This window comes from Paroedura picta, chromosome 7, assembly GCF_049243985.1.
Source record: "Paroedura picta isolate Pp20150507F chromosome 7, Ppicta_v3.0, whole genome shotgun sequence".
In the NCBI taxonomy this organism is placed as follows: domain Eukaryota; kingdom Metazoa; phylum Chordata; class Lepidosauria; order Squamata; family Gekkonidae; genus Paroedura; species Paroedura picta.
Genome location: NC_135375.1, coordinates 78,848,322 through 79,085,220, shown reverse-complemented (window position 1 = coordinate 79,085,220; position 236,899 = coordinate 78,848,322). Strand labels below are relative to the sequence as shown.

General features: G+C 41.6%; 4 protein-coding genes and 1 long non-coding RNA gene across 30 annotated transcripts in view; all 5 read left to right on the top strand.

The window, feature by feature from the left end:
- The first annotated feature begins 38,744 nt into the window (after positions 1 to 38,744).
- FREM1 (FRAS1 related extracellular matrix 1) lies at positions 38,745 to 140,961 on the top strand. Of its 16 annotated transcripts, none has more exons than XM_077345089.1 (38): positions 38,758 to 39,151; positions 54,922 to 55,371; positions 61,000 to 61,094; positions 62,795 to 63,096; positions 65,544 to 65,728; positions 69,385 to 69,708; positions 71,652 to 71,760; positions 72,486 to 72,617; positions 74,066 to 74,410; positions 75,137 to 75,279; positions 76,569 to 76,765; positions 77,903 to 77,993; positions 79,151 to 79,318; positions 80,175 to 80,383; positions 81,665 to 81,758; positions 85,197 to 85,449; positions 86,785 to 86,973; positions 88,123 to 88,308; positions 90,339 to 90,535; positions 91,547 to 91,772; positions 92,991 to 93,135; positions 95,310 to 95,451; positions 95,980 to 96,175; positions 99,509 to 99,773; positions 109,953 to 110,367; positions 110,803 to 111,004; positions 112,641 to 112,785; positions 116,544 to 116,582; positions 118,005 to 118,134; positions 120,028 to 120,100; positions 122,579 to 122,728; positions 126,337 to 126,575; positions 127,696 to 127,743; positions 129,001 to 129,093; positions 129,534 to 129,662; positions 130,733 to 130,848; positions 137,613 to 137,698; positions 138,992 to 140,961. In XM_077345089.1, the coding sequence occupies exons 2-38, from the start codon at positions 55,141 to 55,143 to the stop codon at positions 139,189 to 139,191; spliced, it is 6,489 nt and encodes a 2,162-aa protein (XP_077201204.1). In that variant the 5' UTR covers positions 38,758 to 39,151; positions 54,922 to 55,140; the 3' UTR covers positions 139,192 to 140,961. The 16 variants fall into 16 exon arrangements, 15 of the variants coding, with proteins under 15 accessions (XP_077201216.1, XP_077201215.1, XP_077201218.1 ...); XM_077345090.1 differs by lacking the exon at positions 38,758 to 39,151 and adding an exon at positions 42,432 to 42,449; XM_077345091.1 differs by lacking the exon at positions 116,544 to 116,582 and having other exon boundaries at positions 38,760 to 39,151.
- Positions 140,962 to 144,045: 3,084 nt separating this feature from the next.
- On the top strand, positions 144,046 to 149,889 carry CER1 (cerberus 1, DAN family BMP antagonist). Of its 2 annotated transcripts, XM_077345087.1 has the most exons (3): positions 144,057 to 144,384; positions 144,478 to 144,719; positions 146,162 to 149,887. In XM_077345087.1, exons 1-3 carry the CDS (start codon positions 144,249 to 144,251, stop codon positions 146,453 to 146,455), a joined length of 672 nt encoding a protein of 223 aa, XP_077201202.1. In that variant the 5' UTR covers positions 144,057 to 144,248; the 3' UTR covers positions 146,456 to 149,887. The 2 variants fall into 2 exon arrangements, with proteins under 2 accessions (XP_077201201.1, XP_077201202.1); XM_077345086.1 differs by having other exon boundaries at positions 144,046 to 144,719; positions 146,162 to 149,889.
- Positions 149,890 to 154,487: 4,598 nt separating this feature from the next.
- On the top strand, positions 154,488 to 200,042 carry ZDHHC21 (zDHHC palmitoyltransferase 21). 7 transcript variants are annotated; one of them, XR_013232600.1, is made up of 9 exons: positions 157,400 to 157,622; positions 158,681 to 158,876; positions 161,751 to 161,849; positions 166,503 to 166,614; positions 167,362 to 167,500; positions 171,770 to 171,886; positions 185,225 to 185,268; positions 185,651 to 192,003; positions 192,480 to 200,042. XR_013232600.1 is itself a non-coding variant. In XM_077345081.1 (8 exons), exons 2-8 carry the CDS (start codon positions 158,702 to 158,704, stop codon positions 185,781 to 185,783), a joined length of 819 nt encoding a protein of 272 aa, XP_077201196.1. In that variant the 5' UTR covers positions 154,488 to 154,614; positions 158,681 to 158,701; the 3' UTR covers positions 185,784 to 200,042. The 7 variants fall into 7 exon arrangements, 6 of the variants coding, with proteins under 6 accessions (XP_077201196.1, XP_077201198.1, XP_077201199.1 ...); XM_077345081.1 differs by lacking the exon at positions 157,400 to 157,622 and adding an exon at positions 154,488 to 154,614 and having other exon boundaries at positions 185,651 to 200,042; XM_077345083.1 differs by lacking the exon at positions 157,400 to 157,622 and adding an exon at positions 154,496 to 154,614 and having other exon boundaries at positions 158,759 to 158,876; positions 185,651 to 200,042.
- Positions 200,043 to 216,989: 16,947 nt separating this feature from the next.
- NFIB (nuclear factor I B) overlaps positions 216,990 to 236,899 on the top strand; it is a 340,661-nt gene continuing 320,751 nt past the window's right edge. For all 4 annotated transcript variants that reach the window (XM_077345073.1, XM_077345064.1, XM_077345062.1 and 1 more), the window contains exon 1: positions 216,990 to 217,114. In XM_077345073.1, the coding sequence (XP_077201188.1) occupies positions 217,019 to 217,114 (96 nt within the window). In that variant the 5' untranslated portion in view covers positions 216,990 to 217,018. The remainder of the gene's footprint in view (positions 217,115 to 236,899) is intronic.
- LOC143841834 (uncharacterized) overlaps positions 235,874 to 236,899 on the top strand; it is a 4,312-nt gene continuing 3,286 nt past the window's right edge. Inside the window, exon 1 of the long non-coding RNA XR_013232881.1 lies at positions 235,874 to 236,084. This is a non-coding gene — a long non-coding RNA (uncharacterized LOC143841834). The remainder of the gene's footprint in view (positions 236,085 to 236,899) is intronic.

Below are 236,899 nucleotides of genomic sequence, written 5' to 3'. Positions count from 1 at the left end.
ATCAGCAGGTAATCAGATTTCGATAGCAAGACCTGTGTAGAACATGTGCCATCCAGATATGTTTTCTACTCTTTAAAAAAATTAAGAAAACCTAATATTAGTTTCCTTTTGGTCCAGCTCAATACAATCTGAAGAGAAACCAGTTATGTCCAGTTATGTTTCTGCTGCTTCATTTTAAAAACTGATTTCAGTTCAGCAGCTTTTGTTTAAAGAAGGGGGGAGTGCAGTGTTATTCTGTATAAATAAAATCACATCACATTAATGTGATCTGTTTTTGGTGGTCTGTTCTGGTGGCTATTAAATAAGCCTACATATAGCTTCTTTGATCTCACAAAGACACTGTACAAGTTTTAAATGTTTAAAATGTAAACTAGAAATCAAGAGGGGTAAATTCAACATGTTAACCCTTATGCTAGGGCTGGCAGTTCTGGATTGGGAAATTCTTGGGGATTTGGGGGGCCAGAATCTGGGGAGGGTGGGCTTTAGGGAGGAGAGAATCTTCAGCAGGGCACAATGCCACATAGAGTCTACCTTCCAAAGCATCCAGGGGAACTAATCTCTGTCAATATGATAAATAAAGAAAAATGTTCTATTTTTGTGGTTTTCCTTGTTTCTTTATTCTTTAGGACTTCTGTCAAAACGGAATCCAGGTAATCTCCATTTTACCTGGATTCCATTTTGACAGAAGTCCTAAAGAATAAAGAAACAAGGAAAACCACAAAATAGGACATTTTTCTTTATCATATTGCCAGTGGATAGGTCTGTTTCTCTCTGTTTGCTTATTAGACCGTCCTTCTTATACTCTTGTATGAACTAATCCCTGTCACCTGGTTGTCAACCCTGTTTACTGATGATCTAATGCCAACCTGAAACAGAAAGGCAGTTAGAACTTCAAGTAGACCAGAAATTCTGCATATCATAGTTGCAACCTGCAGATGGATTAAAGGTCTAGTCTAATGATGTACTAGACAGATAAGATCATGGTAATGGAGAAGAACAAAAGCAGGGGCTACATAAAAGAAAAATGGGGGCAAGGTCAGCTGAGAAGGTAATTTGTGTTATCACTTTCCTGGCCACTAAATTATATGCCTTCTTTATGGCCTTACTTCCATGCTAAGGTTCAACCCTTATTATTTATTCCTTGCCTGCAATGAGGGGCAGGTTTTGTCCCCATGCTTGAACCAGTTTGTTCCAACAGCTGCACTGGCTCCCAGTTGAATTCCAAGTCAAGTTGAAGGTATTGGTACTTGTCCATAAGGCCATTCATGGCAGAGGTCCTATGTTTCTGAGTGACTGCCTCTCTATGCACCCCAAAGAATGCTACCTTTGAATACCAACCAGCTGGTGGTCCCTAGCCTGAAGGAGGTACATCTGGCCTCAACCAGGGCCAGGACATTTTCTATACTGACCCCTGCCTGGTGGAATGAGCTGGAGCACATCAGGGCCCTGCCAGAGTTACCACAATTTCTCAGGGCCTACAAGACAGAACTCTTCTGCAAAGCTTTTGATTGGGACCAAAATTAACACCTATCTACCCACCTATTTATGATCCCAGCCATCCATCTGTCCATCTATTTCTGTATAGATTTACACCCAAGCAAAAGCAGTTGATACACTCCCAGATCCTGAATTTTGGGAGAATTTCAACAATTATACGTTACCTGGAAGTGCTGCTACTGTTTTAAGCTGCCATTATTTAAATAATTTTTAATTTTATCTTTTCATTTTGTATTTATATAATTTTGTACACTGCCCTGAGCCAGCTTGCCAGATGGGTGATCTAAAAATCAAATAAATAGAACTTGATAGGAATTTGTGAGAGCAGGGTCAGACCCTATCTACATAGTTTCACTTTCTGTCCTGTTTGTTTTTGATGATAAGTGTTTCAGGGAGACTTGAGACCTGGCTTTCATCTATCCTGTCCATGTGTGTTTGTCACATTGCCGTGTACTTTGTCTTGAATATTGTTGTACTGTACTTTCCTCAGTAGGTGGCAACATTCACAAATGCTAGTTGCTCTCATATTTCCCCTAAGCCACCATAGATTCCTATTCTACATCTCTGGGTTTTTTTTCTTTTGTTTAAGAAAGGTTTCTCATAGGGAAATATAGACAAGGGGAATCCTCTCTCTGTTCAATATCTTTGAATTAAGTGAAAATTGTTTTGTATAGTCAAAACTTATGAGGAAATACCAATATGTATACCCCATTTTCTCTACTGGCAGGGAATCTTTTGTTAGCTGTTATTTTTAAAGTATTATCACATTACATACTGTGAGCTATACAGGCAGATACATATGAATATCATAACAGTTGAACCATGATCCTTATGTACAATCTGTATAGTTAACAAAAAAAATTAGTGACATCCCAACTCTTACAAGGCATGTAGAACACATACCTGGTCTGGGATCCTTGGTCCCTCCCCCTTCCTCTCTCAAACAGACACACACAAACTCCTCCCCATTCTTCCCTGCCATCACCCGACTTACCTCTTGCTTCTCTTACCTTCTCCCTGGTCCCTTCCCCCTCCCCCTCCCCCTCTCTAACATACACATGCGAGATAAACACAGACACAAACTCTTTTTCCCCCATTCCCCCCTGCTCTCGCTCCTCTTACCATTCGCTTCTCTGACCTCCTCCCTGGTCCTTCCCCACTCCTCCTCAGACACACAGAAACACACAGAAACAAACTTTCCCCCCATTCTCCCATGCCCTTGCCTCACCACTCGCTTCCCTGACCTACTCCCTGGGCCCTCCGCCCTCCCTCAGACACACACCCAAACTCCCTTCTCCCTCTCCTTACCTCTTGCAGCGGCACTGTCTGAGCCTGCTGGTGCAGCATCCTGCAACTGCCCCAGCTACCTTGGGCTGCAGATGCCGTGTGGCCACCACCTCAGCCCATGGAGGTTGTTTGGCCACTGCCTCAGCCCACTGAGACATCATGGCCACCACCTCAGCCCTCGGAGGTTGTGTGGCTGCCACCTTGACCTGCAGAGGCTTCATAACTGCAACCTCGGCCACAGACTTGGCCTCCTCCACCAGCCACCCCCCCTTGCCTCTTCTGGTGTGCTCCCTGGGGTGAGACTATGGATGTCACAACCATATTCACATCCATTTCAGGGGGCCCAGTAGAAGATGTGTTTCACAACAATAACCATTCTTCAGTCTTTCAAACTGAAGGTAATATATGTTTACCCTAATGGCATTACTCACTAATATCGCAGTTTAGTTTGCAACATCTCTGATTCTAGGGAAACGTTTTCTTCAAGCCCAGAAATATCTTGCTGATCTGCTGATAAGAACTAATTTTGCATTGCTTGCATGTATTGGGAAGAAAGGAATAAATCTGATGAAGTGTGTGCGCACACAAAAGCTTATACCCAGAATTAAATTCTGTTGGCATTAAAAGTGCCACTGGACTCAAACTTTGTTCTATTGCTTCAGACCAGCACAGTTACTACCTGAATCTATTTTCAAATATATTAGTAATTCTTGAATTCTATTTGCATTAAGAAAACCCTGGTGAGGCTGCAACCAGCTAAAGGTATCCCACACACAACACTCTAAATAATAATGTTGATAATTTACTATCCACACATTCATAGTGCACATCCCTGGATTGGTTATTGCTGGTCCAACTCATCTAATAAGATAATCACAAAGTTATACTTGTTTAGTTTTTACAACTTAGTTGTAAACCAGAATCCCATGAACTGGAAGTTGAAGCCAGCCATTACAGGTTTAGACTTGATTGTCTGAAACAGCAACCACTCTACTGTACAGAAATCTCCTTCAGACACTGTGACTTGGGTCAGTTTTTAAGAGGATTGAAAGTGTAGGTTCGTGCCATTGTCACCACTGGTATTTGATGCCATTGTTGCCTCTGGTCAAACAGAGGTTTTTGTTTTTTTAATACTACAAATAGTTATTTTTCTTTTTCCTCTTTGTTTGACCATTCAGGTTGATTCTTCATTCTTTTTTCTTTTCTAGAAACCAGAATCTAAAGTACAGTCTGATCCTGTTTTATAGACAAGAAACAAAGCATACTTGTGAATTGACATTTTGCATGCTAAGTGGATGCTCTACCTCTGATCCAGGGCTATGGAGAGAGCAGTGCTGTAGTTATTGTTCCCTAAGGATCTCACACCTGCCTCCTCTGTTAAATGAGCTTGCTACTCTCCTGTGTGGAGCTGTACAGCAGTGGCCCCCAACCCCCCGGTCTGGGGACCGGTACCGGTCCATGAAATCAATTGGTACCTGGCCATGGCTGCTCCTCGTTCTCCTCCCCAGCTGCTGCCTCAGGGGCTGCCCTGCCACTCTGCCACAAGCTCACCTTTGGTGCTCTCCAGTGGCCGCTATGGCTTGGGCTCCCCCTCAGCATGGCACTGCGCAGCTGCTGCTGGCAGCGCCCCCCAGCAGGTGGTGGGAAATCAGGGGTGCCGGCGGGAAAGCAAGTGGAGCAGGGGTTCAGGTGGCGGCGACGTCCCAAGGCAAAAGACTACCCCCCCCCGGCATCAGTAAAATTGTCAAGCGTCGACTGGTCCCTGGTGATAAGAAGGTTGGAGACCACTGCTGTACAGAAACTGTGAAGACGAAAAGAAGGTTGCACTTAACCTGTTGATGTGTTCATCAACGAGCCTTCTATGTAGGCACACACACCTCCTTCCTTTCCCCACTGTGAGATCCTGTGTGAGTTATTCTCCATGACAGCAAAGGGAGGACTCTCTCTCCCTGCCTCTGTCATGTCTGGGTAGAAAATTCCAGTGTACACCAGTGGGGAGAAAGTGCTTCCACAGCTTTAGAAAAGGCTTGAAAACTTGAGAAATTCCATATCCATGGCTGGCTTGTTCACGCCCAGTCCTGTAAAGTCAATGAATGCTGTAGGTCAGTGCAACATTGTTTGCTTCCTGAAATTTATGAGAACTGAGCTTTATGTAACACAGCTGCAGCCATTCCACTTTCTGTTACCTAAGTTATGAATGGATAGTTCTGTCTTACTAGGCAAGTGGGAACAAGCTTTCTGATGGAGAGGCTGATTACGTGAAGGCTTAAGGGGGTGGCAGGTTAGAGTGGAAGAACAATAGGGTTGTGATTGTCCTGCATAGTGCAGGGGGTTGGACTAGATGACCCATGGGGTCCCTTCCAACTCTATTATTCTATGATTCTATGAAAAAGCATATTTTAGTATGTGTGGGCATCAATATTTCAGGAGGGATTTGAAAAAACATCAGAAAGAAGAGTGACTAGCTCACTTGTTTAGAAGAAAAAAGTGTTGATGTTTCTAGCCATAAAATTGTTGAAAGACTATCAGTAGAAGCTGGGTGTATGGAAAACATTATGATTTATAACTTCAGTGATTCAGTAATTCCTGGAAATTTAGAGGATGGAATCTTGGGAAGGAAGACTGGATGAAGGTAAGCTGGTTATAATGTCACGGAGTCCACCCTCTAAAGCAGCCATTTTCTCTAGGGAAACTGATCTCTGTAGTCTGGAAATCAATGGTAATGCTGGAAGATCTCCAGGTCTTACCTGGAATCTGGCAGCTTTAGACTAACCCAATCTGGAGGCCTACTCCAGTTCATTGAATGGGTGTTCCTAGTTAAAGATGAGAAAGCCACGGGGCAGTCGTCCCCTGTCCGTCCGTCCACCCCCCCCCCCAGGATTTTTTTCCATTGTAAAAAATTTCAGCGTAAAGGCAGAACTTGGCAGCATAAGGGGACAAGAAACGTCTATGAAGTATTTTCTGTTTTGTTATGTGTGAAATGCACAGTTTGGGAGTATACAGTTAAGGCCCTGGCAGTATTAATAGCCATTGGAGCCAAAGCTTGGAGTGAGTTGTCTTGTTTTTTCTTCTCCTTTGTGTTTTCCTGATGAGAATGAAAAGGAATGAGAAGACAGGCTGCAGAAACAGCTGTTGCAGCTGCTAGGCTTTAATTTTTAATTTATTTAATATTGGACAAAAGGCCTCTCTGGCACATTTTATTCACAGCTTTGAGCTGATTCCTCAGGGAAACATTTCTAGGAGAGAGAGAGTCATATCAGCTGACTCTCTGTAAACCAGAAGTCTGCTTGCCAAGTGTCCAGTATTAATTACTTGTATGTGTGTGTGATAACTTGAAAGCTTAGTCGGAATTGTACTGAGCAGAAAATACAAATGTGTATTTCATTTACACCCCACATTTCCCCCCAGTAGGGACCCATTACAGAGCTGAATCCAACTTGCTTCAGTGGAATATAAAATTTAAAAATTGGCATTTTGATAGCTATTTTAAAGAAATAAATATTGCTTTATAAAATAGTATTGGCACCTTCAATCTTGTGAAATTATGCCTGCTGCTGGACAGCAATTTGCTTCTGGAATTTTTGTATGGTTACTGCACCTCTCTATGCAATGTAAGAACTAATCTTGGAAGCTTCTGGAGTGTGCATTGTGTGATGTGCCTCCTTTGATGGAAACAGTCTCCACATTTGTCACATGTTCTTGAGCTGGGCAGTAAGGTCAAGAAAACCCAAGCATGGGTCTTGTGCTGCTTTTAAGCAGCCTTCCCGCACAGAAGGAGAAACTGCAGTCAGATACAAAGTTCTAGTATGGTGGTCTTCAGCCCATGAGTCAGGCTCTCCAGATGAGTTATGGAGCCTCACTTGCTGGGTTGTGATACTCCCTAGAGCCACTGTTCTTTGCGGCTTTCTGGGAGGACCTGCTGCAGTGCACATAGGCAGAGAGCAAGGAAACCACATTGTTTGACTATATTTGAATGTACACTGAGATGAACAGCAGGATTTTGACAAAAAGGACATTCAGCAAGGGAAAGAATTTCTCTAAGGCCTTTTCCTTACTATGGTACACCCTCTAGTACTTGGCTTGGGTTTCCTATCACTGGTCTTGACACTGTTGAGTTCATAATTCTGGATCTCCTTTGTCCCTTGTCCCTCAGACAGTCCCATGATGCAGCTGAGGGGAGGGGTGTCCTGTCTCTGGAAATGTTCTAACACTCTCTTTGAATTAGGTCATAACCACCTGATTACTGAGACATATGCTACTCACCCATCCAAAAACATTTAAAGACCACTTCAGATATTTGGAGTTCACCCACACATTGCTACATGTAAGAAATGAATGTCTAACAACAACAACAAAAATAACCCATTTTGCACACATTGGATAATACACTTTCAGTGCGCTTTAGAAGTAGATTTTCCTGTTTCACAAATGAAAATATAGCTGCAAAAGCACATTGAAAGCACATTATCCAACATGTGTGGAACGAGTCCAAGAGTATTCATCCAAAAAGCAGTGCTTCCCATTGGCACTTAATTGCAAGTGAGACGAAAACAGAGGAGACTGCCTCATCCTTGTGAATTCCTGCTGGAGATGGTGGCTTGAATGCCCCAGTTCAGACATTACTTCCTCCATGGAATTTCTCCATGTGGAAGAATTTCAAATAATTAAATGAACTTTGACTTATCTGCCAACACTGGGTGTTGCTGACTACTTAGGCATGTAGTTCTTGCCTCTTTGCTAGTATCTGGGATACTGACCTGGGATGAATGATGAAGGCTGAATATAAGCTGTGCCTCAACAGCTGTAATATTGGGACTACCCTGCTTACTTATTCCTAACAGGAAATATATTTTCAAATGGCACTTCCTATTTCCCACTGTACTGATCTGCAAATTCTTTTGAAAACAAAATTGACACTAAAAATCCAGAACAGGTGGTGAGGTTGGATGTATGTCTCATGGGCTTCAAGGGTGAATGTAACATGAATATCTGTAGCCAAACAAATTGATTTGTGTGTTTTAGATGTCTTGGTTTGCTTGTTCCTAGATCTTTGCCAATTCCACATCTGCAAAAGCATTCCTTTTAGCCACACCAAATATTTCAATGCATTCACCCTTTATTTGTTTATTTGTTTATTTATTGGTTTGTACAGAGCAGAAAACAGGTTGGATCCAAAACCGATTTTCCAGTCATGGTAGGATCTTCCATTTCCAGAAATTTTCCTTTGATTCTTGAAAGTTCATTTCATGATCTTTGGCTCCAGTTGGTATTAAATAACTAAACCTGAAACCACAAGTGATATTAAAGTCAGAAGAAAGTCATCTTGTAATATTTATAATCAATACAAGTCAGAAAAGAAAATGAGAAGTCCTCTTCAAACAATGCATTACCTTGAGTTTTGTGGAAATAAAATTTCAGGAATGCATTAATATATCTTTTCAAATTGCGTACATAACAAAGATCACTGGTCTCCCCTTATCTGTATAAAGTAAATTGTGTGTGCATGTAGCTGCAATTTGGATCAAAGCCACACAGGAAGGAAAGAGAAGATTTAACCCTTTAACTCCCACTTGTTTTCACTAATTAAAACCAGATTTCCTAGACAGAGTATTTTTAAGAGGAATTCACAGTTTTTAAAAGGACAGTTTAAAATTTCCAAGCCATGCAAGTTGATATAGACGAAAGTCAACATTTATCCAATTAAACTTTCACATTTCTCAGAAGTGAGTAAACTGGTGGTGTCAGATACGGATGTAAAAAATACTAAATATCGCTAGAGCTGTGTTAGAATTCACTAGAGCAGTGAGATATCGAACTACGCTAAATAATTGAGCCGGGCGTGAGTCTGCAGATGCGATGGTAGCCAAGTAAAAATTGCGTTTTACTGACTTCACCGCCATCTCATAGGCCTTCATCTGCATTCTATAAGATTGCCAGCAATTCCCTTACAGGAATGCTTCACACTTATATTGTGACAAATGGGGCAAACAGCAACTGGTGAGGTGGGAGTCTTTGATCACTGACATAGATTTATTTCTTCTATGTTTTTGTGAGCCACAACTGAATTCCAGGGGATTGACTGGCTGTTTTGACAAAGAATTATTATATGGCTATATTTGGATGTGTGATACAGTTTATTAATTTAACAGAATTAATTTTTGCTATATATTCCCACTGTCATGTAGGGAGTTCTTAGTCTGAGGAAGAGTGTTTGCACTCGAAAGCTCACACCTTGAATAAATGTTTGTTGGTCTTAAAGGTGCTACTGGACTCTGATTTTATTGTGCTACTTCAGAACAACACGGATACCCATTTTAATCTATCTTTGTGTACCTTATTTTGTATAATGTATATCATTGAAGGTAACTATGACACTCTCACTTACAGTAGATGAGCAATTGGGATGTGAGTGTCCTGCATAGTGCAGGGGGTTGGACTAGGTGACCCATGAGGTCCCTTCCAACTCTATGATTCTATGATTCTATGATTTTTACAATGTACCTGTGCTGCCCTAGCCAGGCACATGCAGGGTTAGTCCAGAGGATGCAAACTCGCCGAGTCAACCAAGTTCAGAGCGCATACCAAAAGTGCATACCAATTTGAAGATAAAATATGCCATAAGCATTGCTAAACACTATTAATGAATATTATTAATAAATTAACCATTAAACATTAAGTATATACCTTCTAGTATCACCTTGCCCTTAGGTTCAAACTCTTTGAGAGGTGTGGAGAAGAAATGTGGTCACTGCCTACCATTTGGTCCCCCAGGAACTATGAAATTGACCCATATTAAATCCTGACTGTATCCCACAATAGATGCATCCCTTAAATCTATATAACTAAAAATCTAGTACACATTTATAGCGAATGGTTATAACAGCAAACAAGAAGAACGTTTTACAGTTATGAAAAACTATAAGAAACATGACAATTCCAAGGCATTGTTAAGTCCAGCCAGTGGCAGTATGCCCAATTTGAAGATAAATTGCACTTCCCTTCACAGTAATCTCCTTGTGATGTTTGTTTTGGCAAAACAAAAAATCATGTATTTGTTCCAGTCCTATAAAATGTAAATCCTCAGGTTTATGTTGTTTCTCCAAAAAGTGATTTTCCCGGGGGCATCCTGTACCCAATTCCAGGTCCTGGGTACATGTTTGAGAACCTGTGTTTTCAAAGCGTGTATGGAAATACCCACATACAAAAAGTCACAAGAATATTTCAGTAAATATATAATATTGACAATTACAATTTATAAACTCTTTAATTGATATAACAAATCTTTGTTTGATTGAGAAAATGACGAACCCACTAACATAAAGTTACAAGCTTTAAAACATTTAAAATATCCTTTAGGAAATCTGTCACTAGTGTTTATTGGCTTCAGTCATGGGGGGGGGGGTAATTGTTTCCTATATGTTCCTTCCTCTTCTCCATGCAAATAAGGGTCTCTGTTCACATCCTGGTATGTGAGAAATTAAGTGCCAGTGTTTTTTTAATAATATTTCTTATGTTGTGAGTATGCCCAGAAAATTCAAACATGCATACTAATCTATTACTAGAGGGACAGTCCGTGTACCAAAGCAATCGGCTTTCTAGCCAAACTGTCCACTCATGTCTGACTCTAGCAATTTCCTCTAATGAGTAATTATGTTCTCTTAAAGCAGTAGTGAGTTTCATTGCTGCTTTTTCAAAATCAGCTAGTTGGAATTTATCCTCTTGTTGCAAAAACTGACCAATGGCAAGTTTTCTTTTAAATGCCTGGGATGCTAAGAAATGAATTCTAAGAGCGTGTTTCTATCCGTGGGTTTCCTATAGGAGGAGACTGACAATGCCCCACCAGACTGTTTCCTAACACACATGTCTAAAAAAAGAGATAGAAAACTGATCAAAATTAAAGTCAACTTTTATGGGAGGGTAAAGATTGTTAATCCAATAAACAATATTCATCCAACTGCCAGTTTGATTGTAAATGAAAAAATATTATCCAGAAAACTGGTATAAAAATTACTTCCAAAATAAAGGGGTTAATATCCTTGTTAATAAAGGGGTTAATATCCTTGTTCAATATCCATTTTTGTTCAAATTCTACAATGATTTGTTTGAATTGTATACAATAAATCTTCTTTTGAGCCACGTCAGCTTGTTTCTTCAATTTCATGATTGTGAACTTTAGCTTGTTATGGTTTCAGATTGTGACTCTAATTCCCTTTAATTCTTATAGTTTCAAGCAGACTTTCCTTGTCAGAATTAACAATTTCACCAGAGACAGGCTTCACAGTCAGGTACTCTGTCTTTCCCCAGAGGTAGAGCTAAAGCACTGTGCCACACACTGCCAGACAGAGCTACTCTTGAAACTCTCAGCTGGGTTGCTGAAGGGGACCCAATTGAGTGCAGCTGTGCTTCCCTCCAATATGCCATTCCCCTCCCCCCCCCAGGTGATTAGATGCTGGAGGAGCACTCTCATAGGCTCAGAAGTGCAACAACTGGTTGGCTGTTTTACCTTTTAGGAGCAGGACGGACTCCTGTCCATGACAGATAGAACAGGGATAAGTGAGGCAGCCTAAGGAAGTTTTGTTGCTTGCTAACATGTTTATGTGTTAATTTTGCACTGTTTGTCAAAAATGTATCCTTTGTTAAAGCTGCTGCCTGTTAAAGCTGTTTCCCCTCATCTTTTTGGTTATTACCCACATTTTTTTAATAAAGCAATTTGTTTAATTTCACCCTGGTCCTTAATCCTCAATTTTGACTGTTCCCCTGGCAGAAGAAAAGAGTATGAGCTTTTGTGAGTCACTGGTCATGTCTTCAGATACCTTCTTATCTAAAGAAGTGATCAGTAATTTATGAAAGCTTATACCCTGCCACAATTTTTGTTAGTCTTTAAGGTGACTCTTGATCTTTTCTACTTCTGCAGAGAGACTAACACAGCTGCCCATCTTGATATATTCCCTTGGCAACATCCTCCCCAGTAGAAGGGATCCTTTGGGAAAAAGAAGGTGTGTTCTGGTCACACCCCAGTTTGAGCCTCTAGCCCAGACTGATGACAGACAGCCAAGGCCCTTGCCTACTCCAAGGTTGATGGTGAGAGGAGAGAATCAGAGTGTGAGTGAAGTTAGAGGGCTTCAAAGAAGAGACCCCCATCCTTGACAAGCCTCTCACAACCTTGCATTTCTGTAACAGGTTGGATCGTATGATAAGTGAAATTGAAGCATTTCATGGAACAGATTTCATCCTTCATTTCCCATTCCCTTGTTCCCCTCAAAAGCTTCTCCTGAAATTTGTGGGGTCCTTAGTAATAGAATGGGCTACAGCTGAAAGGAAAATCAATAGAAATGGCCTTGCATTATTGTATGAGTTTTTCTGGGAGCAAAAGCCCATGCAACTGTTTTTGTGTGGAAGTAGGGGGATATTTCCTCCTAGGGTCATATACATAGTTTCCCCTCCCACAGAGACTTTATTCACACACAATACCTTTAGCAAAGTAGACTTTATTCTTGAACAAGTCCATGAGGTAGAGAATGTTGAGAGACAGTGACTGTCCCAAGTGGCAGGCTGGGAATTTGAACTGAGGGCTTGCTAGTCCTCATCTGACATGGTATCCACTGCTTTGTGCTGTATAAGCAGCCTTTCATTTGAAGACTAATAGGAGTGAAAAATATCCTGCAGTTTACACTTCATTTGAGGTTAAGGCTTCCAAGAGCACGTGACTGCATAACTTAGCACACAAAAAGGTTTTCTGCTGCATTGTAGTTCCCCTAAAAATGGGGGGATGTATCGCTTTAGGAGCCCTGCCAGATCAGATTAGTGGTCCATCTCATACAGCATCCTGCATCACACAGTGGGTCACTAGTTGTCCTGGGTGGAGTCTGCACGGAGCTTTTATTCCAATCCCAGGTCGATTCAGTCCCTGCCATCTCCACTGAATGCGATTTCCATTTTGATTTTGTCTGATTTAAAATTGATGCGGAGTGACCCTACCTTTATCCTGCAATATCTTAGAGTACTTTTAACCCTCAATATTTTAAGAATTGGATTGAGAAACCATGAGATTCTCCAGCTGCTTCATATTTGATGCAGACTCTGTGGTAGAGAAGCCCTGACTGGCCAGGGCTGACTCCGTGGTAGAGAAGCCCTGATTGGCCAGGGCTGACTCTGTGGTAGAGAAACCCTGATTGGCCAAGGCTGCCAAGCTTTTCTAAAAGAGGAAGCCCTAATTTTCTCTCAGCAGAAGCCCTAATCTTTGTCGGTAGAGGTTTGCCTTGTGGTTTCCCCCCACTCCTCTGCTGTCTCTGATCCTCTTCCCCCCTCATTCAAGGAAAGGAAAGGAAAGGAAGAAAGAGGCTCCTGCTGTGCTTGGCTCCCCCCTCCCCTTCTGAGCCTCCCTAAGCACATGCAGAACACTTTTCTGTTTCAATGTGGCAGGGGGAGAGGAACACCCGAGTTCAAATTGATCTGGATTCAGCAGGATCCACAATGGAATAAATAAAGTAAGTGCAGATTCAGTCCTGGAGGACCAATAAACAGGACATCAAGAGTACTTTTATTCAAAGTTTTTTTTTCCATTTTCAGTTTCAGCTTTTTCCAACACTCCTCATTGAAAACTGTTGACTTTTCTTTGACAGACTGTAGTCTTGTGCCAAAACAACAATAGTTACATATGCTGTGAGTGGCCAAAAAAAGGGTCAGTGGTTTATATAAATCTTCCTCCATCCTTTCCAGGTTGCTTGGGGCAATTCTTCTCTGTTCCTGGAAGTTTATCCTAGAAACTTTCCACTTTTCTCAACAGTTTGTTAGCATTCCCTACAAAATGAATTCAGGGAATGGATGCATGTCATTCCTTGGCAGCCCTAGAGATTTTCTACCAAGATACCCTCAAGAAGCATCTATTTTGGTCTGCTGTGAGTAGCTTCCAAAACATCTAAAATTGCCTGTATCCCCGCCTCTATTATAGATTTATAACCCCAACTTTTGATTAGATGATACCTATGGTCATTCAGTATTGGACTGCCCTCCTGCAAACCAACTCACATGTTCCTCCACCAGGCATTTGGTTGAGGTCAACCAAATCTAAACAACATCTACTGGGCCCCTGGACCTCCCTCCTTTGAACCCATGCAACAGATATGACCAACCATGGGCTTGTTAGATTGTTTGCTATGTTAAAGTGTTATTTCTCTGTTTATTGTTGTTGTTATTGTTATCTCTTATTCACTATAATAACTGAGTTCGATGTATTTTTCTTTTTAGTTCCATGTGAATCACCATGAGCCTTAAGGAAGAACATTATACAAATGCAATGAATGAATGAATGAATGAATGAATGAATGAATGAATGAATGAATGAATGAATATAATTGGCTCCATGACCAGAAACCACTTCATCTGAGCATCAGTGTAAATGGAGAAAACTCTGCAAGTCACACATGTACTTTTAGATTCACAGCATTTCTCTTGGAGCTAATGGATTATTAATTTCCACAAGACATTTTCAGATTCCGTAGCTATGCATAGGAATGCTATTTTGTGTGTGTGTGTGTGTGTGTGTGTGTGAAACTTTCCCCCTTCTTTCTCTTTTATTCCTTCCAGCTCTGGAATGTTTCAACTATTTCTCCTTAATCTCCACAAAATTCCTGAGGCAGTTCAGATATGACCTGCAAACACCCAGCTGTTGTTGCCTGTTACCAAGCAGCCTAATTTTCCTGCTCTTGTATACCACTTTTGGCCAAAAAGGGGGAGAGATTTGTTATATTCTTTCCTAGCTATTCCACAAAGTTAGCTTTGTGTAATTTGATTGCTATGGTAATCACCTTTATTGTTTTGTTCATGACTATATCCTAGAAATCCAGAAATAATTTCTTTCACATCTTTGACTAAACTCTAACTGATTTGTATGGTTTTGTGTGGAATGCAATGTGAATGACTATCTGCCAGCTGGGCATGGGCTCAATACAAGGAGCTCCTGGTTCTCAGGGGAACAAGTTTACACGCTTGAGACAAAGGCAGCTGATCTAGAGGAGAGAGTCAGGCACACAGATAAGATTCTCAGGATATGAGGAGTGGGGTATATTTTCTAGGAGCTCCTGAATAGCACTTCATTCTGTGATTTCAAGCACAGGGGACCAACGCAATCTTAAACAGAACCATGTTCTTCTTAAATCAATGGCAGTACGTATGGTGAGGTGGCCAGAGTTTCAGGCTAGGATCCAGGTTGGAATCCCTGCTTCGACCGTGGGAGCTTGCTGGGTGACTTGGGCCTGTCCCATGCACTCAGTCTGACCTGTCTCATATCGGTGTTCAGAAAACATATGAGAAAATGGAAAAGGGAAGAATGATGTTCTAAGCAGCTTTAATTTCCAACTGGTGTGAAAGCAAGATAGAAATACATAATTGCAAAAAATGTAACAGGCTTGCAAGAATTTACCTCAGTTCTTGGGATCCAATCTATTGTATTTGCTATGGTTCATTATTGTATTTGCTATGGTTTATTATGTGGACAAGAACTTGCTCGTTTTATCTGCAGGCTCCTTGAGTATGTTGCAATAGAAAATCTAGAACTATTGCAATTTATTATCTACATGTTGTTTTCTGCCTCTCCACCCAAATCTATGATTGTAAACTTGAGTCAGTCACTTGCAAACCCAGTTCTATTGAAGCAATCTTGGATTCCTTAAGTACATAATGGTAAAATACAATTGATCACAGGAGACTTCCTCCATTGATTTCAACATGATATGTGTGTGACTTGTTTTCCCTGGATTGGGCCCATGTTTCTCTTCTGAGAGCCGCTCAATGGGCAGCACAGTATAAAATGATCCATTGCTAGACATGCAGCACAGTTACAGCTTACAAGATAATGCTACTTACAATGAAACTGACAGAACAATGCTACTAATTTTAAAAAGCAGTGCTTTTTGTCTCCTCTCAAATTTGTGTCACAAAGGCCCATTATGCACGGCCGCCAAAACGGCGATTTCGGGTCACATGGAAAACGCGGAGGGGGAAGACGCGACGCATACCGGTTATACACGAGGCGGGGCGCGACGGCGGCAAAACCCAGAGTAACCGATTATGCACGCGCCGATCCGGGCGCCGCTTCTGGTTGCGCCCCGCTCACCCGGAAGCTGCGCTTTCTTCCGCGTTTCACTGACGCGGCTTTTTCGGCGGCATGCACCGAAGCTGCGGCCGGTTGCAGCCGGCTCCGTGCGTTATCAGTGATTTTAGTCGCCGCCATTCCACCCCGAATATGCGCTAAAACCCCCATGCATAATGGGTCAAAGAGACCCATAACTCATAGCTGGGATTAAAATTTGGCAACAGATATGAAATGTTAGTAAACCTCTGAGATGACAAATAACCAGTTTTATCTTCTGGCTACATTTAATTGTTTTCATATGTTCACAGTAGAGACATCCTATATGCAATTACTGGTGCTTATAGATTGGGGCTAAGAAGTTTAGAAAAAACAAACAAAATTAATGTTTAATTCCCCCCCTCCACTTGACACTGGCCAAAAGGAAATGAAGCTCCTGAGAATTATTACTATAAGCCCCGAGTAGGCATGGCTTTATGTTGTGAATTGCTGGCCCAGGTGGAAACGATCAGAACCATGCAGGGTAGATCTGAACTTAAGAGCAGAAAATGGAGATCAGATTTATGGGGACTGTCAATATATGGAACCAGTTTTTAAAAGAAGGAACCACAATAGGGTGATTTTCCCCCTCGCTCGGTGTCCTCTTGGTGTGCAATGATTTCATGAAAGAACCTACATGTAGTAAAATTGCAAATTAACATTTCCTGAGAGGAGCTCAAAAAGAAGCCATGTGGAAGTTTTTCAAAGGATGATGACTTTTCTATGTGAATATAGTACTGAGTGACTTAGCATGTATAGTTAGATAAGAACCCGAAATCTCTGCTAAGCCCAGGGATGCCATTGTTCTGAGTGTTATAATAACATGTAATTCAGCAACCTTCCATTCCAGTCTCTTAAATTTCTTTACAATTAAACAGCTTCATTTCAGGAGGCTGAAATATTCTCCATTTTGTGACATGCTAATTCACTTAGTTCTCAGTAATACTTAGAAATAAAACTTTGTTGATCTTAATGGGGCTACTGGATTCAAACTCAGTTCTCAAATCTATTCTTAATTCCTTTATTATCTGTCTGCTAATCTTCTGCTGTTTACATGTCTTACCAAATCTGTTTTTAAAATCTTGGCAGTATTTATTGCTTGGTTACTTACACATCTTGATTCTAATTATCCCTTTTTGGAAATTCAGCCTCCTACCTTTGTGTAACATTTAAAGGAATCTGTTTTAATGTAACTAAAGGAGTGCGCATATCTACACATGCTAAATCTCTCAGTCCCTGTTTATACCCAGAAGTGAACTATGTTGGTCTTGGAGGTGCTACTGGATTCAGATTTCATTCTCACATTCTAGACAGATCTGTATGCTAACTTAATGCCATTTACTTGTATCGATATGCTAATTTGATGCCATTCCTAGATCTGTGTGCTAATTTACTGCCACTCACAAATCTGTGTGCTAATTTGTTGTTGTTGTTTTCAGCCATTCAGTCGTGTCTGATTCTTGACGATCCCATGGCACAGCTGTCACCATAATCCCCAATCCTGCACCAGCTCCCTCAACCATACAATGTTCCAGCCAGTACCCATCCTCATTGTGTCCACTGTGTCCGTTGTTGGCCTGGTTTCCTTTTTCCACTGACCAATCCTAGCATAATTGCTTTCTCCATTGAGCTGGATCACATGATATGGCCAAAGTAAGTGAGCTGGAGTTTTGTGATTTTGCCTTCCAATAATATATACCTTATGCACTGTAGTATTTCCTTGTTTGTGACTTTTTCCATCCATGGAACCCATAGAAACCTTCTCCAACAACAGAAATCAAATGAATAGATTCTTCTCTTGTCCAATTTCCAACTTTCACAACGATACATGGCTATTAGAAATATGAGAGATCTAACTAATCTACATTTGGTAGTCAGGCTTATGTCCTTGCTTTTCCATGTTGAGTTGAAGAGCTTTATTGCTGAACAGCCCAGAGCAATTAGACGTTTTATTTCCATACTGCAATCGCCACTCAAATCAGTTTGTGATCAAAGAAAAATGAATTCTTGAACACATTCAATCTCTTCACCATCAATTATTATTGTGACATGCCTCTTTTTAGCAGTGGTCATTATTTTTGTCTTTTTAGTGTTTAAGAAAAGGCCAAATTTCTTACTTCCTTCATTGACCTTTGTAATCAGCTGTTCTAGGCCTTCCTTGGTTTCTGAGAGAAGTGTCATCAGCACGCTGAAGATTATTGATATTCCTTCCTCTGATCTTAATTCCAGTGTTAAGTTACTGACACTTATTCACAGATCTGAATGCTAGTTTACTGCCATTCATAGCTCTTACCTGCCTTATTCCAATTTCAGCCATTATCTCCCAGTTTCATGTGCATACAATTAGCTTTCCCCAGCAGTTAACCCCCACCTCTCCCTTCTCTCTACCTAGATATTAAGGTTGAAGAAAGTGTGCTTGCATACAAAGGCTTATACCTTGAATTAAACTTTGTTCTGCTGCTTCGAACCAACATCGCTACCCACCTGAATCTATCTTCAAGTATAAAGGGACGCATGTTGGCTGTTGCTTACAAACAGATTTACACATATATGTGCAGTTTGAACATGAATTCACTGTAACATGTTTCAAAGGGGTATATGAGGGGGGGATAAGCTTTCAAGAATCACAGCTCCCTTTGTCAGGTATCTTCATTGTACTATTTAAACTCCCTTGTGTTATTTAAGCTTTTGACCTTTGACTCTTGAATGCTTAAATCTCTCAAATCCTGTTGGTCTTGGAGGTGTTACTGGGCTAGTATCTTCTCTGTAACATGTGAACAGGGCTGGTAGGCATGAGTGTCAAGAACATTTGTGACAGAATTTGCAGCATTCCCAGTTGTCATGAGGAAAGAACAAGGAAGGGGAAGAATGATGTATTCTGTGGTGATCTCCTCAGAGGAAGGATGGGATCAAAATGTACTTAATAAGCAATAATGCATTTTTTTAAAATCCACTCAGAATGGTCTGATAATCATTGAGCATGCTCACTGTCCTCAAGGAAGCACCAACCATTCAGGGATGTTGAGCATTGATAAGACGGAAGGGGAAACGCAGAGAATTGGAGAGGGAGATTTGGGTTTAGGGGAGATTCCCTCAATATTTATTTCCCCACCAGTGATTTCATGCAAGTTCCCAACTCGTTTTACTTAATAACTAAAATCTGTCACTTGAGTTATTCTTGCAGGCTGGTCAAATGTTTGATTCCATTTGTAGGTGCCAACTTGTGCTATTCATTTGCAATTTCATTAAAGTCAGATTAAAAAATCAAACCAGTGCCACAGTACACTGTGTTCTTTCAAGCACTTAAAAACACATCGCCTCTCAAACATAACTCCTTAATTGAAGTGCAGAGCACTGGAAATGATTAACATTAACATTTCATCTGGCTGAGCTCAGTGTGGGCTTTTATTCTAGTTTACCATTTTCTAGGGAGTTTTGCCGTTGGGAGGAAAAATGCATTTGAGCTGGTTTTGCCTTTTTGCAATCTTGAAATCATAAATGGTTGGATCTAACAGTTGGATTTCAGTGTTACCACACTGTATGCTCCATAAGTCACTGCACTGAACAGAAGTCAATGTCCATAATGATCAGATAAGGAAAAGGGAACACAGTGGAATAATAGTCCACTAATTCAGGCTTTCCTAACCAGGGTTTTGTGAAACCCTGGGGTTTCTTGATGGCCCTGCAAGGGTTTCCCTGAATGGGTGGGAGTTAATAATTTTAATTGTATTTTTTAAATTTTGTTAAACATTTATCAGGAGATATGACCATATATGGGCATGTCAGCTCCCCCCCCGGCCAATGATGGGTGGGAAGGGGAGGAGCCCCAAATGGGTATGTACACAGCTATGCTTCCCAACCATATCCTGCACAATCATGCCACTTCTGGGATTTCTTGAAGTCTAAAGAATGTTTCAGGGGTTTCTCCATTGTAAAAAAGTTGAGAAAGGCTGCACTAATTATTACGGTTATGTAGTTTCCATCCACATCAATAATACCAACATTTCTTAGGGCTTTGAATTCTTTAGAGGGGACTAACCCATTTAATTCAACAATGCTTACCAAAATCAGGGGATACAGGACTTATGGCAACGAAATAAACAATGCAGGACTTATGGAACTGCTGTCCAAAGTGGAAAGCCTAAGCTTAGTTCCCTCATCCTGTTGCTTGGTCTGAAACAGCTTATCCTGATGTATGTTTCATAAGCTGTTCAACCTGCTACTACAGAGTGGTAATTAGCCTAGGGCTGCTTCCTGGAGAGAAAATACCCCAATGGCTATGGTCTGAGAGATCAAGGTTTGAATTCCCACTTGTGCCAGAGACGCTTCCTCATTGACCTTGGGCCAGGCACATACTCTCAGCCTAACCTCACTCACAGACTTGTTGGAGGAGAAAAGAATGGCGTCAGCTGCTTGGAGTCTCCACTAAGGAGAAAGGCAGTCTAGAAATCACATTAAGAAATAAATAGCCCCCCCCCCAATCAGGAACAATTCTCCCCCCCAAATCAAAGGGCTCGTAATTATTAAGGGCCCGATTTGGCTGATTTGGCTTCAGCGTCTATTAAAGTCAATGTGGCCATTGGCTATAATGGGAATTTTGGCGTTTCCACCTTTCCTTGGGCCTGGGGTAGGTGGGGGTTTAATTTATAACTTCCAAAATTTCAGGGTAGCCCCGGGAGGCTCTTCCATGACCCCCAAATTTCAGAATGATTGGCACAAGGGGTCCAGTTCTAGGTGCTCCCAAAGAGGGTGACCCCCTTCCCTCCATTCTATCCAATAGAGCTCATCCCATAGGCTATAATGGAGGGATGGGGCACCCTCTTCAGGAGCTCCTAGACATGAATCCCTTGGACCAATAATTCTGAAATTCAGTGGTGAGTCAGGGAAGACCCTCCTGGAGCTACCCTGAAAGTTTGGAGACTATACTTCAAACCTTCCCTCCATGCCCCAGGAAAGGCGGAAAAGCCAAAATTCCAATTTTAGTCAATGGAGGAAGGGGATTGATTGACAGGTGGAAGTGCAATGCATATAAATGCACGTTGCTCTCTTCTGCCATTTCCAGTAGCAGATGTGGAGGGTGAGATGCACGATAGGGCGGCAGACAAAGGCAAGACAGCAAAAAGGTGAGGCATGGTCAGAAGGTGCGATAATATTTAGTGCTATGTCATTCAGCTGGTGTGATGCTATTTTTACTAATGTGCGGAAATGTCCTCAGAATTAAACTTTGTCTGTCTTAAAGGTGCAACTGGACTTTGTTCTATTGCTTCACACCGACATGGATACCCCTCCTGTTGTTATTTTCCTATTCAACTAATTTGCAGTAACAAGTTATCAGTGTTTCTGAACTTCCAAGCAATATTGAGAACAACACAAAATGTATTTTATTAGAAATTCAACCTCATAATAAGGAAACAGTACTCTACAAAATCAGTTGACTTAGGGCCATTCCGCACCGGGATCCATGTTGCAAATTGTTTGCGGGACGAAAAATCGCCATTTTAAATAATGGAATTCGTCATTATGCATACCTGCCTTTGTAGTGGAATCCAGTTGCGTTTCCCACAGGGTTCCAGTCTCGGCAAAAATCACTAGCCAGGAAGCGCTATTGCCGAGCTCGTCCCGCCCCTGGCCGTCAAGCAGCCAATGGGCAGCTGTTATCATGCTCCCAAACAGCCCCTTTCCCTTTAAGGAAGGTTTTAAAAAAACACACACACACACACCCATTGCAACGAATCTGCGTTGATTCGTTGCAACGGAGAGACCCATCCAGCTAGCAGGTGTGTTTGAGCTGCCGTTTCATCGTTGCCACACTCCCCCCGAGTGAAAAAAAAAATCCCCCCCCCCTCACGGATGCGATTTTGGGCCGAAAACAGTGTGAAAAATAAAGTGAAAATAAACCAGCAAACGGGCTTCTGTGTTGCTTGTGACTTTAAACAGAGGGACTGCAGCCAGGGAAGCCTCACTGGGTAAACGAAGGCTTGCCGGTGCGTTGATCTCCGCTCGCTCGGAGAAAAAAAATGGCGATCGCTTTGCCGGAAGATCAGAGGAGAGAGCCAGGGGGAGGGACTTTGCAGAAACCGCAACAATGGTAACGCACAGAACTTTCCAGCTAGTGTTGCAGATTGGTTGCAGGAGTATAGCGCTTTCCGGAGGGTGAATCCACTTTTTGGGATTTCCCTGAAAGCGCTACAATGAAGCGCTTTTTGCGGATCGGTTTCAGGAGTGTTGCAGATTGTCAACGACGTTGTGCATAATGGCAAAACTGTAGTGATTTCAATTAGTAACCATTGTGCTATTTTGGACAAATGCGGAACGGCCCTTAGAATTGCCAACCCATGCTTTTAGAATGCACAGTCTCCTACTTAACCAGTAACTCATAGAGGAAACAGTCAAAGGTTGCTAGTTATATGTGCATGTTCTACATCAGTTGTAATATTTGCAAACATTTCATAGGTGATCTAGCCAATACATGGAGTCAAGAATGCTGTGTTGTGCTAGAACAGTCCACTTGGTTTGACTGAGCAAAGTGGGAAGTGGTGTCCTGCTGTTTCATCTGCTGCATGGAGCATTGTTATACAACAATTTTCAGCAACAATTGCCTATATTATTTATTTACTTCATTTATTTCCCACTCTTCTCCCCCTTGGGGACCCAGATCAGTCCAAACTGTTCTCTTCTTCTGCCTTTTATTCTCAAACCAACCATGTGAGTTAGCTTTGCCTGAGCATGCGTGAGTGGTTCAGCAGTTCCTGCTGCAAGTTTCCATGGCTAAGTAGGGAACTGAACATGGATCTCTCAGATCCGAGGTGAACTTTCTAAACATTGTGCCATGCTGGCTGTAAACAGAAGCTCCATGGGAGATGACTCAAGTTCAGCAGGAACAGATCAAACCAGACATTTTCAAATGTTATACTGAAGAAGCTAAAACAAATCACAGAAGTAACTTGAAATGTTTTTTGAAGTTCTTTCTAATTGCTTTCTTCTTTTTAGAACTACACTAACATATGGCAGTAATATGTTCAAAGTTGTTTGTGATCATGAAATCATTATTTGAAATGTTATTTTTGTAAGCTTAGCTGAACACTAATGAGGCAACTTACAAAAATAAAAATAAATGATAAAAATGGGGGGGGGGACCAAATCAGTAGCATAAAAATAGCTCCTGAAGAACTCAGCAGTATCAGATCAATTATGATACCTTAGGAAAAAGCAACAGCAGACAACCTTAATATAGAAAATCCCAGAACACAACAAATAAAACCTTCATTGTTGTAAATCAGGACTGTTAAACCACAAATTCAGTCATCTGAGAGGAGATACTATTTTTAAAACAGAAGCAAGATTTAACAGAAGGCTGTTCTAAATCAGGAGACTACCAATGAAATCCTGAGAATTATCAATTGAAGTGACTTAGACAAACATCCACTTTCTTCCAGTTGCACTCCTAATATCACAGGAAGTACAGAAAACAATCAAGAACCCATTTCAAAGCACTCCAAGGCTTTTTGCAGATGCCACTTACTTATGTTTCCATGAGATAGTATACAGGGGACACAACGAATGTAAACATCAGTTTTCAATTTCTGCTTATCAGGACAAAGCTGATTGTAAACATCTGCCCCAAAATGGGATTTTAAATAGAAACCCAAACAAGCTGCCTTCTCTGGCTGCAAAGCAAGCCTGCCCACAGATCTATGTGCTCTTAAAGAACAATGCAAAAAAGTGTTTTATTTCTGAAGGGGTCAACTTAAACTAGAGAGTAAAGGAAGAGTCTTGAAAATTAATCATAAAGAAAAATCTTGAGCCTTTGTCAAGCTGTAACCAGCTCAGTTTCAACAAAGGGAGGTAAGATTCTTTGTAAGGTATATTTGTTGTGGTCACTTTTGTCTCGTAGCATTATCAAACAAGTCAAACCATTTCTTAGAAGATCAGGATTGAGCCACTAGTATGCCTGTGCAATTTATTTAATTGTCCATAACAACAGCTTCCAAGTGAATTGATGTGAAATAGTACAGCTTCAACATCTTGCTTCAGGATTCTAAAGTTGGCCTTTAAATTTCCAGTAGGAAAGGGAGAAAGGAAGGTATGGTTCTCCTACAAGTTTCTGGCCCTTTCCCACAGCCCCTTTTAAAGTTTTGGTTCAGTGAGCGACTGCAGAAGAACAGGTATGCCATTTCTAATTGGAGTAAAGGGACAACATCCATAGTGTGAGATGTTCAAATGGGTAGCCATGTTGGTCTGACAATCACGCCCTGAATAAATCTTTGTTGGTCTTAAAGGAGCTACTGGAGTCTGATAGTATGTGATGGTGTTTTTTTAACAGAGTTCTGATATCTCTAATTTGAATGGGGACTTCTCTATAGGTATGGGTACAAACCATCTCATGAACCAAAATTTGGGCTGAATATGGGCTGGACTTCAAAGTGGGGGAAGATGTCTTCCCCAAATATTTGCTGGACTTTTGGATAGTTCAGAGCTGGCAATTTAAGCCTGATCAATCAACAGCTGATCAATGGAGCTGCTGAGCAATTACATTTAAATGACTGTGAGCCATTAAACCCTTTGGTTTCACCCTCCCCTTCAAAGCATCAGGAAGCAAAACCAATCCCTACCCCCTTTCTCTTGGCTGTGGCATACCACGTCCAGGAAAAAAGGAGAAAGAAAGCCCTTTCCCAGGTGATCCTCTACTTTCTCCTGGCCCTGGAGAGCCAGAAAGGGGGAACTAAACTCACCGGACTGGCTCAGTTTGGGCAGGACCCTTTTAGCTTAGTGCAGGGTTTGGTTAGTGTGCCTCTCCGAATACTGATCTGACCTGCCCTTTTAAGGTTTGTGTGTATCCTTACGTCCCTAAATGGCCATCTCTCAAGTGTATTAACACTAAGAGTGGTGAAACTGCACGTTGCTTTTTATCCCTGGTGACCCTGAATTAAAAAAAAAAAACTTAGCTACACCTCACTTGATTTCCATTTTGATATTTAGTGCTTTAAATTTTTCCTCTGAAATGTCTATGATTGATTCGCGGTGACCCTGCCTTTCCCCCACAAAATCCAAGACCGGGTATAACTTGCTACATTTGAGAAAACCGCTCCAAAAGTCCCAATATTAAGCGTAGATCTGTGTTTTGCTGAATTAACTTCCTCCACGCTTCCAGTGCTGATGCTGAGGTAGTGTGGTAGTCTGGCGCTGATTGTTCAGGGAGTTCAAAGACTGCTGGTTCCCAGTTGCCATTCCCTCACAACATTTATTTTTGCCCTCAGTTTTTAAGTTACTGTTATCTTGTCCAAAAGCCCACACTTCTATGTGCCGAGATTTGCATTTTGGATTGACTTTTTCCCCTCATTCTCTCTCCCTTACTCATTCAGGAAAAGAAAAACAAGCAGCCTCTGCTGCATTCCCCTCCTGCCCCGCCCCCCTGCTAAAGAACTAAAAAGGAGGAAAAGTGGGGTCAATATCCTGTGGAAACATCCAGCATCCTCCCATGGCATCTCTGACAATACTAGAGGGGCAATCTACACATCTTGAAAGTTAGGCCCATTTCTGGGCATTGTCACACACTACTGAAAAGAGCCTCTTGTGGCGTGGAGTCTGAAAGCTTTGACCATGAGGCTGGGAGTTCGATCCCAGCAGCCGGCTCAAGATTGACTCAGCCTTCCATCCTTCTGAGGTTGCTAAAATGAGGACCCAGCTTGCTGGGGGGGGGGGTAAATGGTAATGACTGGGGAAGGCACTGGCAAACCATCCCGTATTGAGTCTGTCATGAAAATGCTAGAGGGCATCACCCCAAGGCTCAGACATGACCCGGTGCTTGCACAGGGGATATCTTTACCTTTACCTTTTATTGAAAAGAAGTGTCCTCAGACAACCACAGCATTTTATTTATCTATTTATTAGATTTATTAGATTTTGTTAGTCACTATTTGCCCCAAGGGCAACTTACATTAAAACCATATAACAACATAAAAACAAATAACTCTTAAAATATTAACATTAAACTATGAAAATACGTGGCTAGTACCATACCACTAATTTTGGCATCCAAGTGTCTGAAAATGTGTGTGTGCAGGGACACTGGCCAGTCAGCACTTCCCAAGGTTTGCCTTTAATTGATCAGTTGCAAAGAAGAACAAGGCTCTTTAAAAACTGCATCATAGAGTGGATCTGAAGAAGCAATGTTTTTCAGAGCAGCATTACTCTTCCCAAACTCCCTCTTTGGGTTGTTATTAAGGAGACAGGGACCAAGAAAAGAACCAAGTTCCTCTCTGAATTGTGTCACTCTGGTAATCTAATTGGGTCTGCCGTATGTTTTCACAGCAGGTCCTAGCTGTCATGTGTGAAGCAGTTGTATACCTAGTGGCAGTGTATGGGGGCTGATTGTGTTGGCATGGATAAGTGTCATCATTACTTACAAACTGTTTGCAGGAGACGTAATTCAGTGTTCAGGTGTTAGTTGCAGGCCAGTTAAACCCAGGGGCTTTTTGCACCCCTTCAAAATAGCACAATGGTTGCCAATTGAAAACGCTACTGATTTGCTGTTTTGCACAACGTCGTCGACAATCTGCCACACACCTGAAACCAATCTGCAAAAAGCGCTTCCTTGTAGCGCTTTCAGGGAAATCCCCAAAAGTGGATTCACCCTCCGGAAAGCAATACACTCCTGCAACCAATCTGCAACACTAGCGAAAAAGACCTGTGCGTTAACATTGTTGCGGTTTCTACAAAGTCCCTCCCCCTGGCTCTCTTCTCTGATCTTCCGGCGAAGCGATTGCCATTTTTTTTTCTCCGAGCAAGCGGGGATAAACGCACCAGCGAGCCTCTTTCAGTTTAGAGGCTTCCCCGGCTTCAGTCCCTCCCCTTCAGTCACTAAGCACACTTCAGTCACTAAGCACACTACTAAGCAGTCACTTTATTTTGTACACATTCATTCAGCCGAAAATCGGGCCCGTGAGAGGGGGGGGGATTTTTTTTTTCACTCGGAGGGAGCGTGGCAACGATCAAACGACAGCTCAAACACACCAGGCAGCTGGATGGGTCTCTCCGTTGCAACGAATTAACACAGATTCGTTGCAATGGGTCTGTTTTTTTTTTTAAAAACCTTTCTTAAAGGGAAAGGGGCTGTTTGGGAGCATGTTAACGGCTGCCCATTGGCTGCTTGATGGCCAGGGGCGGGACGAGCTCGGCAATAGCGCTTCCTTTCTAGCGATTTCTGCCGAGACCGGAAGCCTGTGGGAAACGCTACAAAATGCAACTGGATTCCACTACAAAGGCAGGTATGCATAACGACGAATTCCACTATTTTGAATGGCGATTTTTCATTCAGTGACTAATTTGCTACAAAGATCCCGGTGCGTAAAGCCCCCCAGAATTGCCAACTGCTGAAATGGGGGAAAAAATCCCATTCTGACCTCCCTTAATGGAGGCTTGATGGAATTCGGTTTAAGGAATTACATTATTTACCTCCACACCATGAAAATCTTCAGCTGCCCATATCCACACATTCAGCTTTTTAAAAGAGACAAACCATTTCCCCCTCAGTCTCTTTGCAACTCTAGCCCATCACCAGCATGGTTGCTGCTGGACAAGCAAAACGTTTTAATACTAGGGACACAGTCCTAAGTGCATTCAGTACTACTGAGGTAATTGGAACTTATTTCTGAGTAAACATTATCAGGCAGTAGGTTGTCCGCCATGTTCATGGCTGCTCTTGAAATCCCATCAACCAGGTAATTTTTATATTTTCTCTAGGTTATGAAGTTATCCCTATGATAGAGAGTGGCCCATGCTCATGACTGTTGGGGGACTTCATTGGGTATAGTATTATAAAATTCACCTTTCAAAGCATCCATTTGTGCCAGGGGAGCTGATCTCTGTAGTCTGGAGATGAGCTGTAATTCTGAGGGATCTCCAGGTCCCACCTGGAGGTTGGCATCCTTAGATATGCTGCCTATAGATATGGAAGTTGCATATAGTTATTTTGACTAAAACTATAGACTTAGAGTCCATTAAATCTCTGGTCTCCAGGGACACAGCAGTTTTTAAAACTTCTTTTCTCACATTGTGTTTAAAATATTTGCTCTCTCCTTTTCACAGTCTTGAATCATAATTAGTTGAAAAACAAGGACCCTGAAGCAGTGAAATTTGGTATTCTGTAAGAAAAGGTTGTGAGCCAAGATCATATCAGTCTCCACATGTAAGTCGCCTTTGATACTGTCTGTGTAATTCTGTTATGTGTAATTACATCCCTGACTTGAGTCTGTGATTTAAAAGGATCAAACTACAGTATTTGGCTAGACTCTTAATGGGGTTTTTGTTATTGTCTAGATCAGGCCAAGTTAATAAAAGGTACTGGCTTGAAGACAGAATAGTTCAGTAAATTCCATCGGTACCTTCATTATTATTATATCAATATGAACTCTGAATAGTAAGAATACAATCCTATGCATGTTTACTCAGATGTAATTCTGTAGATTTCATTGAGCCTTTCACTTTATGATTAGGTTTTGAGCCTAAAGAAAGAATCTGAGCATACCTGAATCCCTGATTTGGAGGAGCACATAATGTGCACGTATTTTTAGGACTTGACTTCTGTCCAAGAATAAGCACAAAGGCCTCCTCTTCATAATACGGGCAGTGCTATTGAGCCTGTTTGGGAAACCCACATGTTTCCCCAGATGGCACACCCCTGGGATTGTTTCAGACTGGGGAAATGGCACAAGGGCTATTCTCCATGCAGTCTTGATCCTGGTCAGGCACCACATGTGCAGGAAATGAGGAAAATCTGCAACTCACATTATATTGTATCACATCTTACATTGGTGGGAACTCCAGACTCAACCTATGAACTCTATCATTTGTGAAGATGTACTGTTTGATTGTGTTTTGCATCATTCCTTCAGTGGGGTAAGCTCTCCATCATTTCCTTATGGTTAGTTAACTGGAAAGTGCTTTGAACTGATAGCTTTTGATTTAGAATTTCTTACAACAAAAATAGTCTCCTGTTCATGAGCAGCTTATTTTGTGTAGTTCACATGGAGTACATTGGGGGGAGCTATTGCATGATCAGTTTCTAATAATACATCTCTTTTGATATGCACACTTTTCACTCCATGCTTGGCAAGAATGGATTCACCTTGTCAAAAACAATAGTACGTAATTGCATCTTCAAAAGATATAGGTTAAAATTTCACCTCACTGAAGAGAGCACATAAGCACCTGTCTTATAGACCTTAAGGGGACAAAGATCATTCCATATTCTGTCCAGGGGTTCCCAACAAGATGCCTTTGAGTACTGTGGTGCCTTCTGATAGTTTTATAGCACACACAAAGGTTTTTTAAAAAGTGGATGGGGCCAGGTAGGGATTTTGCCCAGCAAAACTTCTGACTGGCCATTAGAGACTTGATTGGCTCTGACAATTTTTTAAAATGTTGCTTTGGCATCACCTGCCAGCACAGCACAAAGATCTTCACTGGGTGACTGAAGGTAAGCAGTGGTAGCCATTCTGTGGCTGGTTTTGCCTTCTGTGGCAGCCATTTTGTGACAGTTTGTGGCAACACTCCCCTGTAGGGTTGGGCGCTTTGGTGTCCGAAGTGGACATTCACGCCCAAAGCAGCCAGCGCCATGCCGGGGGGGGGGAGGCGCGGGAACCTGTGCGCCGGTAGATGCACACACACCAGCACACAGACACCCTCACCTCCCCACCCCTCCCTGTGGCGCAGCACTGGCTGCTTCAGGCATAAATGGCCACTTTGGATGCCGAAGCACCCAACCCTGTTAAGGTCCGATCAGACTATCCTGCTTGGAGCCAATCAGGGGCTTTGGCGGGCTGCCAGAAATGGATAAAAGTTCCTGAGCATGCCTGTTTTTCCTTGTTTGGTGTTTGGAGTTTGATGTTGAAGCTGCTAAATAAAAATAGCTGTTTTGAAGGATTGGAGTCTATGTGTACAGAATCCACAGACTTAATAAATGGAGCTCAGAGGGGGTGGGATTTGCAGCAGGGAAGAATCTGATAAGGGATCCACCCTCACAAAGCAGTCATTTTCTCTAGGGGAACTGATCTCTTTCATCTGGAGATTATATTTATTTATTTCATAGAATCATAGAATCATAGAACCATAGAGTTGGAAGGGACCTTTTGGGTCATCTAGTCCAACCCTCTGTACTATGCAGGACACCCACAACCCTATCGCTCATCTACTGTAACCTGCCACCCCCTTAAGCCTTCACAGAATCAGCCTCTACGGCAGATGGCTATCCAGTTTTAAAATTTCCAACCCACTACCTCCCGAGGAAGCCTGTTCCACTGAGAAACCACTCTGTCAGGAACTTCTTCCAGATATTTAGATGGAATTTCTTTTGAATTAATTTCATCCCATTGAGTCTGGTCCATCCCTCCAGGACAAGAGAGAACAACTCTGCTCCATCCTCTATATGGCAGCCTTTTAAATACTTGAAGATGGTTATCAAATCGCCTCTCAGTCAGTTGTCTCCTCTCCAGCTCCCCCAACCTTTCTTTATATGTATTGGTCTCCAAACCCCTCACCATCTTTGTTGCCCTCCTCTGAATGTGCTCCAGTTTGTCTACATCCCTCTTCAACTGGGGTGCCCAAAACTGAACACAGTATTCCAAGTGAGGCCAAACCAGAGCAGAGTAAAGTAGTACCATCACCTCCTGTGATCTGGACACAATACTCAGTTTGATACAGCCCAAAATCCCATTTACCTTTTTAGCCACCGAGTCATACTGTTGACTCATGTTCAATGTATGTTCTACTAAGACTCCTAGATCCTTTTTGCACATGCTACTGCCAAGACAAGTCTCTCATCCTATATTGGTGTATGGTTTTTCCTACCTAAATGCAGAACTTTACATTTGTCAATCTCCCCTTTTTATTTGGTCCTTTTGCAGGACAACTTGTTGGCAAATCAGTAACTTTGGGTCATATCACAAATTTTTGGGTCTCACAAATTTTTGTCCTTGCTGGCACCCAAAATCTGTTGCTCTGCCTTCCCTTATGGTAGGGCCACCTCAAGCTAATGCACTGATCCTTATCCATTGTTCCTCTATATATTTGTGAAACAGCCTTGAGGGTGGAACGGGTCCAACTGTCCAAGTTGGAATAGGGCCAATCAGGGTGCAGTCAGCAACGCTGGCTGAACCCTGATTGGCCCTGCCCCTGCAGCTCCCTCCCTCCCTGGACACTAGCCACATACCTCTCAGATGGGCCAGAGACAGAGAGACACACACAGAGCCCTGCCAGACCGAACATGAGCCCTCATTCCCTCCTATTGCTCCTGCTGCGAGGGAGGCACAGAGAGAGCTGCCCCAAGCTTCTGACAAAGACACAGAGGGAGTCACCCCTGCTGCGACAGAGGGAGGGAGACAGACATAGAGAGCTGGCTCCAAACTGCACACCAGACCTCCTTCCCTCCTAATTACCTGCTATGCCTTTGGCTGCGAGGCACACCAAGAGAGGCACACCAAGAGACACACAGCGAGAGGGAAAAAGAGATACCCACAGTGAGAGATCTGCACCCCCCCCCCCGGTGTCCCCTGGGTCCTAGCACCCATTGCATTTCTGCTTGCAATGGGCTTTTTTGCTAGTAACAATATAAATATCAACAGGTTATGGGCAACATTAATTCTTTATATGAGGAAATATCACTATGAAAGGCAAGAACCTGTACTAAAGGAGAGCCTAAGCTTATAATTTACCTTGGAGTCTTTTCTTTCTTTCTTTTAACAAGTGGGATTTGTGGATTTCTGAAAGTGCTTCTTAGTTGTCTGGAGATGGGTTTTCCCACCTCTAAATCTCAAGAGATTCTTTCAATTTTCTCTGATTAAATTGTCATCTTAATAAAATCTTGGCTAAGCATCAGAGTATCCTGGAAATTAATCTTTTTAGAGGATTATGGTAGATTTAAGCAGCACTGTTGGGTCCAAAGCTTCAACATTCCTTCCAAGCAGTAAGGAACTCTCTGGATTTTTGAAAAAGTCTTCTTACTATTGCTGTAGTGTTTTGAAAAGTCATAAAGAACACAAGTGAGTTGGTGTGGTATAGTGCCTGGACTAGGACCAGAGAGATTTGGGTTCAAATCTTTGCTCAGACATAAGACTCCTTGAGTGATCCTATGCCAGTTACTCACCTGACAGAGAGAGAAGGGCTGATAATATGGGGACAAATTCTTTGAGTAAATCCCAGGTGTTCCTTTGGGAGCAGTACAACTCTGCATTTCCCCCCATATTCTTTGAGTAAACACAGGAATGTCCAGAATGTATCTGAAGAACATTTTTCTCTAAAACAAACGTAAGGAGTATATTCCTCAGTTTAAAAATTTTAAAACAACAATGGCATCCATCCAGAGTCTGCAAGTAAATTCACTTAAATAAATGTATAAACCTGAGTTGCTTATACAGTATTTGAAATCCGTATAGGTGATTTTTCTGTAATGATGGATCACACTGTGCCAAACATTACGCCATACTGATTCTCGTTATATGCATTTTGTGATTCTTTCTTTTTTAATTCTCAGGCTTTAAGACCTTGATTGAACAGGAGAATATAGATGTGCAAACAGTTTATTTAAGTATACATTCAAAAGCTGAAAAACCTAACCCAGGCAACAGGACTGTGTATCCTTCCCCCCAGCTACAGTCTTTAAAAAAGATGCTAATCAACTGTGGTAATGAGCAAAAGGTTCTGGCCTGGAGTCCATCCTCCCATCAGTCTCCCTCCTTCTTTCTCAGAAGCAAGTATCTGACATTGTATCGGAAGCTCTAATGATGGTGATGAGACTTTGTACAGATGAAACTTTTCAGTCCAAGAAAATCCCCAGCACACACAAAACTGGGCACACCTCTCCTCCTATTGCATCCAGATGCTGCAATTTATCATTAGTTCTAGATTTTATTGTATTTACACAGGTAGCTAAAAGAGCTGTTTCTTCTTCAGTGGAGAATATGGTTTCCTATCCCTAAGCAAACTTACAACTGTATTTTTAATTAATTCTGGAGAAAAATAATGTGTCCCCAGGCCCCTCTACTTCAGGCAATGGAACTTTATATGCATTCACATGTTTTTTAAAATATATATGGTGTTTAGAAGTCCCATTAATTACCCTTGAGCTGTTACATGGCCCAGCCCTTTAAACACAATGCTGGTAGGCGATTGCCTAGGGACCAGCTTGCCTTCCTTAAAAGTCTTTTCAAGCATACCACACTTCTGTTCTTGAATTGGTTCAAAACAAAGGGAGAGGCTGGCTTTTTTTCACAGTGGTTTACTTTTCTTTGATCTTCAGAGGGATCTGGAGCATTAGGAGAAAAGTCACTTGAGTGCAGTGGATAAGATTTAGAATGCTAGAAATGTGTTTCCAAACAAGGCATTCTCATTGAGCTAGTTCTGTAGGGTTCTGTTCCAAAGAGTTTGCTTATTCACAAATTTGAAGTAGAACACAATACATTAAATGAACAAAACTGGTTAGCATAACTGAAGAACAAAGCCTGTCTTAAGCAACAAGTGAATAGGCTGCATTCTGTACTACAAAAGTAATCATATGTCAGTCAAACAACAAACAAACAAACAAAACCTTTATTGGCATATGTCAGTCATACAAGGCCATACTTTCATAGTACAATTCAAATAATTCAGAGTTAATTGCAGCCCTAATTAAATACAGTTTCAGTAGAATTAATTTCCAGTTAATTTAACCATATGTGTTGCTCAACTTTCTGGACCTATGCTACCACCCTAGTTTAGTGTCCATTAAAAGAAACTCTTTGGTGCATATTTGGTGGTTCGAATGGGGGAGCTTCACTGGAGTAAGTACAAGTGATGTCTGCATAAACATGCATAGGATCATGATTATTTGAATTTTCAGCGTGCTGTGTTTTAGTGGCAGACAAATAAGATGGGGGTAAAGTCACAGGAGGAAACATGGTCAGTGGCTGCTTTTTTGCCCTTATCCTTGAAAAATCCTAAGAAAAAAACATTCCACAACTTCCACAAGGAATTTATTTCAGTACCGAGTTTATAAAGTTTTTCAATGGATTCATATTTATTCTCAGTTATTGTTGTGATTGGAGAGCTGTCTTGAGGTTTAATTAGATAAAAAACTGGATGACACATTGAAAATGAGTCATATGAACAGCCAGAGATTATAACATATGAAATACTTATATTTGAAGCATTAAGCTGAATTAGTAGTCATCCTAGAGACCATAAGCATCAGTGTCTTGCTGTCATTCTAGAGTCTTTTCTATAAACATTTTCACGATTCCTAATAGTTTTCTTATGTATTGATATGATCAGGCACACAGATATTGAGAAAACATTCCCAGTCTCAGAATTCTTCTCCATATATAATGTATTTAGCTCCTCCACCCAACATATGGGGCAGCTTGAATGTGTAGGTTGTGCTGACAGATTACTATGTGAAAAGAAAACCCCATTTGTTACTTTGGAGCAGCTGTTTTTTGCTGAACTGTCAGCCTTTAGAAAACTGCAACTTTTCCTGATTGAAGCCAATTTCTAAATACTGTAATAATTGGTCTTACTCCAGCCATTAATCTATTGATCCCCCCAAGTCTATTTTTGAGTGAATAATAATAAAAACAACATCAGGAACAATTATAACTTTCCTGAGAACCTAGGAACTTAAAAATCATCAAATAATTTAATCTTTGAGTATGAAGCTATGCCCAAATGATAAATCTTGAATTACTGCTCCCAGAAGGATTTTGGCTTTTCCAGGGTTGCCTCTAGCTTAGATCCTTTGCTAGAGTCATATGGAACAGAGTTTTCTACATAACCTTTACATGTCTTTATTATACCTTGGAAATAAATTACATATATTCAGCAGAATTGGTGCAGACAACTGAATAGATAAATGAAGGATCCTTACAAAGAACAGTTCCATTAACCTTTGGATTCTCTATTCCAGCCTTTTTCAACATTTTTATCATTGATAAATATCATTATTCAGGTTTTGAGAAACCCCAGAAGTGGCACAATCATGCAGAATATGATTAGGAAGCATAGCTGTGCACACGCCCAGCTGGGGCCCCTCCCCAGGCCCATCATTGGCCATTTTGGGAGGGGTAGGTGAGTCAACATGACCATATACATCATCATATTACCTGATAAATGTTTAACAAATTTTAAAAACATATGAAAAATTAATTAACTCCCATTCAGGAAACCTTTCCAGGGCTGCCAAGAATCCCCTGGTTTCATGAAACCCTGGCTGAGAAAGCCTGCTCTAATTCCTATGATCTAGTGAGAACTAATTCTGTTCAAGAAGAACTCCATGGCAGAGCCTACTTGTTTGATCTCAAAAGCACATGTCCTTTCCAGACATTACAGGCAATATGTGCCAGGATGCCAGCAGCCCTCCACAAGTAATCTTTCTGATATATGCTGTCATCATGCTGTCTTACAGGGGCGATTCTCAGATTTTCATCTTCAGTATGTGCAGACCAGTACCCTGGAAAACAAAGATTTCATGTAGCATGTAAAGAGACTTGTATGTGCATGCTACATTTGCATGGTCCCTCTTTCAGGTGTTATTTATTTATTTAAAATATTTTTCTGTTACTTCTCCATCCAAGTAGGATCCCCAAAGTGGCAAACATTTCAGCATTAAAGTATTTCAGCACTAAAACAGCATGTAAAATAAAGTATATATAAAACATTTAAACAATTCAGTCAAAACATACAAATATAACAACACAACCATGGAGGAAGGGTGATAATCGTTATTGGGGGTTAACCAAATCAAACAAAAAAGTCTTCTCCCTCTGGCGGAAGACAACCGCAGAGGGAGATAGATGATTCACAACTGATGCCAGCCTTCTGCTAAATTGCAGGGTTTATTAAAGTATCTTTTTCTACCAATTTGAATTTTACATTAAGGAGCCCAGATAATACTTGTAGTAGTACTTGTAATGCAAGCAGGTATCCCCAGAGAATAAAAGCATGCATTTTTATTTTTCCAGTGGAAGTACCAGCTTGTTAAAAATAATTTCAGTTCAGTGACATGCTTTCCCTCTGTTTTTCTCAGAATACAGCAGTCATGGAGCATATTTGAAGGTCAATTGTTTTGTCACTGCACTTATAATAGCTCCCCTAAGGTACCCCTGACACAAAGCATTTCAATTGTTTTGGGGGTTCTGTAACCTTAAGCTTTTTGAAGGGAATGTTTTTGATACTTATCAAGAAAGATGCATCAAGGGGAAGCTGGCTTATTTCTGTCTTCTGGCATTCCTTCACTGGGAAAACGTTACTGTCTGATTAGCAAGGGCAGGTAATCTGGTGATCCTTATCTGCTAATCAAGGTAGGCAAAAACCTTTCAACCAAACCACAGAGTTCCAAGACTCTTTTTTTCCTCCCCCTCCTCAGGGTCAGAGAAGGAAAGAAATTAAGAGTCCTGTGGCACCTTTAAGACCAACAAAGTTTTATTCAAGGTATGTGAATGAACACTTCTTCAGATGCAATGAAACAGAAATTACCAATTCATACATATAGATAGAGGCTGAACAGCAAATTAGCATAAACATAATAGTAGGTGTTTAACAGATGTAAGGGCCAAACTAGAATAACTACTTAGTTTATATTGTCACCATTTGTTTAATTCCAAGGGAAAACATGGTGAAGGAAATAGAGATGAAAGTAGTAAATGAAAGAGACAAAAAGCAAAAACAATTTAATTCTTTAGGTTCTTTCTGCACACAGAATTTTCACTTCACATCACAATAGATAAGTATTTATTTTCGAAATAAGTTTCATTTGGGTCTCCCTTTTACATAAATGTACATAGAATTACATCAAAATTGTTCTTGAATACAAGTTACAAGTGCTGTTAGCCAAATAATATACAGAATATGGTCTTTAAGGGTTCTGAAGTAAAACTGGGCCTTCTGGAATATTCTGAGGTAAACACCTTTCTGCTCAGGGGGGCTCTGAGGGAAAGCTGCAAGGAAGATTCACACAGTGACACTTGTTGATTTGGATCCTGGGGTAAATAAAAGGGTGAGGTTAGAGCTCTAGTGCTCGAAATTTGAGACAGAACTCTTTAAGGAGTGCTGGACAACATAATTTCATTGCTTGATAACAGCTTTGTTTTGTCTCTCAAATTTTTAAAGCACTGTTATTATGAAGTCTCACAGAAACTTGTGAGACAGATCAGTGCAGCTAACTGAAGCCTCATTGCTTGCAGTGGGACTTAATCCAAATGTACTTTAGTTGCATGGGGGCCAATGGGTAAAATTCCTTCTGGTACATGATAAAGATTTCCTGGCCTAAGGTCTGCTCAACATTACTATTTACCCTTAAAATAGCCTCTCTTTGTTGTGGCCAGCACACACATGTTTATTGTTAAACAGACACAAACCAGACCCCTAGCATGGAGAAAAAGACCACCCAATACAATGATTTAGACACAGAATATATATTTTTTTCTGTCAGTGCACTTCTATTTAAAGTTCTGTCATTTTTGCAGTCTGTTTGCGAGAGTTTGCTCAGTCCGCTTGAAAATCAAACTCTCAAATTTTCTGACGTTTTCAGGGGCAATCTGGAGCCACATAGGATCTTGCACTGCCCATTGCTCATTTAAAGGTTACAGCAGTTAAATTCCACCCAGGATGCTCTACTCAGTAGAAGAAAAAATGAGTGGGGACATTGATAAATCCCAGTTTAAAATGACATTAGCTTTGCTCTCATGCAGGCTTTCTCAACTTTTTTGCCATTGCTAAACCCCCGAAACATTCGTCAAGCTTCGAGAAATCCCCAAAGTGGTGTGATTTTGCAGAATATGGTTGGGAAGCAGAGCTGTGGCCATGCCCACCAGGGCCTCGTCCTCTTCCTGCCCCCTATAGGCCCACACACACACACACACACAAGCAGGAAAGCCCATTGTATCAAAAAATAGAACCCCTAGGGTGCCACTTCTAAGTTACCATTACGAAGCTGTGTTACTCTACTAACCACACAGTGCCAGCAAGACTAAACACCTGCGGTCAGAATACAAAATTATTGTAAAACTGTATCTGAGATATGTGGTGTTGATTTTTGTTTAAAATTCAAGTACAACCATGCGGACTACAATAAGTAGGTTCAGCCGTCACATGAAACTGTGGTTTAACTATGGTTTGTTTGTAAAACCAGGATCCAATTCACATATAATCATGCAAATCCTGGTTTGCCACAACAAATGTTGACTTCATTGCCTTCTTTCTGTAGCCTGGAAATTACAATTAATTGCAATTAATATGTATATCAGCTTCAGATTGTATCTTCAAATTCTGTCTTGGCAGACTCTAATTCAACATATTCTATGGATTTGGTTGCACTAGCCATAGTTAGTTCATAGTTAATTAAACTGTGGTTTCACACAATGTCTGCATTGAGCATATGGTAGCTATGTTGATTGTACAAAGGTGGAAGTCAAAGGGACATACCTCCTAGAAACAGATATGAACTGGAGGAACTGAGCCTGCCTCTGCCATTTTGGCTCAATGTACATATAACGCAAATGATAAAGAGCAGAAAGACTAGGACTGTGGGTCTGAATCACACTCAGAACTTTTAATTTGGAAGTGCCATTCTATCACCTGTGTTAAAAGGAATAGCGCTGGAACACAAGCATTCTACTGCCAATGCTATTCAGTCAGGAGTGTGTGCAGCCCCTGGCTCTGAAGACTGTTGGTGCTACATCTTTTGACAGGGTCCTAGGCTGAAACTTAAGCACAGTACAGAGCTTCAAGTGATATCCTGGCACAACTGGTAAAAGGTCTGGAGGGGAAAGTGTACTCGCTTGTGGGGGGGGGGGAGTGCAATTTCCCTGTAGCCAACTAGCAGAAAGAAAAAGGGAAGTTCTGGGGCTGGCTGCCAAAAAATAATTGCTCAGTGTAAACACTTGAAGGCATCTTTAGAATGTCCTTATTGTAGAGAGTACTAAAGCTTTTGTATTCTGGAAGGTTTCAAGCCAGCAGCTGTCTAGCAGCCAGCTATGGTAGGGAGACTTTTTCATGTGAATGTTTAGTACAAAGAAAAATACAAGCAAGCTGACCCGAAAGACTGGAATTTCAGCTCCCCACCCCATCCCACCCCACCTCCTTGGATTTCTTCCTCTCTCCGTCTCCCTCTGCAAGCCCTTTAAACCAGAGATTATTGGGTCAGTGACTCTCTTTATCCTTCTCAAGCCAGTGTCCTATTGAGCTGCAGCTACTGAAGGAATATTGTTACCTGTAAGTACTATTCTCTACTTCTCCCCCTTTCCTATCAAGCTGATTTTTGCATAAATGGAGTGGGACAGAGATTGAGCTTGCTTGCACTAAGTAATAGTTTCTAGTCAATGTTGTGGGGCAGTGAGCCTGCAGTGTTTTTTTTCTCTATAGAAAATGGGACAATTTCCTTGGAAAACAGTAGATTTAATTGCAAAAATAGATTAGATTATGCTTCAAAGATGAAAAGCATACAGTTAAGGAATTTGTTGTACTGCATCATTTATTTTCTTGATTGCATTAATTTATCTACTAATAAGGAAAAATCTTGTTCAGACAAAAGTCTCTTCAGTTACTCATGATTTCAATGCAGCAGTCTCATGTGTCTGTTACAACTTCAGTTTCTTTGTGGAAGACTGAAGACAAAGTACTGATGCTTCTTCCAATCATACCAGATACGCAGTACCTGAATATTTGAAACTTGGAGCAGAGCTGCGTCTGATAGTATTTTTGTTTATTAAGATTTCAAAAAATGTGACTTTCAGGAATGACGAGTTATCTTTACTGGGAGCTATAACCTTTTGGATGTGATCATTTGAACTGATTGAGTTTGTCCTGTTGGAATCCCTGTGGAAAGGGGGGAAATGGATACATTTGGTTAAAACAGGTTTTTTTAAAGAGAAATAAAATGTTTGTATAAACAAAAACAGATTGTTTTTTCTAAGATTTACAGCCAGTCCTAGAAGTAGTATCACTAAGTTTATTTTAACAGAACTCAGTTCTTTGAAATGAAAACTGAACAACATGAAATGAGTTTAAGATGCCCAGTCTCCTTAGCATAGTCAAATTTCCACTGGTCATTAAACAAAGTGTGGGCTATGGTGCTTGACCTCTGATTGGCTTTAGTGGGACTTTGTCAGTCTAACAGTGCACAGGTCTGCCACTAAGAATTGTAAACTGCTTTCTCATTCAGAAAAAGTAGAGATTCCTGATAGCTAGCATTGATAGCCCATATGGTGTTGTATTAGGGCAGGTTTTTTTGACAGCCCTGGAAGGGTTTCATGAATGGATGGGAGTTAATTAATTTTTTTATAATTTTAAAAAATGTATTAAACTTTTATTGGGTGATATGACTATATGTGGTCATGTTGCCCCCCTCCCCGCCATAGCCAATTATGGGCCTTGAGGGGGTGGGAAGGGGAGGGGCCCCAGGCAGGAATGTACACAGCTATGCTTCCCAACCATGTTCTGCAGAATTGTGCCACTTCTGAGGTTTCTCGATGCCTAAAGAATGTTTCAGGTGTTTCTCAATGGTAAAAAAGTTGATAAAGGCTGTATTAGGGCGTCCAAAGAAATCATAGTTTTATCAGCATTCCTCTCAGCCATGAAGCTCATTGGTTATGTTGAGCTAGTATTTTAATCTGTCTCTGTCTCTGCAACCAGGCTGCTTCTCATGGTAGCTGGAAGATAGAAATGTTTAGATAGATAACTACTGTGTCCTAATTCTCCCCTCTACTATAGGTCATTTGTGTTCAAAATTCAAGGAGTCTTCCTAAAATATTTTCAGTTGCTCGTTTTGAAAAGAAGAAATTAGAATCTTTCTGTGATGTATTGCAGAAAGCAATGAAGCCACCAAACGTAGTATGAGATCTGTGGCTTGCAGGGGCCATCTGGGGTTCAAATATGTCACAGTGCATGAGATGTACAAGGCCTGTTCAATTTATTATTTCTCTATAAAGTATGAACTGGTGCCTAAATTTGTTCTTCTGTTCTAAGTTTTACAGATTCTGAAAGAACACAAATCAAAATTTAATTGGTTAGGCAAAACTTTTGTTTGTAATATGCTGCTGGATTTTTGCCACTGGATTTTTTGCTTTGTTTATAATATGTTTCCACTCTTGGTGATTGGTGGCAGTAGTTTTGGCCATGTAGATAGTCAATTGCTGGTTTCTGAGGTCTTCCTCGATCTGTTTGAGCCATGTTTTCTTTGGCGCCAGTCGCTGGATCTTCCATTCAGTTGGTTGTTCTCACCAGAGGAGTTTATGAGGCAGTCCGCTGGTGTTCATTCTGCAGACATGGCCAAACCATTGCAGTCTGCACTTTTGGATTTGTTCTTTAATTTGCGGATGTTGTCAAATTTTGTCCCAATTGTCTCATTTTGATTATGATCACATAGAGCAGGAGTAGTCAAACTGCGCTCCTCCAGATGTCCATGGACTACAATTCCCCTGTGACTACAATTCCCCAATGTGCCCCTGCAAGCCCCTAGTTTTGAGAGAGATGTTTGTCTTCTTCCAGAGGCACCATTTAAGTGTGGCAAATGTTGATGTTATTTGGCCAATCCTATTGTTGGCTTCAGTGACAGATGACACTTTCTTTTCTTGCACCAATGAGCCTAAGTATTTAAATTCTTTGACTTGCTCAATTTGGCCTCCATTGAGGTATACATTTGTTGGTGATCCATCTGTGGTTATAACATTGGTTTTGTCCACATTTATTTATTTACAAGCAACAAAGCCCGTTGTATATAACAATACAATGGGTGCTAACCCACCCACTCTCTGCGGCCTCAAGGGACGTTTTGCAGGCCAAAGGGGGGAACACTAGCAGGTACCCATCTCTTCTGGCTGCCACCTGCAAAATGCCTGCTGAAGCCTACAGAGACCTCATTGGGCATTTTGTGAGATGGGGTGGGAAGTGCCAGTGGGGACGCATCTCCTCCTGCTGCCACCCACAAAATGCCTGTTGAAACCTGCAGAAGCTTCAGTGGACATTTTGTGGGGTGGAGGGAAACGTCAGTGGGGACCCTATCCCTCCCATCACAACCTGCAAAACGCCCATCGAAACATACATTAAATAATAAGTTAAACACATATTAAGACTTGCTCCCATTAATAGATGAGAGGCACCGCTTGTGATAGAGACTAGTCCCTGTTGCTCCTTGTCACTAACTTTCTGAGTTCTCCATTAACTCAAAGTGTGCAAGGATGACTCCCTGCTAGGTCAACAGATTGGTGGCATGCACCCCTGGGGTCTTTATGTGAAGGGCATTTACAATGAAGCTTTCTGGGATGGCCAGAGCATTGCACTACAGACTTATGAAACATCCAAGTTTTCAGCTGGACTTGATGTCATGAATCTCATGATGTCATTTCCTCACCCAGACACTTCTCCTGCTGGTCCGGTAAGCTGGATCGTCTACTAGTGACAGCCCTCCCATCATAAGTAGGCCCTTGGCAACCTTACTCGCTGGCCTTCCTTTTCCCAACTTAGCTGTCTTATCAGTGAGCAGAGCTGGCAAAAATGCCTTCTCTACAGCAAGGTAAGCAATCACAAAGGATCTGGTGGCCCTTTGTTCAGCTAAGCAGAAAATGTCTTAATGGGCAACATTATAGAGCCTTTAGAAACTCTTTAATGAAAAGTTTTAGTGAGCCCGCAGTTGCTGTTCCTGTAATACTTGTGGCAGCCTTTGAACAGGATTTTAAAATTTGGCTGTGAAGTAAGAAGGCAAACCATCGCCTCTGCCTTGCCTCTGATTCCTCTGATAAATGTAATTGTGTGATCAGTTGAAGCTGCTACAGGCAAGATAAAGTTTCTTTCATTAGGACTGCATCTGCCCCTCTAGGAAAAGCAAGCAACATGTGACCTGCTAATGTTTTTGAAAAGTTCAAATGTGTACATACTTAGAGGAGGGCCCTAGGAGTAGTGCACATATTGCGCATTGTACTGTGTTTAGGTGTTTGTCTTTGCATATATATGTGTCATAGTTTTCTCTTTGCTTCTTTCTTTCATTTTTGCATTAAAATATTGTTATACAAAATAGAGATTTCTTTTAACAGTAGATGCAGCATACAGTAGTCCTGGAGTTATTGCATAACTAAAATAACAATAAGATACACGCTCCCATCTTCACCAATTGTCATTCTCAAATGGTTCACTAACACTTTTATCAATGTCAGAGGTAAACAAACAATGTTCCCCGTAAGGAGCAGTTGTTGCACACTTTGCAAGATGGATTGTGAGAATGCCAGTAGTTAATATTTAGGAGCCATGTTTTGTACAAATTTCTGTAGTGACCATTCTTGACATACTATCTTTATATACTTACAAGTTTTGAGCCTGTTTATAATCACTGTATTCCAAACTTTATGCCTCCATTGTCTAATTAACTGGATTTTTCGCTTGTCCATATCTGAGTTAGTATAATTCTGATGGCAGCAATTAAATATGATTTTTTTTCAATCCAAGAGGGATTTCAAAGGTATAACTCAATATATTCAGTATCTCTTTGTGCATTAAATTTTACAACTTCTTTATCTAAACACAAATTCACCATAGGTGAAAAAATACTTTTTTCTTTGCTGCATTTCCAACTTAAATCTGATACTCCTGAAATTTTAGCTACCCTGACTAGAGTCAAATGCCATCTATAATACATTTTTGAACAGTTTTCTTTAACTCCTGTATTTAAGAGCTGGGGGAAGATCTTTGTAATGTCCTTAAAGGCTTTCCCCTAATTTTCAGCAGGGAATACATAAATCTAAGTTTATTCCAGTTTCTATCTGTAATCGTTTTTGGAAAGATTAAAATGTTTTAGTTTGCCATATCCACACATTCAACTAAATAAATATTCTGTTAGTCTCTAAGGTGGACTGCTTCGTATTTACTTTGGGAAGGGAATCTGTTCTGGGCAGGATTAATGAATGCGAGGCCTAATGTCAGCACAGAGAAAGGCCTTAGTGAATGTAATCAGACTGGACAGACAGATCCAAAAAGCCAAGACTACAATCCATGTAATACCTTTTATTTGGACCAGATCAATAACACAGAATCATGTGCAAGCTTTTGAGATCTCCAGAACCCATCTTCAAACCAGATGTGACAAAAATAATAGAAAACAAAAAAGCAGATTTATGAGAGCATTATAATCTTAAAATGTTCTCATTGTTCCAGGGCCTGATGAAATTTCTGGCAGGCTGAGTAGAATCAGGTTTCAGGATTCCACTGGCCAGACGGAATCTTACTTTCTAGACTGGTTAGCCCAGTTAGGTCTCCATGTTTGGGAAATAACCAGGAGTTGGGTGATGGTGTCAGAGCATGCTGGATAAAGAGCTGTGCAAATAAACTGTTGAGATAAGCCCCTGCTTCGATAACATCTATTGTGCTGATCTTTCTAAGATATTAAAAACTGCTGGAGGATCCAACCACTCCTTTTCTTCAACACTGCCAACACATAAAATGCATGCATGCTCATTTACACTCTGAAGCAGAATCACTTTTCAAAGGCAGCATTTCATTTCTTGTGATCCATGCAATATCCATGCAGGTTTATGGATTCTGGGCTTTTTGTTCAAGTGCACTGCAGTATGGAGGATGTTAAATAGGGTTGCCAAATGTAAGAAAATGGGGAGCTGAAGATTTTTCGCAGCATGGAAGTGAAGCACATATTTGCTGCAGATCGATCTGATAGTAAAGTCAGAGGCCCAGTTTAAAACTGGCATCACTTTGTGCCCACCCAATACAACAATAATGGGGATCCTTTTTGAGAACTGAGCTCTTAAGTGCCTTCCTCCCACCCTTAAACCAGAATCTAGTAGGTATAGGCTTATTCAAAATTACTTAGCGTTTTAGTGCTTTTCTCCCTCCACTGTTCTTCCTTTTACATCATGGGGCTGTTTGTTTAGATTTTAAGATTCTGAAGTAGATTGTTCTTCTGAATGCTGCCATGCTTTATTCTTTAAACAACTCTGACAACTTTTAAAATGAGTTTTTTTAATGATCATATTGAATCTCAGATTGTTCTGTAATTAACTTTTGCAGCTGAAAAAGTTCCCCACTGCTAAAACACCCTTTTCAGGGCCCTCCCTTCCCCAATCATTAATGTAGCAGAGAGATTTAAAAGCTGCAGACAACTGTTGGGGGATTGCTTAGAAAATGCGACAACAACTGGCCTGCTTCCTGGGTTATTCCTCAGTGAATAAGACTTAAAGACTCTTAAATTACATAATTGTAAGCAAATTCTGCTCTGCACTGCTTGCCAGAACTTCTGCTTTTTGTGATACATTATTGCCAAATCATATTTAGAGGCTTTTTGGGTTGCTTTGCACCAAGCAGGCTGGAAACAATCTGTCCTCACAAGTCCCACCTACCCTTGTAAACAGGTGTGTATATCCTGTGATGCCATCAGCCAATTGCAGCTCTTTTGTAAATATGAAGACCACCCATGAATACATGTTCTTCCTCTCCATGTTGGAGGAAAGTACCGTGTTTCCCCCAAAATAAGACACTGTCTTATATTTATTTTTCCTCAAGAAGACACACTATGGCTAGATTTCAAGGAGTGTCTTATTGGTATTTAGAAAAGTCAATGCCATCAACATTGTTTGTGGGGGGGGGAGAGAGAGAGAGACTGGGGCAGCCAGCACCTTGGCGTGGAGGGGCGGAGTGCTGATGCTGGCAGCGTGCCAGCCGACACCCGCCCACAGAGCTCTGCGTGTTGGTGCCACCTCTGCCCCTCCCACCAGGAAACCAACCCCCAAAAGGGCCACGGGAAGGAAGTGGGTGCACAGAGGGGGAAGGGGGAGAGAAAAGCAGAGTGGGAGTGGAAATGTGCTGGGCTCTGGAGGAGCTTCCCTTTGTCTTCTCTTGGCTGGGCTTTTCTGCCCTGTCCTTTGAAGAGAGGAGAAAGAAACACCCCCCAGGGCGGGGGTGTCAGAGCGGATTCCCAGCCCCGCGGCTGGGGGAAAGAGACCCATAGTGCTGAGTAAAACAGCAGCCACAGCTTTACTTCTATGGTATATATTGTGCAAACACTTAGAAATCCTGCTAAGGTTTATTTTATGGGTATGTCTTATTTTCGGGGAAACACGGTATTGTCAAGCTGTAGCCAACGTATGGTGTTTGTGGGGTTTTCAAGGCAAGGGATGAACAGAGGTGATTTGTGATTGTCTGCTACTGTGTAGTAGACCTGGGGCTATTATGCACGTAAAGGTTTTCACTGAAGTCAGCATACCGACTCTTTTAAATTTTCCTTTTTTTAAATGGTTGAGTTTATGCCTGTGCTCTGATACTCCATTATTTTTTTTCTGCATATGATTATGCATTTGGATTATTCATGACGGCAAATCCTTAAGTGGGGGGGGCATTTCCTCCTTTGTGCTAGATGCTTATTGGCAGGCCATGGTCAGCTGCAATGTCACTTGACCACCACTATGTCACTTGCTGCTGGTAGGGCATTATGGGAATTGCAGTTCATGGATATGGAGACCTCAACAAGAAATTTCCATGGAGGCACACAGTTTTTTGAATGCCAACATTACAACCTTTCCCCCTTCAGAGGTAGGCCTTTCCTCATAGAGAGTGGATTGAAATGCTTGCAAATGCCTCTGAGGGAATGAATAAATGAATTTCTGCTGGTGTAATGTTATAATAGCAGAGGTGGGAGGGTCAGTGCTGAAAAAGGGATGCCTTGAGTTCCCATTGGTGGACACGGGACCAGGGGCTGTCTGTTCCTCCCTTGGCATATGATGGCACAGGGGAGGTGACCAAAAATACACTAACATTTACGTATGAGAAAATAGGTGTCTTTGGCACTGCCATAAAACAAAATTTGTGGTAAAGCTAATTTAAAATACTGTGCTGAAAAAGACATAGTTGCCGCTATGTGAAATCAAAAATACTACAGTGGGTTTTCAGTGGTGAAAATGACACTACATGTAGAATTTTTTTTAAGTCTTTTTTTTCAAGGCTTTTTTGTGATGTTTCCTGCTGTGCATAATTGCCCCTGGACTTCCATGTTGGTCTTCCATCTTAATACTAATGAAGGATGTTCAGCTTCTGGGATCTAATGAGACTTGGTTAGCCTAAGCCATCCATGTCTCTGTTCGTACCTTACAATAAATTGCTGTATTATGGTTTGTTTGTTTGTTTGTTTGTTTGTTTGTTTGTTTGTTTGTTTGTTTCTTTCTTTCTTTCTTTCTTTCTTTCTTTCTTTCTTTCTTTCTTTCTTTCTTTCTTTCTTTCTTTCTTTCTTTCTTTCTTTCTTTCTTTCTTTCTTTCTTTCTTTCTTTCTTTCTTTCTTTCTTTCTTTCTTTCTTAGATTTTTATACCACCCGCCCATATGGACCTGGGCGGTTTACATGGAAAGTTGTGGAATGCATAGAATATCATGTCACAACACAACATATCAGTAACAATTCTAACAGTATATATCAGTTTACCAGATTGCCAGAATTAATCCATTGAACAATTTTCAATAGAACAACTTTAACAGAACCTCTATGGAGATCAGAATCACTCAGTTTATGGAGGGTCTGACTTGAGGGGGAATCATCATCAGATGCCTTTTGGTCAGATTAACCTCAGTCAAATGCCTGGTGGAGGAGCTCCTTTTGCAGGCCCTGTGGAATTCTGGGAGTTTGACCAGGGCCCTTATCTCTTCATGAAACTCATTCCACGAGGTGGGGGCCATTACAGAGAACGCTCTGGCCAGTTTTGTGTAGTGGTTAGGAGTGCGGATTTCTGATCTGGAAAGTCATGTTCGATTCTGCACTCCTCTACACACAATTACCAAAACCTTTAGCCTAATTCAGAATTCAATTAGGAGCCAGTTGAGTTGTTGGAGTACTGGCCAGATGTGGGATCTCCATGGTGTATTTATGAAGATCTTGACAGTGGTATTCTGAACCAATTGTAGTTTCTGGATCAAGGATAATAGTCAGCCTGCATAGAGCGAGTTGCAGAAATCCAGTCTAGAGGTGACTATTGCGTGAATTACTGTGGCTAGGAATTCTGGGACCAAGTAGGGTGCTAGTAGCTTGTCTTGGCGTAGGTGGTAGAAGGTCTGCTGCACTACTCTCATGACCTGCAACTCCATCTTACATTTATTTCCTTGCCATTCTTCTTTCATAAGATTCAGTGTGGCATAATAGAGTTCCCACTGAGGCATTGATTCATAACTATTACCCTCAGCAAGGACATACCATAAGAAGAGCCCAGCTGGTTCAGACCAATGGTTGATCTAACTTAGCATCTCGTTTCATACATGGTTGACTAGTTGCCTGGAAGTCAATAAACAGGCCACAAAGGCTAAAACCATCGCCAAATGTTGCCTTACAGCACTGGTATGCAGAAGGAGGTGAAATTGGTATAAGCATCTTTCAGTTATATTTCGTTAACATTTAAAAGTGATCAGTGGCTTAAATCCACCAGTTATCATCCATGGGCAGGAGGATTTCCACTCAGCACAACTTTCTCCCTCCCAGTTCCTGAAAGGTCTCTAAATCTTATTCCCAAATGATAAAGAATTTCAGAAACAGGCTTGTGGGTACATTTTGGGCTGCTGCACAAGGTAGGAGTCAAAGTGAGTACGACTGGGTGGGACTTTTCCCGCGCAAGGCTTCCTGTTGGCCATTGGAGATGTAATTGGCTGTGTAGATTGTTAAAAACATTGCTCTGGCAGCACTGCTATCACAACGCAAGGATCTTCTCTCTGTGACTGAAGGTAAGCTGAGGCAGCGATTGTGTGGCAGCCATTTTGTGACTGCGTTCACTGTGCTGTTTCAGAATTCCAAAGGTGCCCACAGGCTCAAAAAGTTTGGAGACATTTATTTAAGCCAACATCTCAAAATATAAATATTTATTTTTAGAAATCTTTAGATCTTGAAGCAGATATTGTAGCACTTAACTTTAGACCTAAGATAGTTACATAAAATTAAAGACTTTCTGGGGGAGGGGGTCTCCAAGTCTTTTTACTTACCCAAAAGGACATTTTCTTATTTTTTGTTTTTTTTCTATTACAGCATATGCATTCTCGAGTACCACACTTTTCATTGAGAACTGTACTTTAATTATTAATTTAAGCATCAAGTAGGAATTGTAAATAGGAAATGAAGCAAGGCCTGTGAAGTGCCCAGCTGCCAACCCATGACTAATTAGGATGCTATGTGAAGTTTGTCTTAAAGAGAAAAGAGGCATTGGTCTGACTGCATATAAAACTTTAGTGTGGGATCAAAGCACTGTGGCTGCCTCACTATTTTATAATTAAAGACACCCCAAGGCTTTCAAAGGATATTTATTTCAGTTGTTAGCTGAGTGAGTGATTTGTAAGGATTTACAGGAAATGGTCTCCTTATTCCTACCATTGACTAAAACCACAAAGATACTTGTCCTTTTACAACCTGGATTTAAATACAGGAAGCATGATTTCCTCATCATGGTTGCTTGTAATTTTTCTGAGAGATTGTTCATCACCAGACTATCAGAATTTCCTATGATGACCTGCGTGTCTAAATATATGCCACGGCAGATAAAATGCCACAAATACATTTTGTGTAGCAGTCAGAGTCATCCCAAACATAACACTTTTGCTGTAGTAAAAAAGTAGCTCAGACCCTCACTGTGCATTCATTAAATGGCAAGATAATCATGCAGCATGCTTATTTGACTTGTCTCTACTATGTCTGAAAAGTTTTCTGTTACAGGCAATCAGAAATGGGCAATGATTTATTGTTAGGGCTGCTGTGGGTAGCTTACTGCTTGTTGAAGTATATGTTATAAAACTTGAAATGGGACAGCTATCATGCAGTTTCCCATTCACCTTTGTAACGTGTATTACAACTGACCTCTCATTCTAGAATCATTACACAATGTGCCTCTCCTTCCCCAATCATGCCACATCACTGACTCATGGAGAAATGCTCAGAGACATGAGGAGAGGTGGTAAATTGTATTACACGTTATGGAATGGGAAGGGTATGAGACACTAGGCTACCTTTCTAATGTGCATGCCTATGGGGTTTTATGTGGTTGTGTGCTGATAACATGTTTGCTAATTTTAATTATTTTAGGTTTCTGTTTTCTGAGACACCTTGAGCAGAACTCTGAAGAGGCAGTATGTCAATGTTTAAAATAAATACATAAACGTAGTTTCACTCCTTTCTTCAGATATCTGAAGAACACTTTAAGACTCCAGAGGCTCAACACAAAATTGTCAATATGTTTCATTAATCCAGGAGCCAGAACCCACCTAAACAGGGTTTTTATCTGGCCTAGGAGCAACTGGGGTGGGGTGGGGGTAGGGAAACCAGTCCAAATGTGGACAGGAAGGTTAGGGTATTTATTATCCCCCTGCTGAAATCTCTCTTGCCAAATGCAAGAAGAATGCCAGGGATTGCCCAACCCACAGTTGGCAACCATAAGGGGCAAGGAGGGCAGGTTTGGCCCTGAGCTCTGCTGAGGAAAAGTGTGGGTCAGTGATAATATATCTCCAGTACTTAGCATTACATTTTATGACACACATGGCATGGCCTGACCAAATAACCTTTACATCAAATCCAGCCCTCATAACAAATTAGTTTGACATCTCTAGATTAATCAGTAGCGCCATTGGTAGCCACGCAGCTTTTGGAACATGGCTGAAGGTTGAATATGCTGATTGGTATTCCTAAACTCAAGTATTCAGTATGTCAGTTTTGTTTCTTCCCAAGACTATAGAATGTCTGCTACTCCCTGAGTTCTGGCCAGATGTGCTGCAGTAGTGGGCAAGTAATTTTATGGATTTATATGGAAAGTTAGGCATGATGGACTTTGAACTCTCTTCCACTATATGGTTCCAGAAAAATAGTATTTAGAATTGGGTGCAATCCTGGAAAATGGAAGTTTGTTGGATTTGTGGGTGGTCGTGGGTGGGTGGGATGTCATGAACCCAGAAGCCCAAACTTGCACAGACTGTGTTCTTGAACATTTGGGTTCATTTGAGTTCATTAATTGTTTAGCTATTTCCTGAGGTGCTATACATTCACATATGGCCATGAGGGTCTACAAGCTTGGAGGGGCCTGGATGGGGGTATAGCTCCCAACATACTCCCAGGGTCAGGTGCTCTGACTTCCCACCTATCTACCTACCAACTTAACCAACTTTCTACCTGCCTACCTAACCAACTATCTACCTACCTACGTAACCAACTATCTACCTGCCCACCTATACCACCATTTATCCACCTGTCTAACATCTACTGAGCACAGCTACCTATGAGCACCAGACCCAGGGCCCAGAAAATACGGTAACAGTTACAGTACATCCTGGACCCTTCAAGCTTGTAGACCCTCCTGTTCACCCCCCACTCTGCAAGCAGGCCCTCTAGATCCACCATGCGGAGGACACAGCAGTCCCTGTCCCATTGTAATGGAACTTTCCCATTGGGAGGAATCACCCACTGGGAAGAGTCCCTCTGTTGTAGGAGAAGGGGTGAGCCTCCCCACTCCACAATGCACGCCCCTCATCCGCACCCTACCCCTCACTCGACACCGACAGTGCATTTGCCCTCTACCACTCATTTTGTTGGGGGAAACAGAAAAGGAGTTAGATCTATGGGAGAGAGAAAGCAATCACTCTCAAAATTTCCATTCAGTCCTGGCAGATAAGTCAGAGTCGGTGTGAGACCTATGAATGAGTGGCGTTTTTTGTTTGTGGGGAAAACAGTGGGGTGCCTATTACAAGTCACAACCAACGCTTGTAGAAAATCAACTAAGGCATGCCTCACTTATTGGATGTAAAACACGGGAAAGCCCCAAGGCAGTAGAAAACCAAAAAGTGTGATTACTTAGGTAATTGTCTCAAGGGAGGGGGAAATGTCAAATGAGACTCTCTCCCAAATTACCCCTTGACAACTATGACTGGACTTGAGTTGGACTATGGAATTTCAAGAGGGGCAACAAGCATGCAGGTAGAAAGGAAGGAGGACTATGGAATGGATGTCTTCCAAAGGCAGGACCACAGCCACAAATTTTTATGAAGGGAGCATACTCAGGAAGACCCAACCTCCCTCGCGCACACATACCCAACTGAAGGGAAAACCTGACATAAGGTGTTTCCCCAAAGAAAAAGTAGAAATCTGGATTTGTGGGAGATCCTGGGGGTGGGGTGGGGGTTGAATGCAAGCCAGAAAAGAGCAGCCAAAGAACCAAAAAATAAGGCTGAAGGTGCTTCTTCTCTCTACAACAGTGGTTCTCAACCTTCCTAATGCTGCAACCCTTTAATACAGTTCCTCATGTTGTGGTGACCCCCGAACCATAAAATGATGCGAGTGTTCTTTCACAGAAATTAAACCGAAACTGACCAATGGTGTGAAGATCCATTGTTCATGATTGTATATAAATACTTTCCCCCTCTGTGCTTTCTCAGTTCGGTTCTGCCTCACTCAGACAAAATTGATTTGGAGATATCAGTAAAGGGATGTGGGCCATGTTGGGTCCCCCTTGGAAATCAGGGTGGGGGAGAAACCAAGAAAACCCATGATTTGGGGGAGGCAACACAGGCAGACCTGAGAGCAGAGCTTCTCATCATGTTTGGGCCGGAACACGTGTCCAGCAGGGGCCACTCTACAGCTGCCTCCTTGGGCCATCTGGCCTCGGCCAACAACTCCCCGCCTAGCTGAGGCCAGAACCAAAGCAGTGCAGCAGGTGCACTATTTGCTGGGGCAAGCGGGTGAAGGTGCAGCCATGAAGGGCGAGCTGCGGGAGCCTGCACACCTACGTGGGGTGGAGGTGGGTGCTGGAGGAGGTGAATGGGTGCCTGGTGTGGGAGCTAGTGGAATGGGTAGGAATGGCAGCCCACAGAGAAGGAGGAGGTGGCCGGCTGTGGCTGGCAATGGCTGAGCTGAGCTAGGCTCATGAGGAGGTGGTGCTGGAGCAGGACGCACTGCGTTGCAAGTGGTCGCACCTGGAGAGGCTGGATGCACAGCTGCAGGAGCTGCACCATCACTGCCTTGAGCCTGAAGCTACTGAGCTGTGTCGCCACCTGGAGTGCCTGGTGGGAGACTGTGCCACGCTGGAGGTGCTGCTGGGGGCACTGCTGGAGCGCCTGGTGGCTGAGCATGGGTTCCTGCAGGAGGAGCAGCAACACTGGTGGTGCCCACCCGACCCTAAGGTTGAGAACCACTGCTCTAGAACCACTCTGTCCTACAGAATTATCTCCTTCCCAAACCGTCTATGCCAGTAGAGAGATTTTTGCGCGCTTCGCATGCTCAAGGCGCGCGTGGAAACTCTGCCCCTGAAAAAGCCTGCAAATGCACACAGAGGGACAAGACCCATATGTGGTCAGGCAGAGTCATAGAATTATGGAATCATAGAAACATAGAGTTGGAAGGGGCCATACAGGCCATCTAGTCCAACCCCCTGCTCAACGCAGGATCAGCCCTAAGCATCCTAAAGCATCCAAGAAAAGTGTGTATCCAGCCTTTGCTTGAAGACTGCCAGTGAGGGGGAGTTCACCACTTCCTTAGGCAGCCTATTCCACTGCTGAACTACTCTGACAGTGAAAATTTTTTCCCTGATATTTAGCCTATATCGTTGTACTTGAAGTTTAAACCCATTACTGTGTATCCTCTCCTCTGCAGCCAACAGAAACAGCATCCTGCCCACCTCCAAGTGACAACCTTTCAAATACTTAAAGAGGGCTATCATGTCCCCTCTCAACTTCCTTTTCTCCGGGCTGAACATTCCCAAGTCCCTCAACCTATCTTCATAGGGCTTGGTCCCTTGGCCCCAGATCATCTTCCTCGCTCTCCTCTGTACCCTTTCAATTTTATCTACGTCCTTCTTGAAGTGAGGCCTCCAGAACTGCACACAGTACTCCAGGTGTGGTCTGACCAGTGCCGTATACAATGGGACTATGACATCTTGTGATTTTGATGTGATGCCCCTGTTGATACAGCCCAAAATGGCATTTACCTTTTTTACCGCTGCATCACACTGCCTGCTCATGTTTAGTTTACAATCCACAAGTACACCAAGGTCTTGTTCACACACAGTGTTACCTAGAAGCGTATCCCCCATCCAGTAGGCATGCTTTTCATTTTTCTGACCCAGATGCAGAACTTTACACTTATCTTTGTTAAATTGTATCATGTTCTCATTTGCTCATTTTTCCATTGTGTTCAGATCTCGTTGAACTCTGTCTCTATCTTCCGGAGTATTTGACAGTCGTCCCAATTTTGGTGTAATCTGCAAACTTGATGAGTAGTCCCTCCACCCCCTCATCAGGGGTGTGGCTATACTGCAGCATTGCAGAGGGATTAAATTAATAAAAGCAGAAGTATTTAGGATAACGTGCCATACAGATCCTCATAAAACACGTGAATTTCCAAGAAATTCTTGGAGACCAAGTAAAGATTAAATGTGAACCAGTAATTGTCCCTCTCATTACTTCCTTTCGGGGTCAGCTGTTCTTTAGACAGAATGAGGTAACTTTCCTTGGAGGAAAAAGTAACAGAAAATTGTCATTTATAGAGGTTATTGCATTTTTGCCACTTTAAGTGTGTGCCTTTGGACAGAGGGTGCCTGCATTGTTTTCTGCATTGTTCCTGTTTTCTTTAACAAAAGGCCTCTGTGGAGGCATATGTTAGCTCTGTGTGCTGAGCACGATTGGGGGGGGGGGAGAGAAGACACACATGCCTTTCAACAATCTACATAAGGTCTATATCCCTCAGACTGCTGATGTCTGATCAGCTTGGTTTTTTTGTTTTTTTCGGTCAAGTCACAGCTGGGCGTGTTCAAGGCAAGAGATGTTGATATTGCCTGCCTCTGTTGACTTCCTTGGTGGTCTCCCATCCAAATCCTAACTAGAGCTGATTGTGCTTAGCTTCCAAGATCTGATGAGGTCAGGCTCACATGGACTATCCAGTGCAGGGCTCTGGTTGATTTAGCTAATCTGAAATATGGCTATGAGGATGTTGTTTACGATGATGATATGCTATGCCTTTATTGTCATTCCTTTCCTCCCCCACCCCACTCAGATTTTGACAGACATGCTTAATGCTGGAATTCATCAATGAGCTGATTATCCTAAAGATACTCTGAAAGGCCGCCTTGTCAAATTTCGTCATGAAGATCAGATCCTTAACAGAACGCATCTAGTCTGCTGGAGTCGGAAGCCCTTGATTCTATGGTGAGGCTTTTCTGGAAAGATGGAGACAGCAGCTCCTTTGTAAGGGTTTTTCATTGTGGTGAACACTATGAAGATTCTGGAGAACAGCTGGCTCCATTTGCTCTTTGCACTTAATCTGAGAGGCATCTGCTCCTCCTTTGTCAACGTCAACCATGGGGTGAAAGTGATGAAGGGTCAGTCTGTCTTCCTGTCACATGAAGACTTGCAGTTTTCCATTCCAAGAGAGAAGGATGCCTGCAAAATAGAAGTTGTGATGAACGAACCAATTACCCAGAGAGTTGGGAAGTTAACCCCACAGGTATGTAGGAGAATTTTGTGGCATGGCAATTGTGTGGCTCTTTGAATTGGCATGAGAGAGAGGAGTGGGGATTTATGGGTAGGAGGGACCAATCAAAAAGGTTGGGTGGCAGGTATCAAGCATAGCATTAACTTCCTTTGTGAATGAAGATTGATAGCCAATTAAATATGAAAAGCTGCTTGTGAATCCTGTCCTCCAAACTAAAAGAGTAGTTAAACTAAGAATGCAGTTACTCCTACGCACTCAAGGCAAGGCTGACTGACCTGTCTCTTTTCAGTCTTACAAATTGGCTCAAAGAAATTGCACTTTGCCCTCAAACTCTTCCATGGGAGGTTTCTAGTTAAGAGCTACCATGAAGTATACCAGCTGCTTGTTTCTATATGCCAAAGATAAGCAATATCTCTAGAGCAATGTACAGCAATACAAATGACTTTACTGTATGCAAGGATGCCTTTAAGTTATTCCCTCTGTAATATTGGCGTGACTAAAATGCAGACCCACTACATGCCATGTTATTTGTTCAGCTCCCAAGGATTGCCAACAGATGGTAAACATACAAAAGAGGGTTTTGTTTTCTTTCCACTGCGTAGCAACAAGACAACATATTTCCCATATTGCCTTTCCTCTCCTGATTGGTCTAGTAAACTTTTCCATCTGCATTTATTTGAGGGAGACCAATAAAAGAAAACAAAGCTTGATCAGTCTAAATACTAGACCTATGTAGTTACTGCTGAAAACAGCTGCCATGTGTCATGTCCTCCTTTCCCCCCCATTGTAGTGTAACAAGTTCTTCAGTAAACAGAACTCCCACTATTTTCCTTCTCTCTAAATATCGGGCATGCCAGAGCCTGATCCCCATGAGCTTTATGCTCTCTCTCGCAGCACCATTGTCCCAATCTAAAATGGCCCCAGGGAGTCACTGTTTTCCCTGTTGGAGCACATCACAGGAGGGAAGCTTAAGTTCCCTCCCCATCACACTACATTTGCAGTCTGAAATAGGGCCATGCATCCCTGATTTGTAGAAGAAAAACGATTGCTGGAAGCTCAGTTTATGGGACATTTGGAGTATTTGTCTGGACCCTTAATGTAGCTAAACTTTTTAAACTGTGAATGTCATAGATGCGATCTAGTCAAAGTTATGTATTTCTCTACACTACTCAAAGTAGTAATGGAATAATATAACAGAAACTAGATTTGAGACCAGTAGCACCTTGGAGACTAACAATGTTTAGGGAAGTATGAGTTTTTGAGAGTCAAAGTTCCCTTTGTCAAAGAACTTTGATTCTCAAAAGCTTATACCCTGGAAATCTTATTTGTCTTCATGGTACTAATGGATTTGAATCAGCTGTTCTATTGAAAACGATTAAGGGCATCCTCAGGAAAGTATCGACAAATTCTGTCGCTATCTACATATTCTAGGAAGTGTCCAACATGGCACTAATTGGGTTTAATATTTGTGAAAGGTTGCTGAATTAAATCTTTCAGCGTTTTGGGTTGGGTATCATCAATAAGCTGATGACTCCCAATTCTATATTTTGTTGACTGGTCACCCAAATGCTGCTGTTTCTGTTCTCAACTGGTCGAATGGATGAAAGAGTACACGTTGAAATGGAATACAAGCAAGACAGAAGTAATGCTGGCAAACTGAGCTGGTGTTTGGGGGAGAACTGATTCCCATTTTAAGATGGAGTGAGATTGTCTGACCAGAAAAAGGCATGAAGGTGCTTTCAGATCCTTTCCCCTTCAACTCGAAATCAGGCAGGGGAACAAGAAGTAATTGTTTAAACACTATATCTGGTTAGGAGATTATCATCCTTTCAAGACTCTGCTAATCTGACCACACGGAACTACAATGCTGAATGATGGATTACTGTATGTGGGGTTGCCATTGAAGATCGTTTGGAAACTCATGCAAGGTGTGGCTGCCCATTTGCTTTAGAGGCTGTCTTTGTGATCCTGCTACCCCTCTAGTGGCAACTAGTTAGCATGGGGTTCAGTTCAAAGTGGTGGTCCTTTAAACATCTGCATAATCTGGATCTTTTATAGAGGAAGAAAAAGGAAAAGTTGGTTTTTATACTCTGTTTTTCACATCTGAAGGAGCCCCAAAGTGACTTACAATCACCTTCCCTTCCTGTCTTCACAACAGTTCCAATGTGGGAGGTGACACTGAGGCCCATTATCCACGGAGTGAAAAGTCCGCATTTGGGGTGGAATGGCGGCGGCTAAAATCACCAATTATGCACGCTGCAGGTGGCAACCGGGCGCAGTCAACATATGCTGCAGAAAAAGCCGCGTTAGCGAGATGTGGAAGAAAGTGGAGTTTCCCAGGACCAGGGCGCAACCAGAAGTGGCTCCGGAGTAGCCGCGTGCATAATCGGATACTCTGGGTTTTGCTGCCGTTGCGTTACATCCCATGCGTAAGCGGTTTGCTTCGCTTCTTCCTCCTCCACGTTCTCTGTGCCGCCGTTTCAGTGGCCGTGCATAATAGGCCAGAGAGAGCTCTCGCTAACGCGGCTTTTTCGGTGGCATACATTGACTCTGTGCCTCGTTGCCGCCCGCAGCGTGCATAATTGGTGATTTTAGCCGCCGCCATTCCACCCCGAATGCGGATTTTCCACTCCGTGCATAATGGGCCTGAGAGACACTGCTCTGTGAGAACACTTCTAATAGGACGGTGAATAGCCCAAGGTTACCCAGCTGGCTGTATGCGGAGGACTGGAGAATCAAACCTATCTCTCCATGTTAGAAACCGCTGTACTTAACCACTACACCAAGCTGGTCATTATAATTGAATGACCAGCTGTAGTGAATTATTGACCACATTGGCCCAAAAGATTTTTGTCTGCTATTCAATTCCTTGGCCTTTTGTGACTGGCTTGGTTTGGTAAAGGGCCTTTCAGTAGTTCTATCTCTGTGGAATGACCATCCAAAGACTCTTCTATGCTAGCCTTGTGCAACATATATAAATCTAGGCTGCTCCGAAACGTTATCTTGAATTTTTACATAATTCTGTCTGAATTTAGAGACTATGTATGGTTTAGTGAACTTAACTGAATTTGTGGGAGGTAGTGTTAAAAGTTTAGTTTATTCAATTTTGAATGTTTTTTAACATTTTCGTTGTTATCATCCAGCTTGGTGTAGTGCCAGCTTGGTGTGGTGGTTAGGAGCACGGACTACTAATCTGGCAAGCCAGATTTGATTCCATGCTCCGCCACATGTAGCCAGCTGGGTGACCTTGGGCTTACCACAGCACTGATAAAGCTGTTCTGCAGTGATATCAGGGCTCTCTCAGCCTCACCTACCTCACAGGGTGTCTGTTGTGGGGAGAGGAAAGGGAAGATGATTGTAAGCTGCTTTGAGACTCCTCCTTCGGGTAGAGAAAAGCGGCATATAAGAACTCATCATCATCATCATCCCTGGGCAGTTTGCAATTTAAACTGGTAAATATACATAAATGAGGTTTTACACTAGCCAACTCCGCAAGCTTGCCTCTTTCTCTAACAAGTTCAGGGGAGGGAGCCGGGGAGCTAGCAAGCAGCCTCTCAGAGAAGAGGCAAATCTCTGCTGGTTCTGGAGCACAGATTCCAGAGGGAAACAAAAAAAATATATTGGGAGGAAAGTTTCGCAACCAGGAAACATTTGAACTGATGCCCCCACCAAGCAGGGCTTTTGTACAATGTTGGAGGCTCGGCAATTCCAGTTGCAATTCCAGGCACCACCTGGAGCTTAGCATGGCTAAGACAATCAAATGTTTCTTCCACTGGAAGAAGAGACTCTTACATTGGAGGAGGGCTAATTGAAGGATGATTGGATCTACTATCTACCTGTATATGTGTATTACATTCAATATTTGGGATATTTGAGTGTTAAAAGGGATAATCCTAAATAGACTTATACCTTTCTAAATCTATTAACATCAATGGAATTAGAAGGATGTAGCTCTGTTTAGGCCTACACTGTAAGAGAATGATACATTTCCTGCTTTGAAATCTCATCTCAGCCACAAACTCACTAGATAGTCTTAACCACGTTGTATTGGGGGGTCAAATGATAATTCCAAATCCCTGTCAGTTTTATGTAAGGACAGGAAAACAGAACACCAGTACATAGCAATGGGCTGACATAAAACTTTATCCCAAAATTGAAAAGGATTCAGATGAAGCACCAAGAGCTTTTAGTGGAACTTGATAAAACAACCTCTGATCAAATATCAGAACTTGCCCTTGTGTTGCTAAAGGAATCCACCCCCCCCCCTTTAACCATTGCAGAGGCAACGATAAGCAGAGGCTAGGCCTGTGATCTAGTCTGCTGCCATTAAAGTGAGTAATGTGCTAGGAATGTGTGACTATTTAATTACAAATTGTAATTGAAGAGTAGTTGAAGTGGAAATAAAAGCAAAGCCAGACAGTAATTAGGTAAAGATTTAGCTCTCCTTTGTTTTACTTGTTAAATTTGTAGACAATTATGGCTGCCTCTTCATATGAAAGGAAAACATATTAGGAAGCATAAAACAGATGTTTCTTTTTAACAAAGCAGATTGTGTCTGTTTTATAATCGCTTTCTATCTATGGCTAGAGTCCTGCTGAAGGAGTTTTTTCCCCATTATTTATCTCCCTTGTTATCAATTAAAAGGAACTAATGATGGAAAATAGATTCTGAATATTATGAGCATTATTTTCTGCTGGGTAGCATTGTCTGTACCAAGATTCAGTTATCTTCCTGCCATGGGAGAAAATGATTTCTCAAGGCTAAGAGTAATTTCAAATGTGACTTAAATTGCCTTTGAGCCTCTTAACATCTGAAGTAATTTTCATATACAAGGCTTAATTTGGCTTTGTTTTAACTGAATCCTAAGAGACAAAGATTCGGTTTAGGATTGCCAGGTCTTGCTCAGGAAATTCATGGAAATGTGGAGGCAGTACTTGAGGAGGGAATTACACCCTCCAAGTTCCCATTTTCTCCAGAGGAACCCTCATCTGGAGATCAGTTTAATTCCAGGTGAACACCTGGAGGCTGGCAGCCCTAATTTTTAAAAAATTATCTTCCACATTAGTGTCAGTTATACACAAGACTAAATGTATGAAACTAGGCTCAACTGAACCTTTTATCCCATCAAGAAGCTCACACATAGTTCTCTATTTCACAACCGCTCTATGAGCCATGCTATCCTTGATGGCCCAATGTCACTTAGTTGGTTTAATAACTGAGTGGAGATATGAACCTGGATCTCTCTACATGAAGTACTATTGCACATTGATTAGCTGGTCATTATCAAGTCTGTAATATGATGCTAAAGAATCCCAATATTTATTACACTCCATTGAACGTGGAAGGGCTAAAGTTAATTTCTGAAATTTAAAGTTGGCTGGAGTTCCCTATTATATGTACCCTTCTGTCCCAAAAATGTTGTTTCTCATAATTGTGCTTTGATTGAAATTTCTTTAAAATAATATTAAAATAGTTTTAAATATTAGTCCCCTTTCTGTGAACAATGGTTCCTGTATTACTGTGGGATAAACATCACCTCTTCTTTCTGACACAATTCTCAAGATAAACCAAAATCACCTGAAAGCATAACATCTTCTAGAATATACCTGTGTTATTTTAACCTCAACTTACCTTTAACAGGTATTCGATTGCCATTTTCTTCCTAATGAAGTCAAATACACTCATAATGGCTGCCCAATTCTCAATGAAGACTGGGTCATGCTGAGGCTGTACAGGTAAGTTGTACTTGGATATTACTTTTCTAACAACAAATCATTTCCAAATAGCTGCTAGCAGAAAAGAGAAATCAGTCTGTTTTCTACCTGTATGCTCATACACACCCTAATACTTTATTCCTCTTATATGGCACAATGATCAAAAGTAAACACAGTGTTCCCTTTTGCAGTTATACAAGATGTATGATACCAAACATATATTTCATTCTTCTCCTTAGTCCACCAATAATTTGTTTTCCTGCCAATGATCATTACAGTTAATGACAGCAACCACCAGTCTACGAATGCATCTCTCAAGCTCACGTTACAGATGTATATTTCAGGAATCTTCTAAATGTGCACAGAACCTTCCAATGTATGTGGTTGTTACATAATGGCAGTGTGCATATTATTAATCCACTAAAGCTTTGGTATTCACAACCAACTAGTGGATTTTCCAGGGTTCTGGTTTGTACATACCAAACCTGTACATACATGCAACCTATATGCATAGCCCTGTTCAGACAACGTGACCACACATATTGGGAATATCATGGGTAATATATTGTTAGCAAGGTTCCAGAATGTACAACTGTAACCTGAAAAGAGCTAAGACACTGGGTTCATGAGCCCAGGTCTATATTTTGTTGAACAGAATCACAACTCAAGGTACTATCCAATGATGAAGACCAGTGAAGATTTCCTGACACTTATTAGCAGGACCAGGTATGTGTTCTGCGGGTGAACTTTAAAATAAATAAATACAAGCAAAACTATGGTGAAGCTTCCTGACTTTTACGGCATTGTACATACTTCCTCAAATTTATTCACCATTAACCTTAAAGCATATTGAATCTTCAGCTTTTTGCCCGGGTTGTGTAGATGCCACATTGTAAAGAGGGAGACAGAATGGCTTACCCTAAACTTAATTTTAACAAAATATCCCAACAATTGTTCTAGAAATAGTGTAACTTGTGAAATCCATCATGGTGTATTTATTGCCATTTCATCACCAAACAAGGCCTTTTCAGATATTCTATTTATTTATTTATTTGTTTGTTTGTTTGCTTGTTTGTTTGTTTGTTTGTTTGTTTGTTTGTTTGTTTATTTATTTATTTATTTATTTATATTTATATACCGCCCTCCCCGGAGGCTCAGGTTTACATAATAACATAAGAACAATACATGGAACAGTCTATAAAACATTTGAATAACCGTGCAATAATAACTAATAATTGTAAACATATAACATTATAATTGTATAACCAATAAACAATACAACATTGCAACATACAAACAGGTCCAGAGTGTATAAGTGGTGTTCTGAGGGGGGGGCAGGGAGCAGGGACCCTTTGGTCGCTGTTGGTTATATATATCTGGTCTCAACCAAATGCCTGGCGGAAGAACTCCTCCTTTCAGGCCCTGCGGAACTGTTTAAGCTCCGTCAGGGCCCTGATCTTCTCCGGGAGCTCGTTCCACCAGGTGGGGGCCAGAACAGAGAATGCTCTGGCCCTTGTTGAGACCATGTGGACTTCTTTAGGGCCAGGGACCTTTAGCTGGTTGGTAGCAGTGGAGTGCAGGGCTCTTTTGGGGGCGTAGGCAGGGAGGCCTGTATGTATTCCTTCAATTAGATAAACTGAAATGAATTTTTCCATAATTTATTTTAGACTTGGATGTTTTACCATTGCTTTCTGAGATATATTTTTATTTATCTGTTACAGATTTACAGAAGTGGAAACATTCACAGAGACATTCACTCTTCATGTTCAGTTGCTTGAACCAGACTGTAATATTATCAAAATGAACCCCAGTGCTTTGGAGGTCCCTGAGTTTCATGGCCTGTCCAATATCATTAACAAGAACATAATCACTTTAAGCTATAACAGAATGATAAACTTGGAGTGCACTATAAGCCTGACCTCCTTAGAAACCTCTCTGCCAGCCCATGGTCAACTAGTTATTGGAGAAGCTAAAGAAGAAGAACCACGTGGAGACCACCCTCAAAACTTTTCCCCCACATCCAGTATGGCAAACTTTGTTTCTGATATTTATTACTATTTCCATATAGGGAAGAAGTGTCTTAAATTCATTACTTTTTGAACTTCAGGTGACACTAGCTGTTACTGGCAGGTACTGGGATATGTCCCAGGAAAATTAGATAGTGTACATATACACTTCAGACACTTGTCTGTGACTGGACATTCTCCTGGACTTATCTTGGACCATGTATGACTTTCATAATCTTCAGGCTCCCAGTTGCACCTGTGGCTACCCTGATGGCAAAAGGGCTGATCACCAGACCAGGCAACACATAACTCTTGTGCATCACTGTGCAGCACCTTTAAGGAGGTGCTGGCATCAGGTACAGCTAGCTAGAAAAACCATGGAATCAGACAAGTGGGAACCAGGTGTGAGAGGTCAGGGAAAACTGCTGGTCATGCATGCAATTATGCCTTGCCCATACAAGGAGCCAAACAGCCAGCTAATGAGGAGACTCCAGGTCTTCTCCAGGTTGTGGAGAAGAAACTTAGAAAGAAAGGAGAAGAGCAAGGTGCTGTTAACCCACTTCCCTCTCTGCATCTGAGGCCTTTGCTAGTCTTGGAGTCTTGACTGAATTCATGGATATTGACCAAGCATTGCAGATCTCAATAGATGACTGGCCTTTTTTGTTTTTGTTTTTTTAACAGGAACCATCATTGGTGCATAACAGAAAGTTGTAATACTCAGTATCACACAATATTTGAAGTACCATTGTCTTTAGCTACTTGCATGATTCTGTTTTAGTTTTCTGTAGGTAACAGTACAATAAAATCAGAATCCAGTAGCACCTTTAAGACCAACAAAGATTTATTCAAGGCATGAGCTCTTGAGGAAGAGTGCTTGCACTTGAAAGCCCATACCTTGAATAAATCTTTGCTGGTCTTAAAGGTGCTACTGGATTCTGATTTTACTGTGCTACTTCTGACCAACACGGTTACTCATTTAAATCTGTAGGTAACAGTAGTTATGGAAAACAGCATCCTATTAAGTTGTTAGATATGTTCGGTGAGCCAAGTGATTGTTAGGCTTTGAGTATGGTTGCCAGGCATGGGAAGATGAGGGAAGTGAAGACCCCCACTTGGAGCTATCAGCAGGCCCTGCAAAATGACATCATTTTCAGCATGACCTGGAAGTGGTGTCATCGCACTGATGGGTGCTCTAAAGGTAAAGGTATCCCCTGTGCAAGCACTGGGTCATGTCTGACCCTTGGGGTGACGCCCTCTAGCGTTTTCATGGCAGACTCAATACGGGGTGGTTTGCCAGTGCCTTCTCCAGTCATTACCGTTTACCCCCCAGCAAGCTGGGTACTCATTTTACCGACATCGGAAGGATGGAAGGCTGAGTCAACCTTGAGCCGGCTGCTGGGATTGAACTCCCAACCTCATGGACAGACAGCTTCAGACAGCATTTCTGCTGCCTTACCATTCTGTGCCACAAGAGGCTCATGCTCAAGATGGGTGCTCTAGCAATTTTCTAAAACTCTATGGCTCAACCACAGAGCTTTGGGCAAATGCTAGAGCATCATCCACTGTGATGGTATCAATTCCGCATCAAGTCTGAAACAGTGTCATCACACAAGGAATCCCAATTGCTTCCCCTACCATTTTACCCAGGCATTTCCTCCCATCACTCAGCTGAGCGGTGATAGGAAATGGGAGCTATCACTGAGCAGTGGTAGGCAATGGGTAGAAGCTGTTTCAACTATAGCAGGTATCTGGTAACCATAGCTACACTTGACTGTGAAAAGTATACAAAAGTATCTAACGATTACAATTTTTAAAAATGGAACAGAATGGTTTTGGTTCGTGTTTGTTGCCTTATTCCACAGAGGTTTCTAGAGGAGTAAAGAGACTTTGGACATTGATTCAGGGTCTTTGGCAGGGGAAGAGAAGGAAGAACATTGATATGGAACTCCTTCAAAGTATTAAAAGGCTACACAAAAAAAGGTTACAAGAAAATGGGTAAAGTAAATCGTTTTAAAAGGGTATATAATATACATTTTTAACACACAAGAATATCATAAAGTAAATATAACACATAAAACACTCCTTGGGTCAGAATAACTACTGAGCTTTAACTGTAGTTTTATCAACCTTTTTTGGAGGGGCTTTTTAAAAATTGGCATCCACACATGAAAGCTTGCATTGCAATCAAAATCTGGAAATACATCCTTTTCCTCCTCAGTCATGGCAGAGTACTCCAAACCTATTTCTGACAAATTAAGGAGTTGTGAGAGACACCCTGGGCAGATAATTTTCGCTGACTTTATCATTATCAGAGAAGTCACTGCAGAATGTAGAGAAGAAGGTCAGAGTGAAGGACAATAAGCAACTTACTTTCATTTGTGCTTCAGTTCAGAGTTGCTCTTATTGAGTACTCCATACATTTTTGTGGAAACATATTTAACAATAACTTCTATTGAACTATTAGAACGTAGGTGTCAGAATGGGAGCTGCATTTCAGGACTAAAGACCATTCAGAACACCAGAGTGACCTGTGAGGATTTTCTCTTATTGGGCCTTCGATATCAGCACCTGGATCCTCCTTCGCCCAACATTGATTACATCCCTGTCAGGCTGGATCTCACCGACAGCCGAAGCAAGACTGTGTACAAGGTAGAGGTCTTATACGATTGAACATATGTGGTTCTGGATAGCCTAATCTTCTAATAGGCGGCCTATAACCCAAGAGCCACATCCAGTCCCCTGGCGTCCCTCCCCTCCAAATCTCTGGAGTGTTTGCTGTATATGAAATGGCATTCACAAAGGACCTAGATTCAGATCACTGACTTCAGTGGCATGTATTCTTCCCAGTTCCCGCTGTGATATTTTAGTGGGGAGAAATTAAGTTCACACACAAAGGTTTTAAGCAAATAAATATCTCATGGGATCTGGGGCAGCATGAAAACTAAGATCACTAGTTTCACTAGTGCATAGCTCTCTTATAACTCAATATTCACTTTAGCTAGTATGTTGGATGACTCAGTTGTGCTCCATATTAAAGGTTGACATCATTCCTTTAGACACCCGAGTATATTTTTCTGATTTTTGTCCAATCAGCTAGATCTCTTGTGATGAACTTTGATTTAAATATTGTGCCAATATATACCCAGAAGTTAAGAGACAATTCAAATTATGGGGTGAGGGAAGGGAAATTGTATCAACCGAATACTGACAAATCTGAACAGAAGAGCATCTCTGGGTGTCATAGAAGCATTGTTATTGATTGCTTCCACCTTACTCCCAGTAGCAACTACATCTTCTCCTATGTAAAATTGTAGCAACATTCCCTCTACTGGTGTACATCATTAACATAGTATGCACTAAACATGTGAACAGAAAAGAGAGAAAGAGAGAGAACATTTTTATGCCGTATCTATAAGAACCTGCCTGGATCAGCTTACAAAATATAAAAATAATAAAAGCAAAACATTGAAAACTTGAAATATAGTAAGTAAAATCCAGCATTTTTAAAGCCCCATCAGTCCACCATAAAAACATGGATAATAAAAACAAATCATAGACAGCTTAAAATAAGTGTATAGACTTGAACTGCAAGGTAGGGTGGTATATAAGTAAGTAAGGTAGGTTTAAAAAACAACCCCTTAATTTAAACCTGGGTGAATTGTTTTTTGAACTGTTTTGGCTGGCACCTAAAAGAAAACAATGTAGGCATCAGGTGAGCTTGAAGGGGAAGGGCAAGGTGTCATTCTGGAAAAGCCCTGTCTCTGGTTGCCCCCCACCTCACCTCTGAAGACCGGGGCTCAGAGCAGTGCTTTGGGGCAGACCTAATATGGTGGGCTAAATAAATGTGAGAGGAGTCAGTCCTTCAGTCTAAATATTATTCTGAGCAGTGAGGGAGTAGGCATTGAGGAGATGGCAATAATACATCTCCAGGCATCTTTTTATGTATGGGCATAGAAAAAGAGAGTGGTTTCATGTATAACTCTTGTTTGCCTTCTTTTTGAAACTGATAGAAGTATCAGTGTACACGAGTTATTTTTCAGTACTTAATATCAACCCACCCCCAAACCAGGAAGTGCTTCCTATTTCAGCAGTTATTTAAAGATGACAACCATCTGTAGCAGGCATGTGCACAAAAGCAGGCAAGCAGCCAGCCAGAAGTTCAAATAAGGTTTACATTCCTAAACCAGGGAACATGCACAATTTCAGACAAGTGGATGTTATGATATAGCAAACTGTTAATAGCAATGAAACAACATTTATATTCTTGTATTCTGGCCTTTTCTGTTTCAGCGTTTTGTTTTGCAGGGCTATTCTTGAAATGATTCTCCTGAAGGGTACATAGAGAGACCGATTCCTCACAGAGGCATTAAACTCACGCTGCCTCCTGCTTGCAAAAGTGCGGTTGGAAGCCTTGCATTTGCAAGCTTCCTGATGAGAAACCCCTCCTGAGTTTTCTCTCTGCCTCATCTCGGCTTTTTGCCTCCTGATGAGGCAGAAGGGAAACAAAGCAAACTTCTCCCCCTGATTCTTGGCTTGTCAATCATTGCAAGCCACCAATCCTAGCACAGTGATTGTTTTGGGGACCCAAACTTCCAACTCCCCCAAGCCCTGAAAGTATTTTTTTTAAGGGGGGGGCACTTTTGCATTGCTATGCAGTAACACCACAACACAAAAGCATTTTTTTGAATTTACACTTCCGCATTGCTATGGAGAAACGTCACAAGAATAAAGCATTCCCTCATCTTTTTGGGATTCTTGGTGTTATGGTCTCTATATTTGGTTAGATTTCTGAGAGGGTGGACGTGGAAACTGGACTCCAATGAGTGATTGTGTGTGAACAGTAAGCTTAAAAACAAAGAGCGCAGACTCCCAGCTGATCAGGAGAGGGCTGCTTCATTACACACACACCCCTTTCCCAATTAAAACCAAAATGCCCAAAAACATAAATGGGAATATGTCTTGGCTGCCCGATCACAAAAACACTGAGGACAATTAACATAACATTTTATTTTAATTTAGGGATTGTTGCTTTGAGGTCCTGCAGCAATGCAGACTATTCCATTAAAAAAAAAAAACTAAAGCAGGAAATGGAGAGAAAGGGCGGATGCAAGTGCAGGCAAAATGTTGCAGAGACTGTTGTGCATTTCTCTCTCCACACAGGCTTGCCCTGGTTGCTCCCCAAAGTGAAGCACGATAATGACCAATAATGCACAATGGCGGCCATGCTGGACCACTATCGATTCTTAGCAGTGGGGCAGCAAGCCCCGCTGCTCACATGTATGCATGGGAGACAAATCCCCCAGGGCACATGGTCCGTCCTAGAATTGCGTGTGTGCACGAACAACTCCAGGTCAGGAAAAGTCTGCTGCATCTTACAGTGCAAGCGGGGGGCAGGGGAAATGAAGGTCCCAATGAACGATCATGGGGGCTGTTCAAATGCCTTGTTTCGGCTCTGCAGCATCGCAAAGCCCAACGGGGCATTTTGTGTCTTCTCTTCTGCAAGGGTCTACCCCGACCAGGCCTCTGATGGCCACCGCTGCATTCTCTTGCCATGAGCTATCCAAAGCCCTAATGTGGGCTAGGGCTGGGAGGTGGCCTGGATTGCACCGGTGTCATGTGTAAGCTTTTCTCAGCCCATGCAAAGTTGGTGAAATGGCACATCCTGTGTTGGCGATTTCCATCATTGCAAGGCAAATCTGGACAAAACTCATGCCAGCCCCTGCACAGCCTCGGGTGGAAGCAGCATTAAAACCCGCCAACAATGAGAGGCTGTCCAGGGGCACATTCCTTGTACCGAATCAGTCAGAGAATCAGCAGTCATAATGATGATTTTTTTTTCCAGACCGCCTTAGGAGCAGAAGGTGCTGAAAATCTTTTCTTGGTCTGCCCAATGTGTGACTCATTAAGAGAAACATAAAAAAAGCATAGCAGGTCAAAATATGTGGTTGGGTAGGCTGCGTCCTGGCTGGTAACTTATATATTACTGTAGGCTTGAACTGTTGTCCAGGTCATATAACTTCCTTGGAAAAATCTATGTAAGTCACCAGTAGTAAAACAATGTTTATCCAGGTACATTTCCTACAAGGAATTATTTCAAAAGACTACTCCTGAGGGAAATTGGTATCAAAACTCACCTTGTAATCATGGACTGTAATCTTACCTGGGAAAAAACTCTCTAGATACTCAGTGGGATTTGCTGCAGAGTAAAGTAGGCAAAGGATTTGCGTTATCAGAAACAGATCGGTAAGCCTTTAGGTAAGCATTCCATTTTATCACATGTTAATTTGTTGTTTCTTCTTCTGTAGTCTGAACATGCTTGGCTTCCGGTTCACATCAAAGGGGCAATTTCTAACCAGGCGCCCCAAGCTGCCTTCATGGCCACGTTCATCCTGGAAACAGACCAGTTCATTCTGAGCCCTTTGTCTACAGACATATTGGATGCTGAAGACAGTGAAACACCCAAATCTCTTCTGGTGTTCAACATTACCAAGCCACCCCAAGAAGGCTTCATCACTCATCTGCAAGACCACACGAAGCCTGTCTCTTCCTTCACGTGGAACAGCCTCAATGATATGCTTATAGCATATCAGCCTCCAAATAGTAGCCATACAGAAAGGAAAAATTATGAGGTAATTGAAATAGGGCTGATGACATTGCCTTTGCATTTGAAAGCATCATCAACCCTGTGCAGACATGTTAGGTAGGATGACTGTATGGAATAACCACATCTTTTTTAACACACGAAGCTGCCCTGTAGTTAGACCACTCGTCTATCAAAATCAGTATAACCTACTCTGACTGGCAGCACCTCTCCAAGGTCTCAGGTACAAGTCGTTCACATCACCTTCTATCCAGTCCTTACTGCTCCCATCCCCGGATATCATGGATTGAATCTGAAACCTTCTGAGTGTCACACTGCTGGTCCACCAATGAAACTCCATTCCTCCCTGAGGAGCCAAACCCCTTCTTCTCCCCTCTAAGTAGTCATTCAAACTTTTCACCAGAGTTCATACATGTGGACTTTCTACATGTGATCAGGATCCTGACGCAGCAAATAGCTTGTGCAAACAGCACATAGTCAGGTGAATGGGTGGAGACTGGGATCAGCTGGTGATATTCTAATTCGTCCTCAATACTCTCAGTTCACATCTGCATAAAGCTATAATTTAGACATCTTGGGTGAGTAGAAAAAATATTTGTCCTGGATATTTGAATTTACAATAGTATCCAAAAGCTAATTTTTTCCAGGGGCAAGGTAGCATATGACAGCTAGGACACTTTTGGTCAGCTCATACCATCTTTGCTAGAAATATGTTTCATCATAGACTTTGCGCATCTTAAATTTGGAAGTTGGGAGAAAATCAGGAGATGAAGGAACTTGGGCTTGTTACAATAAAATGAGATAAGAGTTACAGGTAATATCGTTTGGTGCTTCTTAGAACACAACTAAACTTGATAGCATCCTTGTGACTGCCATAATTATATTGTCACCATTTTAAAATGTGACCCTCTTATCCTGCCTCCTCCCCACACTCAGAAAGAAGAAAAAGAAGAATTGGGGGGTTTGTACGCTGTTTTTTTACTACCTGAAGGAGTCTCAAAATAGCTTACCCTTCCTCTACCCACAAGAGACACTCTGTGAGGTGGGGCTGAGAGAGCTCTGGGAGAACTGTAAAGAACCCAAGGTCACCCAGCTGGCTACATGTGGAGGAGAAACGGGGAATCAACCTGATTCTCCAGATTAAAGGACACTGCTCTTAACCAATACACCATGCCAGCTCTCAAGAGATGGGGGAAAGGATGAAAAATCACTCCCCTGGGGGCACACTCAAGATGGAGCCCTTATGGCATTTTAATATCAGTGGGAATGGGTATCCTCATGGCTGCCATGAGGATGCTGTCACATCCACTTGGGCCCTTGGGAGAAGGGGTTTCTATTCTCATTGAAAAGGACAAAAACCAGTGCTGGTCAGGGATTGGATGGGTTGGAAACTGAGGTGTATACCTTCAAGGGAAGCAGGGGACCCTCTCTTTAGTTTAGCAGGACTGTAGCGTTTGTATTGCAGCAGCTGCAAGGAAATAATTCATGACACTCTGCCCAGCTTTCTTGCCTTTATTTCCTTAATCTTTTCCACATATTGCAAGACCTGTTTTACACATCCCTGCCAGAGTTTAATATTACTTGTCAGAATGGCTTAATTTCTTTTGAATTTGCATAAATTAACAAACAGAACAGTTTCTGTCTTCAGCATGTCTAGATAAGTATAATGAGTGCTCCCTCTTGTGGAAATTATAATACATGACTTACATGTGAAAAAATCTCTTTAGAACTGTGCCCTTTATGGAGAAAGCAGCATATTTTTTAAAAAGAGAAATGAAAAGCCATGGAGAAATAACAGGATCCAAATTATCAATACTCCAGATTTCCACTGCTTGTATACTGTGATATTGTCAAACTCCTCTAAGTTTTTTCCGGTCTTCTTGTTAGTTCCTGTTCTATACTAGTCCACCTAGTAGTCATATCTCAACCTTGGTATTTTTAGTAAACAGTATGTTCATTTTTGTACAACAGGTGGAATTTGAAGTTCATGATTTTCACTTTGAAAAGAGTTCACCGGTTACTGTTTATATCTCTGTTAGAACAACTCATACAAATGCTCCTCGGGTTTCATGGAATACAGGTGAGAATTAGTTTTTGCTGGGCATCTCTTTAGAGCCCTCACCAGGATAGGTCAGGCTAGCCTAAGCTTGCCAGATCTTGGAAGCTAAGCAAGGAAGCTAAGCAAGATTTGGATTTGGGTGGGAAGCCATCAAGGATTACTGGGGTTGTAATGCAGGGGTAAGTAATGGAAAACAACCTCTGCATACCTCTTACTCTGCAAACTCAATCGGGTTCTTGTAATTCAGCTGTGGCTTGACAGCAAAAAAACAAACAAACAAAAAAAAAAACCTTTTTAAAGGTCAGGATTCAGCTTCAGAGATACAATGGAACAAGAACATTTTTCTCCTGAAGTCTGACTTTTATTCTTTTTAGTTATAAAGTTACTATGAAGTTACTATAAATTAGCCTACAAAATATAAAGATACAAAAGGGAGTGGCAGCAAACCCTGAGGTGGGACAAGTGCCAGGGCCTGGGAAATTCTGGGGAGGGGGCCACTGTCACTGACCCCCTCCCCCACCATATAAAAATTAATTTGTGTATATTATAATATATTGTATACCTGCACAGAGCTTTCAAGCAAGTCAGGTGATGGTTTCAAATAATTTACTTAAAACATATCGTGAATTTACATCCTAACAAAATCCTAATTCCCAATGACTTGAATAGTTCTGGACACACTTTGGTTGTTCTGGATTGGGTCATAATCTTCCTCCCCTCTTGAAGCATTCCATTGTGTTTCATAGGTCTTGATCTTCTGGAAGGGCAGTCTCGACCAATAACGTGGGAACAATTTCAGATTGTGGACAATGATGACATAAATGCTGTTCGGTTAGTTGTCGTTGATGGTTTACAGCACGGACAGCTTACACTAAGAGGTATCATAACCTGGCTAATGTCTTTATGTAGATATTACTCTCTAGCCTTCTTCTATCAGTATAAGTGATTCTGGGGCTGATTCTCATTTACACTTGCCCTGATGTGAGTACCTCAGGAGTATACCAAAAGGTCTATAGCAGTCTTATTATACCAGTTTCATGTGAAGGAGTGTACAGCATTATTGAAAGGTATATAGAAGCCCATGTAGAAATTCCATTCCTAACGATGTAGGTTATTTTTTTTCCCATTCATATGAGAGGGAACAAGATATTTTGTCACTCAGTCTGTAAATTTGATTCATGTAAAGTTATTGTAGTTCTGTATAGTGTAAACCTATGCCATTCTAAACTGCATTGCTAGTGTTTTGCCTTCCAAACTAAGAAGATGGACTCTCCAGTCCTTTATGAATACAGTATTCAATACCATTTTGAAAGGAAGAACTTAGACTCATATTGAATAACATGTCCATGGAAGGCTCACAGAGTTCTCCGCTATTCATCTCACTCCTACAATCTTAATCCAGTAAATTTATTCCCAGAGTTGTGGTGTGTGTGTGTGTAAGAATAGCCATGTGGGTCAGGGGACTTCAGTGAGGAGGGGAAAGAGGGTGAAATAGTGCCCTACTGCCTTTCTTCTTCAGTAGAGCTGTGCTTCATTTCTCTTCCTCACTTCAGTCCCCCAACTTGCAAGGCTATTCCTCCAGCAACTATAGACATTTTTCTGGGGCCAAAATAGATTGCAGGAACAGAGAGGAATGCAGGAAGGGAGGTGCTCTCTGTGGATACTACATAGGATGAACCCTTATTTTTATTACATGTCCATTAGGAATCCCAAAATTTTTGTTTGTCTTACTAATTACAATGTGTTTATAGTTACTACCAGTTCTTTAATTCCCTGTGACAACCACAATGGGCTGTGTGGGAGAGGGGTCATTCACTTTGCAGAAGGCAATTGCTTCTGTTTTTTGTAGAACCAATGTGAAGAAAGAGAGCAACATCTCATCTTCTCTAAGTTCTTTACAATTCATAGAGAACTTGGAGAGAAGCAGTTGATGACCTTGTAAGTGAATTTGTGGACCACTGATTTCTATAGATTATGATTTTAGAGAAAAAAGAAGAGCTGGTTTTTTATACCCCCTTTTTACTACCTGGAGGAGTGCCAAATTGGCTTACAAACACCTTTCCCTTTCTTTCCCCACAACAGACCCCCTTAGAGAGTTCTAAAAGAACTGCTCTGCAAGAACAGCTCTATGAGAACTGTGACTAGCTCGAGGTCACCCTGATGGCTGTGTGTGCAGGAGTGGGGAATCAAGCCTCTGCTCTTATCTACCATACCACACTGGCTATCTAACCTCTGCTCCTAATCTTCATCCATCTATTAAAAAGTGGTAGCGATTTGCCTAAAATATATATCAGTTTTGAATTACATGTTTTGTATCATCTAACAGGAGGGAAAGGATTCATGCTCACGGTCTCAGACCTTAAGGCTGGAGTTGTTCGTTACCACCATGATGACAGCGATTCCACAAAGGACTTTATTGTCTTTCGAATCTTTGACAGCCGACACAGTAGTCGCCATAGGTTCCCAATCAACATCTTACCTAAAGATGACAGCCCCCCATTTCTCATCAGCAACACTGAAATAGAAGTATACGAAGGTCAAACAATTCTGATTCAAAGCTCAATGCTACTAGCTACTGACATGGATTCCAGTGATGACTATATACTCTTTAACATCACCAAAGGATCACAGGCAGGAGAAATCATGAAGAAACCTGGACCAGACCTTATTGGTAATGTTACGTGTTCTCTAGTAGAGGAGGATTATTTGGTTGTTATATTATATTGTAGTTATGCTTGGGAATTTTTGTGTGTGTGTGTTGATGTGGCTTTTTAAAATTAATTCCCATTTTGTGCTAACACTGACATTTTAACTGTTCACAGTGTTCTGATTTGGGGGAAATTCCTTCTCTTTTAATATAAGGATCACGAAATATACTGCAGTTTTTATTATCAAATATACTCTGAAATTCTACCCAGTATAATGGATTCTTACTAATGTTTACAGACACTTTAGGTTATACCAGTTTAAGATTTAGTCTATAGTCATAACAACACTAGAATCCACAAACAGGGCTTGATTCCAAAATTGTGCCAGTCGTATGGCTTCCACCAAGAAGACAAAAGGGTTGATTGTTGGTCTGTACATTTAGTCACTAAATGTGAGGAGAAACCATCTTAAATGCAGCAGAACCACATGAATAAATCTTTGAATGTTGAAGTCACCTAACTCATGGAGTTAATCTCCAGGAACAACTTGACAGTACTAAAGATGGAGCCCTAGCTGCAGAACTGTAAGATAAGCAGACAGAATACCTATCTCCTATATTGAGGGTTTCAATTTAAAACCTCTAATAATGCTGTGTTGATATTTTTAATTTCCTGAAAATGGAAAGCTAATTGCTATCTGCAGTTATAACAGAACTGAGATGTACTTTCTTTTGTCTGTGATTCAACAGGTTATCCAGTCACTAGATTTCTTCAGAAAGATCTGTTTAATGGGATAATTTATTACCATCATTTAGGGGGAGAAATATTTGAAGATTCAATTGAATTGGTTTTATGTGATAGCCATGACCCTCCTAATTTTTCAGAAATGCAGGTATGTCATCATAGGACTTCTTGTAATGCCATAAGGGAGTGGCAAAACACAACAGGTTGAATCTAAAGTTTCTGGTCTGCTAACAAGTGGAGTTTTCCTCCAATCCAGGAAGCTTTCTGTCAGTCAGATATATCTCGTCCATCAAAATGAAGATTCAGATTCTACCACTACCACTACCACTAGCAAAACAACAGAATCTAAATTCACAGGAATTTCTTCTTCCTAGAAGGATTTGACCCATATTTGAACTGAAATATGTATTTTTTAAAGAAATTCTTTCTTTAAAAAAAAGATCAACAGGGGAAAAACCTCAAGACCCAGCAGCTAACTAGGATTTTTTTAAGCAGAGAAAAATAGACATAGAGATATGATATGGGGGTGTGGTCCGAGATAGTGATGCATCATGGGCAATAATATGAGGCATCAGAGAAGCTGAAAATAATCTAACTGGAAACATTTACGATGCACAGAAGAAATAATTTTATTTTGAATGTGCACACCACATAAAGGTTTCTAGCCTTTAAATCAATGTCTAAGAAAAATACAGCCAATCACTTGAATTAAACTAAAGCCCAGTCTTCATTTGGGGTATACATGATAACTATCAAGATACAAGAAATTAAGAACATAAGAAGAACCCTGCTAGATAAGACCAGTGATCCCTCTAATCTAGCATCCTGGCTCACACAATGGCCAACTAGTTCCTCTGGAAGACAAATAACAAGCGATGAGCCCAAGTCCTTCCCTTGATGTAGCCTCCTGGCTCTGGGATTCAGTGATGATACTTTGGGCTTCTTGCCTTTGGCACCATTTCAGAAAATTGGCTTGTTTGCATGTATTTTTTATATACAATGTTTTGGTCATGATCAAATATTCCAGTTACAAACAGTTCCTAAATAGCATGTGCTTGTGATAGTTTTAAAATTCTGCCCTTGGCTGTCTTCCCTTCCCCCAAGGAGTGGTATCACATCTGCTTCAGGCCTGCTATCTAGCAGATTATAAAGTAAGGTGACCAGATTTTAACATTGGTAAAGCGGGACACCATTCTTGATTACAATTTTGGTCTATATGGAGCAACAAAAAGTTTCATAGAACGCATAGAACGCAAAAATAGTATTGTAATATATATATTTTAAATTTCAACATAAGTACCATTTGCCAGGTACCCCCAGATGTCCCTCCAAAAGCGGGACAATCTGGTCACTTTATTATAAAGACCATTGTAAACACAATAGATTTTAACTGCAGTATTTCTGAGCATTGATGGTTTTTCTAAATCCTTATTCGAGGTGGTAAGAGTGCTCATAATCCCTGTGGAAGATCAGCTCCCTAAAGAAGCTTCAGGAGTAAGCCGCCATCTTTCTGTCAAGGAAACGGAGATTGCTCAGCTAACAAAGAACCATCTTAACTATATTGACACAGAAGCAAAAGAACAGGAACTCGTTTACACCATAACTTCACCCCCGTTCTTCTTGTCCAGGCATCAGTGAGTCTGCAGCAATTTACACATTTTCAAAGGCGGTTAAAGGGGCCCAGGATCAAGACAGGCTGAGTGGTTTCTGTGACACTAGAAACCTGTGCTGCAATAGCCATTCAGCTCAGATCTAATTGGCTCACCTGTTGCCTCTTTCACAGCTGACTAAGCTGAGCAGCCTCTACACCACTGGCAGAGTTAATGGGTCTTGGCTCCCCTTGCTCCTAGTTGTCAGAGACCCACCAGGAACTTTCCCTGTAAGTTAAAATGAGCACAGGAATGCATTTTCAAGGTGTTGCGCAGAAGGGCTATGACTGAGAATAGTATTTCTTTTGACTTTTTCCATTGAGGAATTGGCAGTATTTTTGAAGGGGTTTTTGAGAGGCTGGCAGGCATTCTTTTTCTTGGCTGTTCATTGCCTACATATAGACTGTTGCCACTGTCAGTTCTGCTGTCTGTCAATTACTGCCGGTAAGATAGTCAAAATACATAGGCTAATATGGTGAGTTGCAGAAATGGCAGCAGATAGTCAGAGGATAACAGAACAGGAGGAACAGCAAGGTGCTTCTCTTGTACAATGAACACAAGTGAATGGGAATCCTACTTGCTCCTCTTGTCGGCCTTTTCTCTTCCTTATACGCATTCATTGTAACTTCTGTACATGCAATATGGGTTTTGCAGTATACTTTGTAATCTGCCATCTCTTTCAAAAGTTATGCTTAAACTACATTGGGAGGGAGGTAGAGCTAGTGACACTGTCCCAGACTTACCCCTCTGTACATCTGCTGTATCCTTCCAGGACTGTGTTGGTGTGCATGCTTGATAATCAGAGTACTATCTAGTACACATTCCAAGTCACAGGTTAAACTCCAGGCCTTACAGTTCTGAGCATTGACTGTACGGTTTCACATACAATTGATTATCAGATAAAATTAATCAAAACAATGGCCCATGCAATAGTGGGCCAAATAATACAGAGCCTAATTGTAGTTTGTATACTGATTTCAATTGCCTTTTATCAGGACATCTGAAACACAGGGCATGGGGAAGAAGCAACTCCTATTTCTAGTCAATGTGTGGATTTAAATTTGTTGTTCTTAAAAAGTTATATAAACTTGCGTATAACTGTGACAATACCATTCTGTGCAGCCATGCTGATGCTGGGAAGCTATTTATGATAGACAGTGTTCCTAAGCTGAACAAGGATCCTGCTGCTCCAGCACTGAGGTCATTCACTCAGGTTTGTGATTTGGTAGCCTCTTGCTTGTAATTTCCAACTCTCTAATGGTTCACAAATATCACCTATTTCTTTTTTTCAAGAGCTATTCGCATTCATCTCATTCATCATTTATAAGAAAGAATTGCAACACATTGCAACAAAGAAAGCCAAATGTCCCATCACCAGGGGTGAAAGTAACATATTCCTTACCAATATGGTCTATTTTCGTGGAGGGTTCCAAATGGATGAGCAGTACGATTTTCTTACCAGTCCTCCATACCAGCCCATGCTGACTTACTTTAACTAAGGATGGATTTAAAAACTTCTTAGACATAACACTTCCACCTCCTTCCGGGTTGCAAAATATTGTGCAATTTTAATAAAGATCAGACAATTAAGTACAGCCTCTGTATAGTTTTTATGTCTTGGATGATCTGTGTTACTAACCACTAATTAGATAGATAGATAGATAGATAGATAGATAGATAGATAGATAGATAGATAGATAGATAGATAGATAGATAGATAGATAGATAGATAGATAGATAGATAGATAGATTAGGGCTGGCAATTCCCATAATAAAATTTGATAGATTGATACTTTCACTAAGGACAGGTAAAGGGCTAGGAATGAGTTTTAAGCAGACTACATCTTTGGGGACACCAAAACCACACGAGAAGGTAAAGCATAATAACATTTATCTTCTCTTGCGCTGTCGTCAATCAAATTGAAAGTTTGCATTTTCTCCAGTCCAAATTTTACTGCAGTCACATTTGGTAACATGGTTACCGTTGTATGAAAGTTGTTATGTAAACTAAGTTCCATGTACCGTTTCTACGTTTTATGTAAATCATCCTGAGCCTCAGGGGACGGCAGTATATAGATATAAATAAATAAACAAGCAAACTAAAGAAGCATATAAATATTTTAATAAATAAAAAAGAACACAAGAAATCTGTTTTTGTGGTATTTGTGAAAATATCAGATTCCTACCTTCTGTAGTGACAAATTGCCTCTTTGAGCAAATATATAGACATAGATGTCGTTAGAAGTTCAGCTTGTTTGATTTGTGCTTGATACAAAGTAAAGTTGGTACAATAAGACATGATGGTTTTTTCCTTTGGAAAATATATTATTTCATATTATTTATGTTGTTTGCTTTTCTTTATGTCCACAGCATGCTGTGAACCACATGAAAGTTGGCTATATGCCCCCTTTGCAGGATATTGGTTCCGAACCTCAGTATATCCAGTTCATATTTTCTGTCAGTAATCAGCATGGTGAAACTTTGTCTGGCCTCTCATTCAATATTACCATTCATCCAGTGGATAATCAAACTCCAGAGGTATAATTATAATACTAACAGTGGGGGGTGGGGGTCGGACACAAGGGGTTAGGCATCAGCCAGGGTTGAATTCACTGGAAGAAAGAGCCTATTTCAGATTTTTTAAAAATCTAAAACATAAGTAAATAAGTAAATGAATAAATATTTTTTACTGTTGTCTCAGGCATTAATACAAATAAAGTATAATATAAACATTTTATCATGCATAGTAATGATGTTTTCGACATTTCATTCACTTCAGTGGTCTCAGTAAGAAATTATGACAAATCCAAAGTGTTTTGTCAAAATTAATTCATATTTTCAAATAATACAAAAATGAATATCATTTATGACCATGACAACGATGTATGCTTATCCCAAGATGACTGTTCAAGGATGTGGGATAGAAATTCGAAAAATGGATTAAATAAACAAATAAATAAATGTACTAACATAGAGTATTACATGAAAATATATTGTGTGACACAAAATAGTACTGAAGTTTGAAAATGAAAAAACTTATATAGCCCAAGTTCCCATTTTAATGGTTTGCCATAATTTTTTGGAAAGCATGCATGAAGATTTGAAAAATGTCTACAGATCCATAGTTTAGGGGTCACTGGAGAAACCGTCTAATTTACTTTTCTGTTAACTCTATTATTTTAGAATGATACCTATTTTTTTAAATTCAAAGATACATTTAATTCAGCAATACACATTTGCATTGAAGCAGTCCTGAAATTACTAACTAGACATAGAAACTTATATTTTTCACTTGTGAGGTTTATTCAAAATACAAAAAAGTTTGCTTCGAAGTTATGACAAAACACCTTCTGACAGGAAATTCGAATTGCAGTCTTTTTTTTTATCTGTTCAGGTGTTTACAAGCAATCTGAAAGTAGAAGAAGGTGGCCTGTGTATCATTACAGAGGGACACATTTTGGTTTCAGATGAGGACACAAAACTGGAAAATGTTCACATCCTTCTGATAAGACCACCTCTCCACGGGACAATTGAATTGGATGGAATTCCTATGACTCAAGGGGACAGACTAGCTTGGGAAGATGTACACATGTCCAAACTCAGGTTAGAGAAGAAAAGTGCTGCCTTTGTTCTTGTTGAAGCATCTGGGATTTCAGCCAATAGATTCAACAGTGCTGAAAGTTCAAGTGCAGAAGAAGGATGTTAACTATTAGAATTCTCCTACATGTTAAAAAAAATCCTCTGTACATACAAAAGGAGCATGTTAGAGAGAAAATTCATCCAGAACTTTAATATGTAAATTCTGTTAATGTGTAAGGCTATTTCCAACAGATGACTCTGTGTAATTGTCATTACTGCACGGATCATCCACACACAGTCTACACACTCAGACTCCCTTCCTCAGAAACTACTATTTCTCCTCTCTATCAGATGGCTTTAATGGGGAGGGGGAATAGGTAGATCACTGTACTGTTATAACAATTGATTGGCATACTCTGATAGTTCCCAGCATTCTTTATTACAAGCCATTTACTCCAGCCATTTTGTTGCAGAGTTATAACTGGAAATGAGCATCCTGTACCTTTACCCTTCTGACTCTTCAACAAAAGGACTAGATACTTACTTAAAAAAGAAGAAGCCAAGAATGACTAGATTGTGGTACTAGACCTGCTAGCCATTTTTTTTAAAAAAGCATGGAAAAGTCTTCTAGTGTGCATGGGCTGGAGAGTAATGACTGCAGAGGCTAAGCCAAGAAAAATGGAGTTAATGTGAGTCCCACATTATCATCTATATGACATTTGAAAATGCTTTGAGTATAATCTTTCCCAAAGGATCATACTAAGGCAGACTCAAGAAAGTTGACAGCAAAGTGGGTGCAGACAGATCAGATTTGAATAGAAGAAAAAATTATGTGGATGCTGCCAAATACAGTGTGTCTTCAGGTCGAGCAAAACATTGTGCAATTAACATAGGTTTTAGAATATGGAAGAGCATTTAACAATTAGAATTGCCGCCTGTATTCTGAATTGGTACAATCTAGTAACTCCACCATACAGTGACAATAGTGATCAGAGTGTGAGACTGGGGACCAATGTTCAGCCATGAAGCTCACTGGGTAACTTTGAATAAGTTATTGTGACTATCATGCTCAGCAGTTATGCAGCCATGCTCTCCTTTTCAGTGTTCTCCCCTACCTTCACAGGCAGCTTTGCCTGCAAAGGGGATATGCATGCTGTACAATCCAAAGCCACCTCACATGGGCAGGGCTCTTTTTGGAGGCTTTGGAATGTTCAACACATCATCAGAAATACATGCACTTCTTTATATTGTAAGATGATACTTCCAGAGGTAGTAATATAGATATTTAAAGTATTATTTCCACAGATATCGTCACAATGGCTCTGAGATTCCACAGGATGATATTCTGCTTGCAGCTACAGATGGTGTTAATGCCTTTGAATTTGTCCTTCATGTTAAGGTCAGTGCAAGTCGCATCAGGTTGGGGGGTCAGTCTACTAAATTAATCATTATGAATGGCTTCGCAGCTCTTTCAAAAATGAACTCTGTTGTTTAATTAATATTGGCTGCTCCACTTCAGGGATATTTTCCCTCAATAGTGCTCATGTTATGAGTACGATTATCATTCAAATCATAATTGCAACAAAGGATCCAGACTGCACAAGATAATCCATTTTCTCTCCATAGTTTCACAGTTCTCTTCCCCCCTTTTGGCTGCTGTGTTGTTAGATCCCTTTTATAATATTCTACCCACCCTCGTTTACAAATTATGGGGTGCATGGTAGCGCTGTGTAGGAGTCCGTTAAAATCTCCTCCTTCAGTTGTGTTTTTGTTCCTTTCTCTAAGGAGGTGAAAATGGAAGCTTGTCAATGAGCCTCCTCAACCCCCTAAGTAGGCTACATTGTGGTTGTCGAGAGCTCACAGAGCTGATATGATGGGCTGCTCATCTTGAGACTGATGCTGCAGAGGAACAGTAGAATTCAGGGAGAGCTTCCCCCACATCAGGGCATTGCTGCCTTTTGTCTTCCCACTGCCATCAACAGATGGTGGCATGCTAAGTGGCTGAGCTGTCACTGGCCTAGCTAGGCCTAGCTAGAGCCATCATCTGTTTGGGTGCCCATCTTGGTCTCCAGCAGTAGCAGCAACAGTAGCAGCAACAAGACAGCCTCTACTGAGGAGTCAACCAGTAGAGGCTGTCTTGTTTCCTTCACTGCTGCTGCTAACCCAACACAACAATAATAGCAAGGAGTCCTGAGGAAGGAACGTGACTCTCAGCTTTCTCCTCACCCTGGGTTTTCTCCAGTTACTGGGCACACAGGCCATTACCTAGAGTGCACTACTGAAATCACAATGTTGTTTAAATATTTTTTTAAAAAATCAGTTTCATTAAGGTGCTACTAGGGACACTGAGCAGTTCAAAATTATTATTATATTAATTGTATTTGTTACCTACCCCTTTTTTAAAATCAGGGCAGGGTACATCAAGGTAAAAACATACATAATAATAAAATATATAAATGCATACAATAATTAATTAAAAGTCTAAAACATTTAAAACAATTCCATCCATAAATGGCCTATTCTGGATTTCAGTGGCAGGGAAGGAGAGCGGGAGCAGAGGAATCTTACCAGCCCCAGACGATGTACACTTGGGGCTTTGACAGGGAGGCCAGCTCAATGTAGCAATGTTATAGTCTTCAACCATAAGTCTGGTGGAACAGCTCTGTTTTACAAGCCCCGTGGAACCGTTCATTTCAGATGGCTGAAACGATTAGGGGTTGATTGGGTATGGAGACAAAGCCTTATGAAGGAATTGGGAGAAAAGGAGGCTGGAAGACATGGTTGCTCTTTTTAAGTATTTGAAGGGCTGTCATTTAGAGAAGGGTAGGGCACTGTTTCAGTTAGTAATGCCATTTTGGGCTGTATCAACAGGGGCATCACATCAAAATCACAAGATGTCATAGTCCCATTGTATACGGCAGTGGTCCCCAACCCCAATGATCAGTCATTACCGGGCCGCAGCTCCTCCTCATCCTCCCCCCAGCTGTTGCCTCGAGGGCTGCCCTGCCACTCTGCTGCCGGCTCACCTTTGGTGGTCTCTGGCAGCCGCCATGGCTGGGGCTCCCCCTCAGCGTGGCACTGCACAGCTGCTGCTGGTAGCACCCCCCCCCCAGCAGGTGGCAGGAAGTCAGGGATACCAGCAGGAAAGCAAGTGGAGCAGGGGCACAGGCGTTGTCCCTCAGCAAAAGACTACCCCCCCCGGGCCTCAGTAAAATTGCCAAGCGTTGACCGGTCCCCAGTGATAAAAAGGTTGGGGACCACTGGTATACGGCACTGGTCAGACCACACCTGGAGTACTGTGTGCAGTTCTGGAGGCCTCACTTCAAGAAGGATGTAGATAAATTTGAAAGGGTACAGAGGAGAGCGACAAAAATAATCTGGGGCCAAGGGACCAAGCCATATGAAGATAGGTTGAGGGACTTGGAAATGATCAGCCTGGAGAAAAGGAAGTTGAGAGGGGACATGATAGCTCTCTTTAAGTATTTGAAAGGTTGTCACTTGGAGGAGGGCAGGATGCTGTTTCTGTTGGCTGCAGAGAAAAAGACAGTAATGGGTTTAAACTACAAGTACAATGATACAGGCTAGATATCAGGAAAAATTTTTTCACAGTCAGAGTAGTTCAGCAGTGGAATAGGCTGCCTAGGGAGGTGGTGAGCTCCCCCTCCCTGGCAGTCGTCAAGCAAAGGTTGGATACACACTTTTCTTGGATGCTTTAGGATGCTTAGGGCTGATCCTGTGTTGAGCAGGGGGTTGGACTAGATGGCCTGTATGGCCCCTTCCAACTTTATGATTCTATGCTTCTATGATTCTATAATAGAGGAAAGGATTCATAACAACAGGTTTAAATTACAGGTCAGGAAATTGTGGCAGGATATTAGGAGAAAACTTTAAAACAAAGGGATGTTCAGTGGTGGAATCACTTGCCCAGGGGTGTAATTCTCCCTCCATGGAGGTGTTTAAACAGCAATTGGGTAATAATTTGTCAGGGACACTTTGGGTCATCCTGCATGGTGCAGGGAGTTTTAGAGAGTCTTTATGCCTCTTCCAACTTTTAAATTCTAACCCTACATTACAATTCTTTGAAATGTGAGAAATCCCTTCTTATCCATTTTCTATCCTTACCACGACCCTTTCCCACATGGCTTAGGAGCCCCAACAAAGCATTTTTGAGTGGCCAAATGGAATATCTTCTCCTTGTTCACTAGTGGAAAAGTTGCTTGGATCTGACTTATGAGTGGGGAACTTGCAAGGGGAGTGATTTTGAACAGAGAAACCAGGTAAGATTAGTGCCGCTCCCCAATTCTGTATTCAAAATCACATCATACCTAAGACACTTTTGGGGGGGGGATGGCATTCCTTGTGTTGCATGTAGTGTAAAATTTACTTTCTAGGTTCGCATTAATTTTAAAGAGTATGTGAAGCAGCCCAGAATGTGCATTCTGATGCAAATAGATAACGTGTTCCTAGAGACAGAGAAAACTAGAGCATTTGCCAATTATGTCACCTTTTGTCCATTTATGAGATTGTATTATACACTGGCAAAGTATATAAAAACAAGGGCAACTCACCAGGACCTGTTTGTTGAGTATTCTGTTGTTGAAAATTGTATTGAACTTTGGTATTCTCCAATTAGGAAGTTCTTTCAGTAAACTGCATGGATTCATTTGTTTACTTGTCACATCCCATGTACTCCTATCACTGGCAAATAAATAGCTGACATCTAGTTCTAGTTTCATGTATTAGTAATCTACTTTTCAATTAACTCTGATCTACTGCACTATTCTCTTTGTTTCAGTTGAATGAGGTTATAATATATCCTTCGTGTATATTTTTCCAGGTTATGCCTGTAAATGATGAACCTCCAGTCATGAATGCAGGCCTCATTCCTTTCATGCATTGTTCTGAGGGTGGGGCAGTGTTCATCACCTCAGAATACCTTCACGCTACTGATGCAGATAGCGACGACATGCAGTTGATGTTTATGCTTGCTCGGCATCCTAAATATGGAGTTGTGAAGAAAAATGGACTTGCAGTGGATCGTTTTCAACAAGCAGATGTTTTTTCTGGAGCAGTGGCATACGGACATACTAGTGAGACTAATGCCCTGATCATATTTAAGCAAGTCTTCATTTTTATGCTGCTACAGGTCATAATTTCATTATAACTGCTTAGAGACATGTATTAAATACATCAGGTTCAGCTGTCGTTACATGATGGTTAAAAAGCACTTTAGATGATGGACTAACCATCACCACCCCTAACTCCACCCATAAACAGCTTTGTTGACCTCTCCCAAGTAACATTTGTACCCCAGGTTAACTGTTGATTACTATTTCTGCATGTCAGCATTTCTTGTGACAAAAAGCATATACTTCAAAAGGATAGCTTATTTTCATTGCGGTACCTTAGTACCAGCATTATTTTGACTGAATTCAATCAACTCCAAATCACAATTCATTTTGGAAATTATTATTATTATTATTATTATTATTATTATTATTATTATTATTATTATTATTAATATCCCACCTCCCCCCATTGCAGTGCAAAAACACAAGGTATCACAAGTGATAGACACAATTAAATTTAGGGCTAATTCAAATTCACAAAGGGCACAACTCTATTTCCTCTAGTTTTCTGGTAACTAACTGGAATATGCTAATACTTCCAATGTATTTCTATAGGAGAGGTGTATAACACAGTCCCTAAATGCAGGTACACCCCTCTAACCCCATTGCTTTTATTATAGTTTAGAAAGGTATATTCTGTTTAGGATTACAAATTAAGTATGGTCTTTATGCTGCTACTTAAATCAATGAGGCTTTAAAGTTTTGGTAGGTTGGATTATGCTCATTTGATTTTAAATACTCCTTTGTGACAATATTGATCATTGTCATTATTTTAGGGTTAATAGTTCTTTAGTCTATCCCTGGAGTGGAAGGTACAAGTTTGTAGCACTGAATTAGATAACTGAATTTTTCTTTGTGTTTGATCCTAGTTGCTTGATGCAGAAAAGTCATGTGTTAATATCCTTACAGTTACTCTCTCTAAGGCATAATTTCCTCTGACCTAAATGGCCTAGGCTAGCCTGGTTGCATCAGATTTTGGAGGCTGGTTCTGGTCAGTATTTGGATGAGGGACCACCAAGGAAGTTCAGGGTTGCTATTCAGAGTCAGGCAATAGGCAAAACTGCCTCTTTTTAACCTCTTTCATTTAAAAGTCTCCAGGGTTGCCATACATTGGCTGTAAGTTGATGACACTTTCCGCTAAGAATGATCTACTATCATAGAACTATTTTAGATAGTAAACTTCTTTCTTATGATCTCATAATGATGAGGAGTACTCAAAATATTTTGGCACCTCCATATCTGTTTATTATCTTTTACTGCAAAACATTATGGTTTATCTTGAGTTCTTTTTCCCAGGTGGAGAGATTGGCTTGACTCCTTTATTTGATATCCTCACCTTTGTTGTCTCTGACGGTGAAACTGGCCAAGATATAAATGTCTGTTGCTACAATGGACCTCCTGTGCCACTGCATAAATCCTTTCCAGTATATGACATTAACATCACAATATTTCCTGTGGATAACCAGCCACCATCCATTGCTACTGGTAACAAAAAAAGTTACATATGTTCAATAATGTTGAGAAAGTTTGGGCAGAGCTGTGCTAAGTTCAGCAAGTGGTGAAATAGTAATGTGGTTGCTTTATTACATACTCACAACCTATCTTACAGTTCCTGTATGTCTGCAAAATTAACAGGAGACAGAGTAAAGCTGCACACTAGATAAATGATGAAGTCAAAACAACCACTGCCATATATGCTGAACTCTTCAGGGATCTGACTCATATACTATTATTGTACTCTGGTTGCATGATTACAATAGTGTGGTCTCATATCATATTCTTTCATGGTCTGGCCTTACACCAGTATAGTAAAATCTGGATAGGAACATATTATTATGTTTTATTATGTTCGTGTGCAAATCAGTATTGAACTAGGAACAGAAGGAGATTTACAGTCTATAGCTACTATATTATAAATTTAAAAGCAGGGGTTTTAGAATAATAGGGAACCAAACAATATTTAGAATTAAGTTTTTAATCCCCAACAGTGCCAAATTGTGCATAATAATTTATCTGAAATAGTTTAGAAGGATATGAACCAAATTTCCAAGGGTAAAAAAACCCTCAGCTAAAGTGCTGAAAAATTAAATTCTAGAACTATCTTGAACAGGATTCAGATCAGCTTTATAAAGAAACTATAAACATTTCTGTACACCTGAGTAGCATTATTGATAGCAAAATTGTTTGCAAGTATTGTGTGTGTATTCACCCCTTTTCAACAATGTATGTATGAGTAACTTTGTGATTTGCAGTCTATCACCCAAGCAATGTTCTGGAAATGAAGTATTTTCCCAGCAGGGAAATTAAGCACCGATGCATGAAAAATGGCTCATTATGAGCAATTCGTAACAGCTCTCAGGCAATTAATGCTGTGACAAACAGAGGTAACAACTGATCTTGAGTAACACATAAACCACACTTAATAGCTTATCAGTGAAATTGTTTTCCAAGTGTTTTCTCCTCATTCACTTGGTGAGAAAGAAGAGTCATTGGTATGACCGGGAAAACATCTGTCCCAAGTGTTTGAACAATTGCTTCTGCCATCAAATATAGCTGCATTTCTTTAGCTTGAATTTTGCTAGCAAGTTGAACTGCAAGAGTAACAGTACTCATCATTGTGTTGTTTGTATGCAGGTGCTGTGTTTGTTGTGAATGAGGGCTCTTCGGCTGCCATTACAGTTAATCATTTGTATGCCACTGATCCTGATACCAATGCAGATGATTTACAGTTTGTTTTAACTTCTCCTCCTCAATTTGGGTACATTGAAAATATATTACCTTCCCTGGGCTTTGAGAAAAGCAACATGGGAGTAAGTATAGGTATGTGTAGATTATAAAGACTTTAAATCCTGGATCAGTGCCTTTTCTTTCCTTCCATTTATCTTTAAACTTTGTGTAAGCATGTCTAGCATAGTAGAACCTCTACCTCAAGAACTCAAGATACTTTTTTGTATCAGTCCAAACATATCTCTCCTAACATGTATCCAGGAACATTTGGTTGGTTGGTCCTAAGAAACAGGTGGACTCAAGACTGCAATAGTCCTTAGCTGAGATCTCAGTAACTGGTAACCCAGGAAAACAGCTGTGAAGCATTTGGATTGTGACAAGAAGAGTGATGAAGGGATTTTGTGGCTAATTGATCCTTTCTAAGAGTATTTGGAGCTATGGCTGACAGACAGTGCAGTCCTAAGCAGAGTTCCCCTTTCTAAATCCGAACCCCCCCCCCCCCCGAATACATTTGCCAGCTGTTCGGAAGCAGTGGCTGGATGACTTAGGCAGCGTCACCTGAAACTCAACCCCTATGGCTGGGTAGAAGAGGGCCAGATCAGGAAGCGCGCCTCCCATGCCTGGATGGAGTGCAATTAACACCTGCACCAATAGCCAGGAATTTGGGCGTGACCTTTGATGCTTCCCTTTCCATGGAGGCTCAGATCACGAAAGTAGCCTGGATGGCGTTTTTCCACCTTCGCCAAGCCAGACTACTAGCACCCTACCTGTCCTCAGATCACTTAGCCACAGTGATCCATGCAACGGTCACCTCCAGACTAGACTACTGTAACTCGTTCTATGCAGGCTTGCCCTTGTCTTTGACCCGGAAGTTACAATTGGTACAGAATGAGGCTGCTAGGATCCTCACTAGAACACCTTGGAGGGCCCACATTCAGCCGGTATTCCAACATCTGCACTGGTTGCCAATTTGTTTCCGGATCAAGTTCAAGGTTTTGGTTTTAACCTTTAAGGCTACATGTGGCCTGGGTCCTGCCTACCTACAGGACCACTTGGTTGCTTATGCCCCTTGCAGGGCCCTTCGCTCTGCGGGTGCAAACCTACTGGTGGTTCCGGGCCCTCGGGATGTTCGCCTGGCCTCGACCTGGGCCAGGGCTTTTTTGGCCCTAGCCCCAACCTGGTGGAATGAGCTCCTGGAAGAGCTAAGGGCCCTGTCGGAGTTAACAGCTTTCCGCAGGGCCTGCAAGACGGAGCTCTTCCGCCAGACAAATGGATGAGGCCAGGGTGGGCGGTCCCAACATTGGACCTGGGCTCCCTGGGTTCATCTGAATTATCTGACTACCTCACTCCCATATTAGCAACCTGATGTCCCTCGGCTAAGGTGGGCGGTTTGGGGAGGGGTTAGTGGGGTTAGTTAGTGCTCGCCTGTTGCCTAACGTTGATAGTGTGGATTGGTTTCAATGGTTTTAACTATGGGTTTTATTGTAACTTTTATCTTGTAAACCGCCGTGAGCCTAAGGGAACGGCGGTATAAAAGTTTAATAAATAAATAAATAAATAAGTCAATTCAGAAGGGTGTAAGTCTGCTTAGAATGATAAAGATGACAAAGGTTTGGTTTGGTGTGATGAATGGGGAAGGATTTTTGGAATGTTCAACACATCATCAGAAATACATGCACTTCTTTATATTGTAAGATGATACTTCCAGAGGTAGTAATATAGATATTTAAAGCATTATTTCCACAGATATCGTCACAATGGCTCTGAGATTCCACAGGATGATGTTCTGCTTGCAGCTACAGATGGTGTTAATATATATATATTAACATATGATAAAACTTGCATTATTATTATACTATTTTATAATTATTTGCCATATTCTTTGTTAATATCCATTATTCTTATAGCTTAATAACAATTTGTTACATTTTAGTAAGATTTTAACACAGAAACATGTTTAATGAAAACAAAAGCATACTAGCATTCCTAATACATAATCTAAACTTGGAAAGGCCAGGGGGACTTGAGGTGCAAAAAGGCAGGAGTCTCAGGAAGTGTCTTGTAGTAAAAAAAAATGTTGACTATATATTTCTGTTAATTTGTCATTTCTTTCAAATATGTAGCCTCATTTCAGCTGAAAAATGTAAAGGCCCTCTACATAAACTATGTCCAGGCCAGGCACAGGAGAATAGAACCAACCAAAGACCAATTTATGCTTTATGCCACTGATGGGAAACATCGCTCAATGGAGATACCATTTTATGTCTTAATCAACCCTATAAATGATGAAGTCCCAGAATTCATAGCAAGAAATATTACGGTAAGGATGGAACTACAGTATGCAAAGTATTAGCCTGCTTTGTTTGCCTACCAATGTGTGAGAAGAAAGATTATTGTCTTGAAGGAGAAGACTTTGTGGCTCAGTGGTAGACAAGTTTGGCCTACAGAAGGCCATGGGTTTTCTCCCTGTCATCTCCAGCTAAAAAATATCACTTAAATGATGTTGGAATAGATCTTTTTTGCCTAGTGCTTTGGAGAGCTGCTGCCAATAAGATTAGGCAAGACTGAATTAGATGAAGCTCAGTATAAAACATTTTGAAATGTTCATATGATCTTTGTTTTTCTTCTTTCCCTTTCAAAATTTGCTCCAGTATCTGTCAGTTGGGTGTTTCTGTATTCAACCAAGTCCCCCTTCCTAAATTTGTGCATTGTGCATCCTTACAATAAGTTTTACCTAGACTTTTGTACAATCCTCATTCTTTCTTTCCCTGTTGCTTCTACTGCTGCCATTTTTTTACCTCTGAATTCTCTGAATTCCCTCTCCACCTCGGTATTCTCCATCTTGTCTTCAAGCCAAGAGGCAAGGGAAGGGTGAGAGGCGTACATGGTGAAGTTACCATAAGAGGTGTATTAGTCACTGACCAGTGTACAAAGGATTTGATTGCTTGCTAAACCTTGCAGAGGAAAAAGATGGATCAAATTTGCCTTTTGCTCATTCACTGAGTTGGCTGCAGGGGTGTTCTTTTTTTAGGAAGAATATTAATGTTATGGTAAGCTGTGTGGACCAATTATAGTGGTGTCCACACTCATGAGAGAGTTGTTATTTTATTACATTTTTATCCTGTCATATCTCCAAGGAGCACAGACTGGCATACATTGATCCTCCTTCCCCATAGTATCCTCTTAACGGTTGTGTGAGGAAGGTTAGATGGGGAAAGTGATTTGTTCGAGGTCTCCTGTAAGATTTATTGCAGGCCAACTTCAACAGTCAAACTGTCACCTTTTACAGAAGAACCATGAGTTGCTTTGCTTTTTTTCTTTCCCTATTAAGGTGCAAGAGGGCCAGATGAAAGAACTGGATCCATCTGTTATCAATGTGGTTGATCTGGATGTACCTCAAGACGCCCTGATATTTACTGTTCTCCAGCAGCCTCAATATGGGTTCCTTGTTAATGGATTGTATGGCAATGACATCATCCTTTACAAACATGCAGTTAATAGTCACCAGCATCGTAAACTTCCTGTGCATAGTTTTTCCATGGAGCTTCTAAAAAATGGTAAGTGCTCTACCTCTTTCTCTCTCTGTTTCTGTTGGATACAGTGAGACACTAAAAACATTCACCTCTTATTTATTCACCTGTTTTAGAGGCTGTCTTTAAACAAGTGCTTAAGATCAGATCTGTTTTACATATAGAAATGATTCCAGTGTGCCCTGTCAGTCTGAACACACCTAACAGCTTGCTCTTTCCCAGATATGACTGACTAAGAGCCAAACTATGCGTGATGCTGGGAGTCCATTTTCACATCCCCAAAAATGTAACTGAGTTACAAAAAGTATGTAGAAAGGCAGAAGGAGAGGGAACAGCACTGGCAAATGGTGTCAAGTCATTGGCTTTGTTTATTGGCTTTCCAGAAACATTGGTTCAAGTTTAGGCCTCATCTAGAAACAATTTTGCAGTTGCAGAAAGTCTCTGGGAATGTAATAATTTTTCATTTTCAGATAAGATATTGGAATTAGATGTAGAAGCAAAAGAGAACACTGGTGTCTAGACCTTTTACGGCCAGAAGACCAGAAGGAAGTTTTGACTCCACATTGTACCTCAATAGTATAATGAACTCTGGATGATGCAGCTGTTTTTCTTAATTGTGCTTATGTTCAGCTGCAGACTACATGGTCACAGGCCTAGCAATGCACCTGATTGGTCAGGTCACTGGCTATTAACACATTTTATTGGTCAGCTAGAGTCAGGCCAGCTTGTTGGCAGTTTAGCATAAAGGTAGAACATTCATTCTACTTTTACACCTCTAGTTTGGGCACCTCTTGATGACTAACATTGATAGACAAATGGTCTGACTTGGTATCAGGCAGCTTCATATGTTCAGTTTTAGTGCGATGGGAAAGTGTATTTATTTTTATTATTTATAGTCCACCTTTCTCACTTGGACTCAAAGCAGTGAGTTAAAGTGTTTCTTGTCATGAAGTAAGGCAGAATGCTTAGAAAAGGGGCCTTGATAGTGTTTGAGAGTCCATGGCATTCAGATGGATTAGTGAACAGCTGTTGTGTTCAAGAGCTGCCCCATGTAATTTGAAGCAAGCTGGCTGTGACCAACAGACATGCTGGAGTGGGAGGTGTGGGGTGGATGGAATCAGGGGAATGATGTCAAGGAGCTTTTGCAGAAAGCAGGTTTATGTTCTCTCTCTCTCTCTCTCTCTCTCTCTCTCTCTCTCTCTCTTTCTTCTTTCCTATCATCATCCCTTCCCCCTGGCCTCCCAGGAATGAGGCTGATGTATATGCATGATGACTCCGACAGCCTCGCTGATGCCTTTGCAATACAGCTATCAGATGGGAAACATAAAGTGTCAAAAACCATTTCGGTAGAGGTCATTCCAGTTAATGACGAGAAACCAATGCTGAGCAAGTAAGCCACATGTTCCTGTTCCAAATTGGTCATGTGTCCTGACAAAATGATTCAGCAGTGATCAAAACAGCAAATTAGTAATTAATAGAGCTCATCTCCTGTAAATAACCACAGAGTAAAGCCAACAGTGTTCCATTGAAGCAGTCCTTACTGAAGGACATTCCAGTATGCGGAATGAGGGAGGAAAGTAGCCAAGTCTGGAATGGAGATAAATAGGAACAAATATTCAGGATATGTATGGGCTATGTGCATAAATATAATATTTAAGTGCATAAAGTTCTATCTGGATTTCTGTTGAAAGATTATTTCAAAGTAATCATGATCTTGACGATCCCTCTGGGGGTCATTCTGCCTTTGGAACTTGACCCTCACAATACAGTGTCTTTGCTGTAAGGAAGAATCTCAGAATCCTCTATTTTGCAGCAAACAGTCTTTGCAGAACAGGCAATAGAAGCTACAGCGAAGAAGCCTCAGTCAGAATGAAAGGAAGAGCTAGTAACAGAGATGGCCATTCCACACCTGAGAAATATAGTGAAGGGATTATCTTTTGTCGACGCCATATTTTTGGCGTTTCTTACATTGCCAACATCCAGCATCCTCCATTTAAAAGTGCTAGTTGGGGAATCGCATAAAGTAGATTCCCCGAAATATGTAGCGCAAGCAGAGGAAAGTAACCAGGAAGCCACACGCCAAGGAAATGTGTGGAGCCGAAATAACGCTATCTCCACCTCCAGTGCCAGTCCTCGCACCTGCCTCCCTCTCACTTCTCCTGGGGGTGGAGTTTTAAATTTTTTAAAAGCAATCTGCCAGTAGCAATGAATAGGTGTTAAATCATCCAGGCAAAGCAAAAAAAAAAAAATTCCCCACCAGTTAACACCCCCCCACCCCCCAAAAAAATTGGGCACAAGATTAATTTTTAAAAGCTTCAAGGCTCATGATTGCCAAGGAGTGGCATTTAAAAAGCACTATGCATCTATGCATAGGCATCTCAACAGAGAAGTTTTACTTTAAAAAAATTAGCTAGCATTGTGGACTTATTAAAACATAGAGAAAGATGATTGGCTGCCTGGCTTGATTGACAAGCAGAGGTGAGTCATGGGTAAAGTGCATTGCTCTCTTCCACCATTTCAAGCAGGTGTGTGAAGTGCCAAGAAGCGCAAGAAGGCAGCAGAGGAAAGTGAGAGCCAGAAGGTGAGGAATGGCCAGAGGCACATTATTTTTTAGCATTATGCCATTTTGCTGGCATAACACTATTTTTTTAAATGTGCGGAATTACCCAGAGAGACAGAAACAAGCAAAGACTAGACTGTAGAACTTGGGAGAAATGGTAAACAGTGAGGGCCAGTCAAGAACAGAATATGTTTAGTGCAAGCACAGCTTACTTTGTAATTCTGCAGGCTCCACTAGCCAACTTGGCTGCATTTAAGAATATACAGGTGTATCAGTTTTCTACTAAATAACTCATTGCAATTAATAGAGAGAAAAAGATTTTGGGTGGTCTCACACTAGGGCTATTTTCTACAATTCAGTTGTTGCCCTTTCAGCATTGGCTGCACCTAGAATTACAATGAAGGATCCACATGTTGGTGAATATTGCCCTCCATAATATTCTTTGAGTTTAAATACATTATTGTGACTATATTATGACACCGGGAATATCACTTAATGGTAGAAAAGAAAATGTTTCCCATTGAAGATGGCATAATAGCAGGCCCATAGCAAGCAGTTTGAAGGCTGTTCATTGGAACTCTTTCCCAGCACACCTCAAAATACAGGTCATCCAGAGAATATTGTGAAATAGCAGCAGCAAAAAGTGGCTGTGTTTCTGCTCCAGCACAAAAGCCAGAAAAGAAAGAAAAAACAGCTCATAAAAGTGGAACGATAACCGGGGGAGGGGTGGGGAGAAGGAGAAAAGTGTTGATGCCATCTAGAACTCCTATTATAACTGCATATAGAAATGGTGGTCATTAATTATACTACACTTGATAGTGTGGGAACCTGAGTTAATCTTGCTGCAAGTTTTACTATTCATCTCCATTTCCATAACCTAGTTTTGCATTTGAAACTTGTAGGTGAAGGGTGATGTTTTCTTTGAGTATTTCTTTTTCCTGTCCAATTTCCCCCCTATTTTTAAACAAAACAATACATGTGGAATCTTTTGTTTGTTGTTTCAGGAAGGGTGAAATAGAGGTGAATATGGGGGAAGCCCAAATTATTTCTAGTGCTGTTCTGTCAGCTGAAGATAAAGACACCCCCAGGGAACGAATTTACTATTTATTTGAAAGAGTCCCAGAAAATGGACATCTTCAGCTCAAGGTCAGTTTTTATATTTCAACAACAATAACAAAACCCAAATTGCTCTCTTGTGTTAGAATGGGAAAGAGTTTAATCCTTCTCTTTCCTAAATGTATTTTATGACTTGAAATGCACTGTGAAAACAAAGATAATTTTCATCTTGGTCCTCATAATAATCCAGTGTTGGATGTCCCATTCTCATTAGAGAAACCGGTACCAGTAGTTTTCTTTCAGAGGAAGCTGTTTGCAGAAAGTATACCCATTCCTGGAGGTATCCTACTGTGTTTTCTTTTTATTCAGTGTGCCTAATATGGATCATATGTACATTTTACTGCATCCAAACGATTATTATAAACTACAGTAACAGAGTTTATCAAGTTTATCCCTTACAATAGACACATCAAATTTGTTGACATCTACCCCAAGCTCCTTGAGAAAAGGGCAAAATGACAATGAATAGTAGTTTGCTCACCTGCCACAGGAATAATTTGTAGAAAATCTGGCTAATAAACTGTATATTGTTTATTTAGTATCAGTTTTTCTTTCTAGGTAGGTCATGAATGGGTGACCCTGCAAAATGGAATGAAGTGTACCCAGGAAGACATAGACATGAACTTCATAAGATATGTGCACACAGGAGCAATTGGCTCAAAACTGCATGACAATTTTATGTTTCGTTTGTGGGATGGGGAAAACAGATCCCCAGTCATGGTTTCCTATATTACCATTAAAGACATAGAAAAGGGTAATTATTTCTGATCACTACAGATTCTTTTATTGCTTCCTTCTAAACATTGGTTCACAGTACAGGCATAGGGATAAAGAAAGTAAGGCTGCATGAGCAGTTTGTTGGATAGTATCTCTGTGATAGAAACCTATGTGAAAAGTTCATTCATGATATGGCGGTCAGCTCATATCAGGATTTATCTTAGAAAAGCCCTTGACTGGGGCAAATCTTCCACAGGAGAGAAGACTCATACCAGAGCTACCCCCATAAATGAGAATGAGGGCATGTTAGGACCTGCAGAGAGAAGCTCCAAGTCTACTGATCAAGAAGAAGCATCCTCTAAAGCGGTGGTCCCCAACCGCCAGACCGCGAAGGCCCTGGCACCAGGCCGCGGCTCCCTCTTCCTGCCCCCCCCAGCAGTAAGAAACCTCCCAGGCCGCAAGCAAATCGCTCGCAAAAGCGGCCGATTAGCTTGCGGCCTGGCAAGCTTCTTTTTGTGGAAGGGGACAGAGGGAAGCGTGCACGTTTGCGCCATGCGTGGCCGAAAATACGCATGCGCTGCACTTTCGCGCATGTGCGTTTCCAGTGGGAACCAGGGGATCGCCCTCCCCACCACCACTGGTCCGCAGCCTTTAAAAGGTTGTGGACCACTGCTCTAAAGAACCAGGGAATAAAATCCATTACTCACTATGATCCATTATGCATGGGCCAGAATGCCCATGCTGGCAGCGGCAGGGCAGAGGGAGAAATTCCCAATTATGCACCCCCGCACTGCCAGCGCAGGCATGGCCCAGCTCAGGGCCACAGAAGGCCTGCGTCATCGGAACGCGGGAACTTCCGCAGTCCCGGGATACCGTGGGCAGGTGCTGGGGTATGCCAGCGTATGCTGTCCTAGATGGCCACTCCCAGTGTCCACTTTGCCAGAGGAGCCAGGGCTGCAAAGCCTAGCCAGAACAAAGTCGTTCCACTTTACCAAATGCGTCATGAAAAACTGGTGCCGGGAGTCAGAGGAGCCAAGGGAAGCCAGAAATAGTCGGTCCAATATACAAGAAGAGTAGTCAAACTGATGCCAGAAGTCTAAGGAGCTGGAGGGAGTCAGACAAAATGCAGGAATTCAAAAACGGTCTGGAGGGTGTCCGCATAAATTGCATCCACACAGCAGTCTGTTGTTTTGTACTCTTAAATGCAGCCCAGCTAATTCACTGCACCTGGGGAATGACTCACTTCGTCCTCCCCCAAAGTGCTTCCAGCTGGGCCCCATCTACATTGACAGCTCGCCTGCAGCCTCTGGCTCCTTTGGCTTTCTGCCAACCCCACCCTATGGCGTCGCCTGCGCCATTCGGGCAATTCTTCAGAGTCTGATGCAGACTGCTGCTGGCGTGTCAGTGTCCACGATCTCTCCTGAGCCAGTCCCGGCTCACTGGAGCAGCCCTCCCCAGCATCCTCATCAGACTCCCCTGATTCTTCAGCCTGATCTGAGTCAGCTGCTGGGTCCTGTTGCTCTGGCAACTTGGGAGGTGGCAGCGGAGGCGTGACACAGTGCCATGCATAATCGCCAGCGCCGGGCCTTTCAGTCCGCCCGGCCCCAACCTACGGTGTCCCTTTAGGGACACCATACTCCCCTGCAAGCTCTGCGGAGCCACAGAGCCAGCATGGGTTTTCCCCACCCCACCGTAGTGTGCGGTGGGGGCCCGGCCCCTCCCCACTCCCCCCCCTGGCCGCTGCCACTGAGGGCAGCATCCCAGGATTCCCTGCCCCAGCACAGCGCATGTGTGCGCACTATGCCGGGGTGTTGGCATATGCCAGGGAGCCCCACCCCCATGCATACACGGGAACGGTGGCCGCCATGCATAATAGGATTATGGAACTCCAAGACTGACATTGATCAATATAACTGAATGTACTTCTAGTAGCTAAATATATTATTATCATGGATACCTTCTCAGATGACAGTCTTGGATGGCATCTTGGATGGCAGTAGAAATGTTCAATTCAAGACCAGTAGCACCTTAGAGACACAAAAGATTTTCAAGTGATAAGCTTTTAAGAGTCAAAACTTCCTTTTAAGATGCTACTGGCCTTGGCTGTAGCTCATCTCAGAAGGAGAAGATAACCTCTGAGTCCTGTAATAATGATTTCATTTATGACTGCAGGAAAAGTGAAGTAAGCAGGTTCATGTGCCCTAATACTCCTTAGTAAAGTTGGACCTTTACAGCCCCAGAGGCAGAGAAGGGAACAAGGCAGAAGGAGAGAATACACCATCCTAAGAGTCCTGGAGTGAAAAGGAGCCAAAGCTTTGTTAAATATAACCCCAGGAGCATTGGCACATGGATCCAGCATCCAGCGACCCACCTGTCAACCATACTACCCAACTTTGCCCCAGCTGCCTGCTGAGAGAACACCATGAAAGGATAAGTCCTGGGACCCCACATGGGCACATACCAATGTATGGCTCAGTTTCCACCAGGGTACAACATCTAGCTGATGTCCCCCAAGCTGGGTACATCACTGAATGTCTCTACCCCAAACACCCCTTATGGGGGTCCCCAGAATGTAGAGGTGAGCACACAGCCTCTGCTTCTCCCCAACTGGATTTAACTCAGTGCTCAAGCCACCTACTCAAAAATTGTGACAAAAGCATGCATGCACAAAGACAGTTTATAACAGTGCCATGATGCAGCCAGACCAAGGGAGGATGTTACTCCTCAGCAGAAGCTGGATTTTTGCTAGTACTACATGTACTTTAGATGTCTTCAAACCTAGTGAGTGCCTTCACAGATTCTTACAGACTGCTTTGTGCTTCATTGGTTCTGGATCTTTTCTCCGGTGACATCTTTTGGGCATTTCCTGTGCTTTGCTTATACCCGCCTTGCTGCTATAGCTTACGTAGCGAAATTGAGCCTGCCAGACAAGATACAGGATGGTTCACTACAAGTGCTGTCCAGTTCCTCCTGCCCTTCCTCAATGTGGTAGTATATATGACCACTAGTACTGTGAACCAGATTTAAGTAGGATTTTACTATCTTCATGCACACTGATAGAATGCTATAAAAATCATTTGTTTTTATTTATATTTTAATTTATATGCCACCCGTCTCTGAATGGACTCAGGGCAGCTCACATCAGTTAAATTTACATCAATTAAAATAATATATCATTAAAATTTAAAATACATTAAAACCAACATCCTTATACCATTTCAGGTTGGGGAGAACTTTCTATTCAGTATAAATGATTAAAGGCTTGATCATGTCACACTGGTATGGACCACATATATAGATCATTTTCTACCCTTATCCTTATGCCTTTCTCCTAAACAAATTAATACTTTGTGTTTCATGGTTCCTGTAGGAAACATTGCAGTTTTCATGAGACCCCTGACTGTGCTGAAGGGTGACAGAGGACACTTGATGACTGATGTCCTCCATGCAGTTGATGGCACTGAGAAACCAGAAGAGCTCCTCTATGTAATAACATCTCCACCACAGTATGGACAGATTGAGCATATCCGCTATCCTGGAGTTCCCATTACAAGTTTCAGCCAAATGGATGTAGCAAACCATGCAGTCTGCTATGTCCATAATAGCAAGGCAGCTGTTCCAAGAGATACATTCAAGTAAGTTCTAAAGAATCTATCACATATATGATGCATTTTATTAGTAAAATTGGTTGGAAAACAGGGGCAGCTAGGGTTGCTGACCTTCTGGTGGTGACTGGAGAACTCCTGGGATTATAACTGATATCCAGATGACTGAGATCAATTCACCTGAAGAAAATGTTCACTGTGGAGGTGGACTCCATGGCATTAAAACCAATTAAGCCCACCCTGCCCTCTTCAGGTTTCAGCCCGAAAATTTCCAAGTATTCAAAACCAAAGCTGGGAAACTAGGGAAAACTTTATTCTTATGATGAGTACAAAGATATCCTTGTTTGATGTGGATTCTTGGGGCATTTCTACACGTCTCTTAAAATAGTGTTAGGCCAGCTGAATGGCATAGTGCTAAATATTATCATGCCTTCCGGCCATTCCTCACCTTCTTGCAGTCTCGCTGTAGTCTGCCGCCTTTTTGTGCTTCTCCCCCTCCACATGCCTGTTTGAAATGGCAGAAGAGAGCAATGTGATTTATACGCAACTGTCTTCCACCTGTCAATCAAGCCAGACAGCCAATTCCCTTTCCCCCTTTTTAAAGGTCCCATGATGCCTGCCAATTTTTTAAATTAATAGTTCTCTTTTTAAAAATTAATCTCATTCTTGATTGGGGGGGGGGGGCTTTAGAGAGGCATGCTTTGTGTTTTAACTTTTGGGAAAAAATATTTCTGGCTTTGCCTGCATGCTTGTATACCTATTCGTTGCTCCAGACAGTTCACCTTAAAAAAAAATTCCATTCCCAGAAAAAAGGAGAGGGAGATGGGTGTAAGGGTGGGACATTGGAGGCAGAGATAGCGCTTCTTTGCCTCCATACATTTCTTTTGCATGTAGTCTGCTGGTTGTCCACTGGAGAAAAGCACTTTTTTAAGTTGGTGAATCCACTTTTGGGGATTCACCAACTTGCACTTTAAAATGGCGGATATTGCAAGTAGTTTGCCGGCTGGACACACGAGGTCGGTGACATCATGCGGAGCGCCCAGAATATAGTGTCCGAGGGGGGTGAGTATGATGCTAAATTTATGACGTGTGGAATGTCCCTTGCTGTTTTCTATGTGTAAAATGTTGGAATATACAAGATTTTCTGAGTGCCCAGTTCTAAAGGATATGAAGAATATTCTACAGGGGGCATCAGAGGAGATGTGTAGTTAGCATATTTAGATCAGGAACTTTCTTATATTGTTCAAATAATCTCATCCTGATTGGCTAATTGGAGCCTAGTCCTAGTCCAACACTTTAGCCACAACACAGCATTGGCTCTTCAACCAGGGATTCTCTCTCAAACTCACTGTATTTTATACAGTTTGCATTGTATTTTGGAAAAAGAACTGTGACAGACAAATATGAGGAATGAATAAACCGAATAGAACTGGTCAGGGGAGGCAGAGTGGAACCTTCAGTTGAAGTTACCTATTCAACATCCTGTTTGTAAGGCAGCTACTCAATAGAGCTGTCATAACGAACCAGAGTACATATATTTCAGGTTCAGTTCTTAAAACTACCTTGACACCTGCTCCTGTTCTTCAAGTAATTATTTAAAAAGCAAGCTACAATGTGATCTAGTATCTCCTCCAAACAATGAGATATCAGAATGAAAGTTGATGTGGATTTTCAGAAGTGAGGGAGACATTTCAAACTAATGTACTTTTATTGTGATCGGAGAATAGGGTTGAACAAATAACTGGGCATATTGCATGCACGTAATGTTTTGTATGTATTCTTTTAATAAGAATGTATCCCTGGGCAAAAGATTTCTCCAATGCAAAAGATTGTACACAGTACATACTATGTATGCATCTTGAGCAAGGAAACTCATTTAAGATGTTCTGTTTCCTCTGAAACTAACATTGGCCTTTTCTGCACACACATTTTATTTCTGCTTTTGATTGTACTTGAGCCAGTATGACTTAATTTAAATGTTGAGTATGGGCTCTGCACCTTTCTTTTTTCTCTGATTTTTCTCCATGAAATTACAGGGTATATACTCTGCATCTCAATGAAAAGAATTGGATTCTGTTTGGTGGAGGGTGTACTGTTGCCTTTGGTATTAAACTCCGAGTTGGTTAATTGTGCTATGGGCATGTTCATTTGAAAGATGATGCCCACAGGTGTTGTGTTATGTTTACTCTCAGGTAGCCATCTTTGTAGGATAAAGTCGATCACTGTGGATTGCATCAGGCTTCACATGCAAAAGCCTCTTGTTTGATACCTGGTATAGCCAATAACTTTCCCCCTTCCCACAGCCTAGTTCCAATCTAAATTTTTGGCTTTTGAAAAAAGTCATGTCCAGTTTCAACTACATTTATGTGGCTTCGAACTTTACAAGGGTCTATGTGTCCTTCCCCTCCTCGCATCACTGCACAAGTTACGTGCTCCACCTTTTAACATATTTAAATAACATTTTGTAGCTTAACACAATGTTTTATGAAACAGAAAAAATTGAACTGGGACGACTGAAGATGGCGCCATAAGGAAGCTGGACTTCTGTTCAGCTCTTAAGCCATGCCGAGGGTCAGGAGCTTCTGCACCTGGCTGACCTGAGCAGATACGCAAATCTGCTCACCGGTCGCCCCAGGAACCGGGAACGGCATCCTGAGGGTCCTACAGATCCGTGGGGAGATACCAAACTCCCCGGATTAATAGCGGCCTGAGCTCAAGGTCACGATGGCGTCTTTGTCACAAACAACTTTACAAGCTTGAAACGACCAGCTGACCTTACATTCTTCCCAGACCATCATTTACCAGATCGACAGGTGCAGAAGCTGACAGAAGCTGGAATCTGCAACAGTAAGAATTGAAAGCTTTCTGGCTTTTCTCTCTCTTCTCCCACAAGCTCTTCCCTCCCCTCCCCCTCAACCAATTCACAAGCGAATTCCTTCTTTCGCCGAGTGAGAGACTCCCAGCTAATTATACCCATTAACCAAACAAAGAGAGTGTTTTGAAGATTTATTGGTGAAAGTTCAGTGGGGAAATTTGACTTGATACGGAGATCGACAAACTGATAATTTGGGATCGCTCGTGCTCCCGCGAGACCTCACGAGACTTTCTGTTTATAGTTTGTGACTGCCTAGAACTATGGAAGAACTAACTAAGGCACAGCTTTTCCATTTGTTATGCAAAGGAAACTCAAAGATACTGAAAGCAGTCAATAAGCTGGAAAAGGAAATTCGTGGGACTAAGGGGGAGCTTTTGGATGGAGTCTATGGTCCGGAGAGACCAGCTGATGACGTAGCTCAGCTAACAACAAATCAAGTGAAACTTCAATGTCTGGAAGTTAATCAACTGGAGGGAGAGAGTGCCAGAGATGTAAAAACTCAAAGTACCTTTGAAGAACCTGGGAAAACAGATTCAAGGAAGGAAAGCACCGAAAACCTGGAAGTCTATTCAGAGCAGGAAATGATTTGGATCAGCAAAATAAAAAGAGTCTATTCAAAAGCGACAGCAACTAGGAAGCTATCAGGAGATATCCCTGTGCGACCAGAGGAAGAGATCCAGATTGACAAAGGATTCAGAGCCTCCTCAAAGGCGACTACAAGCAAGAATCAAGTAAGAGATTTCTTTGGCCCTGACAGAAGGACAATCAGAAACACTCTACTATGGAAAAAAGCACAATTTCATTTTCTGCGTCCACCCGAAAGATGAGTAGAACAATGAAGTATTTTCCTGGCTTCCTGGGAAAGACAGTAGCAGTAATCTTTAGGACAGATCCAATATATGAAGGGAACTGACTTTATATCTAAGACAATAATAGAATATATCCTTATAATAGATTATACCCTCCTATGTATCAACAACTATTTTGTTAAGAAAGATGGTAATAACTCCTAGATCAGGATTAATATGCGATGGGAATTGAATATGTATGTCAATATGAATGCTAAAAGAGGAGGACAAACCATATTTCATAGGTATTAACAAGACGGCAGTAGTAATTCTTGGGTCAGGGCCAATTTATGAAGGAGACTGACCTAATATCATTTAAGATAATAACAGAATGTATTCTTATAACAGATCATACTCTCATATGAATTAACAATCACTTGGCTAAGAAAAATGGTAAAAACTTCTAGATTAGGAATAATATGTGATGGGAACTGAATATCTATGTTAAAAGAGATGGCAAACCATATCAGCTGGTCGCTTTTTCTTCACAATTTTTCTGTAAATGCTTTATAATAATAAACAATAAAATTATATTAAAAAAAAGAAAAAATTGAACTGGATTGGTATACAAAACTAGGGGGGATGTTTACATCTGCAGCCTGATGCCCTCTGAAGTGAGTTATTGACTGTCCTGAAATCCAAAGTAGAAAAATGACCATTAGATTGGTCTCATGCCAATTCCATTCACCTGTTTTATTGTTTTAAAGATCCTGTTTTAGAGCAGCTGATCCATGAAATGCTTATTGGCTTCTCACAGCCTGCCAGGAACATACACATCTCAGCTGGGTGGAGACAGAGCAAGTAGAAAGATTGGCTTGAAGGCCAATGTGCCCCTCTTGAAGTAAGCATTCTACACAGAAGGCACTCATCCCTTTAAACTTTAGCTGTACCAGCTTAGCACTCATCATGGCTTTTGGATAGATCTATAGCCCAATGTAAAAATAATGAAAACATGTCGTTGGAGATGGAATACCAATGAAGGGAAGGGGAAGGGAGATAGAAGGTCCAGAGTGGGAGGACTGATCACAGTGTAGGTTGCAGAGGACTGAAGGACTGGCCTCCAGAGGGGAGGGATGAGCACAAATTTCAAATTGAACATTTGAATTAACTTTGTCTTGGGAGCAAAGAAAGGGAGAAAATTGTGGCAAAAGCTGTCTATAAAAACTTGGTAAAATGCAAACCAAATGCAAACTGAATGTTGAAGGGTGGTAAAGCAGAACGGTGGGAAATGATGCATGGCCACTTGCATGCATCCAGGGAAGGAGGGAAAGTAACAATAATGCATTGTGAAAATGAAGGAAAATACCAGTGTAGAAAAGGCCCTAATTTGCTTGAAATCTATTTCATTCAATATTTTCTGGTAAGATATAAAAACTTTAAATTTGACATAGTTCTTCGGTTTAAAAGCATATAAAGAAATAAAATATGTGCCAACAGTGATTTATCAGTTTGCAGCTTTCAGGACGGTATATAAATTAAATAAATAAATTTGCACTTTCTTGTTTTCAATTAAGTGAGCCATGTTAAGCTTTGGGGGGGGGGGAACAGAATTTTTAAAAAATATTGAAGCCACATTCACTATATATATATACAGGCTTTTGCTTAACTAACCTAGTAGAAGACTGTCTATATGTCACACAGACATCTATGGATAAACGTGTAGAATCCTGCAAATGAAAATGGTACTGGTATAAACCTAGGCCAGGCATTTTGACAGATGATTTTAATGAAAGAAAAATATTCATGTCTGTTTTAATCACAGTAAATGATGTTCCTGGCTGCTAGGATTTGGCAAAGAATTTGGTTATATATTGAGATATAAATACTGTGGCAGATTATTAAAAATAAAACATTGATGGCTGGTGACATTTAATTAAATGGGGTTTTTAAATGATCAGATTTTTACCGTCCGTTAAGGCACTTTATTCCATCATAAACCTCTAGTCATTGTTTGTTGCTGCTGGCCTGGAAGAAGGATTTGGCAGTGCTTGTTTTGGACAGATGACTTCAAGTGATTAGCAATCTGACATCAGATGCTGGCAGCAGGATGCTAAAAGAACATGCTAATGTCCTCCATTTTGACACTCCGGCTCAGTTTTGTAATGAGCTGGCTCTGCCTTGGATTCCATTTTTATGTTTTAAATGCCATGACAGATGGTAGGTCCTGCAGCCAGCTCCATTGCCATGGAACTGCAGAAAGCAAGAAGACCTTGGTAATGGTGAAATCAAACCATGTGACTTGCTCTCTTAACTAAGCTTGAGGGTTATTCCCCCTGCCGCCCCACATGTGCACACTGACACACACACACATTTCATCAGAGTGATCAGAATGTTGGCTGCTTCCTATTCCTGAGGGAAACATGGGGCAGGACTAAGTGTGAAATAAACAGAATGCTAGAGGAGAGGATTATGGCATTTCCCTGAAACAAACAACCCTGTTGTCTAGGAGAACCTATCTATGCACATCAATTTCATGACAATTATTAGCTTTCCTTTGAAATTTATAGCACAAGCATCTATCCTCATCTTTACTTATTGGAGTTTTGGGTCATGACGGCTTTTCACCTTTGCAAAACAGATGTCATTCAACAGCGCTAATATATTTACACTGTTAACTACAGCCAACCTTAAGATGCTTAGGAGTACAAGATCCTGTCAGTAGTACAGAATTCCAGGGGCAACATACCTCCAAGGAAAATGTTCTAGGGGGAATCTTGACCCACCTTCTTTGGAAAAGCATGGTCTATATTCAAAAAATAATTTGCCCCAGCTTTTCCTCCAGATTAGATCTTTCCTTTTAAGCTAATGGAACCAAAGTCTCTTTTGTTTGCTTGTGTGGAACAAGGAAAGGGGGCTGCAACTAAGAAAACCATCAGGAGGAAATATGAATTTTCCTTTGGTGTACAAGAATGGATAGAGTTATTTTTTGCCTAAGTCAACAAAGCAGCCTGACCCCAGTTCTGCCCTTTGTTACAGTTCATCATTCAAAATCCTCAGTATGTCTTTACATATTCCTGAACTTTCTGTTACGCCAGCTGACATTCTGATACAACTGAACTAATGACAGGACATCCATTAACCCATTGGCACAAGTGTTAGATCACTGCAGGCAGCTGGTGCAGTGTTCCCAGAATAGAATTTTGCCTTTCAGTCAATGTATTCCTTATTTCTATAAAATGTTTGGCCTATCTGTTCTCATTCCCGTCTGTCTGATGGCATAACGCCTTCATGCAAGTTGGTCAACTCCTAATAATCAGTAGAAAAGAGTTATTTAGGATTGCTGTAGTTTCTTTGACCAGAATGTCACATAAGGATGCCAGCCTCCAAGTGGGAAGGGATCCTTTGGTTCTACAACTCATCTCCAGACAACAGAGATCAATTCTCCTGGGGAAAAAAAACAGATGCTTTGGAGGGTGTACAACACTGAGGTCCTTCTCCTCCCCAGGCGCCACCCCTAAATCTCCAGGATTTTCCCAACCTGGATCTGTCAATCCTTACCCCATTATCCCTTGCTAGTGGCCAGGGGTGACCTGGCAACCATAGGTCACAGATTGCACTGCCAAATGTCATTAATCAAAAGAAGGTACCTAGACTCAGTCATATCAAAGCTGTTACAACTTCAAGAGTGTCAGCTGTATCATATGAGGGCGCCTGATATACAATGCACTTTCCACAGCCCTCTCCAACCTTATCCTCTTCAAACAACAACAAAATATGCATAGTAAGTAGTTATTGTATAGCATATACATCAGTTGTGACTTTTCCTGAAGATGAAGGACCTGATCATTTACAACCTGATGCCTACCAAACTATATTATTGTATGCTGCTGCACAAAGAAGAGGAAGAGGAGGAGTAGTAGTAGTAGTAGGAGGTTCTTATATCCCACATTTCTCTACCCGAAGGAATCTCAAAGTGGCTTACATTCGCTTTCCCTTTCCTCTCCCCACAACCCATATGAGCCTCCAGAGAAGACACAGGCCCTGTCGGAGCTCAGCAAGTTCCACAGCGTCTGCAAAATGGAGCTCTTCCACCAGGCATCCTTGATGTGGTGAGAATGTGGGGAAAATAATGACAATTAATGTGATGGGGCCTGGGAGCAATGATGCCAATTGGTTTGATAATTTAACTGATTATATATATACTAAGATTAAAGCCCATTTATAAAAACGGGCAGAGCAGGGGCGGCCCTCGGAGGACGCTCCCCGCGCATAGTCAGTGGTGGCCGAAGGTTGTTAGCTGGCGGCGGGTTGGGCCGCTGGTGGCCAACGGTGCTGGTAGGGCTGGCAGACAGCGCAAGCGGGGGGTGAGGGCGACGGCAACCAGGCATGCACGGAACTCTGCGCATACGTGGTTCCTCGTGTTGACTGCGGCTGGGGGCCGGCCAGCCGTGGGAGAGCTAAACTACCATGCATGGAACTCCGCGGCATAGGGGGTGGGGGGAGATGGCGATGGGTGGGTGAGTGGCTGGGGGGATCCGGGGAGGGGGTTGTGATCGTCAAGCATTTGGGGGGGAGATGGTGATGGGCGGGTTGTTGGGAAGGGGCAAATGTGTGTTGAGCGCTGTCGGTGGGGGGGCGAGTTTGGGGGGGCTCCGGAGCTGGGACGGTGGGCGTTGGGTGGGTGGCGCGGCGGGGGCTGGGGGGCTTACCTTGACCATCATGGTGGCGGCAAGGCTCTGGTGTGGCTGGCGAGGGGCGCAAGGTGCCCCTCCGTAGGCAGCAGCACCGTGGCGTGGCGCCTCGATGCAGGCAGCTGGCCGCGGTAGTGGCAGGCAGGGCAGCAAGTGCGGCCTGGGTGGGAGGATGGCGGGGAGGCTCGGGAAAGCTCCTTTCCTGGCCTCCCCCTCCCCAAGCAAGGCCCATGGTTTGCCGGCGTGATAGGAGTAGGGCCGCCATGTCTTTGATGTGGCATCCCTGCTCCTTTCCCTGCAGCAAACTATCTGTGCAGCCAGTCCAGGGCGGGCCAAGTGGCACTCAGAGGGGCTCTGCGCTTTCTCCACCTACACAGTTTTTATCAAGGACAGGCCCTGCCCTTTCTCCGCCCACACAGCCCTTACTGCTTTATTTTATCCGCTCCGCAGGAGCGGTTAAAGGTTATTATAGGTTTTAATGGTTGTACACTGTCCTGAGACAGCGGGGCCAAGAGGGGTGATCTTATAAATCTAATAAACCAATAAATAAGAAATGGTCGTACTGACAATATGATGCTATTTTGTGTCATATAAAATATTATTAGCTTAAACTATGGATAAGGTTAAATGACAGGATATGCACCAATCAATTCAATCACTTGGAGGTACTTGGAGGGAGGATAATTGAGAGCTCCCAGCAGAAGAAATCATGGTCCTCCAGTTGAACAGTTGATAAGGGAGGGAGGAATGAAAATCAGAATGGTTGAATAAGAGGTTGCCATCTATTCATTGTTGTAAGGGGTGTTTTTATGGGCTTTTATTGTATTTTATTGGTTTTATCCTTTGAATTGTCATGGGAACATTGGAAGAGCGGCGGCAAATAAACAAACAAACAAACAAACAAACAAACAAATAAATAAATAAATAAATAAATACAAAATGGTAAAAATCTCAGTTGCCTGACAGTTTGGATCAGAGAAACAGCAGGTAAGGAAAAGGTTAAGTATAATTTCCTCATCTGCTGTTTTTCTGCTGTTTACCTAATCCAAATCAGATTTTTTTTTTAAGTCCACTGGGTTAGCATTTGGGACACTTGCAAATGATTTTGTTCTACCTCAAGTTTGTATGTACTTTAAGAACTCTCTTCTAGACAATCATGTGAATAATGTATAAGCAAATGGAAGGACATTTTTCTTGCAGTCCTTTAGGAGCCAAAATATATCCTCCCTCCCTTATTTACATAATCATAGCAATAGTACACATCAGTATGTATGTATTTGTGATTCATGTAATATACTTTCCATTCAGTGCTGTGCATGTTTCGTGTAGTGGTTAGGAGTGCGGACTTCTAATCTGGCATGCCAGGTTCGGTTCTGCACTTTCCCACATGCAACCAGCTGGGTGACCTTGGGCTCGCCACGGCACTGATAAAACTGTTCTTCATGCATGCCTCAAATGATAACAGGGAGACCATCTGTGGAAAAGGACTACCAGTTCTAGGAAAAACAATATTATGCTACAGAATTTCCTGTGTAATCTGTGGCCTACCGTCAATGTATAATATTTCTGGAACACTTTGTGTTGTTTAAAAGAAACATCCCAGAATAATCTATATACATCCTCAGCAGTTATTTCCAACAACTTTCAATTAACTTTTGGAGTTAGTTTGGTTTACAAATCTTTGGATCGCTGTGTCTGAGTTCGTGCCTCACAAGAACCACTTTACTGAGGTCTTGACGTGTATCTCCAGGTTACTGAAAAGCAAGCACTTTAGTAAAGGTGTTTGTTATATTTCATTTCAGTAGATGGTGAAACAAGGGCACATGCTGAAGGCTACCTTGCCTCTTTTTGCCAGATTCATCGTCAGCAACGGACTAAAGATTAAACATGGAAAGTTTGACGTCATTCTGGAAACAGTTGATCGCGCACTTCCCACAGTGGTCAAGAATGAAGGGTTACAATTACTTGAAGGTGGTATGGCATTCCTTTCTCCAGATGTTCTACAGCTTTCAGATCCAGATACAGCTCCACAAAACCTCTCCTTTCTTCTAGCACAGCTTCCACAATATGGACAACTGCTCAACAGAGAGTCTGGGCTGTGGCAGCAAAGCTTCAGCCAGCAAGATGTGGACAATCTGAACATTGCTTACAAACATGGGGGAGGGGATTCTCGGATCGACAGATTTACATTTGTGGCAACAGATGGAGTGAACGAAGGCTTCATTGTAAATGGCAAGGTGCAAACAGAGCCTTTGGCATTCATCATTCAGGCAAGTTCCACTCACATATACATATATTAATGTACTCTGATTGCATTCTACAAATGTAAATTCACATTCCTGACTGCTCGTGATAAGAGTATGTAGGGCTGCTATTATACCAAGTATCTTGTTTGTTGGAAGTACCTCACTCATCTATGGGTACACATTTAGTCTTCATTTGGGGGGAGTTACATTCCTCTTTCAAACTTTTCTAGTAACTAGGTCACCTTGGATTGTACGTGTGTTGAGTTTCAATTTTCCTGGAAGTGTAGGATTAGGTTAATCATATCAGTGCCCTTCAAATCCCTTGTGTTGACTGTGAGAAAGCACAAGTGTTTTTTTTCCACAAGGTAGAGCTTGTGCTGTTTTGGCCAAAGAGGAATCTGTTGCATTCTTCCTCTTCATCTAATATAAGTAACAGTTATATTTAATTTTTGTTTTTAGGTGGATGGTACAGTAAAAGCATCACCAGAAATTGTCTACCTCCATTGTGCTTCAGAAGTGGAACTTCTGAAGAATGGCAACTATGGCATTTATATTACCATTAGGTCACTAAAGGTATCAAATTGTGGTGTTCATGATGACCAGATTGTTTTTAGAATTTTACGAGGACCTAAATATGGCTACTTACAAAATACAACAACAGGTATTATGTCAGTTCACCTCCTTTTAATATAGTTTGTCTTCTATTGAGTAGTATCACAGCTTCCTCTTAAAGTAGCTTTAGGATGCTTTGGGCTGATCCTGCGTTGAGCAGGGGGTTGGACTAGATGGCCTGTATGGCTCCTTCCAACTCTATGATTCTATGATTCTAACAGAGCAAGAAGTTATCTTTACATAGTTTTGCCAGGAGAAGGAGTCAGGAAATATATAGTTAGAACTTTGCTGAAATGTATAGGTTCTGCCTGTTTTGATTCATAATCTCATTCTCTTCCACAATTTCAGAAGAAACTTTTTAAAACAGATTCCAGTCCAGTAACACCTTAGAGATCAGATACAAGAGTATCTGATTAAGGGAGCTTTGACTCTCAAAAGCTTATGCCTTGAAAGTGTTGTTGGGTATCCAAAGAGCTATAGGACCCAAATTGGTGTAGTGGTGGACTCTCATTGGGAGAGCTGGGTTTGATTCCCTACTCTTCCACATGCAGCCAGCTGGGTGATCTTAGGCTAGTCACAATCCTGTTAGAGCTGCTCTTGTAGAGCAGTTCTCTTAGAACTCTCTCAAACCCACTTACAGGCAGGGCTGGTTTATCCATGCAGCACATGTAGCACTTGTTATGGACCCCACATTTCCAGGGTCCTGCACAGTGTCTTCACCCGCATGGATCAGGTCTGTAGCTTCTTTCCTCCCCACTTTCCTGTCTTTAAGGAAACGTGGAGTGACACCCGTTTCCACAATGGAGGGCCCCTCTGCCTCCAGTTTGGTTGCTCCCACCAAAATTATACTCTACTAGGGACTTACGAATCCTTAAACTGGTTCTGGTGCTACTGGCCTCTCAAAATTTTAAATTACTCCTGCTCACAGGGTGTCTGTTGAAGAGAGAGGAAGAGAAAAGATGTAAGCTGCTTTAGGATTCCTTCAGGTAGTGAAAAGTGGGGTATTAAAAAAACAGTTCTTCTTTTCATCTAGCTCTTCTACCACGGAGCAAGAAAACTACTGTCTGAGTCTTCTTTACAAGTTTCTTGAAAAGCAAAAACTACTTTCAATGCAAGCTTTTCTTTAATTTTTCAAAAGAACCCAAATAGATCTTAGTAGTATATTGCTTAGAAAAAGCTAATATGTAAAGTTTGTGGAATTGTTTCTCTGGGTTGTATCTGAGTGCTCTGTGTACTGGTGCAGGGCATAAGCAACATTCATCCTCCACCTAGCTGAAGCCTGCTCAAACTCTCATCCCCACACTTCAACCCAGGGTTTGGGGGTTTATTGGTTTCTTGGGAACAGCACCTCCCACAACTTTTCTTCTGGCTTTTAAAACTAACATTGCTACCAACTGGCTTTGTTCCAAGGAAAAAAACAAACGATGGCCTATCATCATGGGAATGAGCCTTGAGAACTGTCAGACTTCTGTGCCTCTCTTTGCACAAAGATTTCCTGGTTCCCATATAAGCCACAAGGCCTTGTGGTGTCCAAAATGTATGCGGTATGTTCTCTTGCCGGCAATTAGAATCCCAAAATTTGCTTAATCCAACTGTATGCGCATTGTATGTAACCAACTGTACACACATACATACAATGTCTGCTTTGATATTTTGTCCTTTTTGTATTTCCCTTGTTATTTCAGGTGGATTTATTCAGGAAGAATTCAGCCAAAAGGATTTAAGAAGCAAAACCATCCTTTATATCATCGATTCATACCGGGAGGGAAACTCAGACAACCTGGAGTTTCAAGTTACTAATCCTGATGGAATGTCTGTGGCACCTCAAATGTAAATGCTTTCTTTCCGTAAATACTCTCATTTTTGCTTCCTGCCTTAAATTATCCAATTTACTGGCTTGGATTGACTGGAAATTTCCCCTGAAGTGCACAATTTCCATTAGTGTAGCACAAGGTTCTTGCTTCCCACTTCTCTCTGCTGCCCCGAATGCTTCTTCTGTGAGTCTGAGGGGACCCCTCAATAACCACCAGCAGCAGCAGGAGAGAATGGGTGAAAACCATCCTGCCTTCCCTCTTCAGCTGCACCCAACTCACTGACTGTGCTGGAAAGAGATGATGCTGTTGCTGCCTACAGAGAGGAAAGCATTTCAAAATGTAAGTTGTAGCAGGACTGAAGAAAAGAGGGCTGGATATCTGGCCTTCAGTCTTGCTATAATTTGGGTTTTTTTTTTTAAATCCTCTCTTCCTAGTAACCAGCAACAACAACAGTCTTGCTGTCAACTTTACTGAAGGCAAGAACCTAAAGAGGTCAAAATAAGGGAAATAAACTTAAGCCTATGTAGGACAGAACCTAATTTTAAAAATAGTACTGATATTTATTTAAGTTAAAAACCTAAGGCTTATAACATAGTCTCAATAAAATCAGTGCATACATGCATACTAATGCCTTAGCATAAGACATCAGCATACTTAGGATGAAGGTTGGCTCCTGGTTCTAAGGCACTTACTGGACACTGAAAGTGCTTACCTTGACCAGGTAACATGTTTTAAAATTGTGTTCTACCCTGCATAGGCTTAAGTTCATTTCCCTCATTTTGACCTTTTTAGGTTCTTGACTTTTGTTTGGGTCAGGATATTTTCTCTTTTTTGTTCTGAGCTTTATGGAAGGGCAATGATATTTTCCCCACAGTGCAATGGAAATGCTGAGGCAGACAGACCATGGCTTTGCAAGGTCTAGCCAGAGGTGATATGACATCATGAGTCTTCCTGATTTACGGTATAGTCTCTTCACCATCCACCATAGCATGCCATCTCATGGCAGTATGGACAGGAAAATTATCCCACAGGATCTTCCTCCACCCTCTATAACCTTCTGCTCCACAATGTAGCTTCTTGTATCTGCTTTCTATTAAAAACAAAAAACAGATTATGGGAAACATTTTACAAGACAGTACCCCATGCAGCCTGTCTCTTAGCATCACTTTTAGCTACATCATAAAAGACAGATAATAAGATAATGGACTATATTGGACTAAAGCAGCTTCTGTTTTGCTGCAGCAAGCTTTGGAGCAACACAGCTCTCTCGTTCTGAAAATTAACATTCTCATACAAAACAAAAGGACTTGGTCTGAGAAAGGCAATCAGATTTAGCCATTTTGTTTCTTTTAAAACTGTGAATGTTTTGAAGAAATAAAGATTGTATCCAACCATGTGGTTGAACCACAGAGTCTATTTTGGGAAATCTGTTCTAGAACGACTGAAGTAATCATGAAAAGAATGCTCTTGCAACTGAGATTTCAGAAACATTAGCCTTAGTTATATGGATATGGTTAAACTGTCTGCAGGATTTGAAGTTTGCATAGCTTTGTACTGGCCTAATAGATCCAGTTGTAATATGGATGAGACGTCACAATATGTGCACCTCTTCAAACACAAGATTAGCTACCCCTTCCACAATGCTATGGGTGGCTCAGACAGGCTGCATGGAGCAGGATAAGGCTCATCGAGCATTTTACTCACCATGAAGCACTGTAGAAATTATATGAGTGGTGACTATGATTAATAGCATGGCATGGGCCCATAAAGGGAAAGGCTTGCTGGAAATTAAATGCTGTGGAATTCCATGCCTGAATTGTGACTGGAGAAAAGTACTTATTTGCACATTTTGACAGCTAGAGGTCACTCTAACTCTGGATTGGCACCAGAGTCCCTGTTCCGTAGACATAAGAATTAATTTTCATTGAGGGTTTTATGCCACATGAATCAAAGGTGCCCTCAAAGCCAATGCCTTTTATTTTCCTAATAGTATGCTACCAATATGTTAGCAAAAGCTATCTATAAACTTTCTTTTGACTTCAGGGATCGCAACTTGCAAGTCTAAGTATAGTGGGAAGTGGTTTTGGTGAGATGTTGTTTGTTTTCTCAACTATACGCTGTGTTTTGAGCTTCATTAGTCCCTTCACAGATATAGTTGCCACCAGCTCTTGGCTGAGAAATATCTGGTAATTTGGGGGGTGTGGGGCTGTGGAAAGGAAGGTCTTCAGCTGGGTATAAATGAACTGATTTTGTTTATCTAGAGATCAATTAGATTTATAGGAGAACTCTGTGCTGCCTGGAGGTTGGTGACTCTAATTACAGAGTAACATGAACTTGTTTAAAAGTTCCCCAGCATGCTTGTTGATGGGGAGAACACTGTATTATATTCATGACCTGCAAGATTTTTTTTTGTCCTTGAACAGAGAAAGTGCAAAAAGAGTTGAGATGTATTCTCAATACTGTTCTCTGACCCTTTTCAAATTGCTTTGTGTGTATCTTTAAGATGATGACAAATAGTAATGAGCAACCTGTACCTAAACATTTGGATCCTGAGATATCTCCCTCTTTGGCTTCCATCTACTCATGTTCTTTTCAGCAAAACTAAGAAAGATGACAAAATTTTGTTTACCGTGTACAATTAGTAACACTTCTCTGGCTGTTCTGTTATAACTCCTTTGGACTTGAAATTAGCTAAGAAGACAGAAACTGATAATCTTTAGGTAGTAGGTTCAGTGTGAACAAACCAGATTGAACCTTGAAAGGAGCAAACAAGGTGGGCACCTCTAAAAGCATATTCTGTTCTCTTTTTTGAATACCATCCTAGACTGAAATTGTAGCATAAGGAAGGGAATTATGCACCTTCACTTCCAAAATCTGCCACTAGATGTCTCTTTATTCAGCCACAATAATGTGCTTGTGTGTTTGTGTGTGTGTTTTAAATCAGGGTAATGAATTTTACACTGAAGTGTGAAACCTGTAGGCAGATATTCTTGAGATTGGGATATAGGTATTATTTATGTCTCAGTGCTCATCAAAAGAGGATGTAACTGCAAATTGTTTATATCCATGGGAATTGTTCCAAAAATCATAGATGGCAAACTAGTGACAATAAATGGAGCCTGTGGAGTTGGCTCTAACATGCCTGCAAGCTTATTCGTTCTTCTATACCTCTTCAGTGCTGTACTGTTGCCTTCACTCAGGTACAGTTGAATATCAGCCTAGCCTTTCCCTTAAGGTGGCTTATACCTATGCAATTGTGTGTGATATTGTGCATTTGATTGGAAGATAGGGATGCCAGTCCTCAGGTGGGACCAGAGAATCCCAGTGTTAGTTTTTAATTGTTTTATGGGATATTGTAAGCCGCCCTGGGTCAACTTTGTTGGGAGAGGCAGAATATAAATGCAAAAATAAATAAATAATCTGACTGATTTACATAGCAATACAGTTGGCTCAATTGCCAGGGCAAATGGCATGTTCACATGATCACTGACAGGCAGCGAATCAATGGCAAGTGCTTGAGTTCCCATTGGTGGACTATGGACTGTGAGCCAAAAAGGGGAGGAGACTAAAAAAGGAGCGTCCTCAGTAGTGTCACACAAGTAAAATCACTGCAAAGCTAGTTTCAAACACTGTGCTGAAAAAACATAGTCAACACTATGAGGAGGGGCTGTGATGCATAACCAAAAATAATATGATGGGTTTCACACAGCGAAAAAGAGAGGTTTCTTCTCTCTCTGTGCTCCATTGTCTGAAGTATGTCTCTCCTAATTTCAGCTCAGCACCCCTCTCTTCAAGGAACATATCCCTGCACATGTGAGCATTTGGCCAATTTTCTCCTCACTGCCACACTTTGGGGTATTTCAGGCTGGATGTCTGCCAGTGAGTTCAATGGGTGATGGGTGAACTGAATCCCATTTTCCAAGTTCAGAGCCCAACACTTGTCCTATAAGAGAGGCTTTCAATATTATGGCTTGCCTATTCAAATTTGGCCAATGCAAACATACTTGTGGGGGGTAAAATGTACCAGTTATTAACTTTATGGCTCAACCACAGTATGTGTGTCCACCTATTTCCCAACTCACAGCTAACAACTCTAACCAAGCCTGGAAAGGAAGATAACAAACTATACCTCTTAGAAAATACTAGAATGTCATGCTGTTGATTTAGATCAGCCCTTTCAATTTGTATTGTCAGTTTTCTGTGTTCTAGTCAGAACTCTTGAGTTCTTATGTCTAAGCCCACTCTGGTGGCAGGTTAGAATCTAGGAGACCTGGTTCAAAACCCTAGCTCTTCCATGGAAGTTTTCTGGGGCACTCTGCTCTTCAACACCTAAGCTTTGCCCCTGAGTTGTTGTGACGATAAAATGGAGAACAAAACTGTAAACTGCTTTAGGTTCCCTTTGGGGAGAAAAATCGATGTGTGTGAGAGAGACCCTAGTCTTATATTACTTTCAAAGCAATTTACTACATAAAATAAGACTATAAAAGTGTTTTAAAATATCACAAAATTACAATTTAGGCTATTTATCTGCCTGCCTGTGATCGGAGCAGCCTTCTAAAGCCACAAAACAAATCTTAATAAGAACTGCAGAGTCAAAATGTGGAAAAATCAGATCTTTTTTAAAAATCAGATGTTTAATACTTGAGGTGAGAGGATAATTTATCTCAGAAATACCCTGAGGTCACTGGAAAGGCTTTGCACCTTGTAGACACCAGCCCACGAGTATCAAAGATGAATTTTTGTGCACAGTCCTGCTGGTAGGCAGATTCATATAGGAGAAGTTGTTTCCTCATATGTCTTGGACACAAACGATTTAGAGCTTTAAAGGTCAAAGCCAGTGTCTTGAATTTTGCACAGAAATCTATAGGTAGTCAGTAATAGTTCCTTGAAGAACAGGTATAATATGTAGCAATCTAGTTTCACATATGTGTATTCCCAGAGTAACCCCTAATCGCAGCTGTCAGGGAGCAGACAACCAAACTGAGCTTTTTGGGAAAAACATTCAATTTTTAGCTCTGGTAAGCTTTAGTTCAAATTAAGCCCTGCTCATGCCTCTCTTCTTATTGGTGTGCAATTTAACACAATTACACATTGGTAGGAAGATAGCACAGAGGAAAGAAATTACACACGCCTCAAATCCTCAACTAGCTAGGGTTTCTAAAATTGCTATGGAGGTTTTTCTCCCGATGTGATTTTGTTTCTTATTTTTCTTTCTTTCTCCTTCTTCCCAAACAGCCTGGAACTAAAGTGGTCTAAAATTGAAATGAAACAAGATCATTATGAAGTATGTGAAAACGTGGGGACTCTTCCTTTGAAAGTCACCCGACTGGGGCACACCACAGATTCTGCCTTTGTTTCTGTGAAGGTAACTGTTTCTTAAGGAATAACACTTGCAGTTTTACTGTAGCTTAAACTTATGTAGAGTTGATCTGCAGAACTTTATTGAGCATTCCTAGGTAACCTTGCAGTTACTTAGTGATAAGAAGGCTCTGTAGTTAGCCAGCCAAGGCCTAATGTAGTTGCTACTGTCAACCTGTATAAACCAAGGCCCACTTTTAGTTACACTGACAAGATGGGACCCAGTTTTTAAAGGCTGGAACCATAAATGTCTATGAAAAATATTGCTATTTCTAATTCATGAAAGCTTATTCCTTGAGCGTAACTTTGCTGGCTTTAAAGGTGCTACTGCACTCAAACGTTCTGGTGCTTCAGACTACCATGGCTAAAACATGAAAATATATGTCCATGTTTCTGGTTTATCTCCAGAGAGGCTATATAAAAGGAAAGACTAAAAAGGGGAATTTGTCTAAGGCTTTACACATGAGAGAGAGAAAATTCCTACGTCTACACAATTAATAAAGGTCAGGGTTACCTGGCTGCTATTGCAGGAGACCATCTTCTACCACTTGCTCATCTTCCTGCCATACTTTCGAGCAGCAGGTGAAAAATTATTTTTAAATTATTGGCATGCATGTGACATTGCTTCTGGGGTAAACCTGGAAATGACATCACATTGCTCTGGGGATTGTCAGAAACAGCGGTAAAATCATAGCATTTCCAACAATTGCTAGAGTGGCATGACATCGCTTCTAGGGGGCCTTGCTGGCACACCATATGTCCTGCCCTGTTGAAAGTACACAAAGTCCTCCTCCATGACATCTTGCTACCCTTTCAGTTTCCTTAAAGTAATGGTGATGTTATTGCTGTCGCCCACCTGATGCGTCCACATCAGGGGTAGGCAAACTGTGGTCCTCCAGATGTCCATGGACTACAATTCCCATGAGCCCCTGCCAGCAAATGCACAGGATGTCATTGCTGCTCAGGAAACAAGACCATAGACATACCCAATTATCACAGATGATGTGTCACTGATGTGCATACCCATCCTTGTTTAACACAACTACTCTGTGCCCTGTTTAGAAGTATAGACATATGATCCATGAGGAAATGAATGCTGATGCTTCTAGTCACATTTATAACGCAAACCAACGGTTGCTAGTTCCCTTGTGTTTCAGACTGTGCACCGAATTATGACAGTATCCCCATGGCCCAGTAGAGTATCTTCTGGGGTCTACCATTTGAATATTGCTAGGAGTTTAAGACTCCAGCTACATGGTGCATTTTTTTAAAAAATGCTGTGGTTTCTTACAGCCAAACTACACAGTATATGGGAGATACATGACTGCATCTTCTATGATTTGCTTGACATTTAAGATTCAGCTACTTAGGTGAGAGAAAGTGAATAATTTGGATCTGGGCTATGGTACTAGTAAAGGTACTAGTAAAACTCTTCCTGCCCTGCCTGCCTGCTTCCCAATTAAAATATTCTCCCAGACTCCCATCCAACTGCTGTTAGCTACTTTCCCTTCATTCCCACACCAGTTAGGGGGTGATTTCTGTTGAGGAAACATTATTTGAGATCATTTTACTTCCTTCCCTAATAGAGCAGCTCTGGAATTTGCTATGAATATGCTTGTAGACTTTGTCAATAGTAAATCAGACTTGCTATACATTTTTAAATTAATTTTCAGTGATCTTTAATGATATCTTGGCCCTTTATACCAGCTCTTACCATGCTGCCATGCTGGATAGGACACTTGCTGGTCCTTATCTCCAGGTGAAAGGTTGCAAGCTGAACCAAACAGGGTGTCCTGGGATCCATGGGACTCACCCAGACCTTAGCTTCCTCACCCCACCCCTTTCACAAACTTGGTTTCCTGCCTGCACTAAAAGATTTCTTCACCATATTTTCTCTTAGGTCACTGAAGTGACAGCTTTATCAGGAAAGGATTTTACAACAGTACCTTCCAAACTTATTCAGTTTGATCCAGGTAAGATGTGACTCCACGATTCCAACCCAAGGGCAGGAAACATTTTGGGTTCAGATACCAAAACCAAGCAATCTCTGCCTGTGAAGATGTTGGTGTGGCAGGAAACAACGTGGAGTACATGGCTGAGAAAAGGATTGTACGTTCCCAGACATGCTTGGAATAAGCCAAACCACAGTGGTGCTTCCAACATCAAAGGGATTTGTCTTGGATTTGGCTGGTGGCTGTGTAGGTCTGGGAGGTGATGATGGGCCTGTTGCTTCTCCCACACTGCAGGCAACACCTATGCTGCTAGTGCCTCAGTTGTTTGAGTAGAGATCTGGCCCTAGTTGCCAAACAACATGACAGACATACACCTATGCTACCATTTGAAAATGGATCATTTTAATGAAAGAGTTAGAGAGGTAGCATATCTAGTTACAGCTCAGGTTTATTGTAGCCTGTTGCATCCAAGCCTAGACAACAGGCTAAAAAAATTTCATGGAAGATATATCACTATAAGAAAGATCTCTATATCTTCCCCTTTCCATGATTGCCTATAAGGGTGACAACAAAGCAGCTTTGAGCTTTTCTGGGAAAGAAACCCATCATGCCACTCGAGAAGTTACTAGAAAATCCTCGGTGCAACCATAGAGTTTCCAGCAATTCCTGGAGAGAATTGTCCACATTTAAAAAAAAATTATTTATCTGGCCACTGGAGGACCAGCAGGGGAGCATATGGCAACTCTCATTGAGCATATGAAGTTGCTGTATACCAAGTCACACCATTGGCTGTTCCTTCTTTGATTGGCAGCAGCTTTTCAGAAACTTAGGAACATAAAGATCTTTCCTGTTGCCTAAAATCCTTTAACTGGAAATGCCAGGGATTGAACCTGGAATCTTCTGTGAGCAAAGCTTGTTCTTTGTCACTGAGCCACAGACCATCCTTATGCAGTTATTATAATTGCTGCCAAAATTCACTTTTCTGTTACTGGAGAGAAGCATGGCTGCAGCAACACACATAAGTGATACACCACTGCTCTCTGACATGGAAAATCTGTATCAGTTTAGCGCCTTTTTGTAGTGCTGGCTCTGGCAGGAAGATGTTCCATATGGTATAGCCAATCCGCGTGGTGAGCCCAACTGGTTTTCAGCAGCAAGCTACACCACTTACATAATACAAAAGGAGTAACTTTTGTTCTTGGGGTGGGGGAAGTGTCTGGGAATCTTAATTCTCAAGAATCCATCATGGAGTTGCCAGCATAGTCAGCCAAAAATGACAATGAGTTTCATTATCAAGGTCCAGACACAGTTCTCAAGTCTTATGATATGAAGCTAGAGGGGCACATGATTCAGCAACCTTGTCGAACCTACACAGGCCCAAGTCTGCTCAGTGCATGGATGGGTAACTAGGGCCCCCCCACAAACACTGCCTTGAGTTCTTTTTCTTCTGCTAAAATGCCTTTGATCTTCCACTCTAACAGGAACGTGAAAATTTGCTTTAGGTAAAACTCAAAGGCAACTTCCTTTGTTTCCCCCCAGAGGACTGTGTTTCTTCGCTCATTGCCTCCTTTCAGAGGCTGTTGAATACTTTTATTATTCTGCCAGGCTTTTGGAGCTGGAATTTAATCTTTTAGAGCCTGATCATTTTATGCTGCTGCTGATTTATGGGATGTTTTAGACATTGATTCAATTAGTTGTAGTATTTTATTGACCAAGCGTCAATGTTTAAGTATTAATGGTTTTAGTTTTAATTTGTGAACCATGGTGAGAGCCTTTCAACAAAACAAAAAAGCAGTATAAAAGTATTGTAAATTTAACAAATAAACTTGGGAGTGGGGATGTTCAGAAGACTCTTCATCCCACCTCCTGGGATATTTTGGTTTCTCTGAAAGTTCCTTGGATATTTTGCCCCTGAGAACTTCCACGTTCACCTCCATTTCAATGCAACTCTGCTCTCATCTCACTGTTTCTCAATATCATTTTGCTAGGTATGGATTTGAACAGCAGTTAGTGTTGCTCATAGTCCACAAGACGCTAATAGATTCTACTCTACTTGCGGTGGAAACATCTTGGCTTTACATCAAGGTTCTTGACAGCCGGATTTTGCAAACAGAACGACGATGTCATTTATGATTGGCAACAGTGATATGTCAAAAATCACAGCATTAAAATTTAAGAATAAAGAGTGTACCATTTATTTTCAAAATGTCCAAGAGGAGCTAACCCTACCCTTCCTCCATTTTGCACACTATTATTTTTCCTTCTAGAAAATTGATCTTTGTTGCTCTGTGAATGGAATCATCATTGCCCAGGAACAAATTTAGTCTCTAGTTAGTGTTATTTGGGAAAACCACAGGAGGCCAATCAGCGGGTAGGAGCACAATGGTATATACAAGCCAGTCTGTTGTAGCTGTAGACATGTTAATTAATATATTTCTTCGACACCTAGGTTGATTGAAAAAGCAATTAAAGTGTAATTAAAATGTTTACTTCTGGTAGGAATGTCAACCAAGATGTGGAATATAGCAATTACCTATGACGGATTAGAGGAAGACGATGAGGTCTTTGAAGTGGTTCTGATCTCCCCTGTGAATGCCGTTCTTGGCACCAGGACAAAAGCTCGAGTGAAAATTTTGGACTCAAAAGGAGGTATTCTCTTTTGATCTTCATAATAAAATCTGGAGATGTCTTGGCTGAGAAGCTACTTATTTTGTAACAAACAAATGTTGTTGCTAACACTTACCTTCAAATCAAAATACTTAATTTTATTATTTTCAAAAAAAGAAATAGCCTTGATGGTTTCAGACTTTTTCTCCTCTGGCATTCTGTATTTTTCTTCTGCTTAGGAAACACAGCATGAAGAAAGCAATGAGTGCACAAGCAAACAACTCCCCCGCCCAATGCTTACCTCCCCCCTCCCCATTATTAGATGAGTTTGATTTTTGGCTCACAATGTTGCTTTAAAAAAAAATCCCCTTTAATAGATTAGCATCGCTTTTCCTCCCCTCTTCCCAGTGACTGTATAACTACTTCTACTTGCCCAGAAAAAGTTTTTAGGAGAAAAATAATCAGTACATTATGAGTAATAACAACAACATTAATGTTCCCTATTTAAGTTGTTTTATAAAAGAGGTTCTTGCGTCCAGTCATTTGATTCTTTTTGAAAAATTCACCTTGGACACTTGCATGTAACCTAGTTAGGGTCATATCCATGGGTTGAGATTGGATTAAAATGGACATCAACATTGTGAAGGGCATCTGGGGAAAAGATACCCATTGTGTTTCCCTTTTGCCCAGCAGGGTGTGAATAGGGGGCACTTTCTGATCTGTCTTGAAAGGAGGATGGGCATGCCAATATACTGCTTCTGTGCAAAGGTTTGATGCACAAGAATATAGCTGGGTACAATTCAAGAACTGTGACGCATGTATGAAACTTGTACATTAAGTGTTCCCTGCTATCTTCCATGAATGAACAAATTCTAGAACAGTTCCCTTTATTTTTATTTATTTGTTAGTTTTCGAGACTGCCCCTTTCCAGAATGGTCTCAGTGTGGCTTACAAGAACTATGTCTATAGAAGCCCCAAATATACATGTAATAAAATACATAAAAACCTAAAAATGTATCTGTTTAAAATTTTTCTCACTAAATGAACAGCACACACTCGCTCTGTCAGTTTATATACCCAAAGAGTAAGGCATACAGTAGGTGGAATATCTGTTTCTGCCCCATCACAGATGGGGGCAAGTGGCCTAGGCAGAGGCCCAGGCAAGGGGCCCATATAGATGTTAAAGGTACAACCCTTGGCCTCAACCAAATGGCTGGAGGAAGAGCACCATTTTGCAGGCCTTTCAGAACTTTGGGAGTTCCATAAGGGCTCAGGTTTCCACTGGCAACTTATTCCACCAGGCGGGCACCAGTATTGAAAAGCCCCTGGCTCTGGTTGAAGCCAGGTGCACCTCCCTAGGCTACCACCAGCAGGTTGGAATTTGCTGAGTGAAATTATTATTATCATTATTATTATCATTATTATTATTATTATTATTATTATTATTATTATTAGATTTATAGCCACTCCCTTGCGGCTCTTCCCCAGAGATATATAGAGAAGCGGTCCCACAGGTACACAGATCCTTGACCGCGTAAGGCCTTAATGGTTAAAATCAACAATTTAAACCTAATCTGGAACTCGACTGGCAACCAGTGCAGCTGTTGGAGAACAGATCGAATGTGGACTCTCCCCAGGGTCATTGTAAGGACTCAGGCAGCTGCATTCTGTACCGGTTGTAAATCTACAAAGAGCAAATTACAATAATCTAGCCTGGAGGTGACCATTGTGTGGATCACTGTGACTAGGTGTTCTCGGGGCAGATGGGGTACTAGCAGCTTTGCTGGCATAGGTGGGAGAATACCTGGCAAGCTACTCTAGTGACCTGCACCTAGATGACAGAGAATCCCCAGTGCATACGGGGATTTAGATTGTTCCTTTACCAGAGTTCCATTGACAAAGACCTTTTCAGAGACAAATAGCTCAAGTTAAAATCTTGTTCTTACAGTATTATTTTTTAAAATTTACATCACATTTGAGACTATAGTTTAATCCACACTATCCCACCACACCTGAATTTGAATATTATGACAATTCATGGTCCATGGTCTCTGACTTAGAGAATTTTGTTACCTTCCAGAAATAAAATTAATCAGAATACTCAAAATCTCTCCACTGAATTCTTCTGAATTCTTTGAAATTCTTTGATACAACATAGGTGCTCTTATTGTGTGGGCAAAGACATATAGAAAGTGAGACAGGAAGAAAGGTTGCACAAAAAGCTATAGAAAGCTCTTGTATACCTTTGGCCGAAGAACAAAATACTATTCTGTCTGGGATGGTTGTCCTCTTCCATCTGTGCACAGCTTCGGGAGACACGCTCATTGAGCAGTAGTGAGGGACAAAAGAGACACCCACTTAGACAGCCAGGTCAGCTGAATCAACCCTGGTACTCAGTTGGGGTAACAGATGTCCCAGCCAGATTGCCCTTGCATGGCGTCCATGTTTCTAAATTTGGTGCACTCTGAGTTTTTTTATGTTATTTCTTTTGTAACAGCATTTGGCTGCCAGCAATAAATAAATCTGATTGGGATTTAGGAAGCAGGCAAGCATTCCTGCTGAAGTTTTTCTATCAGGAGGGACTTAGAAAAGTCATGTGTTGCTGGCTGTTGATTATGTTATTGTTAATCATAATAAGAGGAAGAGACGGGGGGAGTTAGTTTAGAGTGGTTCTGTGTACGTGTTTTTATCCTTAACACTATTTCGCTCCCTTATATATTTGGGAAACAGCCTCCTGGGAGGAGACTGTCCTGGGAAGACTGGGGAGGAGGAGACTGGGAAACAGCCTCCTGGGAGGAGACCTGCCCATCCAGGTCCACCCTGATTGGCCCTCCCCCTCAGCTCCCACCCTCCCTTCTTGCCTGCTAGAAGCCTTGTGGCTGCAGCTTCCATTGTCGTCCACGAGGAGAGAGGCAGCGACAGGGCTTTGTGGCCCGCAGGTATGATCCTGCTGGGAGGGAGCCGGGGGGGGGGGAGTTTTCAGCCTCCCTGTGGGCCGCAAATCCCTGTTTTTTAAAATGGGCTTTGATATTAGTCATTTCAATAAAAGAAGAAAAGCAGATAAGGCATACATCTATTCTGCACAATACATAAGCACTGACCTGTTACATGACAAAACCACAGTGATCTGTTGCCAGCTATACCCTGGGGCCAGTTCATACATTCAGCCAGATCATCATTTATGGAGAAGGGAGCATGCCACATTCCTCTCCTTCCCATCAAGAACAGAAGGTGTGCTGGGTGTGAACTTCCCCTCTTAATTTAAGGGAGAGAGGTTAGTGTACAAATTGGGCACAAATGCCTGGCTCACAAAATGCCTTCCTTCTGGGTTCTATGAAGTAGAAAGCCATTCCCTCGTCCATGAACAATCACTGGACAGATGAATGTGCATGATGGTCCATTGTTGTGTCGGACTTTTAGAAAACAGGATTCTTTTGAAACCTGTGGAGTGACACTTTCCATGGGTCACATTAGGTGAGTTTTGTACAAAAATAAACATTACTTTAAAAGGAACAAAAAAACCCAGATCAACATCAGATAAAAAATTGATCTGCTTCTATCAACAAGCTGTTTCATTAGCTACATCAGTGTGACCAGTGATCTCTTCATATAAAAAGGACTGACCATCTGCCATCTTGTTTGCTTTTCAGGTCAGTGCAGATCATTCCATTCCTCAAGCCAAAACACGCATGACTTATGGATGAAAGGCACATTGCTCCCAGCCTCCTCAGGCTCCCCTTCATCTTCCAGGCATGGCACTGTTCACTTGGAAGGGATCCCACTGTCCTCTTCCAAAGAGGTGGCATTGCAGAGAAGGGACAAACTACCAGAATTCAAATCAGTGAATCTTTCAAGGAGCCGGCTAAGAGCCATTGAAAATGGCAAAACAGTAAGGATCGTTTCTCGAACAATGAGAAGAAAGAAATTGTCCCTAAGCTTTTGTGGGGGTGCTTTTTTATTGAAATGCAAATGATTTAGTGGAGGTGCATTCTGAGAAAGAGTAATAATTCAGGCAAGACTAAGAGTGTTGAAGTTGTGGGTACAGAGCTGTTGTTCTTGGTTTACAAGGGTATTTAGAATAGCTTTCATCTCTGGTAAAGCAGGTTTTTGCAGATTTTTAAACCAAGACAAAAACCTGTAAAGCCTGGCTACCAAAGATGATAGTGGGATGGGTATGTATGCAGTGAGTGAAGAGAGCTCTATTATGCAAACTGCTTAAGAGCCTATTATTTGTCTTCATCTTTGGACTACCAGCAACAAAAACACTGTTGTGTGAACAAAGTAGCAACTGTATTACAGAAACACTGATAGAGGTTTTTCTGTTATTTCTGCTTCATGCATAATGCAGTCAGAAAAATTACACAGTCACACAAGCACAGAGATAGTTGCTGTAGGGTTGTCAACCACCAGGTAGGGCCTGAAGATCTCACATAATGGCAACTGAACTCCACACAACATGAATATGTTCCCCTGGACAAAATGGCTGCTTTGGAGGGTGGCCTGTTGAGACCCCACTGAGGTCACTCCTCTCCCCAAGCTCCATTCTCAACCTCCAGGAATTTCTCAACCCAAAATTGGTAACCCGACAGTAGCAGCCATTACAAACACAAGATCTGTGTTCCTTGGCATCTCTGTCCAAGGAACAACTTTGCAGCTTCCCCCTTGTATACCACTTAGGTGGGCTTCTGCTTTGCAGCTAGAAATCTTCCCTCTCAGCTGAGGGTTTTAATTCCATAGCCAAGTTTGGACTTGGGTCTGAGGTGGGGGCAGGGGGCCCCTGCACCCTGTAGTGTTTGTTCTGGCTCACTTGCTTGAGTTCTCTGGATGTATTTATAGCCTATAAGCAGTGTTTGTTCTGGATAATAATTCCAGGTGTGTGTACCTGCGGCCTGTTTGTGACACTGTTTTCGGTCTGGTTTATATGAGAGATCTGTGTTGAGATGGTGAGAGAATAGGCCTGCCATGCATATATATTGTGAACATTTTGTTTCTTGTTCATCCTTCTTCAGGTTCATCCTTCTTCCATATTTACAAATGGCACTGGTGTGTTTTTTAAAGTAAGAACATTATTTATATATCTTCTATTAATATTTATATACTAATACTAATACTAATACTAATATATGTATATGTGTATATATATATATATATATATATATATATATATATATATATATATATATATATAGAGAGAGAGAGAGAGAGAGAGAGAGAGAGAGAGAGAGAGAGAGAGAGAGAGAGAGAGAGAGAGAGAGAGAGAGAGAGAGAGAGAGAGAGAGAGAGAGAGTGTTTAACTTTTAGGGGCTTTCCGCACCGGGATCCTTGTAGCAAATTGTTTGCTGAACGAAAAATCGCCATTTAAAATAGTGGAATTCGTCATTATGCATACCTGACTTTGTAGTGGAATCCAGTTGCGTTTCTATCGTTTCCCACAAGCTTCCGGTCTCAGCAAAAATCGCTAGAAAGGAAGCGCTATTGCTGAGCTCGTCCCGCCCCTGGCCGTCAAGCAGCCAATGGGCAGCCGTTAGCATGCTCCCAAACAGCCCCTTTCCCTTTAAGAAAGGTTTTTTTTAAAAAAAACACACACCCATTGCAACGAATATGTGTTGATTCGTTGCAACTGAGAGACCCATCAGCTGGCAGGTGTGTTTGAGCTGTCGTTTCATCGTTGCCACGCTCTCCCCAAGTGAAAAAATAAAATCCCCCCCCCCTCACGGGCCCGATTTTCGGCCGAAAACAGGGTAAAAAATAAAGGGAAAATACATCAGCAAACGGGCTTCTCTGTTGTTTGTGCTTAGTGACTAAACAGCTCTGGGGAGGGACTGAAGCCGGGGAAGCCTCTAAACAGGCTCGCTGGTGGGGTGAACTCCGCTCGCTCGGAGAAAAAAAAATGGCCATCGCTTCGCCGGAAGATCAGAGGAGAGAGCCAGGGGGAGGGACTTTGTAGAAACCACAACAATGGTAATGCACAGAACTTTCCCGCTAGTGTTGCAGATTGGTTGCAGGAGTGTAGCGCTTTCCGGAGGGTGAATCCACTTTTGGGGATTTCCCTGAAAGCGCTACAAGGAAGCGCTTTTTGCGGATCGGTTTCAGGTGTGTGGCAGATTGTCAACGACGTTGTGCATAATGGCAAATCAGTAGCGTTTTCAATTGGCAACCATTGTGCGATTTTGAAGGCGTGCGAAAAGCCCCTTAGATTTGGCAGCCCTAAATTGCACCCTTTTAAGCCCATTGGTTTCAATGGACTTTCTGAGATTACTGATAAAGGTTATCTTTCATCTTCATCTGTCTTTTTGTTACTCTTTGTCATTAAGTATCATGGGATGGCAGTGCTCAGAGTGGAAGATGACAACTCATCACCTAACAAGATGGCAACTGAAGTTCCACAAGCAGATGCTAGCGTTCAGGTATAAATCTCTTTTACTTTACTTATGCTCTCACTTGTACCGTACCATGGCCAGGTTTACTACTAAGAATACTAAGAATACTACTTTGGGCAGTCTTCAATCTCCTCAGGATATTTTTGTTTATGAAAAAATTGTTTAGCTTAATATCAAAACGTTTTTTAAAAATTGTTGGGACTATTCCAATTTAACTCCGGGAAACCTACTGCACTTGTACAAATAAAGCTTTTATTTGGTGATGTCATTTCTCAGATCATGCTAGTATCCGTCTGCAAAATGTTCTCCACACAAAGAATTTCCTCTCAACTATTTATGTACATAATGCACAGCCATTACACATTCAATGTAAATCCTTTCTAAAAGGGATTCATAAACATTGGACACAGAGACCAAAGATATGAACTATTTTTGTCTAAGTTTTCCTAATGTTCCTTTCTTTCCAGGTCCCAAAACTTGGCTTCCCAAAGGGTTGTACACCAGCTTTAAAGGGTCTTTTGCATTTTGAAGAAAACATCCAGAAGTTGTTTCAGTGTGATGGTACCTCTTGGACTTTATGGAATTCCACAAGCAAGGTATCAATCTGCTCAACTTGGTGATCATTTCAGAGGGTGCCATGTTGGTCGGCAGTAGAATACGTAAATTCAAGTCCAGTAGCCTCTTAAAGACCAAGAAGAATGTCAGGGTATGGCCCTTGAGAATCAATGTCATTGGACGTAAATCTAGCTGCACATTTTAGTATATGTATAGTTTTTAAAATTTATATTGGAAAATTTCTGGAGGAAAGAAAGTATTTATTTGCTTTTGCCTTTAACCAGCAAGGCTTTTTTAAATGGGTCATTTTGATCATTGTTCAGTTATCCATCTATGGCAAAAAATTATGCCTTTGAGGAATGACTTCAGACTCAGAAAATAGAAAACTGTGAGAGACAGACTGATCACGGCGAGTTTCTTTACAAGGATTGTGGGACTGGACTCTTCCTAAAGAAGCACGATGAGGGCATGCCCCTAATCTGCGAGGATGTTAGCAGTCTTTCATTATTTGTTCTTTCTGGTTCGGTTTTAATTGTATTTTTATTGTTGTAAACTGCCCCAAATTGGCTGGCTGGAAGGGGCATTATATAAGTCCAATAATAAATAAATAATATGAATAAACAATTTGAGGAGGGAGAAACTCCACCATAACTAGCTAAAAACCCTAAAAGACAGTGATAAGTGCCTCAGAGGAAGAAAGTGGGTCTGGGACAAAGAATCACATTGCCTTACTTTAAGTGTCCCCCTCCTTTGGAAAATGAGAAATTATCCCAGATCTTATTCTTTCATTCTGCCATGAAGAACAGAGCCAATATGTGGTGGAAAAGAGGAAGTTTTACCTTGTTGCAGGTTGGGATTAAAGATGGAGCCAAGGTCTGAAATAGTTGAAGATTACGGATCAGTATTTTGAATAAACAACCTAACAGATTACTATCAGGTTGAGTAACAGTCAGTGGCTAAAATTAAAACATCAATCAAAAATACATTTTTGGAGTATAAAGTATGCAATCTTCATGTGGAAGCCTTAACCATTTCAGTTTTTGAGAAATGTGTACAGAAACTGCAGGCATAGTAGAACAAAAGTTTCTGAACATAAATCATGTCATTCCAGAATGTTAACTTGAAAACTTGCCCCCATGGATGGAGCCATCATGAAGAAAGGTGCTATGTCCTAATCACTGATCAGAAAGTCCCATGGAATGAAGCTGCCCAAGCTTGCAAAATACGGTAAGAAGTCATAGACTTGTCCACACCCATCCCTCAGCCTTCTACTGAATTAGAGTAGAAATGAAACTCTTACACTTAAGAAAATAAAGCTAAGATTAGATTTAAGGTCATGCTTGAAATATGCTTGAGATCCTAGGTCACCACTAGATCAATTGTAATTCCACTACAAATGTATAATTTGAATGCTTATTCCATCTTGGGAGATAGATCAAGACAGGTAGCCATGTTGGTCTGTAGCAATCGAAAAGAGCAAGAGTCCAGTAGCACCTAACAAAATTAATGGTGGGGTATGAACTTTTGTGAGTTACTGTTCACTTCTTCAGATACAGCTAGAATCTGAAGAAGTGAGCAGTGACTCATGAAAGCTCACGCCCTACCACAAATTCTGTTAGTCTTGAAGGTACTACTAGACTCTTGCTCTTTCTATTCCATCTATGTTGTTGTTGTTGTTGTTGTTGTTGTTGTTGTTGTTGTTGTTAGGTGCGAAGTCGTGTCTGTCCCATCACGACCCCATGGACAGTGGTCCTCCAGGCCTTCCTGTCCTATACCATTCCTTGAAGTCCATTTAAGTTTGCATCGACTGCTTCAGTGACTCCATCCAGCCACCTCATTCTCTGTTGTCCCCTTCTTCTTTTGCCCTCAATCGCTCCCAGCATTAGGCTCTTCTCCAGGGAGTCCTTCCTTCTCATGAGGTGGACAAAGTATTTCAGTTTCATCTTCAGGGTCTGGCCTTCTAAGGAGCAGTCTGGGCTGATCTCCTCTAGGACTGACCAGTTTGTTTGCCTTGCAGTCCAAGGGATTCGCAAGAGTCTTTTCCAGCACCAGAGTTCAAAAGCCTCAATTCTTTGACGCTCAGCCTTCCTTCTGGTCCAACTTTCACAGCCATACATTGCAACTAGCCTTGACTAAATGCACTTTTGTTGGCAGGGTGATGTCTCTGCTTTTTAGGATGCTGTCTAAATTTGCCATAGCTTTCCTCCCCAGGAGCAAGCGTCTTTGCTGCAGTCCCCATCTGCAGTTATCTTGGAGCCCAGGAAAATAAAATCTGTCACTACGTCCATTTGTTCCCCATCTATTTGCCAGGAATTGAGAGGGCCGGATGCCATGATCTTCATTTTCTTGATGTTGAGTTTCAAGCCAACCTTTCCACTCTCCTCCTTCACCCGCATCAAAAGGCTCTTTAGTTCCTCTTCACTTTCTGCCGTTAGAGTGATATCATCTGCATATCTGAGGTGGCTGATATTTCTCCCTGCAGTCTTGATCCCAATGTGTGACTCATCTAACCCCGCCTTTCTCATGATGTACTCCGCATACAAGTTAAATAGGCAAGGCGACAGTATACAGCCTTGCCGAACTCCTTTCTCAATTTTGAACCAATCAGTGATTCCATGCCCGGTTCTCACTGTTGCTTCTTGACCTGCATATAGGTTTCTCAAGAGACAGATAAGATGTTCTGGTATTCCCATCTCTTTAAGAACTTGCCACAATTTGTTGTGCTCCACATAATCAAAGGCTTTAGCATAGTCAATGAAGGAGAAGTAAATGTTCTTCTGGAACTCCCTAGCTTTCTCCATGATCCAGCGTATGTTGGCAATTTGATCTCTAGTTCCTCTGCCTCTTCTAAATCCTATATACTTCTGGAAGTTCTTGGTCCACATATTGCTGGAGCCTAGCTTGTAGGATTTTGAGCACAACTTTGCTAGCAAGAGAAATGAGGGCAATGGTGCAGTAGTTTGAACATTCTTTGGCATTGCCCTTATTTGGGCTTGGAATGTAAACTGACCTTTTCCAATCCTGTGGTCACTGTTGATTTTTCAAAATATGCTAGTATATTGAGTGTAGCACTTTTACTGCATCGTCTTTTAAGATTTTGAACAGTTCAACTGGAATGCTGTCACCTCCACTAGTTTTATTGTTGTTCAGACTTCCTAAGGCCCATTTGACAAAACATTCCAGGATATCTCGCTCCAGGTCAGTGACTACCCCCTCATGGTTATCAGGGATGTTAAGCTCACTCTTGTATAGTTCTTCTGTATAATTTTGCCATCTATAGCTATTCCATTTATAGCTATCATGTAATTTATCTGGTTGCTTTGAGGAGCATGCTAAACATTTTTAGAAGGGTAATTTCAGTTATAGAAAATGACATAGGCCTCTGTTAGCACAGTACTTCGTAGGAAATTGATAAAAATCTAGATTTGGAAGGCTGGGTTGTTGTATCATCAACATCTTTCCACTTCAAATCCTTTTCAAACCTGGAAATGCAATAACAATAATAGAAAATGTCAGAAATGGTACCGCACATAGAAGGCCACATGTGTGGCAAAGACCATAGGTTACCCAATGGGCAGTATAACTAGGGGCATATCAGTTTAAATAGCGTTTTGCATTCTGGATGGCAAAGCTAAATGTTATCTCTCTTCCCAGCCAGTCCTCACCTTTTCTACTGTCTCGCCTTGTCTGCCACCATTTCATGCTTATTACATTCCACATGAGCTGGTGGAAATAGCAGAAGAGAGAAACATGCCTTATATGCACTTCCGCCTGTCAATCAGTCCAAGCAGCCAATCCCCTTCTTCCATATTCTATAATGGGAATTTCGGCCTTCCTGTCTTTCCAAGGGCCTTGGGGGTTAGGATCTGAGGTAGAGCCTCCAAACGTTCAGGGTAGCTCCAGGAGGATCTTCCCTGATACCCTTCAAAATTTCAGAATGCTTGATCCAAGGTGAGCATCTAGGGGCTCCCGGAGAGGCTGCCCACATCCCTCCATTATATCCTATGGGACAGACTCTCTATAGTAGCGGTCCCCAACCTTTTTAGTGTTGAGGACCACCTCTGGGGGTGGGAAAGAGCCGGCGGCCCAGGTGCTGCACATGTACGTTAGCGCACCTGGTGGTGAAAACACACGTGCGCAAAGCTGCCGCACACACACGTTTTCACCAACAGAGGGCGCTAATGCGCATGTGCTGCAGCTCCATGCATGCGCGTTTGTGTCTGCGGGCGGCCGCGCCTGCCTCTTCCCCCCCTCTCAGCAAACAGCTAGCCGGGCCACCTGGTGAGCTTCTCGCTGCGGAGGGGGGGAGGCAGGCATGGCGGCACGTTACCGAGGCCATCGCGGCCCGGTAGTGGGCCGTGGAGCGGGGGTTGATGACCCCCGCTCTATAGGATATAATGGAGGGATGGGGGCACCCTCTTCAGAAGCCCCTAGAAGTGCTTGGACCAATCTTTATGGAATTTGGAGGAGAGTCAGGGAAGAGCCTCCCAGAGCTACCCTGAAAGTTTGGAGGCTCTACCTCAACCCTCCAGGCCCCAGGAAAAATTAGAATGCCAAAATTTCCATTATAGTTTATGGCGCCATAGACTTTCATGGGTGCTGAAGTCCATATGGCAGCAGAACTGGTTGTCAGCAGTCCCTAACACAGAACACCTAGTCCCAAAGACAAATGTGCAGATACTGATCCCTGCAGCCATCCCCACACCAAGAGGAGAGGTCTGAATGCAGTTGCAATGTCTCCCAACTTACCTGTGAGGCTGCCACTGAAGTGAAGGTGTTATGCTTGACTGCTGCAGACAAGGTTGTTTTGCTGAGCTGAAGCCACAATTGGTGTGGCTTTGCCTGCCACCCAAGTAGCCCCCTGTTCCCTTCTTTGCACTAGTTGTTCACAAGCCCCAAAGGAGCCCTGCACAGACCCTCTCTTGCCCCCAGGCTTTATGTTTGACACACTTGGTTTAGGACTTTAAAGGTTATAACCAACATCATCGCCTAATTCAGAAATCGTCAACCAGTGCAGCTACCTCAAAACTGGCTTATATGGGCAGGTCAACGGTCTAGCAGCTGCATGCTGGATTACTTGAAATTTCCGAAGAATCCTAAAGGGCAGTTTTGTGCAGTGCACATTGTAGTAGTCAGGTCTGGAGGTGGCGATGGCATGGACCACTGTGGCAAGATCAAATTGGCCAAATAGGGGGCAAGTTGGCAGACTTGGCATAGAAAAAAACATGCTGACCTTACCACTAAGGACACCTATTTGTACAACAGAAGCAAGAAATCCAGCCCACCAAGGCAACAGTAGTCCCTGCAATAAACACTGTTCTGCTTTATCAGTGCTCTGTTGTTTTCTGGCAAACACGATTTTAATGATCCTGGGGGAATAACCGATGAGAGTTACAATCACATAGAGATTAGTGACTGCAATAACCCACTTTTCATATTGTAAAACAGCAATCTCTTGTCTCCTCACATTTCTTTCTCCTTCACTAAGTATTGCAGGGCAACTAGCTGAGCTTTCTCCAACATTGTCCTGAAGTATTTCCCTTTCCCCCCAGTGTGCAGTGGCATCTAAAATATAAAATGCTGCTGATGTTTGGCTCCCCAGTCAGCCATGAAATTCACTAATTGACTTTGGGCAAGTTATTACCTCTCACCTACCTTGGAAGGCTGATACGAGAATTAAAAGAGGGAGGGTGACATGCACAGCCATAAACTCCTTGGAATAAGGACAGGATGAAAACGGGCAGCGACTGAAGCCTCTTCACTTGTTACTGTGAATGCATCCAGATCATGCCAACATGCATTCACTTTATGAATGAAACCGGGACCAATAAATGTGGAGTTTGCACTACATGGAAACTTTGTGCTTTGACTATAATTTAGGAATTACTCAGTACACATATAAAGAACAACCAAATGTACACTGTACACAGATAGTATGCGTGTTCGCTGTAATTCGTGGATAGAGTTTCTAGCACAGGCTTAACTGAGCCTCTGGCTTTTGTGTACAGTTGACAAGGGTAGATGGGGGGAAATTCTAAATAAGAAGCACAGACTCAGAGATTATGACGATACTTTTGCTGAAAGGTTCTGTTTAGCAAATTCATTCTTATCGTCATTGATCTATGCCCTGCTGGGGTGATTTGAGAATAACTACCAACTTGGAATATAGCCCGTTAACATCTAAGAAGCAGACATAATTTCAAACAAACCTAAATTAATGTCAATGCTGACACTGGGAGTCAAATCAATTTAAGAAACAAGGATTGGATGTCAGCCTTTGTAACATCTGTGTGCCTCGCTTAGCAGAGTCTGAACAGGGTAGATGGCAGTTTTGAAGTATGGCCTTAATTAGAGAAAATAGGGACAGTGTTTATATTTACATGTCTATCTTATCCAAATTATCTTGACACTTTCTCTCTGATTGACATGGGCTATTGTTAATTGCATCCTGAACTAACATATTCTCTCAAATAGTATATCTGGATTGTCAGTTGATTCAGCTGCTAAAGGTTTAGGCTTTCTCCTTCCAGTGTATTTTCCCCAGTTCAGTCTGGGTTATTTGCTTGCATCTATATTACTTGGCTGCTGATTCTGTTGAATTCACCAAGATTTATGAAATTATTTATTTATTAAATAATCTGAGATCGATTCCACATGAGGAATTTGCCTCTTTTTTGTGGGTTTTAGTGCTGCTTCCACATGATGACGGCAGCAGCCCAGAGCTCTCCAGTGGGTGGCGTGAGTTTTTATCCAGTTTGCTTCACAATGAGGGAAATTGCAAAATCTCGATTTTCCTCTTCTTGTTATGCTGCAAATTAGGGTGCAAACAGGGGCAAGCCTGTCTAGAGGGAGGAAGGTGTGACACTCTTAGTAGCATTTTGCCTACCCTTGCACCTGCCCTCCCCTCGCCATTTCCTGATTGAATTTTTTTTAATGGTACAGTCCACATAGCTATGGGACTGCAAAGCAACATGCCCTCGCTTCAAATAAAATGTTCTCTTGGGTGTGCACAGTAATATTGGGGTCAGGCAGCCAAAACACATTCCTGTTTGTGTTTTCTGGCTGTGGGATGTGAATGGGGAAAGGGGAGCATGTGATGCAGCAGCCCTCTCCCTATGAGCTTGGCATCTGTGCTCTTTGTTTTAAATCTTCACTGTTAACACACATGTATTGGGGTCCAGTTACCATGGCCAATACATGTGTGATCCTGAAGCAATGCGGAAGTGCAAGGTTTTTTAAAAACAATGTTTAACTCTTGTGGCATTTCCCCATAGCAATGTGGAATTGTGTGTATATGTATGTGTGTGTTTGTGTTTGTGTGTGTGTGTGTGTGTGTTTGTTTGTTTGTTTGTTTATTTATTTATTTATAATGAATTAATTTTGGGACTCAGGGTGGGGAAGGAAGTTTGAGTCCCCCAAAACAACCGCTGTGAAGGGACTGGTAGCTTGTGTTGATTGACAACCCAAGGAGTGGGGGGGGGGGGAAGTGCAGGTTGTCCATGCTTCCTGTTTCTCTGCTGCCTTGTCAGGAGGCAAAATGAGATGCTGAGGCAGTGGGATGATGTGGGAGGGGTCTCCCATCAGGAAGCCTGCAAACACATGGCTTCCTATCACGCGTTTGCAAGCAGAAGGCGGAACACATTTTATGCCTCCGTGTGGAATTGGTTTGAGAATAAGTGGATTAGACAGAACAAAGTCATACTGGTATATTTTATATTTAAGAAACACCAGACATAGTCTGTGTATCACAGCTTGCCTCTTTTTGGCATGAAGAGCTGCATTCCAAATAGCTTCTTCAAAGGGGAGCTAACAATCCCCAGTTTTGAAATGTGCTGTTCATGAGCCACACAATGTGCCTATTGCATTTAATCAGATGCTACGTCTGGACTCATAGAATCATAGTGTTGAAAGGGACCTCCAGGGTCATCTAGTCCAACCTCCTGCATAATGCAGGAACTCACAACTCTGCAATCTTCATTTATTGATCCCAGGTACCATGGCAGTTTAGCAAGTGTGGCTTCCAAATTGCACATGCGGTGGCTCTGGAACTTCAGTGAAAGGAGACCCTTCTGGATAGGTATGTATGGAACCGATTGTCTGTCTGTCTGTCTGTCTATCTATCTATCTCAGTGGTTCTCAACCTTCAGGTCCCGACCCCAAGTAGGGTCGCCTGGCCCCTTCCGCGGGGTCACCACGTAGGTAGCAGCAGTAGCAGGCAGCGGCAGGTGGTGGTGGCAGGTGGCAGCGGGTGCCAGTTGCAGCAGGTGGTGGCTGCCGGTGGCCAGTGAAGGAGGAGCCATGGCACTGGTCGCCTCCACGCTGCCTCCACGCACCTGCGCGTGTACATCTGCGCGCTCCGCCTTGTGTCCACGCACACTGCCCACGCCGCTGCAGTTGGGGTTGCAGCCTGATGGTGGTTGAGAACCACTGATATACCTGATTTCTTACCCATCATTCCCAGCAGTGCTGGCTTGCAGCAGGTTACAATAAGAACCCCACAGTCAACAGTAAAACAATTAAAACAATCCCCATCTTAAAATCTTAACCTTCCCCAATGGTGAACGCTAACCTCATCTTCTCCCCACCACATCCCTAGTGCCTCAGGAGACTTCCCACCAAAAGCTGACAATATTAAAATACTATTTTCTTATAACACATTCCAATGTTCCTTAGGGAGGTCTACATAGCCCCCCCCCCCAATTTTTATGGGCAGTATTAGTTTAATTTACCTGCAAATTTTAATTCACATTAGATTTTATATTGTATTTATGGGGTCAAATCTATGGGGGGTTTTGTGTTGTGATTTGCCCTGAGTGTGCTGAGAGAGGGTGGAATAAAAGTTTAAATAATAAATTAAATACAAAAGTCCCTGATCTCATATTCCATGCAAAGCAAATTCTGAGTTTTGTAGGCAACTTTCAGGAAGCTTCCAACTCTGCCCTTGAAGCTCTTCTCTGATTTGGCCTATCTCCCAGCCAATGCCATTCTTCTGGAACTTTCCCCTCCCACCTGAAGAGCTCATGGCTCAACTGCATATTGGATCTTGTGCTAAATAGCCCTTAACCTGACAGAATCAGGGTACTGGACAAGGGTCAATAGTGTAGCCATTTTCTGTAATTCACAGGTACAGATACTAAAGGCAGTTTAATAATTGGGCTCTTAATTATAAAGCAGGGCTTATGCTTTCACAATGAAGCCTCCCAGAAGATGAGCATAATATATTTATCTAAGATAATTATCACTCAAAAACAATGCTAGGTTAAGGAATTGAGGTAGGAAGAAACAGAAGAATATTTAGGAGAACAGTTATTTGAACTAACCATTTTGTCAGCTTTTTGGTGACTACCATTGTATGATTTTATTTTTGTAGGCTTGAATGATAAAAAAAATCCAGGCCATTTAGAATGGGATGATGGAGAAAGTGTCGGTTTCACCAACTGGAGAAAAGGTCCGCCTCATCTTTCAAAAAAAAGAAGGAACTGCGTTTTAGTACAGCAGCAAGGGAAATGGCAAAGAAAGGAATGCAGGAAGGGCAAAGGACACAACTATGTATGCTCCAGGAAACTGTAAAGAAAGCTGACATTCAAACACATTGTGTTGCTTTTCTTGTGTATAGTGATTTTAAAACATATTTATTTGTGAGTGCCAGAACAACTCAAAATGAGGGGACAGGTGATCTAACTGTAGTAAGTTTGTAACTAATCTGTTTGTCTTTAAGGTGCCACAAGATTCCTTGTTTTGTTCCATAGAAGATGGATGAAATGAGGTTTTGCGTTACCCTTCACCTCTCTTTTTCCAGTGTTTGCAATTATTGAGTATAATAAACTCCTTGAGAGGAACTGTTGGGTGGTCATGGACCAGAAGCTTTCCTGAACAGGACATTGTACTCCAACTATGTGACCATGGTTGGAGTCTTAATTTTAACAGGACATATACAAAAATACATGGTGCTGGTCTCAGCCATTCCTAAGCTTGAAGTAGAAAGTAAAATTGACACCACCAACCCCCACACACACATGCATAAATCTTTGCAGTGTCTTAGAGTGCTGGAGGACGGAAACAAGAAAATTGTGACTTCTTTTGAAACCGCCACCAAAAATGACTGTGTTTGTACAGTAGTGGTGAGGTTAGCCCTGGCGATTTTAGATGATTTTTATACTTTAAATTCTTATAATGATTTGAAATTAAATTTATGAATGTTCTTTCTGTTTCAAACCCAGTTATGGATATTGCTCAGATGGTAAGTCTGAACATCATTATATGTCTGACCTGTCTACCAACTTCAGTAGATTTCAGCTTTAAAGAATCCTGGCAGAATTATTCAAATTTGCTCTTTGTCTCCATTATACCTGTCAATAAACCCAAAGTCTTGTTTGCCAAATACATTTCTGCCTCAGGGATTTTTCATATGTAGTACCCCTCTCTCCCTCTCTATAATTCCCCCCACCCACCCGCACACACCGATAAAATTAGGCATATATAACAATTTTACAATGGCCTGTGGATATCTGATCCTTGAAGCTTACATTTTACATTTTTTTCTTCTCCTCACTATGCCAAGGTCAACAAAGAATGTAGCCAATGGGAACTCAATGGCAAAACCCCATGACAGACTTCTGGATATTGGACAGATACCTGGCTTATACAGATGAAAAGGTTGTGCAGCCATATAAAGATGACACAGACTATCACAGGGTTAGCGGTCTCATGTTCATAAGTATCATCCATCTACACAATAATGCAAAATAAGTCTCTGAGTAGTAAATTTGTGATCTGATCATTGTGGAACTTTGGAATAATATAAATATTCTGATCTTTTCCGCAAATAGGATAGTCATTCCTGATGAACTAGAGAAATAGGAGGGTGGTGGGGTAGGGGAGGAAATGAGAAAAACATTATAAATATCTCAACAAGTCATCAAGTTATTAATAATTACTAGTCTATAACTCCAAAAGACTGCTAGTAGTCCATTAGAAACAAAATGTGATTTTGCAGAAGAAAACTCATTTTTCACATTGGCATTGATAAATATTATTATTATTATTATTATTGAATTTATTTCCCGCCACTCCCTTGCATAAATATGTGACAAGGATTATTCAAACAAATCAGGCTCTTATAAATTATATGTACGTTTTCCCTTTAGGAACATTTGAAGTGAGAGGGTTTTATATATATCCTGAATGCTGAAGATAATGATATGCTTATCACAGTGAGGTTTTGCTTTATCTGAATGCTAAAAACCTGGTGCTAATCAAAATTTGTACTTCAAATTCCATTCTATAAACACTATATCTATGGTAATGGCTATATATGTACATTTATAATAAAAGAATATTATAAATCATGAAAACTTGTGGGAGTGTTGTTGTTGCCCTCTAAGAGTTGGTGTCACTGTTTCTTTGAGACATTTCTTTGTCTCATATCGCTAATGACTATAACAGTGGTTGCTTCTCTCCTGGAAAGTGAAGTAGAGGTCTGGAGGGCTTGGGTAGTGACTGAGTAGGAAAGAGATCCTGCATTGTGCAGGGGGTTGGACTAGATGATCCTGGAGATCCCAAATCTAGGATTCTATGATGATATCTGAGTTGTAGTGGATAGTTTGATGGAAATAATAGCTCATTGATTAGCAATGGTGAAAAAGTCAGATTCTATGCCAGGGATTATTAGGAAAATAACTGAAAATGAACTGGCTGTAACATGATGTCATTGTATATATGTATGGCATAACCCCATCTGGAATACTGTTTTGCTGTCCTAGTCACCATATCTCAGAAAAGATATTCTAGAGCTGGGAAAGATGCAGAAGAGGGTAACCAGAATCATTAAGGATTTAAGCATTTCCACAAAGAAAGACTAAACAGCCAGTTTATTTCAGCTTCGAGAAAAGATGGAAGGGGTCATGATAGAGGCTTATTCAGGGGCTGGAGAAAGTGAATAGAAAGAGTTTGAACATGGGGGCATCTGTACAAAGAAACAACAGTGCGGTGTCTCTGATCGATGAGCTCTGTGCCTGCTGCTCATATCCCTGTATGCTGTCTACTCCTCCTAGATCACAGTTCCATAAACTCCTTAGAGTAAATTGCTGCTGAGCTAGGTTCCCCCTGCCTCTGTACTCCCTGTGCTGGATCTTAGAAAGCACAGATGCCTCCTGCTTTTAGGCAGTGGATCTTCCCTACCTACCTTGTCCCATCTTCTTCCTGTCCCCCACCCACAAGGTATTGCTGAGAGTCATGGTATTCCCATGGATAATTTTTTTTTCCTAAGGACTGTGGAGAGATGAATGAATAAAGAGCCTGGTGGGAGTTTTCCTCCATACTAAAGAGTCTTTCTCCAATGAAAGACGCATTTAATCTATTGGAAGAGACTCTTCCTCCAGAAAAAGGTGACTCTGGCTTGTGGATGTTAGCAGAGCAGAGTGGTAGGATGCAAGCCATTTTTTAAAAAATACCGAGGGATTTGAGCCTGCTGAAATCCATGTGGTGTCTGGAGATCTCCTGCTGTTACAATTGATCTCCTGATGACAAAGATCAATTCTCCGGAGGAAAATGGCTGCTTTTGAGCTAGACTCTATGACATTTTACCCAGATGTGGGCCCTCCCCTTCCCAACCCCCCCCCCTCCAGGCTCCCAAATCTTCAGGTATTTCCCTGCCCGAAGATGGTATTCCTGAGAATGACCCTTAAATTTCAACTCATGCAAATACCCAATTACTAGAGGAATATGAAAACCATGTTCTCCTGTCTCTCAATGTGAGACTTGAAGAGTACTTTGAAGCAGTTTAGGTACTTCCAAGCATCCCAAAAGCTGAAGTTTGATACATTAACTGAGACATTCTGAGAGGGATTCACAGAACTAGGAAGCAAGAAGAGGCTTCTTGGCTGCCTAGAAAGCTGACTTTTCACATTGCCAAAGATATGCCGATTAACAGAGGTGTCCTCAGATGCTTGCTCTTAATGAAATGGGCTCTAATCCACAAAAGTTTATCCGGCAAACAGTTCTGTTTAATGTTTCTCAGGATTTCTTTTTTGTTTGTGCTGTAGCAGACGGCCACAGCTAACTCTCTGGAAGAATTTATTTTATATTCCAAGGGCATTTTGGACAAGCAGCCTGAAAGGTCACAATTTTGTAATGAAAGAAAAGTCAATGGATTTTACTGGTCTGAAATAATATACTTTAAATTCAATCTAAAAATGCAGTGTTATTACTGATAACATGATGGGCACCAAATTTTGAATAGGCTTCTGAATCAAGATTATCTTTCAGTAAATCTGCCTTTTGATTCACTTAATTGCATTCCCTGTGTAAACAGCTGTTTGTGTATTCATAATGCCATTTGCTGTTCCCAGGCATTCTGTTTGTTTTTCCAGTTTGCCCCCTTCTCTTTTCTGTGTTTCCTAACTAGAATCCTGTTTACTCACACCAATCCATAGCCCTATTCTGTTGAAATAATGCTTTTGGACAGCCCCAACACTGGGCAGCCCACAGAAACCGGGTTGTAATCTGTCAGTGGGGGGGGGGGGGAGGGGGGCTTTCAAAATGTAGTCATTTCTGTATTTTGCACCTAGCCTTAAATATGCCATTATTCATGTAAGTTTTTTTCTCTGTATCAAATAATTGAGGATCACGCTTCATGAGACAAAGTCCATGAAAACTTATGCAATAAAAACATGGGATTCCCCACTGTTTTTGTTAGACTAAACAACTTGCTATTTGAATACATACCTGGTCTACACTGATCTCTGCCTCCATCTCTGCTCTTTCGTTTCTGTCAAATCTTACATGCAAGGACAGGGACCTTTCTTGTTGTACACTGTGAAAGGCTGGGCACATTGACAGAACTATATAAATGCAAAATGATATTATGATATTTACCTTACATCATGTACTTGAAATAATGAACAGTTTAAACAGCTATATAGGTCACAGATTTATTGAGATTTTTACAAATAAGTCAACACCTGTCTGAAAAAGATTTCCCCATCAACTACAACATATACTCTTAGTCTATTCCTCTTTAAAACTGAACTTGTTTCTCTTTTTAAACAACCTGCAGGTAGGGAATGAAGTATGACAGATTGTGCTGGAAGCCAAAGGGAGACGTGTGGCACTTGAACAGATTCATTAAGTCACCACATCATCAGAGGGAAGGGACTCCAATCCACAAAAGATTATACTTGGACAAGGCTATTCACCTTTAAGTTGCCACCTTTATTGCAATACCCTAACACAGCTGCCCTACTTGAGAATGTATCAGAGTACTAATACACATTTAGAAAATTTCCACAGTTCCTAGACAGCTCCTAAACAATTTAGCCAAACACTGGAAAGCACCCCTGCCTGAGAAACAGATCCTACTTCAGATAATGCATTTTGAATACACATTCTCCAAAAGCTGAATAAGGTTGAGATACTTACAATACTCTTACCATAATCACAACCTGCAGTTAATGAGCATCACCTACTAGTCTCATGTTTTGACCCTCCCTCTTCACCTTCTTGTAAACATCCCGGTTAGACTCTAAAACCATGGACTTTGTATAAATACAGAAGCCTGCCTTCAAACCATTTCTGAAGCTGTAAGACATTGAGGGGGAAAGGAGTACCCCACCCCAAAGGCCAGCATTATGCTTTTGCTACTGATTCAGATGCTGCTGATTCCATGCCTTGGAAGAAGGGAGCAAACAGAAGAGCTACAGAAGAAAAGGGAAGAAATTATTCTACAACTTTCAAGTCAAGATTTCCTAATGGAAGATGTAGCAGGTAATAAGAGTGCTTTGGAACTTGATGTGTTTGGGGCAAACTCATTGGCAGAGATGGAATACCAAAGGCCCAACTTTGTTTTTCCATATACAGATGCCACTCAAGAAGTTGGAAGCTGGACTTCCACACCTGAGTCTCCCCATTCACAGGACGCAAAAAGCCTATCTTCTCATCCACACAGCAAAAGGGAGGCAGATTCAAACTTCAGGAAAGATGCCAAAAGATTCTGGGACCTTTTCATGTTGAAAACCAAGTCAAGATCTGAAGAAGTTGTCCTTCCCATCAAGACCAATGAGATGTATGAGGAGACTTGCAGCACTCTGCCATTTTCTCAGGTAAAAGAAATTAAACAGAATATTTTGTCAAACGTTTTAAACAATCAGCAATGAAGTACTACTGCTATTCATAAGCTTGTATTGCACTTTTAATTTAATTTGCAAAATGTTTTTCCCTAACAGCAACTCTGTGTGTTAAGTTGCTAATTCCTCAATTTTACTCATTGGAAATCATAGTCAGAATATGTTGTTGCTGATAGCTTCTTTAACAATCCATGCTAGAAATTAAAATGTTACTTGGAGGTGCTGCAAGTCTTGGAGCCAGACAGCCTGCAGCTTTTGGCAACAATATTAGATCAAAATAGCTTTTGTACTTGCGCTGCTGAGGTCACAAACACTTGAGGGCATGTAAATATTTAAAATGGAGCATTGGTGAAAGTTGCTGTAAGCACACCAAGAGTAAAAGTTTCCTTAGAAATCTCTGTTCAAGGATCTGGATTAAACAACTCAAAAGTGAGAACACAACTAGAGTTTTATGTATGTTAGAGTCTCCTACACTGAAGGAACAATATTAACACGTGCCTGGTTATCAATCCTAAAATATGTATGAACAGAACTTTCTTCTAAGCATGACTAAAGGGAAAGTTCCTTAAAAAAGAAAAAAAATCACAAACATACAACAGCTAAACATACAACAGGTGAAACTTTTTCTTCTCCACCCACACTGCCAAATTGTGATACTGGCAGAGGTAGTCAAACTGCGGCCCTCCAGATGTCCATGGACTACAATTCCCATGAGCCCTTGCCAGCAAATACTGGCTCATGGGAATTGTAGTCCATGGACTTCTGGAGGTTAAGTACATAAGCTGTGAATTGCAAAGTCACTGGACAGACTGAAGCTGACCCCTATTTCTTACTCCCATCTATATAACAGTACTGGCCTTCCTTATAGGACTGGTCTAAAGGATTATTCATACTTTAAAAAAAAAATCAGCATTTAACCATTCAATAACCATTCAGAAATGTCATATGATCAGCAGCATGTCAGGCTTCAAAGGGAATCTTGGACTTAATTAATTATAGGCAGCCTAACAGTTGATCCATTTTTAAAAACACAGAAGATTTGGATCTTTATGGCGACAGATGTGAAGTACTACTCCCCTTCAGTTTTCAGAGCACTCATTGCTCCTCTGTACCAGTAGCCTTCTGTGCAACCTGATAACTCATTTACACTAGCATTGCCTAACCTAATTCAGTCTACAAAACTTCACTCCATTTTAAGATTTACCATAGGGTCTGCAAGTTGGGGCCCCAATATCTTCTTCTCTGAACATTCATCCCCTTTATTTTGAAGGAGAGTTCTGATTTACTTGAAAAATTGCCCACTACTTAGTAACATTTCAGTTGTTCCTGAAAATGTATTACTTAGTGCTGTGTGTGTGTGTTTGGTTTCTAACCAAATGTCTTAATGAGTGGTTTAATGGGCGTGTTCTTTCTTGCAGAACATTGTATATGAGAATTGTGAAACAGTGGTGGTGCAAAACAACTTATGCTTTGGGAAATGCAGTTCCTTCCACGTCCCCGGTCCTGAAGATCGGCTTTATAGCTTCTGTTCCCACTGCTTGCCCACCAAGTTTTCCATGAGACGTCTGAGGATGAACTGTACCAGGGCTGCTCCTCTATTCAAGGTAGTTATGATTGTAGAAGAATGCAAGTGTGAGGTTCAGAGGATTAAGGACCCTGAGATAGGATTCTTACACTCAGATGTCCATGCAAAGGTATATGAACACAATTGATCTTTTCAAAGCCATCTTTAGCTTTATCATTGGCAAGCAGAGACAAGATACTCATTATACATTCCATCCTGTTTTCATAAAATCTGATGCCTGATGTATGTCTTGTACAAAATGGACAGTGTTTGAAATAGCTATTGCTGAACATGCTCTTCTACACTCAGAAAGTCGGGTGGGTCTTCATTGTTACATATCACTTCATGTTTCTCAGATATGGACTAAACAAAATTAGGCATCCTGACTCCATGGATGTTTTGTTGTTTGTTCATTGGCAAGGCATATCCTGTGCCTTATACCTTCACTCACAGCTACTTTACCTGAATGCATGAACCATGTACCACCCTGGACATTTCTGTTTACATATTACTCACTTTTTGTCATATGGTACTACCCAAATATTCAAATGGAAATATTACTAAATAATGGAGAAAAATCAGAATTGTGACCTGTCATTGGTGGACCAACCTTAATCATAATGTTAAAAACAGATAAAGTTAACAGGATTTTGTCATATTGCAGGTAGCGGAACAAGCATGCTGTTTAGCCATTTTTATTAATTTACCTTTTAGTAGAATTTAATTTTAATGTAACTCAATCATGCTTTATCATTGCAACCCTGTACTCACATGTACATAGAAATCCATTTTGTTCTATGGAACTCTCCCAATCATGTTTTCTTGACTCCTGATGTGTGCCATTGGAGCTACTCCAGGGTCAATGGAGGTCTTGCAGATTAGCGATCCCCAACCTGTGGGCTTCGGACCACATGTGGTCCTTCGACTAATTGGAGGTGGGCCCCAAAGGACGCCTTCTCCCCCCCCCCAGCCCTTTACTTCATCCCCCCAGCCCTTTAAAACACACTTCATTGTTGTGGCGTGTCTGTATCTTATTTTGAAGGGATGTTTAAACATTACAATAGTGATCAGAGAGCGCTAGGGCAGTGGTTGAGAGTAGAGGAGTAAACTACCCCCCCCCCACCGGGCCTCAGTAAAAGGCGTTGAGTGGTCCCCGGTGAGTGGTCCCCGGCATTGAGTGGTCCCCGGTGATAAAAAGGTTGGGGACCACTGTTGCAGATGATGGATTCACTCCCAAGTACTTAAAGCAGCATCTCCCCCTCCCCTGTGCTACTTGTTTTTGTGGACCCCACTTAATTACATGGGCATCCTATTAGACATGTATTGGGAAGGAGAATCAACAGAAATCACTTCCCACGAAGTCCAAGGTAATATCTCTTCTATGATAAAGTATCTTCATTACCAAATTGCATTTTATTAACTGTTTAAAAAGAGGGAAGATAGCTATCCATTTCAAACAGACACCCCACACCAAATAATTGTCGTTATATCTTCTTTATATCTTCATATGCCCGAGAAAAGAAGCTTCAGGACAATGTTCTAACCTCCTATTGCAAAATAAAAAAACAACCAAAAAAGTATTTAAAAGTCCAGATCAGAGAGAATCCTCAGTGTGCCTGGCTAGTTGGATTGGACCCTATGTGTGAATTTTCTCCATTTAGAATGGAGGTGTAAAGAGAAAACAACAGCTGTAGTAATTGTTAATTAGATTAGTGCCTTAGCTTTTGGGGGTGAGTGTTTAATTAACCCAGCAATGATCAGCTGCATGTAATTAACACTGTATTCTGTTATATCAAGGATGTGTTAATTGGATCTGATTTTCAGAGTCAACTTCCACATTTAGAGCATGTGACCAGGTGCTAACGGAATATTGCTCCAAAAAGGAATGGGGGGAAAAATACAGCCAGAGGATATGGGTCCTATATAGACCCCAGAGATTTGAATACTGTGACAATAGAAACACAACACAATTAGAGTCCACTAGCACCTTTAAGACCAACAAAGATTTATTTAAGGTGCGAGCTTTTGAGTGCATGCACTCTTCTTCAGACAGAAGGGGAAAACTGTTTCTGAAAGTTCCCTATTTATTTTGATTTGTGATAAGCTTTTATTCTAATTTACAATGTTTCTCAGGGATTCCCCTAATTGGGAGGGGGGGGGCTTAACAAGTGTTCACTTATTGATACACTGTATCTTATGCATTTTCTCCATTGCATCAGACCAACATGACTACCCACCAGAATCTATATTCTTCTAAAGACTGTTATCTTTTAAAGGCTATTTTATCTGCGGTTAATAGTCAATCTGTAGAATGCATTTTTACCATTCATATGCAAAATCACATTAATTGGTACAAAAAACCTGACCAGATTCACAGACATGCCAGTAAAAGTATCTTAACAATACACAAAGTGTTGTCAGCTTGTTGTTAGGCCAGAATCCCATAGACATGGGTGGGAACCAGCTGAAATAACAGCGCTGAAGTCTACAGCTCTCTTTTGTAAGCACAGCCTTCTTTGAATGACATTCAACATCTGGATTTTCAAACAACTGGTGCTGAAAAAATCTAGTCCATGTCAATTTAATTGTAGTGGGCTGCTAAGAATATGACATCATCTGCCAGCAAAATTAACAAACTTTCTGAACAAATGGAAGCTTCATTTCCAGTGAGTTTGTCAAGCTCTCAGTCACATCAAGGAACTATTTAAAATATGGTCGCTTGTCCATCATCTACATGATTTGGGTTAATCTACAGGGGCTTCAATGCATGAAGGATATGACTTTGACAACTGATAAGTTAATTAGCTTGCTTCTGTATTTCTTCACCTCCTTATAGTTGTATGTCTGACACTTGTTTACAATAGTGATATTCATTTAATAGGTGGGCATTTCCCCACAGATGGGTACTGACCAGAAAATGGGGCACAGGTTCTTGCCATTTTATTGATTTGTGCCTACTCAAGTGGGTCACCATCCCTTCTCCTCATTCCCAGAATAAGAAAATGTAAAGAAGCCCCAAGTTCACTGACTGAGCTATCTCAACAAAAGAAATATATTAATATATATGTGTCACATAATGCAAAAACATACATATAATCCTCACTGAAGTTAAACTGTAACCAATCCTGTAAAAACATGGGGTTGGAGCCAAATGTTCCATTCTGCCAGCGTAAAGGCATTTCAGAGGGTGGGGAGGGGATGTATTTGCTGAGTCCTTCCTCCCACTACAGAACCCCACTTTGCCCCTTTCCTTGACCCCAGGAGTAGAATTCCAGAAGGGCTCAGTGGGCTAAAGCAGGAGCAGGAAAAGGCTTTGCACCCCTTAGAATGATTCGGATCTAAACTATAAACGGATTTCCACATGAAGAAGACAATGCCCTGGAGGATTTCCTTATGCAGCAGTCAGATCAGGGGACAACAGGGCCACTGTTTCCAATGACACCTTTTCCCAAAAATATACTTTGAAGTGTGCATTGAGTGCTATTTCTCAAAGAGATGGGAGTGCACTGCAGAGTCCTGCTGCATGCCTGCATCACATGTCATTTGCAGAGTGTATGTGTGCTGTCATCCAACCTTCCCATGGATTTTCACTGAATACACATCTTCATAGTGAAATGCAGATGTATCCCCTCCCGCCCACCCCACCCCCCTGAATTTCAATGCAATATTGGCATGCATATTAAAGTGTGTGTCAATGCAAAGTGGAGATTCTGGTTTACAGCTGATACCTGTATTGGGATGGTGGAGACCTGCATTAGCATAACAAAATTCTGCTTGGCAGGAAAGCCCTTATAGACTACACTGAGCAATCCCTTCCCTTGCAGGCTGCCTCCATAAGAGAGCATCAGCTGCTACTGCACATGGCATGATTTTAGCATGCTGATTTAATATTTACAGAGCGCCAATAAAATTTTTATGATGACAGCTGGTGGTTCCTGTGGTAATTTATAAACAACAACATAGCAGAGACATCGGGGAACTCCAAGGAAGATTCTGCAAGGCTGTACAATACTTAAAAATCTCAGATACAAGGTTGTTGGTTTTTCCCCTGAGATTACCAGTCTTGTGGGCTTGTATTTATTATTTTAGAAGCACTGAGATAGTTGAATTTAGGGAGCAGAGCAGAAAATGTTGCTGGTGCCCTCTCTGCAGATTATCTTCCATACATTTCATATAGAGTTTTTTAATAACTTTATAGATCTTTAATTTATAACTTCATAGAACTATATAGATTGTTGATATTAAGAAAAAAATAGCTCTGGGGAGGAAAACAGCTCTTTCCCACATTACTACTTTTTAAGTGTGTTTCTGCAACATATCCAACATTTCTGCATGGTGAAGAAACCTGTTTTTAGAGGACATGTCCTCTTTGTTGCGTGTCTGTCCTCTTTGGGGGTCTTAAAAAAACAACAATGAAAATGTCCTATTTGGGGTTTGGAGATACAAATATCTCTAGTTAGTATAATTTATCACAGCTTAAATAGTAAAACATTTAAAATTTGACATAGTAATGACTTGTTTGAAGTAGTCATTCAGGAAATAAGTCCCCTTTTTTGTTTTTGAAAATATAACCCTATCACGTAAACTTCAAGATTTTACTTTTCTTCATGGAGCAATTGTGCCGGCAATTGTACAGGGCAATAGGTCCCCTGTCTCATACTCAGATTGCTAAACTCAGTTGCTGGCAAATGAAGACTGCCGCCACTGCAACATCATTGCCATGTATCTTTTGTGGTGGGTAGATTTTCTCATCGTGAATAATATCATGGGCCCCTATTAGCTACTGCATGTAACACTACAATGAGACATATCATAAGACACTCACATGACCCTCAAAGCTGGTCTACCAAGGTCAACACTGTCTACTCTGACTGGCAGTGGCACTCTAGTCTCAGTTGGGGGTCTTTCAAATCACCTGCTACCTGACCCTAACATCGCACCTTTGGCCCAAATCAGCCTCATATCTGGATGCTTTTCAGTAATGCTGAAGACAAGACACTCACTAATCTTTGGTGTCCTATATGGTTTGGTCCTTGCTTTCTGCTCATGGTTGCATTGTATGGCAAGGAGAGATGACATAGCAGATGCTGCCTATTATTATTACTACTACTATTACTACTATTATTATTATTATTTGATTTATTTCCCACCATGAGAGTTGGGTAAGGGTGACATTTGCCCTAATCCGCTTGCCCTACATAACTTGGCATGCCAACAAAATTTCCTGCATCCAGCAAGCAACCTGCAATTCCCTTTCCCAGAGGGACACAATTATTTCTTCCAAAGTCTACAGCACGGCTTGTTAGTATGTCAGCATATGGAAACAAAGTATTTGCCCCTGGGTCTACATGTAGCACTCACCTGGATACAACGCAATCTATATAGCATCATGTGCCCAAGGCAGCAATGTTTTAAAACATGGTTTGAAAAGCAAGTCATATCAATGTAACACTCCTCAAGAGCAAGACTTGAGTGTGATTCTGCTGACTGGTAAATGCCCCTGTTGATTCCAATTCTGCTGGGTCATTCTCTCTCTAGTCCTCCATTCTTTCAACATTCTTGAAGTATAGACCAGGCAGCTGAACCCGTAAAAAGTTCTAAACTATGGCCAGAGCAATGAGTGCTTGACACAGGGAAGTAGTTTTCAAAAGTTTCCTTTGGTATCACATGTTCACTAATCCTCATACCTATACAAGTGCTATAAGTAGAATAGCCTGCATTCATAAATCATTTACAAAATATGCATATCTTTATGTGTAGTCCAGAGGAAGTGAACAGTGACTGACAACACCTGGGCAATCATAATTTAAGGCTGCAAAAGGATTTTGTACGTTTCCCTTTCTTTACCGCTTTGGATTCCTGCAGCCTAAAGAGACGTTTTCTCTCTAAGTTTGCACACACAAAAATGATCAGTTACACACCAACATGTCGATGGCATTTTTATGATCTTTATCTTATTTATACAGAACTCCTAATCCAATTTATACACAGAGAAGTACTTATGATTGTTTTCATGACTACATTGGACATTTCCTGAATAAACTTCAAACTTCCTTGCTCCAGGGAACCTTTTGTTGAAGAATGGCACTGCACTTGCCCTGTGTTTTGCACAAAAGTCCAGAGTATATCCTGAGAATTGGTTGTACTCTCTGAGGCTTTACCATTGCTCTCCTTCCATATGAACTAGAAATGGTCCTTGAATGCATTTATACTGCTTTGTCTCCCAGGGATGAAGCGTTTAGTAACCAATAAACCTAAGAAATAGGAACACCATTTCCAGCTCTCTGATATACCTCTAGCAGGGGTAGAACTGAAATGACACACGGGCTCTCAGGGGGCTTGAAGCAGAAGACACCCATCCTGCACCAGCTTACTTTCTCTTGTGATCACCTAATAAACAGTACAATTTTGAGTAGTACCCTTCTAAGGGGAAGACTTGGGGCTTGAATACACACAGACCTGGGGCTTGAGCCTTGGAAGCTTGCTGGGAGACTGTGAGTCAGTCACTTTCTTTCACCTTAACCTACCTCATAGGATTATTGCAAGGATAAAACGGAGCAGAGGTTGTAAACTGCATTGGGGAGAAAGGTGGGTACAAATGAATTAAATAAACTGAGTTTATTTACTGAGTAAATATGCTTCTGAGCTCAACAGTACAACATCTACTTCAGTATTATGGCTATTGCCGAAGCAATTATAAGGAATTTTAAATAACGCTTCATTCCTAATGTTGTTTTTTGTTTTCCATTCACTTTCCCTCATAGACCAATCATGATGGCCCTTGAAATCATTCTGGCTTATCACTGAGCTAGATTGGATTCCATCAAAACATGCTATTCCCTCTTAACTTTTCAGTAAATACAACTTTCACTAAATACCTCTTATGAAATCATGTGATAATTAATCTTTCAACTGTCCATTTCATCTTGTAGAGTTTGGGGTCTGTGCTGCAGGGCAGAAGTCAGACTAATTTAGGATGGGCATCATGCCATTCAGACAGATGGGGAATGGATTTTGGTAGCCAAGAGATTGTGTATGTGCATCAGTTATGGGTGCTCAAGGCATAATTCCCAGCTGGGAGCACTGAAGCTGCTGTCCATTCTGTCCTGCCTATGGCGATTAGCCATCACTGATGGGTCTTCAGCCAGAAATTCACTTAAAATATTCTCACTTTAAAATGTCATATAAGGGAATTCATTGTGCTTGTAAAATGTGATAGCAAATTTGTGCTTGACCTCCTGTCTCGGTTCTTCCCCCCAGGAAAACTTTGTAAAAGTGAACTGATAACATAGAAACATTGGTTGATTTGGGGTATGTAACCCCTAATATTTTGAAACCTATTTTCCTGCATTGCTTTTATGCAATTTTGTGCATTGTTACTTCAGTGAGCCTGATGAAATCAATGGATTTAAGGCGGGAGTAATTGCAGAAAATTGCACTGCCCCCCACCGACCAGTATCTTTCCAACATTGCTTATCACAAAATGGCAATCCTAAGCAATTTAAGCACTGATCCAAAAGTGTATTCTGCTAATCCCTCCCTATACGCCATACAATCCATAAGGGGATGGTTGACGTATGGGCTTTCCTTTATCCTTTTAATGTTTAAGTAGGAGCAGTGAGCATCATCAGTGTGGTGTCCGCAGGCACACAAGAAGGGGACATAGCGGCGCGCACAAGACTGCGTGCCGTTTAATACCCATGTCTCAACCCCTGTGATGAGAAAAGCGTTGCTTAAAAACGGCTCCGGCCCTTCCCGAATGGGCCTAGGCGAGTCTAAAGTGTTCGCCTGTTCCGGTGCACTTCAACGTCGTGCCCTTACAGCCCCCGGGGCTGTCTCCGGCAAGCTTCGGACTGGGACTTCTTAAAGCGGCCACCCGCGCTCGCCCGGCCGCCTTGCAGAGCGGCCACCACCCTCTCTTCGGGGGTGGTTCAGCGGAGCTGGCGTTGGAGCGACTGTGTGCCCTGCAGGGCTGCACCGGACGGGTGACTGCATGCGGCACAGGCGCCGTTTCCATAGCCCCGCTCCTCCATTGAGTGCCGCTATTTACACCACACCTTCCCACCCCAATGCCGCCTAGATCGCTCAGGCAATGAGGAGCGTGCGCGTCTGCAGCGATTCCGAGCAGCAGGACCAAGGCAAGCGCCGGGACGCCGCCTCCTCCGCTTTGGCGCCAGAGGCCGCCTCCTTCCCTTTCCCCTCCTTCCGAGGGAGTGTCAGTCTTCCCGGTACGCATGCGCAGCCCGTCTGCGGAAGCCGGCGCACGGGCCAGGTGGTGTAGATGAGGGTCGGCGGGGCCTCGCACCGGTGAGTGAATGGGAGGCGCGCGAGGCTGGGCGCCGGGAGGCGGCGCTGTTGCTATGGCTCTCCCACCCTCCCCCGCTCTTTTGGGGCGCGGGAGGGCTTCGTGGGCGCAGGAGGAGCGGCGAGGGAAGGGACTGGCCAAGGTCTATGTCCTTCTCCCAGGGCCGGCTCAAGGCGCTCTGTAGCCACCTCCCTAGTAGCCACCTCCCACGGGCTCCTGCGGCCCCGAGGGTGACTCCAAAGGCAGCGCCCCTGCAGTCTGCTGTCGACCTCGGCGGCAGCAGGACTGGAAGGCTGAATCCCCCCCTCATACTGCCCCAGTGAGATGCAAGGCTGACCTCTGCAGGCCGCTTTTGAACTAGGCAGCCATGACACGGGGCATGTGCCTTATCCCATACTGCCTTGTAGCCCTCCTTTGGCCCACTCGGCCTACTTGCCCTGAAGCCCACCAGTGGCCCAGGAGGTGACAACAAACCACACCAACCATGCCCTCCCATGTTGACGCCTTCCACCAGTTTGAGGCCCCAAGAAGCCACTTGGGTTGCACGGGCAATAGACTGACCCACACTTTCCCTGTTCATCCTTTTTTCCCCCTCCTGCATTTGAAAGAGCATTTGCCCTTGACTTTTCTCGGGGCTGGGAAACATTTTCCCTGCCTGTGAAGCTTAGCCTGCTGTTTCTCCCTTGTGGTTAAAGGAAAGCTGTGATAGTGCTTGTATTATGCTTCCTTGATCTTGTTTGATATGTGTGCACCAGGGTGTTCCAGCTTACATTAGAAACTTCGTGGGTTCTGGGGCATTTCACTTGCTATATAAAGGCAATCCTAGGTTTGTACCCAGGACTCAACAGGAGCTGCAGCCAATTTTACTGTAATCTGCCTTGAGGATTTGACTGAGGTCAGTATGAAATGTTTTAGGTACAGGGTTAAAAATATAATGCACCAATACATTTAGTGACTTTCTGCTCGCTGGATATGTTATTGCTGAAGTCTCTGAGCCCACAAAACCGGATGATGGTAAAAAAGAGAAGTAAACATTTTACTTGGAGAGCCACCATGTGTAAAATCTGATCTCTTATGCAATTATGAATAATGCATTGCTCGTGTTCGTAACGCTGTAGCTTCCTCTCACAGGCTCACTTTTCGATACATTCACAGACACTGTAATCTAAACCAGTGGTCCCCAACCTTTTTATCACTGGAGACCGGTGAACGCTTGACAATTTTACTGAGGACTGGGGGGGGGGTCTTTTGCTGAGGGACGTTGCTACTGCTGCTGCCTGAGCCCCTGCTCCACTTGCTTTCCCACCGGCGCCCCTGACTTCCTGCTGCCTGCTGGGGGCGCTGCCAGCATCAGCTGTGCAGTGCCACACCGAGGGGGAGCCCCAGCCATGGCGGCCGCCAGAGAGCACCAAAGGTGAGCCGACGGCAGAGTGGCGGGGCAGACCCTAAGGCAGCAGCCGGGGAGGAGGACAGGGAGGAGCCAGGGCCTGGTACCGACTGATCCATGGACTAGGACTGGTCCCCGGACCAGGGATTGGGGACCACTGATCTAAACCAAAATAAGAATCAGTATGATAGTTTTAAAGCAAAAAGAATGTCTGAAAACAATTCCACCAATCGGTCCCCACCATTCTTTAGTGCAAAATCAAGATGCTGGGATAGGTTATATGACTAACCAGGGAGGTCTTATGTCAGGTGTGACCGCTGTACTGGGAACACCATCTTTTACATTAAAGCCTAGACCTGGGAGTCTGGGATGTTTTCAGTAGGGAACTTCTGGGTATATATCTGATTAAGTCATGTTGGATATAGCCCTAGTCTTCCTAATCCCATAGATCACTAAAAAAAAAAAATCTCATGTGATGTTTTACTATGTCAGTCTCTCCAGTATGTTATATTGTCTGGGGGGGGGGGGGACCCAGCAACCCAAATGCAAAATCAGCTGATTCTGTAGGTTTCTTTTTCTTTTCTTTTTTTACAGTAAAACAAAACAAAAACCACATTCTAGTGACTAATTGTGTAAGTCTGCAGTAGCAAAATAAAATCTGAGTTCTGGATCATTTTACAGCAATAAAATTTCCTAGGTATGTGAGTCAAAGTTCACTTTGTCTGATTCAAATAGGAATGAATATCCATCAGGTCAGAATACCTTGAGATACTCTCCCTACCTTCTGATCTGGATATAAGGGCTGATGGATATTCATTATTTTTTGTATCTGACAAAGTGAGCTTTGATTTGTGAAAGCTTATACCCTGAAAACCTTTTTTGTTCCAGTAAAAACACTGTAAGTAATAAGTAATAATTCTTTGGAAACATTGTGTACTTTTCCTCCCTATGCATTCTGGCTAAAAAAAAATTAAAAGCACTACTGGGAAAGAATTTTGTAACAAAGTTTCAGAAAGTTACAAAAAGGAGACTAATTGGCAAGAGTCCACAAACAGACAACCTACAGCACAATCCAATCTGTTCACTCACATTTGAACTCAGGGTGTTTTAAACCAATAGCCCCCAATTTTCAGGCTGCTTTCCCATTGGCTCCCAGACCTACCCCCCCCCCCACACACACACATACGAACACACATGACTTTTCTTGGTGTTAGGTCTACTGCAAATTCAAAACAACTAAATTGTCTTCACTTCTTTTGATTGTTTTGCAGCAGCCATATTTTAGTATGGAAAAATACATAAGTTCCTTGCAAAAGTCACTTTGGGTCCTCACTGGGGTGAAAGACAGGTGAGAAAGGAAAAAGAGAGACAGAGAGAGTCACAATGGAAAGAAATGATGGAGAGACAAGGCCCCATGGCCAGGAACAAGCAGGAGAAGGCTTTTCCAGGCTCTGAAAGATGGAGTTAAGAAACTCCTGAAGATCTGGAGTGTATAGAGTCTGAGGAGTGGAAGGAGCTCAGCAGGAATTTGATCTCATCCAGCCCACCTTCTGAAGCTGTTGTCTTCAGGAAGTTAAGCATGTTCGGCAGCACTGGGATGGGAGACCACCAAGAAAGTCCATGGTAACTACTATCTAGAGGCAGGCAATGGCAATGGAAATCTCTCACTAAGAAAACACAGTTGCAGCAGGAAGAGTCAGACTGATGTCCCCCTACTGCTCCCAAATTTCCTCACTGCTTCTCTGGATCCTTCCACTGCTCCAGGGATATTCTGCCCACTTTGGGAACCCCTAATACCCATACATAGGATAACACTTCTATGGTTCCGCTAAATTGGCAGCCCTAAAATGGAGTTTATACTGGTGTAGCTAGAGCTGGTATTCTGTGCCTCCTCCAGCACTACTTCCTGGATTAAATTAGCAGCTACACTGTGAAAGCTAATAGTTCCCCTGAATTTAATTGCTTTGAAGCTACTCGGGAGATGCCAGATCTATACAATCTTTTCTATTTCAGTTCTTAGGGGAGAGATTTAGGTAGTGCTCAGTGGCAGAGCGTGGGTGCAGGAGAAATGTAGTTTGGCATGTAGAGAGGTGCAAGATTACACAGGGAGTTTAAACGTGACTACCTGAATCTTTAATTGGATACATCTATAGAATTTAGATAAGGGAAAGCTTTGGGAGGTGGAATGGAACACACTTGTCTCTGCTTCTGGTTTAGTGCTAGAGTGTGAAATTAGGAGGGCAGGAAAGTGCCTGTGCAGATTTGTCTTTAATAATTGTAAAGCCTGCAATCACTTAATGGAGACCAGGGTGAAATGGAGGTGGAGGATTGGAAGGAGCTGGCAGTTTGCCAGATTACTTGACTGAGATGGGCTGGTTCTAAAAATATTGTCAGAGTGTTAAGCATGGAGTTATGGGCATGAATGAACAGACAGCTTAGAGGTCACCTACTGTGTTGTATAATCATATTTTATTTGCTGGTATGATTCCCATAGTGGCGACTCCTGTGAAAGGGCAGCTTCCTTGATTTAACTTTTTTTATCCACACAGAAGTAAAGTTTTCTTCATATATACTTGTTCTGTTGCCTGCAGGATACCATAAATGCCTGTTTGATAGGCATAGCTTGAAGACTTTCATAATGTTGCTAAATGAATTCTAATTAAAGTTCTTGTTCCCTTTAGGTGCATCTTTTCTCTTTTAAAATGGGACCTGTTTTTCAGATTATGGGACTAAGAATCCACTTTGTTGTTGACCCTCAGGGTTGGTTCTGTATGGGCCTGATTATCTTTGTCTGGCTTTTCAACACACTCTTCATTCCAAAAATTATCCTCTTTCCGCACTATGAAGAGGGACATCTATCAGCAATGGCAATACTATGTAAGTCACGCTTAACACAATTTCCTTTGTTCTGATCAGGGCTTGTGCTACAAGAGTCAACAGAACAGTCATTTAAATGGTTTCCTTTTAACAGAATTTCTGGTTTATGAACAAAGTCAGATATACATACATGATCATGTTATCTATATTTTTATGAATGTGCCTTTTTGAAAATGCTGAAGGAAAGAAGAGGGCCTCAGTTTAAACAACTACTACCCCTCATGGTTAGAAAGAAGAAGAGTTGGTTTTTATACCCCACTTTTCACTGCCTAAAGGAGTCTCTAAGCGGCTTACAATCGCCTTCCCTTCCTCTCCCCACAGCAGACACCCTGTGAGGGAGGTGAGGCTGAGAGAGCTCTGACAGGACTGCTTAGTCAGGACAGCACTATCAGGGCTGTGCCAACCCAAGGTCACACAGCTGGCTGCATGTGCTGGAGTGGAATCAAACTCGACTTGCCAGATTAGGAGCCGCCAGTCTTAACCACTACACTACACTGTCTCTCACAACCCATGTTTTCATGAAAGTTTTATAAACAAAACCTTAACAATTATAACTGTGTGCATGTAGTCTAATTTTACACATAATGACATTTCCACTGCAATGTGGGTATGAGCCTTGTGGTCTGATTATATTCTCAGGACAGGAACCATAGGCAGCAGTGTGACAGACAGTTCAGGAGCATGAACGGGAGATGGATCAGGGCTAGACCCTGCAGGAAATGGGGTGACATAGTCTGGGTAGTGCTGATGCAGCAAAAGGAGTGAGTAATCAGGGTGAAGAGATCTGGGACTGTAAAAGTAAGGCCTAGAATGGGGTCTGAGAACTTAGGGAGAAGAGGTGATCTGAATTCACACACACACAATTTTGAAAGGGTTAAAGACTTCATTCAGGCCTCTGCCATTTCTTATTTCATTTATTTGTGGTGCCTGTTCATAGCCACTTTATCTGCATTCTTCTGCATCAGTTTTTTTAAAACATGTATTGCAGTTTGACACCAATTAATCAGATTGATCTAAGTGATTATGCTAATGAAGGCCTTCAGTCTGAAGCATGTGCAAAATGCATACTGCATTACGGTTTAGGGCAGTGGTCCCCAACCTGTTGGCCGCGGCCCGGTGCCAGGCCGCGAAGGCCATGGTGCCGGGCCGCGGCTCCCTCTCCCCGCCCCCCCCATAGTAAAAAACTTCCCAGGCCGCAAGCTTGCGGCCTGGGAAGCTTCTTACTGCGGGAGGGCGGGGAGAGGGAATCGGGGCCGGGCCGCGCATCGCGCATGCGCGGCCCGTGCGGGCACAGCCCGCGGGCGCGGGTCGATGTGCGGGCGCGGGCCGATGCGTGGGTGCGGCCCGCGGGCGCGGCCCCGAAGTGCGGGCGCGGCCCGATGCCCTGCCGGTCCCCAGCCTTGGAAAGGTTGGGGACCACTGGTTTAGGATATATGTAGGAAAGCAAGTTTCAGGCCCAGTCCTGCACAGTCTCCAGTTCAAAGCGCTCAGCCAGTTTGGTGTAGTGGTTAGGAGTGCAGACTTCTAATCTGGCATGCCAGATTCGATTCTGCACTCTCCCACATGTAGCCAGCTGGGTGACCTTGGGCTCGCCACGGCACTGATAAAACTGTTCTGACGGATATCAGCCTCACCTACCTCACAGGGTGTCTGTTGTGGGGAGAGGAAAGGGAAGGCGACTGTAAGCTGCTTTGAGCCTCCTTCGGGTAGAGAAAAGCGGCATATAAGAACCAACTCTTCTTCTTCACCGTCTTAGCAGGACTGGAAATGACCTCAGCCAGGTAGATTACATAATACTGAATATTTGTAAGCATGGTCTGATTCAGTATGAAACAGCCTGATGACCCTGCCTATAGGGTAGCCAAACAGAGCACTGGTATTATTATCAAGGCAGCACACACATTCTTTCCCCTGTGAACACTTTTGAGAGGCCTTTCATGTATAGTCTGTCACTGAGAATGTGGGGTGGAAAAGTATTAATTTGCAATATTGCTATTATTGCAAAAGTATTCAGTTAGGTGTTGCTGTAGCATAAACAAAATCAGAAATAATTATCCTATATATGTCCAGAAATAATGAGTTGGGTGACATCTGCATATCGATGGCACCCAAGTCCAAATCCCCAAATCAGCTGGGCAGGAGGATGCATGAAGATGTTAAATAACGTAAAAAAGCACTGCACCCTGGATTACTCCACAAGGGAGTTGACAGCGGCACAATTGCTTATCCCCCACTGCAATACTCTGTTTGTGATCCTAGAGAAAGGAATTCAGCAATTGCAGGGCTGTCCCCCATATTCCAGCGTCAGCAAGGTGGTGAGCAAGGAGCTTGTGGTCTGACATATCAAACGCTGCTGTGGATTCTTAACAACAGAAGCAACACTGACCTTCTTCAGTCTAACTGGCATTGAAGATCATCTGTCAAGGCAACCAGAGCCATCTCAACCCCGGGGCTAGGTCAGAACCAGACTGGAATGGATTGAAGCTTGAAGCTTTCTCTAGGTATCCTAGAAGCTGGTCCATGGCCACCATTTCAGTGACATTCCCCAGAAAGGCAAGATGCAAGATGGGGCAGTAGTTGGCTGGCTCCACAGATCCAGGGATGTTTGACCACCTTTGAATGCTGTTGCTAATATTAATCACGTTGTTATGTAGTATGCTTTAATTTTATTTTAAATTCTGCCCTAAGCCACCTTGAATGTTCAGATAGTACAACGATGGCATATAAATGTATAGAACAAATACATAAGGCCATTAAAGGTCTTTGATTTGATAATAAATAAGGTGGTCTGGCTTTGAATTTTTGAATATATGAATTCTTCTTCCAGTAATCCCAGAAAAGTCTGTTATAGACAGATTTCTTCATGTTTTACAGCTTACTACATACTTGCATTGTTCTGTATTGTTTCATTACTGAGAGCCTCAGTAGCTGATCCAGGGAGATTACCTGAAAGCCCAAAGATACCAATTACAGGTACCGCATTATCCATCTTTTTAAGGAGTGTCATTTCTGAAAATCTGGACCCGTTTCTGTGTTGCATATTTGCCCTAGCTGATGATATATATTGGGAAAGATAGAGGGAGAATTTGACCCTTTTGAGTCTGCTGGATCTTAGCCCCTTTTTCTGTCATTGACCAGGACCCCACCAAGTTCCATAGACTGACAAATAGCTCACTCACAGCTCAAGCTACTTAGGACATTTCTCAATAGAGAAACTTTTTGTGTGGAGAAAACAAAATGCAACAGACCAGCTTTCTGTTCCCTCTTTCAGACCTTACTCCCATTGGGCAATAGGAGTTAGCCTCAGAGACTCCTTCTATAGTCTTTAGTGGAAATCTGGAAACTGCAGCTGATCCGGATGTAGCAGCACAAGTTTTGTCATATGATACCAGCAGTCTGCATGTGATTCCTCTCCTTAATGAGTTCTGGTTTCCATGCTAACTTCAAGGTGCTGTTTTTGACTTTATCAACTCTATGTGCCCCAAGTCTAGGATGTAAGAAGAAGGAGGGCCAGAGTTATGACTTTACTGATGGCCAGGCCAGGACTGTGCAGCGAAAACAGGAAAAGCAAGTGGTCATTATGAAATGTACTGTAGTGAGGACTGCAGAGTGCCAGAGCCATGGAATAATGCTCTCCTCTACTGAATGACCTGAGCTCACCATTCTGCTGCTTACATCATGTGAACAAACAGCATTAACATTGGGGCCAAAAGGAAAACAAAGAGTGAAAATTGTGCAGAGGTCCTGGCACAGACTCTCATGAGGCTCCCAAACCATCTCTTGAAGATCATTGGCTATGGAAGCACCTTTCTCCATACATATTCCCATAAGTTAGGGGATGATTACGGGATGTGTTCTTGTGGATACCAGCAGCCTCTAAAAGAAAGTGCCTCCCCCCCACCCCAGATAAGACTTTTTGGTTCAGAGAAACTTATGTGTATTTCCTTGAAATCCTTTCCCATCTAGTACAGCCTGCTGATTTTGTTAAAATTAAGAGCTTCAGGTAGTTCACAAACTTAATTGAAAAATAAAGTGAAAGATGTTTAATTGAATAGATATTATTTTGGTTTCATTCGAATGTAGATTAAATTTGATTGGAAATGGTTGCATCTGTTGGTACTATGCACATTGGTATGGTCAGATGGGTTTGCCGTCTATTTTAAATCACGTTAGAAAACTTGCTTTAAGTGTTTCTGAGCCTTCTGTTAATGGTAACTCTCTTATTAAAAGAGTAACACCTTTGTGACATTGGCTTTATGGGAACAGATTGAAAATCAGTTTCCATCTGGCATTATTACTAGTTTAATGATCTTGAATATTGGGTTTCCATACTGTCAGTGTGCAAATGATGCCATTTTTCAGCAAGATGAGAAACATGGCAGATCCCAGCAGGAGGTTTAAAATTAATTCTATACAGGCAAATTCAATACTGTATTATATAATTTATATAATTGTTCTACAAAATAAATTATATATGACTTGTTTACTCTGAGAAGCATTTTCTCATGTTAAGGTCCATCTTTGCAGCTTTCAAAGCAGATCAGATTTTATCTGTTAGTTTTGACATCCCCATTTAAGAAAATAAAATTATGGCATATATTCCCAGAAATTAACCTTATGTTTTGTGAATTTGTAGTTTCTGCATTTTCTAAAAAAACAACAACTAACAATTCAGGGAGAGTTTGATATACCTTACAAAACAATCAAGAGATTATTAGTATTGCAATAAATGCATTATTTGGATCAAGCCATGTGGTCCAGTTTTTCAGTGTTCCTATGAAAAGAAATCTTGATTACTGGTACAAAGTGGTCTATGATAATTTAGTCTTGTTTGATACCATTGCCTAATAGTAATCAAGAATATGTCTTCATAATTTAACTATAAATATTGAGGATCCAAATATAAAAAGTGGTATAAACTTGTTCCCCCAAAGAAACCTTAAATTTATCAACCTGGGCTGATTCTGCACTTCCTTTGTTTATACCATTGTGGATCCTGCTGAATTCAGATCGATTTGAACTCGGGTCTTCCTCTAGCCCTCCCTTCCCATTTTAACAGAAAGTATTCTGCATGTGATTAGGAAAGCTCAGAAGGGGGGGGGGAGCCAAGCACAGCAGGAATCTTTTACTTCCTTTTCTTGAATGGGGCAGGGGGGGAGGATTGGAGGGGGAATAAATCCAAGAGGAAAATCTCTGCTGAGAGAAGTTAGGGATTCTGGAGCTTCTGCCTAGAGAAGGGGAAGCGTTGCAACCTGCGAACCAGGAACTGATGCCCTGGCCAATCAGGGCTTTTCTACAGCATGGGAGGCTCAGCAGCAAGTTATTTCGGTGAAAGCAGACAGATGTACGCTTACTGATGCTGATTTTTCAAATATCCAGGGTTATATCCACTCTAGGATATCACGGGGGAGGGGGAAGGTAGGGTCATTCATGCTTGTGGCAGATGAAACATTTAATGCTTGTGGCAGATGAAACACTTCGGCACTCGATCCATACCAGTCTGGCTTCCGCCCTGGTCATGGGGTGGAGACTGTGTTGGTCTCCTTGTTGGATGACCTTCGTCGCCAGCTTGACCGAGGTGGCTCTGCTGTGCTAGTTCTTTTAGATCTGTCGGCCGCGTTTGACGTGGTCGATCACGAGCTGCTAGCGAGCCGCCTTGCCGGTACGGGGATAAGGGGTACAGCGTTACGCTGGATACGCTCCTTCCTCCAAAACCGGACACAGAGGGTAGCCGTGGGAGAGGAAGTATCGGGCCCTTACCGGCTCCCTTGTGGGGTCCCACAGGGCTCGGTGCTCTCTCCTACATTATTTAACATCTTTATGCACCCTCTGGCTCAACTGGTACGGAGCTATGGGCTGGGTTGCCACCAGTACGCTGATGACACCCAGCTCTTTCTCCTCATGGATGGCCACCCGGACTCCCCCCCAGATCCATTTGCCAGATGTTTGGAAGCCGTAGCTGGATGGCTCGAGCAGAGTCGCCTGAAACTCAACCCCTCCAAGACGGAGGTTCTGTGGTTGGGCCGTAGGGGGGCAGATCAGGAAGCGCGCTTACCCTTTCTGGCCGGGACGCAACTTAATATCGCATCTCAGGCCAGGAATTTAGGGGTGACCATCGATGCCTCACTAACACTCGAGGCACAGGTTAAACAGGTAGCTAGCCGGGCATTTTTCCATCTTCGCCAGGCTCGGCTACTAGCGCCCTATCTGTCCTCTGAACACCTGGCCACAGTGACCCATGCGACGGTCACCTCTAGACTAGATTTCTGTAACTCGCTCTACACCGGCCTGCCTCTGGGCTTGATCCGGAAACTGCAACTCGTCCAAAATGCGGCTGCTAGAGTCCTCACAGCTACACCATGGAGGGCTCACATCCAGCCAGTTCTGAGGCAGCTGCATTGGTTACCGGTTGCCTTCCGGATCAGGTTCAAGGTTTTGGTTTTGACCTTCAAGGCCATCCGTGGTCTAGGCCCAGCATATATGAGGGACCGCCTTTTGCCCTATATCCCCCGCAGGGCTTTACGCTCTGCGGGGGCTAACCTACTGGTCGTTCCCGGCCCCAAGGAAGCCCGCCTGGCCTCGACTAGGGCCAGGGCCTTTTCGGTCCTGGCCCCAACCTGGTGGAATGAGCTCCCGGAAGAGCTGAGGGCCCTGCGGGAATTACCAGCATTCCGCAGGGCCTGTAAGACGGAGCTCTTCCGCCAGGCTTATAACTGAGGCCGGGCGGAAAGAAGATCAGCCCCCCCCTCACAAACCGGTGGTAGAGAGCGTCACCCCCCACCGTAGATGAGGATGCGGAGAGCAAATGAGTAGGCTACGCCATCGCTGTTACAATTATTGTAAATCATTGGTTTTTATTGTCATTTTATGGTTTTAGGGGACGGGTTTATGTAAGCCGCCTCGAGCCTTCGGGGGGAGGCGGGGTATAAATATAAATATAATAATAATAATAATAATAATAATAAATTGCCCAAAATCATAATGGAAATCACATTCAGTGTAGAGGACAGGGATTGAATCGACCTGGGATTGGAATAAAAGCTCTGTGCAGATTCAGCCCTGGTTTCTTCTGCGTTTCCATGTGAGAACTGTGAATGTGCAGGTGAGCTGAAGTTTCCATTGGTCATGAGAGTGCAAGGCCCTTCTTCTCTCCTCTGTGGTATTTTCTATCTCCGGGTCTCTTGAGGTGGAAGGGCACACCTGTCTTCCACAGTTCTCTCTCTGCTGCTACAATACAAGGAAGCTTCAGAGCTTGTATCATTGAGAAAAACATTCTCCCACCTCCTAAAACCAATTAAGTCAATACATCCTGAAATATGTAAGCAAATGAATAGTCAACATGCAGCAATGCAGAATATTTTGTCCATTTATATAGCCTTTGTATTTCGTATGACAAAGATTTCTGTGAAACTATTCTTAAACTAACCTGGTCAAATGAAATATATATCTGTTTAGTATATCTTCTGTCAACAAGGATTAACATATACTAAATTGCATGGTATGGTATTATTATGACTGTTTGCTTGGAGGACATCTTGGTAGATTCTTTGTATTCCTGTAGGAAAGCAAACTTAATGGCAGTTCTGCAAATGCATTATTAATATCATTTGCATTTGCTCTTTTTAGAAAGAGAGTTTTGGGAGTTATGTAATAAATGTAATATGATGAGACCAAAACGTTCCCATCACTGCAGTCGTTGTGGACACTGTGTTCGGAAAATGGATCATCATTGTCCGTGGTAAGATAACCTTTCCATACTAGTCAAAGAAGCAGAAGTAAATGTTTCTTTCTAAATTAATTACTGTCTGGTTCATTGTGCTTTTCTAGAATTTACATAGCATATTTATTGTTATAAGAAGATCAGGAACTAAATTGGTGACTTTAGGTTTTTGGATTTTAAGTCTGGTTTTTTATATGATCTGTGTAAGAGCACAGTTTGGTCAGATTTAGAGATATATTTGTAAGTGCTCATATGTTGCCTTTATTTTAGGAGGGCAACCTTCTTCCCTATGTATCTAGTAGGCCGCAAAGTATATATAGGTTTTGATTACAAAAGAGAAACCTAATATAGTACAGAATCTTTTCCCTCTCTTGTAGCAAGAAATCATGTTAGATGGAGAACTATAGAAAGTTATTTATGTGTCAATGTCAAAATTTGCCATTATTTATATGTACAAGAGAAAGCATTCCTCCATGTATTTACTTATTTATTTTGGAATTTACATTCGCCCTCTCTTCTAAAACTCAGGGGGGATTTCAGTAGTATAAAATATAAATGTACATGGGCAGGGGTTTATTTGGGGTAACTATGCTGCCTACAGTCTCTACCAGTAATGATAAACAAGGTGGAAGAAGGTGGAGGAGAACACTGCTGAAAGTTCTTTCTTTTGCCCTGTCCCTTTCACCTTTTATGAGATGTAATAGTTCATGTTTACAGTCTAGAAACCATTGTTGCCATTGCATGTGTTTATACCATTTTCTGCAGGATTAATAACTGTGTTGGCGAAGACAATCACTGGCTGTTTTTGCAATTGTGCTTCTACACACAACTCCTCAGTTCCTATACGCTACTACTTGATTTCTGCCACTGTTACTACCTTGAACCGCTAAAAAAACTTAATTGGGTAAGAATTTTCTACTTCCAAAGACAGTGTAAATGCTGATAATTTTCACTGTATTACAATGCATTTTAACAATGATACTTGAAGCACGTTTTTTGCCTGTCGAATCCTAGTATAGAGGTGATTTTTTAAAGGCTTCCAATGACATAGTAAAGAAGAAGTTGGCAAATTAGTAAGAGTGAACATTTTGCTCCTAGAAAAAGAAAAATGACCAAATTGTAATGAAGTTGCTACAAAATCAACTATATAAGAAAATTTCAAATTCAGCAGTATTCAGTAATAGTCTCATTGCAACATCACCTCCTGTAGTGGTTACAGGTATACAGTTGTGGCACTGATGTTTTAGTAATCTAAACTCAACAGACTTACATGTTCACACCAGGGATGATAAATTATTAAACAAAGAAAAAAAGAGACTTAATAAGAGTATTCCAAATATTTGAAGTTTTGATCATTTTGAATATGACTATGTCAAACATAAATACTGATAGGAATGTGAATTATGATATGCTTTACGCATAGTGGAGAATGAGGTGATACAGTGCTGAAATAGTGGGATAAATTGCACCAGACTTCAGGTGGTGGATTCAAGTTGTGAATGAACTTTTGCTTAAAACTTCTCTGCAAATAGAGAACCAGCATATCTGAGGAAATGATTCTGTTTCCTCTCTTTGCATGATTTAGTGGTTTTCTATTTTGCATATGGAGAGCATTCTGGAATGTGAATCACTACCTGCTGTCTGATATGCTGCCTATTCTATGCCTCTTATATTTATTTATTTAAAACATTTTTTGCTGCTTTTCCATCCAACTTAGGGTCCCCAATGGAGCAGACAGTCTAAACAATGCTTACAGTACAGACCAAAATATAAAAACTATTCAAAACAAATAAAACAAACACAGAGACCCACAAACAGGGAGGGTGATCCAAGAGAGTTAGTGTGGTCACATCAAGTAAAACAAAAAAGTCCTTGTTGGATCAAAGTCGGAGGGAGACAGATCACTCACCTGGAGAGTGAGTACTAGAGTTTTGGCACCATATCTGAGAAGACCCTTTCTGGAGTTGCCACCTATTTAGTCTTGGGTGGTAGGATCACCAAACCCAGGTCCTCTGAAGATGGCCAGAGGAGTCAGGTGAAGTAGGCAGTATAATCAGGCTTGGTAAATTAGTTTTTTGATTATATTTATTGGCTACTTTTGCCTCTCAAAGCAGCTTATAACAAATTAAAGTACAGTTTGCAATAAAGACATACAATTTAAATATAAAGAAAAAAAACCCTACAGTGTAAAATGTATATTTGGGCTGGGTCAGAAGCGAACAGACCAGCTGCCCTTTTGACTCTTATCATTTGATGTATGCTTCCTGGCAACACCTGAGATATATACCTGAGACAGGAGGAGTAAACAGAAGCACAGATGAGATGTGGTAGCTGGCAGCAGTCTTCCTCCCAACCCCTTTTCCTTCAGGACTGTTTCTTAGTTTGTTGGAATGAAAGTTGTATTAAAAATATTTTTCAATGAGGTTACATATAGAATGCTTTTTCGTAAAACATTTATGCAGGAACTTGATAAAAATACCTTCCTTTGATCCACAATGTTCTTGGTATGCAATAATAAACAACTATGTAATTATTTTTATCTGAATGTTGAAATGATTCATCTAGACATTACATTTGGATTATTATTGAGAGACAGAAGCATGTAATGCCAGATTTTATTATATGTTGATTAAAGGGCCGAGATGACGGACTTAAAATTCTTTTTCTGATAAGGCATTTCAGAAATTAGGGCGTTGGCGTTCAGTGCTGTTTGCATTTTGCTAATGATTTGATTCAGATGATTTCATAGTCACATTCTTTAAAAAAAATTCATCTGCAGAATTGGTAGTAGGCTTAGAAAATATAAAATTAAATTAAATTTGCTTGGGAATTCAGCCAGAATTAAAGCTTCAGAGATGACATCAGAGAACCATTTGTGTGATTTCTGACTGTTTTGCTAAGGATTTGATATCCCTTAAGTGTGTGCCACACAATCACTCATTCTGCCCTTTAGCAATGAAGAATAGAAACAGAAAACAAAATCCTTTAAAGTTTTAGTCAGAAATTGTGTTATAGAAACTCGGGACTGAAGCTCAGTTCATTTGACATTTCACACTGTTGCTATATTTTGCCATTTTTTGTTTTTTAATGTCTTGATCTTAAATATTCACATTGCATTTCCTGCATGCAATGCCAGGCTAACTTCTCTGTGGTACTAACAACACTGTGAGAATATGCGCTGGTGAAACTGCCATTACTACTCCATGCCTTTGCTGGCTGCCACCGTACCTTGAGTTAGGCTTTGAAACAAAAATGAAGAAACATTAATTTATTTTGATATGTGCAGATATTTGCATATCTATTTTAGAATATAAATATAAACACATTCCATAGCTAGACTAAGATTGTCTCTGCATTTAATATGGTTTTATATAAAGGTGTAATTTTTAAAAGCCCAATTAAAAATTAATTTTAAAAATCTATCTTGATTTTTTTTAAGTCCACATCCACTCGATGTTCTATATTGGATTATGTTCATAACTGGTCTATTATAAAGACTTCTGCTATCTTTTTTGGAAAATAAGATTCTGTTTAAGTGAAATGGGTAATTACTTGAAAAACCCCATCAGGAATAGTCACATGGATGCCCTTTGAAAGCAGACTATTAAAAAGTTATGATCTTGAGCTATATTCCCTTGTTTGTTTGATTGAAAGTATTTTGTCTGTTTGTCCAGTAGGAGGAGCAGTATTACTTTGAGAGTTCCCTGGAAACTGAGTAAAGTCATTAAGATATTATAAATTTTATTTGCTGACCTCTACCAAAAGCATTACTTATTTCATATCCATAAGCAACAGAGTACCTCAGCCTCACTTCGGTTACAGTGCCTGAAAAATAGATTGTTTTGATTAGGTTTTTTTTGTGTAAACAATTCAGAGTGGCAGATAGTACAGGTTTCCTTTAAAACAGGGGTAGTCAAACTGCGGCCGTCCAGATGTACAGTTCCCATGAGCCCCTGCCAGCGAACATCTGGAGGGCCGCAGTTTGACTACCCCTGCTTTAAGGTTTTTAGGAGGCAGTGAGAGAGTTTGATTGTTTAAAACAGTGATCCCCAACCTTTTTATCACCAGGGACCACTCAACGCTTGACAATTTTACTGAGGCCCGGTGGGGGGGGGGTAGTTTACTCCTCTACTTTCAACCACTGCCCTAACGCTCTCTGATCGCTATGGTAATGTTTAAACATACCTTCAAAATAAGATACAGACACGCCACAACAATGAACATAAGGAACATTTTATTTTCATGGAAATTTTAACTCATGACAATGACAAATGAATGGGAACCCTGAGCTTGTTTCTCTTCAACGAGATAGTCCCATCTGGGAGTGATGGGAGACAATGACACCCGAAGTGTGTTGTAAAGGGCCGGGGGGGGGATGAAGTAAAGGGCTGGGGGGGAAGAAGAAGGCGTCCTTCGCTGCCCACCTCCAGTTAGTTGATGGACCACATGTGGTCTGCAGCCCACAGGTTGGGGATCGCTAGTTTAAAAGTACAATACTTCAGCATACAATGATTCCATATTTTAAATTCACTGGCAGCTCTAGTGTATAGCTCCATGAATTATTCAGAATCAGTCTCAGAAAACTGTGTGGGATAAAAGGACAACCAGTGTTGAGACCATGTGATAAGCATGATTGCCTGTCTGCCTAAGAAGGTGCTGGTGCTTATTCTCCCATGGGTTACATCTGGGAAGTAGGTGATACTGCTTTTTGTTAAGTCATGGGGACAAGTTTCATACATGCTCATCCTTGTTTGAATGGCCTTCCTGAATTGTTGACAAACATGAAATATTTCTCCTACTTTGGTGATGGTCTTCATGTGATGAAAAGTTCATCTATGCAAAAGTTCTCTCTGTACAAGAGAAGGACAAAACAAGACAGGAAGAACTGGATTTATTTCAAAATCATCCTTTGCAATCTAGAGACTCTAATTCTGAAAGGATAACCATTAAGACTGTTGCCCTAAAAATAAACAGGAGTCGGGGGGGGGGGGGAAGGTTACATAGAAATAAAAAGTACCTACCAAATATAGATATAGATATATAAATCTTGTTTTAATTGGCACTGCAAGAGCTAAACTGTCTATTGGAATTGTACTTGCCTGTTTGAGATCCTTTCTACATTTTTGTTTACACAAAAAAAAACTAAAGTTTTTCTATTTCCTTTTGTTTATAGGAACTCTTTGTATTTAGACATGAACTTGCTCTAATAAGAATATCTACCTTCATGGGTTTAATAATGCTGGTTGGAATTAGTGGACTCTTTTATACTCAGTTAATCGGTGTATTCAATGTGAGTATTTTACTCTTTGAAATAACCTTTTCATGCATGCATTGTTTAAATACTTTGTAATGGGGTGGGGATTAGACCATTTTCTGCCAGGCACAGATTGAAAGAAAGGCAAAATCAAAAAGTGGAAGAAGAGGAAAGGGAAAACCATAGATGTACACTCACTTTACATAGTGGCAGAACTAGTGTAACATCAGAAGTGCATGATTGGGAGACCTCTATACATGCAAAAAAGTATAAGAAAGAAGCAGCACAATGAGTATGGGGACCTTTGGGTGGAGTAAGGAAAGGAATGAAGATGGGAGGTGGAGAAATATGTGATTGGAAGCACTTTGTGTGTGTGTGTGTGTGTGTGTGTGTGTGTATACACACACACACACACATATGATTAAGAGTGTAAAATATGAAGCAATATGAAGAACCATAAAGTGGAGAAATCTTGTCATAATCAATGGGTGACATTAAACAAGTAGCAGTATGGAACAACAAAGATGATAATTAGCACAGTATTGAAATAATGGCTAAAAGGAGGCAAAGATGGTATTGAGATGTATTTATGTGGAAATTTGACTCTAAAATTGATGAATGAACAAGAATGCAGAATATTTATAGTCTTGTGAAGATATAAGATGCATTCATATAAGATTTCACCATATCCTGAAAAGATTATGAAAACTGAAATTAAACAGAATGCATGACTTGCAGTCTGGAGATATTGTGTTGGATCAGAACTGTTTGAATGAAAACTTGGATCTGAAGCATGCTCTGCTGCCTGGGGGTGGGAGGACTTATACACTTTCTCTCGTCTTCCTGAGAGCCCTTGTGCCACTTGGTATTTTGTTCAGAAATGTCCCTGAATCAACACTGTAGAAGTCTGAACTCATTATGTTTGTGCATTTCTGCCTGATTCAACATAAAATCCACTGAAAATCTACAGACCTTCACTGTTATGTAGAGAATATTTTACATATCTTTGTTTATTCATGTCAATATTCTCTATATATAACAATGAATGTAGATTTTCAGTAGATTTTATATTACCATGCCAAACAAACAAATACAATAGCATATATAAAAATGAAATTATAGTAAACATATTGATCATGACACAGTATGCCATGGACACAACTGAAGTGCACAAGAAATTTCCATAAGCTCAATAAATTTTGTTTTCTCCTACTTCCCACCTGTATGCTCAAATGACATCTCTTATATCTTCTCAGATGGTAACATAAATCTGTGGTTAATCTTCTGCACGTTCTATACACACACTGAACGAGATCATGTCCATTATACTAGGAACAGGCTGTGACTCAGCAGTAAAGCTGTGCAATCCCTGGCATATCTAATGGAAAGGATTGGATTGTAGACAATATAAAATACTTCTTCCTAAGACCATTAGCTGTTGCCTATCTGCATAGAGGATACAAAACTAATACCTTTTGCTATTCATATAACCCTCTTCAACAGTTATTTTCCTAATTCAGTGTCCATTTGTTTCATTTAAAACATGGTATGATGAACTGTGGACCTAGAGGTCATGTGTTGTTATAATTGCCCCCATCTTATTAGCATTTATGTGGCCTTTTTTGTTTCATTTTTGTTTTGGGGACTTGCTTGTGCTTATGGCAGCTGTCCCCAACCTCCAGTCTGGGGACTGGTCCTGGTCCATGGTTCACTCGGTACCGGGCCACGGCTCCTCCTTGTCCTCCTCCCCGGCTGCTGCCTTGGGGCCTGCCTTGCCACTCTGCTGCCAGCTCACCTTTGGTGCTCTCTGGCGGCCACTATGGCTGGGGCTCCCCCTCGGCGTGGCACTGCGCAGCTGCTGCTGGCAGCGCCCCCCCAGTGGGGGGGGGAGGGAGATAAGAAAGGGGGGAGGATGATAAGAATGAGAGTGAAATATGCAGAGAGCCAGTGTAGTGTACTGGTTACAGAATTAGTCTTGAGTCTGGAAGACCCAGTCTCAACTTCCCACTCCACCATAAAAGCTTGCTGGGTGATCTGTTGACCCACAACACCACCATGAAAACTCACCCAGCCCAGGTGGGCTGAAGATTCGGGCAAGGAGGCTCAGACATCTGGTATGCTAAGCACAGGCTAGAGGAGGAAATGTGGGTGATTGCTGGCCCAGTGATCACAATGGTGCAGTGCCCAGTGACTGGCTTGACCCAGTGAGCAGCTGCATGGTGGGTCTGGAGGGAAGTGCCTGCCCACTTAGTACCTGCATAAGCATGACCATGGATTTTGGTATGGGGGGAGGAGAAGACTCATGGGAGGTGAACCTGTCAGACCCTAGATTTTGAATAAATTCTGAGCCATATTTCTGTATACTATACTCAAGACAAATTTAACACTTGCTAGGTTTCATTTGCTCTTTTTGAGTACAGACCATATGGATGTCATTACAACTACAAGTTTATACAGTCACAGACCAGAATGCAGATAAAACTTTTAAACTTTTAGACAGCACAAAAATGTTCAATGAACTTAGGTAAAAGGATGTGGTGATATCTTGCTTTGCTATTTGGAATGAAACTCGAGGCTTTTCATCCTTGAGTAATTCTTTGGACCAATCTGCTCCAGTTTGGTATGGCTTCCTATCCAGAAGTGTCTGGATAAGTTTGCTGTGGTAGCAATCTGAGTTTTGGAAATGACAGGGCAGAAATTCTTCCTCCTTTTTGCAAGACATCACCTAACTATAGAAATAGCCATATAGCAACAAGCAGCAGAGGGATCCTATAGCTAAGTCACCTTGCAGAAATGATCAAATTATCACAAAATGCTGCTTTGCTTTCATTTTATTTCAACATTTTTTGTTCTAAGGTATTTTCAAAATAAGAAACATCTAATTACAAAACACAGATATGACCAAGAATCAAACCAGTTCGAGCCCAGAAGGCAGTCAACAAAATACAACCAGATAAAGTAGTATATCTTGAACAGCTTCGCTGTATTATATAAAAAGCTAAGGCCTAGGTGGGCAAAGAGTGGGTGGGGCAAGTCCAATTTGGTCCAAAGACTGGACTGACCTTGGACTTTGGGACTAATAGGGAGGTGTCAAAGCCCACCTTCCCAGTCCGGCCAGGGGACTGGGATGCATGTGAGGGGGAAGAGCTTTCCCTTAAGCCTAACTTCTTGGAGATGAGCTGTACTTTCAGGGAATTCATCTGTATTGAATGTTTGAATATTGGACAAAGATCTAGCTGATGGGTTTAAATCCCTGCAGTGCCATGGATGCTCACTGGGTGACTTTGAGCCAGTCATTGAGCCAGTCATTGTCTCTCAGCCAGCCAGGGAAGATAAAGTGGGAGGAGGGTTCCTATTTGGGTAAAAAGTAGGGTATTAATGGTGCTTCAAAAGAAGATAAAGACACATATTCAACATAATTTACTATTTGTATTTATGTAGGGTATTTATATATTGCCTCTTCAGTATTCTGCTCAAGGAGAATTACAATTAAAATCTCAATATTAAAAACACATTTATTTATTTAATCATATTTATATAACGCCCTCCCTGAAGGCTCAGGGCGGTTTACATAGAACTGAAACTATACATGGAACCATACATATAATAACTATAACATTCATATTATTAACTGATAATTACAGATAAATAGAAGCCTATTATATAAAACCATGGACTCCAGTGAATTTATAATTGAGTAACTTTGTTTAAGATTACATTGTGATTCCACCTTCTTTCAATTAATCTAACAATCTGAAGTATTATACAGGTGGGTATCCATACTGGTCTGAAGCAGCAAAACAAAGTTTGAGTACAGTGCCACGTTTAAGATCAGCTAAATTCATGGTAGAGTTTTTGTGTGCAACACTTGCAATTAGCACACGAAAGCATATACCTTGAGCCTGAAGTAAGTGATACTTCTAATATAAATAGCAGACATGTATTTAAAATCCTAGGTTATGTAATCACTCTCAGATTGCGGTTTGACTTGTCAGTAGTTTTGAAGACTGCTAGTGTTCTGAGAGAAGAAGTTTTTGTTACAAAACTTTGCATGGGGTTGTTATTTGGTTGGACACTTGTCTGGAGCGCTTTAGTTTTTCTTTCTCTCTACAAATGGAAAATCCAGCTTTCCAGTGGCTGCTGGAAGGTAACAGGATAATCACTTAAGCAATGATCCTCTGATGTCATTGTGGGAGGCCAGTAAAAGCGGATTAACTGTGACCCAGATAAAATAATTAGAAATTACTTGGACACTTACAACAAACTGATCTACTAATCTCATTTCCAAAGTTAAAAAAAGTCTGTCTCTCAACATAACACTACCAGATGTTTCAGTCAAACTGCATCCTTTGAAGAGACTAATCTGAAGCCTAATTTTAAGGATTACCTTTGGTTGTTTTTTATTTAAAATTCTAAACAGGATGCATTTTCATTTTTCCATATGTTCTTCCAAATGATTAACAGAGCTAAAAGTTTTTTTTTTTAAAGAATTTTATCTCAGTCTCCAACATGTCACTTAATAAAAGACAAAACATATTACACTGGTGACATATTTTGATGTTCATACTGTTTACAATGAAATTAGAGTTTCTCCATCTGCTGAAATGTTTCTTGGTACATTCTTATACCTTTGTTTAATTGGTATATGATGCCTCCCATTCCATTTCCCTCCATCCAAGGCAAGATTTTCCCCTCCATTTTTCTTTCCCGTTTACAGACTGAGCCATCCTAGTAACATCTTTTCTTCTTTGCTGAAGAACTCTGGCTGTCCCATTCGTCATAGTATGATATTTTAGCTGCTGGTTCAGCCCAGGAATTATCAGGAGCCCAATTTAACTTAAATGGGCACTCAGGGTGTTTTGAAATTCAAAAATAACAAAATATGTTGTATAACTGAGGGGAAAAGTCAGGTGAAGCTGATGGCTGAAATTTACAAGGTAAGAGTGATACATGCACAGATTAGATCTTATGTTTCAGGCTAATGAGAGTTTCTTAAGCTTTTCACAGTGTCTTAAATATACATGTTGAGAGGCTTTTGTTTCCCAAAAACATCAGTACATTTTCTTTGAGTATTCTCTCTTTTGGTTTCCAGAAGGCAGGTACACGCTCTCCAGTACCCAGATAACCTCTTTTGAAATGCCAGTACTCATGTTGACACTTAAACTGACTTTTAGCGTTTCCAAAGGCAGTTTCTAATCAGACCAGACCAGGGATCTCTTTACCCTTCATTTTTTACTGGGTAGGGAAATTCTCCTCTCACTAGAAGTTCTAGTCCCTTTCTCGGACCCAAATGGAAATCTTTCTTGTCAACTTCCTCCAGTTCTCCTGTCTGTTTTAAACTGCTCTCAGGTAGTGCTGAATTCTGAAACGGTCAGTATTCAAGTCTTTTCAAGTAAAGCTGAAATCAAACGCTGTTCTCCTCAGAATCGGTTCAGAAGTCATTTCCTGTTAATCATATCTCTTGAAACAGCCCATCTCTCATGGATCTCTGTTTCTGTGAAGGATTAACCCTTCACAGACCTTTATCAGTTTATACAGTACATATAAGCTTTTAAAAGTGCAGCCTGTCACAAGGTACTTTCAAATATCCTTATCTAAGCCTGCGCTGACATTATTAATTCAATTAATATGACAAGGATTTTATGTTAATTATATTTCTAAAAATTACACAATGTTGTGATGGTGTTGTTGAACATAGATGATGATCAGTTGAGTAGGGCAATAGAGTATTTCTTTATTTCTTCTAGTGTTTTGTGAAGGAAAATAAATATATAACCAACAAATTTTGAAAGTCCTTATTTATATTGACCACTCTTGTAAATTCTCACTAATTCTTAATACAGTGTAATGTTTTAATTTCTTTTATGTTTTATTGTAAATGTAGATTTATACTTCCTTTGTTTGAATATTGGAGATTGGTCATTTTGTTGTATTTTTAAAAAATGAAAACTACATTGGTTAACCATTTGGAGTTCTTTGTGATCTACTATAAAAACAAAATATAAATTATTTAAATTGGAAGCAAATATTCAACATTTGAGACACAGAGCAAGATACTTTGCAAATTTTGTATTGAAGGAACAGAAGTTCAACAGTTGCAGTGTACACAAGTATTGTAACATTTTATTCTGCTCACAAGAGGTTCTTGTGATAGTCTTCACACAAGATAGCCTTCACACAGAGGAGTTTCATGTGGACATGATATTGTTATAAAGGAAAAACCACAGTGTTTAGTTTGGGGGTATGGAAAAATCGATCCAAGCTGCTAATGGGCTAGGTCCAAACTACATTTTCCATTAATGGAAATGGTGGGGTAATTTCCACCAGTTTTCTCTTATTGTTGCAGACTCCCAGTTTGCTGCTCATGGATGAATTATGCACAGGGCAGAAAGGTTGCAGTGGCAGGGCAGCAGGGCTAATCCCTGATAGTGCATGATGGTGTTACCATCCTAGCCACCTCCCAGCCCTGGCCTGACGCAGTGCCCTGGATGGCCTGCATTAAGCAAACGCAGATACTTCCACGTTCCCTGTGATGCCGCGGTCACCATCCATGGCCCTTCCAGTCTGGCCCTGCACATAATGGAAGAGTCGGGGCTTTGGGTCCGGCTCCCCCCCCCTCAACCTATGGTGTCCCTGTAGGGACACCAAATGCCCCTGTCAGCTTTGCATAGCCACCAAGCTGAACGGGCATCCACCCCAACAATGGTGGGAGAGTGGCATGCTGCTGCGGTGAGGCCCCATGGCCCCTGCTCTCCCCACCACTGCTGCCGCCATGCAAAATGCTGGGCTCTTCCAGCCCTGGTGTTTTGCATGCATGCACACTACATAGGGGCACTCCACATGCGTTGTGGGATTCTGTCCCCCATAGTACTCAAGAAGCGGTGGGGCATGCCACCCAGCCACAAGGACCCAGCAGCAGCCCAGCACGGCAGCCCAGTCACAGTGTTTCTAAGGCATTCCTATCCCCCAGATCAGCATTTCAGAGAGATTGGTGGACTGCATGGAGCGGAGGGCAAGAATGTTCTGTTCCTCTGACAAAAGTGCCCTGAATGAGCAGAAACCTTAGGTTGGAACCAACCCACTAGCTGCAGCTGATGATTTTAACAACAAATAGACTGATTTTTAGAAAGCTCTCTTTCTATAAGTCTCATTAATCATACTTGCATTTACTGAATGTTTTAGTAATAGATTGCCATTTTCTTTATTAGTCTTCTTGGTAGCATGGTGTAATTATAAAGTTAAATGTATGTCACAAATAGTATTTATTTAGTTTATTTAAAACATTTTCATGCTACCTTTCTACCAGGTCAGGATCCATAAGGCAGCAAACATGACAAAATTAATACAAAATAATTAAAATGCTTTTGTATGCTTTGTGACTACGATATAACATTCTTTAAAGTAGAAATTATGAAGGATATCAGTTTTCTATAAAACATAATTGTAATGGAGATGTGTAATTTAAGAAATCCCAACCCTAATATATTACAGTATTATCTACTCTGTCATAGGCCTGATCTGGACAACCCAGTCTAACCTGATCTCATCAGATCTTAGAAGCTAAGCAGGCTGGGCCTTGGTTAGTATTTGTATGGGAGACCACCAAGTCCAGGGTCACGATACAGAGACAGGCAATGGTAAACCACCTCTGAACATGTCTTTCCTTGAAAACCCCATGGGATCACCATACGTTAGCTGCTACTTGATTACAAAAAACATACTCACATTCCAAAACAAACATTTTCATATAGAAACATTGGCTCACAAGCTGATGCCTTTGTAATCTAAAATGCTTTTCATCTCAACAAATAAGTATCTTATTTTCCTGTTATAATTAAGTAAAATATTTTAATCATATTTTTAATCGGATAATCTATTAAGTACTGTTTTGATTAGTTTCATAATGAGGGCTTTATTTGTGTTTCCCCCCTTCAAACATGCTTGAAATGTAATCAAAGGCAATATTAATCCTTGTAATTAAGCTTTAGAAAAGCAGCAATCACAATCGGGTTGGGATGTCAGTGTTATTCTAAGACAGTCATTGTTTGTACCTGTGTATATGAAAATACAAAATAATTGTGCCCTATATCATTTTTGTGCGGAATTCTCATATTGGATAGGCACTCTGTCATTATTTAACATGGAATGATAAGACCCATCTTGTCTTTAATGGAGTCTTTTCTCCTATTTTCCCCTGAGCATCTTTTTGAATAAAGGTATTTCCAGCATTTACACATTGGATTTATATCTCACTTTGCCTCAGAACGATGAAGGATCATTCAACTTTGAATGATTTGACAACTTTTAAATTTTTCTCTAGAAGTAATGGGAAATGTGATTTTGAGGATTGATGGTTTTATGAATAAAGCTGACAACCAAAATTGTATCCTGATCATGAAATAGAAGTGATTTGGTTTCTTACATATATAGAACACTGCTAAAATCTGCTGTCTGTGTATTTAAAATGCATATAACATGCCCATGGAGCAAAACAGCCTTCAATTTTAAATGGCCTGCATATGGCATCACTGTAGTTTAGATAAATCTTTCTCAACTTTTTTACCGTTGAGAAATCCCTGAAACATTTTTCAGACTTCAAGAAACCCCAGAAGTGGTGTGATCATGCAGAATATAGTTGGGAAGCATAGCTGTGTACATGCCCAACCAGGGCCCTTTCCCCTTCCCACCCCCTCCAGACCCATCATTGGCTATTTTGGGAGAGGGGAGTCAGCAAGACCATATATGGTCATATCACCTGATTATTTTAAAATATATATTTGTTAATTAATTAACTCTCACCAATTCAGGAAATCCTTCCAAGGTCATCAAGAAAGGCTGGTTTAGATATATTTATATTTGTTCTTTAACTCTCAAACACAGGCAATATTTTCAGCTGGGTAACTATGTTAGTCTACAATAGAAGAGCAAGATTTGAGTCCAGTAGTTCTTGCAACATGATTTTCAGGGCATCAGTTTTCAAGAGTCAGGTCCATTCCACACAGCATTAGTGTTGCTGAAGTCTTACCATTGTGTAATGCTATTTTTTTAACATTCCGCATGATGTCGTACATAATCTGCAACACTCCTGCAACACTCCTGCAAAAGTTGCTTCATTGTAGCACCCCTAAAAAAACCCGCTAGACTCTTGAGAACAACCTGCAACACATCCGAAAAAGACATGTGCGTTCTCAATATAGCGGTAGCAAGAATGTCCCTCCCTAACCTCTTGCACCTGAGCTTCCGGTGTTGCGATCACCATTTCCCCCCCCCCCCTTAAACAGGCTAAAGCAACGAATGAGCAATGCTTCGGCTGAAATCTCTCCACAAACAATTATCTGTAAAGTTTCCAAACACAATACAGCCCCCTGTTTGACACTGCCTGTAATTTCGGCCAGAAGGGCGGATTCTTTTTTTTAACTTTAAGAGCGTGTAAACAATTAAGCGCCAGCTCCTATGCCAGTGAAAAAGGTCTTTCTGATACATTAAATGAACAAATATGTGTTGCTACAAGTGTTTTGGGGTTTTTAAAAACAGTTTTTAAAGGGAAGCATGAACACAACAGTTCATTGGCTGCTAGGTTTGATTGACGGCCAGGGGTGGGAGGAAGCACGGAATAATATCACCTCCTTTGTTGCGATTCCAGCAAGCCCGGAAACTTGTGCGTTACGAGAACATCACTAGTGGGAGAGCCTTTTTTCCGAGAAAGATGGCTGTGTGCGTTACCGAGACCTGCCGCTATTAATTGCAGTGCTTTTCAATAGCAATCAGAATTAGCTACATTGACGGTTGTGCAGAATGGCCCTGTGTGCTCTCCTTATCAGTGATGTCATCTCGATCTAGGATTGTGTTATGCATATTAAAATATTCAAGTGAGTGTCCTGTATACACTAAAGCTTCTATGACCTTTAATACCTGAGGCAGCGATGCTCATGAGCACGACATGTGGACAGGCAAGCTCAGATGTGCTTAAAGTTTTATAAGGGAGGATGTCTGGCAAATATCAATCTTAATAGAACTGCTTAATAACAATTCCTTAACTGGTTGATGTGTAACTGGATATTCTTTATGTTTTCTTTGCGTATTTATAGGTTGTTTTCTACACTGAACTTTTCCCGCTCATGCTTGTTGAAGCATTTACCTGTCCAGAACTCTTAATTTTAATTCACTTGGATTCAAAGCTTTTAGCTTATTGCTGATACTTCTGCAAAAGACATCACTTAAGACAGTGGTCCGCAAGCTTTCGCCCACTGCGGACCGCTGCGGCGTAGTGGGGGGAGAGGGCAGCCCTGGGGCCTGCGTACGCGCGGCAGCCCCAGCACAGACGTGCATGCGCGGCAATCCGCGCATGCGCGTTTGTGCTGCCGCCATGCCGGCGGCCGCGGCTCCCCCTCCCAGCCCCCAGCAAATCGGCCACTAAAGCGGCTGATTAACTTGCGGCTCGGCAAGCTTCTCTTCCCTCCCCTCCCAAAATAAGAAGATTGCCAGGCCGCAAGCTAATCGGCCGCTTTGGCAGCTGATTTGCTCGCGGCCTGGCAAGCTTCTCGCTTCAGGGGGGCGAGGGAAGAAGGAGCCGCAGCCCGGCGCCAAGGCCTTCGCGGCCCAGCACCGGGCCGCGGCCTGTGGGTTGGGGGACCACTGACTTAAGATATTAAAATGAACAGAGCACTAATCCTTGCAGAAAATTGCTCCTTCCAACTTTGGCAATTCCTTTGCTGTCAGATGCAGAGTAAAGCAACTAGACAGTGTAACCATTATCTTGGAAGGTCAGCTTTCTCGAACATTTATATGAGTCCATGTCAAAAACGTAATTGCAGTTGTCAGTTGCATGCTATCCAATTCATTACTTAATGTAGATCCCCTGATAAACAACCTTCTTACTTCTGCCAACTATTCAATATACATTTAATCAGAACACACACTCTTATTTGATTTGCTTGTTACTGTTCCAGCAGTGTTTATTACTTGTTGAAGATGTTTCTCAGCCATGCCATTTCAAGCTGTGATCTCCTCAGATGTACTGAATTAAGCAGGGTCATTCTGGGTCAATATTTAGAGACAAGGCTACTAGTGAAAGCTTAACTCCACAGGAAATACTACTGGTGATTCAGAAAGTGAAACATTTCTCTGTGAATCACTCATGAGTTGTTGCCAGGGCTGCCGTGTTCTGTTGTAAGATCTATATGTAACATAGGCCTTGTCCATATGTGCCTTCTGTCTTTGGCTGCCTGCACAAAGTAACAGGGATAAGCATCTATACAATGGACCCTTCTCCTCTGTTGAAAAATTATATTATTCCTTTTTTTATTTTCCATCCTCTAGCTATGTTATTGGTTCCACAATAACATATCTAGTAAAACTAATTTTGGTGGAAGGCATCCCAACAACCCTGCGCATAAGCAGGAGGCACATGCATATACATGGGGAGGTAGGCGTGTCACATGGAGGGAGAGACATGTCACATGTTTCCTCTGTCACATCTTTCATTGCAGTATTGCATGTCTGCCACAGAATGTTCCCCTATCCTCAGGAGCAGCTTGGAGTGGTGTGTGGATGTGGACAGAAAGGTTTCCAGTTGGAACAAGCCTGGGAAAGGCCTAGTGCTTGTTCCTGTGGCCATTTTTTAATGTTCCAGTTGATATTTTGTTGTTATTGTTATATTGATTTTTGATATTGATTTTGATAGTGTTCTATGTGAATGTTCAAAAATGTTTTATGTAAACCGCCCAGAGCCGTAGGGAAGGGCGGTATAAAAATACAAATATAAATAAATAAAATATAAATTTTGATCCTAGCCCTGGATTGTTTGATACAGTTTTATAAATTTGTTATGAGGATTCTTTACCCACCTACTCTTAGATTCAGTATAAGTAACAAAGAGAAAGAAAAAAGTTTCAAAGTATAGGTTTCAACAATTGCAAGCCTGCTCAAATAATGTTTCCCTCCTGCTAGAAAATCAAACAAACAAGAATTTCAGAAAAAAGTTAGCACAGTAGAAAAGTTGCCTCTAAACTTTCCTGACACCTTTGTATGAGGTACAGAGTAGGCATTTTTGGCTGTTCTTGGCTGTTCATAGGACAAGGAGATGGTAGACACGGTAGCTGGAGTGCATTTTTTGTAAGGGATGAAAGTAGTGTAAATTTTGCACTAACACAGTCATTCTTGAGTGGCTTGAAGCAAAAGATGAAGATACCATTTTGGCCACTTTCTTGCAGGTACTTTGGACCAGCTGCAAACTCAATGCAAAGTCTATGCTTGCTGCCTTGCATTGGATTTCATCAGACATCTATATATTCATTTATTCATGTGATTTATTCATTGTCCCTCAGGTATAACTGGCTTGGGCTAGTTTAAAACATCAATAAAAGCAGCAATTAGTACATGTAATTAATTGTAGAAAACAAGGGAACACTGATGTCAGAAGATGAGTGGCAAAATCATGGCATTAGTAGATCTCAGCCCTTTTGGCATTGGGATAAGGATTTCTCCCCAGGGATCATCCATCTTAGAAGCTGCAAGTGCCAAACACTTGGGACCCAGCAATAGGTAAAGGGAATGGGGGGATTTAAAACCCTAATGTGAATAGTAGTGGAGGATGGATGGGATGACTGTGTGGAACTGATGTTTTAGAACAGGGGTAGTCAGCCTGTGGTCAACCAGCGTTTGCTGGCAGGGGCTCATGGGAATTGTAGTCCATGAACATCTGGAGAACCACCGGTTGACTACCCCTGTTTTAGAAGACAGATTTGAATCCTTTCACATATTCCTGTTTTTATTTTTTAGTGGATCCCAGGAAACAAGCTGTGAGATCTCTGCTGTTATCAGCAGTTGACCAGCTACATTCCTTAGGTTGCTCTGTTGCTCTTTTCGCAAGATAAGTCCTGTGAGTCCACTTCTACATGAAAGCAGATTCAGATTCACCCATCTGCTTGGCAGGCCTCACTTGTGAGCAAGGCACACACTTGTTTTCATAGGTTTAACTGCCAGAACTATTTTATCTTCAAAGAGTATTCAGTGGCTTCCTTTTTGATCTAGCCATGGTGTTCAGCTAAACTAGCGATATGTTTAATACCAAATAGGCTTTTGATAGTTAAATCATTTAAGTTAAAAGACTGAAAGACATTACTGCTATAATAGAGGTGGGCTGAATGTTCTAATACCATAAAATATAAAAACTTTCAAGCTTGGGCAAAAGATGTCTACATGTTTATGATTTTTGTTGCAATGTTTTTGATTGTTAGAAATAATCCTAAATATTAAAATGGTATCCAGCAATAATAGTATGCTGTGAACAAGTATGGGGATTTTTTTATATACAGCTTTTTCATGTTCAGCAGTGACGGGGATAGTGAGTAATTTTCCTTTTCTCCATAACAGGACACTACAAGTATAGAAAAATTGGCAAACTGTTGTGAAGAAATGTGAGTATCTCTGCTTGAGTTTTGAAAAGGCAGACATGGTTCAAAGCTAAGCTTTGAATGCATAATTTTATAGCAAAATGGCTACAAGCTATTCTGTCCTATCTAAAGCCATAAAAACTAGGCTTACCTAGTTTTTTTGGCACTCTGTTGACCATGAGGATCATCTTAGGTTTAAGACTGCCTTCGGTAGATACAGCTGCATTCCATGCTTCTGATAGTTAAGTTTCAGCTGCATGTGATAGTGAAAAGAAAACTGTACTCGTGGCTAGGATGCAATTCATCAGAGTCAAGTAATGGATCCCCAGCCAACCCTGTATTGTTCTAGTTGACTGAAGTGCACCATGGGAGTGCTGTCTTTCACTAATAATGCTGTCGTCTGTAGATCGAGACCGCGAAAGCCATGGCAGCAGACCTTCTCAGAAGTTTTTGGCACTCGTTGGAAGATCCTGTGGTTTATTCCTTTCAGGCAAAGACGACCACTGCGAATTCCCTACCACTTTGCCAATCATGTCTAAACAGATGGATGGTGGGCACAGATGGGTCCTCCATGCTGGAAGTGTATTGCAGGTTTTGTGATAATAGAACTATGACAGTACTCAAGTCAATTAAAATCTACCCACCAATCTTAGATATCACAATGTGCCCCAGGCTTTATTTTAATAATAATGATCTTGAGTCCGTTGTGGGATTAATGGACATTTCTGTGTTTACTTTTAAAGTGTACTTACTTTCAAACAGCTTTTCAGAAAAATGGCTTTATTATTTGATGTGAATAACCAACGCAATGACCAATGTACAAATGTTATTAATTTTTTGTTTTGATACTAGATAATAATGTTTTGGTAGAAACACTGGCATTTACACTGTCAAATAGGTTTGAAAAATGTCTTGTCTGCCTTGAATTTTTTATTCTTTTTTAAGAATCAATAATATGTTAATCAGCTAATCTGATTTAAAATCCACTATGCCTTCCTTTATTTATGATGCATGATATTAATTGAGCAGCTGATCACTTGAAATATGTGACTTTTAAAGGTGGTTTTTAAAAAAAAATCAAGGGCAATTTTTTGGCTTATGTCCTCAGTTTTATAAAAGTATGTTTTTATTGTTCTTGTGTAAAAATAGAAACAATTACAAAAACAAGACAGTATGAGTGGATAGCTTAAAAGGGAAAAAAGTATTGTTATATAGATGTTCTTTCCCTTCTCTATGTAAATGCAATAATTCAACGATAGTCTTATGTGGTACATGTCTCTTAAAAATGAATACTTTTAACAAAGGCTGTCATCCAGCCAAAGTTAAGCACTGGCAGTCTTCAAGCAAAGGTTGGATGCACACTTTTCTTGGATGCTTTAGGATGCTTAGGGCTGATCCTGCGTAGAGCAGGGGGTTGGACTAGATGGCCCGTATGGCCCCTTCCAACTCTATGATTCTATGTAATATATCTGGTATACAAAAATAATGTGTTGTCTCTATAATAATGCTTCTTGTTTTGTATAACCACTCTTAGAAATATTTAAAATTTAAATTCCAGGTGTTTATATAATGAGTAATATATGTGGGAGATATTTTTTTAAATAGTATTTATATAATGATTATGGATGTTGATAATAAGCATTAGCTACCATGTACAAGACTGTTCTAACTAATACATCCAGGAGGTTATTGAAAGTGAGAAGAAGGTGGCTTGCCTGCATCCTCAAATGGTAAACTGGAATGTAGATCTGGGATGGTTTTGATCAATTATTTGTTTAGAAGTGTGAATCTTTCCCAAATTCTAGCAAGATCTCTCAGCTCAAGGTATGTGTGCTATTCAAAATACTTACCAAAACCTGCTTACCTAAACAGCATCTGAACAGTGACCCAGTTTTATGTATCACAGCTCAAAAAACCAGATGGTAAGTTGGACCGTGCTGGTCCTAGGACAGTGTGGCACAACACCAATTTTCCCAATGACGCAGAAAGCAACTCTGTCTGTGGCATCTGTGTTTGTGTTGGCACTTGCCCCTTCCTTGGTTTTCTACAGCGGCTTCCCTCAAGTATTGTCATATAGCATTGGGCAGGAAGTATAGGCTTGTCTCATTCCCTCCTACCTCTTAAGCATCCTAAGAGTAGTTTGTGTCATACTAGGACCTGGAACACCTGGTTTCATACCCTCATTCAGCCAGGAAACTCCCTGAGTGACCTTGGGTCGGTTGGTCGGTCAGTCCTCTCTGTCACAAGGTTGTTGTATGCTGCCCTGTATGCTGCCTGAGCTTCTTGGAGGAATGATGGGATAAAAACATAATAGATGATGCCTACAAGAACCACATGTGCCAGTCATATGTAACAGTGGGACTGGTAATTTTAAGGTCTGAGTTGTAGGGAGAGAGATGGCAAGCAGGGCACAGCTGACTGATTATTGTGTTCATAGGCTAGATGTTTATCATAGCACTGGTCTATCAGAACCAGCTTGTTGTAGTGGCATCTAATCTGGGGAACCAGGTTTGATTCCCCACTCTTCCACATGTGGCCAGCTGAGTGGCCTTGCACGGGTCACAGTTCTCCCAAAGCTCTCTCAGTCTTATATACCTCACAAGGTGTCTGCTGTGGGAAGAGAAAGGGTAAGGGACCATAAGCCACTTCGGGACTCCTTTCGGTAGTAAAAAGCGGGGTACAAAAAAGCAGCTCCTCTTATCTCTATATAAAGCATTTGCACACACTAGCAATCTGTGGCTTGTGCTGTGCTGGCATGCAAATGCTGCATGTATATTAAAGGGGACATGAAATACGATACCCAAACCACAGATAACATTACTTTTATATAATGTCTAATGGTTACCTTGGTACATGTCATTCATGCTGGGCAATAGACCAAAATCTTTTATCATCGGCTTGTCTAATATGTACCTTATTATACAGAACAATGGAATTTGGATAGCCAGCATATTAATTTTCCTCACTAACCCAACTAAAATGTTTTTAGTCAGTTCCTAAAAGAGATCTGTCAGGTATTTATCGACAGGGAGAGCCTACACTTACATGTGCTAAGTGAGCATTGTCCATGCATTGTTGCTGCTCATCTCTTCTTTAAAACATTGGAACTGATATCATAGATTTTGGCATAGGAATTAATGTCAGTGAGCATTAAATTCACATCCTGTTCCTTCTCCCTGCCCTTGTGCTTTCCAGTTCCTTCCTATACTTTTCGGTTTTAGGCGTTACCTATGAACTGGGCAGACCATGATATGTTGGTTTAGAAGTAATGACAAAGTATGAAATCCTGAAAACCAGGCTATCCAGAAGGGAGATGGAGTTCACAAAGGAAAGGACAAAGAACAGGGAAGGCTGCCTTGCAATGTCAATGATGGTTCAGTGTTGCATATGACGCAAGACTTTGTGATTCCAGAATTTAGTCTATAACTTGCAGTGCTGATATCCTGGTGTCAAGGATTTCTGTACTTGGTGCTGCATGGATAACAGGACTTTTGGAAAGTCATTGGATTTTGGTTTATGCAACTTGGTTAGACAAAGTGATAAGGGAACTTGTCTTGCGAAGGTCATGGAAGTTGATAGGGCATACATGGTTTTCTTTCAAGGATACATCGTTGTTTCATTTGTTTTTGGCTAGAACTTCTTGTGAACGTGATCTTATAACCTCATTTAACACATTTTAAAAAAGTAAATCAGAACAGCTTGTGTAAGGGTGAACGTTCATCACTAATATTTATTTTAAATTCCAAAATGCTGCACACTGATAGCACTTGAAGTTCAGCTCTCATCAAACAAACTGTTTACTGCTTTTACGTTAATTGCCTGGTGCATCCTCTGCAATGCTGTAGGGGAGGTGAGTAAAATGTTGTCAATACATGCCTTCTGCAAGCTCAATAATTCTCCTGAAAGTTGTGACTTGCTGTAAGAGTTTGAAAGAGCTCTCATTCTGTTGTTCCCAAAGTGCCCTCTCTCGGTTGTCTTATGTAATGACGTTGACATTCCACCTAACTAAAAATGCTGTTCTGGTTTCGGACAGGTTTCACTATTTCTTACTATCTTTCCTCCTGAATCCAGTCTACTGGATTCTCCTGCTAACCCTTTTCATGCGTGAGCACAATATTTGTGTCAGAAAAAATATTTGTGTCAGATGTTCTGCTTTCTGTGTGGCCAGAGAGAAATAGACACTTGCTCTGACATTCAAGCGGTTTGTATGGTGTTTCCAAAATACTTTTGTCAAAAATTCACCACTGACAGCCAATGTGGTGTTTGATTAAAGTCTTGAGCTTGGATTAGGGAGACCCAGGTTCAGGTCCCCATTGCCACAAAACTTACTGAGTTACTTTGGCCTAGTCACTCTCTCTGGGTATAACCTACTTCACAGGATTATTGTAAGGATAAAATGCAATAAGAACCATGTATGATGCTCTGAGTTCTCTGGAGGGAGGCTGGGATAAAAAATTATTAAATAAATAACATAATCAGATTGCCTATCTAGGGTGATGTGGAAGAAATAGGAAGAAGTGCATATATACAAATATTGGAAATGTCCGGGGAGTAGATATTTACTTCTGTGACATCGTATGCCCAAGCTAGATCCCAAAGCTCTCATATATCGGATAAATGGGATAATAATAGTATTAAGCTCTTGACTGGTAACTTACCAGTTCTGAGTAGGTTCTGGTAACCTACCAGTTTTGAGTAGCTATTAAGAGAACCGCAAAGAAGTTTCAATTAAAACAGAATTCAAAAGGTCAGTACAATGCAGTTGCATTAAAAAAAAAAACCCTTATTCTTATTTTAAATCTCCATATATCTTAGATGGGAAAAAGGTGAGAATCAGATAAAATAGTTTTCAAAACTGGGGAAAATGTCTGTTCTGTGACATTACTCTCTTTCCTATTGATAGCTAGTACTGAGGATTCTCTTCCTATCTACTAAAGACCCATGTTTAAATCCTATGCTTTTCCTAGTGAATATGAAAGATAACATTAGGATAATAAATTGAGAGATTAGTTAGACCTAAATGTGTTTTAATATGACTAGGGCAGCTGTTTACTTTTCTAGCATACTCTACATCTGTTCTTTTTATTTATAATCTCTTAATTTTTTTATATCTTAATTTTTAAGTGCATAATGTTCATGAAATGCTAAGCAGCATTACCCCACTGAAAATAAGCAAAATGCTTAGATTTGGCACTAAAACCCATTAATATATGTTCCAGGCAGAAATTGTTTATCTTATCATTAGAAAAATATTTTAACATATTTTATTTATTATTATTCCTCTAAAGTGACTGCTTTATGTAATTATCAGCAGTATAGATTTATTGATGTTTACGGTGACGTCTTTAAATCTCCTATTCTCTGAAGTACTTAAACCAGTGTTTTCTCTAGATACTGTACAAGTCCACATCTATACATAGATCTTGATGGAAAATAGTTTTTCCTTGAAAAATGATTGTCCCAATCTTGTGTTTTTCACAGTAGACAGGACATACTGCTGTGGAACATGTATGGAGAGGGGGTCACTGCCAGAACCTTGGCACTGATTAATAATTGAAATCTTGTTAATGGCAGCAGTGCCCTGACCAGGACAGCCTAGGCTACCCCGATCTCATCAGGTCTTGGCTGCTAAGCAGGGTCAGCCCTGGTTAGTACTAAGGTCATGACACAAAGGCAGACAATGGTAAACCACCTCTGAATGTTTGTTGCATTGAAAACTTCCACAATGCTGCTGCAAGTCAGCTGCAACTAGATGGCCAAACCATCAAAGCAAACTTTTTGTAAAGAAACATTGCCTCGCACAAGGATGCTTTTGTAATGTAAAACACTGAATCTCAACAAGGAAGAATCTTAAGCAAGCAATGGCAAACCAACTCTGTTCGTCTTTTGTTTTGATAAGACTACAGAGCTGCCAGAAGTTGTCAGTGACTTCACAGTACTTTCCACCAGTTGTTTTTGGGATGAAGGTTTGTAGGTAGGGTGGCCTGAAAAGTCTTCAGCAACCACAAGGAGACACCTGTTGGCCTGCTTTGTTCATTTTATTTTACTTTTTGCAGAACGACATAACCACTTGCCTTTGGGTATACCATGGCCTGAATCAGTGGTGGGATGTGGACCATCCAACGTGTATCACAACCTAACAGGTGGGATGAGTTGCAGACCTCTTTGTGCATGTGGCCTGCCTTTGTGTGAGGCAAGCCATATTATTTCTCACCCAGAGAGCTGATTAGGACATGACGCTGCTCCTACCTAGGTTCCAATGTACTTTGTACAGCCTAGTCTAATCTACTGTGATTCTTCGTTAACATTACTAGTCCAGTGTGGCAAACAGCCCCTCTCCAGTTTTTAACATTATAATGTACATTTAATGCTGAAATGGGAAATGCATTATAATGTACATTGAATCCTAATCCAATTTATAAACGTCCGCAAATATAACAAGAAAGCTTTTTTGGCAGGAAGAAGGCCAGTACTGGCAGTGAAGACACGACACCTGATATGGCTTAAATATGGCCACAGCTTTATTTTACCCCCCCAAAACATGGGTTGGCATGACATGAAACGGAGCCTGGCCTATCCAGCCTGCTGGCTGGAAACCCACGTCCAAGAGCGTTCAGGATCCATCGCCCTTCCCCGCTGGGAAACACGGCCTCCTGCACTCTTGAACTCTAACTATGGGAGATGGCCCATATAGCAGGGTCCAAAGGGCGCAAACCTCCTTGGTTGCCCCGCCTAGGTTCATCTGGTCGCCATGAGCAAGTATGCCCCCCCCCGCTGGGTGGGCCTCTCGCTCAAACACCACCTTCTTAAGAAAGCCCCACTCCCCTGGGAGTCCGATCGCATACCGGCTCCGAATAAATAGGCTCTGTTCATGTCAAAATCCGCCACAAAAACGGAGCATTGCTTCGTTTCCGCCAACCCCATCCTCCTTACACCAGCTAAGTAAGGCCCATCGTGTGTCCTGAAACCATATGTCCTGCCCTCATTCAGATAGGTGCACACCATCCGTGCGATACAACGCAGGCAGTTGGTTATCGATGTCTGGATGCCCAATAATCCGGCCACCCATTTGTACTATAACTCTAGAAACAGCACGATTGACCTTACTTTTTGCCCGATTTAAGGCGGCAGGACCCTCTCTGCTTCTCCAGCGCTGTCTACTTAACATTTCAGACCAAAACAACATGGAAACAGGTAAACGGTTTCTTAAAACTTTCAAATCGTCAAGCATTAAGTTAATCAAACATCGCCCGGACACAGCAGGCAGATCATTTTCTCCCAGCTGGAGAATGACCGCCGTCGGATGACCCCATCGGTAAACTGCTTCCGAAGCCACATCCAGAAGAGATGACCATCTCATGCCGCGGTGACCATGCCATGTGAACTGCAGGAAGCCTCCCAGTCCCAGGTCACGGCCCCAGCCGGAGTTGGCGGCATATCGTCCCAGAATATGATGCTATGTCCAAGGCATAAAACAGTACGAATTGTAGAACATCTCCCTGAAACGAGGTAAGTATTAGTAACACGATTGTGGACGTACATATGTTTTGTAGGCAGCCGAACGCCACCTACCCAGGTCTTTTATCTGCTCAATATGCCTGGGTGGCTGCCCCAAAACGAAATGAATGCGTGCCGTACAGCTCCGCATTCAAGTTAAATTTCCTTAAGCAAGCTCTTAAAACTGATAAAAATTGGTAACGTGAAAAGCATTCCCCATTATTATGCACAAATAAAGGGCCCACTGTGTCTGGGCGGACTGACAAATACCTGCCCAACCACCGCACTGGACAAATAGTGATGTCCTCTGACCGGTTTATGTAAATGGATGAGCCCCTCCCACTTTGATCGGTCTTTGACCCGCGTAATCTAACATGCAGGTAATTCTGAAGAACCGTGACGTCCTGAAAAGCTAATGTGTGACGACCTGGGGCTGCCCGTGACGGAGCCACAAGCTCACAACAGCGGAAAGCCCCAAAGAATGCCATGGTAAATGATGATCCGGCCAATGCAATTTCAAATGAATTAAAACATATCGTGGGAAGTTGCCTCAGTAACTCTCTCAAAATTGACTTTGTGATTGGGCGTCTATGGTCCAAACTTTTTGGCCTCTCTCTCCTCCAACCGCTCACTGCTTTCCGAGCCAAAAATGAGGAACAGGGATCCCACCCTCCCCTCAAGTTACTGTGGAAGGACAAGCCTGAAAGAATGACCCTCATAGTCCTTGGTGAGATCCCTTCCCCTTTTAATTGAGCTAAAAAACATAATAAAAGGCTTTCCTTCATCGGCCATGGGGCCTTGAAGCCAAGGTTGGAAGTGAACATCAGAAAACGTTCAGCAGCAGCCTGATAGGCTCTACGCATCGATGGTGCTATGGAACCTAGCACGCCCTGAAGGATCACCCGTTGCCAAGCGTCCATAGTTCCTCTGGGAACACATCTGGACCTGGATTCGCCCCCGGGGCCAGGTCGCAAAATCTGTCGCCCTGGAAATGAGAGAGGGCGTCGGCCACTGTGTTGCGCACCCCCGGCACATGTCGCAACACAAATGACACATTAAATTTTAAGCAGGTTAACACCAACCTACGAACTAACCTCATTACCCTAACCGATTTTGCAGATTGTTTATTCACAATGCGCACCACCGCCTGGTTATCACACCAGAATGTGACGCGCTTGTTTTTGAACAATGGACCCCAGATAACTGCTGCCATCAAAATTGGAAAAAATTCTAAAAAGGTGAGGTCTCTCCGCACATCTTGCGACCAGTCACTAGGCCACTTACCGGCACACCACTGGGCTCCGTAATAAACTCCAAAGCCTACGCCCCCGGCTGCATCCGAATGGACCTGCAAACAGTCCCCAAGGGCTAAGGGAGTTTGCCAGATGGAAACCCCATTAAAGTGGGCCAAGAAGTCCAGCCACATGGCAACATCTGCCTTTATATCCTTAGTGACTCGGATGTGAAAATGCTGCTTAGTAATCCCTGCTGCTGATCGTGCCATTCTAGCACAGAAAGCCCTCCCTGGTGTGACCACTTTACAGGCAAAATTCAAATGCCCCAGTAGGGACTGCATCTCCTTCAAGGTGCATTTTCGCCTGCCCGCCATGTCAGCCAACAAACCTTTTAGATTAACCAATTTATTTTCGGGTAATCTGGAAGTACCTTGGACAGAATCCAACTCAATGCCTAAATAAGACAAGCGAGTTGTAGGACCTTCGGGTTTTTTCATTAGCCAAAGGTACAGCTAACTCTGCCATCAGCGCCTGAAACATAGCCAGACGGTTTTCACACTCCGTTGACCCGCGGTGGCCGGAAAGAAGAAAATCATCCAAAATAATGGGTTATTGAGTCAAATTTGACTCTGTCCCTTATGGCCCATTCTAAGAAGGAGCTAAATGTCTCAAAGGCTGCGCATGCAATAGCACAACCCATAGGCATTGCCTTGTCAACGTACCACCTTCTTTCAAAACAAAACCCGAGTAAACTAAAATCCTCGGGGTGCACGGGCAGGAGCCGGAAGGCAGATTTTATATCACATTTTGCCATGAGGGCTCCTTTCCCACAAGCTCGTATGATGGCCACCGCATTATCAAAAGGCGCGTAGTGCACCGTACATAATTCATGCTCAATGTGATCGTTGACAGAATCACCCCATGGGTAAGACAGGTGGTGAATCAGTCTAAATTCCCCTGGGGCCTTTTTGGGAACCACCCCTAATGGAGAGACCCTCAAGTCAGGAATGGGTGGGCCGTCAAATGGACCAGCTACCCGCCCTTCCTGACATTCCTTTTTAACCATTTTGGCCACCACCTCCGGCATCTCAGTGGCAGATTTTAGATTAGCACAAGTAGTGACCTTTCGCTCTCCAGTATAAGGGATCCGGAAACCTTCCCCGAAACCCTTCTGAAGATATTCAGCTGCCTTCCTGTTGGGATAACGTTGCAACATGTTAGTAAGCACATCGAAACGTACTGGAGTGGGAGCCAACGAGAGAAGGACTGCCGGAATCGTCTTAAACTGCTTTTGATGCGCTTGAAGCTCCAGCATTCCCCGACCCTCCATCTTTTTTCCCCGAAGGTCGGGCCCCACGAAAGGGCGCTTGAGAATTGCCCCGATTGCAGGCGAGAAGAGCATGGCTGCCACCGCAAGCCTCGCATTTATGCTCGAAGCGGCACCGTCTTCGCCTGCACCCCTTATTATTATAGTCCCAACAGGGGAGTCCGGACGTTCTTCGACCAGAACCTGACTGCTGATATTTTTCTCTGGGTCGCCGAGCACTAAAACCCACATACACCATCCAAGTGTCTGTATGTTTTAAATCCCACCTTGTATCCTCATTATGAGAAGCCAGCTCCCGATCGTAATCAATCGCGGCTTCCTCACCAGCCAACTCCCTGGCTTCTAATACGTGCATAAGGTGACGCGCTCAGGATACGCACACGCAATGAGAGTAAAATACTCTGCATATCCTCTGAGCCAGTTGCTAAATGACCGTTCACAAGGTGAACGTCTCTTAGTGTCCCTATGGCTACCTGTATCGCCCCCTTTGCTCTGACCCTTTATAAAAGAAAAAACATCAACAAAATAACCCTCCAGGGCCCGTTCTCTCAGCTTAATGGATAAGTGAGCCCCAGGAGGAGCCTCAGAATTCTTAAATCGTGCAGGCGGGAATCTGTCCTTTTCCCGGATCCCCTCTTCCTCTAATAAATTTATTGCGAGTGTGCTGCCATTTTGGAATTCCCGGAACATAAGCCCCGGCTAACCAATACCAACCCGCCCGCCGAGTCGTTGCTCCCTCATCCCAAGACGAAGACTCACCCGACGATGGGCAAACTTGTATAGAACGCCTGCGCTTTTGACCAGTCTTTCTCTGGCACCTCCTGTGTCGGCTTCCGACACTCCGATCATCACGTGCTGACTCAGCCGAATCACAGCTTCTGCGTCCGCTGGAATCCTCGGCTGAGCTTAACTTATCAGGTAGAGTGTGCCCAACTTTAGTTTTTGCAATATGTGAAATAGCCTGGACATAACCCTTCCAAAAACGTTTTGAACCCTCTTGGCCACTGCCACCATCTCCTGACTTGTGGCTGCTGCCTTGATCGGAATCTGACTCCCTGCTGCTCTGTGAAACATCACTGTCTCCACGTTGACGGAGACTGAGCCCTAGATTGAGCCGCCATGGCCCCCCGCCTCCTGGAGGTCTGATGGGTACGGCTGCTCCCTGACCGTCTTTCTTTTTGTTTTTTAACAGCGGCAGCCCACCTCCCTTTTTGTGGCTTTTTTCTAATGGGGGAGGACTCACTGACCGAAGGTGACAAAGAGTAAGCAGCAGCCTCCTCAGCCTCCGCAAATCTAAGTTCACGCTGCTTAGTTCTGCTTCTCCCTTGCCTAGTGACTGCCTGCCTGGATCTCTCCCCCCCCCCCGTGACAAGCTGGGTGAAGCCTGCCTGTTACCATGGCTGCCTGAGCCTTTGGCAGGAGTCTTACTACGGGGAGCGCGGCTCGGCGCCCTCGCCTTCTTGGTCCCACTCCTGCCCTGCCTAACAGTAGGGATGGCTGAAGCCCATGCAGCCCGCGCCCGAGATGCACTGGCCCTAGATGCACTGGCCCTATGGCCAGCCCTAACTGGGGAAGTGGCAGCAGCCACTTTACCCCCTGCTGACTCACGAGCCTTAGCTGCTCCCTTGCGAGCCTGGGCTTTTTTAGCTGCCATTACTGCCAGACGTTTCTTTCTTTTTTTTCTGTGCCTCTAAATGGTTTATTTATTTATTTATTTATTTATTTATTTATATACAGGCCCGACCCGGGCGCTGAAAAACCCACCCGCTGAGGCAAAACTGCCCCCCTCGCCGACGAAATAAAATAAAACTGTCATTCTGGTGCTATTAAAATAAAATAAATCTTTAACTCCGGCGCTACTACGCCACTGGCACCGAAATTCAACACCCGGGGTTTTTTTTTATAAGAATAAACCACTCCCCGGCGCCTCCCTTAACCCAGAAGAAAGGCCCAAACTAAATTCCCCTCAGGAAACGGCTGCACTGGACGACAGCCCCAGCGAAGCCGCTCGAGCCGTTTTTTTTTTTTTTAACTAGGCCTTGCCTAATGCCTCCGCTCCTGGCTCTCTGCTCCCCTAGCGGCCGTCCACTGTCCGGCGCGCAGGCAAAGAGGCTGGGGCCCAGCGCGTGGCGCTATTTATTTGCGCCGCTGAAGCCCCGCCTCCCACATGCCAGGCGCGCCGCTGCCATGCGCGCCCGGCAAAAGCTGCAGCCGTCCACTCAGGCCGCATCTTCCCCGCCGCCCTCCATGCCGCCAAAAGGCAGCTGAGGTGAGTCTCTGCTGCCCATTGTGACTGGAACTTGCAAGATGAATTTAACTCCTGCTATGAAAAGAGATGCAGACATGTTTGTGCCCTTTTTGTCCATTCTGCTTAGTAAAAATAATTCATTAACATTTCTAATAATTCAACATAATTGAAACTAGAAACATCTCAGCATCTCAGTCTTTGAAATGGTTCAATATTCTGAGTTTTGTGATGAAAGTCACTCATATGCAGTCTATAGGTTAGATCCAGACAAAATTTAGCAAAGACAGAATGGAACTTTTACCTTACTGCAGCCTAGTGATCATCATGAAATGCTGCTCCTGGGGGACAGAAGACCCCAAGGAATTATGGGGGGTGGGGAGCTACAGTGGACATTGGCAGTTTAGTCTGGATCCAGCTGTATCTTTATGGCCTCTGCTTCCAAAGCTTAGAACTTAACCAAAGAATTAACATGATATACATTTTTATCAGTTTGGGAGATTTATATTACAACATGCACAACCTTTTTAAAACTGGATTTTTCATAACAGTTATAAATAAATAAATAATAAATAAATAAATAAATAAATAAATATACTAGATTTAAAGCCCATTGTGTTGTAAAATACAATGGGCACTAGCAGGCCCTCTCCTGGCCCTGGCCACCTTGCAGCCCCGCTTCCAGCACCCCACCCCCAGCCCCATTTTCCCCAACCTTGGTGCGGGGAAAGGAGCAGGGTGCTCCTTTCCCTGCCGCCTTGTCGGCCGCCCCCTCCCACCCCAGGCTCAACCCTGCCCTTGACATGGGAAATTTTGGAAGGGACACTCCAGAAGGCATCCCTCTCCATCTCCCAATTGGCCCCCTTGGGTTTTTATCCCGGACTCGTCCCGCCCCTTTCTCCACTCACATACCCCTTAGGGCTTTATTTCTACCGCTCCCGTGTTAACTGCTTCAGAGAAATTTATATATATATATAAATGTAAGCAAGCTACCAGATGCCTTCCATGCATCTTTTTGTGTGTGTTTGCAAATATAGCTGTTATTAAGCAAATTTATAGCCTTTATATTTTCTTTGAAAACTAGAAGTAAATAAAATTGTAATTGTACAGCAGGGACAAAAACCTAGTAAGAATTAGTTATTGTACTGATAATTTCCCATGTAAATTTATAACATTGTGGATTTACAGGAGAGGACTGGTTCCAGTATGTTTTCTTTCTGTGCACACAAACTGCTATTTTCTAGCATGACAAATCCAAAGCTTAAGTGCAGTAACTAAGATTTCCTGACAAGCAGCTCTCTAAACAAAATATCTATACTTAAGAGTTGGTGGTTGCTGAATTTAAGATGACCCAGAATTTGATTCTAAAGGTCACGGGCTTGAATCTGGCTTCTGGTTATATGTCAAAAGTCTGGGTGGGAGTGAAAGTGTTTTGGGTCTATTGAAGTAGCTTGTATCTACTTTCTAAAAATATGCTTAATAATTCTTCTCAACTTTATTTTTCTGGAACTCTAGCTTGGAAAAGTAATATATCAGAATCCTTTATAGTATATTCAGTTGATGTGTCTCTGTCTGTGATCCCTGCAAGACTGTAGCTAACCAAAACTATAACCAGCCACTTGATTATAGTCCTATAGTTATTCTGTAACCCATTGCCCCATTATTTGAGGAATTTTCTACAAACAGCAGAGTATCCATGACATGGTTCTTTGGCAATAATGGCTTTTGATTGAAACTTTCTCGTGTGACATAGTAGAAAACTGACTGAAAATAAAATACAGCTAGCACTAATTCTGTGTTATGCCTACTGTAGTTCCATTCATGTCCACATAGTCATATTTGTATAAATACTATCAGAATGTAATGTAAAAATACTATTCTCAAAGTACTCAAAAGGTAGGTATTGTGGTAGCTGCATGATTGGAGGGGAGGAAGGAAAGATACTGTACTTAGCATACTTGAAGTGGTTTTTGTCTGAGTATACTTGAAGTGGTATTTTTCCTTTCTTTATTAGAAAAGTCATATAGCCTCTCTCTTCTGACCAATTTTAAACTACAGTATATTCTGTAGTGGGGCATAATTTTTTTCCAAGGCACTCAAAGTTTTACAGCATATTCCAATGCACCTTGATGACTTCCAACTAATACTAACAAAAATGTTTACATTTGCCCTTGTGAAGATGTGTCGTGCTTATATTTATCTAATAAAGGATGATTGGATAATGATATGTGGTACAATTGAGAAACATAAATGTGTGGATTGTACCAAATTTGGGAACACTTGCTATGCTGTGTTGTGGAGTAAAATCCCAAATTAGTATATGTGTCTGCCTTGTGAACAATATTTTGTATTTATGTTAGCTGTTTTGTCTATGTAATGATTCTTATTTTATTTTATAAATTGTTTAATAAGTGGTCTTTTTAAAACTTCTGTTATGAGGTAATGTTTACTGTATTTTTGGAAATTTATTTTTTAATAAATATGAACAAATGGATTTACATTTCCCCCTCTTAAAAAAATAAATTCGTATTTGTACATCCATGGAAAAGATGCAAATATTCCTTAAGTGTCAAAAGGACTGCTGGGAGAAGGGAATGTCAGAAAGATCTACAACAACCAGTGCCTTCTGCTCATGGATTGCTGGATGCATCCCAATGTTTCTAGCCGTTTATTAATTACATTTTAAAAGCTTTATTGTGACACGTGAATTTGCAAATCACAGTTTGTTTAGGATTGCTACGGTGCGCAGATATGGCACTATATAGAAGATATCTTTTCTGTAGACAGGTGGAAGAGAACAAAGAAGCAAATGAACCAGGGTTTACAGATCATTCCTGTTTGTGTCTGATGGGCTAACCAGAATTTGTTGTGCAAAACATCATTTAAATAGTTCCTGATTTGTGATGACAACTGAATGCAGCCTAATCCTGAAACGTCCTGAACTCCCACCTCCAGAAGGAACATCATTTAAATGTACCAAATGTGGTTGTGGGATCATTTCCAAAATATTGCCATGCCGAAATAAACATGATCACAATATGGCAGGGTATTTGGGGACTTTTTTTCATTGTCTGTACCATTTCCTTTGGCCACCTCATGAGAAGGGAGGACTCCCTAGAGAAGAGCCTAATGCTGGGAGCGATTGAAGGCAAAAGAAGAAGGGGACGACAGAGAATGAGGTGGCTGGATGGAGTCACTGAAGTAGTCGGTGCGAGCTTAAATGGACTCTGGGGAATGGTAGAGGGCAGGAAGGCCTGGAGAATCATTGTCCGTGGGGTCGCGATGAGTCAGACATGACTTCGCAACTAACAACAACTGTTTTCACAGGATTGCTTCATACAGGATGAGTTTCATATCGAAAGTGAACGTACTTCTAGCCCAAGGTCATGTAACTGACCACTGCACAAGATTCTAGATGAGGTGGACTTTGGGTATGATCCGGCAAGTCAACTTGTCAATTCTTAGGAGCCCCTAAACTCAACCTTGATTTGGGGTACAGTCCAGTTTAATTAAAACCACTGGGAGTATATTGTTGTGTGTGATGGGGCCAGAAACTTGCTGACAAGGTTTCTCTAGGGAAATACACATCTGTATTCAACTTACATAACAATGTGAGATGCCACAGAGAACTACCGACAGAAGAGATGTCCAATTAAGGAAATTGTTTCATGTGGAGCAGCTATACCTTTCTCAGATTAAAATATTGTTTTCTTTTATTGAAGCTTTTGGTATTTTTAAATGTGAAGAGCTTAGACCATATCTTTCTCTGTTTAATATATTCCCTGTTTATATATCTATTGCATAGCTTCTGCAGTGTTTCTTTATTAGGGTCTCTCTGTTTTAATGTATTCAACAATACTTAGAGGTTGAAAATTCATTTTGAGAAGCTGCCAGGTAGTACAGATGAACAAATGCATGCTAACAACTGCTGTAGGCTGACCAATTACCCATATGAGCGGCAATTATATTAGCGTGCAAAGGCAATTGGAGGGAAAATTGGGCCCTCTGGACATCCAGCTGAGTAAACAGGCTTGAGGAAGGATGTGTTAGTTTGAATAAAACACAGCTAAGCTAATTTTTTAAAAAAACAGACCCGAACTTACTAAACAGCACATTCTTTGTTTATTCATTTTTTCTGATGATTAGCTTTCCTTTCTCAGAACTTCTTGGTTAAAGTATTGATTTGTGATTAGATGTGATCTCATCTATACCATGAATGCATTTGGAGATGTCCAAGATCATAGTGGTTAATATGCAGTACCTAGTATCTGGTAACAGCCCCCAGTGCTAAGCCCCCAGTCCAATGTTGGTAATATATCCCCCCATTTTCCTGGGCTTCATATGGTTGAGTATGATATATGAGAAAAATGCAATGTAAATTAGTAACTGCTTCAGAGAAATTGTCCCCTTCACACTACTGTTATACTTGCAAGGGTGACTAAACTGTGGCTCTCTGGATGTCTATGGACTACAATACCCATGAGCATGTGCTGGCAGGGGCTCATGGGTATTGTAGTCCATGGGTATCTGGAAAGCCACCGTTTGGTCACCTCTGACTTAGAGGATGAATCTTTCAACATTTGATGTGGCATACTTCTGGCATCAAGTGAATTGTACCAGGGTGAATGGAATCTCATCATTGAATACTAGTACACATACTTAATCCTAACTCTGTAGTTAATTAGGACTGAAAAGATTATATATGAAGATATTATTTCATGAAGATATTATTTCTTGATCAGTCCAACAAAATATAATACATGGAATAAATAAAATGGTGCCTTTCACTGGGACATCTGTTGGGGTTCTAGAGTTCTTCAGACATGAGTGTTCCAAACAAGCAAAATGTGACATAAATCTCAGCTTTGAAAAGGAAAAGAATTTGGCTCTCCAAGAATAGATGCAGAATAAAGGCAGTCAATTGCAAGTCACCTTTAAATGTCTCTTGTCTTTAAAACTGCATGAGGGATTGCTATAAGTCTGCTGCAACTGGGCGGGGGTAGAGAGTCTGTTTGGACTAGCCTATCCAGAAAGCACTTCCAACAAAGTTTCAGCCTGGGTTGGGATACATTTACAGTAGTTTTGGAGAACTGTTCCTTTCTTGTAAGCCCTTTGAGTATCAAACAGCTCTGGTATTCAGCTCCAGACTGCTCAGATATGTTGAAGGAACCTCAAGTTTTGGGAATGCTTGTGGAAGCATCATTACTCCTAGATTCACAGGTAGCACCAGTGGTCAGGGTGCTTTAATTCATGTTGATGCACCACAGCTACATCCATTCTTGGAGAAAGCTGATATGACTACTTTCTTGGTCTAGATGGGTTTTTGGAAAGCATCCAAGAACTTTACTTGATCCGAAATGTGTTCAGGAAGTATTGCATCCTTTGATATATAAGCATACCCACATTTGGATTTTCACATGACGTCTGGTCTGTGCTTTTGTACATCTGAAGTATAATTGGTGGGGATGTCAGACGGAGACTTTAAATGGCAGTGCCCCAGGCTTTGGAGCCCTAGCCCAGTCTTGGGATGTTCGTTATGCCCCCTCTCTGTTCCTTTGTGAGCAACAGCTGAAGACATCATTTGACTGCAAGATTTGTTTGAGTTTTTCTCCATACATTAGAAAAATAGCACTACCTGAACACGCAAACAAGCACGTTAAGAAGAAATCTGGGCTAGAACTTTCTCCTGGCATACAGGTTCTGTGTTTAGTTGCTTGTGTACAAGGGGTAGAGTTAAAATAAGCATTTCCCCTCAACTTCAATCTGATGAAATATACAGAGAACCAAGAAGTGACCATATAATCCAGCATATGAAGTATCAGATGATTTACTGCAACATGAACTGTGGAATATATTCATGCACAAGAGGCAGTAGTTAGCTTTCAAGGTAACCCTGAACTTTGGTAACTTTGATGCTACTAACTGCTCTGATTCTTCTTTCCTGTTGTGTATTCTTAGTAATATTTGTTGTCTTGGCTCCTGGTCATTCTTGATAGTGGCTGCTTGTCCTTCTCTGTCATTAGGCAGTCTTCAAAACAAATCCTCTAAATCAGCTGTCCCCCAACCCCCGGTATATACAAATCCTCTAAATCAGCTGTCCCCCAACCCCCGGTCCGGGCTGTGGCTCCTCCTCATCCTCCTCCCCAGCTGCTGCCTTGGGGTCTGCCCTGCCACTCTGCTGCTGGCTCACCTTTGGTGCTCTCCAGCGGCTGCCATGGCTGGGGCTCCCCCCTCGGCATGGCACTGCACAGCTGCTGCTGGCAGTGCCCCCCAGCGGGCGGTGAGAAGTCAGGGGCACCGGCAGGAAAGCAAGCGGAGCAGGGGCTCAGGCGGCAATGACATCCCTCAGCAAAAGACTATCCCCCCCGGGCCTCAGTAAAATTGTCAAGCGTTGACTGGTCCCTGGTGATAAAAAGTTTGGGGACCACGGCTCTAAATGATGAGGTAAATTTCAGATTTCTTTGATTGTTGTCTTACAGAACATCTGACTCTTGTGTCTCCCGCTTAACTGCGTCCTGTCACTCCATTCCACCATCTTCTTCCCAAAGGCTTGCTTCAACAAACAAAGACTTTCCTCCATCACAGAAAGCCTTTATCAAAAAAGTCATTCTCTATTGGAGGAAATCTTTTTCCCTTGAAGGAAAACTTAGCAGAAGAGAGTCACGGGATCCAGCTTGGTGGAAAGGAGTAGGAGTCAAAGGATACAACCCTCTTTTTTATCTTCAGAGTGTATTTGTATTACTTAGACATTCTGCTTTAGAGATTTCACTACCCACAGAATGTTTGCGTTCTTATATTCATAAAATCCAGTCCTTACACCACAACAGAATCCATAGGAGAACTATTATTGGGAACACTTGCAGTGAGGGCAAACCCTGTTTTCCAACCCTACACTTATTATCCTGCAATCTACCGGTGATCCACAGGTTGTCTCCTCCTGGCCCATCAGTTATTCTGCAAACATTTATTTTAATATGATATATCAATCGCCCTTAGATCTGTGTGAGTTAACCTGATGTGCCATGTAAAAAACATTAAAACCTCTTGATTTAAAACTGATTGCTGATCCACAGGTTTCTCATATGGTTCCTCTAACATAATTTATCACCTTTCTTGTCTTTTCTGCTATCCCTTCCTAAAGTCCTGGAGTCTTCCTAACGTCCTGGAGTCTTTAAAATGTTACGTTACTTTGTCAAACATCTTTTCTAGCAGACTTTCAAACATTTCCCATTAAGCTCAAAGCAATCTCTTAAAGTGGTATAGTATGCTTCAGTCATCTCTGCCACAAGCAGTTTCCCAAAATCCCCAAACAAATGTTTGTGGGTTATGCATAGTATGTTCTGATTGATGGCTATATTGATTGCAAGAGGAAAGAAGGATGGGGGGGGGAGAGATAAATGTTACTTTGATGAGAAAGGCAGGACTTTTATCTAAAGAAAGGACATTGTTCTCTTCCAAACATGGAAACAATGGAAGCCTTATGCACCTCACCCCATCCGCAACTCTAATACTAAAGCTTCAGTAAAAGGAGTAGGGGAGGGGGGGTGTCTTTGCAGAAGACAAAATAAAGCACAATTCATAAATGTAGGGAGTGGGAAGGTTTGCTGGCTGACAGGTATTTGCATTTCATTAAAGGAAAGGTAACCTGTTGGAAGGGGTGACCTCAGGGAGATTAAGGTTTACATTTGAAGTGGTGTATCCAGGGGTATCACAGAGAACCGCATATATCACTTTAAAGCCTCAGGCAGGTGTGTCCCTAGTATGCACCTCACTCGGAAATGTTGCCTGTGTGCGCAGAATGGATCATGTTCCCATACTTCAACAAACAAGCTTTCTAAAAAAAATGGATTTAAAATTCCAAGGCGGCTGGAAGATGGGTAATTTATATGCAGTGTGTGTAGAGCACTTTCCCCTGAAGCACACCAAGAACATTAGTTTCCCTGCTGGCTGATGAACAGAGAAGTCCTATAGCTAATAACCAGAGGGCAGGGATACAGTACTGAGGAGCAATGACAAGAGATCGGGTATCCAGTGCTAACTCCCTCTTGGTGTGAATAAGAATGCTGAGCTTGTTTTTATTTGAGAGAAAAATGCTTAAAAGTTATATAACAAGCAGGACTAGCCTTTTCCCCCTTGCTTTGTGATTTGCTTGCTCAAAATCAATTCATACATCAGTAGATGTATCAAGAAATGCAAAAAGCTTATTCTGCACAGTATTTGCATGTTCCTGCATGTTCCTATATTACATTAAAAAGTATATTGTTTCAGTAAGAAATATATGCTGAACTCTTCCTAATGTGTCTCAGGGACAGATGGAGGGATGGACCAGAACCAATGGGATGAATTTAATTCAAAAGAAATTCTGTCTAAACATCTGGAAGAAGTTCCTGACAGTCAGAATGGTTTCTTACTGGAACAGGCTTCCTCAGGAGGTGGTGGGTTCTCCATCTTTGGAAATTTTTAAACAGAGGATGGATAGCCATCTGACGGAGAGGTTGATTCTGTGAAGGTTCAAGGGGGTGGCAGATTACAGTGGATGAGCGAAAGGGTTGTGAGTGTCCTACATAGTGCATGGGGTTGGACTAGATAGTGCATGGGGTGTGAACGAGACCTTGGGGTACTTGTGGATTGTAAACTAAACATGAGCAGGCAGTGTGATGCAGCGGTAAAAAAGGCGAATGCCATTTTGGGCTGTATCAATAGGGGCATCACATCAAAATCACAAGATGTCATAGTCCCATTGTATACGGCACTGGTCAGACCACACCTGGAGTACTGTGTGCAGTTCTGGAGGCCTCACTTCAAGAAGGACGTAGATAAAATTGAAAGGGTACAGAGGAGAGCGACGAGGATGATCTGGGGCCAAGGGACAAAGCCCTATGAAGATAGGGAATGTTCAGCCTGGAGAAAAGGAGGTTGAGAGGGGACATGATAGCCCTCTTTAAGTATTTGAAAGGTTGTCACTTGGAGGAGGGCAGGATGCTGTTTCCACTGACTGCAGAGGAAAGGACACGCAGTAATGGGTTTAAACTACAAGTACAACGATATAGGCTAGATATCAGGAAAACGATTTCACAGTCAGAGTAGTTCAGCAGTGGAATAGGCTGCCTAAGGAGGTGGTGAGCTCCCCCTCACTGGCAGTCTTGAAGCAAAGGTTGGATACACACTTTTCTTGGATGCTTGAGGATGCTTAGGGCTGATCCTGCATTGAGCAGGGGGTTGGACTAGATGGCCTGTATGGCCCCTTCCAACTCTATGATTCTATGATTCTATTATTCTATATTACCCATGAAGTTCCTTTCAACTCTATGATTCTATGATTCTACATGCCAGGAATGCAGAAGGTACCAGGTTTTATCAATGTCCAGTTATTAAAAAGAAATCTGCAGGTATTTCTCCGCCCAATATTGTTAAGCCACTGCCATGTGGAAAAGGTAGTGCTGAATAAAGCAGTTATATAAATACTAGGGCCCAAGCCTGTTGCATTCAGTAATACAATGAGCACTAGATTGGGGTGGGGGTAGGGTGGAAGAACTCTGTGGATGGCCTCTCCCTCTCCCCAGGACCTGGAAAGGCTGCAGGCAGCTGTGATGGAACTCACTGGTAGAGGCAGTTCTCATGCAGCAGGGATCTGCAGGCTCTGAGCCTCAGAGGGAAGTGGAAGGAGGAGGGGTTGGGGTGGGGGACAGAAGGCTGGCTGCTGGACAGCTGGACAAGCCAGTTGGAGGAGGAGTCCCTCAGGGGTGGGACAGCCACCTTGAGTGGGTGTTAAGCACTGAGTGGCACTTAAGCCATGAGACACGCTCCTCCTCCAAGCCCTTACCAGAAATATATTATGTGGAATAGATATGCTTGAACATGCAGAAAATGACTTTATATAGGGAGCTTCATGTGCTCATCAACTTACAGCTTGAAGTGGTACAGATAAGAGAAAATATGTTGCTATATCCAAGATGCATCCAAGGTGCATCAATTTCCAGTTCAGAGGGAGGCAATGAGCAAAACCCAGAAGAAAAGGCCTATATAAAGCAAACTGAAATGCCCTTAAGTTTTCTGAAAAGGCAATGGCAATTTCTGGTTCTTTCCCTGCTCCCACTACAGGCTCCCAGCATATTATTCTTAGATATAGCCCCCCCCCCCCCCACCACCAGCAAATGTTGGGGAAGGGGCTCAGTAGGCTGCATTGGGAGGGGGAACTGGTAGAAATTATCACCCACTCCTCTTACACAAACATAAAGGTACTTTAATTTTCCTAACAGTGACTGGATAGAGGCTAAGTCTAACAACTCAAATTAACAAAAATTATCAAGACATTCCCTGAAAGGCAGCAGGGATGGGGAAACAAAATAGGATTGCAATTGGTCAGGGATAGGTACCAGAAACTGGGGAACTGGGGACAGCATCTCATGAGCAGGGAGGGGCCTGTTAGAACATAGGAGAAAGTCACTTTCATATTGGACAGTCATAATTTATATTTTTAAACATTTAATTATCTTACATATTCTACAACAACTTCCTAGTTGGTTTATTTGATTATAACTGCACACCTAATAATAACAATCCAAGCCATAAATTGAGCTATTATATTTTATTTGTGATAATACCCTTCTTGATAGAAGCTTAGCTTCTCAACATCGCTGTCAGGTAAATAAGGCTCATTTTGTTAAGGTGAGTTTAAAAGCAGAGAAGCGAGTCAAGCTTCCTAGATACAAATCCCAAACTCTGAGTTCTTGTTTGCATACTGAAAGCATATATTGGTTTTATACCTCTTTTAAATGGTGTCCCTCTCCCAGATTTCTGGAGGGCTGCATTTTACTACATTGCTACGGTTCCTCTGTCAGTAATCCTTAATGGCAATCATGTAACTACAGTTTCCAGAATACTGGCAAAAAGCAATAAACAAATTCGGGGAGGGCAGTATATAAATCTAAATAAATAAATAAATAAATATAAGTCTTTAGCATGAATACATACCACATATAGATGAAGGCTAAATATCAATTATTGATGTGGAACACATCTTCTGGTGTAGTCCCACCCCAGGGAGCATGCCAGAAGAGGCAGAGAGGGAGGAAGGGAGGGAAGAAGGTTGTTAGTGGATGAGGAGGCCAAGATGCAGGCCTCGAGGAAGGGAGGGAAGCAGCTGATGGAGGCGCCACCCTGAAGGTGTCCGGGGGCTAGAGTGGACAATGCATGACTTGTGGAGGCCAAGGCACCATCCCAGAGGTCTCTGGAGGCCAGGGCTCTGTGACTTGTGGAGGTCAAGGCACTGCCCTGGAGGCCTCTGTGGGCTGTGTGCAGGCTGTACGGCTCCTGGTGGTTAGTCCGCTGCTTTCCAGGCCTTTGGGGGCCAGGGCACAGGTCCAGGCTCTTTCCTCCAGGCCAGAGGAGGAAGTAGTAAGGAGGGAGGGGAGAAGGACTCTCTGTGTGCGTGTTTGTGTGTGTGTGTACCTCAGCGGGGACGGACAGGGGAGTAGGTCAGGGAAGGAAAATGGAAGGAGAGAAAGGAGAGGGGAAAGTAGGAAGGGAAGGGGTCTGCATGTGTGTGTTTGTGTGAGAGACAGGGATGTTAGAAGGGGGATGGATAAAAGAGCTCTGGAACAGGTATGTTCCGCATACCTGTGAGAATCGCAACTTTTATTAATATATGAGAAAAGAAAGAATGCTTAAATCTTAAAAAACAACAACAACAACCCTAGAAGGGTAGCCTTTTTGTGAATGAATGACCCAAATTCTTAGAGTTGCCAACTCTGGGTGGGGAAACCTGGAGATTTGGGGGAATGGAGCATGAGATTGGGGAGGGGAGAGACTTCAGCAGAGCTTAATGCCATGAACAGCTCAATTTTAGTCCAGTAGCACCTAAAAACCGACCAAAATTTTCAGTTGTTGTTGGTCTCTAATCTGCTACTGAACTGGAATATAGCTATTCTACTGCACACCAACACAGCTACCCCCTGAAACTACTGCCGTAAATTCCACCCTCCATAGTAGCCATTTTATCATTTGGTACTGAACTCTGCAGTTTCAAGCCCTGCCTGCCTGGAGGTCAACAGCCCTTTATGGTTCAAGGAAAAAGTACTATTTGGAGGCCAGCCTGTCTATATGCCAGTCTGAAAAGGGAGTGGCAGGAGGTTCACAGTGTAAGCCTGTGCAATTTACTCCAGTCTAAACCCATTAAAATCAATGTGTCTAGATTGGTGTAACTCTGCACAGGCCAATACTGTTATCTGAAAAGAAAAATGGAGGGTTATCTTGGGCCTCCTCCATGTAATGCAGCTCAACAGGACAGGAGAATCTTGGGCAGAATTTATTATTTTTAATTATTGATGTATTTTAACCTGTCTCTCCCTGAAGGCTCAGGGTGGGTTACAGCAGATAAAACATACAATCCAAATATTATAAAAATTAAAATATAAAATCCTACTTATCGTTTACATTAAAAATACATTAAGTACATAGTTAGCTTAGGAACTTCCTGATGTTTTCCCAATAACCTCCTCTCGTGTCTTGATTGGCTCATTTGGAGACTTCCTGCCCCTTTGAGCACACTTCCTTCCTGCTTGGCCTCCAGAACAGACTGAATGAACACAGAAAAACAGTTAGGTTGTTAGGAATCTCTTTTTCTCCCTCCTCTCTTTCTATACAAAGTTGTTTCTCTGCTTAATCCAACGATTTTGTTATTCTATTACTTCAGCATACAGTCATGAGGAGACCAGGCCCCTACAGGCCTTAATTAGAGCCTGCAAAGTGATTACTTTAGTGGGATCCTTGTTCTCCTGAAAGAGCCATATGTTTCAAGGTATGTATTTGTTTACTTCCAACACTCTTTCAATTTGTGGAAAAAACTAGTTTCCTTGGTTTCATATAACTCATAAGTGGTTAAAATAAAAAGGGCCTCAAATGTGGGGCTCGATATTATTTGTTCTGGGATCTTAAGTTACTTGCCTTCCACTTTCTAATATTTTATAGCAAGAAAATATTAATGCTAATCTCTACACAGTGGGCATTAGTAGTCTCTTCTTTCCTGCTGCATATTCAAATAAAAATCATATTTAACTGGGTCCTAGACCTTTCCAAAGTGCTGGCCCATCAACCAAGGCTGGTGAAAAACAACCAGTACAAAAGTAGTAAACAAACAAACAAGGACATTTCCCCTTACTAGAAACTCTAGTAGAGACGATCCCCTCTCACTGAGACAGTGTTTTTGTGGGAGTGGTCAGATTGAAACCAGAGAACATAAACTGTTCCACTGTCTTGTTTAAGATTTGTCTTAATTGTATTATACCTAATGACCTTACTGTTTTGCTCTCTTATGATTTTGTTTATATATTTAGTCTGAACGATTGTAATAATAATAAACTTTTGAACCAGTGCAATACACACTATCAGAAAGTCTTAATTTTCAGTAGGGAATTCCAGGTGCACATTTATTTGTGATTATCCTGGGAGGATTGGGAAATCAACCCAGTAGCAGTGTATTTGGTAGTTAAGTCCCTCAGCTTGACTCAGAATGTGGTAATTGTAGGTCCCCATACAGTGAAGTAAGAGTGCTTCCTCAGTTATTTGGCTGCTCAAGTTTATATATGTATTTACTTAATATACTCCCTTTTCTAACAAATGAAAACCCAAAGCAGCTACAACATTCTCCTTCCCCTCTCCATTTTATCCACTCAGCAACCTTGTGAGGTAACCTAGGCTGACAGTTTGTGATTGGCAAAATATGGATCTAAACGTGTGTCACCAAGATCCCATTCTGATTACTCTTAACTACTACATGTGTTGACTCACTCAAATAACATTAGCCCTCATCCATTCCTTAAACTGCCTCTGGGCAGCTTATGATTTTCAAAGTTCACAGTTTCCAAAGCCTCTCTGGGGGATCTTGGATGCATGAGATAGAGCTGAGTATCCTCTGCATATCAGGAACAACTCAGCCCAGAACTCTGCATGACCTCTCCCAATGTTGTATTCTTTAGAAAGAAAGGCTCTGAGTCATCCTGTGCAATTGCATCTGAGGCATCTAGTCTAGCTCTCAGCGCTGTTTGCTTCCTTCTCTCCCTCCCTCCTTGGGTGATCACTGGAATATGATGTGTATTGCATAGACCGGGAAGCCTGAGAGGGCTGCCTTATGTTCATCCTGTCTTCTCTTGGACCCCTGCTTTCAGGTTACACAAATGTGCTCAAACTCCGTATGTGGTTTAGCATGTCTATCAATAAAAAAAAAAAGAAAGCTTGTGTTATAACAATTATGGTAACTGACTTAGGAGGTTTTGCAATTGGTATATATCCATCTTTCTTGGAATTTTGCTGCATTAATACACATTTTCTCTGGTTCTTGGAGTCACGCTCATTTTTCAGCCTTCGTGTTTAATGGCCACTTTTTAGAATCCTTATTACCACAAAACATAATCCTAACATCTTCACAGTTCCTGTAATATTATTAAAGCTATATGCAAAAAGTGTTATTGCATACAAATAAATATCATAGTAACTCTGGTTGTAATTACCATAAGAAAAAGCTGACCTCTATCCCTAGCCCATTGTATCCCCAAATTCTTATAATTCCATTATTGCTTTAAAAAGCTTCATTTAAGTGAATATTGGAGCCAGCTTAGAAAGCAGCTGGTTAAGAAATGAGTTCATGCATCACCACTCAATGATGTTAACAAGCAATGACAAGAACTTTGTGCACATTTGTTTTTATGTTGTACAAAACAATATTTAATACAAAATGATCAATAAGCTCTAGTTTGAATTCAGCCCATTTTTAGGGTTTTTAAAAGGGGCAGTGGTGGTTTATTTTTTTGCTTTATCTTGGTTAATTCCCATTGTTTTTGCAGGCCATTCCATAAAGGACCTATGACCCCAAATGTAACTTTTATGACGGGCTAAGGGAAAGCCTCTCTCATTTTTACCAGTAGGAAAGCTGTTTGGTTCTAGCCATTAATATTTCTACTGAGAATTGCCAAAGGACATTAAAGTACATTAATTGCTGAGCATACTAGGTGCCACAATGATATTTCTAGCTACCATGGGGACCTGGCTCCTGGTATTTGTCTGTAAATAATTAAAGTCATGATGCCTCAGGTTTTTCCCCCAAGATAAAAACACTTTACATATTTTTTGAATTACATATTTTACTAGATTTGCTTGGACATCTTTTTAAAAAATATGTCCAGTGCTCAGCTTTACTTGTTACTGCTAGAAACAGAACATTCATTTCTATGTTCAGTGTTCCCACTGTATATACAGAAATTACATTTCAATAAGTGGGACGGTGTGGCATTTCCCCCCTCCCTCCATGTTATGATGGCCTGTGTTGCTGTGTTGGCGTAAATTGGGGCAGAGGAAGATGGTTAAAACGCAGTACTACTGTCTGGTTAGACAAAAATGTATTTCTGTGTTACTTTACAGGCACTTTGAATAGCTACACAATTGTCACCTTGTGCTCAGAACACTTGAAACAAAAGAGTAGAATAAAGCTTCTTTTTGTCTTTCCTCACCAACATTCATGGAAAATTGGCTTATTCGAATGTGGGGAATGGGAAATAGTATTCACTAATAAACATTCATTCTTTGCAAAAAAAAAGGGTTATGAAACCAGACTTTCCTAATGACCAAACTTCTGTATTGTATAAACAACAAATTACTAGACATCTACTTACTAGTCACCTACTCATCACAATCAATTATAACTGAAGTAACTGCTGGCAAATACAGTGACACAACATGTGCTTTTTCATAATCAGATAAAAACTGAAATAATTAACTACCATGCCTTTAGGGAAACCCTTCCATGGCTGTGAAGAAACCTCAGGGTTTTAATGAAACCCTGGTTGAGAAAGCCTAGTGTAGTTTAATGAGGCCTACAGTATAGTGCAAAACTCCTACAGGATGGCATCCTTGATGGATGAAGCCTTGGGACAGGACAAGTAGCGAATTTTCTTAATCTTGTTGGGGCCTCTTTAGAGACCACCCCCTGTGGAAATATCCTTAGGTCAGGATTGCGGAGAGCTGAAGGGGCCTGCAAATTTGCCCCCCCCCCCTGTACACCCTACCTACGTTGGCAGCTACAGTATCTGGCATGACAAAGGCAGATATTAGGTTGTCTGACTCCATGGGATGTAGGGGTTAGTAAAGGGGATGTAAAAACCCTGGGTCTGTTTTTATAGTCTATGGGTCTGTTTTTATAGTTTTTCAATCTCTAATATTTTGTAAGCTGCCTTAGACAGGTTCCTACTGAGGTGACATAAAATGTTCTAAAACAAATAGATTTTATGCGATTATTTACAAGCAGGGATTTAAAGGGAGTCTGTGTTTCAGAGAGCTTGCATGTCTGTTTTATTATTATTATTATTGTTGTTGTTGTTGTTGTTGTTATTATTATTATTATTATTATTATTATTATTATTATTATTATTATTTCCTGCCTCTCCCTGTAGGCTAGAGGCAGGTCACAATAGTCTCAATCCCATTAAAATCCCCATTAAAATATGTTGAAAATACCAACATGACCACAAAAAAGAGAAAAGAATCCCATCCCTCTCCCTCCCCCACTATCAATACAAAGAAGATGGAGGGGAGCAATGTAACTTCCAACTCCCAGCTCCGGGGGGCGGGGGGGTTAGTTCTGTGGATGCTGCTTTATTCTGCTTAGGGTTTATTGTACCTTTTTCTTTGGTTTGGTTTGCTGTATTTATTCTTGCTGTTTTGTCTCTTTTTTATTGCACTATTTGCAGTTGGCATTTTGTTGGTCACCTTGAATCTTCAGAGGATAGGGAAATAGAAATATTTTTATTAACAGTAAAATGTCAATTAATAGTGTTATTTAATGTTATTACATACAGTTGCTATAAAATATTATATGTATGACATTTTAACCTAGGCTAGATCTTTGCATTTTATATTACCTGTCCCGAGATAGAAATAATCTGCATTTTTGCATCAATTTTAAAGGATACTCACTCAACTATTTTTCTGCTAAAAATTGCTACTGCTGATTATCAATATATTCAGGAAAGGCAAAAGGAAGTGCTTCTCTCAATGTTTTAAAATTATAGAATTCACTGTCAGCAGACATGATGATGATAATTAGCAAATCTAGACATAAAATTAGTTTATATGATTATGGAGAACAGGCTCATCAATGGCTCCAGCATCGGGCAGTGGTTAAAGAGTCACAGCCTCTAATCAGGAGAACCAGGTTTTATTCCCCACTTTTCCACATGCAGTTATCTGGGTGATCTTGGGCTAGTCACAGTTCTCTTAGAGCTATTTTTGTAGAGCAGTTCTCTCAGAGCTCTCTCTACCTGGCAGTGTGTCTGTTGTGGGGACAGGAAGGGAAAGTTGTTTGTAAGCTGCTTTGGGGCTCCTTCGGGTAGTGAAAAAAACCCAGCTCTTCTTCTCTCTCCTAGCCAAGATTGCTTAAGTGAGCCTCCATGTCCAGGAAACCCCTGTATTCAGTGTTAGGAAGCAACATCATAGAAGGCCCTTGGCCTCTGGTCTTGTTGTTTGGCTGCTGGATACCTGGTCTGATAGTTCAGTCTTTTCCCTGCAGTTTCCTACATATTTCTTTATGAATATTTCCAGTGTAATATAGTATAGGACTGGGCTATTGGTTTTGTTTGTTCTTAGTTTTCAAGTCACATTGACTTATGGTGACCCCATAGGTTTTCAAGGTAAAAGATACTCAGGTATGGTTTACCATAGTCTGCCTTTGAATTGCAACCTTGGGCTCTTTGGGTGTTCTCTCATCAAAATACTAACCATGGTCATCCCTGCTTAGCTTTTGAAATCTGACAAGGTTAGATTAGATTTACCTGAGCTATCCAGAGTAGGACTTATATTGTCCATCACAAATATAAAAGTAATACATATCAGCACTGTATATTTCCTGCAATGAAAATGAAACCAGTAGAGTCCATTTTACATATGCTGCTGAATTTATCCTGTATCACACAGATATGGGGAGGGGCAAGGCTGGGAAGCTCTGCCTCTTTTCTGGTAAGCTGCAGGGCCTTTGCGGAAAAGAGTCAAACCTTTTTTATTGAACAAAAAGGCTGGATGATGAGAAATTAACTGAGATAGAGACAGTGAGTGCTAAGGCTCAAGCGTGTCTGGAAACCACATTATGTACCTCCCAGGAAAATCCTGCCTTCTGATCCCATGGGAGGGGGGAGGGGGGAGACAGTTATCTATCAAATGGTAATCTGCAAATGCTCAGAAAGCAAGCAAGTTCCAACTCTGACCCTGGCGGTTGCTAGGAAGGGACATATAAATGAAGAAAGTGCCCTTCACCAATATATCTTTCAAATGCCACTAGTATGGAATGAATCAGATGAGTTTATATTCAGGCTGCTTTGGACAGTAGACTCTGTGGCATTAAACCCTATTGAGGTCCCTTCCCTCTGCAAACCCCACCCTCCACAAATACCTTCCCCCAAATCTCCAACCCAAGGCAGGCAAGCGTAATGCTGCAACTTCACTGGTATCAAATAAGCCTTTATGCAGTTGACAGAACCAGTACACCCTGAGATGGGGCATCCATCATGGCCCAGGCCTTCCTGGCTGTTGACCACCCCCCTCTCACTTATTTGCTTTGGGTTCACCATTCTCCCAACTAGCTACTCACTGCCCAGTACCAGGGCTGCCGGCAGTGGTGAGCATGAGCAGTGGGAGAATTCACAAGTGGGCAGGATGAGGACACGCAGGCAGGCAGGCAGGCAGGCAGAGGGAAGCCAGGGAGGGCCGTGTGTGGGGATGGTGGTGGGTAGAGGAGGGGACCATGTCCCTGGGAATTCTCTACCTGGGGCCCCTCAAAATCTGGAACTGGCCCTTCTGGTTGATATCTTTCCTATCTGCTGGCTTCTTGTTAACACTATGATTGCTGAGGGTCAAACTGTTTCCATATGTGCAGCATGTTAATAAGGTTTGTAGCCTTTGGCAACCTCATCTGCAGCTGCTACCTGTGTGTTCCAGTCCTCCCCGTGTGTGTGTGTGTATGCGCAGTGATATTTGAACTGAGCTCCAGTTGTGTCAATGAAACTGTTATGTCTTTGTTGGGGGAGATATTTATTAGGGGCAATTATATAATCCCCTCTCCCCATTTCATCTGCTCTCAAATCTAACTGTGGAACATGTCAAACAATATACAACAGAAGAGAATGCAAATAAACTTTAGCTTGCCAAGCCCGGCAAAGCATTTAGCCGCCCACTTGCAAAATACTGAACTCTTGTACACATGATACACAAAGAATGCTAGCTAGTTTCCTGCAGTTCAGACACACATGCACCCTAACACACAAACACCAAACCTGATCCTTGTCTTTATATCTGTGAGGTTGGAGTTCTTGCTAATAAAGGAGCTTTTCCCATGATGCAGTGTGATAAGGATTGGCCTACATGTAGCCCAGCACGCCACTGCTGATGTTTTCTTGATTAGGTGTCTTATCTTCCATTGAGCTGCATCAGATGAAGGTTGCTGACAGCGTAATGGCAGGGAAAACGTCGGACAGCTCCATAAAATGGCAGCTATGTTATGACATGTCAGCCAGGACTTGGTGGATGGTAAGTTGGTGTGATAACACTTTTTTTTCCTCCTTCCTGAAAGTGTTTCCCCCTTTTTGAACTCCTCCTTCATTGTTAAAATGCACGTGTTGTAAAGTTCCCATCGGCGCAAAAACTTTCAAGTACAAGTTCAGTAGCTCGGTGAATCTCCCTGAGCATCCTAGCAGGTTAGATAAAGTTTCTCGTGTGTTGTGGCAACGTTTTGTAGAAGGGCAGTGGGAGGAATTAAGCTCCCTTTTTGTCTTGGCTGGAAGCAAATAAACAAACAAAACTCCTCATAAAATGTCAGTTTTACTTTGTGCCCAGGCTGGCTGGCTGGCTGGCTGGCTGCGAGGATGTGCATGGGTGAAAAAAGAAAGCAGCAATGTCATCATGTTCTCGGCTAATTGTTCTTGAGTTAGTCCTGAAACAAGCAATCTGCCTATTTATTTTGTTTCCTTGGAATAATTATTTAGAAAGTGCATTGTATCACGTTGTGAACAGCTTCATAATCAGTATGTGATTGTCCCCCACGCTTCTCTTAATTTGGAATCCTCCTCCCTTTCAATGAGGACAGTAACTGGAGCAACTACTGATTAATATGCTGCTTGGCATAATTAAATTTAGTTAATGAAGCTATGCATATTAAGTCCAATTCTTCTTTGTTTGGACGAGAATTATTTGCTTTTTTTGGAGGGGGGATGTCATATTTATACAGCTGCAACTGAAGGAAGAAAACAAAACAAAATATACAGAGGTGAACCCAGAAAGAAAGACAACTTCCCTAGTGTTTTTGAGAGAAGGAGTTTGAAAGTGTCTTTGGACAAAATTGTGGGACCAGGAATGAGCGCTTTGGGAAAGAGAATCTCGTCTCTTCATCAGGGTTTCATGAAATTGCATTCATATGCTCATTTTGTTGACTAGACAATAGTCCCTTGTATGAAATATTTGTGCCATGAATGAAGACCTTCCACTGGCGAACCTTCCATTATGAATATTAATTTCATTCCTGGATTGCTTTGTCTGTCCGTGTATTTTTGCTCCGTTCATTCCTTCCTTGATTGCCTTTGCTTGTTTGTCTGGATAATTATTATGCTTACTGCATGGGCTGTTTTTTTCACAATTAGTACAGTGCAGAGACAATGGGCACTTTATTCAGGGCTGGTGGGTATGAGGAGCACCAGTGGACAGCCCGTCCCAGCGCTTGGACAGAAGGCAGCTCCCTGATCTAAGGGTCTTCATATGCTTCGCCACTTTGCAAGGACTTTATTCTGCTTTTATTATTCTCCCCCCCCCCCCAAAAGGTGGATTTTGCTATGTGCCTTCTGAGGAGATCACATACTAAGGGAGTATTTTAATTTAAAAGACATTTGTTTCACATTGTTTGCTTTCTTTTTGCTGTGCATTTTTAAGAGAGGGAGGAAAATCTCAACTTGTTGAGCATTCGTATGCTGAGTGATCACATTAATTTAGATACACAGAAAAAGGGAGTGATTCAAAGTGGTTTTGTGAGTGTATGTTTTTAATTTGGCATTAGTACTTGTGTGATAACAGATTGCTGTTTAGCGCTTTAATCAGAATTTAGTGCTTGGTGTGTATGTGTGTGTGTGTGCTTGTTATTTAAATGAGCTATTCAAGTAGTTCAGCACAGCACAGAAGGGCATTGTAAAATGTATGTTGTGACAGATTTAATTAAATTTACTGAATGCTCACAGATTTTTTTTAAAAAGTAATATGCCTGTGTTTTAAGCAAGGTTTCTTTAAGGACAGCTTTCCAGTAAGCTGGCATTGCTAAAAGAAAATCAATACTTTCACTCACCAGTATTTTATTAGGAACCATAATCTGTAAAACACAGGTAATTGTATTATCATTGGCTGTTGTATAAAAGTGCTACTGATTGCTAACGTGTGTGTCTTTTCTCAGTCATTATTTATATTAAAGTGAAAAGTGATAACAGGTAATGTTAATTTCAGTTTATATTTTAGTCCTATTCTGTATTTGCTCTAGAATCAGTGAGAAAACTCAAGTTGGTCTTTCTTGTCTGGTAGCAGTTATTAATATTAAACACTTTGGATCATAAGTTATCTTCATAAAGACTTTTCAGAAATATAAATAAATTGTAGTATTTTCTGTGGTGCGTTTACTTGCACGCTTTATGATATTCTATTGTGAACTATTATATGCTGTTATATGTGGGCTTCAGAACTTACAGATTGTATGAAGTAAGTACTGTTCAAATAGTTAGGACTTACTACTGATTGATTAGAACCCCTTGTAAATACATTTCATTTCACTTGAGTAGGATTTCTTTCAAAATAAACAAATAAATTGCACTGGGGAGATATCTGCTGCTCATTTATGTTAGTGTTGTTGCATTGAATGTAATGGGAGTTAAATTGAATTGCCCTATTAAGAAAAATGATTGAAAACTGGAATAACAATAGACATTTTACTTTAAAGAAAAGGTCATTAGCACCATTTTCCCATTTAAACATTGTCTGGGCAGTTAATTTTAAGCAGTTTAAAGATAATGATTTCATGACTGTGAACTATTTTGAAAAGATAACAGATTACTAATTAACTTTTCCCACTTTTCTGTCTGATAATGTAGTGTTGCCAATTAATATTTTCTTTTTATTACTATTTGCCCAAATAGTTTAATTAGCACCATTTGTTCCTCAATGTAATTTAATAAGGAGCAACTAGTGGGAGAAACCCACCTAGTATATCCTTTTCCCTTTTACTTAACACCCTAGACATCAAGGTGAGGGGCAGTATATAAATTGAATCAATAAATAAATTGACAGTTTTTTTACAATAGAATATTTTTGAGACAGCAGTACGGAAGTAAGTCGAAAGAAAAGTAAACTTTGAATAAACTCAAAACAGACCTCTCTTTTAGCTATGTATTCTGGGAAATAATCTATTAAAATTGATTTACTACTTGACATCCAGACAGAATTGTATAATCCTGCTGCATAAATCTTATGTATATGATTTACATCTATGAATGTCATTGCCTGTTATTGGCATTCAGTTTGGTCAACCAGAAGCTGCACCATATACAGCTTCTGTATTTATGGATGTTCTGGCTCAAATAAATAGTGAAGGGTTTTATACTCAAAGTTTGTAATTTGGTATATCATATATTCTAATTCTAAAGAGAGTCAAATATGAGGATACTTGTCTCTAAAGACTGGACTTGTAAACAGAGAAAACAAATATTTCTACAATCCTAAAAATCATACCAGGTTTACCAGAAAATCTGAAATCTTAAAACAAACAAACAAAAAACAACAACAACAACACAAACACATTAGAGGTTAAAACCCCCAGTGATAAAAGAAGTGCCTGTAGCTTTAAGAAAAAGATTCCCTCAGTTGCTAGCCATCCACAACAGGATGAACTGCTGCCAGTAAAAGGCAGGATGGAGGACCTTTTCTAGGGATATTTTGGGCTTTGAGGGAGGACTGATTGGGGCCACTCTGGCAGTTGTTTGGCCTGTGATGTGCCCCTTGACCCATGTCCCTAGTGGCTGGTGAAAGCCGACATTTAGGAGATCTGCATCCCTCTCTGGGAGATTATCAACTTGCCCCTGGCCTCACGAACTTTTCCAGAGAGTTTGAAGGAAGCCGTGGTCAGGCTTCTTTAAAAAAACAACAACACAGCTGTGGATTCATCTGACCCAGCCAACCACCGCCCAGTTTTACATTTACCATTTCTGGGTAAAATAGTTGAGTGCATGGTCATAGAGCAGTTACAGAGTTTCCTGGAAGACATCAGCTCTTGATCCATTCCAGTCTAGTTTCCCACCTGGTCATGGGATAGAGATGGATCTGGTTGCCTTACAGACTGTCTTCATAGACAACTGGATCTGGGTGGGCCAGTGCTGCTGTTACTGTTAGAGCTAATGGCAGCATTCAACATTGTAGATCATGGGCCTACGTGGGGATTCAGGGTGCCACTACGTGGGGATTCAGGGTGCCACTCTTCAGTGGCTGCAATCTTTCCTCCATGGTTTTGGACAGAGGGTGGTACTATGAGAGAACCTCCAAGCAGCTTGCCCTAATACATGAAGGTCTGCAGGGAGCTATTCTCTCTCTTATTTTATTTAACATCTACATATGCCAAGTTAGTCAAGAGTTTTGGGCTGATAACACCCAGCTTCATCTGTTAAGAAGAAGAAGAAGAAGAAGAAGAAGAGTTGGTTCTTATATGCCGCTTTTCCCTACCCGAAGGAGGCTCAAAGCGGCTTACAGTCGCCTTCCCTTTCCTCTCCCCACAACAGACCCCCTGTGAGGTGGGTGAGGCTGAGAGAGCGCTAATATCACTGCCCGGTCAGAACAGTTTCATCAGTGCCGTGGCGAGCCCAAGGTCACCCAGCCGGTTGCATGTGGGGGAGCGCAGAATCGAACCTGGCATGCCAGATTAGAAGTCCGCACTCCTAACCACTACACCAAACTGGCTAATAGATGGCCATGCCTCAGATTCTTTGACCATGTGTTTGGAGGCCATGGTAGATTGGCTGCAGGTGAGTCAGTGCACTCCCAGGTCTTGATGGAGTCCAATTAACAATTTTGGCAACCATCAAGAGCCTGACTGTGATCCTCAAGCTCAGACAACCAAAATCATTGACAGATTTCTGTATCTCTCCCTATTCAAACATCATGATAAATCTTCTTGACTGTCTGAGTCTGAGTTTTTATTTGCTTTACTTTGTTTTATGGTCTAGTTTTATTGTTTTAACTATGCCGAAAAAGGTTTTCAATTTGAATTTGAGTGTGATCCTTTTCATCAAAGGCCCAGGGTCACAAATGTTGCATGCCTAGCATTTTGTCATCTTTGCCAGGTTTGAGAACTAAAACTTTACCTCTAGGCAGCCGACATAGCCATGGTGATCCATGAAATGGTCACCTCCAGGATAGACTACTGTAACTCATTCTATTCAGGGCTGGTTTTGAAACTGCTCCAGAAACTTCAGCTGGTCCAAAACGCATCAGGACTAGGGTTGTGCGATTCGGCCGCTTTGTCGGCCGTTCCCTCCGGGCGCAGCCAGTGCCGCGGGGTGTGTGTGTGTGCCGGCAGCGGCGTGACAGCGGGCACAACCACGCAGGCGCAGAATTCCGCACCTGCGTGGTTGCGCCCACTGTCACGCCGCTGCCGGCACCCCCCCGCGCGGCGCGGCGCTGGCTGCGCCCAGAGGGAACGGCCGACAAAGTGGCTGAATCACACAACCCTAATCAGGACCTAACTGGGACCAAGTGGAGAACACATCGTATAACAGGTGCTCTCCCAGGTGCATTGGCTCCATATTGGAAACTGAATTTGGTTAAACATTCTGGTTATCACCTTTAAAGGTCTAAATGGTCTGGGACCAATGTACCTATGTGCGTCTTCTACTATGTCCTCTCAAAACCATTAAGATCTAACAACCAAAATCTGCTTAGCGTCCTCAGGGCCTTTCAAACCTGGCATTTCATTGAGTCTAGCGACAATGTCTGTTGGGCCCTGAACACCCTCCCATTTAGATAGGCCTACTCTATAAAGTTGCGGACGTAATGTTCACCATGAGAAAGGTTTGCTGTTGCCAGTGTTATGGCTATTATTCTGTTGATATATCATTGTTTATGTATAATTCTGAACTCATATTGTACTGTTACACAATTTATGTTCCCTGTAAACTGCTCTGAGCTGCAAGGGAGAGTGGCATATAAATGCAGGGGAAATAATAAACACAAAAAAACATACATACATACATACATACATACATACATACATACATACATACATACATACATACATACATACATACATACATACATACATACATACATACATACATACATACATACATACATACATACATACTGCTGGCTTCCTTGCCCGAAGCAAATTGCATTGAAGATTGCATTTCTGTCTACCTTTCTCCATTTCCCAGAATAGGAGACAGATCAAGCAGACTAGTATTATTTATTGTTTAAATAATGATAAATTGAATGGATTTTAAAATTTTAAACTTTGTTTACATTATGCAGTATAACTGTATTGTATTTTTAACTTGTGGGAGCCACCCTGAACCTTTGGGGAAGGGTAGGATATAAATACATTAAAAAAAAACCAATTTACTACCCAACTTGCATGCTTCAACCACGCCTGACTGTTCAACACAGTCTTCACACAAATGCCAGTGTGGTGTAGTGGTTAGAATTTCAGACTAGGACCTTGAATTCTTATTCTGCTGCAGAAACTCAGTGGGTGACCTTGGCCCAGTTCCATATTTTCAGCCTAACTTACCCCACAGATGGATGGCTGGATGGCCATTGAGAGCACCTGGAAGCCTCCTGTGAGCTGATGGTCTGCTCCCACACCTGGGCCAGTCATGCCCTCTGCCAGGACTGAGTCCAACCCCCCAAGCTCTGTGCAAGGTGGAAAAAGCAGCATCCAACCAGCCTGAGATGAGGCAGGGGAACAGAATCTGCTCTTCCGGGCCCTGCACAAGGTGAAGGATGTGATGATGCCTGGCTCAGCCTGTTCAAGGCAAGGAAGACAGAAACACCAGTTAACCACCACAGAAACACCAGTTAACCACCATTCACGGAAAGCCAGACACTGGCGCCCAGCCTAATCTAGCCATACTGCACAAGGCAGGGCAGATGGTGGCTCCTAGACTGGCTGAGCCCCACACAAGGGCCATATTTTTTCTGGGCAGAGGGTGTTGTGGGTAGGGAAAGGCAGAAAACTGAAGGGGGTGGGGTGTCCAGTGTGTTAGGCATTTTACACCTTTGGTTTGTATATCTGTGTTGTTGAATGTTAGAATATTGGCTTCTGGTATAACCTATGGTCCAGGACATCAATTTTGATTTACCATTTCAGACTCTGAGATTTTCACATATTTTTATGTGATGAACTTGGAAATTCAGAGTTGACAAGCAGTTTAAGGCTACAGTTTTGTGCATATCAGTAAGTACTCTGGATTCATTGGAACATAATTCCAAATAAACATGCAAAGCAGTGGGCTCGTAATCAGACCATCCAATGACCTACAGTCATGGTTACCAACCTGAAGATCTTCCAGAATTATAACTGGTCTCCAGACTTCAGAGAAGAAGAAAATGGCTGCTTTGGAAGGCAGATTCTACAGCATTATATCCCATGGAGGTCCTCACCAAACAGCCCCAACCTCAAGATCCGCCCCGAAATCTCCAAAAATTTTCAAACCCAGAGTTGGTATCCTTATGCTTCTGGCACGTATATTAAACATTTATAGTAGAGTTACAGAAGGTTGTAATTCTGCTTAGGATGGCTTTTAGCACTTTCAAAATCTTCTGGAACATCTTGAAACTTCTTTTGTGCTATGTACTGCCTTCTAACACTTTTGTATAAGATGCATGTGTTGACACTTTCTCTTTGGTTGCTTTCTGGGGCTTCTTGATACATCTGACCCAGTCAACTACCGCCCGGTTTTGCACCTGCCATTCCTGGGCAAGGTGGTTGAGCATGTAGTAGCAGGACAGTTACAGAGCTTCCTGGATAAAATATTAATTTTTGATCTAATACACAATTTGATTTATAAACATGAGTTGCAGTCCTAGGGAAGGCTTCACTGTTAATTGTGCTAACAGGGCATGTGCCCTCCAATGTATTCTTCAGCTGTGTTGTTATTTCATGTTTTATATGAAATATCAGCTTCTGAGTTTTACAAGTGGAAGTTCCTTTAAAATTAATCTTAGATGCCACCATAGGCATTCTAACCAAGTAAATGGAGCAGGACTGCTCAGCTCTCCCATACTAGTATTTAAAATTAACCATCAGATCCTGCTGCTTGGTCTTTTTAGTGCCAACTTGATGAAGGGTCTTGGGATGTCGTATAATTTCAGGAAACAGTCTACATACTGTTGTCTTGTCATTCAGGGGGATTCCCTGGTGTTGAGGTGCACGAGTATTGATGGCTGTGCAGTGGTATTGCAGTAAAATGGGTTCTCATGGTTTTCTTTGCTTTTGTGGTACAATCTGGTTGGGTTTATTTTTTGTTTTGTTTTGCATGTCCCTTCACTTTCACTGCATACATGTGTCAGGCTTTGTTTGTCTTTCTGCATAGATTAGCTCCATTCAGTGCTCAAATTGTTTTCTATTTGCTGTTTCTCTGGGGGTTTTGAGGGTGCCATTCCCCGGTTTCTCTCCTTTCTTCACTCCCAAAGTGAAGCATAGCGATTCCATCCGTTTTCTCCCCACCTCCTTGCTCCATTTTTTACCCCTTGGAGGCCATCTCTCCACACCCACAGTGTACAGCATGGTGGTCCTCTCCTTATTGGTCAGTTTCAGACAGGACCTGATTTAAAAAAAAAAATTATAGGTAGAGATCATTCTATCTGTAGTTACTGTTGGGTAGCTATTTTAGCAAACCATTAAATCCTCATGGTACTCCCTACTTCATTGGTTTAGAAACTCAATTCCTTTTTTTAAACCAAAATATGTCAAACTTGTTGGTATGATTTGAATACTAGTCTTGGATCGCTGAGAAAAAGAAACTGACAAGGCAAGCGCTAAACGTTTTAACCCAAAATTTAATATGAGGAGCTGGTGGGGAGGTTGGGGGGACAGTCGCGCCCCGTCCCGTGCATAACCGGTGTGCTTTGCGTCTTCCCCCTCCATGTTTTCCATGTGACCCGACATTGCCGTTTTGGCGGCCGTGCATAATGGGCCATAGGCGACGGCGGCAAAACCCAGAGTAACCGATTATGTACGCGGCGATCCGGGCGCCGCTTCTGGTTGCGCCCCGGTCACCCAGAAGCTGCGCTTTCTTCCGCGTTTCACTGATGCGGCTTTTTCAGCGGCATGCACCAAAGCTGCGGCCGATTGCAACCGTCACCGTGCGTTATCCGTGATTTTAGTCACCGCCATTCCTCCCTGAATGTGCGTTATTTCCCCCGTGCATAATGGGTCATACATAGTTTCATACATGCATGGGCTCTTTCTTTCTGCTACAGACCTTGATAACTCCTGGAAAGCCCTTACTTAGGGTCAGGGGCCCTTAAGGAATCCTACGTGATATAGCATGGCCAAATGCATCAAAGGGAAAAAAATGATGGATGTGCCCTCTGCTCTTGCATGGAGCTCGTCATGGCAGGATTATCAGCAAACATGAGTAATCTACATAGTTAGTCTATATTTGCAATTTTTCTGTAATCAGTTTGACAGAGCGTTAAGAATATTTGAATGTGACATTGAACAATTGCTTTAGTTGTATTATAAATACTTTATCAAAATGCAACAGTTGAGAAATGTGGTTTTTTTCACATTCATTTTGGAAGTCCATTGCTAAAAAGCTAACCAAACAATATTTTACTTTAACTGCTTTTTTACTCTAATGGACTTATATATTACTTTGGATGGTACTATAAAGTTAAAATTTCTGATTCTCTGAAAAATAGTGGCCTTTGTATCACAATTAGTCTTACTGTACTGCTCTGCTAGGGGTCCTCTCTACTTCCTTCACTAGTCAATCATTGTCAGGGATGTCCTTTCATTTCATAAATTCTAAGGATTTAAGATGACTGCTTTTATTGTACTGTAACCAACTCTTGTTCATGAACATGCAAAAAATCTCTATGAACCTGTCCTTAAAGACAACTTGGGAACTTCAGTTGATACAGAATGCCATGGTACTACCGTATATACTCGCATATAGGCCGACCCGCATATAAGCCGAGGCGCTTAATTTTACCACCAAATCTCGGCAAATTTATTGACTCGCATATAAGCCGAGGGTGGGAAATGCAGCAGGCTACTGGTAAATTTACAGGGTGGCCTAAGTGCTTAATCCATGCTCAATCATCACAGGTTTTCCCATTCAGCCTCCCTCCCAACAAATACAGAAAAGTCAAGACGATGAACAGCTGCTGGTTTGTGTACCCCACTTTTCACTAACCAAAGGAGTCTCAAAGCAGCTTACAATTGTCTTTCCTTCCTCTCTTGACGCCAGACACCCTGAGAGAGCATTGACAGAACTGCTCTGTGAGAACAGCTCTGATAGAAGAACCAAATAATGCCCCTAGGCCAGCAACCCAGAACAGTAGTACCCAAAGTTGGCAACCTACTACAACACGTACAACAATTACCAAACTGGGGGCTACAGTGCCCCCCAGAACAAAACACTGAAAGAACTGTAAAAATCAACTTTTAAAGAAACACAACCCCAAGAAGAAAAGGCAAACAATGCTTCCCCTCAGATAAAAGAAGAAACACTGAAAAAACTGTAAATCCCAAAGCGGCTTACAGTCGCCTTCCCTTTCCTCTCCCCACAACAGACACCCTGTGAGGTGGGTGAGGCTGAGAGAATCCTGATGTTACTGCTCAGTCAGAACAGCTTTATCAGTGCTCTGGCAAGCCCAAGGTCACCCAGCTGATTGCACGTAGGGGAGCACAGAACCAAACCTGGATTTCAGATTAGAAGTCCATGCTCTTAACCACTACACCAAGCTGGCTCTCTTATCTGCCGTTAGACTGACTTATTTTAGGGATAAATTTTACCTACATTCATTATTTGTCATTTTAGACAGTTTTTTGTTTGTTTGTGCTTGAAGTTAAGAATTTTTGCTGTTTGATTGAATTCTTTCATCATATTTGGTACTCCGCTAACTGAAATTTTCCTCATATCTGTAATTCATCCAGCCCTTCTTCATTATTCTTTTTTTTTACTAGGAATCTTTGTTGTTAGATTAACATTGAGATCTGCAGAACTTCATAACTGCTTCTGTGTGCTCAACCCATCTTTAAACTTACATTTCTTAAGCACCAACACTTCACCCTGAATGGCAAACTTTTTAAATCTGAGGAAAGTTTCAACAGCAGTTTTCCGTACTGCACTGGGATCAGTTGGCTGAAGGGAAATGGTCAAAAATCCCGCTGTTGGACACCCTTGGGTGAAAATATGGATTCTGGTCACAAAACGCCCTGTGATGTAGAGCCTGATATTTATTTAGTTGCAGTCATTTCCTTCAACTGAAGATTTACATTTTAGGGTTGATTCACAGTGTGATGTTCTTTCATGATGTCATATATGTAAGTGAACAACTGCATGAAAAAGACTGATATAACCAGGACAGTACAAGTGGGAATCTGGCATCAATTTTTGTGAATGTGACTGCACTTTTTCCAGTGCCCATAGCCAGCAACCCTTTTTAAATAGCCGCATTCACTGTACTCTTTCCCCTCTTCATCATGGACATCATACACGTAGAGGAATTCTGGCTGTGTGTACAAACCCGTCATGCCACGTGCTCAGGTGCCAATGTTGAGTGGTATTACAGAACAAATGGAAATGCACATAAGTGTTCTTTGTTCTTGATATACCATCGACCTGGCCTTCTGAATCTTTCAGGGACATGGTATAAGGGATACTTGGAAATCAGTATCCTTTCAGATGAGACTGTGACCACTATTTGCCTTTCTTGGGTTTTACTTGCAACAGTTTAAAGCAGTCCCTCACAAAAGATATGAGAATTTCATATTTTGAAATGTTAATAATTACACAATGACCGAGCGACCTTTTAATTTAGGACCATACTCCCTGCTTTGCTTGGGTTGTGATCCCCTGTACACTTACATGGAAGTAAGTCCCATGGGCCACAGTGTAACTTACTTCTGAATAAACATGCACAGGACTGGGCTATTGGAATAGGGGGAATTTACGGCTGGAAAACTGACAGCTATTTGTGTCTGTGTTACTACCAGCCATGCTGGAACATTATTTTAATTGAGTTCAAGTGTGTTTATATTCTTCTTTGAAACATGTTTTGTTTAAAGCCACAGGTTTACATATTAGCTTTATGCCATTAATTAAATTATACATGTAAAAGAGTGTAGCTGTAAATGATAATGGCATGTGTCAGTTTTTAGTAACTAGAAGCCAACTTGAAGTTCAGTGAGTCTATTGATCTTTAGACTTCACAGGATACAAATGTGAGATGTAAACCTTCTGCTGTATGGTTTATGAAGTAAACATATATTAATATGTCATTAGAATTTGTGATTTCATATATTAGCAAATCTTTAGTCTGCTGTATGCAGTGCTGCAGAAATATCTGCTATCTCAAAAATATGTTCTATTTCCCTGTGTTGCTTTTCTTTCATCGATCTATTATGCTTGATCAGATTAAGTTTAGGTATTTTAATAAAGTTAAATCTAGTGTAAAGTAATCAGTGCCATAACTTTTCAGTGGACAGCACTAAAGAGAAATGCTAAACAGATCTGGGATCATCTTCTGATTCCGGTTTGGTGCTTTTGGTGAAAATGAAGTATTGTCTCATAAAAGAAGGCAGGATGCAAAGAACTTTACATTCTTGTAAGTGAAATGCAAGAAGGCACGCACTTTCACACCTGAAAGAATATTGTTTGCTTAGTGATGATCAAACGGTTTTCGTGGCATTTTGAAAAAAAGATGCATGATAGAAATTGGCATGCCCCTGAAAAGAAAATAGGGATTTAAAAATGAGAATTTAGCTTGCATTTAACTACCAGTGATGAAATTCAGAAACCATCTTTCTTTCCTTGACGTGAATTCAAAGTACAAGATGAATAAATAAATAAGGTTGCTAGTAAATCTAGTAATATGTTAAGCCATGTTTGTCTTTTTTATAGTGTCAGGCTCGGTTGTAGTAGCATCCCTGAAGTTTTAATTTAAAAGGACCTGAACTATTTAATGTGATCTATAGCAAGCTTTTTTTTTTTTGGCCAGGGATCATTACATTCCTCAACAGGTGGGGCTACTATTCTTTTCAGCACTTGTGACAATTCTATTAAGGGAAATATTTGATACTCTCCTGTTGGAGTTGACTCACAAACAAATGGCCTGAAATTTCCCTCTTCCAACTTGCATGTGATTTATCAGTTTTTGTACTAGTCTGCATCAGATTCATTTGCAATTAACTTTTTATTTGTGTCTTATATTCAGAGGGTCTAAACATACAGTGACAAATGCAGTGGGGTAAGAGAGGGCTTCCTTTTCCTATCGGCGTCCTACATTTTACCCTCAATAATGAGCTCTCACAGTGTGAGTTCTGGAGATGAGATTAGTTCATGGAAGAATGAGTCAACCTGTATACCGGAAGAATAATTAAATTAAGCAGAAAATAATAACAAGCGAGTTATGGTATTCCACGTGAAATTAGGGCGGGATTGAATCAAGCTGCAAAACTCAACTACACTAATGTGACATTGTGAAGTTATCCCATTTTAAAAATGGTATTTAGTGACAGATAATTTTGGTAGGGTAGAAACAGCATTCAGTACCCAGTTCAGTGCTGCTATATTCTGCAAGCTTCTATGAGCTTCCAGGTATAATTCAAATATTCCATATATAATATTTGCTGGTGACATTCCATCTCTGTCAAATGGCAGGGATTTGCAAACGCACAGATGTAATGGTGGCCAACAGGTATAGGCTTAAAGAATGTGATCTGTTCCTGTGTAATAGGAGGAGAAGCCAAGCGACTGGTTCTTTCCTTAAAATATTTGCCACAATATCCATTGCATTCCACAGAGCAGTTTAAGAAAGAAATTCAAGATTTAGCAGTGGGCCTCACAGTGATGACTGCTTTGTAATGGAACAAATTCAATTACGTGAAATATTAGACTCTACTCTCCCTGCCTCTTCAATCTATTTAGGGAAGTCAAGGGGAAAAAAAAGAAGCCTCTTAACAGATGCCTGGCTGCCTCAGTACAGAGAGGAAAACCATAATTTGTCTGTAATCCCTAATGCAAACAGTTGTTCATTAAGAAACAAAACTAATGTAATCTTGATTATTTGCTCGGATTTTTACTCTATCATGTTGTTTTGTACAGCTGGCAGGCTAATGTAATTTTACTAAGAAACCCAAAGCAATCTGGTACTCAGACAACACCATGCAGATTTAGGTAAATTCAGAATGCAGATTAGCATAATACTAACTAATCAAGAATATCATTTGCATTAATTAGAGTATTGGGACAAGATTGCTTTTTTAAATGGAAGAAAATTGAAAGAGAGATTAAGGGCAGGAGATTATGAACCTAGTTTTTCTGGATGCAAGTATGTAACAGATGATTTCTGCCATAGTACTTAATATTTTAATGTTTAAGTATTAATTAAAGTATTGGGGAAAGATTGTTTCTAATTGGAAGGAAACTGAAAGAGAGATTAAGGACAGAGATTATGAACTGCTTTTGCTTCAGGCAAGTATGCAGCAGATGATTTCTCCTCTAATGCCAAAGAGCTTAAAATGTGTAAAGGATAGGGTGAATAATACATTAAGGAGTTTAGAAGATGTAAAGGTTCTTTTCAGGGTTGGTTTTTCTCAATATAAAATTGTCTATACTTAAATAAAGAGACTATAAATTAATGATCAGTATTTTAAAGCATTTCACCCAAAATCTCTGACTCCTAATTCACCATCAAAACGATGTATCATATTAACACAAACATATATGCTTATCTCTTTAATTTGTTTATGCCAATACAGCAAACTGTCAATGGGATGGATCAGCTGTAATACCAAATCATGATTTGGCACTACCAGCTCATGTACTCCTCCCCGGCCCTTCAGGCAGTTAGTCAATTATTTATTTCCGCTTTACTGCATACCATAGTTTGACATTACATCTGAATATCCAAAACAGAAGGAGTGCCAATGGCTGGCCTTTGTGGCCTTAACAAGACATCCAGTTAAAGGGGGGGGCATTCATTAAGAAGGAGGCTAAGCTTCCCTTGGCAACTTGTTTACCTTTCCTAGGGAGCCACAGACTTACACCATCTGCAGCAGGATATCTAATTGTTTTTGGTGAGAAATGCTTTCTGCAATATGATGGCAATACAGAGCCCCAGAGCAATAGGCCAGAATGAGGTCCAGGAATAAAACCCAAACCGAATAACGTATGTCTTGCAGAATGATGTCTCAGATCTTCTTCACAAAATCAAGGCAAAACTGAAGTCCTAAGCAGCTGCTGGAACAGTTCTGGTTCTCCAGGAAAGATGGAGAGGAAAACCAAACAGATTTCTAATCCATCCTAAATCAATAACCCACTGCAAAAGAGACAGGGACTTCTGTTTGCAATGACTCCCAGGATTTTCCAGAGCCTTGTTAAGCCATCCAACCAGCGAACAAGAAGCAGGTTGGTGCTGGATAGGCACAAGAACAAATGAGGTCAGAAGAACAAGACTAGAGATAATCCTGACAATCACATTTAGATTTTACAAGTATTTCCTGCAATACCACCAAATACATATAACTGAAAGTGGGATTTGATGTACCCTGACACCATTTCTAAGGTGACGTTTCAATATCTAATGTTTTTGGAACAATTGGCTCTATGTGCAGTAAACATTTTATAAGTCTTTTGTGTGTGCATATGTGTGTGTACACTACTCTATTCCTGCTCAGGACCTTAGAAATATTAGAATGTTTTAACATGCTCCTAAGTCCCTATCTTGCATAAAGGTTCATTAGGTATATTTATGGGCTTGGTTAAAATGAAATAAAGATTTAGGATAACCATTGTTAAAATTCTTTGTTTATTAGGAGGTTTTGAAAATATTTAATTCAAAAGCAGCCAGGAGCCAATCAAATGCTAGATTCAGCAAATAGCATTAGATATATTTGGAGTTTGTTAGAAATGTAGTCACAGAAACTCTTGTAGTTTCGAAAAATGTGTGAACCAAAAGAAGCGTGATTGAAAATGACTTGAAAGTGAATTATTGGAAGGAGCCACTGCTGAGTACATATTTTCCCTTAACCACTGCATCTAGGGTAGGCGGTGAGGAATTTTGGGACAGTAAGGGGGGAGCGGTCTGACTCTTTTTGCTGCAGCTGTGTTTTCCTTGAGGGAGACATTCCAAGGTCGTTTGCCATTGCCTGCCTCCGGGTATTAGTGACCCTACACTTCCTTGGTGGTCTCCCCATTGCTGACGGGCCAACCCTGCTTAGTTTCCTGAAGGAAATGACATCTTCAGAAGGTGGACTGGATGGGATCATATTCCTGCTGAGCTCCATCCCAGGCTTCACTCCAGATCTTCACAACTTCTTAACCTGGGGTTGGCAACCCTTCCCCAAAAGTTTCCATTTTTGGCCTGCTGAGAAAGCCTTCCCCTGCTTGCTCCTGTTCATGGGATTTTGATTGCTTGTCCTTCTCCATGTCTCTTTCTCCATTTGTCTTTCCAATGAGGACCCAAAGTGGCTCTATTCATTCATTCATTCATTCATTCATTCATTCATTCATTCATTCATTCATTCATTCATTCATTCATTCACAACAACAACAAGAATTAGTTCTCATATGCCACTTTTCTCTACCAGGAGTCTCAAAGCAGCTTACAATCACTTTCCCTTTCTCTCTCCACAACAGACATCCTGTGAGGTAGCTGAGGCTGAGAGCCCTGATATTAGTGCTTGGTCAGAACAGCTTTATCAGCACTGTGGCAAGCCCAAGGTCACCCAGCTGGTTGCATGTGGAGGAGTATGGAATGCAACCTGACTCGCCAGATTAGAAGTCCTAATCGCTACACCAAATACAAAATATATATATATTTTTTCCAGACTAAAGAATGGCCACTGCACAACAACCAAAAATAATTGTAGGCAATATAGTGTGTTTTGAATTTGCAGTAGATCTTATATCAGGAAAGATGTGCATGTTCATATGTTTGGGGGAAGCACTAGAGATGTGGTCTGACAGCTAAGGGGGCAGCAGCCTGAAAAGGTTTGTAAACCACTGATCGAGGGCAATCAATTTGTGAAATTCCTGAAGATTTGGGAGTGGTCCCAATGGAGCATGGAGTTCAGGAAGGGGAAGGAGATGTGGGGAGGTACTGGCATAGTATCTATCCTATCTATCCCATCTATCTATCTCTGCAGCCTGGGGGTCAGCTGTAATTTTGGGAGATCTTCAGCCCTCTCCCAGGTTGCATCAAGTTCAAGGTTTTGGTACTGACCTTTAAGGCCATTCACAGTCTGGGCCCAGTGTATCTTAAAGGTAAAGGTAAAGGTATCCCCTGTGCAAGCACCGAGTCATGTCTGACCCTTGGGGTGACGCCCTCTAGCGTTTTCATGGCAGACTCAATACGGGGTGGTTTGCCAGTGCCTTCCCCAGTCATGACCGTTTACCCCCCAGCAGCAAGCTGGGTACTCATTTTACCGACCTCGGAAGGATGGAAGGCTGAGTCAACCTTGAGCCGGCTGCTGGGATCGAACTCCCAACCTCATGGGCAAAGCTTTCAGGCGGCTGCCTTACCACTCTGCGCCACAAGAGGCTCTAAGTGTATCTTAGAGACTGCTTAACTTCCTATGCCACTCACAGGGCCTTGTGCTCTGCAAGTACAAATAGGTTGGTGATCTGCACGAAATCCTCTTGGCCTTGACCACAGGGCCAGGGTCTTTTCAGCCTTCGCCCCTGCCTGTTGGAATGAGCTTCCAGAAAAGCTACGGGCACTGCTGGAACTAATGCAGTTATGCAGGGCCTATAAGACAGAACTCTTCTGCCATGCCTTTGGTTCATGTCTTCCTGGGTTGCCAGTTCCTGGGTTGCCAGCTAAGGGAGGGGTACGGGGACTTACGGTTTTAGGTGCATATTTTATGTTCTGTAATCAATTTTTGTTGTGAGCTGCTCCGAGCTGGCTGTGCCAAGAGTGGTGGCATACAACTGAGAAAATAAATAAAATTTGAAAGATGAGCACTATGTTCTTTTGCAATTTGTTCTTTTTTTTTTACTATTCTGTATAGTGCTACACCTATGCTGACCAAATATTAGTGATCCCCTAACAATTATCTTAAAAGTGTTCTTCACTTATCTTTATGAACTCTTCTTCTTTTCCTATGTTAATTATGTTACAGTGTTAACACTAACCATGGTTACTTATGTACTACTCATGATCGTTTGGTAACTACATATCACTACACTTGTATACATACATTTTCACCACATTCATGACCATGGGAGACATGCTAGGAATTGACACTTGAGGACTGGTGAACCAAAAGTTTAGTTGAACCAAAAGTGCTGTTTTACCAATGGCTGAATCTCTCACAATAAATATGAATTTTAAAATATTACATTGTTAAAAAACCCTTTCTTCATTTTTATTTATATTACAATAAAAGATTCCATTGAAACTTTTACTAGGAACATTACCAAAGAATATGATCAAGCATATAGAGGAAAGGAGGTTCCACTTGAATATTAGAAAGCATTTTCTGACAGTGAGGGCTGTTCATAGATGGAATATGTTGCCTCGAGGGGTAGTGGAGTCTCCTTTGTTGGACGTTTTAGGAGGAGATTGGATGAGCACCAGTCAGGATTTTTTAAGTACCTGAGAAAGTGGAGGGTGGGGCTGGACTGGATGGCCCTTTGTGGTCACTTCCAACTCTCTGTGATTCTAATGAGTATTTTCCTAAATAACACTTAAATGCCTCGCCCACATAAACCTGACATATGCGGATATGGTACCACTAATAAAATTTGACATTGTAGAATGTAAATAAAATCTTATTTCATAACAATATGTATAGAAAAGAGGAAGCAGTTTTCATTTCAATCAAGAATTTTAACAGTTGGGTTTCTGACAGGTGTTCATGAAGGTTTAAAAATTTTCTGTGGATTTTCACATATTCACAGTGGAAAGGTTTTTCTAGCACATAGATTAATACTTTAATATTGACAAATAGTAGCCATTAAAGCAGTAAGAAAACTTTTAAAACATTTGTGTACTGAATTTTAGAAATTCACAGCTGCCAGTAATATGAAACCCCAAAACGGCATGTTCCATTATGCTGCCTAGAAACTGTCTTACTCCTCCACAGACACTGAACGTAGCTTCTTCCCGTGTAGAAAGCACTTTTCGGAGCATAAGCCCAGAGAAGTAACTTCTCTAATTAATATGAAACATGAACTAGCATCAGGTGAGCGGAGTGATAACCTGCAGAGACAATGCTACTTCCTCTCCAATTCCAACTCATGCACAGGTCAGTAGTATTAATGAAATACAAGAGCTTGTTTTACTCTGGAAAGTTTCCTCCATGCTCTGAAAACACCTTTCATACAATTAAAATGTTTTATAAATTAGCTGCATTTTCAAAATGTGTGTGATATTTCACTTTGGATACTACTGAACGTAGTTTGATTTTTTTTTTACAACTGTATCAAATTAAAAGAGATTTTGCTGAAACAAAAAACCTTGTAAAAATATTCAGTGGGCTTTGACATTTGACAGCGCTCTCCCTGGCACTGCTAAGAAGGGTAAGTTCCACATGTTAAAAATTGGGTAGAGGTATTCAATAATGAGCCTCAATATGAACTGGGCAAAAATTGCATTCCTGTCCCTTTCTTTCCCCCTCTCTAATGACACTCCCGTGAGACAGTTCCTTCAAATGCTTTGTGCAGATCCCCCCCCCCCATTTTTCCCATTTAGCTGAGATGGTTTTCTCTGGATCATTACTAGATTCTTTATTTACAGGGCTCTATTGACTTCTTCTTCAACTGCTATCTAAATATGGGTTGTAGAGAGAAAGGTAGGAAGTAATTAAAGTGGTTTAAACTGCTGTCAGGGCCTAAAGTGGAGCCACAGGAGCATGTGAGACATCTACAAGTTAGTGTCTTGGACAGCAGTTCATGTTGCCCAGTCTTCCTTCCTTTATCCCTCCCCCCTTTCTTTTCAGTAATATTTCCCTTGCTGAATGCAGAAGCATGCGGGTTGGTAACAGCGCTTCCATGTGTTGGAATTTTATGCATACATTCATCTTTTCCTCAACTATCCACTTATATATGTCCTCTCTAACAA

Excerpts from the sequence above, each read along its gene's own strand:
- ZDHHC21 (XM_077345080.1), top strand. Across the intron at positions 158,877-161,750 it reads ATCAGCAATGGCAATACTAT|CTTACTACATACTTGCATTG; the intron begins GTAAGTCACGCT and ends CATGTTTTACAG. Across the intron at positions 167,501-171,769 it reads CGCTAAAAAAACTTAATTGG|GAACTCTTTGTATTTAGACA; the intron begins GTAAGAATTTTC and ends TTTTGTTTATAG.
- FREM1 (XM_077345089.1), top strand. The coding sequence starts at position 55,141 with ATGAAGATTCTGGAGAACAGCTGGCTCCATTTGCTCTTTGCACTTAAT. Across the intron at positions 79,319-80,174 it reads TGGATAATCAAACTCCAGAG|GTGTTTACAAGCAATCTGAA; the intron begins GTATAATTATAA and ends TTATCTGTTCAG. Across the intron at positions 91,773-92,990 it reads CATGGAGCTTCTAAAAAATG|GAATGAGGCTGATGTATATG; the intron begins GTAAGTGCTCTA and ends CTGGCCTCCCAG.
- CER1 (XM_077345086.1), top strand. The coding sequence starts at position 144,249 with ATGCTTTTGCTACTGATTCAGATGCTGCTGATTCCATGCCTTGGAAGA. Across the intron at positions 144,720-146,161 it reads GCACTCTGCCATTTTCTCAG|AACATTGTATATGAGAATTG; the intron begins GTAAAAGAAATT and ends TCTTTCTTGCAG.